Below are 245,118 nucleotides of genomic sequence, written 5' to 3'. Positions count from 1 at the left end.
AGAATTAATAAATTATGAAAAAAAATATACCTCATTTATTTTCCATTAATATAAATTTCTATGACAAATGTTCCAACCATTGAAATTAAATTAAATAACCATTTAATAACATATATTAATCATTAATTAATTAAATTTATATTTTATTGCATCTTAATTCCTTTCTTACTCTCCAACCAAATTAGCAAAATCTAAAACTTTTAGTCCTGAAATCCTTGACAATTTGGAAGCTAGGCTCACAACCCTAATCAAACTAATTTCTATATGAGTTTTATAATGAGTCGGCTCAAGCCATTTATATAATGAATTTTAAAAAAAGTTTGCATAACCTTATCATGTTTTAACAAAAGTTGGAGCAACGCATAAATGGCTCGGCTCATTTGCAATTCTAATTGTCTCCGCAATTTATTTTGATTATAGTTTTAAAACTTAATTTTGCTCCACAGTTCAACCGAGACTTAAATGACTAGAGAATTGAAATCAATCTAAGTGTAAAAACAATAAAAAAAATAAAAAACTCGGGTGACCAAACGAGTTGATTCGGTGACTTGATTGATTTGACAAGACCCGATCAAAAACCCGATTGTAACCCATTAATTATTTTTTTAATCAAAATAATATTATTTTAATTTATAAAAAAAATTAAAAATTAACTCACATCATCCAATCAAAACTACTGATTCTGAACGACAAAAATACTGTTGACAGCGTAAATATACACGAACTTACTCTTTATTGAGGTTAGTAAGCTTACTGCTTACCCAATTGTTTTTTAGTAAATCATATCCTTGTTTGCTATTTTTTTAAAGAAAAATAAAAGAAACTTCGGCGGATTGGGAAATTTCAAGCATTGAAAATTTGTTTTCACTGGCATTACACGTCATTTTAAAAGAAATCATTACTTTTCTGGTTGTTTCACGATTTTTTGAAATTATTTTTAAACTTTCAGTTTTATTTACTATAAAAAAAATTGATCAATTTGATTTTTTTTAAAATATTTTAGTGTTAATAACAAATTAACTATACAAGAGTTGGAGAAATTTCAAGCCGTTGCTTTCTTATTCTTGAAACCTTAAAGTCTCATAAATTTTATGAATATATTCATGGAAGTTGAAATTTATATTTATTTATTTTTGATAAATTATGAGAAAACGACGTGATTTTGATATGAAAAAGATGGCCAGCTTAAGAATAATATCTAGCTGATACAATAAGATTATTATTAAAATAATTTTTCAATAAGAATTCATCTCAGCATATGAAAACTAGCTTAAAATAGCAGCAAAAGAACTGTGTGTGTGTGTGTGTGTGTGTGTATATATAAATTAAGGAAATTGAGGTGGAACATGTTACTCTGTCTTATCTTTAATGGAGTCTCTGTAAATTAACAATAAATTATAAAAAAACAGAAAACAAAGAATTATTGGCACATCACGGCGAGCTCTTCGCGCACGCATTAATAAATTGATATAAAATTGGCACAAAATTTCGTCCACCGAAAGGAAATTACCAAACAAATTAACGAAAATAGATAGGCGCGGAAATATTAATGGAGTAATTGCAAGAATTCTAATGGGAAACTTCACTAGCAGTTTACTGGCGTGGAAGTGGAAGCCAAGTCGCAGAGTGGTTAGACATGGCAGGTCAGCATCTGTCCAAGACTTCCGACGAAGCTACTGTTTGTTTTTATATTTTTAAAGTAATTAATGAAAATAGATAGGCGCGGGAATACTAATGGAGTAATTGCAAGAATTCTGATGGGAAACTCATTAGCAGTTTACTGGCGTGGAAGTGGAAGCCAAGTCGCAGAGTGGTTAGACATGGCAGGTCAGCATCTGTCCAAGACTTCCGGAGTCTCCTTTTAGGGTTACACAACTAAGTTATATTTTAAAAAAATTTAAATTTTTTTATTTATTTTTATTTTAAATTAATATATTTTTAGTATTTTTAAATCATTTTAATGCACTGATATAAAAAAATAATTCTTTTAATATAAAAATAATTTTTTAAATAAAAAATGCTTTAAAAAAACAACCTAAAATGCACTCTCAAAATTGAAATTCTTTAGCTTTTACTATGCATGTTTGGGCCAGGTCCAGACTCTAATGCTTCTATTAGCCCAGATAAATAAAATATGGGCTCTGGGTTTCTATTTTCATTAGGCAGAGTCTCACCTCCAGTAAGCACCTCACGACTTTTCATTTTCTCTAAGCAATAAAACAAACACCTTGTGTGCGTTAAATTGTTTATTTTTATATATATGTATAACTGAACTTTACCATGCTAAAATCCCTCTCATCACTTACCCGCCTACCCATTCCACCTGTATCCACCAGGTGCATATCTCTTTCTCTCTCACTAACGAAGCTTTCTTTGGTTCTCAGAATTTTCAATGATTATATCTGATTTAATTCTAATCTGGGTTTTATTTTTCTAGCAGTTGTAGAATTTGTTCGAGCAAAATGAGCACAACAAAACCATCACCAACATGCCCAAAATTTATTTCTGTTGAGGGAGATGACATTTACTCCAGCAGTAAACCTGATGGTAATAAGTTCTTACCGTATTATTTATTCTCTTGCAGCAGTTTTTGTTTCTTCGTTTCTACAATGCCTTACCTTGTTAATGCAATTTATTGATGATATTTCAGGTGTTAGATTCAGTCTTGTCTCCTATAACATTTTGGCTCAGGTATGGATGATTTAACTTTTTAATACTCAATAGGTGTTAATGGGTTCATTTCCCATTTGGTACTAATATCTCTTTTCATTTAATTGTTAATATGGTATTTCAGACATTTTTCTTTCTTGTGTTATTGTTTGCATATGTAAATGTAGAAAGTATCTGAATCTGATGTCTGCTTTTTTGTTGTTTTCTTTATTGTGTGTTTGTGCTGATTTATTCAGTGGAATCTTGAACATGTGCTTGCTGTTTCTTTTCTGGCTCATATCAGTTTTTAGTATTAGAAAACATAGCCACGAAAATTTTTAATAGCTACCACAATACATTAAAGGATATAACCACATCTATAGATGTTTACATTAATCTTAAAAAAGGGTTGTTTCCAAGTGATGAAATATATGCAACAGTCATACACATGTTTTAGGAATGCAATTATGATCATTGGATTACATGCTCGAACACACACCACACAACCTTCTATTGCAGCATTTAGCCAAACAACTTCCCTGATTCTATTGCAGCATTCACACACTCACACAACCTTCTAATGCAGCATTTAGTCAAACAACTTCCCTAATTCCATGTTCTGAAAAGTTCCAAAACTAGTATGATATACTTGCTCTGATTGTGGCTACTGTGCATGGTTTATGTCCTTGATGTTTTGTCCAGAGGATGAAATTCTTCAATGCGTAATGATTGGGGAATTTGGAACTTTGCTGCTTGTATGCTCATTATTTATAGCTCTGATTCTAACATCTTCAAATTGTGTTCCTTTTCTTTAGGTTTATGTGAAGAGTTCTTTTTTCCCACACTCTCCGTCTTCTTGTCTCAAGTAAATATTTTATCTAAATTTTTATCCCTTATTGATAAGCCTTAAGTTTTGCACATATATACTAGCATTCAGGTTTCTTTGACAAACCTTGTCGTAAATTCCCCCCCCCCCCCACCTGATATCTAGGCAATAGGAAAAGAGTTATGCACTCTCAATAGCTTCTTCTCAAGAGCCACCTGCTACCCTATATATACTTAATAAGAGGAGAGATTATAAAAGTTAACGGGGAGATACTTGTGCTATGAACTTCTAAGGACTCACATGAGTAGCATTAACTCAAACCAGGACATCTCGGCCATTGGCCTTGTTCCATATTATGAATCATCTTAGGCCTGAGGGAATCAGACTCTAAGGGAAACTATTACTATTTCCTTACTAAACCTATCTTTGTCCTAGGCTTACAATAAACCTCCCAGCTAACCTGATAACACTCATGTTCCCCCTTTCAAGCTCAAAGTAGAAAATCTATCATTACCCATGTTAAAGGATTTGTTGAATCAATCTCATTAATAACAGGGAATACATCTTATGAACAGTACACCAAGAAGCTTTAGAATCGGCAGAAAATATGAAATGCACATATTCATCCTATAGAGGCTATTAAGTCGCTACAGATATTTCAACATCTGAACTAATTCAGCTGGTTTTCATTTTTCATTATTGCTTTTTTACACAGGTGGAAAGCTCGCTCGCAGGCAATTTTAACTGTTCTCGAGAACCTTGGGACTGACTTCCTCTGCCTACAGGTGGTTTTTTGGTTCTCTGTTTTGAGAAACAAACCCATCCACTCCCATAATATGGAAAGCCAGAATTTACCCATGTTCTTTCTTATTTGTTATGCATATTTAGCGTTTGCAAGTTTATACATGCAGTAATAGACATGCACTTTGAATTCTTCTTGCCTGATTCATATAATAAACTTGCCAGGAATTGGACGAGTATGATAGCTTTTACAAGAAAAATATTGAAAGTTATGGTTACTCCAGCATTTATATTCAGAGAAATGGGCAGAAGCGTGATGGCTGTGGAATTTTTTATAAGCCCGACTGGTATGCTTTATCTCCCCCCCCCCCCTCTCCTTTTGGAGTCCAAGTATTTGACTTTAGATTCCTGTTGACATTATTTGCAAAATATCAAGGATTCTTTTAAGTAGAAAAAGGCAATGGTATCTATAATTTAGTTATAAAACTAATTTTAAACAAAGCAATACTCCAATGTTACAAGTATAACAAGCCTTTAAGCATTATGGTGTACAGTTTAAACGTAAAATATCAATTCAAATGAACCTCAATCCTAAAACTAAATATATTGTTAGTTTATTTTAATTTTTAAACTGAGTATTATTTGGAATCGTATCTGATTTAAACATTGTAGCTGTTATGACTTTCCTTTTTATCCTTTATCCACTCTCATCTTGGCAGCACCATCAATTTTATTCAATGTTTTAAATCAGCAAATCCTAGTAATTATCCACTTGGGAAGTCTTTGGTTTGTGGCCAATGGCAAAGGTTCCTTTACTATTAATTTTCAGTGGATGCAATCAAATACAGAAGCTTTTGGAACATGATGGAAGTTTCCCCCCTCATTTTGCAAGGAAGCTGAAATATGCTTTACTGATATATCACTCCTTTGCATCTTTTACATTATCTTGTGTCGTGGACTGCTGTGATTTCAAGTTTACATAACAATTCATCCATTGAAATCATCAACTTTTTTAAAGTCACATGGTCATATTATACTTTCAACAATTTAGGTCACGCATCCATTTAACTTTCCTGTTCCCTGTTTTCAGCGCAGATTTGCTGCTAGAGGAAAGAATAGAGTACAATGATCTTGTTGGTTCAATTCAAGACGAGTCAAATTTATGTGATGATAAACACAGTGATACCCAGGCAAATGGAGATGAAAATAGTGAACCAAAGAATGGTAATGTTTCAGGCTGTTACTCATTATCCTTTTCCCTCTTTCTTCTTGTACTTTTAACATTCTGTATGTATGTCCTACGTACTTGGTAGTGTGAAAACCATATATGTTAAGAGTGGTTTTCCCCCCTCTTCTGGGTACTGGTTTTACTGAGTGATTCCTCATTACTTTGTCATTGTTTAGTTAAAAGTTAATGAAAACTAAGAAATTCTTGCAAAAAAAAAATGTGGTACATTATGACGTTCTGTTTTCACCACAAGGGGAGTGGGGCTTGTGGGGTGGTTACTGTGAACACAATGAATCATCTGGGGGAGGCTTTGATTACTTCTTTAATGATCTGTCTTTAGGTTCATCATCAAAAAGTACTCTTGAAGATCGTGGAGATCCTAATGATCCTCGTGTAAGATTAAAGCGAGACTGTGTTGGAATTATAGCTGCTTTTAGACTCAAGGATACTCTCCATCATGTTATCGTGGCAAACACTCACATTTACTGGTAAGTAGGTCTGTTTTAATCTTTTGAATGGCAATTTCCTGCAGGAGTGTCATGTGTTTATAGCTTGGTTTCCTGGAGTATGTATTTTATTTATGGTACATACCAGTGATTTTCTTTCAGGGATCCAGAATGGGCTGATGTGAAGCTTGCTCAAGCTAAATATCTTCTATCACGCATAGCTCAATTCAAGGAACTAGTTTCTGAAAAATATGAATGCATGCCTTCAGTAATTCTTGCTGGCGACTTCAATTCAATCCCAGGGGATAAGGTTTGTGATTTGCTGTCCTTCTGTGAAGTAGTCGTAGTGCTTCTCATGATCCATGAAGTGGCATTTTTCATTTAAAATCAATGGGATACGTCAAACAAGTAAAAAATTTGGTATCTCTGCATGATCGTAATTACTTACCATGCTTGCGTTCTTATTTTAGGTTTATGAGTACCTTGTATCTGGCAACTCGTCATCAGCTTCACTAGCGGAATGTTTGGATGAGCTTCCTATTCCGCTGTGCAGTGTCTATGGTAGTACAAGGGGAGAACCACCGTTCACAAACTGCACGCCTGACTTCACCAATACGCTTGATTATATATTCTTTGTCCCTGACGATCAAATTAAACCACTCAGTTTCCTTGAACTTCCTGAAGCAAACTCGCCTAATGTTCTTGGTGGCTTACCAAACTATTACCACCCAAGTGATCATCTACCGATTGGTGCTGAGTTTGAAATAACGAGGGAATAATGTAAGTCAGATAGTAAGCTGCAATTGCATGTTGTCAGCCCACCCTTCTCATCTCTGCTCCCCACCCCAAAAAGAACGAGACTCCTTTGAGGACTTCTTCTCTTTCTTGGGAATGTTATAGAATTACATTTGCATTAACATTTTATTTGTTTATAGGCAACAAGGCTCACAACAAATAATTTTGTGGTTCTTTTGTGTAACGAGCTTGGAATTGTTGGGGGTCAAGCATTTAGGACACAGCGAAAAAGGTTATTAAACTACCGTCTGGATTTTTAACGAGCTTGATAATACCACGCTTTGCTAAGAAAGGAGATTTATTTGGAAATTGGATAGGAATTCCTGAAGAACCGTATTAATCCAAAATATCAAAGTTATTGGGCGAGGCTCCAAATATTAACCCTTCAACAGGAATTAGCTCGGAAGAGAATTTGTTGAAATGTTCAATCCTCATCATGCCCAACATTTTACTTTCTACAAGCTTGAATCAATGGAAGATAGCAAATGAAACGTACAAAGCCATAATAAATGGCTTTGTACGGACGCTTAGCGGATAGCAGTAAGTTTGCACGCATCCCTCGTGCGGCAGTATGTGAGTCTGGCGTTTTAGTTAATAACTAGGAGTGCATTAGAAATTGTATTTTAAAATATTTTATTTTGTTTAAAATGTATAAAAATATATTTTTTTATTTTTTAAAATTTATTATTGATATTAAAAAAAATTTAAAAACACATAAAAAAATTTATTTGAAGCAAAAAAAATTTAATTTTTTTAAAAAGTATAATATGACTGTAAATAAACAGTGATATGATATTATTAATTTTTTTATAAATTTATTGAATTCATTTTTTTATTTAATGATAAATGATTAATTCTCGAGAACAGTTTAAATTCAGTACAATCGAGATTTTAAGTGTTCCAGTAACTAATTATTTTATATTGTTTTATTCTAAGTTTAGCATATTATATGATTAGTGTCTAAGTATAGGTAGGTTTTTCTTAAATCTCGTGTGTATACGGACACACACGCACTAAGCATATACCTGAGATGTGATTTTGGATGCTTATAAGCATTAATTAATCTATACTTGAACAAATTTGATTAGTATAAACTTGCTATAATAAACTAAGCAAATTAAATATGTTCAGTAATTAAAGGTCTAATATTTCTAGACAACAAACATGACAATATCTCTTCACATATTTATGACATGGCAAATGCCAGAAATAAAAAACAAAGATGAAGACAGTAGCAACAAGTTTAATCAGTAGAATTTATGCTTATATTTAGCATAGCATTCATTAGGCTGGTTCTCTCCACCCCCAAGCACAGCCTTGATCACTGCGTGTAATCACACAATGGGTGCAATCGTCGGCGGTGGAATAACTGGAAAAGAGAAATAAGGATCGGCCAACACTAGTTCATGTCCCATGATTGATGAATCGTCGAAGTAATTATCACAACAGAATTCGTTGTAAAATGCTCTTGCCTTCCTGAGGATGTAGCTTATGGAGGATGACATGTACCACAAATCTAAATACCGAGGAAGCTCTCGTGCCCAACCACGATCTCTCTCTCTCTCTTTTGGAGCTTATTGCGCTTAGTCATTTCCTTGCCATCTCCAGCCCTCGAGCCGTTTTCCAACCTGATATCGTTAGCTTTGTACTGTCTATAATAACTTGAACTCCGGCGATCAGCTGGAAGCGATTTTGTTACCCTTTCTCCAAGAGATGCGCTTCGAGTAAACTGCTTCTTGCCCTTGCAGAGTTGGAGCGAGGCAAGAGAATCAAATTGGGCGGCCATGGAAGATAGCTAGCTAGCGAGCATGCATGTAGGAATCAAGGAAGTTCTGTAAGTAGCAAATTTGCAGTGAAGTGAGATGGCAACTTGTATGCATTAAATAGTTGGATAAGCTGTGTTGTTTCTGTCAAGTAAATGGCCCACGGAACATTGCTCAAGTGAAACGTAGGTCCTTACCTAGCTGGCAAGATCGTGTTGTCATTTCAGCCTTGTACCTGTAGGTTTTGCAGAGAATTAGCTGGAACTTCAAGCGGTTAATGTGGTGTTCTTGCTGACTATTTACACTACGAGCTAGAAATTGTTTCCATAATCACCGATCTCCACACTAGCTTTCTGGCAAGATTTGTATCCCGTGTTTCTGTAATTATTATGATAGTGATTGTTCTTTAAAATATTTTTTTGTTTAAAAATATATTAAAATAATGTTTTATTATTATTTAAAAATTAATTTGTAAAATAAAAACGGGGCAAGTTAGAGTAAGGTCGTGAATCGAGGGAAGGGCTGCAATGTGAGCTGCAGACCTTTGAATTTCCCTGCATGGAGGGAGGGGGGCTTGTGGTGAAGGAGTAATGCTTTCTAATTTTTTAGTCCTAAATGACTTACCCTGAACATTGAACATTAGTTTTCACGGGGCCACCTCACAAGGAACGTACACTGTGATTAAGCAATTACTAGGGCAGACTCTCAGGCAGCCACACACCCATCTCCCTGCAGGCCGTCCTCCACCGACCTTTGAATTATCAATGCAATCCAGAAACATCTGTAATGACAAGTGCTGGTAATGTTACCAAATTTACTTACTATTATTTTTTTAAATTGGCGCATTAACCTAAAATATTTGACAGAATATCTATAGTTTTAAAACTCACTCAGCGTGCCCGGCACAATTAACTGGAGATCTAGCTGATTCGGAACCAAAACCAAGCTAGATTAAAGAAAATACAAAAAAAAAAGTAAAAATCTAGATAACCCGCTTAAAAATCTAAATTAACCCAATTGACCTCCTTCTAAATAACTTAACAGGAAAAGTATAGTCGAAGGCATCAATCCCTTGCCAAAGCTGAAAATACTCACTCTAGCAAAGCTTACTTTCTGGCCGATTTCCGGTCACATACTTGTATTTCTACAATATTCCTGAAAAGGTTTGCTTTTTTTCCATCATTGAGTCCCTGAAGAGTTCTCTTGCTGCAACTCTCAGTTACTACTATCCATTTTCTGGTCGAATAGTACAAATTAAATCCAAATACCAACGAGCATGAAATTATGTGACGATAATGGTTCCTTGGTTGTAGAAGGTCATGCCAACATTTCTTAGAATAAACTAGACTTCTACAATCTTCAATAAGTCTTAGCAAGGAAAACTCGTCTCTGTCAACACCTAGTTTCCTTTACAAGATCAAGTCACCCATTACATTTGTGGAGGCATCTCAATAACATTCGCCTTTGATCATGCACTCTGCGATGCAAGTGCCTTTGATAAGTTCCCGGTTTCACGGTCAGAAATCGCTCAAAAAAAGCCAATATCTTGCATGCCAGACCACAGGAGAAGCCTTCGAGCACGTTATCCTCCGACTTATCATCCTACTTTGGATCAAACTTTTGTGAAGTGCACCACAGAAGAAATAATAAACACGCCAACAACCAGATCTTGCTCAAGCGCCTCTATCATATTGATGTCTCCAGCATCAATAGGTTGCAACAACTTGCTTGTGCCAGCGGTAATAAAAGAACTAAAATTGAGGCTTTATCAGCCTATGTATGGAAGATCATGGTAACAGCCATTGATGGAAAGCATCAAAAGTGCAAATTGGGATGGTTAGTCGATGGACGAAGTAGCGTTCATGGAGATCAGAATTTAATGCCAAATAACATAAGGAATGTGTTTTCTGTTGGTGTTGCAGAAGCAACCATTACAGAACAGAAGCAAAGGTCTATATTAGATGTTGCTAGCAATGTTCATGATGCGATATCAAAGGTTACAAGGCACATTTTTGGATTTGATTGACTGGATCGAGAAAGTTTCCAGTTGCTGAATTTGAGTTCGGATTCTGCAGTCTTGTGCTAGGCACGGTTGGAACCGCGATAGAAAAAATTGAAGTTGGGTACATGAACCGAAGGCCAAGCGCTAGAAATAATGGCTCATGGACTGTTTCAGCTATCTTGTGGCCAGAACTAGCAGCTGTCTTGGAGTCTTCTTCCACTCTGATGCCGTTCTATCCATGTCTACTTGCTTCTAATCTATACTTGATGCTAGAAATTTGGCACTGTACCAAGCATTATACCATGCTCCCACCTAGAACTAAGGGCGGGCTACCATGATGTGCAGTTTAGATTCAATGTTCCTTTCTACGAACAGAAAATATTCTCTCTTATTGAGAAAATGGAGTACAACAGAAGGACATGGGCCCAGTTATACAATCACCATGAGCAAGGCAGCGGCAATCAAATACCGAATGCAGATAAAACAGAGCAAATACTGACCCGAATCCCACTCGTACCTCTTGTCCTTTTCAACGACCATGTTGCCTTTCGAAATTCATAGCTAAGAATAGAATCGATCCTCGAGAGTTTCAGAATTAGAACCTTGGAGCTATAAATGCTGTCGGGGCAAGACGTAAAAGAAAACCTCCAGGATAAATGGATAATATTTGTTTCAGTCTCGTGAAGCTTTAACGCCTCTTGTCTGCTAACGAATCCATCTGATTCATCACGGAAAAACTGAAAACAAAAAAAATTAAAATTCAATGCGGTCTTCTTGTAAATTATTGTCTAAATTTTTGCTAACCCTAATTTTACAACAGGGGAATTTTTTTTCCCCTTCATCTTTAGCATAGTTATCTTTACTCGCATTTTACAATTAGTGATATGACATTTGAGGGGAAAACCGAGAAAGGAAGATACAATTATTAGCAACCACAGACTAATTTGAGAAACGAAGAAACCCCCATCTTAAGGCAGTGTTGCATCCACTTTCCATCCTTGTAGCTGGAGAGAACTTGATGGATGTGCAATAGTCTTCCTCTCTCCTCACCGATGGTGTTGATTACATTCTTTGAAAACTTATCAAGGTAAAAGCCATGGAGTGTGGCTACATATTTAATTCCTCATGGCGTTTTGTCCAGCCATTCATATCTCCATACTGTTACCCCTTCAAGGTAAGGCACAGCACCTTTCTCTGCTTCCAACAAAGTAATTCCCAAACGCTTCTGTGATTTTAAACTGCAAAACATGAAGAATAGACCTTTCATCTCTAAATGTCCGAACCATCTCTTTCCTCTACCAACAAGAAATTATTCACTTCAATTCAAAAATTTGTCTCATCACATCTCCTTCCTGACGATCTATTCCAAAAGCACACCTTGTTTTAATACGAGCCTATTGAAGCTTCTCCTGTCTAATTGTCTTCATGTCCCTGGTTACGGGCCTAACAATTCAAACAAAAATAGATTTCAAAAAGAAGCCAGAATGGGAATGTAACATAAAGGCTCTCCAATGCAAAACTAAAGGAAATGCCATATGTGAATGCAGGTTCCAGCACAAGATTGACCTGGTGAGGAAATGAGATATTTCTCCTTGGCAAAGACTCATGTTGCACAGAAGTGGCCCAAGCATCGTTGAATAGTGTACCTCACTATCAAACAACAGGACGTTGCATTTCTCTAAAAATATGCACCTGCAGTCACCATCTATGCTCAGTCAATCTTTCATTGATTACAAAACAAGATGGGTGAGGGAAAGAAAAAAGATGGATAAAATGCAGCAAGCCCTAACTGACTAAGCAAACGGTAATGGCATAATTTTTAAGATGATATGGTATTTGATATCATCTCAACGACACTACTCTTTAACATAAGCTCAATTGGAATTTAGGTATGCATCATCCATAAATGAGGAACCCTTTCTACCATGCCCCCTTTTGCTTGTTTTAATTCTTTACTATGACGATACCCATGAAAGTGAAAATTGTGTACTCAATAATACTAGAGATATCATTATTACGAATTTAAAACAAAATACAGGGGCAGAATATCACCTAAGAGGAGTAAAGGTAATTGAAAGTACTCTCCATACATTCAAGGCAACTAACAAGAGTTTTATATTAAAAAAATCAACGAGACTGAAATGAGGATGGAGCATGGTGAGTGGCAATGCAAGCTAAATTAAAGAACCAAAAAATGTATCCATAAAAAATTGAGCATGGCACCAAGTAAGAAAAAGAAGAGGAAAAAGGTTACCATTGGACCATCAATCCTTTCCCAGGAGTGTTAAAGATGAGGTCTTTACATTGCATGAAGTGGAATCTCATACTTATTTATGTCCTGTTGTTGGTGTTTACAATTTTTTGCTTCCATGGTTAACCTCTACCATGCTTTTAATAATTATAAGTGACTGTCAATAGCAATATAACAATTTCTTTGGCACTCTTATATGACTGGGAAAACTGTTGCTGCTACCTGCTATTACTTAAAAACAGGTCACAATCACTTGCCCCTTCTTCAAGCTATAATAAAATTATCAAAATAAAATATTCTAGAAAAATTTACAGCGCAACAAAATAAACTTGAGCGAAAAGAAAATTGAATTGAGAAGGGAATGACTATGTAAATTAAGAGGAAACTTAAGAAAAAGACAAAAAAGAAATCATGTACCATCATCTACCATGGAAAGCAAAAAAAAGCTTTCAAGTTAACTCCTTTGGAAACCATTCATCCATCACAAGAGCAGGCAAAATAGCAAATACAATTGAAACCGTCAAACTGTATATAGTCAACCTGAATAGAGGAAGATGCAATAAAAAAATGAGATATACAGAGATGTGACAGGAATGACCATTTTGTTAGAAAGCAGCTTAAGACAAACCCATTTATGCAAGCAGAAACAGATTTTAGAAATAAATGTAGATGGATTAAGACACAAACCTCCAAATGCAATGATTTATCTTAAATTTAGAAGAAGTGCTCCCCGTGTCAAGCAATTGGATTCTCTGAAGAACAGATTTTAGAAACATAAATCAAGCTTGACAAAGTTGCAACCTTCAAAACATGAATACCTGAAAATTCAAACTCATACTCACACATTCTTCCGGGATAAAACACGTGGCAATTTTAGAGGGCATGTGACATCAAGGGAGTTCTTGGTCATTCTTGATTTGTGGCTGTTGATGGCTGATGGCACCCATCAATCAATGTAGTGTATGTAATCTCATCTAAACATACTGCTCCACTGGACATTTCATCACATACTTTAAATGCTTCTTCTACCTTACCTTCTTTGCATAACCCATTTGTGAAGGCATTGTAAGTGACAGCATCAGGAAGAATTCCTTTTTCTGTCATCTCGTTCAGAAGCCTAGCTGCTTCTTTTGTTTTGCCCAGTTTGCAAAACCCATCTATCATGATTGTGTAGGTGAATTTATTAGGATGTATGTTATGTGAAGACATTTCTTGCAAGACAATATTGACTTTATTCATCTGGCCTAGCTTACTATAACCACCAATGATTGTAGTGTAGCAGACAACATTTGGCAACAAGCCCTCATTTCTCATCTCATCAAGGAGGTGTTTTGCATCATCAACAAGGCCAATATTGCACAGTCCGTGCATCAGAGAAGAATATGTGGCACAACTTAGCAGGACGCCTCTGCTTTTCATGTCATCACGAAGTCTAAACGCTGCATTCATATTCCCATTGATGCAGTATGCTCTGATTAGAGAATTATAAACAACAGAATTTAGCTCCAGTTTCTTGGAAACCAACTCGTTTAATAGATTTTCACCCTCTTCAACTTTATCGGCTTTACAGTATCCATCAATCATAACACCATATGTGTAAACATTAGGAGCATAACCATTTTTTTTACACTCGTGCCATAGCCTACTGGCTTCATCAATCTTATCCGCATTACAGAGCCCATGTAGCAATAAATTATAAGTGTATATGTCTGGCTGAATTCCCTTCTTGACCATCTCTTCCTTAAGTTTAAATCCTTCCTTGACTTTTCCCTCCTTACAGCACCCTGATATGAGCGTGTTGTATGTTATCCTGTCAAATACTAAACCCCTCTCTAGCATACCTCCGAGGAGCTTAAGAGTTTCTTGCATGTTTCCTACTTTACACAGCCCATGAATAAGGGCATTTGAAGTCACTATGTTGGGTACAAAACCTTTCCCCAACAACCTACACCAAAGTTCAACTGCTTCTCCTTGCTTTCCAGCCTTACATAACCCACTAACCAATGTGGTAAGCAGCCCATCATTTGGCCTCAAATTTCTTAACAGCATCTCTCTAATAAAATGTAGTGCAGTAACAAACCTAAACTTCAAGCACAACCAATTAATTACCATAGAAAATGAGCCTTGGTTTATTGGTAAACCTCTTGCTATCATCTCCTCTAAAACATTTTCAGCTTGTCCTATTTGATCACTCTTGCAAAAACCTTGTATAAGTGAATTCAAAGTAACTGAATTGGGAGATATCCCCTTCGATAACATGTCATCTCTTATTTTAAGTGCTTCACTAATATTTCCCATCTTACAGTACCCGTCAATCAATGTGTTATATACAACCTCATTTGGCACAAAACCCAACTCAGACATTTCCTTCAAAACACAATTTGCTTCATCAATTTTCTCCAACTTAATCAAACCATTAATGAAAATACTATATGTTATAAGGCTTGGACTCACTTTCTCTTTTACCATCTTTTCTTTAAACCTGTATGCCTCATCTAATCTCCCACTCTTACACAAGCCATGAATGATATTATTATACGTAACAACATTTGGAGCAACACCCAACTTTTCCATTTTTGAAAACAACCCGATAGCATCATCCTCTCTGTGTCCCTTACAAAACGCATTAATCATTGTGCTGAACAAGTGAACATCCGGAATGATACCACCAAGACAGATGAAATCATACACTTCATAGCTCTTTTTTAGCTCATTAGCCTTCACTAAAGAACTCAACAGAAAAGTGCACGTCTTTAGTGAGGGAAACAAACCCTTTTTCGCCAATAAACTAAAGACATCAGCAGCAAAACCAAAACCCAAATGTTTAAACTGTGTACTATAAACATGTACCAATAAATCAGCAGTTTTAACCCCAATAACAGGCTCAAACACCAAATTCAAATCAGCCATTATTTGTGCAATCTCAAAATGTCTACTCTCAAAATTCCTCGCATAAAAGGCTGGAACTTTCCCATCAATCAAACGAATTAAAAGCAGTCTTGCAGGAGACAAAAGATCATTACCAACAAGCAAATGAATCAAAACACAATAAGATCGAGCTGTGAAACGAAACTTACATGTCTCGGATACAAAATGAAAGAAATTCAAAGCTGTTTTTGGATTCACATTTGATTTAAGAGCTAAGAAACAGCTATCAAACTCTTGAGGAGACAAATGGGGGACTAATTCTTTACATTTAGCGCAATCCAAAGATGGATTAGAAAGAATTAAAGATACCCTTTTGAGTAAACTCTGATTTAAAGCTTGTGGATTGGTCTGTGTCTGCAATAATGGAGGAGGAAGAGGAGGAGCTTGTGGGTGTATTTGGTGCTGTTTTTGAAGCGTGGTTGTGATACAAGTTAAAGGACGTTTAAGTGGGGATTGAATAAAGATGGGTTTGGTGATTGTTAGCCTTCTCATATTCATTAGAGATTGCATTCACAGAGCAAAAGAATCCAAACTTTACTCTTTGTGTGGATTGGCAAGGGTTTTAGAACGGTGGACAGCAAGAGGCCATGGAGTTCTTTTTTGATGGAGGTTGGGAGGATGTGAGAGAGAAACAGCCACGACAGTAGGTATAAAGGAGCGTATGGTGTTTAATGTTTCAGGAGAGTTCGGTTCTCACTGTAATGGCTAATCAAGCGATGCCGCCACCCAGCGCAGCCACGGGGCTAATGATATCAGGGTTGGTTGAGTTGAGATTTGAGAGGAAGACGGGAGTTGACGTCTTTTGGGCTAGGTGTTTGGGTAACGGGCCTGTATAGAACTAATCGGAACAAGCTGGGCTTCATAACTCTAAAATCTCAATTGGGCCATAGTTTTAGGGGATGAACATTGGGCAATTGGGGTTTCTGATGGGTTGTGTTTATGTGATGTGAAGACATCCATCCAAGTGTAATTTCAGATATGTCCTCTCCTATCGTTTTCTTTTTATCAGATGAATCCTTCCCTCGGACACTCTGTCGTGCAAATCTGACATTTATTTTTTAAATGGCAATGCTGAGTTATGTTTGGGATCAAATGTTGATGCTCTATCCAAATCCAAATCCAGATGGGTTAAATATCTGTGTGCAAAAACTGGCCAGACAGGTTCTTACCATGGGAAGAACAAATCGGTGAACGGTCTCCGGTGTCTCGCTCCAAGTAATTTCACTTTCCGGTGTGCTAGTGTAATAAGTATATAATTTAACATTTTTTGGGCTTACTTGAACAAATTGAACTGTCTCCTTTCAATCTCTCACGTTAGCATTTAGCACTAAAAGTTACTGTTTACGACAATGACAAGAAAGGGAGAGGGAGTCGAGTTTTGAAGACAATGAGGATATAATACAATTTACGACACATTGCTTCGTAGATATTTCTTAATTTTCCCACAATCTTCTGTTTCTGCAAGATGACACCGACTAACTAACTGGTCATGGATTTTGTCCTCAGCTTCCTGTCACTTTCTTTCTAGTTGGCTGAAGAGCATGCAGCCTTTGTTTAAAACACTTTTATTTATTGATATTAAACAGATTCAAGGGATCGATACTAGAAACTTAAAACATCGGAATCCAAAATTATTCTAATTAAATAGTTAAATAAGGATTCTAGACGCAAATCCTTCCTTTCCTATAAATATTTCTATTTAGACTAAGATGCCAACTAATTTACTAGTTAAATAATGATTCTAGATCTAGATACAAATACTTTCTATAAGTATTTCTACTTTGACTACGTTTCAAGTAATATCTCAATAAACTAATTAATCCCCCTCTTGAACTGATGTTCTTAAACATGAGAGACTCTCCTCTAAATGAAATATTCTTTAATGCAAACACTGAGTAATCTTCCAAGTTTTATAAATAATTCTAATTTGAATGATTGGTAAACATACCAATAACTTGTTTTTTTCTTTTGCTAGGAATGTTTTCAATTCGAGATCTTTTAAGAATGAAATTTCACATCAATATAATTGTTTGGATCTTGCAAGTGTTTCTTCCTGCATAATCACTGTCAATAAAGCCCATCAAATCGAACTACCTTGTTGTAGAACAATCCACATTTCATAGTACTGATGACGTCTTATTGTAGCTGTTAGAAGATGAGTTCTCCTTTAGCTATGCTTTCCGCCCCCTGTCTCTTTTTTCTGATATGTCGTGGGAAGCTAGCATCAGAGGCAATGCCTAGGTTTTCTTTGGATAGCAAATCAGAAGAATTTTGCAACTTAGGTTCGAATGAATTAGGTGTAACAGAGACACTATTGAGCTTTTTCCGAGATCTTTTTGTGGGGAGTAAAATATTTTGATCCGCGGGTTAACAAGGTTTTCTTCTGAATTCAAGGAGAGATGTATCTAGCGAGATATTTGTTGAGCTAGATGGTAATGCGATGTCTCGGTTAAGGCCTGTACTGGTGTGGATTTTTGAAGAGGTGACTCGGTTTGGTGTAGGGGTTGTGTCTCAGTTTGCTCGGCAAGAATGTGAAGAGGACCGAGGGGAATGGATTTTCGGAGGGCACATCTTTCGTCGAGAAGGAAGCAAGCTGGTCATGTGTATGAATCGGGGCCGAGGGGGATGGATTAATGATGGGTACTCCACTCCTCAGCGCACTCGCTTGCCGTTTCACGAACATGGTAAAAAGTTCTTTTTATTATTTGTTTATATTTTTTAATATAAAAAATTCATTCATAAATTTAAAAGTTTTTGCTAACATTTGAGTAAATAAATAAAAAAATATCCGTGTAATGAAAAAATTATAAAATTTAATTCTTAACTAATTGAAGTTAACCGGCTCGTTATCCGAATCATGAACTTAACTAGACTCAATAATTTTGTATTTAATTATATAATAAAAAAAGATAAACACTTGTAAAATTAAGAATCAACTAAATATCAAAGCGTTTGTTTGAGATCATGATAAAACTATAAATATCAAATCGAAACAAATTACGTTGACCAATTAAAAATAAATAAAATATCAAAGGGTAAAATTAAAAAAATAAGCAAGAAAAATCAATAAAAATTCAAAAGTGAAGGATCAAATTTAAAAAAAAAAACAATAAAAATTTTTTTTTAAAAAAAAAACAGGCCTAGACACGTGTTTGGGGCAACCTTTGAGCTTAAGCCTGTGTTTGGGGAAACCTTTGAGCTTAAGCCTATTTAATTTTTTTATGGGGCAGACGACTTGACATCTGTCTTATTTTTCTTGAAACAATATAGCATAAGGTCGCTGAAAAATCAGAATTGGGGGTTTTTAACTCCAAAATTTCATTTTCAACCTTTTTTACCAAAAAAAAAACACTTACAAAACAATTTAGAAACCAATATAAACCCCTTCATGCCTTCAAACAATAATAACAAAAAATAGTCCAAGAACAAAAGGTCAACCCCAAATTTTTTCCAAGATAAGAACTAACTTCTCAAGATATTTTAAGGTGAAAAAACACTCAAATTAAACTATCATCATTGAATGGAACCATTTGATACCAGCATCAACTCTTTTATGATCGTAATTGGTGTTAACCGAGAGTTTCTCTCTTTACCATCAAAATACATTCATTTTCTCTCTTCTATTTCAAATCAAAGACCAAAAAAGAAGGAAATTGAGGTTTTGGTTGAATTAATGAAATGTTGAGGGACATGGAGTTTATAATTTAAAAAGTAGAAGACACAAAGTGAACTTTTTATCTAATTTTGAAATTATAATCCATTTTCAATGTTATGTTTTTTTTACAATAATCCTCTTTCTTTCAATTTTGTCATTCCTTAATAAATTTGAATTAATTGGCTTTCAATTAGGCCATAAAATTTTTTATATTGAATAAAACCTTTTTCCAACATTAAGATAGTGATATATTAGAATTTGTTTTTTAAATAATGAAATAACAACATATTAGATTAACCTGAGTCAACTGAGGTTAACCATCCAAACTTGAAACCAAGGTGAATAAGTTATTTTTCATTTAATTACACAGTAACAAGGCGGGTAGGACTCTTTTTCAATAAAAAAAATTTGACATGCATGTGGAAAAAACAAAATGGCTTATTTTTTAAGTTAAATAAAAAATAAAAAATTAATTAAAAAAAAAGAGGATACCTTTAAATAACAAAGAATGATTTTTTTTTCTTTTTAGCTTTAAGGGGATGGAAATTAATTAAGTAATTTTTTTAAAGAAAATTAACAATTAGGCCAGACGCATAACCTATCAGCACTCATGACCCAAAAAAATAAAAAATAAAAGATTTTTAATGCTAATTTTGAAACAATCAAATATTTTCAGTGTCATTTTCACTCTACTCCTCTAACTTTTATTTCAATCATTGACTAACAAATAAAAAATGATTGATAATCAATTTGGGCTAAAAAAGAACTCAATGGAAGAAAAAAAAAAGTTTGAGAACCAAAATAAAAAAAATATTCACAGTTACAATCCATAGTGAAATGTGAGAGGATTCATAATGTTTTTCGTAACAGTAAAAATGTCTCAAGCCTTTGTGTTTAGTGTAATAATTAAATTATGTCCTCTAATCTACAAAATTTGTGGTAGTTTCATTAAACTCAAGTTTTTAATTAAACCACGTGAGAGCTAACTCGACATAAATCAATCAATTTCACAAGTCCAAAGCCAACTTAGATGATTAGTAAGAACATAACTTAGCTTTTAAAAAACCTTTAAGATAACAATTTTTTAAAAAATATTAAGATGACATCAAACTGGATTGACCTTGGTCACCTTGCGACTTAGATCATAGACTTTATTGGGTTTAATAACTATTTTTTATAAATTATTTTTAATTAATTACATGATATAAAAAAATAAATACTCGTAAAATTGAACACCAACTCTAAAATAGATGTTTTTTTAAAATTATAATAATCCTATAGAAAAAAAATAAAAATAAATCATGAAGTCTATTTCTCAACCAATCCAATATTAAAAAATAAAATAAAAAAATTAATTAAAAAATTTTAATGATCAAAAACTAAAAAAATACATATCGGGTTTCCTGGGTAAACCAATCCAAAAACTAAAAAAAAAGTATTTTGTATTTCTATGTGATACGTGGTGTTTCCGGGTGCGGCGAATAGTGTTTACAAAAGGCGACAAACGGTCACCATCGTTGGCTGTTGAACGCAAGAGGAAAAGAAAAGGAAAAACGATAATATATAAATGAGGCCACGTAGAGATAGTGAGAGACGCCAATTCTCTGACAGCTTACAACATTCGACGACAAGGCCATCATACCCCAACCGCCACAACAACCGGAGGTTGTTATCGCCGGCGTCTTTATTAGAAGCTATATTATTAGCTAAAAGAGTGTTCATGGCAGGACAGTCAAGGAAATGGATGATATTGGTGGCAACTATATGGATCCAAGCATTTACAGGGACAAATTTTGATTTCTCTGCTTATTCATCGGATTTAAAATCCGTTCTTGGGATTTCTCAGGTGCAACTGAACTACTTGGCTGTGGCCTCTGATCTTGGAAAAGTTTTTGGATGGTCTTCAGGATTAGCTCTCATGTATTTTCCATTATGGGTGGTTCTTTTCATGGCTGCTTTCATGGGGTTCTTCAGTTATGGTCTTCAATGGCTTGTTATAAGGAACGTAATCTCTCTGCCTTACATCCTGGTGCGTTCTCTTTTCTTCTTTATCTAACATGGCATGTATTTATGGCAAGATAATAATTTGTGTTTCTATTGAGTTGATTTTGGATTCAATTCCTGTATATGTGTTATTGGGGTCATGATTTTTTCTGTATTTCTTGGATTTGCGTTTTCTTTTTTGGTTCTCTCAGAGTGATTGGTGGTATGATTATTGAATTTGTTTCTGAATTTCTCATTTCTGGGTCTTAATTTCTTGAAGATAAGTTTCTATTAATGGCCAATAAGTTGCCCAGCTCTTCTGTTCTTTGCTCTTCAAGGGGAGACGGATGCTTTCTCCCGCCGCAATTCCCCAGTGTCCTCCGAGATGCTGATCACTAACCTTTTGTTTGTCAAATCCCAAAACTACTTATTTCATGGCAATTAAAAGAAATATTTTAATGATTTATATTAAAAAGATATGTCTTTTCAGTCAAAATTATTTTTTTTCTTATATTTTTTTCTTATTAGCAATTTTTTAATAAAAAATATTATAATTTAAAAATCAGATTTCAATAAAAAAATAAAAAAAATCATATCTTGATAATTTTTTATATAATTAAATAAAAACATTAACATCATGGTTGATTTTTTTATTTCTAGAATTTTACTAACCAAAATCTTCTTATCTTTCCCTTTTTTCGCAAGTTCCTCTCTTACCTTTCACCATCTAGGAATAAAAAATTAAAGTTTAATGAACGAACTGTAAGTATTGAAAACCAAATGCATCAAAATGTTTTAAAAAATAAAAATCCTATGTTAAATGAATAGTGCTTTTAACAGTGTGCGTGTTCCGTGAATATTGAAAAACATGTTTGGGAACGCTAAACCGCATTTCTAAAAAAATTATTTATGTTTTATTAAAATTTAATATAGTTTGTATATTTTAAATCGTTTTAATGTGTTGATGTCAAAAATGTTTTAATGTGTTGATGTCAAAAATAATTTTTAAAAAATAAAAAAAATCATTGGCATGCATTTCAGCATAAAAAATCATTTAAAAAACAACCGTTATCACACTGCCAAGCACCATTGAAATGTTGCTTTGCTTTATGCGATATCTGTAGCTGTGATTGTAATCGATTTTTTATTTTTATTTTTTATTTTTTATATATATTTTTAGATCATTTTAATTTGTTAATGTAAAAAATAAATTTTTAAAAATAAAAAATATTATTTTAATATATTTTTAAATAAATAATCCTTTAAAAAAATATCTATAACAATTTTAAGCATACCCTTAATTGATATTTTTTAGAATTTTTTTAAAAAAAAACCAAAAAGAAACTCATTACTTTTAAGGGAGAAAATAATTGAGATGCTGTTAGAAAATGGAATAGTTGTCAGTTTTGTTTGTCTATTTCTGGAAGGAAAAAAAAAACTATTTCAGGCATATTTAATGCAGTGGGTTTTATTACCAGGCACCAAGCTGTGTATGACTGACTGTACTACTATCTGCCCTAAAATTCTTATTGAGTACACATGACGCTGTCCAGTCATATATGTATGGCAACTAACAAGGATGCTGGTACATTCTCGTCATTGTAAAACCTATCTTCTCAAACTCCCGTAGCAACTAACAAGGTTAATCATTGAGTTATATATGTAGCCAGAAAATGTAATTAGTAGCTAGCATGTCATTTTCTTTAACATCTCTCGTACTTTCTTTCTTTTTGGGAGTTGTTGATAATTATCTTTAACATCTCTCGTACTTTCTTTCTTTTTGGGAGTTGTTGATAATTATCTTTAACATCTCTCGTACTTTCTTTCTTTTTGGGAACTAATCACGGGCCAGAAGAATTGGAAAGAGGAATCTCATGAACTTGACCACACTTTAAATGTTTGAGATGCATATGGCCACAGCTAGAGAGAGCTCCTAGATATACAGTGACAAAACTTGTTAGTTATTCATAATATGGAGCCATCAATTCTGGAATTTGAATCACAAATTTATAAATCAGAAGTCTAAGTTTGCTGTAAAAAAAAAAGAGTTCAAACTTCCAAGTTTGATTACTGCTTGGACCACGACACCAGTGCCGAAACTGAAAGTCCTATCTGATGTAAGATTAATAAATGATCAACAGAAGCATCTAGAAATTGTTGGATATTAAATGCACTTGCACATACTACACTGTTCCTCCTGCGTTACCTTTGCAAAAATCCAAAGGCACCACTATTTATATAAAATAGGAGTATCAATATAACTAGACCTCAATTGGCTTGGCTATTTATAATATCCAGTCATGGTACATAAATTTTCCCATTAGATGTCCCGGTCTCCTAATTAAGCTCTTTCGAAAAATATCACATTTGTTCTGATAAAATAGAAACCGATTTGAAAAGAAAGAAAATTGTGGAAAAAGCATAGCAGAAATGCTCTGTGTGTATCCCTCCTGCATTGTTTGTTTATATACGAGCCATGAACTTTCTCAACTGTTGATGTTGGACAGGATATTATAGTTCATATCCTCCATTTTAGTTGTAGAAACTTTCGAGTACCTCTTTAGTCCTTCCTTCTTGGGTATATAGTATACACCACAAACTTTCTGTCACATACTGCTGATGAGAGTAGTGCAAATCTAGTTGTTGTATGTTCGCCAATTGCCAAACTAGCAGTAGCTGCTAAATGGATTGTTTGTTAGCTGCTTTAATTAATTTTTTCTTTCTGTTTCCAACCCTTTTGTTTCTTTCCTATCCTTGCCTTTGGCCATGGTTCACAGGGATGTTAGGTTCTTTTTCCTCCATTTCTCTTTGATTTCCTTTCCTCTCCTTGCCTGTGCTAAAACATGAAAAATATATCTGTTGGCTTATATGATTTCTTATATTAATGGGGTGACACATAAGTTCCAGAACGGAAAACCTCAGACTTGTAGATGACTTTATCTTATATTTATAACCTGTGGTTTTAATTAGGTGAAGTTCACATCAGAATTCTTGTGAACAAGTAGCATATTCCAGCAATGAACCAACATTCAAATTGGATTATCAAACTAGAACAGCTCCGTTTCTCACTGAGCTTGAAAACACCACATGTGACGAGTCAAGGTTGTTTTTCCACTAGCATATCGTATGTGATGGCATGTTATAGATGGATATGTTTATCCGTCTCTATGGCATGTGATAGATGAATATTTGTGTCTGTCATTAGTTTAGTTATAGCTATCTTTTTTTTTCCAATTGAATAAGAAGGGAAAGCAGAAGGAAAAGATGAGTTCAAGATATAACACATGAGAAGAAGGGAACGCTTTCCTATTACTAACGATATCCTTGCCTTTTTTCCCCCTTATTGTAGTAAGCAGGACTCCGACCCAATAAGGAAGAAAAAAAATGTTTCCTGGATTGTGTTCTGAAAAGAAAAAATGTTACTCCTCTGTAATTATTCTTCAAGATTCTGAAATTCTACATTATTAAGATCCAGAGTCTGAATATATAATTGGAGTGCTCTTTGTTAGAAAAGTGTTGGGGGAAAACATTTTTCTATCAAAATAATATAGAGAAGCAGCATAAGAAAATCTGTTGTGGACAGAAAGCAATGTCAAGTAAAAATGCTTAGGCTTCACATGCTATTATCACTGCAAAAGCAGAAGGAAGTATTTGATGACATATACTCGAGTGTGCTTACATTTTCCTACATTTTCATTTTTTTATCCTTACATCATCAAGACAACATTCTTTTTAGTGAATTTTTTTTTTGCAGGTGTTTCTTCTTTGTCTGTTGGCTGGATGCAGTATTTGTTGGTTCAACACTGTATGCTTTGTCCTTTGCATAAAAAATTTCTCTGCTAACCGACCCCTAGCTTTATCCCTCACGATAGCCTTCAACGGTGTGAGTGCAGCCCTTTACACTCTCGCTGACAATGCAATAGGTTCATCATCAAATGCGATATATCTTCTTTTAAATGCTTCTATTCCCCTTATCTCTTCCATTGCAGCATTGATCCCAATTCTTCGTCAACCATCTTTAGACCCCCTTCCTCCAGATGGAGTCCGCCGTGATTCCATTATATTTCTCATATTGAATTTCTTATCCATCCTCACGGGAATTTATCTTCTTCTCTTTGGTTCAAATTCGTCTGATGAAACAAGAGCTCGTCTTCTCTTTGGTGGAGCAATTTTTCTACTAATTTTCCCATTATGCATCCCTGGTATTGTCTATGCTAGAGAATGGTTTCACCGGACCATCCATTCTAGTTTCAGCCTTCATGGCTCTGGCTTCATGCTTGTGGATGTTGAAGATCTTGAGCTTCACAAAGAGCTACTTACCCGTGAGTCAAGTTATCATGAAAATGAAACTGTGTATGGAAATACAAGACAGCAAAGCGGCGGTGAAAAAGATGGGTGCTGTGATACAATGGTAAAGAAAGATCGATTAGAAATGCTTGGGGAAGAGCACCCTGCGTGGTTGCTGGTACGCAGGCTGGATTTTTGGCTATATTACATTGCATATTTCTGTGGGGGAACCATTGGCCTTGTATACAGCAACAATTTAGGCCAAATAGCAGAGTCGGTCGGACAAAGTTCAAACACTACAACTCTTGTAACTCTCTATTCATCCTTCTCCTTTTTCGGCCGCTTGCTTTCGGCAGCACCAGACTACATTCGCGCGTAAGTGATCTTACTGAGTTTTCTTGACTTCTAATTTCAGCAGGGTCAGAGTGAATTGGATATGGTTCCTTTACCCTCTATTGATTTGCAGTCTTTCTTTCTTGAACACTAAATAAAGTGCTGCAAAATCCTTCAGATATTTCAGCCTTGACATTATGTTATGCTAAAAATTCATGATGTCTTCTGCAGGAAGATCTACTTTGCAAGGACTGGATGGCTTACCATTGCCCTTGTGCCAACCCCAATAGCCTTCTTCTTGCTTGCTGCGTCAGGCAATGGTCTGGCATTGCATATAGGCACTGCATTAGTTGGATTGAGCTCTGGATTCATCTTTGCCGCAGCAGTTTCAATAACATCTGAGCTATTTGGGCCTAATAGCATTGGCGTCAATCACAACATTCTTATCACAAATATCCCATTAGGGTCACTTGTTTATGGTGTTCTAGCAGCTGTAGTATATGATTCCCATGCAAGCTCTAGCCTAAACATCATTACTGACTCGGCAGTTTGCATGGGAAGGCAGTGCTATTACTTAACGTTTTTGTGGTGGGGATGCCTATCGGTGTTGGGCTTAACTTCTAGTTTGTTGTTATTCTTGAGGACCAGACATGCCTATGATCAGTTTGAAGTTAAACGTATTTCTACGTCACCACTGTATTAAGAGGTAGCCAAGATTATGGTGTGGTCAGGTTCAAGTAGACAATGGGAGCCAAAGTTGTATGGCTATATCAATGTTTACTTGTACTTGCTACTTGGGCCAAAACTTTTTTAGTTTTACAGGAGAGAAAGCTCTTGTATCAAGGATTTTGATCTGAAATGAAATCAACGAAAATCCATTTTTGAATTTGGCAGTCAATAAGATCATGAAGATGATTACCTCACAGTCTGATCGTTTTATTTCATTTGAAGGTTTATTGAATCTTAAACAACATGGAGGTTTTTTTTTTTTATCTTCACTGTCACATGAAATGATCTTAATCATTCTTTGAAGCAAACAAACTGAAGCAACATGGTATATTTCAATAATTTTTCCTGTAAAAATTAAATAAAAATGTAAAACCAAAAAAAGAGCCTATATTCTAATTAATGATAAGTACAATATGTTTCGTTTTTGATACAGAGAAATAACCTTTCATATGCCAAAGCCATCTTACTGGCAGTGAACATGGAAGCAGCATACTGTTGGCACGCCTTCCCTCTTTGAGCTAGTCTTCTTGATCCTTCCATCACCGCAGCTTCCAATGCCTCCAGTAAAGACGCCACGTTTGGAGAAAACATGAATCCAAACTCATCATCAACAACAATAGTACCTTTAATACTAGGAAATCTTGATGCCATAACTGGTTTTCCACTCATCATTGCCTCCATGAGAGTAAGATCAAGCCCTTGAGGCCTAAGTGTTGGATTCACAAAGATATCAATCGAGTTATAGAATGCCCTCAATGCAGATGGACTCATAGATCCCAAAACCAAGACTCTAGTGCCTAGTTCTTTGTATCTTTGCTGCCACGGACCAGACCCTGCCACAATTAAATAGACATCAGGGTGTTTTGTCATGAACTCGGAAAATGCTTCATAGAGAAGAGGATGCCCTTTATCTTTCACTAGTCTTCCAGCAACACCAAGTACTAAACTAGCATTAATTGGGACACCAATTTTAGACCTAAACTCATGGCCTAATCTCACATCTACTCCAAAACCATGTTCATCTACACCATTGACAATTACATGAACTCTTCTGCTAGGAATCTGATACACATCCCTTAGCATCTCACCGCAACTATCACTAATAGCAACATGATGTTCATAGTTCTTGAAAAACCTTATCTCATTAAGCACTTTAGGGACAACACCATGGAGACTTCTATTAAAATCAGGAGAGATGGGCTCCTTTGGTTTTCGTGTCAAGTCCTGGTAAATACTTGATTGTAAGCTTTCAAGAGCTATACCATGCCAGGAAACTGCAAGATTCTGAACGTTGCGAGCTAACCAATGAGGCAAAGCCACACTCTCCGAGTGAACCACATCAAATGGTCTTTCACGTTGGTTCTCCTCATCAAATTGCTCCCATGCCTTGTTATACCTCCACTTGCCTGACTCGCCTTCATGAAAATGAATTTGTGGATAAGATATCGCACTACCATGAGAAACAGATGGGTTATTTTCATCTACAGGAGAGGTGAAGATATGCACTTGGTGGCCGCGGTGAGCTAGAGCGGTGTGTAAAGTGTAGGCATGGCGTTCCATGCCACCAGGGGTTGTGCCAACAGGCCATTTGCGAGAGAAAACAGCAATCTTGAGCTTGACCGGAGGGGGTTTATTTTCAATAAAGGCAAGGCGGTTCCATGCAAAGTCCGCGTTTCTTAGATCACCTGACCAGGGCTTATTGGCATGGTTGGCAATCAAGGTGGTGCAAATGGAGGTGGTTGGGGCATGGAGGAGAAAAAGGGCAGGGATGGTGAAGAGAACAATGAAGAAAAGCGTGGTGCATAGGCTGGATTGAGAAGGGATGGCATGAGTTTTCTTGGGTTTGCTGTTGAAGGCCATGTTTTTTTGAGCGGAGGTAATGTTAGAATGTTGTGCTATGGGACTTGCTGATAAGATGTTTGTTGTGCCAAGTTCGATGAATTTTAAATCCGTGTGCTCGAAAAAGTAAAGGAAAGTGGGGAGGTTTTGCGGTGAGGTGGCAACGCACTGAGAGCAAGTGCATGTTGTTTTAGTGCGTTTCCCACGCATCCTCCAAGACAAAGAGGATCCTTCTTGTGATGCTGACTTGTTCATGGGCAGTTCATATGATAGTTTGAAGAACACATTAACTCCATGTGCTCCCTTTTGTAATGTTGAAGCCTCCCTCCCCTCTCTTAGCCACCCTGTATCTTCTTCTACCATTGCTGCCGATAATTATTATGCACGCCTGCTCGGTTCATGTGACCCGAAACTACATCATAATTACATGGTAAAGTTAACTTTGGTATTTGATTGACTTTTCTTGTAGTATGACTCTGTTAAAAATATCTCTTTTCTACGATAATAGCTTTAAACAATCTTCATGGGGTCTCGGGCCATTGGATTAGACTTTAAAATTACATTCAACCCCCCAGTTTTTTTTTATTTTACATTTTTATTCTTTTATTGATTCCTGCCCAATTTCTTTCGCCAGCGGGCAGTCAACTTTGCTCGACGTATGTTAGGCAACCGACGAAAGAGGGATCCAATTCTCTTGCAGAAGTCAACCATTTTGGGTGGTTTGAAGTCGAAGCATTTCCTCTTAATTTTGAACGAAGCAAGCTAGCTAGTCACAGTTTCTCCGGGGGAGATTTTGGGTGATTTGAAAGCACGGAATTCTTTCTTTCTGTCTTTCTTTCTTCTGCCGTGCGTTTTGAAGAGAGATCTTCATTATTTTATGTTAATGCTAAATGTCATCAATTTACGGCGCTTGCCTGTGATTTTTGCTTGGACTCGAAGCCCTTTATTTTCAACCTTTGCTTGCTCTCTTTGCCAGAACCCATGCTCATAACCTTTTGATGGCTTATATTTCAAGGCTGTTCAACCTAGCTGGTAATTGTCCCGTTACGCTGATGAATTTTTTTTAAAAAAATTATTAGATGTTATTAATATATTTTCAATAGAAAAAAATAGGCTGTACAAAGATTAACTTGATATGTATCTTGTCGATTTGGTAGATCCAAAAATAACTTGAAAAATTGATAAAAATATAATTTGACTAAAAATACATTAAGATGACACCTTTTTTAAAATATTAAAACGACAACTTATTAGATCGACTTGGATAAACTCGGGTTAACTTATCAAACCCTCTACCTAGATCACAAGACTTTGATAAATCTGTAGAAAACAAATAAAAAAATATTAAACTCAATTCTCAATCAATTTAATATTGAATGATAAAATTAAACACAAGATTTAACTAAAAAGATGAGTTAAATTAACTCAGGTTAACCTGTCAAATCTAGATCATGAGATCGAGATAAACTCATATAAAACAAATCAAAAAAAATTATGAAGCTCAATTATCAATTAACTCAATATTGAAGGATGATTTTTTTTAAAAAAAAAAATTAGATTAAAAAAACCATCTGAGTTAACCGACAAAACCTGTGACTTAGGTTATAAGATTGAGATAACTTTATATAATGCAAACTAAAATAAATTACGAAACTTAATTCCTAATCAATTCAATATTGAAGGGTAAAATTGAAGAAAAAATCCAACTAAAAAAACAATAAAACCCAAGTCAACCAACATAACCTGAGTCATAAGAATGTGATAACCTTGTAAAAAATAAATAAATAAAATTATGAAGCCTAATTTTCAATCAAACCGATGTTAAAGGATTAAATTGAAAAAAAATAACTTGAGTCAACCTAGGTTAACCTGTCAAACTCGGGTTAGGAAACTGAGATAACTTTATAGAAAAAAATAAAAAACAAATATAAAATCCAATTCTAAATCAACTCAATATTGAAGGATGAAATTAAAACAAGGACAAGTTAAAGCCTGAGTGAATATGGTTAACCTGTAAAACTCGTAACATGAATCATAAGATCATGATAACCTTATATAAAGTAAGTCAAAAAACAATTTTAAAATCCAATTATCAATTAACCTAATGTTAAAGGATAAAATTAAAAAATAATAATTAAAAAATGACAACAAATAATTAGAGTTAACATAACTAACTTGTAAAATTTACAATCCGAATTATAAGACCGAAATAATTTTATACAAAATAAATTAAAATAAATTATAATATTCAATATTTATTAAATCTAATGTTAAAAAATAAAATTTTAAAAAATTATTAAAAAAATTTAGGATTAAAATGAAAAGAATTTTCACATTTCGTTGTTCATTACTATAATAAAATTTCAAGTTTAATATATGTTTATTCTTTGTCTATTTGTTATTGGTGTAAGAGTAATCGTTCTTTTTAATCTTGTTTACGTATCAATTTCAAGCAGTTTTCAAATTTGGGCGACTTTAAAAGTTTTTTTTTTAACAATAACAGTACTTAAATAAAAATTTAGTAAATAACACTTGGAAAAGTATTTAAAAAATATTACAGTTTGAACAAAAATATAATTCCTAATTGTCTTTATTCAAATATATGATTTAACATAGAAATAATTTATGATTGTAGTTAAATAATGTAGTTAAAATTATATTTTTTAAAAATTTAAAATTTAGTTTTTTATATTTTTATATATTTTGATGTATTGATATTAAAAATAATTTTTTTAATATATTTTTAAATAATAGAATATTTTTCCGCAATATTGCTACACTCTCCACACGTATCAACCAACAATTTGGGATTGCTTGTTTGATTGGTATAAATACATAGTTTTCTCTTCTTCTTCCTCCCACAACTGCCACTCATCTCCTGTCAGACTGAAGAGACTGCTAGAGCCGCTGATTCCACTGGCAATGGAGTTATTGCTGAGGTCTAGACCGACAAGATAACCAGTTTGGAGTTCACAAGTCACACGATCCCACAAGCAGCAGGTTTTTTTGTTGGCGTCGAGGACAGAAGCTTGGATGCAGTAATAAATTGAGGATGTTTGATATGTAGCAGCAGTGATCTCTGGTGATCAAGGTATTGGCTAGATACCAAGGAGGAAAAGTACGAAATCCCAACAAAAGAGTTTTAGGAGGTAAGCGTGCATAAGCGGATTGCCATTTGAATAGTGATACAGATAATCAAACAAATGGGAATGAACACGAGGAAGGTAAGTATGACACAGTAATCTAACAAATCTCTTACACTTAGCCTTGTATTTCATTATTATAAATGATTAATTACGTTTTCTTGATATGACTGGAGCTGATTTCCTATAACTTGCACCTCTACTTTCCAACCTTCCTCTAGGGGAAACTCCATTTCTCGCAGTGGATTTTGGTGATGCTTGCCATTGCCCACAAGACACAGCCATATCCTTGTAATGTTGGAGGGCTTCAAGAGTTTCGACAATAGACGGCATTTTGGGCCTGTCTCTGGGGTTCAAACTTACGCACTGTAACGCTAATAGGGCCATGTGCTTTGCTCCCTTGACAGAATACTGGCCTGCAAGTCTTGGATCCATAATACAGCGCAACCTGCGGCTGCTAGTCAGATAAGGTTTTGCCCAGTCAATGATGTTTTGCTCACTCTTCGGTCTTGATCTATCTGTTGCTCTCCTTCCCGTAAGCAGCTCTAGTAAGACCACTCCAAAGCTATAAACATCACTTTGGGTTGTCAAATGCCCTGAAATGCGTTGTCAGACGAGCCATTGTCAGTGATCAAATCTCACAGTAATTGCCGCATATCATATTACATTTTCGTAATGTAGTTTATTAGTTCAAAAATCCATGCACGATAATGTTAGGGTTGGAATTGTATATAACAGAATCTTCCTATTATGGACCCAAGAGAAAGCTTTGAGGCAACAGAATATTTGGTGCTCAAACCTGTTGAAACATATTCGGGGGCGGCGTATCCATAGGTACCCATCACTCGAGTGGTAACATGTGTCTCTGATCCTTCAGGTCCCATCTTTGCGAGCCCAAAATCTGATAATTTAGCCGTAAAATCCTGACAGCATAATCAAAAAGAACATCTGACATGTCAAGTTTGGGCATCTACTAATCTGATTGAGAAAAGAATGAGATGGTTTACGCACAGAATCTAGCAACACATTGGAAGTTTTGAAGTCACGGTATATGACAGGCTTCTCAGCACCATGCAGAAATGCTAGCCCCTTAGCTGCTCCTGTTGCTATCTTTAACCTTGTGCCCCATGGCAGGGACACTGAAAGCCCTGTGATCATCAATAAATGAAACAAGACCTAGTTAGTAGCTGTTTACATCATCTTCATGAACTCTTCTTGCACACAACCCCCTTTCTTCATTTGTACCAATTCAATAAAATTAACATCAGAGTCAGGCTGTTAGCTTAATTTTTCAAAAGCTTTTTTCCATAGAAAATATACCCGTTTTGAATAACATAAATTGGAAGGTAATGTAAATCATAACCTGGAGAAAGAAAAGATTTTGTAATATAGAATTGATCAACTTACTTTTGAACAAGTGATTTTCTAAGCTGCCTCGAGGCATAAACTCATAGACAAGAAGTCGTTCTTCTTCCTCGCAGCAATAGCCAAGCAGTTTTACTAAATTTGAGTGCCTAAGTTGTCCCAAGAATATTACTTCTGCCTGCAATAAAGAAAGATTTATTCAATTAATCAGCAGATATTGGAAGTTACAGAATTAACAATTAAATTATTACTCAAGATGAGTTTGGAGAGTAGAAGAGATTGAACATAAGTAAACTAGACATAACAAAGATTGTGCATTGGAAAGAAATAAAACATATATCTACTACTTTTCATAGAATAACTGCTTTTCATCATATCCTGTCTTGTCCTGCTTTTCATCATATCCTGTCTTGTCCTGCTTTTCATCATATTCTGTCTTGTCCTGCTTTTCATCATATTCCGAATCTTTAATACGAAATGCTACCATCATAGTACAAGTGAAGATAAAAAGAGGGAAAACTAGAAAACCTCCAAGGAGATAATGAGAGGAATTTTTGGACATGATGAGATATAAGAAACATAGTGAAACAGGGCCGACATCCCAAGTGAAGGGTTGTACTACGCATCTCACATCATGAAAGTCGAGAAAATTACATGAAAAATACCATGCATAAAAAGGGTCAAGATTTGTAAGGATTATAATATGCCACCGATCATAGAATAACGAAAATAACAGTGAAAACAGTAGTGGAAAAAAATAGTTATGGTTACCAGCCATTCACGGTGACCTTGCAGGCCTTCCATGTCAAGAAGCTTAACAGCAACAGCCTGAGCCTTCAAACCTTGCCTCAAATTATCATCTACATAACCCTTATGCACAGTTCCAAACCCACCTTCTCCTAGCAAGAAACTGCTAGAAAAGTTCTGTGTTATAGCACGTAACTCACTCAGTTGAAAGTCAAACAAGTCAGGCCCAAAAGTCTGTGCCAGATCCTCGTTAATACGAATGGATGAAGAACGGCTAAGATCAGAGAATGACAATCTTCTAAACGATGGGAATGGAGCAATGCTCTTGGAAACGTCTGATTTTGATGTCCTACATCTGCTATAGTTGCCAAAGAATGCTTGATCCTCGACTGAACAGCAATTAGCTGTGAATGGTCTCCATGGCTTTGAGGATTCTCTCATTGTTAGTGCAAGACAGCCAGGATATAGCTGGTTGTGTGTGTATAGTTATGGAGTGGTGGGTGCGTTTGCTCTGTAATATAAACATCCTGGGTTTTATTATCTAAAAGCTAGAGAGGACATTCTTTCTTCAACTGCTCTAACTACTCTACTAAATCGGGCATTTTCTTTGTTTAAAATCTTCTTTGTCGTCTACCATAATTCCTTTAGATATCGAAGGGAGGAGTTACATCGGAGGTTACCCTTGTGGCTAATCAGAGCACCAGACACGGATCCAGACTTTGATTCCCGGGGGCCCAAACTGTAACATTTCCATTTTGGATATGTATAAAAAACTGTAATTTTTTTATATTGTTTTATTATATTAATATTAACAATAAATTTTAAAAAATAAAAAATATTATTTTAATATATTTTTAAATAAAAATTATTAAAAAACAACCAAATCCAGTCAAGAGAAATGCGATATTCTTTCAAAGGACGAAAGATCACTGGAGCAGTTGAAGTTGAGGTGTTAGCGGATGATGTTTGCATTTCTTATTTCTGCTCCACTACAATAACCAAACACTTACGTCATGCCATGCTCTATACCGTAAACACTGTCCTCCTTGACTCGAGGATTTGGTGCTTCTTGACTTTTTTTTAGCATCGTGATAAATTACAACCAAATTCCTTTTTTTTATTTTTTTTTATTTAGTCTTAATTAAACGTGTGGATAGTATCTGTTAAATAGGCCCTCGTATGGGTGTCCTCAAGTCTATGTTGTTATGACATGAGAATTAATTGAACGAGGATGAAATTCTGTCATCCTGTCTATTTAAAATAAGAAGAGATTTAATCCTGGTTTAGATCAATTGGTTGGTTTTAAATTTGATTTTTTAAAAGCTATTAATTTGAAATTTTATAAATTTTAGGGTCATTTTAAGTTTATGTGGTTTTTAATTTTAAAATTTTAAAGGATTAATCGAGATACGAATAGACTAACATGAATATTCACGATTGTAAAAAAAAATAAAAATAGAAAGAGATTTAAAGGGAAAAACAATCAGGAAATGAAACTAGTTGGACAGAAGGATTATCACAGAGGGAAGGGCAGAGCAAATTGCTTTCCCACTTTGTGATGTTTATGTTTGTTTTCCATAATGTTCAGCCTCCGTCATGATCTTTCAGTGTCATTCTTATCATTAAGGCGATGACCAGTTGCGAGTTTTACTTTGTTCTTTCACATAATCCAGAATGGTCTTTCAGTGCTTGGATTCTGGTCTTCATCCTCCCTTATTTTCTGGGCGATCTGGGAAAAAAAATGGAAGCATATGTGCATGTGTTTTCTTGGCAGACAAATCTGAAGGTTTATTTGGGGAAGATTGCGACCATCACAAATGAATAACGTCACCATACCATATTAACAAAATCAGCGTCTAACCTTCATGGATGATAACTTCACTCAAACCAACCTTATGGATACTGATCTGAATAGATAAAGAATTTTTAGACCTGATCGGGTTTGGATTTAGATAAGGTTGAGTAAAACTTGAAGGCAAAATGTCAAGTTTGAAATTGATTATGAATATTGGTTTATCCGATCCGAACCTAATCTGAACCTAATCTAAAATAAATTAATAACCTTGAAGTTATAAAAAACCACATGTATATCAAACTAATGATGGGCTAGATAGTTGTAAATTATAGCATTCGGATTTTGGGCCGGGTTATGAATATTTTTAAGTCAAGTTGGATATAAAAGATCCATATTTATTAGGTTTAGTATGTTATTTTAGGTTTGAAAAGAATAAGAAGAACAATCCCATGTATTAATTCAACTCGTCTGTTTTGGTTCCATGAAGGGTAAAAAAATAAGTTTAGCTAGAAGCTATTCTCTAGAAAAAGCATGAGTGCTTAATTCACGCAAAAAAATGTAACTCCTGAAAAATTCTTTAGGCCTCCCCTCGATATTAACATTTTTAATTAATCCCCTGATCGCATTCCCTCCGATCATGGAAAACGTCAAACCATAAACTCCATGCAGAAAGCCGCCAATCCATTAATTTTCATAATTTCATAGTAATATTTTTGTTCATTATTGCCATAGTAATGGCTTTAACGGGATATATATATATATATATAGCAATTATGAAAGCAGTAATGCATCCCTCCCATGATCTCCTTCACCTTTCATATTCCCCCATCATTACAGTAACTCCCGTTTGGATGACCTTTCCATTACCCTGTCTCCATTCCTAGTTTCCTATAAATTATTTTGCCATGCCAATCCACTCTTCAAGCCCCTTAATTTCCCAAATGGCCACCACCAGTTTCGGTTTCGTCACCATTGTCATATGTTTCATTAGTCTATCGCCATTTCCACTCTTAGGCGCAGCAGCCAGCCCTGATCCAGGGTTCAGTCTAAATCTTATTCATCGTGATTCTCCTCTTTCCCCACTTTACAACCCAAATCATACCGATTTCGATCGCTTGCGCAACGCTTTTTCTCGTTCCATATCACGTGTCAATGTCTTCAAGACTAAGGTAGTTGATATAAATTCATTCCAAAATGACTTGGTACCAAATGGTGGTGAATACTTCATGAAAATGTCCATTGGAACACCATTAGTCGAGGTAATTGTAATAGCTGATACCGGTAGTGACCTAACATGGGTTCAGTGTCTGCCTTGCGATCCATGTTACAGGCAAAAATCTCCTCTCTTCAATCCATCACGATCTTCATCATATCGTCACATGTTATGTGGGAGTCGGTTTTGCAATGCATTGGATGTTTCCGAGCAAGCTTGTGCCATGGATACAAATATCTGTGAGTATCATTACTCATATGGAGACAAGTCATACAGTAATGGGAATCTTGCTACTGAGAAGTTTACTATTGGCTCCACTAGCAGCCGTCCAGTTCACCTATCACCAATTGTGTTTGGCTGCGGTACTGGAAATGGTGGCACGTTCGATGAGCTAGGTTCTGGCATAGTTGGCCTCGGTGGTGGCGCTCTTTCCCTGGTGTCACAACTGAGTTCGATAATTAAAGGCAAGTTCTCATACTGTTTGGTGCCATTATCTGAACAATCGAATGTTACAAGCAAGATCAAATTCGGCACTGATAGCGTCATTTCCGGCCCCCATGTGGTTTCCACTCCTTTGGTTTCTAAACAACCTGATACCTACTATTACGTAACACTAGAGGCCATTAGTGTCGGAAACAAGAGATTGCCTTATACTAATGGTTTGTTAAATGGTTATGTTGAAGAGGGTAACGTTATCATCGATTCAGGCACCACCTTAACTTTTCTTGATTCTGAATTCTTCACCGAATTAGAAAGAGTGTTGGAGGAAACAGTGAAGGCAGAACGTGTTAGCGACCCTAGAGGGCTTTTCAGCGTTTGTTTCAGAAGTGCAGGTGATATTGATCTTCCTGTCATAGCAGTTCATTTCACTGATGCGGATGTGAAGTTGCAGCCACTGAATACATTTGTCAAAGCCGATGAGGATTTACTATGCTTCACTATGATATCATCCAATCAAATAGGAATATTTGGGAACCTGGCTCAAATGGATTTTCTAGTAGGCTACGACCTTGAGAAGAGGACAGTGTCCTTCAAACCCACTGATTGCACCAAGCACTAGTGGAAAGTGTTTTACGGATCATGTTGACGTAGTTTATTTGAATAATGTCATGATCTGTTATTGAAAAATCTGGTGAAAGATGTCTTTAATGAAGTCATAAAGCCGACATACTAAACAGTTAGCCAGAGCTAACATTTGAAATTGCCGTTGTTTTAAAACTTCAGAAACTAAATCTCAAGAACATATAATTTCTTCCTTGAACTCATCTAGAGTTTCGATTTCCCAGTCAACACAATTGTTTGGCTGGCTCGTAACAGGCAAACTGCATTCAATAACAGGTCCACTGCAATTGTTTGTGCAATAACATGCTACAGCTGTCACAAGAAAAAATTGTGAAGCTAAACATAATATTAATATTTACTGATATAATCACGCACGCACTTGTAAATTGCAATTCAATGTTGGGGTTGGTCCGCTAGGGACAAGCAGGGCTTCAGGACAGAGAAACTAGCTACACTAGGAACCCGAGAAACCCAGGTTGCGAAAATCCTGACACCCACTACCCAAATACATGAACCAAGGCAAAACATTGGACACGATTAGTTACAAATATTAATTTCACCTGTAATACCTGTAAAGAATAGCACAGCGCCAGCTACCATGTTGAGATATGTAACTAGCGTTTTCAGGTTTCTGGGACATCATGTCTAGCTGACTTGGTAGACATAAGAAAATATTTTAGCAGCAGTAATTAATTGTCTTACTAAGCTCGAAACACCAGCTTTAATTGAGAGCTTTGAGTCCAACAAATTCCTTTCGCACTCAGTACTGTGTTTAAGATCAGATTCAATTCCACCAGATGTAATTTGTGTTGGAATTAATTTTAAAATCAAAATATTCTTTTACTTCTCCTATGTATTTATCCTTTTACTAGTATAAAAATATTAAGTATTGTATTCAAGTCCAAGTCCCATATCATTTCCTCTCTTAGGAGAGTAATATATATTATATGAAAGAAATTTATTTCCACCATGCTTCCCTTTCCATCTTCTCCCTTGGTTATTTCTAGCATGATATCAAAACTAGTTTGAATTAGTTGGATGTTGGAGAAATTAAAGCATGTGTATAGATGAGAGAGTGGACGGAGAAGTGGAATTCAAAGGAAAAAAAAAAGTGCAAGCTAATAGAGTCCAACAAGAGAATTGTCATCTTGCGTTGAAAGAATGATAGAAAAAGCCAAAAAAGACTTTAGTGCAAGATGACAATTTGCATAAGAGATGGTGTGGTACAATAATAATCACACATGATGAACAAGAAAGATAGTTTTTCTTTAAAAAAGAAGAGAGGGATATGGCCAAAGAGCCATGATGAATGCGGCGGCATCCACTAAACAAGAAAAATAACTTAGATGAGTTATATTTAAGCAAATATACAAGTTCAGCGGTAACAAATTCTTCTTTCATGAGCTCTACAGCAGCAACTCAATAATCTGTTGTTTTTCTTTTTTTAGTCAGCACCAAAGTTGCTTAATGGAGAGAGTTACAATGAAAAACATACACAAATCAAAGGCTGGCAAGGCTAGGGAGAAGACTTTGTCCCATCAATTAGAGGCTGAGCGGGGAATGGCTATGAGAGAAAGTGAAAGTGTGAATGGTTGGGACCAGAGCAAGGATTCTTCTGCTACAAGACCGCACATTAAAGACTTTGATTAATTTAAAGATGAAGGATTATGGATGGGAACCAAGTCCGTGAACCCCAAGCTCACATCATAAATTTTTTTCCACATGCTGGCAATCTGTCACACTGCCATACCTGATGTGGATGAAGAAACAGGGAAGATTTCATACGAAGTGAAGCAACATTTGTGATTGCTGCCAGAGAAATTGGTTTTGAATTCTACAAAAGGACTCAAACAAGCGTTACTCAATCCAAAGACCAGCAGGAAAGTTGAAAGGGTGCATAGAGAGCTTTTGGAGTTTAACAGTGCGAGAAAGTGGGATGCCAGGATGTCTTTGATAGCAAGAAATGAGAAAGGTGCAACAACCATGCATGGTAAGATGATCGATCCTCCACCATTTTGTCCGACAAAACAAAACCTTTTCTATGAAAGAAAGAATTCAGGGATTGATTCGAAACATATGACAAACTAATGAGATCACAATAAACTTATTGGTGAGCACTTGCATAACCCGAAGACCGGCCCGATCAGCACAGCGGCCAGCACGTGCATCTGGACTCCAGTCAAAACTCTCATTCTTATCCGACAGCCAGTTTCCACTTTCCATTTTTTCTCCCTCTGATCTTCTTTCCTTTCCCATTTCCCTTTTACCCTTCTGTCCTGCGAAGAAAGCTAACCACAAACAAGTAAATAAGAAATTCTCTTTCCAAAAATCTAAGTTACTTTCTTCCTTAATCGCCTCCTCCATTTTTTATGTATTTTAGCAGCCTGAGGCGACCTAAATTTTCTCCCTCACAAACTTTGATCTTGTAACTGTTTTAACTGCAGTCTGCACGCATAGTAACTGTAGAGTGAGTACTTAATAGAGTAGTAAGAGGTTTTCATTTACATGGAAGCCTTCAAAAAGCAAGCTACCAGGCTTAGAGAGCAAGTTGCAAAGCAACAGCAAGTAATTCAACTTCTCTCTTGTCAACTGTTTCTTTTTTCTTCTTTTTTCTCACTTATTATTTGGAATTTTTGTTTTTTGTTTATTTATTTTGTTTGGCAGGCAGTATTGAAGCATTTGGGACATCTTAGCAATGAAGGAATTATCGTTGATGAAGCTGAATTACAATGCTATCAACATCTTCAAAATCTCTACAATTCCACTAGAACTGCTAAGGTACAGTTACTGACTACGATCTTCTTCTTCTTTTTCTTTTTATATGAAGCTTCATTTCATTTCATTTTTTATAGAGGCGAATTTTCTTTTATGTTAAATTAACAGCATTTTCAAAAGAATATTGTTCGCGGTGTTGAAGGTTTTGTATCTGTTAGTTCAAAGCAAATGGAAATGTGTGAGTGTGGATTTTGCTTTTGACTACGTACTTTGTTTGTTATAGTTTGTTTTCTTTTCGAGGCTGATATGTGAAATTTTCGGCTTTGGGGGTTTTTTAAGTGAGGAGGTTGGCTGATGAGTGTTGTAAATACGGAGCTGAGAATCAGAAGGAGAACAATTATGTTGCGAGGGCTGTTCTTCAGTTCGGTGCCTCGCATAATTTGATGGAAAACGAGAAGGAAACTTTGGTTGGGGTTCTTAATGACCAGGTAATTTTATTTATAGATAGTAACAATTCCAAAGCAAACTGAATGGTGGTGATGAGTGTAGGGATGCATAAATAACATAGAGGGGCGTGCATGCGTCCATGCTTATGTAAATGCATTCCATTTATGTTAGGAGATCGTTGCTTCTTTTGAGTTTTTCTGCCATGTTCAAATGCTAACAGTTATTGTAGTTCCTGCTAAAATTAGTAACTCTTCATTGGATAAGCGGCCATCTGCTTGTTACTATCATCATGATGTTAAATGAAAGCATGAGAAAGATGTTTTTACAATACACAAACTGATATATAAATGATGTGTTCATGAACAATGTACTAATAGAGGTGACATTAGTGTTGTATTGTTATTATTATTTTTTAAGCCCTAGCATGTGTAGTGCCAAAAATGAACGATGGATTTCTTGGGATTTTTAGCATGAGCTGTCATTTCAGAGAACTTGGGTTTTGCCATATATCTCTTTTTATGTTCCTAATCGAGCTGCGGGTTTTCAATATTTAGGTTTCTAAGCCACTTCGGGCTTTAATAACAGGAGCTCCTTTGGAGGATGCTCGCCGCTTGACTCACCATCATGACAAACTCCGTCAAGCGGTTGAAGTCCAGGTAAAGTTTCGTGTCTCATGGGTGTAATGGTTTTGGGAATTGTGGTAGAGTCATGGTGGTATATTCTTGTCAGGCAGCTGAAGTATTGAGGTGTCGGTCAAAAACCAGGGATTCTGAAATATCTGCTGATAGTTGCACGAAGCTTCGAGCGGCAGAGGCAAGGTTGGCTGAGCTTAAATCTACCGTGATGTCACTTGGGAGAGAAGCAACTGCTGCCATGTCTTCAGTTGAAAATCAACAGCAACAGATTACTCTTCAGCGGCTGTTTAGTATGGTATTGCATGCTATTCTTCTTTCTCCCTTATGTGCGAGTGCGTGTGTGTGCATGACTTTCTCTGCTTATGCTGGTCTTTCTGCTTCTCAGATCATGATCTATTGTCGTTGACAACTTTGTCCATCTAAACATGATCTGTTGTTGCCTCATCTACTCTTTACCTGTTTGGGAAAAGTTTTTCTTATGGTTCATCTTCCTTGTCAGGGAATTCAATTTGGCAGTTGCTTCTGCATATCTGTCTTTGTGGCTAGCATTGTATCCTTCCATTTACTGTTTCAGAATTTTTCTTGTCCTGATAGTGATCTCCTCTCGTTTGTCTTATAAATATCTTGCTTATTTTCACGAATGTAAAGAGTGGTTTACCGTATTCAAGATTTGTGCTGGTTCAAATTTGGTTTAGGTAAGGGTTATTTGTGTTTTCTGTTTATTGATCTGAAACAAAATCATTTTTCAGATAGATGCTGAGAGATGTTATCATCAACATGTTCTTACTATTTTGGATAAGCTACATGCTGAGGTTTGTTCTTTGGAACTCTGGACCTGGCATGTTTATCATTTATTGTCTTTTGAAAATCATATTTCTCTTTATCACTCCCTGCTAGCTTTCTTCACTTAGCAGGTGCTCAAACATTGCCTTGCTACAATCCTAATTCTATGTCTGAGATTGATTATGGCTGCTGCAATTTCAAAATGTTTATTATTGATTTAGATGATTCTCGAGGAGCAATTAAACGAGTCTTCACCGCAATCGGAAACGACACAGAGAGAGATGATTGTCCCATCTGTACATGAGAATAATACTTCAAATGGATCTAAGAATCACATGGACAATAATAATCAAGAGGACGGGCTTTTCATAGCAAAAGTAAGACGTTTCATCACTTCGAATATTCCATCTCTTCTTTCAAACCTGACCACACAGCACAGAAAAATGATAAATATTGTATAACACTCTTTGATGTTCTTTTCCCTCATCTTTTCTCTGCTTGCACAGCTCATAACTCGAAAATGGGAATGTGCCTACACATCTCATGATGTTCGATTCCTGTTTTTTCTCATAAAACTATTGCAATTACTTCTTCATCCCCTGTAATTGCCATCTGCAAGATTACTTTACCATTTCATTTGCTAACGTGGATGCTGCACCCTTCTGTGCCTTGTACTTGAAATAAAACTATTAGTTTAGTGATACTGCGAAGTGATGTTTTCTTGTCCTTGGTGGTCTTAATTTCTTTTTATTCTTCAATTTTCAGGTCATACACCCATTTGATGCTCAAGCTGAAGGGGAGTTGAGTCTATCTGTTGATGATTTTGTTGTGGTCCGGCAGGTACTTTCTCCACTGACCTTTGATGACCCATAGACTGTTATATGTCACGCTATCATTTAAGCCAAAACTTGGAAATTGAAAGCATAAAATTGTTGCAAAAAGAAAAGTCTCTCCCTACAAAAGAAAAAAAGTCTGCAAAATAAAGTAGTGGCTAAAATGTTTTTACTAGTGCATTATTCTGGCCTCTGGGAAAATTTCAGATTCCCGTCCATGCCTCAAGATAATTTGTCCATGTCCCAGTATCCCATGTGTAAACATGTTTGTAGGGTTTTTTTTTTTTCTTTTTCCTGTTCTGATCAGCAACACATAGTAGTTTGAAGCATATTCTATTTCTTTTCATTAGAGCTCTGCCTAGTTATGGTTTTATCTCATGTTAGTTTACATTAGAGCTCTGCCTGTAAAATGATTTTGCGCCAAGGCTTTTACGAGGATAGATCTTGGTGCTTGCAGTTGGCAGTTTTCTCCATTAGAAACCCAGAAACTCTTCTTCTCTTTTGTCGAGCATCATCACAAACACACGATGGGAATTCATTTGCATACCAATATCTATTGATTGTTGAATATCCTTAGTTCTCATCATTGTCTGTGTCTTCATTGATTTACTCCGGGAGATGCATCTTGAATGCAAATACATGTTTCAGAATGAGCATCAAACTTTTCCTCTCTAACATCCCCTTTCTTTACTTTTTGTTGATAATATCAAGGTGGCTCCAACAGGTTGGTCAGAAGGAGAATGCAAAGGCAAGGCTGGATGGTTTCCCTCTGCCTACATAGAAAAGCATGAAAACTCACCTGCAAGCAAGATAATGGAAGAAAACTTAACTTCTTGATCGAAATTGTTCATGTACAGAAGATGTATATGTCCTGTTTATATTAGAGTCCAAATCTATGCAGGAGCGGGCTACCTCGGTCAGCGAGTTATTGAAAGCCATTCCTTCTGGCATGGTTTTATTTATTTGTGTTCACGGAAATAAGGCCAGTGAGCAGCTTGTACTGAATGTGTACCTGTTCATCTGTAGTAACTTTTGTTGGATAATAAAACGCGCCCGCTTGGGTTAAGCTATCTTCTAAATTCAAGCAAGTAATCGCAAGTTCTTCACCTTAAAAATACCTAGACTGTTAGAATTTGCAGCAGCTACACGGTTAAGAACTCTTTCCTTGTTTCCTTTGTTAAGAAAATAAATATAAATTGATGAAGGGACTAATTAAGTCATAAATGATTATTTTTTTCCCGATAATGATGATTGATTGCAGTTATAGAGATATTACAATCTTTTAAGAACATCATAAATAATAATGTGACAGTCTAATTAATTTTAATTTAGGTGAGTGAAGGGAGGTATTGCAATAATAAAATTCTTGTGGCGAGTCACTTCTTACCTCGTATCTCTGTCGTGTTTGAGTCGTCCCTCACCTCACCAACGGTCACTCTTCCACTCACTCTCTTGCACGCATGTCGTTCCTCTGCACTACGAATCTCTCTCTACACCCCCATCCTCAATTTCTATATCCTAACCTTAACCCTAAATCCCCAAAATTTCTCCTCCAGTTCCCCGCAAAGCCCCCTATCCTCAGATTCTCCGGCCACCGGACCATCTCATTCCGTTCCCCGGCGAGACCAACAACATCCAGCCAACATCCTTTCACATGGCTTCAAATCGCAGCCACCTCCGCCGTTCTCTTCTTCGGCCTCAATGTCCAGGCCTGCCTTGCAGCTTCCTCTCCTTCTCTCCCTGCTAACACCATCGTAGCAGCACAGGAGGAAAGTACAATAGATCAAGGTGGTGGATTTTAGTTTTTACAGTAACTAAGTTTTCAGGACTTGTTTTGTTTCTTTTCTTAATAAATCAATTGCTGCTCTTTTTGATGATGATGATGAATACACAGACGATGATGGTGGTGTAGAGAGAAATGTTGATAATGTGCAAATGAATGAAGATAAGGAATTGAATGCTGCTGAATTTGAGAATTGGAAGTTGAAAACTTTCGCGTTGTCTGTTCCTCTTAGAATTGTTGCTTTGCGTGGCTCTGTACCTCCTTCATGGATCAAGGTTCCCAAATTTATATAGCAATTGAATTTCTTTTGCTGTTTACACTTCTGGGTAGTTTAATAACTTAATATGCATAGAGAAAGTTCAAGACTTTATTGCGTTAATATGCTAGTTTTAAGAATGATTTTGGTGCATGCTTTTTCCCGATAAAGGCTAGAAGAAGTAAAAGGGTTTTTGTTTAGCAGAAAACATGCAGTGGTTGCTATTCATAGTACTATTACTTTTTGAACTTATGTGGACTTGTGATTGGGTGGTTAAAATCTTGTAGGATTTTATTCAGTCTCAAGGAAGAAGATTGAGGTTTCGTGTGAAGTACCTTGGAAGCCTGGAAAACATTTTTTCTGACATGTCTGCGTCCTTTAACAAACATAATATCGGTCCCATGTCAACTGTGGCTTCTGATATTGTTAGTGTTGGTGATTCTTGGCTCAGTTTTGCAATTAAAAATGCTATAATTGAGCCTGTGAGAGGGGTAGAAGAGCAAGATTGGTTTAAAGGCTTAAGTGACAAGTGGAAGGTAAGAATGCGATCAGTCTGTGTTCTTACTATTAGAATTTGTTTTTCTTGTTTGAAGAGATTTTTTATAGTTCGTAAATCCTTTAGGCATCATGATAGTTGAGTTACACTAATGATAGTGGAGTTACACTAATTTACACTAATTTTTTTTTATTGATATAACTCTCTAACTGGCTTACAGCAATGGGTGGCTGTATTAAAACAAAAGAAATCCAATTCAGTTAAGTCATCTCTGGGAAAAATGCAGAACAAGAGGTTAAAAAAGAAGAAGCTAATTTAATGAAAGCTGTTCACTGGATGGAATGGCCTGCACTAGTTATATTTTACTTTATTTTTATTTTTTTTTCAATATTCAATGCCACTGCACTTTATCTACGTCTAGAAATGCTATTACCCTAAGTTGCAATGTTGGTGTAGCTTGCACTTGAAATTTTAAGATAGCATAATTATTGTTAATATGCTAGATATTCCACTAATCATGTCTCAGGTATACCTGCGCAGGAACCATGAGGGAGAAATAGATCCCGAAGGTGAAATATGGGCTGCTCCATATCGATGGGGCAGCATGGTTATCGCCTACAAGAAAAGTAAATTTCAAGAGCATAAATTGGCTCCTATAGAGGTATTCTGCCTGACATTTTTCCTTCTTCATGGGGCAAGGCCTAAGCATAAAATGTGGCATGAGCTTGTTAAACATGAAGAGTAGTTTTTGGGCTAGATTTTCCTTAGGTGCCATAAGATTCCTTTAAACTATTCTTATTTTCATTCCCTTTTTCTCTATTGTAAATGAAGATAATGTTGTAAATTTTACAAATTTTTATGTATGGAAGTAATAATGGGCAGGGATCCCAGGACATTCCAATACGAGAGGTGGATGACAATTTGGATGGGGAAATTTGGCATTATGTCATCTCCTGGCTGTTGCTCTATTTTAAAATTTAAGCTCCTATAGTTTTATTTAGCTATTTCATTGAGAGTTTGACCATGTGCACATTCTATTAATATAGCCATTGTTGCAGGATTGGGCAGATCTGTGGCGGCCTGAGCTTGCAGGGAGGATTTCAATGGTTGATTCTCCTAGAGAAGTTGTTGGTTCAGTTTTAAAGTATATGGGGGCATCGTACAATACAAAGAATATTGATTTGCAAGTTCCTGGTGGGAAGAATGCTGTCCAGCAGAATCTGGCATTGCTTGGGAAACAGGTAGCTAAGAGTTGATTACTGCATCTCATGCTTCCCTCGTTCAAATAAAAATGGAATTTGCAGGGGATTCTTAACTGATAGGACAACTCAAAGAGTTTTGTATGTATGATTCTATGGAAACTCCTGTTGAACAAGGGAAAAGTAGCTCTTAGATTCTTCAATGTGGTTGAACTATGTCCTAGTTTTGTTGTGGCTGCTTCTGTTAACGAAAATGTTCATTTTTATTTTGATCTCTGATGTCTCTGTGTGGATGCAGTAAAGTGTGATTTTCTGAATAGGTTAACCAGAATTGTAGCATGCTAGGTAGTGGACCTTGGTAATTTGGATTCGTAGGGTATGATCTGCAGTTCTCTCTTTTATTCATTTGTTTTTTCCATTAATTTAGTAACCCAACCTTGTAATAACATCTGACTGCAAGAATTAGATAAAAGCTGCATAATGAGCAATTTATTCAAATAATCAAATAGGCTTAAAATGAAGAAATAATTAAAATATGAACTAAGTTGTCAAAATGAGGGGCTGACTTGGCTTAATGTACCTTATAGTTAAGGTTTTTCTGTAGGACCCTGAATTTTTTATATAAGAAATGTTGCTGCCTGAAAAGTAACTCTCCTAATTTTCACATTTATTGGCTCTATATAGGTTCGACTATTCGACAGTATGTACTATCTGAAAACATTTAGCATGGGAGATGCATGGGTTGCTGTTGGGTGGAGTAGTGATGTTCTTCCCATTGCCAAACGCATGTCTAATGTTGCAGTTGTAGTCCCCAAGTCTGGAACTAGCTTATGGGCTGATCTATGGGTATTTTCCGATTCATCCCATTGTATATTAGATATTCACTTTTCAATGTTTCTTGGATTTAAATTGAAATGTCATTTTCAAATTTAACTATGGCTATATAATTTATGATCCTGTCATGCCCTGCTGATGCAATTGATGGTTAAGATAGGCCATGGTGATTGACCCTTTACCAACTCTGAACAATGGCAGTTGTTGTACATGCTTTATTAAGAAGTTTTTATTCATTTTGCAGGCAATCCCAGCTGCCACTAAACTTGAAACAAACCAGATCGGGGGGCGAATCAGAGGACCATCTCCTCTAATCCATCAATGGATAGAGTTCTGCTTACAAGCTGCTAGAGCACTGCCTTTTAAGCAGGAGGTAATCCCGGGAGCAACTCCCTCTGCTATCGAAAACTCTGTCATTGAAGTCCCAAAAGAGCTCACCAAGGGTAAGCCAAAACTGGACACGAATCTTATTGCTGGAGTACCCCCACCTGAAATCTTGACTAAGTGTGAGTTCTTGGAGCCGTTGCCTGATGCAACTTTGTCAGACTATAAGTTGCTTATCCGTACTATGCAGATTCCTGATCCTGGTTTAATCCACAGAATACAGCATTATATCTTGTCAACAATTCATACTTTTAGATTAAAGCAGCATCCAAAGGTAGCATAAACCAAGTACATCTCTTTGAAGACACTGTACATTTATTTGATAGAACAGAAACAGCTTTAAACTGCTAATACGTGGTTTTAAACCACAGATCATATAATTAACCCTATTTAATAATTAAATTCTTGTACAATTTGTTTAGAAGATTATCAAACAGTTGCAGATATTCGAGCAGTCTGTACCAAGGTCTGGCATTGGTTTTTCCACTTGGTTTTCTATAATCAACGAAATTTTGCATTTCTGCCGTTTCTTCTGCAGGGATGGACTGAGTTAGAATTAATGGTTTGGACAAGACCTAGAATTTCAGTAGGATTTGTCTGAAGCTGAACTGATAAAGGGGAAAAAAATGATTTGCATCTCTTGCTTGAATTCATTCTGTAACGTTGCTGATTGGAGCTGCAGGTTGGTCCCCTTGGTCGGCACAGCAACCACTGACAGACTGGTAGGGTTTTTCCACTGTAAGAAGTTAATTTCTTGCAGTTGCATAAAAAAAAAACTTCACTTTCTGTATGTAACAAAAATTGAGGTCACGATCACTGTGGCAGTGTCACTGCAATCCTCCTTTCATGTTCCATAGAACTGGAACTGAAAAGCACTCGGGGAAGCAGCTGGAAAATCGGTGCACCATCCTACAGAAATTAGTGCTTAGAATAGAGCATTCACTGCCGATTATCCAATAAAGAACTGCATCACACCGTGCAAAACCAAAATTCCAACGGCAAGATAAATTAGCTAAGTATTTGTCTAGTTATCTCCAGAAAAAAATCTCGTTGCAAAGTATTACAACAGAAAAATGATTTTACAAACATGCTTTGTAAAATTATCATTGTATTATATTTATGTTAAGCTGGCAGGAAATAAAAAAGGAAACTACAACTGTGCTATTGTAGATTCACCCCGTGGGTATAAATAAAGTCTAACAAAAAGAAACAAAATATAGACTAGCATCGTTTTTCTTTCCGAGTAGCGAATACGATTTTTTCATGGTCAGCATTTCTGCTTCACCATTGTCTCTTTCTTCAGGTTCTTGCTCATGACCCTTTTTAATGCATCCGCCAGGCAAGCCTCTCTAATTTTAGCCGTGCATGAAGGCAGTAATAATGGCACCACTCGATGCCAAATTGCCGATAGAAGAATTGAAGGAAGATTGAATGCATTCCTTGGTACAAAAAAAAAAGACTGATGCCTTGAATGGTGGACATTGCGAAATGCTGAATTCACTCAAGGAACTGATTATTGCAATTAAATATATTATACAAAAATGGAGAACAGAAGAATCCTTTTGCGAAGCTAGATGTTCTCAATTTATACAAATTTCATATACACTTAAATTTGGGAGAACAAATGCAAGAAGGGGACTGCAACAAGAGAAGGAATAGGAGAGCCCAAAAATAGAACTTCTGATGAATAACTGGCCCGTACCACAAGTGGAAACTCCATTCTCGTTGAGACACAAGTGTTTGGCACACCCACGCAAAATGACACGAAAATTCCAGTTGATGAGTGCTGCCGAGAGAACCAGATGAAATCGTGTATCCTCTAATTGTGATAAATCTGCAGAAAGAATGGACAAACAAAATGAAGACAAAAAACTGCTGCAGATTCCAAGCCACCCTTTCCTGCTTGTGCATTGCTTCTTTAATTTTCCAGAAGCTGCACTAATAGATGCGGACACAAAACATGTCTTCACTGTCACAGCATGGGTTTTCAATCAGAATTGGAATCGTAAAAGTCACTTGGGCATGGGGTCATGACCTCAGATTCAAGTACTTGAACCACCCTGTGCATGGTGGGTCTATCCTCTGGGCTTGAAGAAACACATTGGATGGCAACCGAAAGCAGGGCATCAAGGCTTTCTACCTGCACCCCCTCGCAGTTTGGATCGACAATTTCTCGTGGTCTATTCTCTGTGATCAAGAAATTTAGCTGCAAAACAAAAAAATAGTCAGAAGACCAACTTGTATACCATCATTAGCTTTGACAGAACCACAAATCTTCCTTTTAAAAATTAAACCAAGGAACTACGCCATGGGGCAACCATCACAAGACATGGATATAAACTATAGACCAGTCCATCATAGAAAGAGATCGCATACGAGGCAGTTAACATTTTCTATTCTCATATATTTATTCATTGCGAAAGCCACTCTTAATTCATATCATAACATAGAGAAAAAGAAAACCTATTACTGTCATGAGGCAGAAAAAAAGAAACTAGCCTAACTGAAACCAAAATTTCATCAAGAAAGAAACATACCCAACCAACAATGTTCAGGCCCTTCTCGATGAATGACGCATCCGTTGGCCGCTTTCCGCTTAGCACTTCAAGCACCAGGACCCCAAAACTATAAACATCAGTCTTTTCAGTTGCCCTGCCACTTTGCATGTATTCTGCCAATGGTGTCAAACAGGCTCATGATACAAGATAATGGAATGATACTGTGAAAATAATCTACGATAGAACACATACAGAGATCAAGCAGCAAAAGAACCATCAGATCTCATTAGATCATGACCTAAAGAGATTAACATCTAGTTTGGATGCTAAACATCTTACGTGATAGATGTTTTCAACTACATACAGGTAACAAGCGCTGTCAAAGATATATCAAACAGGTATCCTAGTTATTGGACTACGTGAAAATACTCTTTTTTATTTATGATTTCCCTCGGAGCAAATAACATATCCTCTGACAATAGAGCAGGAAAGAAACAGGTAAAGCCATTAAAAAACTCAATTTACAAGTTAAATGGAAAAACTTCTGCCTGCAAGTGTGTTTGTGAGTGAAACGTATTTCAAAAATGTTCATTCCAACCAGTTTGGTCAAAGCAGTATCACACATGCACATTGCTTACCGGGAGCTAGATAACCAAATGTTCCAGCAACAATTGTTGTAATATGTGATTCTCCATCCCCTAACAATTTGGCAAGTCCAAAATCAGTAACTCGAGCCTCCAAGTTGCCATCAAGCAAAATGTTGCTTGATTTTATGTCACGATGGATGATCCTAGGGGAACAATCGTGATGCAAGTAAGCCAGTCCTTTAGCTGCCCCCATAATAATAGTCAGGCGAGCATCCCAATCCAGTTGCTCAGATCTTTCTGTAAAATCCATAAAAAAACATATTATGGTTCCTTGTTTAATCCTTACACGTGAAACTTAATAGATAGAATGCTAGGCCTTAAATGAAACACTCAAAAAGAAAAGAAAAGAAAAAGAAGTCCACCAAGAAAATTGCAAATTTATAACAAAGGTTATAAAAATCAAAACTTCATTATAGATGTCTTTGGATATAACACTTGAGGCTTCTCTGTCACTGCTTATGTCAATGAGTAGGAATTTCATTTTCCAAAAAGAAATCATTGTCCAAAAATCATCAACCTAGAAACAAGAAACAGAAAGTAGATGGCACTGCACTGTCTTGTCAAGAAGTGTTCACAGTAAAAAGTTTGAGGCCTTTGTAACAGATAAACTAGAAGAAAAAGGAAAACATAAATCTTACCATGGAGTGCTTCATCAAGGCTGCCACCAGATAGGAAATCATAAATCAACAATTTTGATGTAGGGGAATTGCAATAACCACGTAAATTAACCAGGTAGCGGTGTTTTATGCTTCCAAGAATTTCAAGCTCTCTCTCAAAGAATCGATCAAAACCATCATCCATCTTTACAATTCTCTTCAAGGCAAATATACTGCCATCATCCATTTCCAGCTTGTACACAGTTCCAAAACCACCAGAGCCTATAACATGTTCCTCAGTCAAAGTCTCTAATTTTTTTATGATGTCTTTTGAAGAGTATGGCAAGTCCCCATGAAACATTACAATTGATGCACCTGGATCATCAAGAAATATAACATTAGGTGCTAGAGTTTAAGAAGTTACGAGACAGTTCTCCAATTACAAAAATAGTTTGGACAGATAATTCAAGTAATAGTTAAGAACATTACCTCCACTAACATCCATTGCAATACTATTACTCTCATTTTTACCGAATTTCTTATATAGAAAGCAACCCCAAAAACACATAAGTGCCACTAGAAGTAGTGCACCAATGGTTGCTGAAGTGCTGATAAGAAGTCTGCCAGAGTATTTTTTCTTTCCTCCTTGATTTTGGCCTGCAAGTGAAGAAATAATGATTATTAAGCCACGACCATAAAGCATAAGAGAACAGAAAATGATCAAAATGTTGTCAGAAAATTATAAGTTGTCTCTTAACAATTCAATTCAGTTTCCATAGTGACTTCAACAACTCCCAGGGGTCAGATTCTAGTCAAGAGAAAGGTGAAGTTTTCAATGAGTTATACTGTGAGCACATCAATAGTAAATCTTTCATCATCCTAATTCCTGATGCTGAATTACATTCAGCACGTACAACATTATACCTGGTAAGATGAAATATAAGAGAATCAATACAATATGTGAGCAAGTTACCTGAAGGAAGCTGCCCATCAGTTCCTGACCCGCCACTATCATCTCTGCAAGTTCTATTGATCTGTTTTCCACACAAATCACGATTTCCGGTGAACCTACAAGATATATATTTCAGTTCATTAGTTTAGAATCTTCTTTGGTGTCTAAAGGAGTAAATTAGTAATAAAATAGCAGAATTTGCTTTTAGCTAAATTATCAAGGCACATCTAACTAGATCACGTTGAACTGATGCAAAATCAATTAAATATGACACATAAGGGATATTTAGACTTACGAGTTATCTGCAAAGTTGATGAGCACACCATCAGATGGTATTGGTCCGATGAGAAAATTGTTTGACACATTGCTTCAAAATTTAAAACAGTGATCATAGTAAGTATCAGATTCAATGTACCAATTTCAACTGCTGAATTATTGTAACATCATTCTATAAGAATAAACTAAATTTGAAGCAAATGTGGCTACTCACAAAGTGATGAGTTTATTTAACTTCCCAAGCGATGAAGGGATTGACCCACTGAGAGAGTTACTTGATATATCTCTGTGGAAGTAGTTGACAAAATATCCAATTAGTTTCATCTGTCCAGCACAATGATTGCATCTAAAACTAGCGTTTTTCATTCATAGCACATTAAAGCACACAAGTGCCTGTCAATATTCTTTAAAGATCTTGTATTGTATACAACAGCTCAAAATTAAGCTGAGGCTGCACTGTTTATTTTTGTCACTACTTCCATTTATTACTCCCCCCCAGGGTGTGGCAAAGATTCTGTTATTTCTGAAAAGACATGAACAAAAGTAATTTGTTGAACCATGGATCATCTAACCAGCAGTAGCAAGAGGGCAATTGTTGGACATGTGAACATTTCTACACTAGACACAGCACATTAAGAACCTAGCAACCCAATCAAATCCCTTAAGAAACTAGCTCAAGCCCAAGTGAATAACATCTGAATTGTTTATGCAAAAGGTTTACAATTTACCACTAAATTTAAATTGGGGAAAAATTAAGACTCAAGTGGTACTGAGCAGGAATATAGACCACAAAGGCCATAGAGTGCTAGTCTCTGAATACTGATTCCCAGGAGAGTTAATCTGGCTTAAGGTAATGAAAAGTTCACCCTATCAACTCATATTTGGTCCTTTTCCATATCAGCACTCCCATGATTCATAGCAATCTGCTCTTTTCATATACAGGAATCAAGAAGTGATTTTTTTAAAAAAAAAAAATCATGACTGATTTCAAATTTATTCAGCTCTTGATAACTTATGAATCATATGGGAAGATATCAAAATATGCTAATAAAATCGCATTTCCAGAGGACACTTTATACAACCTTTGATGGTATGCATAAATGACACAAGGAGTTTCAGTGCTCATATAAAATGATTGTGCATATTTGTTTATGTTAAAAACAAAATAACATGTATAGCACTGAAATTTATCACAAGAAAATAACTCACAGATTTTGAAGCACAGTTAGGTTTCCCAATTCGCTTGGAATTGGTCCACTTAAGTAGTTGCCCTGCAAGAATCTGAAGAGAGAGAACATTAATAATAAGCTTCCAGTTAGAAACACGAGTGAGGATAGGATACCAGTACAAGTGTCAAAAATATATCCTACGGCGGCAACTCTAACCCTAATTTGAATTAAGTTGAATGACAATATGTCATGGATTATATAAAAAAAAAAAAACTAGGAGGTTGCAAATGCTGTTCAAATCACATAAGCCATAATTTCTACCAGTCATTTGATTTTTTAGTAGGTGAAAATGAAATAGAACTACAAATATAGGCAACATGCAGTAGCATCAATTTACAGGAAAAACAACCAGCAACTAAGCTACATCAGCAACTTAGAAACCCAGTAGTTAACAATGCTGAAAGAAGCGCTTCACTGCTAAGATGCCCTGAATTGTAAGCTCAAATGAAAGGCGATATGCTGGCTAATCTCTCTAACATTTATAATTCCAAACTCGTAAGAGAAGCTAACGTTTTAGGTTGAGAGGTAGATATTGTACCCTGTGTCAAGGGTTAAAAATAAAATCTCTCTTAGTTGGTTTCAGAAGCTCTCATTCGGATTCCTGGCAAAATGTTTGTTCCCAAGAGGCAATCCTCTAAAGTCAGAGCTAGTGTTACTATTCAGGGCCATTGGAAATTCATTTTGCATGTATTTGTAATTTGTCTTCACAGGAAAAGTATAAGGTTGGTGACAGTTAAATATAATTCCCAAACCACTGAGTGAAATAAGAATGCTTTACTTCATTCAGAATGAGCAATTTTCAATCATCATCGGAAAAGGAAGTCTTAATTCTTACATAGATGAGACTAAGCACACTTGATCAGTGAAAAATTTTGACACCAGTCGTTTACAAATGAGTATTACAAGAATAATTGACAAGCAGATGGGTTTCCTAGTTGACCGTGTTGATATAGCTTGGATAGGAGAAAAGGACTGATTCTCACAAAATTCAAAAGCAAATACACTACATCAAAGCTTATACTTTGGGAGAGAAAATACTTTTCAGTAAAATTACTGTATCTATTTTATCCATCACTAGTATATTGCGCCAGAATTCTATGCTAAATGATACAAAGTAAAATATAAATAAGTGGTCGCTACTTATGCACTCTTGTCATAGTTTCAATTTAACCAATAGAAAGGCAACAGAATTATTCAATAGGATAAAAATACACCACAATGTTGAGTAATGACAAGAAAATTTTTGTTACTGGATATAGCGGCACCTACATTCCCTGCAACTCTGTGCAATTTCCCAACTCTGAAGGAATTGTTCCATAGAAGTTGTTGTTGTATAGAGCTCTGTAACAAATCATTCATATTAAAAAAAAAAAAACATGAAAGTAGCAGCATGCCTGAAATACAGAAAACACCTGACAATTTTCAATAAAAATAGGAAAGTCCTGGAAACACATACAGAACTCTCAAGTGCTCTAACTTCCCAAGGTCAGGTGATATAGGTCCACTTAATTTGTGGTTCTTCAGATTCCTGGAAGATAAAAAAAACGATCAACAAAATGTTGCATGACACCTCACCTCATATTGCATTGTGAGCTAACAAATACAAGTTAATTGAAATACATGTGTGTGTGTGAGGCCCAAATCAAAATCAAGAGAAGAAATACGTGGGGTACTTTGAATGTCCATGGCTCCATGCTTATTTACAGGGAACAAACAGTTCATGGGAGGAAAAGAGAAAACATGAGTTTGAAATTTGAAAATAATTTGTGAACTCACAAATATATTACTCTCTTGGTTTTCTGATCACATGTCACGCCTCTCCAATTACATGGGTCAGTATCCTCTGGCCTCCACAAAGGAAGAATACCATCTGAGCTGACAATTGCACTCCTGAAGCTCAATAGTGCTTCGCCTACAAAAACACAAAAATGAATTTCAAAATTCCAATGTATCATGACTGGACTTAAGTATGCATCTCCTATAGTCACTAACAAACAAAATAAAGGCAAAATGATTCTCGAGTAAAAGCAGTTTGTGTGCACAAGCATTCATGTTGAAAAGAAACACCTACTTCATACCACCAACAGAAGAACTTGGTGGCTCATCTGGTAGGGGCTTACAATCATCAGTTAGATTCTTAATCAGGCTAAATTTCTCATTTCAAAAAACAAGTTTTGAGATGAAAGCAAAGGCATGCCAAGTTTATGTTCAGATTAATGAAATTCCCGTGTGAGTTAGACAAATCATAACTCGCAAAATATATGACATTTCAGCCATATAATAATCAAGTATTTTCCTTGAAGCTGTGCATTGGACCATAGATTTCTTTGTACCAGTTTCACTACTTTGACATAGCTTATGATAATGTTGAAATAACATATATGCAAGAACTCAGATACCACCATACCATCAGGAGTGATAGCTCCGTTTTTGTTTACAAGAATATATAGGTGTAGAATGTAAAGAAGCCAAGGCCTTTGAAATCTCATTGGACAGATGGCCATGAGAGAACTGGTCAAGCATAATATAGCAGCTATAATTCATCTGATAGAACAAGCTCCGGAATGCTTTGCCTGTAACATGTGGTTATCTGGTTGATTAAGCCATATAGCAGCCACAGATACAAGAAAAGATTGCCTGTAAAAAAGAGAGCAACAATTAAAACTGCGAGGAAAAAAAATGCCTTAAAAAAGGAGCAAACTGCATAGAGAATATAATTTTCCAAATTTCAACCTAAACTCGTTAGTCTCAACCACAAATATCTTTAGCACACATGAATGTGCTAGAAACACGGATACAACATTTTAAAGAGTTAATTTCCAGTCCATTGACAGAGTTTCAACAACTTCAACAGCATAGAAGCTAAAATCCACATCCACTTCATCTTCTCTCTCTTTGCTAGCAGCACTGCTATTTTAACAGCACAATTATAAGGAAATAAACCTTTTTTGACTTTTTGGGCTCTAAAAAGATCAGTGAAATTTAGAACTTCATCATATTCAAGCAACAAGCAAAAACATTTCCAAGAAAATGCAAAAAAAAAATTAAAAAATCACCACATTCTTATGGACAACAGCACACACCAAGAAACGACGGTTTAAGCAATGAATCCATAAAAAAAAAAATTAAACTGAAAATTGCAAACTTTACCAGACATGAAACTTTAAGCTGAACAAGCCAATCTATGACAAAAGTAGAGTGTCGTCCATCCAGCCGAAACAACCTGAAAGCAATTGCGTTTGAACGAGAGAAAGATCTTAAGAACAACACACTGTTATGCACCAATCTTATTTATAGACTTTGGCCAAAAAAGTATTATAATTTACCGTTTTGCACAGCTGCAAAACACTAAAAATGAAAACTTTGCTAAGAGCCCTAAATATTTAGCGAAGCTTAACGGAATTGAAGTGCAAAAACACAAAAACACACACCCCTTAGATTTGATCTGGTGAATAAGAAGAAGAATGTAGAGAATGAGCTGTAAAGTGAGACTATAAGCCAACAAAACAAAACAAAGATATATAAAACCCAAAAACTAAATAATTAAAAAAATTCTCTCTTTCTCTCTCCAGGGAGATTTGTGTGATTGTGTTGTAGAGAGAAATGTTTTTTTCTTTTCTTTTTTGTTGTTTTGTAGAGAGAGAAAGAAGAGAAGAGTGTGTGTGTGTGTTTATAGTCTTCGTGAAGAGGAGCTTGGAGTTAAAAGAAGCATTTATCTCAGCCAATCAGAGTGAAGTCCATTTCCACGTGTGATGTGGACCTTCCATACGTGCCAACCGACGCTCGTTTGCATTTCCTTCTTCCTTCTTTTTTTTCTTAAAACTTTAATGTTTTTTTTAGAACTAAAATAAAGAAATATCCATGGCCACTCACTTGTTCTACTAAGTTGTAAGTTGTTTGTTAGTGTAGTTATTTTTATTTTTAAAATTATTTTTTTATTTGTAAATATATTAAAATAATATATTTTTTATTTTTAAATAATTATTTTTAATACTAACACAATAAAAAATATAAAACAAATAATTTCAAACAACAAAAAAAATATTTTTAAAAAAACACAAATTTTCAAACAGAGGATGGGACAACTTTATACATGAATGATTACGAGGGCGACAACTTTTATGTTTTAGTATATTTTAAAAATATATTTTATTTAAAAATATATTAAATTGATATTTTTTTAATGCTTTTATGATTTTAATATAATGGTAAAAATAAAATATTTTAATATATTTTTAAATAAAAAAATATTTTTAAAAACTACTTTATCACAATGTCAAACATATTTACATTGCAATGCAAAGCAAAACAATGAAAGAAATAGATGTCAATAAATATTCATGGATGGGGTTTTGTAATATTTATATCCAAACCCTAATTTAAGATTTTTACCTGACCCGATCAGGTATAGAACAAACCCGACCCAGTTTATGGTATTCATGGGTACTAAAAACCTTTTAAACCACCAAAACTCATATTTCCTCAATCTCAACACAATTACCACCGCTCCTTTTGAGCAAGAAATGAAGTTCATCTCCTTTCAAATCCTTACTAAGACTTTTGGGCTTGGAAATATTATTCCAAACTTTGAAACTTGATCTTTTCTTGCTTTTCATTTTCTGTTAAAGAAGGGAAGGCAACCAACACTGTCTGCTTTAACAACACACAAATTACGACTGGAAGAGATGTATGAACAAGAGCAAGAAGAGAGCATTTGTTCTCCACAGTCTAAACAGGCAGGATTGACCGAACGGCTATTCAAATAGTAAACACATATACCAACTAGAGATGACGATGGGTGTTGGAAGATCTGATGAAGTATTAATGTAATCTTGATCAAGCAAATCATTGCTGCACATCTCCACGACTTTGCCTCTTTCTTTCATGGCTTCTGATGTGAGGGGGGAAAGGGGACTGGGAGTATGGGAAGCCTAACACACACACACACACACACACACATGTACATATTAGTTAAATGATTATTTTAGAATAAAAACTGGTTTTTCGATAGAACAAACTGCAAGACCATGAAATAACAAAAAAAAAATACAAAATATTCATTTTTAGAGTCCAGGTCATGGAAGCGCGTCAGACAATACATAGTCGTCGATATACATGGTCTGGTGCTCAAAGCTTGTCCAAGTTATAACTCAAATGGACTGAATAAGAGAGAAATTTTATCCAGTTGCAAAATTATATGCCTTTTAATTCTTCAATCCTAATAACCATAAACCTAAAACTACATGAACTATTATATATATATATATATATATATATATATATATATATATATATATATATATTGTTAACATAGTTCCTGTTCAAATAAAAGAAAAAACGTTGTGACCAATTGGATTTATATTGTTAACATAAACCTAAATCATGTCCTAAGAGCATGCACACTGTAACGAGGTATTGAATTCTTAAAATTAAATTTTTCATTTACACCATTACAAAAGTATTTGAAAGGGTGTTAATAGTTGTATTTGAAAGTATTTTTTAAAGATATTTTTTATATTAACACGTTAAAAATATCTGAAAATACTAAAAAAATATTAATTTAAAATAAAAAAAATTATTAATTTTTTAAAATATTCTTTTAAAATACAAAAATAAACAAATTAATCATTATCGCATGTTGGATCTTTGACTCATTATCACATGTTGGATCTTTGACTTGATGTATAGAATTATAGGACTTAACTAGTCTTGTAGCACGCTCTTTAGAGTGAGTATAAACGTTTTTTTTTCAAAAAATAATATTTAGATGTTAAAGTAGAATAAAATTAAAATTAAAATTAAGTCAATTCAAGATATCATAACAAACTTATTATTTAGATTATAAAATTAAAATAATATGATAAAAAATTAATAATAATAATAATTTTTTATATAAAAAATATATTAACCTTTCAAACCTGTAATTCTTATTAATAAACCAACAATACTCCATCTAGAAAAACTATAAAGTCTAATTTTCAATCAATTAAAAATTAAAAATTAAAATTAAAATAATCAATTATATAAAAGGATTAAAAAATAATAATTAAAATAAATTAAAATATAAAATAAATTTTATATTTGATTTAAAATTTTGCAAATTTATAGTATATTATTTCAATTCTTATCGTTATTTTTTTAATTATTATATTTTTTTTCCTATTCAATGTTTGATTAGTTAAAAATTAAAATTTATATTTTTTATATATATATCATGTTTCTGATCTGTCTTTCTTAGATTTAGTTTTTTTAAGAAAAAATATTTTTTGATTAAATTAAATTAATTACTTAATATAAAAATCATATACTCACTTTCTAATATTTTATTTATTAAAATCGAGCTATTTTTATTTCAATTTAAGATTAATAATTTATAGGATTACAATAGCCATCACAATCATGATGAATTTCATGGGTTATCCATAATTGATACATGTGAATCCTGGGTGTCATTGTTATAATATTTCTTTTAATAAAATGACATTTTTAGAAGTTGTTCAGTACGCATCAAAAAAATATTCTTCCTAGCGTCTTTACTTTTAAGGTTAGAAAAAAATTATCCCACCCACGGTGGTGGAGCACGGATCACTAGCATGATTCAAAATGACTCGCGGTTAAAAATTGGAATATTAAAGAAAAAAACAAAACACAGACAATGAGTTGAGCCCTTCATCGCAGCATGTTTCCTTCGCCACCGGAAAAAAATTGATCCAAGCAATTGCCTCCCTTCCCACATATTAGATTATCCTGTCTTATACTGGTTTTACTGCTTTTCTCTAGCTGGTCTACCTGTTCAAAAAACACTCAGAGAGGGCAGGGTGGAACTTCAATGGTGGTTCCAGCTTGAATCATACCCCACCCAATGAGCCGCCAGTGCTTCTCCACTCGGCGGCTCAATGCAATCTTCTCACCCTTGCTGGTGCAGACTGGAGAAGTCAGTTGTAGCTTTGCCAAATCATTCTTCACAGCAATAACTCGAGCCCCGGATGACATTGACCCGATGTTCAGCATAAGAATCTCTCCCTTTGTCAGTTTTGATACCTTTCCCTGCTTCTCCGAACCCTTTGTCCTGACACCAATAAGCCGTCTCAAAAGGAAGAAATTCACCTACACATAAAGAAAAGAGAAGGGCACAACATTAGCAACATGCGAGGGGATAAAATCAGACCAAAAGGAGCAAAGACACTTGCTGAAACCAATGAAAAAAAATAGCAACTTCACAGGCATGTTTACTGCAATATTGTTTTTAAGCAACACATATAGAAAGCATCATCACATGCATATTGGAAAGCAAACGGGATGTCTAATATTTCCTGCCTATGCCAAAAATAGAACTCCACCTAGCTACCGAATTCAACCCAACAGGGTAGGATTTCATACATATTGCGTAAAAATACATGCCTATAGATAACTATACATGACTTGCTCATTTATGACTTGGATTTGAAAAGAAATTTGATTGAATACAAAAGGTATCAATAAAAATATCAAACTACAAAACATTATCGAGATTCAGTTCCTTACCTCAAGTTCACCAAAAATTTCAGGAAGAGATCCAACGTCACCAAGAACCTGACCCACCAACCTATCTGCACGTGTCAAAGTGGGGTCCATGGTTGTGCCAACACCAATGAGACCTCCAGGCACAGCAAATTGTAGCTCATTCTGCTCAGCATACAATGACACTATTCTAGTATATATTGGGGTGCATTTCATGTTCCCAGCATCATCTTTAACAATGATCCCAGGACGGATCTCAATAAATTGATTGACCTTCAAGACACCCTGCACGGACATGATAAACAAAAATAACAATACTCTTAAACCAAAGATTCTCAGAAAGACTAAATAAATAAATAAATTTATCTCTCTCAGGACCATAGCATCTTCATGGAAACAGCAAGCTTCAATAACCTAAATCAAGGGCTCATGAGTCCCAACGCCTAAAGTCAGTTCTCATTGTCGGTCCACAAGACCTCAAACAAGTAAAACTCAGCCTCCGAGCAGACACAGTTATGCTAAAAACAAGCATGTCTCCATTTCCACAGGCTCAGGGCATTGGCCTAATGAAGAACGCAGGACAGCATTGAATAGAATAAGAACAAATGCATGGCAATCCAGCACAAAGTAACCAAGATCTTGCACCAAGTATAGACACCATATCAGTAAAAACTGCATAACAATACTAACCAACCACACGTTAAAAACATACCCTGAGGATGCTTCCTCCAGCCACGCCCCCTCTTATCTCATCAACCTCATATCCAGGTTTGTTGACATCAAAAGATCGAATCACAATCATGTTAGGTGGTGAGATAAAGTTCCTCTCTGGAATCGGGATCTTTTTTACGATGTACTCACACACAACATCTATGTTATACTTTAGCTGAGCAGAAATTGGCACTACTGGTGCACCATCAGCAACAGTTCCCTGAAAAAAAAAAACATTAACAAGAAGTCAGCAGGGCATGAGTAAGAAAATCAGGAAAAAACACAAACAATGCATATAAACTTAACCAATGAGATGTGTAAAAATAGCATAGTGGTAGCAAACCTGAATAAATTTCTGAATAGCTTCATGCTGGTTTATGGCTGCATTTTCCTGAATAAGATCCACTTTATTTTGAAGAATTATAATATGTTGGAGACGCATGATTTCAACAGCAGCAAGGTGTTCAGAAGTCTGTGGTTGGGGACAGCTCTCATTCGCAGCAATGAGCAGTAAAGCTCCATCCATAATTGCTGCTCCATTAAGCATGGTAGCCATGAGAATGTCATGACCCTACAGGAGAGTAGAAAACAAGTAATATGGACAAGTCTAGTCACATAAAAGCATATAAGTACACTAAGCATTGCAGCTAATAGGTTTTATTTAGCAATGCCAATTAAATAAGAGACCATGTGATTAGCCAACTTTTTCTTGCTATTATCTAAGCAGTACAATGGGAAAAGGAAACAATCTACCAACACTACATCTAATTTATATTTGGAGGAAGAGACTTTTGGGTCCGAAACTTCATGTGTTACAATCAAAATATGAAAAGCATATACAGTGCATGAACCACAATTAAATAAAGCAGCTGGTTCGACCACTTACCAGGCAGCCTTAATATCCAACAATCAAAATATGAAAAGTTACACTCTGAAAAAACATAATTAAATAGAGCACCAGGACACCTTACCGGGCAATCAACAAAAGAGACATGTCTCAGCAAATTCATCCTGCAGTGTTTGGGATCTACATCACACACAGGATTATCTTCCTTTCCACTTCCATATGCCCTACAAGAACATTTCTCACATTAAGAGCGAAATGCCAGTACTTAACCTAAATGGTAATGCTCCACCAATGTATTTTCTCACTTGTAGCACTTTGGCCGAGGGCACCGCTCATCTTCGCACTTGTATATCTTCGCGTTTGCATATCCAAGCTTTATTGTAATATTACGCTCCAACTCATTTTTAAAACGAACTGTCTGCACTTGAATAGCAAACCGCCAAATTAGAACCCTCAAACTCATGCACAATATGACTGATTCTTATGTATGAATAGGTAGAGAATATAAGCTCCCATACTCATAACCATGGATTAAAATTTGAAAAAACTTGTGCAAACACCGCAACTCCTCCACGGAACCATGATAAAAAAATAAAACTACTTTATCCATATGTGATAATATAAAATATTGAGGGAGGATTTCTTGCCATGACAAAGCTAAATCCCCCTTCATCCGAAACAGGACCAATCCTAAAAACACACAATTCAGAAAAAGTTCATCCCTTAGTAGTCAGTAGTATAATTATTATGTTATATTCCAAGTGGCAAGGTCATTTTGCATTATATATCAAATGAACTAATTCCAAATCATATTTACACTACAAATGAAGGGGATTGGATAGGGAGAGGAAAGACCACTCTTATCAACCTCAGGCTTGGAAGGCCTCCCATTACATAAGGAAAAAGAAGAAAGGAAAAGAAATTAAGATGTTTTCCACTAGGTTTTAAATGGAATTCACCGGCTCCAATACCTATCCCTGTAGCAATTGCTTTCACATAACATAACCACAGTAAACTCCCGACAGAGAATAGATTAAAGATTCAAGCACCATAACACAGAGATAGCAAAACCAGCTAAATCACCTGAACACCAGAAATTGCTTTCACAACAGTAGACTTCCCATGCGCCACATGACCAATAGTACCTAGAAGAAGAAGAAGAATTATCAGCTTCGACTACAGAGATCAACAAATGAGCTTGTAAACCCTACTCACAAATTCAAAGAATTACCTATATTAATAGTGGCCTGACGCGATATAACTTCAGGAGAGAGTGGATGCAACTTCGTCACATCCAATTTACTCAAGTCTTGTTCCATCAAGCCTTTCCGCGCCATCTTGATTCCCCCCTGCTTCGACTGATTCCTTCTCAAACGAATTGCAAAACCTCTTTTCTGCGACTCTGTTTGCTGTAGAGATGGAACACGCGGCGATGTGGATAGCTAGGGTTTCAGTGGGAGCAGAGACGATGTTCTTTTTTCTTTTCTTTTTAATTTCGGGTTTGAGTAGGTGGGTTTGCTGATATTTTGAATTGGATTACTCAGAGTACACGAGCTTCTTTAATTTTACTTTGTTTATACAATGTGATCTTTTTTATTTTAATTTGTAATTTTTTTATTTTTTTTATTTTCTTTTTAATTTGATTTTATTTAGTTTTCATTTCAAATTTAATTTTTATTTTTGTGATTTTTATCTATTTTAATTTTTTTATCTTTTGCAAGTTAGTTTTTTTTTTTAATTTCATTCCTCGTCATTTGATTTCATTTAGTTTTTATTTTAGTCTTTATTTTTTTAATTGTTATTTATTTTATTTTTAATCTTTTTCTAAATCTATTATTTTTATAATTTTATTTTTTAGCATTAGAGATTACAATTTAATTCGAACCCAATATATGCCATCTCAACATGCCTCAAACAGGTTGGTGTTTTCTAAATAATTATATTATTTAATGAGTAATGAATATGGTGTGATTATTATCAAAACATATTCAGAACCTGCTCAAATTTGAGCCAAAAAATATATATTTACATTATACAAATATATATGTAAAAAAATTTGATTATCAACATAAAGTATAAATATATGTATAATATTTATTATTTTACAGTTTAATAATTTGACATACACACTTTTCAAATTTATATATTTGTTATTTTATCTTTTATTTAATAATTGATAGTTTTTAGATAATAGATACCTATAATGATGAATTATTCCATCCCTTGATGTTTTTTTATGGTTACCTCGCCCAATAAGGAATGTATAGAATATGAATGTTATCAAAACCGACCTAAATCCCGTCTAAACTTGGTATGAAGAGTATATTTATATTATATAGATGTATTTGTTGAATATTTTTTTTAATGCAATATGATATATCCATACTTAATATTAACATAAAATAACAATTTAATAGTTTAATAAACACGCAATTCATATTCATATATATATATATATATATATATATATATATATATATATATATTCTTAAATAATAAACAATAGTCATATGATTGATACCCATGTGGTACTCGGAATTCAACTGATAGTTTATGGATATCTATATTTCTAACTCGATGGATAACAAATATAATATGAATATCAAGAAATTCGACATGTAATTACTCATTATCATCAATATTCACAGTTTCATTCTGATTTATTTTTGTGTTGACTTTTATCCCTTTTTTTATTCTTTTTTGTTTTGTTTTGGTTCATTTTTTTAATTGTCTTTTTTCTTCTTCTAAATCTCATCCCTCAGTGTTTTGTGATTGAGAATTTTACTTTGTTATTTTTTTATGATTTACCTTCGATGATGTTTCAAATATTAACATGGATTGATCTCAATCTTTTTTTACGTTTTTTATTAATTTTTTTCTCGATCTCATTATTCAATATTTGATTTACTATGAAGTAATATTCGTGTTATGCTTTGCTTTCTTTCTTTTGGATTATCTCAATCCTATCTCTATAGTCACAGGGTTAACAGGTTGGCATAACTTAACTTGGATTTTTTTTTAATTTTTTAATTTCACCTTTCAACATTAAATTGTTTGATAATTAAACTTTCAATTTTCTTTCAGCAGAATTACCCTAGTGTCACAGTTAGGTCATAGATTTTACATGCTAATATTAATAAATTCAGGTTGGTTTTCTTTAACTTTTTTTATTATCTATTTGTTCATTTCTTTTATTTATATCATCAAAATTATATGTGCTTATTGAATTGGTTTAAATCAACACCTAGGTTTTATTTTTGTGTCTTTTAGAATGCTTATGTTGCCCTAACTTCTTCTTTTTTTTAATTATAAAAAATTAGGTTGTAACATGGGATATCACAAGCCACCTCTAGTAAAAAATTATGAGCTTGTTTGTTTTTATGTTTTAAAAATATTTTTAAAAAGATATTTTTTTTCTTTACTTTAAATTAATATTTTTATGATATTTTTAGATTATTTCGATGTATTAATATTAAAAATAATTTTTTAAAAATTAAAAAATATTATTTTAAAAAAAATCATTACTTTGATTTTTAAACGAACAGCCTTTCAATAACATGACCCAACCATGGCAACACACGATCCATTAAACCATCGGAGCATCAAAATTACCCTAGGCGGTGTTTGAGAGTGTGGTTGCAGTTGCTTTTCAAAGTGCTTTTTACTCAGAAATACATCAAAATAATATATATATATATATATATATTATTTTTTTAAAAAATATTTTTTACACCAGTACATCAAAATAACTTGAAAACACTAAAAAAATATTATTTTGAAGTAAAGAAAAAAATTAAAAATTTTAATTTTTTCTAAAAATATTTTTAAAAAGCAAAAACAAATAAGACCTAAAAGAAAAGAAATAAAAGAGGAAGGAGGATAAAGTTCACCAGAGCCACATTGTATGTTCTCAGCCATCACACGCGCCACCATTGAAAAATTCTCGATGTGCCGCTTTAAACATTGCCATAAAAGATGGTGTTTAATGATGAGAGAAGTTTGCATGTGCCATCTAAAAACAACCTCTCTACAAATCATTTTTAAAATTTGATTTTTTTAATTAGTTTTTTTTAATTATTTTAATGTATTTAAAAATAAATTTTTAAAAATTAAAAAATATTAATTTATTTTTAAATAAAAAATACTTTATAAAATAACTATTACCTAAATATTTATAATCATTAATCCAAACAACTATTGATTGTGGGAGGTACTTGGATTATTTGTAAAATGATGGAGTTCTTCCATCTCTGGGCTGTTTCACTGTCGGTAAACTTTTTTTTTTTGTTTTTGATCTCCGGGGCCATTTTATTGATGTCTTTGCATAAAATAACCAACGTAAGCAAATATCTCACCTGCGTGACTACTCTTGATCAGCATGACACTCGAAGGAGTTTTCACGACAGCTCCTTTTTTGTGTTTTTAATGCGTTGTGTGCTTTTTTTCTTTGAAACTACTTCATATATAAAATATTTTTTTCTTAAACTAGTGCCTAAACACAACCAAAACTGAGCAGCTCCTCTCATTAACAGTAAATCTCAGTTTCCACCTCCTAAAAAATGCCATAGCCTAACCAGGTGATTTCCATCCTCCTTCGAGTTTGTTGTCGTAGCTACAAGAAACCAAGACACAAAAAAGGTGTGACCTTTGCTTCCTTATTTTCTTCTTCTCTTTTGTGTTCTGTCTTTTCAGTTGCTGGTTGTTGGCTGACGTGTAAAGTTCATCACCGAAAGAGGGATACAGAGAGAAAGGAAGAATCAACCATGCCTCCAAACGCACCAAGACCAACAGGACGCCACAGAAAGGTCTTATTTTTTTTATCTCACTCTCTTTCTCATATTAGACCCCTTTGTCATTTTTCTTTTCCTTCTTTTTTCAGAGGCTAACAAGGATGGATGCTGCCGTAGATGCAATGAGGAGCTACGGTTTCTCTGATGGGTTGATTGTTTCAACTGTCAAAGAGCTCTTGAAAGTGGGTTTTGTTTTGCTTTTATTGTTTTCAATGTGTTAGGCATTTAGGGGTTTGATGGGAAATTTATCGATTCAGGTATATGGTGAGGAAGGTTGGCCCTTTATTGAAGAGAGCTCATATAAGATCTTGCTCGAGGCTATTCTCGAGGATCTTGAAAAGGAGGAGCAGGAAAAGGTAAATTTTTTTGTTAATACATGTAGTTATTTTGTTTGCTTTATACATCTTGTTTGTATTTTTTTCTACAAACTGTATATTTTATATCAATTTCATTGGTGTTGTGCACTAATGTCGGAAAGAAAAGACTGAAAATGGTTTTCAATTTGATTAGGATCCCAGTTGAATTCCGACAGAGCTGAGTAGTGGCTTTCATTAATCAATTGTTTAGTCATAGAAAATGAAACATTGCAACTCACCTCTCTTTGTTCCCTTTTGGTTTAATGAGAGGCTTCACAAAAATCAACTGAACTAGTTGGACCGGTCATATATGGCTTAATTGAGAGAAACTCTTCAGTTCGTAGTAAAACCAAAAAAGATATGCAGGGATTGATTTCTTGTTTTCTTGTTACTCAATTTTATTGACAACTAAAGAGGGAACCAGGTTGAATTGCCCATGACGATGTTTGTGAATGTAGTTTTTCGTGTGATCACAGGCTTGAGCAAGAACAACTATATCCAAAATGCCTTGGGGCCCCTCTGTTTGTTTGGAATTATTAATTTTCTTCTCCTTCCGACAACTCTCCTTTGTTAGTAATTGTTTATTTGAAGATCATTGACAATGGGGTTTACTAAGTCTCATGACAAAACTGTGTTCTGCGATTATACTTATGCAAGATGGCGCAACCAAAGGACTTGACAATAAAGATCCTTATCGCCCCATGCCTGGTTATGGTTTTAAAGTCCCACTGGGATTTCACTCCATTAGTTTGGTGAATGTGGAGTTTACCAAGAAAGTTTTCTAAAGCATGGTTGGTGGGGGTTCTAGAACAAAGCTAGATCCAATTTAGAATTTAAGCAAAAAGGTTAAATAAAATCATTAGAATAAGTTTTTCTTAAAACACAATCCTAGAGTTGAGAACAAGGTAACAAATGCTTTGAATCACCAAGTTATGTTGCTATTTATGATAAATGCTCAAGTAATTGGATTGGGTTTGAGAGACTCAAAGAGGAATATGAATCATGTTTGAAGTTTGGAGAGGTATGCATAATCCTAATAAATGGGCATTACATTGTCATAAATGGCTTTTACCTCCAAGATAATTTGTTTTGGGATAACAAGCTTTGTATCCCATAAACATCAATGCGTGATTTCTTGATTTAGGAGACTCATACGGGAGATCTTTCAGGATGTTTTAGAAGAAATTGGACTAGAGAAATGATGGGACGTCAATTTGTCTAGTCTAGTTAAAAAAGGGGCATTGCCAAGTTAGTTGGTTAAAACATATATCTTAAAGAAGCAAGATTTTATATTTGTTGTTGTTGATTGTTTTTCCAAGATGACCCACTTTATTTCTTGTACCAAGATCACATATGCCTCTAGAGTTGCAAAACTTTTATTTGATGGAATCGTCAAGTTGTATGGTCTCCTAAAACCATAATTTATGAATTATTTTTGGAAATCTTTTGACATATAATTAGTACAAAGTTGAAATTCTCCAATGCTTACCACCTCTAAACAGATGGCCCAACTAAGATGGTCAAACAAGCTTGGACAACCTTTTGAGATGTATGGTAAGTGATCATAATAGAAGTTGGGATTTGATTCTCCCTTTGCCTACGGTGAATAAATCTATATGCATGAGTCCATTTGAAGTTGTCAATGGTTCCAAACTTAGAAAGCTTGTAGACCTTCTTCTCATGTCTCTTAATGCTAGGGTGTTTAAGTTAGTTGAGTCTTTTACATATAGAGTTTATGATTTGCATGTTGAGATCGTAAAACAAACGAATTCAAGCTAGTAGTGCACAATACAAACTTCATTTTGATTTACATAAGCATCACAATGCATTTAATGTTGGAGTTATGTCATGACATGGATTAGACGCAAACGGTATTCTATAGGAGCCAATCGAAAATTACAGGTGTGTAATATTGAACCGTTCAAAGTGTTATAAAGGGTTGGGTCAAATACTTATGTCATTGACCTACAAACCCATCTTAGATAATCCTTTTGAGAGCTCTTCACCCAATTCTATTCTTGAGACCCCTATTGTAGTATCTTTTTCATCAGCACGAAAGAAATATGTTGGTGTTATTTTGGATGAACAAGTTGTTTTTACTATGGATTATGAGGGTCATCGATTCTTAGTTTGCTGGGCAAGGTGACCTAATTCGAACGATACTGGAATCATTAAAGATACATTGCAGCAGATTAATTATGATATATAACAGTACTATCAGAGCCATAAAGAGCTACATTTGGCAAGGTCGAGTTTTTCAAATTTCAAAAAAGTTGCAGAGACACCACACTCGTGAAACAGATCAAACAAATGTATGGTCAAAGACAAGTGAGGATATTTCAACTCATCACTCTTTGATAGGAAGGTCGGGCACATTCAAGTTCATGTTATTGGGCTTTTATTTAGTTTTATTATTGGAATTAGTTTTATCCTATTTTGGACTTATCTTGTTTTAGTGAACCGTTATCCCAATTATTAATCATGTTTTGATTAGGGTTTGCTTAAGTGTATTTTTCTGCAAGTTTGGTACTTTTTGGTACTTTTTGATGATTGATTAAAGAAATTGCAGACATACCTGTCTCCTCTTGTATCTTCGGCTTCTTCTTTTCTTATCCTCTTTAATTCATTTGTCCTGCATCACAATTTGAAAGAATTATATTTGTGGATTGACTGCTTTTCTGCTCATGATTCTTTTCTTTCCATCTATTTTGAAGAGTAATACGCTGCAAGAGAATGAGAGGTGTGGAAACAATATCGAGATATCAGCTAGCAGTACATCAAATGGTGCTTCTGTATCGACTGGCCACAGCACAGAAGCTGTGGCCCCTGCATCTCAGACTAACAGAGTTCTACTCGCCACATCACTGGCTGCAAATCCGGACATGGCATTACTTGGTAAAGCATCTCATAATCAGTTTTCCATTCTGTTCTCAAAGTATAGCCATAAAACAAAAGAAAAGTAACGTTCAGATATTCAAATTCAAGAATGGCCAACTTTTGAAGTTTTCTTCTCCAGATTTCTTTTACTCAACATGACAGCATTGAATAAACTTTCATCATAATCAGTGAACTTAGAAAGAAGCCTTTTCTTTTCTTTTATTTTCTTTTTTGTACAATTAAATGGAATTGCCTCCAAACATATCTGTGGCCTGTGGAGTTATTCTCATTACATCACTGTTGTTTTCTAGATGGTAGTACCCCTGCATCTAAAGTAGGAAGCAGCTGGAAAGATATAAATATGTATGAGAATTGCATTGAAAAGCAAATTAACATTGACAATGGAGCAGCTGTTATGAATTTTGGTGGTGTTCAACTACCTGGCAACACTAGCTCCCCTGTGCCGCCCTGCAGGCGCAGACCCTGCTATGGATGGATTAGTAGTGATGAAGATGATGATGCGAACCTGGATCTCATTGAACTTACACCGGCGCCATTACCAGCAGTGGTAGCAAAGTTGCTTTCTGGGATTGATATGCCGAGGACACGCAAGAGAAGGTGGGATGCAAGACCTGAGGATATGTAGGCGTTCACCTTTTGTATCTCTTATGTAAATCCACAGGCTTCTGACTCTTTTCTTTCAACTACGGAAGTGCAAACTTTTGGACAATTTAGGACGTTATTATTGATTTATTAAGGATTGATGTGTAGTAATTGACCCTAATTTCTTGCACTAAAAGAACTACATGTTTTATTCCTATCTTTCCCCAGCAGAAAAAAAAAAATCAGAGCAGCGGGAATTCCAGCAGGCAAGCGTCCCGATTGAAGTAACCCCAGAGGGTTTAAAATCAGGGCCCTTTACTCTGTGAATTGAATTGCATAGATTCTTATGCAATAAACTTTTTGTGGGTATTTATTTAAATCTCAGATATAACTCAATTCAAAATACAGTGTTGTTAAGGAAGTTGTAAGGTTTCTAAATATTCAAGTAGTCAATCACAAAGCTTTTTTTTCCACTTGTACTAAAATTACTAGTCATCATTATCATTTGAGTTCTAATAACACTTAAAAGATCAATTTTTAGTTCAACTTGTAGAATAAAAATACAAAATATTCTTTAAGTTGAAGATATTAGATTATTTTATTGTTTACTGAGTTACTTGAACGGTCGTTCCAGTGACCATCGAGGGAAAAGAGCATTCCAGAGGGTCTATTCCTTGGAAAAGAGAACTTGGACATTTACAAAAGGTAGTGAAGTTTCTTTGATAAAATGCAGATCAGGAAGATTCTTCTAACTTGATAATGACATTACAAGGAACATGATAACATTGATTACCCAATAGCTTACACGGTATCACACTATTACGAAAGGGGAAGACTGATGAATGACTGGAAAGTACTACCAGCTCAGGGGACTTTTTGATTGCTGCAGTTTTGCTTTGTAGGAGCTCTCCATCTCCTCCTGCAAAATCGTGATTCTGCTTAAGAAGGGATTTTCATAAGCCATAGATACATGACCAATTGGGCTTAGATATACCTTGCAGGATTTTAGAAGAGGTTGCAGAAATGATGATCTGAAAAAACTGATGGGCTGTCCAAGTGAGGTTCTATCCCATTCTGCCATAAGAAATAACATTTTTTTAAGCGATTACCGATGCTATGAAGAGGTCCTGAAGGAGCATCCAAATGGTAATGCACATACAACAGACACGACTCAACAGCAGTATATCCTAAAGAAAAAGTTGAGCTAATCTCACATCTTTGAAACACCCAAGAATGCTTAAATGCGTAAAGGGTTACATTCATTTACCATTTTCATCTTCTGCTCTCGTTCCTCCTAAATTAAGTTCTTCAAATAGCTGCAAATCCAATGCAATTATTTAAGAACTCACAAAAAGGAGAGATTATTTCACTGTATCAGAGAACCTCCCAAAGCCTATGCATAGAACTGGTACATCATTTACCTGGGACAGAGTTGGCACCGCAGTTGGATCAAATTCGTCACAGTGGTTTGGATCAATAGGCACACAAACACGTCCTGGAGCAAAGAAAACAAAGTATTGTAACAAAACTAGACCCCGACTAGCAGAAAATTCAAAAAAGATGGCTGTGAACACTTCTATAAAGTTACAAGAGGTGATTTTATCTTCCATGTCTTAGGACCATTTGATAATTTTAGTTCAAATTTTCACACCCATCATTGATCAGGAACCAACAGAATTTCCAGGTTCCCACCTGTTTTTGGATGTACGCAGAAAGGTGCCTTCAGCAAATGGTTCATGTGTCTTGAGACCTAACAGGCACACAGAGGAGTCCAATGTGAAGATACAAATGTATAATCATGTAAAAGTTACATACTTGATAAAAGTTTATAATCCACTATCTCCATAACCGGGTGACCCCAACACAGTTGCACTCTTGGAGAACGTAAAACTTGTTTTAAAGGGGATAGAATGAAAGAATTGGCAAACAAGGATGGATATTGCCCATACCTCCATATCAAGTCTCGGATAGGTAAAGGAAAACACAATCTCTTCAACACACCTACGCAGCCCTTGTGCCTGAAACAAGGAATGGAGTAAAATGAACATAAAGAGAACATGCTGTTTACAAGAGCAAAAGGCTGTTTCATGCAAGGCCGACAAGAGTTCTTGCCCTGGAGTCAACAAAAAATATTAAATGCTTGAACTCTCAAATGTCAAAAGACAGGGTAAAAACAAAATAAAAATGTGAAGGCATTTATTACAAGAACTGAAATGATTGAAAAGCAAAGGTTTCAGCATTCAAGAGATCCATGCTTTCCATATGCAAATGTGAGGAAACTTAAAGGCTAAGATTATGATAGAAGAAATGAGAACAAGGTCTTGGGTTTGATCAGAAACTTTTTTTCCAAGCCATTTCAGCTTCCAAAACAGTAGTGTTCATAGTAATATTTGCACCTCTTAAAAATCTGACTGCTGTCAATTGTCTTCAACAGCAGTTTGATTTCTCCTCTATCTGTCTTCAGCCAGTAACAATCTCCATCATGCACGGACAATATCCTTCAATCAATTTCCAATATGTTTCACAAAATCAGAAAAACACACTTGAAGCGTTCCAGTAAGGAGTTTGTTTCTTTCCTTTTGTTCCTAAGAATCCATCATTGATCCTTTTCCTCAACAATGTTCACCTTGCACATAATTTCTCTTCCTACTTTCAACTCCTAAATACTTCTACTATCACTCAAGCATTGCATCAGGGACCATTGTTTGGTGCAATAAAACAAGTAACTTGCAATTCCAAAGTGGCCGGTTCAAGCATTGAGAGTAGAAACTTCACTCAAGCAGTTTGAGCAGTAGGATAGGAGTGTTTCATGTCTCCCTTCTACGATCCCTGGTCTAAGGGACCAATACTGGGTAAAGACCAAATTGTTGTGAACGAAACAACTAAATCCTTGCAAACAACACTGGACATAATTAACATCATTGATAACCTCCCAATTTTTTTTAGGGTAAACACTTCTCAATGAGAAACTGCAGACCTCAATTACGAAAAAGAAAAATTCTTCGGCACTAATATTCACCAAATGTATTTAAAGTCACAACAACCTCTAGTTCAATGCCAGACAATGAGAAAATTATATAAAATGATAAAATAATCAGAACTGACAAGAAATGCAACAATTTTCCAGTGATAAGGTGCTAGACAGTGCTAAGTCAAAGAAAAATATTCATTTAACCTATGACAAATGAGAAACATATGATTATCCATTGTTGATCATGAGGTCATTGATTCTACAAAAAGAACAAATATTCTCTTACCTTGTATTTTCCAGATTGCAGTGTGTTCTTTAGCTGCTCCCATCGAACAACATTAATGTCTTCTTTTGAGCCTTTCTTAGTCTGCCACTTTCCCCGTAGCTCAGAAGTAGCAGCTGCAAAGATGGCACGCATTAAAGTAAAAATGGCAGGATGACATGGAAGTAACTGTATACGGAAGAATAATCATGAAATTTCTATACATTTGTCTGGAATCATCTCCAGAATCTTCTCATATCTATCCTCGGTTGAAAATATATTCTGAGAGAGAAGCAATTTTGTCTCAAAAAAACGCTCAAGAACTTCAGAATACGACCTCCTGCATCACAAATTGTCTCAGTAGAAGAGTAAAAGATCCAGAAGTATGACAGGAAAAGGAATTAACAGTATGTTGAGAACTTACACGAGAAAAGGATGAAGGGCAGGACCAGTCAATGAAACCTTTTTGCTGCTATTTTCATTTCCCTGAATGGAGTACAGAATTCCACTAAAATTTTATCTGTATTAAAACAAATCCAATACAAGTATACACCTTAAATATACCTTGTATACTCGAAAATAATCAGCAACAGCTGCCCTCTGTTCATTTGTCAACCTGCAGGAGTTACGGTAAAACATTTAAAACCTTTGAAACATATCATAGGAAACAAACAAAAAGTGATTAGCTTACAGCTTACAAGATGCTTTACCTTCTTGCTTTCCCATCACAGACCCAGCAATGGACACCACGCCGGCCACTATAAACCCATAGAATGTGGTTAAAGCCAAAGTCACCTGCATGACAAAACATAATTAAGTTCCACAAAAACATAACTTTAGGCTCTATATTTTGAGTTTCAAGTATTAGTGAGGCATGGAGCTAGCTCTTCTCCCCTCTTCTGACCTTTATGCCTATAAAGTGAACTGTGAGTTGGGGGGGGGGGTCGTGAAGGGAAAAGAACCATTACTGGATGAAACCTCACTGCAACTGGGGGTCGAGCAGACAGAAGGAGAATCATAATGCTCATAGTGGCTTTTATTGCGGACAAAAGTGAAACTATCGCATTAGCCATTATTCTATATGGCGTTCATGTGAGTTCCAGCACTAGTCAGTATTCCATGGCATGCATAGCAACTAGGTTAATAGAACCAGATTTTGGTAAGAGCTAATACAATGAGATTACAAAGCCCTTTTGACTTGGTTGTTTTTGTTCCCTTTTCGCTTCAGAGGACAGCTTGTTCTTGTAATCCTGTATTCACTTCCTCTCAATAAAGTAATCTTTTATCCAGAACAGAAGAAACAGGAATTTTGAATGAAGGCCGTAGGGACTCCTACCTCTAAGTGCAGTGTCAATCACTTTAATAGCAACTGTCATTAAAGGCCAGCATTCCAGGCAAACATCAGCTCCAGAGCAGCAATATCTAACATCATCATAGTCTGTTATATCCTGAAGAATAGGACCTTAAGCAAGTCAACTACCCATTTAGTAAAAATAAATGTTAAACTAGGCTGTGATAATCCAGAGTCTTCAGCAGTGCAAATGGCTTACAATGTCAAATATTAGCTCTCTCTCCACTGGAGTAAAAACATTATCACCACTTTGGGCATATGCATTCTTCTTAGCAGGCTGCAAAGTAACAGTCAAACACAAAGCATGTTTGAGAAGAAAGGGACCAGAAAATTGCATAGGCAAAAACATGCATAACAACTAAAATAAACCAAATAACATAATCCCTCCTATGCTTAAGAACACCAGCTTCCAAAATCTAGCCCAGTATTGCAAAAATGGTTGGTCACTCTGTTAAAAGATCATACTGTAACATTGTATTAACAACACATTAGTGTTCGCGTAGGTCCAGAAATTGAAACCATGACGAAACTAATTGGCTTTAAATGCCTTTTTAAGCCCGAGAAACACATGACCCAAGTAACCACAGGCGAAAATAAATAAAGAAAAGTACAAAAATTCCACTTACATCTACACTGTAAACAGGACCGATATCAATTTTAAAGGGGCACTTCTCTTTGATTGAATTTTCAAGTTGAACTACATTGTTGAAAGACTGATACCGAAGGTAGATATCATTTTCCAGTGTAAAAGAAAACTCTCTCCGGCCGAAGTAAGACTGGTCACAAGCCGGATGCTTCCCATCTACAAATAATAAGCATCAATTAGGCATAAAACAATATGCGCGCACACCAACAACAACCCCCCCCCCCGGGAAAAAAAAAGAAAAAAGAAAAAAGTACCATTTCCGTAGGACATCCATTTGAACATATCAGCATAAGGAAAGAGCTTCGCTGCCATTCATAAAAAAAAAATGGTAAAATAATTTATAATCATGAGCTATGTAAAAAGAAATTAAAAAGTTATTTAGGGTTTAGTTTAGTTACCATAATAAAGTTTGAGGTAATTAACATTAAATTCGCTAGGGACAGAAACATTTCGCTGCTTCTGTCCATCAATCAACATGTCTTCCCTTCCATTCTCGCTTTCTTCTTTATCCATGCTTGCTTACTCAGAGAGAGAGAGAGTCTGTTTTCAAATTACAACAGTCGAATCAGCAGGCGAGCCAGATCCTGGGATTAATTACTTCAAAAGCTTTGTATTTGTTGAAATTAGCTAGCTACTTTCTTTCTCTCGCTTTCGATCGATTTTTGCTCTCATTGCTTCTCTTCTCTTCTCTTCTCTGTTTGTCTTTCTTCAATAGAAGTACAATAAACCACAGAATTGGATCAAACGGCGTCGTTTGTACACCAGAAATAAGATTTCCATTATTTGGCGGGAAATTTGGGAACTACTGGGGCTTTTGGGCGGGAATCGACAGGGTGGGCAATAAAGGGTCGGGTCTATAATCACGCATTTAAGATTCGTGTACCCGACCTCCTACGCTAAACATTTTTGTTTAACGGTTAAAAATATGTTGGGGCTATATTTTTTTTTTTTAAAAAAAAAAACATGACTCCAAACATAGACATGGCTAGCAGGCTAGGTAAAAAGAAAAATTGTTATAATTTAATTAGATAATAAAAAAAAATATAACAGCCAATAATAAATCAATTTAAATAAAAAAATAATCAAGGAGCTTGAAAAAAAAAAGAGACAAAAAAGCTAAAAACATTTAGCCAATCAAATAAAAAAGAAAAACAAATCATCTAATCTAACATGTCAAATATACAATAAAGATTATGAGATCAAAATAACTTAATATAAAATAAATAAAAATTAATTTCAATAAATCCAATGTAAAATGATGAAATTAAAAAAAAACCAACAGTCTAGGCACGCCAACCAAACTCTACAACCCATATCATGAGAATAAAAAAACCTTATAAAAAACAAATTGAAATAAACTACAAAACTCAATACTAAAACAATCAAATATTGAATGATTAATCGTTGAAATATTAAAAAACTTAAACAAAAAATAATTTTAAAAAACTCGAGTCAGCTTAGGTTAATTCACAAAACTCATAGTTTAAATGATGAGACTAGGGCAAGAGTAAACAAATAGAAAGAAAATTGAAGAAAAATAACATAAAATAAACTCCAACCTTGAAAAATGAAACTAGAAACGAAAATAAATTTTTAAATAATATAATGTTAAAAGATGAATAGAAAAAAATCAATTTATATTTTTTGTTAAAGTCAATTCAACAAATAACAAAAATGTAAAAAGCTAAGAAAACCCAAGTAATTTTAAAAATTAGTGAAAAAAATCTATATAAAAAACAAACAAATAAAAATAATAAAATTTAATCTTCAATTGAATAAATGTTGAACAATATAACTGAAAAAAACATGAGTTTAAAATAGATAAAGAAAAAAAAAAAAGCAAACCCAGATAAACTTTATAAACATAGGTTAATCTTCAAAATCACAACCTGCAAAATCTTAAACCTTAACTCAACCAGGAACCTCAGTTCTCAACCAATTTAATGTTGAATGATAAAATAAAAAAATATATCAATTTTAAAAAATTATTAAAATAAAAAAATAGTAATAAAAATGACGAAGATAAAATGCAAAAAGTAAAAAAAACCTTTTTAAAAAATAAATTAATTTTTTTTTCAAAAATTACCTTAAATAAAAAAATTACAATAAAAATGATAATTAAGTCATGATGAAAAATACTGTATCGCTTCTTCTAATACCCGGTTCAAATGTTCTACGAGTGAAAAACAATGTCATTATTACACAATCACAATTAATAGTGTCAAGTGCACAATAATTCGACAGGAGATTTAGTTTTTGGTTATTATATACACCAGTCTCAGACACCACGACCATGCTTCTCGTAAGATTCTAATTTAATTTGAACATGATAAAAGAAGGTGTTGACTTATAATGTATCTTGGGATGCTCTGAAATCAGGCCTGGTTCCAAGGTGACGAGTGCCTTTCATGGTAGAATAGCCAGGGCATTCTATGCCATGACCGCGGAACTTGCAAGGCTGGATATCTCAATCAAGCGAGGAATAACCGGAAGGGTTTGAGCATTCTGAGCATATACCTTGTCATCTACCTCACCTTCATCCTTGCTATCGGATTTCTTTGCTGACCAAGCGCAGAAAGCAACCAACCATGATTCATTTGCCAGGAAAAAAACTGACTGCTAAATTTAGGTAACCTTTACTGGGAACAGGATACAGATTGGCACAAAACTTGCAAAGCAGTCATTTCAATTTTCCCAGGTCCCTTGCAAAGCTCTGAAGACTTGGCATTTTCTAAATTGCAGGAATAAGTAGGAACTGTTGATTTTATGATTTCAATTTCAATTTAATGATTTAAAGTTTAGCTGAAAAATGAAGGCTTATCAGGCTAAAAGTGTTAAGAACCATCTTCAACATGTTCTTGGAGAAATATGCACGCGAAGTGGATTCTTCATGACCATGGTGAAATCCTGTTTCTCTGACAAATCAATGGCACATCCATTTTCAGCAGTCCATGTAAAGTCTCTAACCAAATTTGCCACAAAGTATTCTTGGTGAAGTAATGCCATGGCAATAGCAGGGCATGCTCTCCTACCGGCACCAAAGGGCATCATCTTGATCTCTTTTATACCTTTCATGTCAAACACTACCTCCTGACCATTACCATTTTTTAAGAATCTCTCTGGTCTAAATTCCATTGGATCTTCCCACACATCTGCATCCCATCCCATGTCTGCTACCGTGAAATTAATTATCGAATTTTTGGGTACATCGTAGCCTTCTAATTTCGTATCCTCCGTGACCCCATGCGGTAGTATAAAGTGTCCTGGGGGGTGTCGTCGAAGAGTTTCCAGAATTACAGCCTTCAAATAAGGCATTCTCTTCAAATCCTCCTCTGTTATCTCTTCACCTGGTTTTACTGCAGCGTTGATTTCTTTATGCAACTTTTCTTGTATGTGTTGGTGCTTCACTATATTAGCCATAGCCCATTGTAATGTCGTTATTGAAGTGTCCGTCCCGCCATGAAAAAACTCTGAACACAAACTCACCAATTCTTCGTCCGAATACTTTCTGCCACTATCTGGTAACTGAAAATCTATCAAGGTATCAACATAGGACAGAATGCTCTCTCCCCCTCCTTCATCCATTAATTTCTGGTGTTTTTTCTCTCGTCGTGCATCGATAAGAGGCAGGAGGACATTTTCTAGTTCTCGGCGAGTCTCCAGAAGTTCCTTCCACAACTTGTGAAACAGAATTTTTCCCAGCTTAGGCATGAAATTAAGCAAATTAAACTTCACGAAATTTTTTATGATAGCACGTTGCACTGAAGTAATCTGTCTAATAACACTCTCTTCATATTTCTCACCAAAGCACAGGTAAATTAGCAAGCAAAACACAGCATGTTGAAAATGATCAACAACAACAATTGCTTCGTGGTTCGGTCTCGCTTCTTCCAAGAGTTTGCTCCTAAGTATGTTCATTGCCCATTTTCGGCCATCGGAATACAAATGTAAGCGTGAAGGATGAAACGCAGACATGAAATTTTGACGGAGTTGGAGCCATAGCGGTCCATAAGGTGCAGTAGTCACAGTAGTTTCGTTGCTTAACATGATACGGGTGGTCTCAAGAGCTGGTGGGCGACTAGCAAATATCGAGCCACTACGTACAAGTGCCTTATGGGCAGCTTCAGCAGTGGTTATGAAGATGGAAGGCTCGGATCCCAGGTGTAGAGTCACAATAGGGCCATATTGGGCACGTAGTTGGCGGAGAACAGGCTCCAAGGAAGAAAAATTATTGGAGGATCTCAGAAGCCATAAAAAGTTTCCTAGGACGGGTAAGGTAGGGGGCCCTGGTGGCAACTTTTTGTCTTTATGGGAGAGATCAAGAAATGACAGAAGAAAAACGAACAGGCAAAGAAATGCAATCAGTAACAACCAGAACTCCATTGGTTCAGTGAATTAAAGAAAGATATATGGATCTACCGAGAGAGCGAGAGAGAGATTTATAGCTACTAATTGGTAAAGGGGGAAGTAAGCATAACATGTTAGAGATGCAGAATTTTATAGATGCAAGAAATTAATAATACCAGTTCATTAACTGCCATTAATGAAGCTTGGCAAAGGAATTTACCATTTAAACTGAACCCAGTTTCAACTCATTTAATGTGATTCTAGAAATGATAAGTAACACATAGAATGAAAAGTAACGCATGTCAAATGAATTGAATTACGAGAGAAATTTGGCATGGTTCCACTAGAATACAAGTACTGAACTATAGACAGAAAGTTGCAAATATGACCCTTTCAGATCACCTTTTGCAGAAGAAAAATGGGGTTCTAGATTCCCAATGGTCTCCCTGCATTTCCTTCGGTTTTAATTTCTCCTGCCTCGAGAAAGCATCTCGCCAGATTTTAGCTTTTTCGTAACATGTTATCATCAGAAGATAACATATAAAACAAAAGAAGTGAGTCACAGACAATGATCAGACAATTAAATCATAACAAAAGCTTACCATAGAAATTCATATCTGAGTTTTTCCGTGTCTCGTACTTACAGATATAAATTACTGCATGTTAGTATAATATGAATTTTAGGTGGTCGGTTGATTACATGCATTATTATTATATTTATATAAATATATATTTATTACTAATAAAAACTTAATTTATCTTTAATATACATTAAATTAATGAATTTAATATTTGATTTATGAATTTAAAATAAAAATAAAATTCATTGAACAGAAATATTTTGTAAAGAAAATTATAAAACCGAAACCTAACCGGTCGGTTTATTCAAAATTTTAATCGGTTTTTTTCACGGTTCAGTTTTTTCGGTTATTTTTTTTTCTGATTTTCTCAATTTGATCGGTTTTTCAATTTTTTTGCTCACCCTTAACTAATATGTAGGTGCTTCTCATAAGATATGTACATTGAACTGACCTGCATGAGAATTTCATACGGAGATATAACACTTGTCTATAAAAAACTATACCTCTTATTTTTAAAAGGTTGTTTGTTAGACAAAAAAACTATATAAGTCACAAAAAAAAAAGTTAGCACTTTAGGTATAACAATCCTTTTCTCCTAACTAGGAATTTCAGAGATTTTTTACTGGTAGTTCATGTAAATTATCATTAGAAGCCGGATAATTAGATAGTTTGTGGTTTACAACAACGCATCCTTTAAATAATTAATTAAAGCCAGAAAAGATTAAATATTCAGACAATAAATTTATAAATAATTCTAAATATATCTAACAAAATCCTAAAGTTTCTCCATTTAAAAGCTTTAGCACTCTAGAAATTCAATTTTGACTCGTCAACTTTTCATTATATAAGATACAAAATCTTGTGATACATGGGATTAGAGGTTTTTTGGTTTACAAAAGATATCAACCATGAGTTCTTTAAAATTAATTTATCATTTACCTATTTAAAATAAGTGTATTAAATAACCATACTTATTTAAAATAAATTTTTAACATAATTAAATACGGTGAATAAAGATATAGAGAGAAGATTATACATCTGGAATGTAAGATACAATTCCCCCCAATTTCTTCTCTCTTTTCAACCTTTTATTTGATTAAGAACCTGCATGTCATAGTTTCTCATTTTTAGTTATTTTCATATTACTTCATTATTACATCATTTCATGAGCTGAGATCAAACCACTTGCAAGTAGCAATTACACTGACTCCGACAAGGAATATAAGTTATGGGGAATATAATAAGGGCTGGGAAAGCAGGCTCTGAGGCAAGCAACTAGATCAGGGACTGACTCTAAGCTAGAATCCATAAAGAAGGGAATGACTTTTCACTAAAATGCATCAGTTCTTTCTCCTTTCGCAGGGAGAAGCTAGGGCTATAGGCTGTAGGGGAGATCCTTTTGATGACATATGCTGTTATCTATATGATCCGATCGATTTTGTTTGTAAGGCACGCAGTAGCAATAGAAATCAGGGAAAGTATACAGAAATGATTGTTCGTTTCTATTCTATTAGTATTAGATTATAGTGCTATCAGTTTTTTTGAGACACTCGAGTTCCAGACTCCTACACGGTAACGATATCCCGACTCCATTTGATTCTCTTTTGAAACAGCTAAAGCTCTACAATCAAACATTTTAGATGATGGGCTGATTATTTGCCTTAGTGGTTCCGACAGTGGCAGCTGCGGAATCCGCTATTGGGTTGATCATTTTTGTTATTACTTTTCGAGAGTCCGAGGGACTATTGCTGTGGAATTTATTAATAGCATTCAAGGCTAAACATGACTCCTGTAGAATTACCAAAACACAAAGCTTTCCTTGTTCCTATTCGAAGTACTGTATTGGTTGATGTTTCTGACGTTGGATGCAATATATACTGCTACCGCAATTTCTTATTACGTTTTTAGAACTAGTTGAAACTACCTTGTGTTTTGGTGTGATTTACCAAAAAAAAAGATTAGAATTTGTTGAACGACCACTAATTTCTTATAAATATTCTTGCATGTCATCTTTAAGAGAAAAAATATAAATTCACTTCCAAAAGTACGAAACTGCTACAAAAAGAAATTCCAGATAATCAACAGTTAAATATTTTAAAGGTTTTGATTTTGTGTTTAGAACGCTGCCAAGACAAGGATCTGAGGCTTTAAAGATTACGACCTGAGGAGCTTAAAAGTGTATGTTTTTTATTGAGTTTTGAAAACCATTGCTTTGAATGTATTGAAATTCCGAGCCATGGTTTTTAGAAAAGACCTCTCTGGGATTCTGAGCCTGCATCGAAATCTGCTCTTTGACAACTCAACCACAATCCCTATCATGGACTTGCTGAATGAAGTGTGTTCTTTTCTAGAAATGTCTGCTTATCTCTCGTTCTGGTTTATATAAAATCTGCTTACGTTTATTCAATAATTTGTGTTTGAGGGGTCATGGTAGGTCCCTTTATGGAAAAAGACTGGCCTTTTACTCACCGCAATTCAATGAGAATAGTGGGTAGGAAATGGCCGGCGCGCACTAATAGTCGTATCTTTGACGGAGATGATAAGAAATCGAGTCAAGATTAGCCTCGGACATGTAGTTTGGGAGTTCATGGTCAGTGATCAACCTCAGATTGTGTTTTGGTCAGATATGACAGAGTATAGTTGCCTCATCAACAGTTTTTTATGTGAATATTCTTTTTTGCATCGATCCTTTTCAAATTTCTTTATTTAAATCAATTTCTAAGGATTTTCTTTTTGCCAATTCTTCTACAGAGGCAATCGGAGATCTTTGTACTTTTGTTTTATAGATTTGATTTATGTTAAACACGTGTTGCATTTTGACTTCAGGTTCAGCTAGCGAATAGCAATCAACTAGGTGATCACTATACATCCAAAAGAGAAGCCTCCTGCTGAATCGAGCTGATTTTTATTTCAGTCACTTGTGCATACTTTCAAATATCAGGAAACGCGTACTCCTTGTGTTTCAGAACTGTCAAAGCTGTATGTCATTGAACGTGGGTGGCCATTTTGTCAATGAACTGTCAAAGCCTCCTGCTGAATCGAGCTTGACTATTTTGTCATCTGAACTATAGAAATCGAGAATCCATCTTTGTTGTTGTTTCATCGGTGCAAACGATAAATTTATATGGCTTCAGTGTTGATTTTCTTGTAGCATCGATATTGGATGTTTGTACATCTTTGATGTTTCAAATATCGGTGAAGAACAGTTCCTTTCAGACTCAGTAACTAAAAGTATGGTTATGTGATTGAAGCACTGGAAATTTTTGAAACTCTTCGAGCTGGTTTGGAACCCGAATGGAGCACAGAGAGGGGAGTGGCAGGGGAGTATCATTATGGTGGGCTTATTGCCACTATCTAGTAGGATTTTTAGCCAAGAAGTTGATGTAGTAGACAAAGGGTGTTCTATACCTAGATAGGACAAGTGCTTGGTGCCATGTTGGATATAATAAAGATTGATCTTTCTTTGACTATAGTAGTTTTCAAGGCAAAATTAACAGGAAAAAAAAAGGGATAATGTGTTTTTTTGTGGAGACATTATTTAACCGTGGATGCTCTCTAAACTTGCTTGCTGTCGAGGGTAAAAAAAAAAAAAGTATTTTTCACATGATTTATTTGTTATTGCTAAATTCAATGGAGGCGAATTGGTGTGTTAGTTTTTTATTTATATAGTGTCTAAAATAAATTTTAAAAATAATAAGAAAAATATTATTTTAATACATTTTTAAATGAAAAATATTTTGAAATGTAACTTTTACTACACCCTCAATTAGATATTTTATCTTATTTTTTTATTATCATGTGAGGTAAGGAGCAATTTCGTGTTTTGATAGATAGAAAAAAATAAAAGTTAATGGCAAGTGGGAGGAGCATGCACCCTTCGAGCGGTTGGTGCGGGAACTTTCAAAGACTAAACATCGTCTTTTGCAGTGGTGTTGGGAGCAAACTGTTGAGATCTTCATGATCGATGGATATGTATAGGCAGCATATTGGCGATGTAGCTATGAAAAATTTTCTTCTTCCCCCCCTTTTCTCTCTTTTCTTAGCAAAATACCAAAAAAAAACTTTTCATTTGTTTTTTATATCTAATTTTGTTTTTATTTTTTTAATTTTTATTTGTTTTCTTCATATATATATATATATATATATATATATATATATATATATATATATATATATATATATATATATATATATATATATATATATATATATATATATATATTCAATTTATGCTCTCATCATTTGATTTCATTTAAATTTATATCAAATTTGCTCATTGTTTTTTAATTGTTATTTTTTTTTTATCATTTTTCTAATTGAATTTTGTTTTCAATTTCTCCCCTTAGCATTTGATTTTGATTTATTTTTAAGTTAAATTTGATCCTTGTTATTTTTATTTCTATTTTTTTATTTATATCCTTTTTTTTTTTGCTTTTTTCTCTCCAATTTTATCACTCAATATTTTATGGTTGAGAATTTTATTTTGTTATTTCTTAGGGTTTTCCTTCTTTGATGCTAGTCCTGAACTCATGACAAGGATTACGAGTTTCAGATATTGATTTCGATCTTTTTTTATATCCTTTAAAAATTTAAATATTTTTTCAATCTCATCCTTCAACTTTGATTTATTATGAATTGGTCTTCACATTTTTTTTAGGCTTTCTTGTTTGTGAGGTTGTCTCAATCATGTGTTCATGGTCGTGGGGTTAATGAGTTAGTTCATATTGACTCGAATATTTTTTATACCTTCTTTTAATTATTTTTTTCTCAATCACGCCTTTCAATAATAGATTGTTTGATAATTGAGTTTTATTGTTTTATTCAATTTGCTTTCTATATGATTACCCTGGTATTATGACCAGGTCACCGATTTGGCATGCTAATACAAATAGGTTCAGGTTTTTACCTTTTTTTTCATTATTATCTTTTTTGTCAATTTATTTATTATTATTGTATTTTTTTATTTATATTGAAATTATGCTAGCTTATCAAATTCAGTTAAGGTAGTAACTCAAGCATTAGTTTTTTTTCCCCTTCTTTAAGAACATTTGAGTAGCTTCAACAAAAAAATCTAGGCCAGCCCACGACATATTGCATCTCATATATCTAGTTCTTTTCTAGAATGAACTCCAATTTAAAGTGTTAGGCCGAATATATGGGATGGAATAAGCTTTGTCGAATATTATGAACTTTCTACTATTTCATATTATTGATTTTCTGTTTATCACTCATATGTACAGGGATTAATTGTAAAATAAATAAATTGATTTAAGGGTTAAATTGTATATATCATTATTGTGGTTTGTTTTGGCTGCATGATATATGAATCTTGCAATGTTGAGGGAAATTTATGGCGATTGATGGTTATCTAGTTTAGCAAACTAAAACAAAAATTGCCTATTTTTTTAAAAAAATAATAGATGTTAAGGAACAAAATCAAAACTAAAACAATTACAGGGATTGGGGTAATCAAGGAGGAAAAATAAATTTGGTATATGCAACGCACTTGCCAAAGGGTAGAAAACATTTGCGGTGTTCATACGATGCGTGATGAGTCTTCTAGTGGCCAAATAATGACTTCTACATCGACATTGGAAGTATCATGACATGCTTTCCATACAATGCGTGCCTACAGCAGAGAGACGGTTAGGCTCTGACAGGTTTCTCTTGTTCTCTTTTTTCTCTTTGTTCTAGTCATGAGTCATGTTGACCTTTCAAATTTGAAATGTGTCCTAAATTTCTTTTTCTTTTTTAAAATTAGTCTTTTATTATTTTGATTAATATTTGTTTTGGATCATTTTTGTATTGATTTTATTTTTCAATTTCATACCTTATGATTTGGTTTTATTTAATTTTCATGTTAAATTTGGTCGTTGTTCTTTTAATTGCTATTTTTTTAATTATTTTCTTAATTGGTTTTTTCAACTTCACCCCTCAATATTTGGATTCATTTTATATTTTATGTAAAAACTGGTCATTATTTTGTTGGTTGCTGTTTGTTTTGTTTTTATTGATTTTTTTTTCAATTCCATCAATTGGCATTTTGTGGACCGAGGATTTGACTACATGAGGTTTTCAATCTTGCCTTTTGTGGGATTAATCATGGTCTCATGACTTAGATCACGGGCTTTGAAGACTAATTCGGGTTGACTTCAATCTTTTTTTTTATTTTCATTCTTCAATATTGAGTTGGTTTAACATTGAGTTTCATGATTTTTTTTTCACTTTCTTTTTCAATAAGGTTACTCCGATCTCATATCCCCGGCTGTGTGCTTAGCGAGTTGACTTGAATCTTTTTTTTCCATTTCTTTTTTTTTAGATTTATAGTTTCGCCCTTAAACATTAAGCTGTAGAATATCTGAGTTTTGTTGTTCTATTTAATTTGCTTCGTAACAGATTATCTCGATCTTATAACCATATCGCGTCTTTGGAAGGGCAACTTCAATGAACTTGGATTGGTTTTTTTGTTTTTTTTTTAATTTATTATTTTATATCTTGATTTGCAGGAGATTGAGCTTTATATTTTCTATTTTGTTTTATATGGGATTATCATGTTCTTATTTAATTTTTATTTTGTTATTAAAAATTGAAAGGTTATATTTTTTGTAATATTGACAAATGTTTGTTTTTTGAGTTAATCATTATATATCTTTTTTATTTTGATTTATTTATTATTGTTGTCTATTTTATTTAACAATACTAATAAATTAATCATATTTATTCAACCAAGTTAAGTAAATGCCTCAAATCTCAAAAAAAAAACATTGCTTTTTTAAAGTGCAAGTATCGCCTAACATTTTTTCTTTTTGCTTTTTGAAAAATTTGGTTCTGATATGCAAGCGCGAATATTATTTATTGTTTGTAGTATTTGTATATTAAAATAATATAAAAATATAAAAAAAATTACAAAAATATTTTGCAACTATAAAAACATGAAGGGTCCACGTGTAAAGTACGTTCGACTTTCCTTTAAAGTTCAATAAATGATAACATGACTTGTATCGTTTTGTCAAGGAAAATAAAGTACCAAAAACAACGAATTCACACGCTTTTCGCTTTCGGCTTTCACTAAAAATAAATAAAAAGCAGCATGGTAGATTCAGATTAATATACAAGCTTTCTTTATATAACCCTAATACGACACCATAAAGATGATGTTTCGCAGTGGAGGAGGAGAAGGAGATGCTGGGCTAGGGTGGATAAACATGATGCCAACAGCGGCGATGCTAAGTCCAACGGCGGAGATCTCTCCGAGGGGTCCGCCACCGCAACATCCGCAGTGGGGACTGCAAGAAACGAAGGAGTTTATTGGTATTAGAGCGGAGTTGGAGAAGGATTTTGCAGTGACAAAGAGGAACGAGACATTATGGGAAATAGTGAGTGCTAAAATGAGGGAGAAAGGGTACTACCGAAGGACACCTGAACAGTGCAAGTGCAAGTGGAAAAACCTCGCCAGTCTTTACAAGGTATTGTTTTCACTTGTCCTTGAATGTAGTAAGAAATGGGTTCTAAAAAAAGCTGTGTCCTTTTCACCTGGTACTCTCTCTCTCTCTTGCTTGGTAAAGCTTAATATATATCTGATAAAACTCTTAAGCTGCATCTTTTTTGGTCTAAAAGTAGAATATTATCGAGCACCCTCTACTGTATCTTCGAAATAGTTCCATTATTGTAGTCTCTTTGGTCTTTTGAGCTTTTCACCTGTAGTCTATTTGGTCTTTTGAGCTTTTCACCCTGTATTTGGTTGATATATTAAATTGGTGTATTCGTCCATCCTGTGCACCATGTTTTTTTCTTAATCAACGCTGTTGATGGCAATTAATCAGGGAAAGGAGACATCCGATCCTGAGACTGGCCGGCAATGCCCGTTCTTTGAGGAACTGCATGAGGTGTTCACTGAAAGAGCTAAGAACATGCAGCGACTACTTCTTGAATCCGAGGCAGGTTCCGCCCAGTCAAGGAAGAAAGTGAAAAGAATCAATGGAGATCGATCCTCTGATGAATTATCAGAGGATGAGGATGAGGATGAAAGTGAGGAGGAGAAGCCAGCTAGAAACAATTCTAGGAAAAGGAAGGGTGAAAAAAATGTGGCGGAGAAGTCTCCAAGAGCAAGCAGTAGTTCTTTTGGTGGTGTTCAAGAAATGCTCAAGGAGTTCTTCCAACAGCAACAGAAGATGGAGATGCAGTGGAGGGAGTTGATGGAAAAGCGTGCTCATGAGCGGCAGATGTTTGAGCAGGAATGGCGACGGTCAATGGATAAGCTCGAGAGGGAGAGATTAGTGATCGAGCAGGCCTGGAGGGAGAGAGAAGAACAGAGGAGGTTAAGAGAAGAGAGCAGGGCCGAGCGAAGAGATGCTCTGCTGACAGCCCTTTTGAACAAACTAATCAGTGAAAATACCATGAAAGACTGACTAACAGGTCGAGAACATTTCTCAAAGATTCATCTTTCAATTGCTTTTAATTTTATGGTTTGTTTAGGGTAGCCAAGATTACAAGTTCGGATTGTGGTTGAAGAATAGATCAATGGTAAAACTGCATGAGAGAATGGAGAGAATCAGAGAGAAGAAAAAAAACGTGGAAAAACTACACGAAAAGACTGTTGGAGGAACTCGTTTTGCTGAGTTGGGTATCATCTAATGTCCGGAGAAATTCTTTGATGTGCTCGAGCGGAGAAGCTATACATCATGTATTCATTCATATTTGCAGCTCTCTGGAACGAAATGTTTTTAGGAACAGGTTATACCTCCATACAATTTTCTTCTTTGGAGAAGATAGAACTGGAAATGATTGGAACATTATTTACAATGATTATATATTATTTTTTTGTTTGGCTGGAAGTTGTTTTGTTTCTTGCAACATTTTCTTGTTTTTTATTCCATAGACAGTGTTTACAGCCAGACAGCAAGTTTTGACTTTGCCTTTGTGCGTTCATATTTTTCGGTGCTTGCATCAAAGACAAAAAAAGATAAAAGAAATCAAGCAATCTAATTTTCACACCAAATACGAGAGACGGGCCCCATTTCATAGTCAGGATCCACTGAGGCCCATAACATTATGGATTAAAATACTAATTTAGTGCTGATTTTTTTTAAAATTTAGTTTTTGTATGATGTGTTATGTAAATTTAGAGTAGGTAATTTATTTTAATTTGTTTTTATATAATTATTATAATATTAAAAAAATATATCAGCTATGGTTTATTTAAAAAAAATAGTTAAATAAAAAATAATTTCAAAAAAATTAGGTTTTTAACATTTATAGAGTCAATAACTCGGTTTTTGAATTTGACAAGATAACTCTGGTTGTTCATGTTTGCGAGTTTAATAAGATTTTTTTTTTCTAATCGAATTGTCCATTCTTCTATTTATTATATAATTAATAAAATAATTTGGGAAAAAAAACATATTATTTAGTTTTAGAAAATCTATGAATTTGTTGACGGGTACGACAAGTTTAACATTTTTATATAAATTTATTTTTTTTTAATTTTATCCATTGATACCAGTCTGATTGAGAATTGAGTTTCATATATTTTTTATGAGATTATCTTAGTCTTAAAATAAATATCAATATTAGTTTAATTTTGATTTTGCGATTATCTATTTTTGTTATCATATAATTAAATAACAATAGTTTAGAAAAAAAACAAGTTATTAATCCCAATGGAATTCATTACCCAATTTGTGGGTTTGATGTGTTGACCTAGGTTGCTCAATTTGTGGGTTTAGTGGGTTCACTCATCGAACCTGATATTATTTTTTTTATTTGACTCTTATTTAATATTTGATTGGTTGAGAAATAAAATTTATAGTTTATTTATTTTTATTTTTTATAGGATTATCATGATCTTAAATATTATTTTAGGATTGATACTCGATTTTGAAAGCATTCAGTATTATCATAAAATTAAATAAAAATAATTTATAAAATAATAAAGTTATTAAATCTATTGAAGTCTATGATCCAGGTCGTAAAGTGATCGCGGTAGATCTAATTTGATATCGTTTTAATTTTTTTAAAAAATATATTTTATTTTTATTAACCATTCAAGTTATTTTTAAATTTATTAAATTAAATAATTCATCTTAGATTAACTTTCATGTGGTATAATTTAAAAATTAAATTAAATAAAAGATCGGATTTATAGGTTTTAATATCAAACTGCTTAACTGGATTTTAAAATCTCCGTACTTTGACATTTTTTTTAAATTTAGAAAAATAAATAGTCTTAGTCACAACGGGGAGTGCGGACGAATATACAAGTAACCACTAAAAGACAACAGCTTTCCAACTTTTCATCTGTGTACAGAGATAGGTCAAATGATACATTCTTTGGGCTGAGTTAAGCCCAATGGGATCCATATTGAGCCCAACCAGCCCTACAAATGATTTCTTGGTCTCGTCGTGAATACATTATCAAAACAATTAAAAGAAACAAGTTCGGATTAACGGTTTATATAAATAGTAAACCAGGTTAGTTTATTTTTTTAAATTATTTTACATTAACTCTGTGTTGCAGCTAAATTGATTAATACTTGACACTGATGATATGTTTGGTAGTATAGTAACGATTATTTTTTAAATAATTTTTCATGTTGAAATATATGTTAATAATATTTTTTTATTTTTTAAAAATTATTTTTGATATAAGAATGCAGTGCGGTTTCTGATTAGGTGAGGTTGCAGGGTCGGGGTAACAATATTTTCTATTGTACAATAAACGACATGCCGTATACAAGTTTTTTTCCTAAAAAAATGGACAACCTGCCTTTAATAATAAAAAATAGCACAAAACTGCCACATATAGTCTATCTCAGGCTCATGCAATTGGTTTTTTTGGTATTATAATGACTTTTTTTTTGTTTTTTTTATGGATCTACTCAGTTAATAATTTTATTTTATGGTAATTCTTTTATGATTATTTAAAATATAATTTAACATGAATTTTTGTTAGAATTTTTAAATTTTAACCATTATATTAAATCTAATAATAACACTTAAAAAATTATGACATGTAGATATTAGTTTCTTACATTCTCAGATACTTGAATCCAGTAACCCGAGTTCATATCTAGGTGGATCCTCGACCCCCTTTTTTTTAACAATACGCTGCGTTTTAGTGGGGGACGCGTGGATTAGAAGCTAAGCCTCAAAGCAGTTAATAATAAAAACAGGCGATTTGTGACTCGTAGTCACTTCCGGATCACCGTCCTTCCCCAAAAACAAACAGCAAGCTATTAGCCCCCCCCCCCCCCCCCCCCCCCAATCCTCTGGCTCGAAAATTAGGGTTTGGTCTGGGTGGTGAAAGAAATCGAATTTCCTACATGTTCCGTTCAATAAATTATCTCCAAATCACATTCGGGTTCATCTTCTAAAAAAACCCACCTCTGAAATACCAATCGAAATCCAATTTCTTACTATGATTATTATATTCTCCTCCCCCATCGCCTTTCTCACCTGTGAAAATATTCGTGTTTTTTTCGGTCCCGGCCTCAATCCCTTCTCTCCTTATTGCGTTGCCCATCACTCCACTTCTCGCTAAATCATTTTTGTTTGTTGAAAAACTGAACATGTAAATCTGTCGTCTGCCCTTGTTCCTGTTGATCTTTTTAATTAATTATATCTTATAGAGAACTCGGTTAAAAACAAATTAATTGCTGGATCTTCAAGGATTGTGTGCGTGCATATTATTGTTCCATTGAAGTATGCCACAGGAAGCTTTCGTTGCGGTTTCGTTGAGGCGTAATTTGTCAAGAAGACGGTCGTCTAGGTCAGTTGGGGATGTGGATAGAGATGATAGAGGTTGGAATTTGCTTCATATTGGTGCTAGAAAAGGTGATCTCAAACAGGTAATATTTTTTTTGGGTGGTGGGGTTATTTTAATTTCTCTCTTTACTGATTTTATTGAACGAGGAACCTTTCTTTCTCGTTATGCCCTGGAGTATGTTGAGTTGCTAGTTGATTTTATTCTTAATGGGTGCCTTTAAAGATTTACCGAATTCTTGCCTGTTTAAAGTAGAACGAAGTTTGTCAATTTCTGTGTTCGGTAGATGAGAATTTCTTTATAGGACTCAAAGCAGAGTTCTTTCTTCTGAAGTTGCAACTGGGTCTTTAGTTACTGACTTCTTTTAGTGGATCGGAGATCGAAAACCGGTGGTTCAACGAGGATGGTGTGTTTGGGTTCTTGAATTATTTAACCTATGTATTTTGAACAATCAGTGCAAAGCTCCGTTCTGATTCTAGGTAGCTATTTTGGCATTGAACAACTTTAGTCAGCAGGCACCCTTAACCTCTAGAGATCAGTCTGAAAGATGATTTCTTTTCTACGCCATGGCCGTCATCTTTCCATTTGAAATTGTTCGAAAAATAGAATACATACTCTCTCATCATATGCCCACATTAGATCTTACTCAATCAGCTACATGCATACGCTTTTCTGTAGCTGTTGGGACAATAATCTGGTCTGTTTTTTATGTTCTAATGGTGAAAATTATAAATTGTATATACTTGCTACTAGAGAATGGGTTCCTTGAGAGCCAGTTTCCTTTTCCTCTACTTTAAACTTGTTTGGTTTGCACCATCATGTTTATGTATATTTCACTCATGCAAGCTTCTGTGTTAAATATCAAGAGAAAGGTCCTTTTGTACTGACGGAAGCCGTGCAAAGAATTATACTGCTGCTATGGTTTGTTGATTGAGGATGTTTTGTAACAGGTGAAACGTTTACTCGATGAAGGAATGGATGTTAACGTGCCTGCATGGGGCCCAAAATCAAAAGGCCTGACTCCTCTCCACCTTGCTGCTCAGGGGGGTCACCTTGAGATTATGGCTGAATTGCTCGAGCGTGGTGCTAATATTGATGCTAGAACCTTGGGTGCTTGTGGTTGTAAGCATTTTCCACTCATTGGAGAGAGTTTTCACGTTTCAAGCACCCTACTCCCTCTCCAGCCCTTTTTGTTCTTCTTCTCGACCTTTTGTTGTGACTACGGTTGCTGATGCGTATTTCTCTTTGCATTTCACAGGGACACCACTTCACAGTGCTGCCAAGGAGAGGAAGAAAGAAGCAGTCAAATTTCTCATAGAGAACGGTGCATTCTTGCCAGATGATATTAATGATAGCAGATTCAACCCACCACTCCATTACTGCCCTGGTCTTGAATGGGCATATGAGGAGATGAAGCGTCATCAGAGAGAGAACTTGTCATCAGGCGAAGCATCTTATAGCTCTGAAAGCTAATGCCCTTTACCGTGGTCGCCCTGCAGCTTTCTGTATTGCACTAAAATGTTATGTGATTTCCAAGGGTGTTGTATTCTTGTGTTTATCTGGGAGTCTGGAATGTTCTGTTATAATATGTAAAACTTCTCGCATGCACTGGAACTAGATTGCTTCGTTTAGTTGTGCTGTCTGTTGACAATTTACTTTAATTTTGTTGGAGGACCATCTTCTTCTTCTTCTTCTTTTTTTCCATAATGGTGAGAGATAAATTGTTCTTTAAGAAGTTAATTGCCTTGAAACGTTGAGTGCGTGCTTCAAGTGCCTGGTGATTCTATTCTTGGCGAGTGGAGAAAGACACGGCGGTTCGGGCCCTTTGTTGATGGGGGGATTGTTCAAAATAAGCATCTGCACTGGTTGGTTTAAAATATATATATTTGCACTCAATTAAAATAAATGTAGGATACAGAAAACATGAGGATTTCTCCTGTGTTTAAAATGAAGTTGAGAACCCACTCATGATGTAGCGCCGGTACATTAGTTGAAATAAATAAATAAAATTATCCGGGAAACCAGAGTACCCATTAACAACACACCTATTAGAAGAAACCGATAGGTATTGGAAAACACTGTAGTTCTAGACTAAAGTGATCTATTTATTTGAACAGTAGTGTAATGATGGTTTTGTTTATTTATAAGAAAAAATGAAACAGTATAATGATAATTTTATTTATTTGTAAGAAAAAATTTAACACTTGCACGATAAGACATTGTAGTTTCGAGGGATTTGAAGTTTTTTTTTTTTTTATGAAGTTTATTAGTAATTGTCAAATTAATACGCGATAAATAAATTTTTTTCTATATTACTTATACATTAAAATGATTAAAATATTATTTAAAGCAAAAACATTAAAATTAGTGTTGAGAGCTATTTTTGAATTTTTACAATGTTATTTTTTCATTGTTATAATGTGAGTCAAGGGAGGGATAATTTGAGAGTTGACAAAATATAAAAAAATAATAAACAATTAAAAACATAGTGAAGCAATCAAAATATTCTTAAAAATAAAAATTTTATATTTGATTGAATGGTGAAATTGAAAAGAAAAATCAATTTAGCAAAAGAACTCAAAAAAATCAAAAAAATGATGATCAAAATTGATATAAGAAATAAAAATAAATCTTTGATTGAAGGGTGAAATTAAAAAGAATAATAACTTTTATAAAAAAAGAAAGAAAAATAAAAATAAAAAAATAGGATCAAATTGGTAAATATAATACCATCAATTTAAATTAAATGACAAAATTAAAAACCACTAAACTCTTGCAAAATAACTAATGAAAAAAACAGAAATTAAAAGAATTGTATGATTGAATTTTTTTTCCTTCAATTTATCATTAAATATTTGATTGAATGAGATTTGAACTTCATGTTTTTTCCGTACAGGGTGTTTTGAGTCTAATAACCTGAATCATGGGCTTGAGAAGTTAACATATTTTTTTTATTATTTTAAAAAAGACTTTATAAATTTTTTTATTGGGTTGTTCTAATTTTATGATATAAACCACGAGTTTGATGATATATCCCGAGTTGGCTTGAATCTAATTATTGGGATTATAAATTTATTATGTTAATTAAGGTTGGCTAAAATTAGTTTTTTTATATTATTTTCCTACTCCATTTTAATTTTTTATTTAATAGATTGTAAATTGAGATACATTATATGTTTCATTTTAAAAAAAATATTTTTTTCTCATGTTATCCTAATTATTTTTCTTTTAAATTTTAATTAATCTACTATTATTTCTTAATTTTTTTATATAATTAAAATAAAATTAATTTATTCAATCATATATATCAAGTCACTTCTTTTTATATAAAAAAAACAAGTTTGAGTCACCTAAATATCATTTGTTGCTCAGAAAAATAATCTGACCCCGTGTCCAAGCGCAAACAACGAGCTAGTTAGTTTCTAAAGTAGTGTAATGATGGTTTTGTCCAAGCCGACCGCCGGGCTTTCACGACGGCACACAAAAACAACTGGGCTTAACCCATTTGGGATTCTGCCCAAACCATATGTAGGACCTTTCACCTGTCCCCCATGCCCTGTTGTCTCTGTAACAAAACCAAATTTATTTGTTAATTGGATCTTTCTGACAAAAGAAGCAAGCAATGGAAACTGAAGCGGATGTATTAGAAGAGCTACTCAATATAGAGACAGAGATTGAAGATGTTCAAGACCAGATAAAGTTATTACTAGAAAGACAAGAGAAGTTGCACGAGAGACAATCTGAATTGAAGTTTTTGTTGGAAGCATATAAAGCATCTGGAACTGGGAATTCTGCAAATGAAAATGCTTCTCGATCTTCTTCTTTGGAAGACTGGTCAGGTTCATTTGAGTGGGATTCTCAAGCTGATGATGTTAGGCTTAATATTTTTGGCATTCCCTCTTATCGTCAAAATCAAAAGGAGGTTAGCTACCTATTCAAGTTTTATCCTTTTTGAGTATCTTGTTTTAGTTTCCTTTTCTTGCGAAAGAGTTTGTACTGTTTGTAAATTACCCCTTTTAATGCTCTTGTTGTGTGCTATTAGTCATTTCTCAATATCATAGCACAAACTGGCTATTGCTCCTTTTCATGTTTTCTTTCTTTGGGAAAGGTGGACACGTTTTTGTTTTTATAGATGCACAGTAGGAAAGGTGAAAACTTTTTTCCTGTTTTTATAAATTCACTAACGGAAATTTGATCAGGGTTAGGATTTGAGAGGAGTCTAGGCGTTCTGTGTTTAATGGATTATTAATATGTTTGTTTATCACTAGCAAAATTTGCCAATGCAAAGGAATGTCTGGTTTCAGTCTCATGATTAACTTCTTTTATGAATTTGCTAATAAAAAGCTTAAACTCAACCAGATCATAAATGCTATCATGAGCGGAAGAGATGTTCTAGTGATTATGGCTGCAGGTGGTGGTAAGAGCCTTTGTTACCAGCTGCCAGCTATTCTTCGTGATGGTGTGGCCCTCGTTATTAGTCCTTTACTCTCTTTGATCCAAGATCAGGTTCTTTCTTTCTTTTGTTCTGTTCTTTTTTTTTTATTTATTCAATTAAACAATGTGCTTTCTATATGCTTTTTCTGTAACTTGAATTGGCTTCCCTGGGCAACAATTGATGATTCAGGTTATGGGTTTGACTGCTTTAGGCATTCCGGCTTTCATGTTGACATCGACCACTAGCAAGGAAAATGAGAAGTTCATATACAAGGCCCTTGAAAAGGGTGAGGGTGAGCTTAAGATCTTGTATGTCACACCAGAAAAGATATCAAAGAGCAAAAGATTCATGTCAAAACTTGAAAAATGCCATAATGCGGGGCGTCTCTCACTAATTTCAATTGATGTGAGTTTATCATTTTTTGTCTTTTGCTTTCACTTTGACTTCCATAAGACATGACCATATCAACCAGTACCCTATTGAACATCAGCTGAGGTTTGCTGAAATATTTGTCCTAAACTTAGTTTTGTTGTTACAAAAATTCGATCTAATTATTTAGTCAAAATGTTTGATTTGAAAATGTGACCTGGATGTTGAAGTTCTGGGAAAGTGCGTGTACATGAGAACACGTTTGGTGATTCACATACCTTTCCTTGCAACATGATTATAGAAGTGCCACTTGCTCTGTAACCTCAGTGCTTACTTCAATGGAAGCTTTCTCAGCGCCTGGAATCAGGACCCAAGTGGTCCAAGGAATAAAGGAACTGCTTAGTTGAGAAAACATTACCAAACTTTTGTTGAATCTGTCAGTATTTAACAAGATTTCTTATAAAAAATGAAAATAAGAAATCATTGTACCATCTAAGCAGACTACATAATCTTTTTTTTTTTTTTGAGAATCTACTGAAGAAGATCATCTGTTTCTCTGAGTAGAAGTTCTTACTGCAAGCAGTTTGATTTAGAACTAAATGCCAGTCATATGGAAAGAAATTGGTAAAAACTAAGTTGCTCTCAGACATTTGTCAGTATTCTCTGCAGTTGAATTAATTTGCCAGCTGTAGCAGACTGCTTTTTGAAAATTTATTTCTGAAAAGCTCCAGAAAGTAACCAGATTTGTATACAGATGTGTTGTACCCGCTGTTCATGGAATTAATGTCTGATTGCTTTTACATAACCGAAGTTTTTCATAATACTAATAATTTGTGCAGTAAATGTCTAGGCATCCATATGGAAAATTCTGCAAGCATTTGTCTTTGATTATTTGAGATACTTTTCAGGAGGCGCATTGCTGCAGTCAGTGGGGTCATGACTTTCGCCCCGACTACAAGAGCCTCAGTATCCTCAAGACTCAGTTTTCCAATGTTCCCGTGGTGGCTTTGACTGTATGTTTTCATTATCTTTACTAATAAGACAAGAAATTTGGAATATGTCTTATTATAGTTTACAATATAAAAGTAATCACTGTTACTTTGGTATCTGGTTTGCAGGCAACTGCCACACAGAAAGTTCAGTATGATGTAATGGAGATGCTGCGCATTCCAAAATGTGTTAAATTTGTCAGTACGGTCAATAGGCCAAACCTTTTCTACACGGTATAGTTGATGCTTAACTTCATTTATACTCTTAATGGCTTAAGAATGGGAGCAACAATAACAACTCTGTACTTTTTAGGTACGGAGCAAGTCATCTGTTGGTAAGGTGGTTGTTGATGAAATTGCTGAATTCATTCAAGAATCTTATTCAAACAGTGAATCTGGGATAGTGTACTGCTTCTCGAGAAAAGAATGTGAACAGGTCTGCTTTTTGTATTCAGTGCTCCTTGTTTTGGTGGTGTAAATATTGCTTGGGAGTTATTCCGTGGGTAGTGGTGTTGGAATGATCTATGCTGCTAATTTAACTGTGTTTGTTGTGTTACTATTATTATATCAATTGTTACACAACGCTGAAAGAAGTGTATTTCCAGATAACTACGTAAAAACAGAGAAACTATTGGAGCCTTTGCTCAACTGAAACTTTTGATGTAAATCATATGATTGTTAGCAACCTATCTTCTGCATGCTTTTAAAGTTTGTCATCACTTGAATTAAATGCATGAGGGCTTTAGCGTTGAAATTTCTTTTTTATTTTCATATTGTCTCTCTTCTATTCATAGGCACTGATCCCTTCTATTATTCAGCTGTACTTTTTTATCAGAACATGGTAAAGCCCTCTGTTTGCATTAGATTGATATTGTTAATGTAAAGCATTGTGAAAAAAAATTATAATACTAATGGTAAATAACATGCTAGCATCTCTTCCCTAGAATTGCTATAAAAATTTATCCATTTCTCATTCTGTCAAGAGCTGTAGGTTGCGGCAGAGTTACGTGAGAGAGGAATTGCAGCTGATTATTACCATGCAGATATGGATGTAAACGCTCGTGAGAAAGTTCATACGTGGTAAAGTCATTATTCTGATGTTATTAGTCACTGGTATTGTGTGAAATGGCACTAGCGTGTTTCCTTTCACTACGCATTAATTTTTGTGAAGAAGAATTTTTACTTTTCTGGGTTTCATAACTTATACTTGCTTCTACTTTCTTCTTTTTTGTTTCTTAATTTTTTTCATGTGGAAGAGATATTTTATGAAGAAATAGACAATTAATACAAACTGTGAGGATGAAACATACTCCAAGGTGAAGGCAAAAAAATTCTAATGCAGTAGTTTCCGGTCCTGCTAGTTTTAACTGAAGAAGTCTCTTGGAGACTCTAGATACAGAATTGAGAATACTATATCAGTCTAGACTTATTATAAAAATAACTGCATATCTTCTTGCTATTTTTTCCCTTACATAGAATTTTTTTATTAAAATTGTCAGGGCATTTCTTTCCAACAAAAGTAACCAGATTTCTGTAGACTTCGTGCATCTTCCCAATGTCTTACTGTCTGTTCTCTATTTTCATTTTATTGAGTGTTTATGTGGTTTCATGTCACAGGTGGAGCAAAAACAAGCTGCAAGTCATTGTTGGTACAGTATGTGTCATTGCAGTTATCATTCTTTTATTGGTACAATACCTGCACTTTCTTTTAAATTTTATTACTTTGCTTGTGTATCAGGTGGCATTTGGAATGGGAATCAACAAACCAGATGGTGGTTATTATTATATTAGAACAAATTTACCTGTTTTGTCTTTGTGTTCTGATGTCTACTTTTGCAATTCTAGGTAGAGATATACATACACATTAAATTTAATACACAATACCTACTTGTAGTTAGGTTTGTCATCCATCACAGCCTGAGTAAATCAATGGAAACATATTACCAGGTTTGTTCTCTTACCTGGTAAGCCAGTCTTTTTTTCCCCAGAGTGCTCTTCTATAACTTCTGTTACTGCAGGAAAGTGGTCGAGCTGGACGAGATGGGCTGCCTTCTGAATGTGTACTCTTTTATAGGCCTGCTGATGTTCCCAGGCAGGTAATTTTGTTTCATTTCCCCTCTTACAATGCTAGTTTCTATAGCATTTCAACATGCAATAAAGCAAAAGTGAAATCTGGTACTTTCTGAGCAGAGTTCGATGGTTTTCTATGAGAATTCTGGATTGCAGAATTTATATGACATAGTAAGATACTGTCAGGTACGTCGTTGCTATTATTTTTTTGGTTGATTGAGGAATAAATTTTATTTTGAAGGTAATGATGGTCAAATAATAGGAGGGCATTCTCTTGGATGAAAGAGGCTAATTAAAGTGAAAATATAAAAGTGCTCACCAACTCCCTAAATTGAGAAACGCTTCTAAAATCATCCAAAGTAGAAACCCTCAAAGCAGTAAAAGGTACCATTATCACTCTAGCTGATGGAGAACAAATCGGTGATAAACTGATTCTTGAAAGTTTTATTGCATTCCACTCCAGCCAAGCACAAGTCTTGATTGGCTACCTTCATAACACATCTTCACAGAAGTCTTTAGTTTTTCCTTCCCAAACCTGTGAATTAAATGAGCAATAAATCCTCCTTAACTGTTGAGGCAACCTATTGCTCACTAGAAACACTGAAATTAATATTCTGCATGCTCCTAGCAATAGAACAATGTGAAAAAAGTTGTATGTGCTTCCACTACTAATAGACCACGTTAACTTGCACTAGGAGGTCTGGATAGATGGTAACTAGACATTATGCATGTGCCTTGACACTCACATAATTGAGTGCGTACATCTAATATGCATTGACATTCCCAAGATATTTTGAATTGGTCATTATACATAGAATTTGCTATTGGAATGTGCTTCACATCTGAACTTGTATTGGCATTTTTAATTTTTTGCAGTCTAAAAGACAATGTCGTCGAAATGCCTTTTTCCAACATTTTGCTGAGCCATTAAAAGACTGCAATGGTAGTAATTGTTGCTGTTTGTGACTAATATCTTCATGTTCTGCTCTTGATATTTTTTGGTGACTTTGATTCTTCAACTTTGTGCTTTTCAGGGATGTGTGATAATTGTGCTTTTCTTAGTGAAGTTATGGAAGTTGATGTATCTCGTAAGTTTCTTTGATTATTGTTCAATTGAATTTTGTTGTTTGATAAAATTGTTCAACTGAATTTTATCTAGTAGTTATTTTCTAACACTTTCCTTAGATAGTTTCTAATATGGTTCCTTCTAGTGTTGTTTCTGTCCTTTATATTACATTTTAACTTATATGACATTATATGCTGTGCTGAGATGATTTACTTGGCACTGAAGGACTGAACTCGTACAGCTCCAATTCAATGCATTACCAGGTTATTGAAATCTAATACCTCTTGAGGCCAATGGCGATGTGCTTAACTTGAACTGTAGTTACATGCAAACATGAACATACACCTATACAAGTCAATTTCTCCATTTTTATTGTTTACTATGTTGTTGGAATCTCTTTATGGTTTTTGAATCCAATCCTAATGAGGTTAGAATGGAGAAGAAAGAAGTTAGTGGGACCTTCTGGAGTTAATTTACTATGAGTTGATGGGAAGAGTTTACTGCTAAACATTTTCAAGATGGATCAAGGTAGGTTGGTGTTATTTTGGCCTTGTATTTATATGGGGGCAAAAAATTCTTGAGGTGTTTTGAGATGAAGTATTGATTGGCAGAAAGTGGAACTCTTAAGGTATTTTGGAGTTGCACTTGTTCTTAAATAAACAAAAGTGCAGCTAATGCCTCTAACACCTGAAGAGTTGCACTTTTTGGAGTTGCTCTTCTCTTAAATAAACGAAAGCTCAGCTATTGCCTGTTATATGTTTTGGCATCATGGATGGCACTGGAATCTGGATTTAATGGAGTTGTTGAAGATGCATATTAATAAGCTAAGGTAAGGATGCATTGTAGGAAGTTGCCAGTTAGAAAGGCCTTTGAGGTAAGGACCTTCTTTGATGCATCAGTAGTAGGTTAATGGTTATGTTCGTTCAGTGTACTATTTAGAAGTCTGGCTTCTTACTGCAATAGCTTACGTGAGTGCTGGGTGCTCACTGTTATATTTAACGTGAGAGGATTGGATTTAGAGGGATAGGTCAATATTGGTTGGTTTACCTGTTCCAGGTTAGGGTTTCTAGAGATGCAAGGGGAAACGGTAAGAGAATGTTTGTTTGGAAAGAGCTATACACCAGAGATAATTCCAAATAGGTTTCCTCATCTTCATAGTACTAACACAGATAACATGGAAATCAGTTATTGACCTGAAGACTTGGCTGAAGCACCATATTTCAAAACCTTTGAAACATAAAAACAGCTAGGAGGAGAAATTTTGGTAGTTAAGATTCTGGTTTGAAATTAGTTGAGTTTCGCCCATTTTCTCCAATAAGTTAGGAGTATCATAAGATTTAGGCAGCAGTTTTTATCATCAATGATTATTCAATATGATCAGGTAATTGTGTCAGATTTCATCAGTAAAAGGGTACGAACATGGCCTATTATTGTCAGAATATGGATATCTTGTTTTGCCATTCATTTTGTTTAGCTTTCATCATTGAATATAACATATTCAACAAAGCAAATAACTTTTTTTTGGTAACCAAATGTACCAAATAACTAATTTATTGACTGTGACTACTTCTGCACAGGTCATGCGAAAGTTATGGTTTCATTGCTTCAAGATACGCAAGAGAAAGATCAGAGGCTGACAATGTTGCAATTAGTGGACAAAATGAAAAATAAGAAGGAACTAGGTTTGTCCTATGGAATTTATTTTCAGTAAAAATGATTTCAAGACACTTAAAAGTATTGTTATTTTACCAGCAGAATATTTTCAGAGAGAGTTTCACTGATTTGTGTTTATCTCACACTAATGATTAAGTCATTAATTTACAGTAGTGAGAATGCCCTGATCCAAAAGTTGAAATCTTATGAAAAATAATTAATGCTGAAAGTCTTTGGAATTTCTTCCTTGTTAACATGACATGAGACTTCATCATCAGGCTTGATGCCCTGCCATATTGAATTCTCTACACATTTCTGTATCCACAAGCGCACATATGTTTGTACTTGCTCACATTATGATGGTTTGAGTGCGATGGATGTGATAAATATGCTGGAATTCAGTTAAGTCTAATCATTGAACATGCTTAAATTGAGCAAATCCTGGTCCCTAGTCAAAGTTTATCTGCCTTCAAAGTAATGCTAAAGTCAATTTTGTATGTACTTTATTAAGCTCTTATGACAATAAACATGTGTTGCATGCACGCACCTTATGCGACTGCTTTTCTGGTACCTGATGGGTGGCCATGTGTGTATAGGGGCAGGTGGACAATCTGTAAACTAGCATGTAGTTGTGGCAGAAATGTCCAGGCATAAAATTATCGACAACAAACTATCAAAAACTGTCCTTGAAACAATCACTTGAGGCAAATTAACAGATCCGCCAATGAAACAAATCTTTTAGTTTTAAAATTTTGTTGTTGGAATCTGGACATGTATCAAAATGTTGAATATTTTTTGGGGCTTTTATTTCATATAAATTCCCCTTTATTTTATAACATGCCCTAAACAGTGTATTTGACAAAGATACAGCATCGTTGTAGAACCATCAGCTCGTTGATATCACTCGGCATCCCTTATCTACATCTTTATGTACTTTCCAAGAACCTTGATTACTGTATGTTGTTTAAAGGGGCATCAAGTGGTATTGTTTGAAATTTTAGGTTTGGTTTGCAGAAATAAAAAAAAGTCCAAGAAGGAAAAGTAAAAATGATTTAAATCAAATCAGAGAAAAATGATTTAAATCAAGTCAGAGCCTGATTCTACATAAACAAGAAGAAGTCGGATTTTACAAAATCAAAGCCTGATGTATTTACCTCTTGTTACAGCTTGAAAGTGAAAAATCACTTAATGGAGAAATAAGATGTAACTGTTGTAGTGATGTATGATGCCCAGGCATTAAATGCAATTAGAATCTACCTTTCTTATTTGGTTGGATAATTATTGCAATTGTTTCTTACCTGTTATAGTCATCTGACACTGCTCTAACTTTTATGTTTATTCTTCAAGTGCATTTGAAATCTGATGAACATAATGCGTTTGCATAAATTTATTTTGATTTCTGTATGAATTAATCCCCAGGTTCTGACATAAAGAAGGAGGAAATGGAACAGCTTGTCATACAGCTTATACTTGACTTTGTTTTTGTAAGTACCTGTATGCTTTAACTTTGAGTACGCAAAGCAAGCTGGTGCATAATAATATTGTTTGAATTGGTTGCTGAGTCACTTGTGACACTGAAAATACGTGCAATGTCTAGATTGTTAAGTGAAAAGTAAATATGCTCACAAAAAAAAAAAGAGGCAAGAAAGAAACATCATTTGTTTCGTATCTTAGATTGTTATTGAAGTTTATGTTGAGCACAAATATCACTGGCATGATTTTGTGTTTTCATGTCTACTCTTTTTGCAATGTTATATCAACCTTAAAAGTGTTTGCCAATTTGTGTCTGTCTTTGTTTATGTAGAAAGAAGAATATCAACATACAGCCTATGCTACAAATGCTTATGTGACAATAGGTCCATTGGCAAATCAGGTGCTGCAAGGTACGGTTCTAAATCAGATACTTAATTATATAATCTGGCCTGCATATTTTTGGAGCTTAGTTCTATTATGTCATTTCCTGTTCAATACAAGTGTTGAGAAATTTTGGAATTCCATGTAGGCTTGTACAGTCTCCCTCAGCAGTAGGGCTGTGAGTATGTAATTGACGTAATGTTGATACTGTCATTTTGCATACAGGCAAGAAGATAGTTAAGCTTGAGATCTCTAGCAAACAGAAGAATAAGGGTGACAGCATGAAATCAGCAAAGCACAGCCTTGCATTTTCAGGTTTGGAGTTGAAACTTGATGAGTTGCGGGAGAAACTCTCTTCAGGTCATGGTGGAATATTCCCCCATTCTGTCTTGTCTAGCCAGCAGATGAGCATGATAAGTTCCCAGAAACCAAGTTCAGCACAAGAGGCAAGTCCCTACCATGTTGATATGTTACTATTGAGTATTTACCCTTGGCATGGAGCTGGTTGGAATATCATTCCAGTTTGTCATTCCTCGTAGTGCTTCAGCTGCAGTGCTACATTGATTACAAAACTTTAATTATATATTGGAAAAAACTGATCTTGTTTGTTTACGAGAGCTAGCACTCTCTAATTGGATGATGTTGACTTCTGGCCAGCTGTAATTCTTGATGCTCCTGCTCAATACTTTCATGAACAGGCTCATGTGCAAAGAGCCACCAACACCCCTGTATGTAAAAAGCACTGTAATCAGTGCCAGCTGTATGATCCAACCAATCATGAACTATTCATTTTAGGCAGCCTTAAAGGAACTTCAGGCAATATCTATAACAGATCTTGTGCCTGCGATGGCTTGTCATTCTCAGAATAGTCCAAAAGAATTGCAACTTTCTAAGTGATCAATGCTTGCCACTACATTTCAATTGTAGTACAGCCCAAGCTAGCCTCATAAACCTGAGAAGTTTATTGTATCTGTTCTTGTTTGCAGTTGGAGAAGATAATTGGAAAGCTGAAGACAGAAAAGTATGGGAGTAAAATTCTAGATGAGATCAAGAAGTACACCGGCTCTGAGCCGCCTGATAATGGCATGTTGAATGAGGAAGAAGGAAGCGGGAATAGAGCTAGCAAGAGGTTAAAGACGAGAAAGGGTATTGTTGTTATCGAGAGCAGTGATGAGGAATTATAAAGATTCGTCTGATGCTTCTTAAAGTACTCCTTACTTTCACCATGAGCCCTTCAGAAAGACCACCTTAACCATGATGCAGACTTGGTTGTGTTCATGGTTTGTTTCAATATTTTGTTTGGTCGATGAAGTAGCCTAGGGATTCTTCTCTACCCTTATGGTGATGCTTAGTGGTCAGGGAAAAAGAGATGGGGTTGCACAAAATTTCTTATTCATACATAATTTTGAATCTGTCCAAATTTTTAGGAGAACTAGATATTTTGGTTACACTTCTCTCTAGCAGTCCCAACACTTTGATTTAGTTAGTGGTAAGGAACGGCTAATTACAAGTGTGTGATCACCACAGGGATGGTGATTTTATTTAGATACTGATGGAGAAGTAAAAGTATCCAGTAAAAGCTAGGGCAGGTGCTGTATCTATTGTAATTTTTTTTCTTGAAGATCTGGAGTTCCAAGATATCCATTGCATTTTTGTAATTTGTTTCGTGACAAGTCATCATTCGTCCCATTATTTTGGATACACAGATGGAACATGTAGGCTTCCTTTATTTGTCTCTGGAAAAAAGTAGTCAAAACATTGATCCATTTCTTTACTCACCACACATGCAACACTGGGAATCTAATTTTGAAATTTTAATGGTTCTGCATGTCTTTGCACTCTTGCTTTCTTGTTTAAAGGATATTTTCCTGTTTTCTTTATTTTTATCATCTTTGAACATTATATAATTGTTAGCTACCTGCTCATAACATGTAATATTTTGTTGATATATATTGTGGTTCCTAAAATTTTTCAAAATTTTTATCTTGATTCTTATATTTTATTTTATTTTGCAAATAAGCTCTTGATTGAAGTTTTTTATTCTCATATTTTACAATAAATGTAATTTAGTTCTTAAAACTTGTTTTCAATTAAGTCCCTACAAGTAAAATATTAATCTTGGTTAAAATTGTGGCAATAGATGTGATGCTATTGGAAACAAAAGTATTACTTTTTCAATGGGTATATCTATTTAAATTCTTTTAGTTTTTGCTTTGTCCATCAATCTGTTTAAATTATAGAAAACTATTATTGAAAAATAATATATTTATGATGATATGAGAAAAAATCAAAGTAAAAACGCTTTCATTGATTTAAAAAAAATTGAAAATTGAATGGATCAAATTTATCCTTTGATGTTAAAATGGTTAGGAATTGGACTTTATAATTTTTTTATGGGGTTATTGGGTCTCATGACCTAGATTATAAGTTTGAAAAGTTAACCCGGAGTGATAACAATCTTTTTTATTTAATTTTTTAACATTAACTTTTTTTTCAATTGAGTTTGTTGGAAATTCATCTTTGTGATTTTCTTTGTTTTTTTTTGTTTTTTTTTTCAAAGTTCTTGTGATTTTTAATTTTATCCTAAAAATTAAGTTTTTAATTTTTGTTATTTCAATAATAATAATAATAAAAGTAATAGCAGTAGTAATGATATTAACAATATTACTAATAATAATGTTAATAATACTGGTAATGATAATAGTTTATTATAATAGTAATAATGATGATGATGGTGATGATAGTAGTGGTAGTAGTAATAGTGATGGTATTAATAATAATAATAATAATTAAGATAATAATAGTAATAGTAATAATAATGATGAAACCAATAATTAAACTAATACTACTAGCAGTTATAATAATTATAGTAATGATAATATTTTTTTTTTCATGACTAATTGTTGCAGTAATATTAATAATTGTGATAAAAATATTAATAATAGTAATAATTGTGATAGTAGTGGTAATACAACCACTAATAGTAATGATAGTTGTAGTAGTAATGATGATAACAATAATAGTAACTAGTGATAATATTAGTTGAATAATAATAAAAATAATAGTGATTATAGTATTAATAATAGTAGTTTATTAAGAAAATAATGGTGACGATGATAATAATAATTGTAGTGGTAATAATAATAATAATGATAATAATAATAGTAATAGTTTATTAAGGAGGTTGTAATATCAGTAATTATAGTAATGTTATAAATAATAGTGGTAATAAAATCAATAATAATTAAAATAATAATAATGATATTATCAATAATGGTAATAATAATTACAACAACAACAACAATATTATTAATGTTATTGATAAAAATGATAATAGTTATAATAATGATAATAATAGTCGTGGTGGTACTGATGATAGTAGTGACAGTAATAATAATAATATTTATAGTAATAATGATAATAGCTATAATAATGGATAATAATAATGCTAGCAAGGTTAATAATAACAACAGTAATGATAGTATTAATAGTAATAATAACAATAATGATAATAATAATAGTAATAATGATAGTAATTGTAATCACGATAATGATAACAACTTATTTTTATTTTGTTATTATATAGGGTTAGTGTGGCTTGTGAGTTTGTTAGAATAAATAAGGCCTTGATTTACGAGTTTTGTGAGTTGTCTTTGTTTTTCTAATTGAACATGACTTTTTTCCTCATCAATTTCTTCTCTATACAGTAAAAAAAAAATAATTTTAGAGAAAACCCATATTATTAAACTTATAAAATTCATTGACATGTTCACAAATTTGGCAAGTTTAATGTTTTTTTTTCAACATTTTAATTTTGAGTTAGTGTTTCATTTAATGTTCATCTATTTTTTTATCATATAATTAAATAAAAAATAGTTTGAAAAACAAAACAAATTATAATCCCGCTAAATTTCAGAACCTAATTCACAACTTTGACATGCTAGCCCGGGTAACTTGGTTCATAGGTTTGATGAGTTTATTCATTGGGTGAATGTGATTTTTTTTTAATCCTTTGATTTTTAATTTTTTTCTTAATTTTATCTTTTAGATTAGTTGAGGAATATATTATATGATTTATTTTTATTGTTTTTGATAGAGTTATTACTGTCTAAAAAAAATATTTATTTTTAAATTGGTATTCAATTTTAAATATATAATTAAAATTAAAAAAATTATTTATAAAAAAATTATTAAATCCATGACAGGGGAGCGCTATCAATTGATTCAGACAAGCATTTAACAGACAAACAAGAGTAGTTTCGGTGTTAACCCCAATTTTGAAAGTGGGCTTTTGCATTGGTTTTCAAAGGAAAAAATTGCATTTGCATTTGCATTCCCATATTATGTTCTGAAAGTAAAAAAACATGTTTGATGGGCAGCATTTTTTGTGAAGACGATGAGCCCAAAGGTGAAACAATCCGGCCCAAGATGATTTTTTGTTTTGAGAAATTTTTCAATAATTTCTTATTTATCGATTGAACCTTCCGGGAACAAGAAAATACTAGCCAGGGTCAAGGCATTCGATCTCCTCGTCGTCGTCGTCGTCCTCCTCCTCCTCCTCAACAAATAGTGTCTAATAATAGTAATTGAAGAAGCATGAAGAAGCTATCATTCTCAATCCCATCAAAATCCAAATCAAAACCTAAACCAGTCTCAGACCAACCAGACAATGACAACTCCAAACAATATCTCACCGAATTCGATCCCTCAAAAAACCTACTCCCTCAAAACACTCAAACCCCAATTATCCTTCCTATTCCAAACGATTACCAACCCCACAAGAAAATGAAAAACATCCACCTCCCTCTCCACCAAGATGATTCCTCCACCGACCTCCGTTTCGAAGTCGAAACCCTCTCCTCCGATCCCGCCGCCGCCTCCGATTCCATTTCCTTCGGCCTCAATCTCCGCAACTCCGCCACCACGCAAACCCAAGATGTCAGAAGCGAGGACGTGCTGTTGGAGAAATTGAGGTATGATCTGAAGAGGTTGCCCGAGGATAGAGGGTTTGAGGAGTTTGAAGAAATGCCGGTTGAGGATTTTGCGAAAGCGTTGCTTAAGGGTTATGGTTGGCATGAAGGGAGAGGTGTTGGTAAGAATTCTAAGGAAGATGTTCAAGTCAAGCAGTACACGAAAAGAACTGATAAAGAAGGTCTGGGCTTTCTTGCTGTCTCACATGATTCTAAAAATAGTAAGAGTAGTAGCAGTAATGGTAATGGTAGTGGTAGTGGTAGTGGTAGTGTTATTGTTAAAGAAAAACAAAGAGAAAGGAGTAAAGATGGGCTTTTTTTGGGTAAAGAAGTTAGAGTAATTAGTGGTAAAAAGGAAAATTTGGGGTTAAAAGGTACGGTTGTGGAGAGATTGGGTTCGGATTCAATTGCTTTGAGGGTAGAAAAGAGTGGGGAGAGAGTGAAAGTCCGGGTTTCTGATGTTGCGGAATTGGGGTCAAGAGAAGAGGAGAGGTGCTTGAAGGAGTTAAAGAGTATAGAAGAGAAGAAACCGAGTGATGGGGACAGGGAACAACGGCGTGTTAATAAGCGGAATGTAGAGAGTAGAGACAGTTTGAAAATGGGGAATGGTAATGTTGGTAAAGAGAGAGGAGTTCAGTGGCTTAGGAGTCATATTCGGGTTAGGATAATTAGTAAGGACTTGAAAGGGGGGAAATTGTATTTGAAGAAAGGGGAGGTGGTAGATGTGGTCGGGCCTTACAAGTGTGATATAAGTATGGATGAGAGTAGAGAGTTGGTGCAAAGTGTGGATCAGGATGCTCTTGAGACTGCATTGCCACGTCGTGGGGGTCCCGTTCTTGTTCTTTATGGAAAGCATAAAGGAGCTTATGGGAATTTGGTTCAAAGGGACATAGATAGAGAGGTTGGTGTTGTGCAGGATTCTGGTAGCCATGAGTTGCTTAATGTCAAACTCGAGCAAATTGCTGAGTTTGTTGGAGATCCCGGCTATATTGGTTATTGATTCTCTTGGTGAGCATTGCAGACCCATTTACATGAATAGTTTGTCTTGGGATACTTTGTCTTGATTGCTTATGATGATTAATGTGTATCTATTTGGATGCTTTGAGGAATTTTATGGGTCTAATGTTATTTGAATTGATATTGTTGTTTCAGTTGATACTTTATGTAATAAATCATTTTTCAGTCGTGTTTCTCTATTTTCACATGCACAGTTCATGTTGAAGCCTGATGAATTTGGACATGAAATAAAAATTTCATCATATGTGAATAAAATTGCTTTTTAGACAAACTCTTGCTAGTCTAAAATGCTTTCGAATCTCAAGTTTGAAGATCATAAATTAATTTTTTAGCAAACTCTTGTTTGGATTACTTTCAGTTTCTTAGTTGGTAATATTTATTGGCCAAATATTGAATCCTTGTAGTGTTCACTGGGGCTATCTTTAGTTTTTTCATTGGCCAGCCAAATGCATTTTCTTGCTTAAGTTTCAAAGTTTGTGCAAAACTGATGAAATCAGGCTTTAGAGTTATTCTCGGCTTCTAATCATATAGGTCAAGCCACTGCAAATTATTGTTAGAGTAGGAGAATTTCAGACAAGATAAGTTAGGGGATTTGCAAATTATCCGGAATAAAAAATAAGATTATTGGGTTTAGACCTTACTAAAAAGTAGAGGGGTTAATTGTGTCTGATATCCTTTACTATTGGGGTTTAATTAGTTGGGTCTCTCTACTACTAATCTGATTATTTGGATCCTTCTATTATTCTGTCCATAATCGCTAGTGACCTTTATCTTATAAAACCGGTAAAGGATGTGTATTGTCATGATGGTAGCGTGGCACATGTCCATATTGGACATGAATAATGTGCTATCTTTTTTAATAAAAAAATTTGTGTATAAGAAAAAGAAAAAGAAAAAGAAATTGATTATGTCTTTGTTCCTCCTCATATTCGCTGCATCTTCCATTTGAGCTTCCTCTACCTTTCCTTGTATTGTCACACTCTCTCTCTTCTTCTTCTTCTTCTCATTGTCTTTCCTTGTATTGCTGCCTGCACCTAATGAGGTTCATGGCATGGTTCTTGTTTTTGGTAGAGTTCATGGCACCTTTTGTATTCCCGCCTGAGGATCGTCTTCTCTTCCTCGTTGACCCTCACCTTCTATGACGCAAAGTGAAAAAACATAAGAAAAACAACAAGCACAAAACAACGCAAAATTCTACCTAATAGAGTTACCATACCAAAAACCCTAATTCCAAATTTCATTACTCAATATTTTTTCTAACCAAAACTCAATATTACAACTTTTCTAGTCTTTTTATATACTAGAAAAAATGTCATAAAAAAGTTCTAAACCAAATATAAAAAAGAATCCTAAATCAATTAGGGAAATATTACAAATCTTGAACAGTAATTTCTGGGTCTTATTTGAAGGCTTTCTTGACCTTAGATGACTATGAAATTTTAACCCAGGTCCAATTTAACGGTCGAATAGAAATTTATGCTAGTTAGAGAAAAATCTCCTACATCATTCTCGCTGTCCTCATTCTTGTTCCAGCCCTCTCCCTCCTTGATTGCTTCCTCTTCACAGTGCTGCCTACACTGTTGCAGCTCTTTTCTCGCAACATGGTTGGCAGTGTTCGATGTTCCATCAAGGATTCCTTGGGTCTTTTGATCACTCTCCTTCCCTGCTGCCTCTGCTTTTTTCCCATTCTTGCGCTTCATATTTCTGCTTGCATTGGCTCTGCCATTGAATTAGTCCTTAAAACTCCTCCATATTATGATAATGTTCTATACACCTGTCAAGGGTATTTTTGGATTTTTTTTTATTTTTCCTATATACAAAGAATTTATAAAATATGGACATGTGTAGTGGTACCATCTTGACAGCACATATCCTTTCTGGTCTCATAGGTTAAGGGTCTCGAATGATTATAGATGGAATAGTAGAGGGAACGAACTAATTAAACCACAATAGTAGAGAGACATTGGACACAATTAACCTAGAAGGAGAGAGTTTGGACAGTCTTCCCTTTTTTTCTTCCTCATGCAGCTTTCCTAACTCTTTTAATCACTCAATAGGGTGCAGCTGGGCTGTATCCTTGAGATTCTATTATTCAACAGTTGAGACTGGATGAAAAATAAAACAAGCAAACGCTGAAGACAGATTAATGTATCATCATAATAGCCCTCTTGGCTCTGTAGGATTAATTTTCTTGGAGTTCGTGGTGTCATGTCTAATAAAAAGGATACATCATGTTCACCCTCGAGGCGCTAAGGCTGAAAATTGCTAATCAAACTTTGGTTTGTGGTTTGTATCTTCTAGTCAAGGAACTTTATTTGTTTTCCTGTAACAAATGAAAAACAGAAGTCTTTGTATAACAAAGATAGTTCTTCCCGCCTTTGGAGAACCTCCAATTGCGGTTTGCTGTTGTGTGGCATCATTCTCTCCCTCCCTCTCTCCTAACTCTGTAGCTGCCACGACTCTGTCTCCTTAAAGCAGCACCCTTAAATCATTGATTTGAGTTTAAATTCTCTCTAACTTGTTTTTCAATGATGGAATTGAATTTGATTCCTAAACCATATTGAAACTGGTTGTGAGTTTTGATTTTCTGTGTTCTGGAGTATATATACTGCTAAGTACATTTGCCGCCTACTTTTGGTCTGATCTCAGTATGGAACCTATTGCTAATGCTGATATCATTTACTGTTAGATATTGAATTATGTTTATTGTAATTCCAAACAGTAAAAATATTTAGCTAGAGCTTTCTTTGATTTCTGAGTTTATGATTGCTGCTTATCTTTGTGATTTAACAATCTCACCTCTGACCTATCTGCAGGATGCGTTCTGATTCATAACAGATCACGAGCATGTTCTGACAATTCTGATATTTGATCTCAAAGCTTGCACATTTGTGCACACAATTTGCCTCCAGTTGTCCTGTGATTGCTTATTTAGTTCGATGCGGCTGCAAGACATTCTGAAATGGGATCCAGATCACATCCAGATGGAGAGATCTTCCCCAATTTGAAGATCTGAAGCAACATATAATCAGTCATCTTCCATAAAAGAGAGAATTAAAATAGTGAAGACCACGATTTTAATTACTGTAATTGCCTGATTGGATGCCTGAATGCAGATTGCATTTTGAATGGTGATGGCAACTTGAATGTTAACTGCTATTGGCTCCTTGACTTGATTGTAATGTACAACAAAAACAGTTATAACACTAGTTGGTAAAGTAATGCAGTAAAAGGTCACAGTGACTGTGTGTGTGTGTAAGCGCTTACTCGCATGAACTATTGAAGAGTTTGGTATTGATTTTAATTTTTTTTTTCTTATAAATATATTAAAATAATATTTTATTTATATTTTAAAATTTATTTTTAACACAAGGATATTAAAATAATTTAGAAATATAAAAAAAATTAATTCAAAGAAACAAAGATTCAAATTTTAGTTGAACCCCAGCACAGCAACGTTGCCAAATACACTTTATATCTCTTGAATAGTCAATCTGCGTGAAACAAGACAGTTCACAAGATCTTTGATTTGTCCATTATGAATTCGAAAAGTTTTCACCGGGGACCCAGCAACATCATTTCGTCTTTAATCTTATTTAATATTTGCCATTGTCGTATTTTAGTGATGATTGAATTTCGTAGAGGTATTCTCGTTGATTCATTTTCAAGTTTTTCTCTTTCGCAGAGACCAAAGAAATCTGCTTTGGTCAAGTATATCATCAATGGCAATTGTGTTTTGAGGGTGAAGAAAAGGAAGCAACTTTCACATTCTTTCATATGTGGTGATGATGCAGCAACGTCCAAAGAGAGATAGCAAAAGGAGATATTGGTGGAGGGTTGGTTCTTCGATGGAAGATATCTATCCAAAGAGAGATATCTTTATTCCTAACTTCCTGCTTGTTCCTCCTGTATGCTTAATGCGTACTTTGGCTGTAAGCCTGTATCTTTTCTTTTAATCGTTATACACAAGCATGTGCTAACGTCTATACGAAGCTATGCATACTAAACTATTGCTGTTATGTCTGTGTTGTAGACTGGTTTGCTTGAGTACACCCAACGCTTACTCTCTCGCACCCCACTGAAACTTTTGTCTCATTCACCTCCATTGATGGATCAAAGCATGAAATCTGGACCGAATCTGGGGATCAGTTCTATCGAGAGAATCTCCTGCCTAATAGTAAGTTCTATTTTATGGTGTTCTATGAATTTTTTTATATAGTTTTTATAGCAGAAAGGTAAGAGTGTAAATGGAACCGAAAGGAATACGGAAAGGAAACAAACCATGAGGATGATCAAAGTGGACTCAAGTTTCTGCTGTTAATTGTGAGATTAACAATAGAGATGGGAAGCTCTAGGGTAACAATCCTTGATGTTTGCTGAAATCATTTTTCATATTTGCAAGATCACCGTGATCACAATGCTGAAATTTTAAGTTATTGCATGTATAAAGAAACAGTATAAAGTAGTCAGTGTAACTGCATAAACTTCAGCACTGGTCCAGTCACTGGTCATTTCGTTTACTCTTACAAGAGCTCTGGGTCAACTGAATACCACAGCTTATGAGAACGTGTATATAGTGCCATTTATTGACGCCTATTAATTTTTGTGAATCTGGATATCGCCCATTACATTTATCTCTGGTGAATTGGTGCTGGTTGATAAATGTCAGGGTTTGGCTCTAGTCAATCGGTTTAACATTCATGAGGTTTGTAAGTGTTGCATCCATTGGGAAACAGGGACAGTAAATCTGGAGCTGTGGTCTGAAGGTAGGCCCGTTTCAAAGCAATCACCTTTCGCAGTCTCCCCATGGGTATGAGGTGATAGGAATCTCTTAGTTGCTTGTATAAGAGACTATGCAGAAATCTTCACTCAGCAGATTCTAAGTTGTAAAGTTTTAGCTAAATAATGCATCAAAACTTATCTTATGAAAGACCGGTAAAAGGGATCTAGAAACTGCACTTGGTTCCTGACATAAATCAAGATTTCTTCAAAATAATCAAGTTATATTATTGGCATCCCAGTTTGGGTGGAGCGGTCATGTTTGTAATTTTGATAGATTAGCCTAGTGGCTTGAGCACCCGACCCAAACCGGGCTTCAACCCGGAATGTTAGATAAAAATATATAGTACTCCTATTTCACTTCTGTGAATAAAGAAAAGGTCTTTCAGAAATGAGGCACAGGAGTTATGATCAAATATTCAACTGAAAATGTCTTTTGGAACTCTGATCTTGCTTTTGAATCATCATTTCATGTGATTGGTGAAAACACTTGAATTTTAAATTTTATACAAAGAAATCACACCGGTGCTAGCTGAAGCCACTAGGATAGATTGTCTTTATTTACACAAGAAATTTGCCTTCAATTTTTGCACATGCATTTGTACATCAAAGCGTTCGCATGGAGCTAAAGGGATCATCAGTATGTGTGGTAGGACTTAGGAGCATGTTAAGCTAGGTGCTCAGATTCTTCCTTTTTCTTAGCCTTCTCTTCCTCGAGCAAATAAATTCTCTCTGCTTCAGGAATAGCCAAAATAATTGCATGTAGCCTGATATTCATCTCCTCCACCTTTTCCATCAGCCTGTCATTAGTAAACATGCCGAGGCAGACACTCTGGATGGTCTCCCAGCTTTCCATCAATGGTAAAGCAATAATCACCGCCGATCCAATGGTACCCCATACTATAGCTATCACTGCCCAGAATGTGAAGTAGCCTAAACCAAACTCACCTGCAAAATAACCACAGGTAAGTACAAACCAATATTACCACCCAAATCGAAAGACAGGTGAACAAAAACATTAGGCAGTTTCTTTCTTTCTAAGAATTCTGACCTTTTCTTGTTGAGACACGTTACAATATCAGAAATATCAAAGAGGATGAAATTACCTGCAGGAAGAGTGAGGAGAGGCCATAATATAACAATCACCACAGTAAAACCAACACCCCATTTAATAATCCAGGCTTTCGCTTTTATGAGTTTCTCCTCCTTGAACTCTTCTGCTGGCAACTCATTCTTTTCCTTTTCGACCATTGTGATCTGCTTGGTCGTATCCCAATCATAATCTTGTGGCCATAAAAAGCTACAGACGGCATGGATTGCTCCACCAGTAAGTATTGACACAAGGTTGCCTGCAAGCATTGGTGCATTTCGCCCAGTTGTGTCAAGGTTTATCCGACCATACTCGACCTTCGTAACTACTAGCCAAGTTATAACCCCAAGAACACATCCGATGATTGTTCCAAGAATGGCACCTATTGCATTTGCTTTCCTCCATAGAAGCATAAAGGCTATAGGAAGGACAGCAGAACCGATAAGAATTCCCATGGCAAGATACATCCAGCCCAATGAAACTCCTGCTTTGTTTAATATTACTGCTAACAATCCCATGAAACATCCGAAGCCTAGGACAACAGCCCTTGATACTTTGAGGATTTTTTTCCCACTTGCATCTGGATTTATGTAGGTACGGTATATATCGTATGTGCACAGTGAAGAAACTGCAATCAGCTCAGATGACCCAGCAGATGTCACAGCCCTGATCATTATATGTATACAACTGCTAAGATTGTCCCCATGAAGTATGGCTAGAAAGTTAAGTACAGAAAAGTTCAAGCTAAGAATAAAATGTGCTTACATAAAAAGCATTGTTAGAAGAAGTATGGATCCTCCCTTCCCCATCAAAGCTATAGCAGTAGCAGGAGGAACTAGTCCATGGCTTGCCTCGCTCTCTGTTATCGGTAGATCAAGGGCAAGCGCTCCTAGACCCAGAGATGTTGCCAAAGAGAATGGTACAGCAAACCACACCAGCCCACCCAACAAGTAGCCCTTGTGAGTTGATGAAGGCCTTGCAGCTATCGCACTAACCCAATATCCCTAAAACAGTTTGAAAATCAACATAGGTTAGGTGAAAAAACCTTGAAAGTTCTGAAAACCACTGTGAAGAAGATGCTGTTGCTAAATCATGAAGCTTACGTTGTCAACGAAAACTGTGCCGAAGTTGCCTACGATGTTTATAATTCCAAACACAAGCCCACCTGAACTCAACATTGTTAGGTAAGACCCTTTGTAATTTCCACTAACGGGACCACAGGATTGTCCATCATGGGAAAATGGCTCCTGGCATACTCTTGATTTGTTTCCTACCTCTAATAGACGGTGGTATATGACACTGGGACTACCTAGTTCGCTGCTTGCAGTGTAAACTAGGTACACAAAGATAACTAGAACCAGATGCACTGAAATCCAAAGTAGTAAAAACAACAAAACCAAATCAAAATCATGAATCGAAGTTCTCATATCAGGAAACTTTCAAGATTATGAGTAGAAATACCTATAACAGAATGTATGTAACTTGCCAAGAAAGTTGCCTTGAGTCCTCCGGCGAGAGTGTAAACAATGACTCCAAGCGGTATCAGAAAACTAGCAGCATAAATGTTCACTCCGGTAAGTGCGTTTACAACAGCAGAACCACCAAGAAGTAGCATAGCCGTGACAATAATGTTTGTCAAAAAGCAAAAGGCAAGGAAAACTATATGTGCAGGAGTCCCCCAACTGAAGCAAAAGAATAGTAGATTATCAGTAAATTTTAGGGGTAACAAACGAGCTTATTAACATTTGTTCCAACTACTGTGTCATACCGGGCTTTTACAATTTCACAAACAGTATGAGCATGAGGAGCCTTTCTTTTAATCTCTATAGCCATCACACCAAACAAAAGTACCTGTTCATTTGCTAACAGTGTTAAATTCAGATGCGGAATGTTCTTTTCTGGAAATTCGAGAGTAAAAAAAACTAGGGAACATGCCTGGATAGTAGCCCCACTAGCATACCAAAAGGGCCCACTAATTCCATACTGCCAGGCAACATTGGAGCTTTGCAGGATGGTTGCAGCCCATGTCCACTGTATAAATTGGCAGCAAATTTAATGCACAAGATGAATATCCAGTCCATAAAGAACATAAAAAAAATAAAGCAAGACGCAAATGTTACCTGGGACACAATCACACTGGCAATAAGTCCTGTTTTTACATTCCTGCCAGCGGTATTGAACCATTCTGAAGTGTGGCGAGACCCAACATATCGTTTCTCCAGCCATACCTGAACCACACAAAATAACTTGACAGTTGAAATTTCTAAGTTTAATGTACACAGCGTAGAAAATATGAGGGGAGGGGTTTGTATACCAGGAAAGAGGTGAAGACAGCAAAGAAGGCTCCAAAACCAAGAATAACAGAATAGCCAACACCTTGATTGAGCACAGCTTTTCCTTCAAAGAAACTGATCTGCCTCACACACCTTTCACCCTCTGATGAGTAATATTTGGCCGAGAATCCAAATGGCGGACACTGCACCTGACTAGAAGCCATCGAGCAAGCAACAGCTAGCTAATGCTAATACAGTCTCAGTACCTTCTCTTCTTCAACACACCATATGACTTGCTTTCTTGATTGAGCTTGAGCATGCGCTATATGTAGACAAATAGTCAAGTGGTAGGCTTCGCAATCAGGTACATTTTCACACTAGAGTCAGCATCTATCTAAAAAAATTATTTATTTTAGATATAATTTTAAAATTATATGAAAAAACTTTTAAAAAAACACCACTGGCTATATGTAGAAGTCGACTAATGCTGCCACAGACAAGGTCCGCGGATATATAGAGGCTCTTGCTCTTGCTGAAAGAACCAAACTCCGAAGCTACAACGTAAAATAGTATCTTATCTGGTTTGGACGAAGGAGAATCTTTTGGACAGCATTGTAAATTGGCGCATATAACCCATCATTTCATTGTCTTTTTTGGTGTTTTAATTGAAGTTTTGTGCTGGAATGAGGGAGATTTATGTAATTTGATTATGATATATGACAGCAAAGACTTTGGAATCAGCCCCTTCGCGGATTCTTCTGACTTTAATTCCGATGACCTCAGTTGTTACAATAATTCAAGTGTTGGAGTAAAGCAATTCTGTTCTTAACTTGTGAATTGAATTTAGATGATTAAATAAATTTTTATGTTTGAAATTTTATTTCGAGGGTATTAACCTGAATTATAAATAAAATTTAATTTATAAAAAAGATGTAAAAATAAATCAGATGAAAAACATTTTGATTCTATCTTGAAATTAATATTAAAAACAATATTATAAAAATATTTTTATTAACACAAACTTTATTTCTTTTCATGTCTTTCTTTTTTTTTATTCAGAATAAAAACCCCTGGAAATACTGTATCTTTATATGCTTAGCATCAATTTCCATCTAGATATTTTTATTTATCATCATAAAATATATTATTATTATTATTTTTCCTTTCAATTTTTGGTTTTTTCCTGATCTTTCTTTTTGTTTCTCTCTCTTATTGGGTTTTTGCTGAGCCAATTATACATGAAAAATAGAGTTTTTTTTGTAATATATGTGGATTATAATTGATTCATGAGTGAATGAGTATAAATTAAAAATAATTTTTATAACAAAAAATGTTTTTAAATTAAAAGTAAAATAGTTAAGACTTTTAATTCAATTTATTTTCACATATATTTTAAATATTAAAATTGAATTCAATTACATGATTTAATAATTTATTTCAAATATAAGAATTGTAATAGGTTATTAATTGAATCCTAATTTGTTTTGGATTAAATTTAACATGTGATTTAATTCAGATAAGATTTAAGTTGTTGGGTGCTGAAGCATTTAAAAATATTGTTATTTATTCAATTTTTTTTTAATTATTAGAGTAAATTATTATTTTATCCTTATGTTATTAGTAAAAAAATAATTAGTTCCTTTGGTTTGAAAAAAAATCAATATTAAATTCTTATATTTTATATTTTTTTGCCACTTAGTCTTCTCATAACAATTTTTTTTCTAAGATCTAATAAAAAAAAATTCAATCTTGAATAAGATTAAAAATGCATTTAGAAATTTCAAAATAACTAACATTTAATTTATAATAAGAAACTAACTTATGGTTTTCAAAAATATAATGAATAACTTATAAAATCATAATAAAAATATAGACTAAATTATACTAATTATTATTTTTTAAAACCTCTAACTTAAAAATAGAACTACTCAGGTGGTTTTTGTTTTTTATTTCCAAAGTAATACTAATATACTATGCATTTAATAATAATAATAATAATAATAATTCATTATTTTTTACTTTTAATTGTTAACGTCGCGTACAAATCCATCAAAAAACTAATTTAATATGCCAAAAACTAACGTTATTATATTTTCACTCATAATTAAAAACGAAAGCTACAAATTGTATTCCGTTAATATTATGATCAGCATAAATTTCGCAATATTTTCATGATAAACTATATAAAATAATTCGATTAAAAATTTATGTGTAAGATAATTTTTTATATCATGGTGCTTTTTAAAAAAAAAAAATTATATTCTAGCGTTCCTTTGAGTTCAGGGGGGAAATGTGTAGAAGAGAGATGTTTCTTTTTTCCAAGGTGGCTTAAGACAGGTTTTTTATTGCATTACTGATTGTGGTGTTAATTATGTCATTAGAAAAATAATTAATGACACAATTTTAGTAAAATGTGTAATCTAATTATATTGAAGCTAACTAGTTTACAGCACGCAGCGGGTTAAATTAAGATTTGTTTGAAAGAAATATAAAAATATTTGGATTATAAAAAATTATTTAATATTTTTATTAAACTTGACTTAATACGTCAATTTTAAAATTTTTTAATCTAATTCCTCGCCTAATCAAGTTTAAAATTAAATCGTGTATGAATTATTCTGATAAGACCCGATCGAATTTATCCATCCAACGAAATCCTGATATACTAGTAAAAAAGCTTGTAATATAAATTGAGAAAAAAAAAACTAATACAAAAACCTCTAAGACCAGCTTCTTGCATAGCTCGAGTTTAAAATTAAACTGTGTGGAAAATTCTCAATGTAACCTAGTCGACTTCATCGATCCAGAGATGAGGTGATCAATCAATAAAAAAAATTTAAAGATGAAACTTACATAAAAACCTCTCAATCTAACTTGATTTAACTCCTTAATAACTTGTATTTAAAATTAAATCATATAAAAATTATCTTGATGTGATTTATTCAACTTGCTCGAGTTAAAAGTAATTTAGATAATTGTGAAAAAAAAATTTAAGAATGAAACTGAAAAAAATTATAAATTTGAAATACAAAAGAAGGGGGAATGGAAAAAAATAAAAGGGGAAAATAAAAAAAAAAAGGAACTTCATTGTTTGTACAAACAGTAAAAGCTCCATATTAATTCTCGAGTCTTTTAGTATAGAAATAGTTTATTGATCGCACTTTCACTATGACTTGGATAAAAAAATAATATCTAAATTCTTAAAAACTTTTCAGCATTTTCATAAAACTCGATATTATTAGTAAATTGTCTGGGTACAAAAACAAATAAAAAGTCAATTTAGAGTTGTAAAAATATTGTTTTTAAAGTGTTTATTTGTCCCGTATAGAGACACGATACAACTAAACTCTCTAAACTTCTGAAAGAATAAAAATAAAAGAAAAGGTAAGGGAAATATGATTTTTGTATATCTTTTTTTCTTTGTGTTGTAGCAGATTTATATAGAATTAAAGCATTATAATAAAATATTATGACTGTTAATGAAACTATATGACTATTAATTAAACAATTATATCTTGAATTAAACTGAATAACTATTATTTAGTTTTATTCTAGTAGTCGTTATTGCCATAGTTAATTATAAAAATTAAAAGAAATAAACTCAAAAAAAAAATTAGTCTCAATGACATATTTAGTTTTATTCTAGTAGTCGCAATTGCCATAGTTAATTATAAAAATTAAAAGAAATAAACTCAAAAAAAGAATTAGTCTCAATATTCATAGAGGTGGGGTTATATATGTCTAGATTATTTTAAACACGAACTTTAAATTTCATTAAAAGTCAATGCTCATCTTCTTTTACATAATAAAATGCGCTGATTATTATTAGAATATGGTTCAAAATTAATTATCAATGTCTAACAAATGCTAAATATCAACTTGTTAATACCCATTAAACTTAGAGACAAACATTTTACTAATCCAAAGTTGAGTTACCATTACCGGTACCTTTAATAACAGGTTTCAACTCATTTCACTAGTTGTTTTTTTTTTATCATGTCCTTAGATAACTTTTTTGTAAGTGGATCCGCTAAATTATTCACAGACTTCACATAAACAATAATGATTACTTCGTTTATAATCAACTTTCAAACATATCAATGTCAAATACTTATATATCTTGATTTATCATTGTAAATTTAATGTAAATTCAAGACATCGTTGCTTCACTGTTACAATATAAAGAAATAACTGATATAGGTTGTGCTTCTAACACTAAAAATATGCTTTTTTCAAGATAAAAAATATATATATATATATATATATATATATATATATATATATATAAAGGATTGTGAATTTTTTATTAAAGAAATACAATTTCTTCACTCTTTAAAAAAATAATAATTTTATATAAAAAAAATGCATTAATAAAAAAATAATTCTAACTAAAAACAATAAGTTTTTCCTATAAATTTTTAATCCTTACACTTCTGACGAACGTTTATTTTAATCGCTATATAATGTAATTAAAGAAATCACATAAATATATAAAAGACACCAGAATAGGGCGCGGGGGGGAGTGGTAAGGTGAACAGCCATGCCTTAAACATGCTAGCATTTTCTTTGTGGTGGCCTTGTGGGTATGCTGCCACGAGGGCATGATTCATTTTTCTCATAAATAAGTCTCTAAGGTCCTTTCCACCTTAAATTCCAGACCGGACCGGACCAGACCAGACCGGCCGGCCATCCTGCTTGTCGTGGCCCAATCCGGATGTGGTCCATACTGCCCCCCAGGATTGACCTTTGACTATAAAGTTTCAAGTGTAAGGGCAACTTCAACGAAGATGTTAAATGAAGAGCTTAAATAATAATAATAATAATATTTTAACTTTTCTTTACTTGTTAAAAATTAAATAAAATAATAAAATAATTTTTTCTCGCACAAATAATATTTTTACATCTCTTCAAAACACCAAAACCAACAAAATAATAAACCAATTAAATATAGTTGCATGAAAAAAATAATATCAAAATTATTTAAAATAAATAAAATATTTATTTATTTTATTCTAATACAATTGGCTTTTTAAATGGTTTTTTCGCATTAAAATATATATAGTAAGAAAAGCTATATTTGTATTATTTAAAATATTATTTTATCGATTTAAGTATTTAAAATAATATCTTTGAGATGCTGTAAAGACGTGCCTCCCAAACAAATTTAATAAGTTTGAAGTCTTTTGTAGATGGGAAGGGACAATTTCAACAAAGAAATATCAAATATCCAGAAACTTCATGAAGTAAAAATAATCAAAGCAGGCATTTACATTGGATTATCATTACCATTTTGTTTATTTATTTATTTGCTTGCTTATTGCATTTACTTTCAATCATTCACATTTTAACTTGTCATGTTTGCAAATTGACCACTTTAAATAAAAAATAAAAAATTGAACCTCGTGGTTTCTAAGCACATGCGAGAGTACTTCTCCCATCCAAATAGAACTCCAAGAAAATGGAGCGTGTCAAACCAGGCTACTTTTTATTTTTTATTTTTTTAGCCATCTTTCTTGCCTTTCCTCCTCATTTCCGATTTCCCATGAGATTGCAAACATGATAGTGTAATCATGGACCTACACAGCTATATAAATACTTCTTGTAAGAACCAACCTCCATCATACACAGCAATAACACTAACAAAGCAAGATTACACTATTGTTTTTCACATTTCTCTTCGTCTTTGATTATGAGTCAGAGCACAGCAACGAAGGTTTCCAGGTTGCTTCTGGGGCAACTTGGCCCTCGTTTCTTGTCAAACACAGCCACTTTTTCTAGGCCTGCAACTGCAGGCATGAGCTCGACCAGATTTGCTTCTTATGGGGTCCGAGGTTGGAGTGCTTCAGCACCACCTGTTATGCCAGGTGAAGAGGAGAAACCAAAGGCAGCTGCAAATTCATTTACTACAGAAGATGGTAAGGCCATCGTGAGCTATTGGGGTGTGACTCCCCCCAAGATCACCAAGGAGGATGGCACAGCTTGGAAGTGGAACTGCTTCAGGGTATGTGCATTTATATTAATCCACTGCTGCAATTGTCAAATCCGCGAAGTTACTGAGCTAAGTTTGCATATCTACTTGAATAATTGAAGCATTTTCGTTTCCTGATTTGCAGCCATGGGAGTCATACAAACCTGACATCTCAATTGATGTGAAGAAGCACCATAAGCCTGGTACAACAATGGATAAATTTGCCTACTGGACCGTCCAGGTCCTCAAATACCCCACTTACTTATTCTTCCAGGTAGCTATCCTACACAATCTTTTGCTGTGCCGAAGCTTATAAACAGAATTCGCTGTGCTTGAAACATCAGAATCTAATAACTTACGAGCTAAATTTTCTTCAATTGTGATAGAGACGGCATATGTGCCATGCCATGCTGCTAGAGACAGTAGCTGCAGTTCCAGGCATGGTTGGAGGGATGCTCTTGCATTGCAAATCACTACGGCGATTCGAGCAAAGTGGGGGCTGGATAAAAGCTCTTTTAGAAGAAGCTGAGAACGAGCGGATGCATCTTATGACCTTCGTTGAAATAGCTAAGCCCCAGTGGTACGAACGAGCCCTTGTATTTGCTGTCCAAGGTGTCTTCTTCAATGCTTATTTTCTGGCATATTTAGCCTCTCCGAAGCTTGCACACCGTATAGTAGGGTACTTGGAAGAGGAGGCGGTGAACTCCTACTCAGAGTTCCTCGAGGACTTGGACAATGGTAGTTTTGAGAACGTGCCTGCCCCTGCTATTGCCATTGACTACTGGCGCTTGCCTCCCAACTCCACGCTTCGTGATGTTGTGTTCGTTATAAGAGCTGATGAAGCACACCACCGAGACCTTAACCACTACGCATCGGTAAGAATTTACACTTGCAGCCGTTAAAATTGTTGTCCCTGTAGGTGGCATTTGTGGTCGGATTTATCTGATTTGATTGAATTTTCTGAATTGCAGGACATTCAATGTCAAGGACAAGAGTTAAAGCATACACCTGCTCCAATCGGATATCATTAATTCTTTAAGGCGGTCCTGATATTATGGAAGTGTGTGTGTAGCGTTGACATGCTCCCAAAGCCATCAGATTCATTCCATTGTACTGCGTTATTCTTTAAAAATAAATTAGCTTTTTTGTATTCTTTGATACGAATGGCCTTGCTCTTATACTGCTGTAAAATCAACCAAGTGAATCTTCTAACATCACGAAGGCAACCATACAAACTTTCAACAATGCTATTGACTGCGCTAAAATTTTCCACGGAAGAACCGATATCAGATATCATCATCTGCAAAACTAGTTCTCCGGGGAACTACAGCCACTGCCACAAAGTTTTGATTCTCTACAGTGATATATTATCATAAATATCATCACTTGGGATGGGAACTACGTGGAGGTGATGGCGGATTTCATGTGCTATGTACAGTTTGTGGGGGCTATATAATATCTAAGGCATATGTGGGGATTGAGTCCGTCCATGACCAGAAAAGAGGGTTTGTGCCGGGGAAGGACAACTCGCCATGAACTTCCTGGTTCTAAGCAAGTAAAATTTAACACATTGTTGAGTTGCATTTGGCTCTGTAAAGCACTATTCTATTGCTTTTAACGTGGACTTTGAGGAACCGCGGATGCTGCCCATTAGCATGCAAGACTAACCTCCTCCAAGAATCTCCTTCAGGTTGTCGTGTGATTAGAACCATGATTAAGGAGGTCTTTCTGAATTTGAAAGCCAAGCGTTGACTTATCGCTATCAACACCATCTTTCCTAGCAGATAAATTAGTGGTTGCCTTTTCTTTCATGGCTTCCTTTTCCAATTTCTTCTTTTCAACATCAGCCTGTCTTTCATTCTCCTCTCGTGACTTCTTGAACAATTTAACAAAAACAACCAAGATTTGCGTCACTGCAAAATGCAAGCACAACAAAAGGAACATCAGTTAACACCATTGACATTATAAAACTAATTTCTATGAGATTGCAAAGACAGCTTCAAAATCCGCAGAATGACAAATAAGAACTTTGGTTTTTGTTAGCTTGTTTGTTTTTTTATGATTCATTACAGAAGAATCAACAATGACCCAATCAATCAGAACTTCCATGCCAGGGAAAAAAATCAGAACATGCCAAATCATGTATACCTATTATTTGCACAAATGCCAAAAACAACATCAAGTGAACTATACTGCATCATATGAAAAGAAGAAATAAACAAAAAGCATTGGTTATTAACCTTGTTCAAAGGGGCAACGAGCCGGATCCTCTCCAAAGTACTGAGACAAGGAATCTGCATTTCTTCCCTGAAAGATAAAGAATGAGGAATTTAGGGATAAAACCAGTAACTGCATGTAAAACTACATAGTACAAACATCTAGAGTTTGTTGAGGCCTTACCACTTCAGAATATAATGAGATAAGTGACCTAACTTCAGATTCAGCAGTGTCAAGGAAATTCTTCAAGACCTGTAAAGGGGGAAAATGTTAGTTCAAGAGACATAAATGAATATATCAATACTAAGAAAATCGTACTCAAGGTTATCTTTGTAAGCTTAAAAATGTAGCCAAGCATCTGTACTCATGCTCACCTTTTGAAAGCCAGTGGAGATGGCACCATCATTTACTGAAGTGGTGAGTTCTTGTTCAACCTTTTCAAGGCCTTTACTCACAGCTTGCATTTCTTCAGCCAGAGTTTTCAGTTGAATCTGGTAAACCAAAGCAGGAGGAAACAAGTGATAAGAGAACATATCGGCTTCAGAGACAATCAGCAAGTTACAAGTAATCAAGGAAGAAGCTAGCGCTAAGAATCTATTAAGGATACCTTAGAGGCAGCTTCTAAATGAACAAGGTCCTTGTCAAAGTCTAGTAACTCCGGCATTTTCTCAGCTAGTAGCTAGAATCAAGACAACAGAACAATTAAGGCATCCCATGAATGCCCATACCATTAGAAGAATTTTTGTGGAAAATTTACAAAGTGGGACACATCTAAACTCATAAGAATAAATTAAACACAGCAAAAAGGTCAATCAGTTATAAAATACAGCATTAAACAATCAGAATAGCAATAGGCTAAGTGTATAATCTAAACCTATATATGAAGATATAATCATCAAACAAGTAGAACACTGGCAATCATATTTTCTGTTCTTTTGTTAGTAGCAAGTTCTTCAAGAAAATGACAAAAAAAATGAGAATATCAAGCATTAAATGTTGTAACACTTACTCAGCTAACAATATGATAATTTGAAGTTTCTAGTTTAAGCTTATCTACCTTGCACAAGTAGTGCATTAATGTCATTTTATTGTTTCTTGCACGAGTATCTGATAATTTAAGAAGACTGTCCAATTTGAATCCTACAGCAGATCCTGCAATAAAGATGAGTAGTATGAAAAGAGAACATATAATACAAGAAGAGGTACAAGGCCAGCAAATTTAAACAAAAGAAAGTATAACTTTCACAAGCAGGGTGATACCTCGTGCAGTGCCCTGATTCAAAGCATTTCCCAGAGTGAGAATTGTTTGCATTATCTGACGCAATTTCGCGGATTCTTTTACCTGAAAGTATATTGTGCATTAAATATGTAGAACAAACGAACATTCATCTTCATACTTCATAATCAATTATTTTTAAAGATACCTCTCTAGTGGCATCATTTATACTATTCAGATTTCGTCTTAAGTCATCCACCTGAGGAAAACATATGATGAATGCCAAGTTATCCCACGATGATAGCATTCTGAATAAAATATGAGTAATCCACAAATATACCTGACTAGAAAAGGTAATTCTGAACGCAAATACTCGCAACTTAGCTTCAACTCGTGGAACCTTCATCAACTCCAGGAAAAACTGAGCAACAAAACCTTGTTAGCCATCTAGATACGAGCAGTGCATGCATTCAAGGTAACAGCATTGGAATTTACCTGCTCACACTTTCCAAGCATTTCCTTGTCACCTGTATAATTCTGCAAATATTAACAAGAGCATGTAAGTAACAGCAAATAAATAACACATTGCCTTTGTGCTGCAAATAAGCATACCAAATTTACATGACTCATACTGTCACCATAAATTTGGTTGGTGTATTTTTTAAATTATTAATCTGCTAAGGCTTTGTTTTGTTGATTACATTACAATATTTAAAGGATTAATTTTGTTGTTAAGAGAACTTGGGTTTTGATTCATAAACGTTACCTACAATTAGCCATCATGCATCCCTATAACATATCTCACACCATCCATGCAGTTAATAGTACTTCACATTTGCGTTTCACCATACCAAAGAAAAACAAAATAAACTAACATGTACTTTTCTCTCTGATAGAATAAAGGATGTGCTAACTTCAGCTCCAAGCCTAATATAAAAAAAGGCCAAAAGGCTCCCTTTAAACTGAAACATCTTAAACATCGAAGCAGCAAGATCTCACATGAGGCAGCAAGATCTCACATGAGACATTCATTGCAAGTGTGCTCCAGAAACTCGAGCCTAAAAAATCTATAACATAGTAAAAGAGACAATATTATTGAGACTTGCAGATATTTGGTGTACTACCACAACACTTTTGCACTGAATTATTATGACTTGCAAATATTTGCAAACTGGAGTCATAATTTTGTGAAGACTAACAAATCATTGTAATTTGCACATCAAATGAATGATTGTACCGTTCATTTTTCTCATTCTTTTCTTTGTAGTATTTTCTTTTTCTAATTTAGTTGCTCTATATTTAACTCCATGCTCTTTAAAAATATATTTTGGTTATATCAGAAAACAACATAATCAGCACATCTTTAATTATTTGAATTTCTTGTCGATATTCTCTTCTTTTTTTCAGAGTCACGAGTTAGATACAAGAATCAAATGTGACAAAGTAGCATGTATGAACATATGTGATAAAAGAATAGATTACCCTCAGCATTTCCATTTCTTCCTTGGTAGGACAAAATTTGATGAGGTTCTCAACCTGGTCAATGTCTAAAGCTGAGGAATCCAAAGCTAGAACTGCTTTCTGAACATACAGATGAAGATAAAAATTAGGAAAGTTAAATTCAGTCCAAGCCAACTGAATGATACAAGTTGTAAAGTAGCTGACAAGAAAGATGAACTTACAATCATGTCTGGCAAAGGAATTTTAATTTTTGTGAGCATTATTTCACAATTATAGGCTCTTCGCAAGTCTACCTACAGAAAGAAATTCAACCAAAAACTCGAGTCATGATAAAGATAACTCTTTGTACTTCTGAATTCAAAGAAAGATATTTTTTTATCAAAGTGGGAAGAGTTAAAAGCACTTCACTTTTACCAGTTGTGTTCAGCAGATGCCGAATTTAAAAATCAGTGAGAAAATGAGTATTTGAAACATCATTATATCTAATTGTTGCACAACAGTTGACTAGCTCATTTTCAATTTTGATATGATCAATCCCACTACGGGCATGGTACAGGTAAATCAAACGTCAAATTTCAATTGTCATAAGTGCCAATAAGTAAAATGTCCATGATTTACATGAAAAGATCTCACTGCTTTGTTATTTTGACAATGATGACAGTAAAAATAGCTGCAGAAGAAAAAAAAGACTCTAACACACATGCGCATACACAAAAAGAAGAAGATTTCTAGGTGGTTGTGACTATATCACTGGCTTTGAAGCATCAGCTCACTAATTTGAAGGATTCAAAGCCACTTCTTTTATGTGACAATGTGTAAACCAGCTCAATATCAAATTTAAAACTTGTAATTACAATACTCTAGTTTGCAAAGCATGGTGCAAAAGGAGCAAAGATGGTTAAGAAAGTCAGTTATTGGAAGTTGTATTGTGAGATCACTCAATTTCAAGCATTGAAGTCCTTGAGATTCTTCAAGTGGCTCCAGAGCTCCATACTTTATTGTTATTTTCTTTATCACTTACTTATTTCTAGTGTTGTTGCTTCTTACTTTCACATACTTGACAATATTGATTTTGGTGTTCGTCATACTGAAAAAATTGAGAGTTCGTTGCGCACCGATCAACCAGTTTATGCTAGATTCATTTTATGATTTAATTCAAGCACCAAACCTTGAGTTCAATCTGAGGGAAAATCTAGTAATCAACAAGAATTATGGCTTGCCCATAACACGCAGCAATATGGGGAACTTTGAATTGTTACTTCTAAACTCTATGAAAGTATCAATTCTGCACCCTTATAATGGACATTTTTTCAAGCCAATTTTCGAACTTCATCCATAAAAGTAGAGTTCGGATTCCAAATCCTGCCTACGAGGCATTATAAACTAGGTTCCTTAGATCAGCCTTAATCTCCTCTTATACAGCCTTCAGCTTTGACATGAAATTTATTTACTGTTATTTCCCCAGGTTAAACTTCTGATATTATTCAAATTAAAAGCTTAGCCCTTATTTTGAAAAGAAAAATTAACGCTTTTAATTCAAAAAGAAGACTTATTGTTTAAAGTAGCAAGTTATCTCATTGATTCTCTCTTCTTGAAAATATATTACTGAAAAGTACAGAGAATCTGGACTAATACAATGCAATAAGTGCGCACCCACTTAAACAAATAAAACACCTTACCAATTGCACTTTCTCAGGTTTGTTAATGTGAGAACCACGTCGACCTCCAGCTTTAATGCTGCCTTTCCCATCTGAAACAGAGGCTGCTGAGAACAAACTTTCAAGTTCTGATATATCAATCTCAGGAGCCCTGCTATCAACATTCATGGGTGAGATCACTAATGCAAGCAAGATACATGCTTTAACATATGGAAAGGGGGAAACATAAAATGAGTGGTTGAACTACTGGAGAGGTTCTGAATTCATTCTGTGAGTTCCAAGTAAAATTTGTGTACATTTGTCAAAGTTATTCAGCATAAAGGATATATGTGCATCTAAATGAGCTATCAAGCAGGAAATGTAACATTGATCTTTAACCATATGCACAAACCTTGATTGGTTTTCCTGTTTTTGCGAGTCAGCCCACAAACTCCCTTGCATTGCTCGAGTAACTTTCACCCAATGCAGGGGCTTTAGAGAAGCTCTCTTGGGGGCATTACCAGACCCAACAGCACTTCGACCTCTTACGTGGCTACTTGCCCCTAAAGAAGCTTTTCCTCTTCCTGCAGATGGAGGTGGAGGTGGTGGCACATTAGAGCCCTTTGCTCCAGGAGGTGGAGGTGGACCTGGTACTGAGGCACGACCAGGTGGTGGAGGGGGAGCTGCAGGAGGCTTGGGTGGCGGAGGCGGAGGCGGTGCTGTGGAAGTGGGGCGTGTAGGTCTAGGTGGAGGAGGAGGTGGCGTTGGGGCATTAGTAGGGTTGCGACCAGGAGGAGGAGGAGGAGGAGGAGGTGGCCTTGGGGCATTAGCAGGGTTGCAACCAAAAGGAGGCGGAGGCGGAGGCGGAGGAGGTGGTGCCCCACCAATACAACTAGCAGTAGATTTTGAACTTGAAGACAGTGTCATAGGAGGGGGTGGTGGTGGTGGCGGCGGCGGCTGTTGTGGTGATGTTTTAACATTATTAGTTATACTCATTAAGAATGGCGGCGGCGGCGGTGGTGGTGGTGGTGGAGGCACTGGAAGCTGCTGTGGCACAGAGGATTGTCTATTTTTAGAAGAAACAGGAGGAGGTGGTGGCCCTTTAGAAGAACTCAAGAGGGGAGGTGGAGGAGGTGGTGGTGGTGGGCCTCTGCAGGTGGGAGGAGGTGGTGTACCAGAATCTTTACTGAAGTTAGGAGGAGGAGGAGGAGGAGGAGGTGGTGGTGGTGGGCCTCTGCAGGTAGGAGGAGGTGGTGTACCAGAATCTTTACTGAAGTTAGGAAGAGGAGGAGGAGGAGGAGGAGGAGGTGGTGGTGGTGGTGGCAGACATGTATTATGAGAGGCAGGTGGTAAAGAAGCATCTTTATTGAAGAAGTTGGGAGGGGGAGGTGGACAAGGAGGTGGTGGAATATCTCTTTTACTAGTGGGAACTGAAGCTGTTGATAAATCTCCACTAGAGACATTGGGAAGAGGAGGTGGTGGTGGAGGTGGTGGTGGAGATTTACTATTGCTAGTAGTAGTAGAGGGAGGTGTAGGAGGTGATGGTGGCAGAGGGGGGGGAGGGGGGTATTGGTCTAGTGGAGCAGCCACTGACAGAGGACTTTGGTTAGAAATAGAAGATGGAGGATGGGGCGGTGGTGGTGGTGGAGGTGGTGGTGGTGTGCGAGCAAAAGGGGGTGGTGGAGGGGGTTGAGGGGGGCATGGAGAAGTCAGAGTTCCTACACCTGCAACTGATAATTGTTGATGACGAGAGGATGGTAAACCCTTGACTGAAACTTGAGGTGGAGGGTCTGTAGTTAGATCCAAATCCTGTGGATCATTACTTTCAGCAGATAAGGGAACTGACTCAACAGTATTTGACATCAATGGTTTCATTCCTTCAGCTGTAGACTTGGAAACATAATCAAATGCTTCATCCGAACTATCAGCAGTGCTAGATGCATTATTTTCATCTTCAGAATCAACAGGTGATGCATATGAACTCACTTGACTTTGCATTCTTGAAAATTCTCTGGCATCACTAATGACTGATAGCTGTTTAAGCAACCACAATGCAGCATCGTCACTGCTATCAACCCACTCAACGCCACTAAATAGTTCTTGAACTCTTGAAAAGGCTTCAATCGGCAATCCACCTTTTTCCTCACCATTTAAAATTGTAGTTGGGGCTTTCGGAGAGGAGATGCTCTCAACCTCCCCAAACAGAACCTGAACTTTGACATGTAATTTAATCAAATGAAATGCAAAATTGAGAAAGAAAAGAAACGATTCATTTGATAATTAATTCACCTCTGCACGGAAGCCTTTTGGATATCGCTCTTTTGAATCCCAAAGAATGTCCAAATTGTCAGAATTGAGCATCAATATATTGGATCGAATAAAAGCGGTATTAAACATTACACGAAACATCATAACTTCCCTTTCAGAATCCAAGTCCAAATGCAGACACTCCAAGACAACATCTCCTTGCACCAAACATTGAATGTCAATCTTTATCACATCACAGTCCGCCTACAAAGAAAGAACAGTCAATTTCACATTGCCTTGAGAAAGAGAAATTGAGTATAAAGTAATATGAAATGGCATAGAACAGCAAGCCTCTCACCTGGCAGTAGTGCCGAAGGGCAGACTTCTTCTTCTTCTTAGACATAGAGAAGAGCATCTGCGTAGAAAGTCCACCCTTTGTGTGTAAGTTCCTACCAAAAATACGAATGATTGGCCTACACCCATTTCCAGCATCAAAACTGGGAATGGCACGAAAAATGACACAATCCAAAGAAAGCGCCCGTTCAGGAGGTGGCCACTCCGGTGCTATATTTCTCCTAGCCACATACTGAAGATAACGAAGTTGAGATGGAAAAGGATTGAGTGGCGACAAGAGCTGCAAGAACCCTTTAGGAGCCTCTTTATGAACAATCTCAAGAGTCCTCTTCTCACCACTATGCAACTTCCTAAAAATCAAGAAACTGGCCAAAAGAAATGCCAACAATGGCCAACTCCCTCTCTCACAGTGAAAAAGGATAACATTCTGATGATTCCCTTTCGAAAGCCAACTCTCACAAACACGAAGAAAATGCTGAATCAAAGACAATGGCAGCAATGGACAACCCTCGTACTGCCGCGGATAATCCATTACAGTAACATCATACTGACATAAAATTTCTGCAAGCTGACTCCGTTTCTCGCCTTCCCGAAAATTAAAGGCCAGAAACGAAGAGTCCGGAAATTCCTCATATAATTCAGTTATTATTTCGTGCAGGTAAATTTGGTACATTCCATCCGGTAATACATCAGTGGAAAAACAAGAATCAAACACTGCAAAACACACATAATCAACAAAAACACACAGAATTAACACACAGAACGCCACATATTGTGAAAATTAAATAAATCGAAAATTAATTACCGTAAACTCTATCAACAAATTCGAGTAAGCCATCAGGGGGTCTCCGGTAAAAGAATCTACTGAGGAGGGACATTTCTGTCAAAATAAATTTACATGTGTTTGTTTGTTGTAACCTGAGGAAGGATAGCAAAAAATTTAGAAATTTTTTTGATTAAGCTACAAGGAAAAATAAATTAATTGAAATAAAGAGATAAATTTGAAATTTGAACAATTTTAGGCTTGGTTAAACTTTCTAAGCTGCCAAACAGAAAAGGAAGTGAAGTGAGAAAGAAAAAAACCTGAAGGAGAGGCAAACTGCGTGTTTTCTTTCAGATTTGAGTGCGGTGGAAGTGGTGCTGCTTTACCTTTTTCAGTTTTTTGAATTTTCAATCTGGGAACGGGAAGGCAAGGAGGCAGGAGTGGAGAAAGAGTTTTTTCTCCTATCTCGTTTGTTGGTTTTTTGAAAATTAAATAATTATGGAACCCAGATACGTGTTCTGGCCCATTTGTCGGTAAGAAGCCCATTGCAAGGTGGCCTTTATTTGGAAAGACGATAAAAGGCCCCAGTTTAAGGATCGATTTGGTTGATTTTGAAAGTGCCTCTAAGAGGTTATTTATGTCTTTTACTTGCCAAGTAATAAATTGAGTACTTCCTATTCCCAAGCCACAACAATAGTTTCCGAGATTTTGTGATGCTGATTAAAAACTATATTTTTTTCACATATTTTTTTTTATATTATTATATTAAAATTACTAAAAAATATATTTTTAATATAAATATTAATTAAACTTTGAAAAGTTTTTTAGAAATATGATAGTAATTGTTTTTAAAAATATTTTTTATATAAAAATATATTAAAATAATATTTTTTTTATTTTACAAAAATTATATTTAACATCATTATATTAAAATGAATGGAAAATATTAAAAAACTAATTTAAAATAAAATAAAATTTAATTTTAAAAAAATATTTTTAAAACATAAAAATAATAATAATAGTTAGTTATACTTTGGCATGGAATATCAAACAACAATTAAATTTTTAAAAAACAATTAGAGATCCCTATGAACCAACACTCAGGCTGGAGTTTGGAACACGGAAGCAAACAGAGTTAAAAGCTTGAAGCATTTCGACTCAAGTAACGTGCATCAGACAGCGGACGGAAGCTGATGGCATTACAAAATGAGACTGGTAAGATCTACTATGGGGACGAGGTGGGGAGCCAGGCCAAGCTCACCACGAGACGTTCCTTCAACTCCACGAGAAACAACTTAAAAGAAATCCAGAGAAACTTGGAAATATGGTTGGCCAGAATTATTGGAGATCTTAATGGAATTCTGACCAGAGATGATGCCTCTTTTCAACGTGAATATTATATTTCTAGTATCCTTCTGTTCAATACAATTTTCCGACTGGTAGTCTCAAGTACTGATCTACCTGAAATACACAAGCCCTTCTGGTAAATATCCTGATCCAATGCTTGAAAATGGCAGCCAGGGGCGCCATGGAAATATGATCGTTCCACTATGTTTGTGGCAGCATCCCTACCAAAATGAAGCCATCACCTAGTCAAAACAAAATGCTGGTCTTGGTATTCTAGTATTAAGTCAAGCCTTTACAAATAGGCTTTCTGTGTTTTCTGTCCGTAGCTTAAAGTGATAGAGACAGTTTCCTACAGATAGAGAAAATTTAATGCTATTTAATTCTGGAGAAGATAGGTTTGGGTGGGAAGTAATCACACCTTTTGATTCATGTCCATGTGCATGTGGAAATCGAAACCATATCACTCAGGGCGGCACGCAATTATAAAAAATACATGGAAAATGGGTTTCCTGCGATGTTATTTATGTTGAGACCAAATTACATTCATCACTTGAAAATCAACAGTTTTGCTCAGGTTACAGTAGCTCCAACCTGCAAACTGCAATTTGCTTGAACTTGTTTCCTTAAGGTAGGAGTGAAGAAATATTTCCACCCAAGTTCGAAGATCACTTTTTTATTCTCATTTTTCTCTCCCTTCTGGAGTAATTACTGGAATTAAAAACCGGTTCCATTAAAAATTGTGAATCACCATATCAGTGCAATCAGTCTGTCATTGGTTTCTCATGGGAGTCCAGAAAGGATCAGAAAATGATAAGACATTAACTAAAAATCATCCCAACATAGTTCCAAACCAGTTTTAATGGAAGCACACGCTAACAAAACTAACTCGAGGGGCAGAATTCAGAGAAAAGGTTTCAATACAACAAATTATTAACTTGTGTTTCAACTATTTCAAACACAAGGAAACATGAACATAAATAAATGGTCACTACACTAGGCAGAAGCAGCAGCTTCTTCCAGCAGCTGCTTAACCTTGGTGATATAGTCACTCATTGCTTCCTCCTTGGATTTCCCTGAGAAAAAAAAAGGAAACAGTTGTGTCAAAGAAAATAAACCAATATCCTACAACCATGAATTTCAAACCAATACCTTCAACAGCCTTCCATGCATCCCACTTTGCCCTGTCCCTCATGTTGAAAATACCAGGGCGGCCTGCAGATTGCCATAAACAGTACGAGTCAATAAAAAGACAGTCGGAAGAGAAAAATGTTGACTTCAGTAAAGCTATACTTTTGATCAAGAAATTCATCAGGGGAAAACCATCTGATCATGGGAGCAAAGAACTCACTGGTGTTCACTGGTCCAACAGTGGCTTGCTTGAAGTGCCCATAGAGAATAAGTTTGTTCTCATTTGCTGTATTTTCTGGCAGTGTCTTGGCTTTCTCAGCGTGCTCCTCAAATTCCTCCTGCAGAGGCCAGCCCAATTTGTGACATCAATAAACAACTTAAACGTCAAGCGTGCCAAATAACTTAAGCCGAATAGCTGAGGCAAAGTGTTTTGTATTTCACGTCTATTTCCAAATAAATTGCATAAATCTCGTGTCTTGGAAAACTAGAGAAGGAAATGCATCATATAAAGAGAGAATTGATTGCCTAAATAGATGTCGATCCATGACTAGACAGTGACCCTAAGCATAAGTAAGATAGACTGCAAAATATTACTAGCCATCAACTTCCCATAGATAGCCCTGATCTCAGATTTGACTAAATAAAGAAAGTTGACAAATAGATGCCCTGATCTAGCTTAGCTTTGAACCAGAGTATCATGACCACAGAATTCATTACAGGCTTACAGCAGCATGCAAAACCACAACATTGCAAATTTGATATATCCAAACATAGATCCTCAACGATACTAAATAATAACCAATCAAGAAGAAGAAACAGATCTGAAAACCAAAGAATCTAGATTCGTATTAAAACACAGCAACCAAGAGTTTTTCATGCACCTACACTGGGAAACACTAATAACCATGAAAATTAACACTGCCCCTTCATATACAAATCCAAGAGGACCAGACATGAACTAATTCTAATGCATAATCCATACTGATAAAAGCAATCAAACAATCACCATGTCAGATCTAATCAATAGAGGTTGATTTTCAATAACCATTCAAAACAAGAGGTTAATTTACATGAAGAATGAATTACATAGGATTGCTGTACCTGCAAACCCATTGCGTTACTTGAAATGGAATCCGTCTGCTTCTTGATTTTCTTTTTAGATTGAACGAAGAGGAGGAGGAGGCATGTTATATAGTGTAGGAGTGGTTTCAGAGTTCACCACTTCGTTGATTGAGGAGCATATTCGTTTGACGTTTGTGCGTAGTTTCTACACGTGGCTTGTTTGAGTTGGTTAACGTATATGTAGTAGGCCAGGGGCGTTACAACCAAAGATTTGGTGAAGATAGGTTGTAATAGGTTGCTTTTTTATTTTCCAGCTGGCACCACAAAAAATATATTAAAAATATATTTTTTATTTTAAATTTTTTTTAATAATTTAAAAATAAAAAAAAATAATTTTAATAAAAAAATTATTTAAAAAAAAATTTGTTTGATACACAATTTTAAAGTTCTCGTATCTTTTTTTCTTCTTTTGAAGATCATTGAATTTTTTATTACTACGATAATTTTTAATTCGTTCATGACTTGAAGTGGATGGTTCGTTTTTTTTATTTGAAAAAAAAAATTAATGATGCAGTAAAAATAAAAAATAAAAAAAATCTAGAATTACGAATTTCCATCCAAAGAATTAAAATCAACTCACAAGTTTTATGAAGATCCCATGGACACAAAGGAGACAGACAATTCTACAGTTAGAAAAGAAAAGAGAAGAAATGAATTGGCACAAAATGCAAAGTAAAAGAGATAAAAAGGAAAAGAAAAAAGAAATAAAGAACGAATATTGAGACATATTAGCTTTGTTTGTTTGTTAAAAAATAATTTTTTTTGAAAAGTGATTTTATTAGAAAAAGAATTCCTGAAAAGTAAATTATTTTTTTATATTTGGTAGTATAATGAGAAATAAGTTGGAAAATATTTTTCAGTATTTGACTATGTTATGGAAAATGAGTTAAAAAATAAATTATTAATATTTTTTTCAAGTTTATTAAAATAACGATGAACAAATCTTACAAATTAAAAAGTTGAACAAAAATAAAATTAAAAAAAAATCTAATTTCATAAATTATCTCAAATAAAATAAATAATAATCAAAATAATAGCTATCAAATCTAATAGATAAAAAAGTTGGAAGATGATCAAATAAAAAAAATACAATTTTATAAATTATTTTAAATAAAATAAATAACAATAAAAAAATAAAGACCAAATTTGATAGATAAAAAATGATAAGATAAAAACAAGTAACAATCATAAAAATAAGGATTAAAGTTGATATAAAAATAAAATTAAATCAAATTCTAAGGAATGAAATTGATAAAACAAAAGGATTTAAAACAAAATATATAACAGTCAAAAGTTTAAGGATTAAATTTGATATAATCAGTAAATAACTTGATATTTTTAAATTTTTCACAACTTTTGAAAAGTGTTTTCCGTTCAAAATAAAACGAAAACACTTTTCTAGAAACCAAGCTAATTTTTCCTTTGACTATAAAGTGTTTTTCATTGATCAATTTTTATAATGACAAACAAACATAAGAAATTTTGAAAAGTAATTTTCAAGAAATCATTTTCTGTGAAACAAACGAGCTCTGGAGCTCTGATTATAACACTTTCAGTGTAATAAAAAAATCTTAACAATATATAAATAATGAATACCTTGAAATGTCATTAATTGAGGTTAGATGATGTCACACCTGCTGCCTAAAGATGACGAGTAACCCATTTATTGGCCATCTAGCACAAACAACTAACATTATCATTCGAGCCATGCCTAAATGTTTAGAAACCTGACATTATAGATCTAAACTCAATCCTGACCCACCTTGATTAATTCAATTTTGTCGCAACATGTATTTTTAATCGCGCACACAAGACTTTCTATTCACACAATTTCTTTTATACACAATACTTCTTCAATGCATTCCATGCATTACTTTTATAGCCAATTGTTATTTCCTGATATTTGACCTAAATAACATCTTCATCAATGACATGTATAACACTCGCTCTTGATTTTTTAAGAAAATATTGCCACCAATAACAAGCATTGCTCAACACTTGATGATTTAATTTTCTTAAGAAATATTTTTTTCCATAAAATAATTTCAAGAATTAAGTTTATAAATACCTAAATCACATGTAAGAGCACGCAGGTCTTGGACTCTGTACTCGGACTCCATGCATAGACCTAGATTTCCCACCACTCCCAGTAGCTTCGATTTATTTTTTCTTCTTTATATTGTTTTATCTTTTTATATTTATTTATTTATTTAAGTATCGAAATGTCTTCTATGCCCATAAAAAAAAAACTTGATGTTTAGTGACAAATCGGGCAACAATAAAAATCTATATTCAAAATCAGTTATCAGCCAAAAACACAACTATAAAAAAGTCAAATCTAGTTTGAAACTTTTTCGTGATCTAATCAGATCTTTAACAACGAAGATGTAGAAAACAGCTCAGATTATTCGGAGTGATGTGAGAGAGAAATTCCATCTCTCTTGTCGTATCATTGAACTGAAGATGCAGGGTTTCTCTATCTCTTCCTCTACAGTTATATTCCAGTTTTGTTTCTTTGTACAGTGACAGTGACAGTGAGAGAGGGAGAGGGAGAGGGAGAGGGAGGATGATTGAAACAGAGCATATATGCACGCAAACTTAGGAGATTGCAGAGTCCGGGAAGGGAAGGCTGAAAGTGATCACAGCGCCAATGTTATCACTGCGACGAGTCCACCATGTCCTTCCCGGAATGCTGCAGTCATATTTTCACCGCATGGCCATGAAGCAGAGAGGATGACATGCTGATTAATTAAGATTTAGGTGGGGAGGGGGGTATTTTCTGCTTGATCGTGGGTGTTTAAACCTCATGATGGATATAAAAACATAAAATTCTCATAAATAATCTAATTTTAACGTGGATATGTCTACCATCTTTGACCAAGACAGAGATGTGTATGTGATCTCTGTTTGTTCAAACCGTAGGTAGGCGTTGATAACATCTTCAAATTAACTCCTTTTATCCGAATTAAAAATAACCTTTGCAATAATGATAATGAAAATGCCACGAAACCACCTCATCAATTTCGTTGCATTTCTCCTTGACACTTTATTTAAATTTTATAGAAAAAGACTTTTCTTAATATACAAAAATCAGCCCTCAATAACAACTATTTTTATTTTTATATTAATCTGAGTTAATTTAAATTAACTTTTTTAAACTTGTAATATGAAACTTATTTTTTAATTAAATTTTAAAATTATAATAATAATTATCTTTATTATTGTATTGATCTGGATCAAATCAGGTTAACTCTCCTGATCATGAAACGATCTTATTTCATTTTAATTTTTAAGTTATATTTTAAAATTATAATAATAATTATTTTTAATTTTATACTGATCTGACTTAACTTAAATTAACCATCTCTGATCTGAGTCTTATTATATATTGATTAAGGAATTGAATTATTAAAATTATTAAAATTATTATTTTTAATATCCCTGCTGTTCATATTTTACAACAATGGCAGGACAAGAATACTAGATTTTGCTTTATTACATGTAAAGTACACCTTTGCACATGGAATCCATAAAAGGTGTCCATTGGGGGAGTGCGTGGTTTGTCTTTTAATAATTCATTCCTTGAAAGAATCTATCACTTGGCACCCAATTCTTTTTCCGAACCAAGTTTGGCACCGGATTCCATTACATTATCTGTTTTTTAAGTTTAATGGGGGTATTCGGATTAATTTGTATATATTTTGATTAATTTTACGGATTTTAAAGTTAATAATTATATAAATGTTTAATGATTATTATATAAATAATCATATTATTTAAATATAAAATTATAAAAAAATAATTTTTTTAATCTTAAATTTTTATTACTGGCCACACCTAGATGATTTAGAATATATGTTTCTTGGACGTGGATGCTGCCAAGCCTTTTTATGTTTTTTTTTTGTCTTTTTAATCTTTTGTTTAATGAAGTTGCTCAAAATTTGTTCATCCGTCGTTCTCTGTCTTTTTAGTCCTTGCCACTCTCTAACAATCACGTGCAGCTTCCCACTTTTTTTAAAAAAACAATTGTTGTCTGGTGGGATTATTTTAGATTCAGTTCTTGAGTTGAGATTTTTTTTATTTTTTTTTAATTCTGATTTTAAAAGTATTTAAAATAATAAAATCTGAAAAAAAATATATAACACAAGTCTGCAACAAGTTACAACCTGTTTGAGAATATAATTGTAGTTATTTTTTAAAATATTTTTATGTTGAAATATATCAATATGATATTTTTTTTATTTTTTAACAATTATTTTTTAAATTAGCATATCAAAACAATTTAAAATACACAAAAAATTAATTTTTAATAAAAAATAATTTAATTTTTTGGGAATACGGTTTGCACCGTGTTCCCAAGCAATACTTTAACCATTCCATTAGAAATTTTTTTTAAGATAAATCATGTGCATCAAATTAATTGATGAAATGATAATTTTTGTTGTGTATTTAATAATATAATTGAAAATATATTTTTAAAAAATAATATTTATATTAACAAATATCAAATTCATGTTTTTAAATTTTTTTAATCATTAATAAATCTATATCTAATAGACTTAAAAAATCCTAAAAAAAACCACATTCCTTAAGCTGAGTCAAAATGAAAATCTAATTATTTTAATCTCAACATAGAGAAAAAACCTAATCTCATGAGTACAACTATATTTTAGACTTTATTTTCCATGTAATTTTAGGTGTATAAAAGTTTTATAAAAACTCATTATATTTTTATTGATATTAATACTATGTAAGGAATAATATATAAAAATTATCTAAAAACTCAACATATTTTCATTAATATTAAATACATATATCATGTATATATTTTTTTAATATGTTTGTTAAAAATATTTTCCATTAATATTAATAATATATCAATAATATTTTTTCTATTTAATACTATCAAGTCAACACTATACTTTAATTTCTAATCTTCATAAAAAAAAATTCATATCTTATAAATAGATAATATTTCAATTATTGGATTTTCACATATATTTATGAAATTGATTTTGAGACGGATTTATATAATATAACTTCACTTATTTCTTAAAAAAAATAACGCTTCCTAGTTCCTAAAATTACAATTACTGACTCACTGCTCTATTTTAAAAAAAATTAAAAAAATTCCGCGAGAATGAAATGAAAAGAAAAATATATTTCAATCTTCTGTTTCACCACAAAGTAGGAACACACAGTGGCATAAGGAAAGAGACGCACCCAATCTCCAAAAGAAAACGCAGTTGAAAAGTAATTATGAATGTCTTCATTACCCAGTTTTGACAAATCTGATTTTTGAGTTTTACAGAGCTTCTCTTCCCAATTTCATCCGCGATGTCTTTTCTTCTTTCTTCATGGTATGTTTTTATATCCCCGCTTTCCATTCTCTCTCTTCTCTCTCCCTCTACCGCTCTCTTTACAACTTTCCTTCTTTTGTTTCTCATCAGTGTTTTTGTTTATTATTATCCACTTGAAAAGGTCGAGATTCTTTTTCTTTGTTATGTTTAGTTCTATGGATTTGATTGGGTATATTTCATGTTAGAAAACCCATTTTCTGTTTTCTTGAATGATGCTCATTTCGTTGCTCAATTTTGAAACTTTGTGCTTATGTTTTGCCATTATTTAGCTGCGTTGATGAGTCAGTTTCGTCTTGCTTTGATTACCTACTTGATAAATCATAGCGATCCCAACTTTTTTTTAATGAAGTTAGAACCTTATGTTAAGTGCAGAAACTGAGGAACACAGCAGCAAATAAGCAACAACCTTCTATTGCAATGGGAGAATACAGTGGTGTTGCACATGTGGACATTAATGAAGGACCTTCTTCACCTAAATTGGACAACTTTAAGAAAGTTTCAGTTTTGCACCTCATTTTTCTCATCTTCTATGAGGTTTCCGGTGGACCTTTTGGAGTGGAGGATAGTGTTCAGGCAGCTGGTCCGCTCCTTTCACTTCTTGGGTTCTTGGTATTCCCATTAATATGGAGTGTTCCCGAGGCATTGATTACAGCCGAGATGGGTACCATGTTTCCAGAAAATGGAGGTTATGTTGTTTGGGTTTCAACTGCTTTGGGTCCTTACTGGGGTTTCCAGCAAGGATGGATGAAGTGGCTGAGCGGGGTGATTGATAATGCTCTGTACCCAGTTCTTTTTCTTGACTATTTGAAGTCGGGAATCCCAGCTTTGGCTGGTGGTTTACCAAGAGTTGCAGCTGCTCTGGCTTTGACATTTCTCCTCACTTACATGAATTACAGGGGTTTAGCTATTGTGGGATGGGTTGCAGTTCTTCTGGGGATCTTTTCGATCCTTCCTTTTGTCGTTATGGGGCTAGTGGCGATTCCGAAGCTGGAGCCTTCAAGATGGTTTGTGATGAATTTGCATGATGTGGATTGGAATTTGTATTTGAACACTCTGTTTTGGAATTTAAATTATTGGGACTCAATAAGTACTCTTGCTGGAGAGGTGGATAACCCGAAGAAAAATCTACCTAAAGCTCTCTTTTATGCTTTGATCTTGGTTGTTCTTAGTTATTTCTTCCCCCTTTTGGTTGGCACTGGTGCTATCCCACTCAACCGTGATTTGTGGACTGATGGGTATTTCTCAGATATTGCTAAAATTCTTGGGGGTGTTTGGTTGAGATGGTGGATCCAAGGGGCTGCAGCAATGTCAAATATGGGAATGTTCGTGGCTGAAATGAGCAGCGACTCTTTCCAGCTTTTGGGGATGGCAGAGCGAGGAATGCTTCCAGAGTTCTTTGCCAAGCGGTCTCGGCATGGCACACCTTTGATTGGGATTTTATTTTCTGCATCTGGTGTTATTTTGTTATCATGGCTAAGCTTTCAGGAGATCATAGCTGCAGAGAATTTTTTATATTGCTTTGGAATGATATTGGAATTCATAGCATTTGTACTGTTAAGGATAAAATGTCCTGTTGCTTCACGGCCTTACAAGATTCCTGTGGGAACAGTCGGAGCCATTCTTATGTGTATTCCTCCAACCATACTGATTTGTGTTGTGCTAGCTCTTTCAACAGTCAAAGTGATGATTGTGAGTCTGTTTGCGGTGGCAATTGGCCTTGTGATGCAGCCCTGTCTCAAATATGCCGAGAAAAAGAGGTGGATGAAGTTTTCTGTCAGTGGTGAACTCCCAGACCTTCATGAAGGTAATCAGGAGAGAGTTGATCTCTTAGAAGACTAGTCAATAATATTTGACGCATGCCAGCACAAAACCGTCATGCTGCAGCTCAGAAAGATAGTCATGAAACAAGCAAGTGGTAGCTTGTGTCTATATATGCTTTGGCATTTTGAAATGCTTAGGAATACATGCCCCGATGCCTGTTTATCATCCTTGTTTTAAAGCATGGAAGATGAAAATGATGGTTGAAAAAGGCAAGAAGAAGCGAAGATGGGGAAGGAAATGGTGCAGATCATGTTTTTCAGTATGTTGTAAAACTGTCTTAGAAAATTAGCAATGGAGTTTGAATTTGTTTTACAGCATCTGTTTGATTTAGGACTTTTGATCATGTTTGAATGGTTCGGCAAACAGCATTAGACAAGCATTCTTGTTCAGGTTCTACATGTAAATTCTAAAGTGGCGCAGAGTCCCCTCTGTTTCTATGCAAGAATATCCAGATCCTTTTTAACTGTTGCACAAGTCCATCTCTTCCCCATAATAAGGCAATATAGGCATAAGGCCATGTTTTTACTACACGTGTTTCCAATTAAACTGGTGAGGGTTGATCTGAATTGCCTGGATGACAGGGAAAAACCCAATTTGGCTTTAATTTTTTTAAAATTTTGTACACTATTTTTTCTTTTTTAAAGAAGTAGGTGACACATTGCCTGGATGACAGAAACTTTTTTTAATTTTTTTTCATCCAAAAAATGTGTTTCATTTTTTTTTTAAATAACAAGAAATTCATGCCTACTTCTCTCATGAGTTGAACACTTAACTCGTGACTCGGACATTGAGCGAGACAATAACATAGGCCGATATCTTAACTATGTGAAATAAAGTGGTCCCTACCTGATGATGCATGCATTCCATATGATTTTGTTGAAATGTTTTGTGTTTGTTGGCATAGTTTAGTGATAAGATGGAGTTAGTCTGTATAAGAATATCCTGCACTGTCTGTTCCATTGGATCTATAAAATAATTCCATGCACTGTCTGTTCCACTGGCTTTAACTTTATTCCTGGGATATTATATATATGATGATGAAAAATATGGTGTTTGATTTTACTTTATTGTTTTATTTATCACTCCTTCGAAGAAAAAGCTTTGAATAAACTTTGCTGTTTATATTAATACTATGGATCAATAGAGAAATTAATACAAGCGCTATGGAGACGAGGAAATGTACTTTTTCACACCAAGGAACAGAAAGTACAGGAATGGAAGTAGACCCAATCAAGCCGCTGACGGTGGATACTGGAAAGCCACTGGAAAAGATATGACAGTCAAATACAGGGGCACTCCAGTTGGAAAGAGGAAGACACTGGAGTTCTATACTGGAAAGGGTCTACAGGGTGAAAAAACCGAAAGGAAAATGCATGAGTTTACAGTCAATGATCCAGCTCCTATTCATCAAGTCAGAAATACTAGAGATTACATGGGGGTACTTGGATATGCATTCCTCCATTTGTTGTTGACACAGTATATTGTTTAAATTTCTGTTAACTTGATTGACTACTCAAGTGTTTTCCTTTCCTTTTTGTTTGTTTTTGGTGCAGCTGGATGACTGGGTTTTATGCAAGATTTACAAGAAATCAAAGAAGCCTAAAGATGTCAGAAATCGACAAAGAGACGAGGAAAATTCAACACTAACTGCTATGGATAATGTTGATTACGTAAATAACCATGATGAGGATAGGACTGATCTGCCTGATATGGATTCTGGCTATGTTGGGGAGATGGACATTGTTGGTGCTGATGCTGTTTTCACCGATGACTATAGCCAACAACAGATTGCTTCAAGTGATTTCCCTGCTGATTTTAACCTCCATGCTGCTTCATATAGCCGCATGTTTTCCCAGTTTGGCCGAGACATGTGGAGATCCTGCCTCAGTATTTTCCAATTCTGACAACCTGTCAACCCTGGATGATCTTTTGAATCCTGCAAACTTTCATTGGAACATTGATGATCCATTTTTTTACCTCCATACTAGCCTGCCAATTAATATTTCAGGAAATCCTGTTCCTGCTCCCGGCAACCTCGCAAATCCTGCTTCTCCTTGCAACCTTCCCGCAGCTAATCATGTTCCTTCTTCGCGCTATCTTCCTTCGGCATATCTTGCTCCTCCTGGCCACCAAATCCTGCAACCAGTCAGTCAACTTCAGCAGCAGATGTTGTGCCAAAAAACAGCCTGCTCTAACGAATAGGCCCGGATTGAGAGTTTGATTCGAATAGAGTTCTAGAATGGTTGCCATCCGCCTTTTGATATAGCCAACGCTTGTATCATTAATTACTTAAAAAGAACTTAAAAGGTTTGTTGTTTCCACTGTAGCTCCCACACTGCACTGTTCACTATAACATTGCAATTTTTTTTTCATTTTGATCCTTTTAGAAATTTTTATTTTGGTATTAATCTCAAGATATTCATTTCAGTCACTGATTTTTTTTTTAATTTCTTATGTTCATGTAATTTAAAGCTTGATAATTCATGTAATTTGTAGCATATACCATTTAGGTATTTTAAGTTTCCATCTTACTGGAAGAAGTAGATTAAGGTTAGGAAAGAACTTTTTATTTGATTTAATTTTTTGATTTATTATTAATTTGAGAGTGTTTTGAAATTGAAAATTAGTTTCTTGAAATTCTTAGAGTGGTTGTATTTATCCAGACAAAAAAATAATGGTCACCTCATGTATATTTCAAATTAAGGATATTGGCACTAACTCCCAATCAATATGAACTCAAAGGAATAATTTATTCCTTTTTTTTTCTTTAATTTTTTAGGAAGAAAAAAAATAAAGAAGATGAAGAAGGAGGAGGAGGAGGTAAAAGAACTGTTCAATTAATTCTTATATGCTACAAGGACTAAGGAATTAGTCTTAATAAATACAGGGACTGGTGATTAGCTCAAACCCAATCGATGGCGTAAGAAAATAAAAGCTCCACCGATGCCCGAAAACAGATGCTTCAGCCCAGCTGAGAGCCCGACCCAACAAAAGCTAATCAACCAGTCAATATGTATTATGCACTATCTCACCATTTTCTGCTACAAGAATCAGAAAGAAAGAGACTCGGAGAATACGAATGGGTAGAAACAGAGGAAGAGGAGGAGGAGGAGACACGGAGCTTCACGCTGCGGCGAGGTCCGGTGACATGAAAGCGGTTGAGTCAATTGTCAGCTCAAACCCTTTGGCTGTTAACTCTAGAGATAAGCACTCTAGAACCCCGTATCCTCCTCCCTTTTCCTTGTTCGTTTTCTTAATCCTTTATTTAGTATTTTAATCATCATTTTTTTTCTAGTATTTCGGGCTTAACATGATCCAGTTGATAGCATATTCAAGAGTACGCTTACTTTGATTGGATACTTCTTGTACTTAATTGGTTGAATAAAACATGGGTTTCTTTCATACTCATATTTCTTTGTACTAGATAGGTGCGAAGTCAAAAAGATTTGTGGGTTTTCGTTGTGTTTTGCTATGGATAATTTAATGCTGATCTGTTGTGATGTTTTCAACTTCCATTTTCAATTTGTAAAGTGGTAGATTATCATCCAAACTTCTTTCAGTAAATTTCTCTGAACTAATTACTTATCGAGAAGCATAGGCCTTCTGAATAGACAAGGCAAGTTTTTTTTTTGGGTTTATTTGATGATGACTTGAAGGTAAAGTTCAGTACTCTGAGTTTTTCATGCCGTTTTAGAGACAGAGACAATCTTGCTTGAAATAGAGCTGATTCCCCATTACTGAGACAAGAGATGTGAGCCAGACAATCTTTTTTGTTGTCCAATTATCCTCGGAATTCAGAAAGGACTCGAAGAGTAAATGAAATTTTCTGTCTTTTGTATGTCCGTGTCTGGCTTCATTTCTATTTAGTTTGTTTGTTTTGCTGTCTATTAAAATGTCTAGGTAGCATGATGAATAAGTAGATACGAAGCATTTATAGACGAGAAAATACTGGAACGAAAGTAGATGGATTGACTGGAGTGAAGTCCAAGGTGTGCTCTCCATCCATCTGCAGGCTTGTTTGCCTTATCTTGCATAATTGAAATTTATAGTTCAAGGAAAGGTTTCTTGAAATTAACAATTCGAGCTTTTACTACAAATAAAGATGTTTGCTAATGTCCTATCTAATCGTGAACCATTTAAACTTGTGTCGTGAAATGAAATAAGAGAATAATCATGTCAGGCATTATCTGTGTAGTTTTATATGCTCTTCATTTTCTTCGTTTCTTTCATGAATATGCTGGCTCTGGTGTTTCATGCTAATTTCTAATCAGAACTCCAAAAGATACTGAAATTGCTGGGTTTTAGAATTTTTCTTCCTTGACACTGTACCCTCGTTTCATAGATTGCATTTAGCAGCATGGTCAGGGCAGGCAGAGGTGGTGAGTTATCTCTGTAAGCACAAGGCTGATGTTGGTGCTGCTGCCATGGATGACATGGGAGCAATTCACTTTGCCGCCCAAAAGGGCCATTCAGAAGTTGTCCGAACTCTGCTTTCATCTGGGGCCTCCATCAAAGCGTCCACCAGAAAGGGCCTTACTCCACTTCACTATGCTGTTCAAGGGTCCCATCTGGAGCTAGTCAAGTATTTGGTAAGGAAAGGAGCAAGCCTTAATGTCAGGACAAAAGCAGGAATGACTCCTCTTGATCTGGCAACCAATGAAGAAATCCACGTGTTTCTGGAAGAAAGCGAAAGGACACCTAAGAAAGGAACCTTGGACGGAAAAGACAAACCTGAAGCATCTGAACCAAAGACATCGTTGCAAGATATATCAGAGAATTCTGGTGGTGAAGCTAATGCTGGAGAGCATGAAGAACAGGAGAATAGAAATGTAAAGAGGAAGGGCGAAGAAGATGATGCTAAGGAAACTTCATCGGAACCGAAAAGAGCCAGAGTAGCACTTAATCATCTTCTGAGTGCAGATGACACTCAGGAAGAAAATCTGTAAGGATAGTATAGAAGATAGTGGGCTAACTAACCTCTTAATCAACACTCCGGCATCAATGTTGTCTTGACTCTTGAGAGTATATCTTTGGTATGGCTTTTTGAGAGTTATCTTTTAATATTTTAATATTTTATTGATAAAAAATTAGATTTCATGATTTATTGTAGTTTGTTTTTTTAAAAGTTATTTAAGTTTTATGAGTTATATATTTTTTTAATTTTATGTTTTAACATTTTATTTATTGAGAATTAAACTTCATGATTTGTTTTGATTTATTATATATGAGGTTATGTAGATCTCATGACTCAAGTCATAAATTTGACGGGGTAATTTAAGTTGACTCGAGTAGATTTTTAAATTGATTTTTTTTTTAATTTTACCTTTTAATATTAGGTTAATTGAGAATCATGCATCATAATTTATTTTGATTTGTTTTTCATGAAGTCATCTCAATCTCATGACTCAGATCGCAAGTTTGGTTGGTAATCCCGAGTTGACTAAGATCGTTTTTTAGTTTGCTTTTTATAAGGTTATTTCGATCTTATAATTCAGATCACGAGTTTAGTGTATTAACCAGAGCTGATTCTGGTTGTTTTTTATATTCTTTTTTAATTAATTTTTTTTTTAAATTAATCATTCAATATTAGATTGATTAAGAATTTGATTTTATAATTTAATTTAATTTAATTTTTATATGATTATCCTAATTTAATGATTTGAGTCACAAGTTTAATAGTTTAATTCGAGTTGATTCAAATTATTTTTTTGATTTTTTTAATTTAAATTAATAAATAACTAAGTTTTATCATTTATTTTGATTTGTATATTAGCTACTTGAATATTTTTAATGTTAAAAAAAATTGATATCATTTATCTAGTAACTTACTAAAGTATAATCATACTCTTATCTCTATAGGTTACTATTGTAATATTTAGGGTGTTTAAAATCTAACTTTCATCTATACAAAGCATTAATTCTTTCTAGGGTTAAGCAAATAATCAATTTTGAATCCGTGAGAATTTGTTTTTCACTAATGTTAATTCAAATTAGAAAAGATAATATGAAAAAGAAGCCTGCTTATTATTTTAACTAACATTAACAGAAAATCTAAAACATTGTGAATGTTTACTGTGTTTTTTTTTCTTTTTTACCCTTCTTTTCACACACATAAAAGGAGCTTGCAATTAAGGGTATTATTGTCTTTTCAAAAAGATAAATTTGTCATTTTGAAATTTATAGAGGCAAAGAGGTTTTTTGCATTTTTTTTAACTGTAAGATTACTAAAATAACTTTTATGAAAAATAAAAATGAATTTTTATGATAAATTTAGGATATTTGAAGATTTTAAAGAGATAAGAAAAGGATTTTAGTTGAAGAGAATAATTATATGTTTCTAAGCATTTTTCGCTCTTTCAAACAATAATTATCAAGCGTTTAAGAAGCAGGGGATTTTTAATAATTTCTTAAAATAATTGAAGAAAAAGAAAAAAAAAAAGAGAGAAAGCAAAGCATGAAACGACAGCATTTAAAACATCAACTCGAGAAAAAAGAAAAAACAAATGCACAGGGAAAAATACAGACAGAGGTCTCTCCAGTATCTACCCTTTGCTTAACTATCCCTGCAATCCCTCCCTCACCCTCTCAGTCTCACCCAAAACTTGAGCCATGGATTTGCTCTCACTCTCTTCCTCCACAGCAACCCCGCTCTTTTCCTCTCTAAAACCCACTCTCTCTCCCCACCACAACCTAAAACCACCCACTTCACCTTTCCCCTTCCTTTTCAAACCCCTAACACCATCTTCTCCAAAACTTTCACCTCTCAAAACCTCCCTTAAATCCTCCCTAACCTTAACCCCAATTCCCCAACTGGCCTCCCCTCAAACACCGGCCACCTCCATGAGAGGGGCCGAGACGGACGCTATGGGCCTCTTGTTGAGGGAAAGGATTGTGTTTCTAGGGAACAATATAGATGATTTCGTGGCTGATGCTATTATTAGTCAGCTGTTGCTTCTTGATGCCCAGGATCCTACTAAAGATATCCGTCTCTTCGTTAACTGTCCTGGTGGTTCTCTTAGGTAATCCTAAACAATATCCATTTTTCATTTTCTTATTTTGAGCTCAAAGTTTGAATCTTTTTTACTGCTCTTTTTTATTTTATAGGAAAGATGGATAGTTAGATTTTTTATCTTGTTTACTAAAGCAGTGTGTGGTTGGTTCAAGTGATTGAATTGAAGTGGGATTAGTGAAACGCATGGGGTTTTAATCCTATTCCAGGGGAAAAAAATGGTATTGAAATTCTTTGGAATGGTTATTTGTTGTAGAATGCATCCAAGTGAGTCTAGTTTATATAATTAAACAGTCATTAGTTATGATTCGAGGCTTCACATTTGCAAGAGAACTGATTATAGATTGATGGTTAGTTTCATCTTGATATTGCGGGAACGGAAAAATAAACAACATATAAAAGTGAACAAGAGCCATAAATTTGAGAAGTGTGTTTTTAGATGATAGATCCACTTGGGTGATCTAGGGCAATGAAAATCTATTTCCTTTTTTACCATTTTGTTTTTTTTATTCACTTGCTGATCAGCTTTTAATGATATTATACACAGTGCTTCAATGGCTATCTATGACGTGGTGCAGCTTGTGAGGGCTGATGTTTCCACAATTGCCCTTGGCATTTCAGCTTCAACAGCTTCTATAATTCTTGGAGGTGGAACGAAAGGCAAACGTTTTGCAATGCCCAACACACGGATAATGATTCATCAACCTCTTGGAGGAGCTAGTGGGCAAGCAATAGATGTGGAAATTCAAGCACGAGAAATTATGCATAACAAGAATAATATAATTAGAATTGTTTCAGGTTTCACTAGTCGCACGGTTGAGCAAGTGCAAAAAGATATGGATAGAGATCGTTACATGTCTCCTATTGAAGCAGTTGAATATGGAATAATTGATGGAGTTATTGACAGAGATAGCATCATTCCTTTGGCTCCAGTGCCAGAAAGAGTGACACCGACCCTGAATTATGAGGACATGCGTAAAGATCCAATGAAATTCTTGAATCCTGATGTCCCTGATGATGAGATATACTAGCCCAGAGCATCCTTTACAGGTATCTTACTCTTAATGTGTTCCTTGCAATGTTCATGAAGCTTTAAGAATTACATGTCCTAAATTGGGGGTTGTCTGCATTTTGCCAAACTGGGTTTCTCTGAGAACAGATGTAGGAAATGGTTACATGTGTGTCTTTGTAAAATGTTTTCTTTTAGATAAAATAATTCCTTCTTAAAATGTAAATGGCTGGTTTGACATGGGTTCTCAGTATATTTCCAAGAAATAAAATAGATTTTTAGAATGCAATACCTAATTCATTCTAGTTATGAATTGGAGAGGAAACAGCTCAGTGAAAGCCAGGAATGGATCAAAAGAATCAGGTTTTGCTAAAAGGAAACCAGGCAGTTTCCTTCCATATTGTGTTGTGTAACCTTCATTATAGACTTGCCCAGATATTTTGCAGGCTAAACCATATTTTACTTGAGAAAGAATGTGGAATCATTGTTATAAAAAACAAACAAATTCTTTTGTGCTGCAACATTGAGCGCCTTCGTTTCCTTCACTCTTGAATGAGAATTAAAGGAATCATAGTGTCTTGCAGAATTTGTAGCTAGTCTGATAAAATCAGCTAATTATAATACAAATGGTAAGAACCAAATTGCTATAATGATCTAAACCCATGGATTTGATTAAGTAGGCACTTGAAAATTGACTGCTTACGAAGTTCACCAGTGCAGTTACAATTTTGATCTCCAATAAGTCCACTCAACTCAATTAAATCTCAATCCCAAACTAGTTGGGGCTGACTAAGTGGTTACTTCTTCTTCTTCTTCTTCTTCTTTTTTTCAATTTCTTTTATGCTTGCCATTCTCTTTAGGGCATTTTGGATATTGTTATGAAAAGGATGCTTGTTGTTTTATGTTGTCAAGCCCAGCTAGTTTGTCATTCTGCTTGGAAAGTACAATGCCAGGGCTTGGCACCTGGCAGTAAGGGATGGGTTCTAGATTCTAAACACCTTTGGTTATTTAGTAATCCCATTGCTTAGACTGGACATTGTTATTTTTAACTACTTTAATATTAGTTACAGTGCAGTGGGAAGAGTTAACAGATTTTTCTGTGTTTTTATATTTCTTCGTGCTGGATGATAAGATTGATGCAAGAGGGCAAACTTGCACCATCACTGAAACATGAGATGGTTTATGGTCCCTCCCTTTGTTTCTTAGTGGAAAAAAGAGAGAGTAAATAATGACAAACAAAAAGAATACTAAAAGCTCGAGTTACTTCCTTGCCTATTGCTGACTGGCTGTAGTCATTTTGAATTGTTTAAGGCCTCCTTGTCGTTGAAATACTTGTGTATAATAATGTAAAGCTTGACAACATTTTCAATCCTCTTCGTCGCTCATAAAAACTATAGGATAAAAGCTTAGTGCTATGATGTAGTTTTTTATGTAGGTGTGCATGATGATCAATGAAACTTCTAAATATGAATCAGATTTTTTCCTTTTGAAATTCTCTTAGCCAGGTATACATCACGGTTTGGAGTTGACGGATTGTCCATGCGTTTGAATGGTCACCTGCGGGAGTTGAAACAGTTTTTCTTGCTTTGCTGACCAGCCTGGACCACATCAAATTCAGTGGATTGATACTACAACCTTAAACTGTTTCCATATCTTGTTTGTTACTTTAATAAATTCTCCATTAAAAGAGAATTATTTGATCATCATCGTCATTTTGTACCTCGCTTATGAATACTATTGCAACTGATTGAGCTTTAAAATGTTGGCACTGATTTGATATGATTCAGTCAGTGAAAGGGCGAGTGACTCAAATCTTATTACTCAAAAAGTGAAAAGCGTACCATCATTCCACTGTTATTGTGATCGTTCATTTAGTGCCAGTTGCATGTATAAAGGGTAGTGTATCTTTTGGGGTTGAATACAGGATTCTGATGGCACTTTATGCCGATGCAAGCTTTATGCTGGGATCCTCCACAGCAACTCCCAAGAGTTTGAGGTTCCAAACCCATCCCCTATCCCAATTGAGAAAAGAAAAGTGATTTTCACAGTAGTCCTAGTGAGCTTTGCTTCTGCCGGTGAGAACAATCTGATCTAATTTGGTGGGGTGGACGGAACGGTATTCTAATTCGATGAACTGAGCAGATGAATGCATCATCGCTGAGCATTGCTGCCCTCCTTGCCTTTAGTCTCTTTGCATTTCTTTGCTCGACATTCCACCATAGGGGAAAACAGCAAAGTGACTGAGAGAAGACTCGAATAAGTCACATTATGTTTTTATTCTTGAAACGTTAAAAGCACGTCTAACACGTCCTTTTGACACAACAAGGCTTCTTCCGTTCTGGAAAGAATCATTGTATTCTTTACCTGTTTCCTTTTTCCATGGATTCTATACATTTCTTTCCTTGCCCGCTCTCTTTCCTTCAGCCAAGGGTGGGGAAAAAAAATGCTTTATTGCTTGAGCAATATTAAATTGCCAAATTTAACAACATTTCTATCCACACTAAAAGTAGAACAAAGAGTAATAATCAACAAAACATGGCCCCAGAACCAGTCATTCCTCCTAGAAATGATCTAGCAGAAATTACAAGGTCAACGAGGGATCTTCCACCGGCTCACTACACATTTAAGATCGAAAACTTCTCCCTACTTGCAAATGCAAAGATAGACAACGTCGAATCAGGTGACTTTGAAGCTGGCAGCTACAAATGGTATGTGGGCTTCAGTTCCATGCATGGTTGGCCTCAAATGGTGTCTTTATCTTCCTCTGAATTTACCATGTTTCCTTTCTTTCCATGATTAAGATTTTTGAACTGCAGGAGATTACGTCTCTATCCTAACGGAAAAAAGAAAAGCAATGGGGACGGACACATATCTCTATATTTGGCATTTTCCGATTCAAATGCACAACCTTTTGGCTGGGAGGTCAACGTGAACTTCAGATTGTTTGTTTATGACCAAATCCAAGACAAATACTTGACTATCCAATGTAAGCTAGCACACAACTTGATCAAATGGTCCTCTGAGACAGGGCTTAACCATTGTTTTTATTCAATTATTCTTGCACACATTAAGGACTCGAAATGTTTGCTGATCAGATGCTAAAGGAAGGGTAAGACGCTTTCATGGAATGAAAACAGAATTGGGTTTTGACCAATTAATCCCTCTGACTATTTTCAATGACGAGTCAAAGGGATATCAAATTGATGATCGTTGCATATTTGGAGCTGAGATTTTTGTTATTAAACCTACTGGCAAAGGTGAATGCTTGACCTTGGTTAAGCAACCTGTCAGCGACACTTTTACCTGGAAAATTCAGAACTTTTCAGCACTGGATCAAGAATCTTACAAGTCCCAAGTTTTTTCTTTTGGAGGGCACAAATGGTACGTAAGATTAAATGAAATGCTATATTTATTGGTATGTGTGTATTAATTTGTTTTCAACGTAGGGCTTTGCTGGTTTATCCGAAAGGGAATTCATCAGAGAAAGGAAAAAGCTTGTCTATCTACTTAAAAATGGAGGATTTTGAAACTCTTCAATGTGGACGAACAACGTATGCTGAATACATGCTGCGTGTGAGAGACCAGCTTTTCGGAAAACATATCGAAAAAAATGGTCAATTCACAACTTCTGCTTAGATTGTTAGAAAAGAAAAGAAAAATTGTTCTGTCAAGTTTTATTTTTACTGATAAATTGTTCAATCGATGTGCTGCAGCCTATTCCCATTTTTCTTATTCAATCAAGGACTGGGGTCACCTAAACTTTATGTCTCTCGATGACGTCAACGACCTTCCAAAGGGATTTCTAGTTAATGATACTTTGGCTGTTGAGGTACAAATTCATGTGATAACGGTGGTCAAGGAATTCTCCTGAAGTTGCTCGTACGATCATGTGTGCCAATACTTCTTAATTTGATATTCAGAAACTATTGTAAGTCAAGAATTCGGTGGCAAAAAGGCTGCCTTGTCTTTGAATTGGGAGTATTGATTGTCCATATTCTTTAAGCTGTTCTAATTCTTAATGTTGTTCCCTGCATATTACTCAGGGTGTGTTTATTTTGCTTATGTTTTTGTATTTGCTTTGAGGTACAACCTTCTATAGCAAAAAACACAGGAGCAAAAACAGTAAATTTATATTTTTATCATTGCATCTTTTGCTTTTAGTGTTGGATCCCAACACTAAAAGTAAACGCTGTAGTCAAAACAAATTTGAACTAATTCAAAGATAATTTGAAAGATTGATAAAAACATGGGTTAATTTATAAAAAAACTTTAAAATGAAATTTTTTTAAGTAATGAGATAACGACATATTAAATGATTTTGATCACCTCGTGACCTCAATTACTGACTCAACTGAGTTTAATAGCTCTGCAAAATACTACAGATTTGTTATTCACAAGGACCTGAAACCTGTTTTGATGAACCTGAAATTTGGTTGGGGTACAAAAAAGACGCTGCTAAATTAAGCTTCATCATGTCTGGCAGTATTTTGTATAAAATCACAATACCTGCATGCTTACTCGATTGGCCGAGTATCTTACTAGCAGGAATTTACATCCTGGCACCATCTAATTATGCCTTTATGGCACCTTTTTTTTTTTGTTTTGTTTTTGGAAGTTTAGACCTGTCAACAGTAAAATATATATAGGAAATATAATTAATAGCTAGCTTTGTAAGAAGTGATGCTTTGCAATGTTGAGTTGTCTACTTATCTCCAACTTCTATGTCCTGATACCTGGAAATGATAAAGGAGGCGTATTAGCTCATTAGGAAGCTAACGTGACAGGTATTTTAATCTTGAGGACAAGGTAAATCTAAGAAAGAATTCTTGCTTTCCTCTTGTGACTGTTCATTAAAGGAGTTGAATATTCCAAGCTTCTTATTTTGTGGACACTTGCACGCATTTCAAGATTTTGTCACTGTGTGTACAGAGTTTTCCAAGAGCTCTCACGAAATCTTTTGAATAATTATTAACAACCAAATTGCACATGATTTATCCCCGGATGCTGATTAAATTCTTTTTTGGCCTTCCGCCCCCTCTTGATCTGGGATATTTCCTGGCTTGATTGCCAGTCATGATGCTGATTCTTCAACGATGGAGCTTCAAGTACAAGGGAGAATTCTGCCTGAAACATTAGAACACTGGCCTGCCAACCTGCACATTGTACCAAATGCCTGAGATATTGAGATTCATGCATTAAAAAAACAGAACAAACACATTACTAGCTAATTATTAACAGGATTACTTGCAGTTTAGGTTACAAATGTCACTCTAAACCATGCACTGTTCAGTATGTCATAACCTAGCAGTCCGGAGTCTCAACTTAAAAACAATAGATTGCCGGCTTCTCGAACCCAGAGTTATTGACTCAATTCATTCATTTCTATAGTCACTCTGTCGGTAGATCCTCATATTCTGTCGAATTATTCTGGTTTATGGGTTTGGTAGCTGCTAAACATTGCATCATCAAAATTTAACAAAACACGAAAGATGCTTAACTGTCCTGAAGCAGTTGTTGCTGGCAGTGGTTCGCACAGATTATCATTGGCCTGTGGTTTGCTTTCTATACATTCTATTTCTAATCAACGGCTATGATCTTGATTCTGACTGATTTGATCAACGAGTCTTCGTTTAGTAATAATCGCCCGGTCAAAGATGCAAAAGATGCCATTTCTTTTGGGGGAGTATTAAGTATTTGCTAATGAATTTTTTAGATTACCTATTTAGCATTATTAACTAATGAATTAGTACAAGACTAATGTTCGCTTAGGTAATTGCTTGCGTGTGCCGCCTTGTTTCCGTCCTAGGCAAGTGCCTTAAACATCCTGAAAATATTAATCTAAGTAAAAGAATCTAATGTCAATTCAAGTAATTCTCGTTTAGTTTAACTGTTAGAGAATTACATGAAAGATATTAACCACGAATTCTTGATTATGGCACTATTGAGCACATAAAATTTAAATTAGATGAAGATTTGTTGTTTTTCATTATCAATCTTTTATCTTTAAGGTTTTATAATTTGTGTAAACAGAATAATTGTAATCATTCTTGGAGAATTTTAGCACCACCACCTTAATTAGCTACAATCCTAAATAAGTTCCACGAAACATATAAAATATAACTCAAAATCTATCTTTAATATAACATAACCTAAGCTTTAGAGTGGAAAAAAAAAACAGCGAAAAAATAGAATATGAACTTAAGGAAAACAATCTTGAAAAAATTGAGGTGAAGAAAAGTTTAAAAATATGTGTTAAACACTCTTCATTTGGCCTTCTTTTTTATATCGGATATCGGAATCAAAATTGATATAGAATTAATTCTGGTAATTAATTCATGTCATTTATCAACCTTAATTGTTTGCTATAAAAAAAATTAACTTGATTATTTTTCGCTTGAAAATATGAATTTTTGTTTTTTTTTAATTGTTCATGTTAAAAAAACTATATAGACTGTTTATTCATAAGTTAGACAAATAACAAATGGGTTAGTAAATAATAATTCTTTATAAACTTAAAAAATATTTTATAGTAAATTCAAACCCAAACTTCAGCCTTAGACCTCAGTCCAGCGGAGCAAGTTTAGCTTAAAACCCCGTTTAATTTAAAATTTCTTTTTTTATAAAACTATGGTGTCTTAACATCTATATTTTAACTTTTTAACTTCTCACTATGAAAGCTTCAAAAAAAACTTGTAATTTTTCAAAGTAGGATTGAGGGTTCTTCAATTTACAAAATATGACAATTAAGGATTATTTGAAATTAAATTTTCATGTACTGAGGGTTGTGATAATTTTTTTAATCCATATGTACGAGATGGTCATTATAAAAAACAAAACTAAAACATACGGGAAGAGTATCATGCATATACCTTGATTTATTATAGATTGTAATAGTGAATTTACAATTTTGCCCTTTAAAAAAATCATGAAAAACTATCTTCAAAGGGTATAATGGTCTTTTTACTTGGTTCATTTATCATTTTAGTATTGTTTCAGGGCATCTTGATCTTTTCATAAGTTTTTTTATAGTAAAATCACTTTATTACCCTTAAAAGTGTTAAAAACAACTAACTTTGGTCTGGGGGCTTTTTTGATATTTCATATTTTTTACTATAATGTAATGACTTTTTTACACTTGGAATTAAATTTTCAAAAGCTTGATTGCAGGGGCTCATTTGTCATTTCACAATGGTTTTTACACCATAATTTTTTGGTTCTAGAGGCAATGTGGTATTTTTATAAGAAAATAAATTAAAAAGTTGTTAATGCTTTAGTTGCACGTGTTAGTTGCTCTACTGTCTTCAAGCAGCGCGTGCAACTAATTCCGGTGGTCAAAACCATTATTTTGTTGTGTCATTTAATTCGTCTCGGTCTTCTATCTCTTTCTATGTAACGTGTGTAGCCAACAGACAGACCTTCGGTGCAGCACCGACAAACTTTTCTTCCTTTTCTTCCTTATTTTCTCTTTCCTCCTAAGAATATATTTCCCTCCAAATTTGTAGATTAGACCTTCAAGTGTGTTTTCTTTTTATTTTGTCTCTCTTTTTTTTACTCCTATTTGTTTTATTTTAATTAATTTCTAAAAATTATTTTTTTTCAATTTCATCCTCCTTCAATTTTTTAGTTTGTCAAATTTTTATTACTATTTGTTTTTTTGCTTATGGTAAGTTTTTTATTATAATAATTTTTTTCCAATTGCATCCTTCTATGTTAAATTAGTTGAGAATTGATCATCTTAATTGAACTTGGTATGCTATTTCATGGGTTGTGAATTGAATTATTAACCCAAGTTTAAAAGATTTGTTTGGACCAATTACTATGGATTAAAATAGTAAATTTATCATTTCGTCCTTTAAAAACTTTCACACTTCACTCTCCTTTAATTATTATGGATTAGCCATATATAAATTGATTGAGGTTACTACTATCTATTTATATTTCTTTTGCATGGTTTAATTACCAGAATACCTTTATAAGCTAACTCATGTTTTTATCAGTCATCCGATTTGCTCTTAGACCTATGAAATCAATCGATTCATATTGAATCAACTTTGATATGGTTTAATTGAAAACTCGAGTTAGATAAAAAATCGAGTTGATAAATTTTAAGATCTACATACTTCTCCGAATGTAATGGCATGGCAAAAAAAAAATCACATATTTTTAATATTTTTTTATATTTTAAAAAAATTACCCGGACTATAACGGATCGCATGCCAATAAACTAGAAGGACCTAAAGAAAGATACACAATGGCATACCAAAGGCATTCCCAAGCATGAAAGCGCCTTCTCAACTGCAACAATATTTTAGAGAATCACCTAACAAAAACAAAGGGCAAGTGCACAAGGTCCTTTTCATTGCTTCCATCAGGCCATTTCTTTGTCTGTGCTAAACATCTACTTCTTTGGTGTCTAAATCACTGAAAAGGTACTTCTTCTGATAGTTAAATTCATTTCACACTGCCTCTTTGTGTACTTTTACAGCAAGTGATGTTAGCTATATTCTACTGTATGATTGACATATGGAGGATTGATTTAGCAGCTGATTGAGTTGCTTAAACATCAGATTTCGAGACCCTTTTCGATCAAATCCCCACTACAATATTCAAAATGAAATAAATTATGAGATTAACGAAAAGGGGAAATTTTATGTCCTATTTATTACCACTGGTTTCCTGCCTTTCTCAATGGTGGATACTTAATTACTTCCAAAAACATCTGGCCCTGCATACTGGTGAAGAGGAAGACGAATACTTATAATGCGAACACGTAAACTAATTAATGTTCACGTCTGAACTCGGGGAAAATGCCTAAATGGGTTCAATTCAACGGCACGCTTGTAAAAAAAAATTTCTGTTCTTTTGGTTTGAATTTCGATTTCTTATAGTTATTATTTTATTGCTTATTAAATTATATGATTTTTATTTTATTTTGGTGTTATTATTGTGTAAGATGCCAACCTGGGGACAAATATAATAGTCAAACCGAAAAACGAACAAGAGTTCCTGTAGGTTGATGGGCGATGAAACATTGTCTCTTTGGTGCAATATCAAAAGCAAAAGCTAGATAGTCTTGGTGCAATATCTTGCAAGAATGTGTTCCCTGTATTTTTCAAAATTATTGTAGATTTTATTTTTATTTTATTTCTTATTATTGGACATAGGTTGTATTTGTTCATCTTCTCTTGACTAGATTTTCAACTCCCAACCGGTGGCCTGGTAGGTTATAGGGATCCAAAGCCCAGTTTCTGGCCTCCAAGATTTCTGATCATTGCTAGGATTCATTTGTTCTTTCTGTCATAAATATTGCCTGTCCTTTTTGACGAGGAAGGAGGTTTGGCACATCTACTTGCTTACGGTAAAAGGTAATATGATCAATGATAGAAATAAGGGAAGCTTGACAGACAACTCGGTTATAAAGCCAGAAAGTAGTCAGCAGCACAACTTCAGTTTTTATCAGAGGGGTGAAGGGGAGAAAGGTGTGATGGAGACGGAAGGAAGAGGGTTTACAGACCTGTATAGGAATTCAAGTGAAGAGTTGTTTCTCAAATCTTTGATGGAGACCTCAATTGGGATGCCAGTACCCACCATGGAGATGTTGGGGTTCAAGAATCTCTCTCAGAACTTTCGTACCGACAGTGAGGAGCTATTCAAAAGCTGGCTTACAAATGGAGAGGCGAGCAAAAAAAATTTAATCTTGATTTCAGCATCCAAGTCTCAAGCTCATCATTTGCTTTTCTGCCTTTGCAGGATTGACTGACATCTATACATGCCATGAGTTTTCTCTTTTTTTCTCTTGTTTCCAAAATCAAAACACAATCACAAGTAGTTGGCTGCCTTTTACTACATCTTCCTTGACAGAAAAATAAGATTAGGCTGACAAAACATCACAATTTGTGTAGTGAAATGAACTTGGTAATGATCTAATTCATTTGTCAATTAGTTGGTCAACTTTGATTATTGCCAGGCTTTCGATTCATGGATTGTCATTAAGTGATTGATAATCTGAAGAAGTGGCCATAGGAGTTATCAAACCAAAACACATTAACTCCTCATCTGCTAGATTTGAACTTGTCTGTTTAAAATAAAGCATCTGCCTTGCGGTTTTATTCAGAAAGACCAGAATTTTTCACCAAGTTAAAAGCTATATTCCATAGCAAAACCTTACTCATGCGGGGTTTGCAGTTCAGGAAATCACTCCTTTTTTTATTTCTTTTTCCCATAGGATGGGTTGGGTTTCTTTCTGACTGATGGACTTTTCTGTTTTCAGAATGGCTATAACTCAACAAGCATAGCACATCGAACCCGACAAGCATCGAGAAGGTGAGTAGATCGAAGTAGTATATGTCGACAGAGAAAAATGAAACTGTGCCATTCTCCAAATTCAGATTGCCCTCGTTTTTTAGATTTTCTTGAAGGACTTTTCTGCATTAGTTTTTTTTTTTTTTTTTTGGGTAAAATCTTAATGGTGCAAGTGCATGACTCATGCCTCTAGAGTTAAATGTAGCTACATTTCTGTGCTAGCATGATACAAGTTTTTTTGTTTTAGAGGAAACTATTACCAATTCATCCTTCACAGACTTGGGAATCATCCACTAGGTTCCAGCTGATTGAAATGCATGGCCCAAAATTCCCCTGCACAAGAAAAAATATCGTTCAATATGCAAGCTCTTCTAGGAGTCTGAAATTCAGTCCCGATGTCCTTGGCTTGTATGGGAAAATTCATTTTCGGAGGGAATTAGCTATCCCATGTTTGAACATTAAGAAATCTGACTAACAGAAATATGAGCTCCCTTGTAGCTAAATATGCTTAGCAAATCCTTCCCAGTTGTTTGGCATTTGATAGAGGACACCTATTTTGCCACCACTTCTTTGGGGAATTTCCCTCTCTGTCATCCTTGCAGTTCCTCAAATACTCCTCGGTAGCATGTGTAACTGCTCTTTAAGTAATATGGTCATCGCTTCTCCATACCTTGCATTTAATTCGTCGCTCCTTCAGTGTTTAAAAAACTTCTAAACTCAGAATTCTGTCTATAATGATTCAATAACTGCAAAAAATGACTAGTTATTTAATGGAAGTTTTCTTATTCCGATGACATGTATAACACATAAGTTACTCCAATGATAAACTCAGGATATCAAGTGAACTGGTCAATTTGACCAGCCAACAACATGGGAGCGCACCTCAGAAGAAAAGGAGCAATGATGTCTTATTCACGCAAAATAATCCAACAGCTGATGATATCTCCAATGATCTCAATGAACAGTCAATCAGGTAGCTTCTGCACCCTTCTTCCATAATGATCTTATTTGTACAACGTTACAAGATTTCCAGATTCGATCATCTATGCGCATGTCATATGATCCTAAAAAGTTAGTAATGTGCCGCCAAGAGAATAGTGATTCTGATTTATCATTTTGTTGTTACTGCTTTTAGCAGGAACGCTGTTGAAAGGACCGTGCAGGCTAGTAATTTATATCTGGCTAAGGTCTGTAATAATTTTTTAAAATCTTCAGAAACTTCTGCTCGATTAAACCTCTACAATTCTGACAGTCTCTAATCTCTTACTCAGGCGTGGTTTCACAGTTCTCAACCCATGACAAGAAGTCGATCCTCTGAACTGAGGTATTAGCATTATTGCGCGCGCATGCATAAGAATGATAACAATCACTTCCTTTTAAAGTTTTTTGTTAGTGATACTTAGTATAATTCTGGCTCCAAATTCTTCATCTAGCTGATTACCTTACATCTGGCAGAAGTCCGTGGAATGCATTCTTTAAGGCATAGAAATGCATTTACTCCAACAGTACAAACAACAGTTGTTTCCTTGGCTTCATTATCCAACTTGTCTTGCAGGAGAAGGTATGCTGCTATGCAATATACTCAGACAAATATAGGTATGGAAGTTATGCAGAATGCTTCAGGGCATGGTGTCAACAATTTGAATCAACAGTTTGGAAATCCAAATGGTTTCAGTGACCCTCCCGTGCATGACACGGCCAATCAGTTGGGCACGTTCATGTCTCCAACCAATTCATCCTCGTCTACTTTTAACACCCCACCAATGAGCAGCATAGATAAAGTTTCTTCTGTTGTTAACATGCTAAAGGGTACACTGGAACGCAAGAAGCTAGGTAACCAGATTGAGAAGGAAATAGTTGAAGATAGTTCTAACGCCTTTTATCATGCTCAAGTTATAAACTCTACTTTTGATCAACGAAAAGGGAACGGCATTCATAAGATTCCTCCTGGAAGTTTTCAAGAAATATCACCTGGTCAAGTCAAGGACCCTGAGTTCTTGCAGACAGTTCAAGGACCCATGGATCTTGACTTTGAAGGGTTTGTAAATACCATAAATCCGGTTCATCTGAGCACGGTTTCTCGGGAACCTTCTCAAAGTGGATCTTCTGCCGCTACACCAGTAGTTTCATCTGCTTTTGATGCATGTGATGGCCCCAGCAACTCAAGTCAAACTCTAAGCATTTGTGAAACCTCAAGGAAACAAATTGGAAATGGTAGGAGTTCAGAAAATGGCTCTAGAGCCAAAGGTGTGCGGTTTAAAAAATGGCCTCTTTTTTTCTATCTTGAAACTTGATTGATTTAGTTTCTAAGTTGTTCCTGCATCTTATATTTCAAATGCAGATTTTAGAGACCGAATAATTGACAATTTGAAGGATGATCGGAAGGTACTTTACATTCTTCAATGCAGAACAAAAGTATTCTGATTAAATATTTATTGCTTTACCTACTTCCTTTTTTCTATGGTAGAGGGGAGGTCTCGTCCGATATGGATCGGTGACATCAACAGGTTCAGGTAATCAGTTCATCCTTAGAACTTCACCAGCATGACATTTGGCTTTCCTACACTGGGCTTCACTAAAAGGAGAAGGAGTCAGCTCTATTGGTTTTGATCTGTTCAAAATAATAAGGAAATAAGTTCTTGAATTGAAAAACATAACGCTTTAATAATTCTTGCCATCATATATAAATCTGCAACTGCCACTTTTGCTATTGTTATTCTCTTCATCAGGTATACTTGTTGTGATTTAAGCAAACCCTAAAAACTATGCAGATGCTTTACTGCATTATTGTGTCGTTATGCGATCATATCACTCTATCTGATCATCCAAATTTATGCAGTGGACAAGGGGGACCCAACTAAGAAGCGGAGAGTGGAACGCTCACGAAAGTAAGTTGAACTTTAATCTCTCAGCTTTATTAACTCTGTTATTAAAACTTTCATTTCATTTTGCATGGCCTACCTGCTTCAGGAACAGATTGATCTCTCAGGATTAACATTATTTCTTGTTTAATATAAAGATACAAGCAATACAACTGACTGAGAAAATCAAAACCAAATGGCTAATCATCCTTTCCATGAAGTATGTAGCATAAGGATATATGGACGATCCAAACTGCATGCACCATAATTAGACCTCATGAGCGATATGAGGATGCTAGAAGCACGCAATTAGTGTTACAAAAGATGCAATATCTACAAGTGTTGGAGGATTGTTATTGCCTAGTAGCTTTGATTTACGTTGAATTCTTTGGTGATGTAGAATGGCAGAGGCAAAGGAAAGGAATATGACACCAGCAATTCCATCTGACATGCAGTCAGTCCTTAAGCGGTGTGAAAATCTTGAGAAGGAAGTACGATCACTCAAGTTGAACTTGTCTTTCATGAATAGGTAGTGATCACTAGATTACTTCCAATTGGGCTGTCAATAAGTGCATAGAGACTTGTTCTGTTCTGTTTATTTTGCTGGACGTTTGGCTTCCAAGTTGTAGGTTTTCTATGCATTATGATCTAGAACTGCTTTGTTCTTAATCAATTGTTTTCAAATACTCTTTCAGGAAGGATTCTGAACAGACTAAGCAGATAGAAGAGCTTCAGAAACAGAACGAAGATTTAACTGATGAAAAAGAACGCCTCTTAGAAGAAATTGAGAGGATTCTAGCAGAAACAGGAAAGATGTAAAAGTTACTTTCCCTTTTGGCTCTTACACATCTCATACAGGTGTACCTTGTAAGCACCAAGTCTTTTGCAGAAGCAGCAGTAATTCTGAAAGACCCAATTTAGTAATCTAAAGACAATCCTATCCAAGTCCTTAGTAAGCAGAACACTCAAAGAAGTTACGCCTATTCTAGATTTTCCAGTTTAGGTGTTGTGACTTGTTTGCTGATCATATGTCCATGAATGTACCAAGTGCATGGTAAAATTGGTAAATGCAGCTATGTCTGACAAACTGTGAACGCAATATCAATTTTAAAATTTTGGAAGCAATGGACCAGCAGGGTGTAAAAAACAAGCTTCGTGGCTTTTATCCAGAGAGATGGCTGTAATCTGTGTCAAATAGTCACGAGCTTCTGAAGTGCGTGGAAAATTTAAACCATCTCCATTCCTCTTATGTAAGAGATTGTTTGTCTCCCTTGAGGAAATACCAGTATCAACATACTGAGGAAGTAATCTAACTGTACACAATAATTTATTCTTGGATCTTTCCAAGCATAACGAAGGTAGTAGAGATAGAAGCTGAAGCTGTCTTGCTCAGATCCCTTGCAGGGAGCAGAAAATACAGTAATGCTCACGTCAATGAGATTTTTTTTCATATAACATGATGACTATACATTAAGTCTATTTCTTAGCTACAAACACAAGTTGCTCAACATTTCTTCTAAAAAAATACATTTGGCACCCATGGAATCATTGGGCGACGAGTGTGTCATATTGCAGCAATGCAGCATCCAGGTTCCGGGAAGAGAAAAAAGAATTGGCACTTGTTAAAAGACTGCTTCTAGTAATTATCAACTCTGTAAATCTCAGGGAGACCAAACCTTTTCCCATACTGGATTGTCAACCAGCCCATAAAAGAAAAGTACGCCACAAGAAAACAAGCTCGCTTGAAGAAAACTATATTGGCGCGAGAAAACATCATAGCTACAGAAGTTAGACGAAGCCATGATTTAATGTACTGTAGGATTTTTATAAAGCTGATGGTGATTATAGAAGTTGAAAAACCAGTAATAACTCCGGCTACCGTTTCCCACCCCCAATAGCTAACTTTTCCTTTCTTCCAGACTGGGGAGGAGTGCAACATCTCTTTAGACCTGAATATGTAAAACCAACAATTCTATGTTAAATATTGGCAATGCCGCATCCAATGATTGCAAAAAGATGCTTATCATTCACATGATTTTCAGCTTTAACATTTTAAAAAACATAGGAATAGTATAGATTCAATCATACAAGGACTATACTTTCAACAACAATATGTGGAGAAATGAAACATTGTATTTATCTTATTCAATGACAGATGACTAGATGAGTCACTCTAACGGATGAAGACCATAGCACTAAAAAGCCAAATTCACATTATCAATGGCCAATCAATATTATCAGAAATACATGACCATAATCAACTCATATCTATCAAGATGATCAAATCAAACTGGTCCACACACTTCAGATAATCCCTAGGCCATCCATCATCTACTTTGGATATCTCAAATTCACCATCTATATTTGAAGTGCAGACATCAAATGCCATAGAAATACACACAACACAGATGAAGTAAATAAGATTGGGTGTTACTTTTTCATTTAAAAGTGTAAAAAAATGACTCACAGGATGAAATAACGTTTAATCATCTCAACTTGAGATGGATCTTTTGCTTGACAACTGAAAAGATCATCACGATATAAACTCACTTTCGAAATGCCTGATGTATACCAGCAGTCATAGGTTTTATTAACCTGGAGAGGAATGAGTAGAAAAGAGTAAGATAGTGATAATGGACTGAAGGAAATCTGACTTAAAATGTATTACCAATGAGTAAGGCTTGCAGCTTTGCAATCCCTACCTTGAATTTATCTTTGGCCAACCATGCAGCACCAAAATTAGGGCGGCAATTTAGAGGAAGGGCCTCGTTTGGAGCCTCTGCTAAAGCAAATCGAGTCTGACCCAAAGAATAATCTTCGTATTCCAACTGCAAATGGAAAGTTGATAAAGAAATGATATTAAAAGACCCATTTTTTCCTCCAATGCCTCAAACCATTGCACTTTTAAAACCAGTCGGATACATACATAGTGTACGCAAAACTTGATAACATGGTGTAAAGAGAATTTGATGCGTGCATGCCTGAAGTTTGCAGAAATGCTACTTCCAAATCCTAACACAACCCAGCTATATATAATTCCTTGATGTTGGATTTGTTTGAAAACGCAAACATTGTCAAGAGTTCAGGGGTGGGGAATATGAAGAGCTCCAAGCATCAAACATTACTAATGGCTCTGCTCATATACACTACATAATGTTCATATGATAAATGTTGAAAGTGTTCTATTGGCTATTTGCACTAAAAAACTAATATTAAGATATTGTCGTCTGTACACTTACATTACAGCAAATTCAGAAATAGACCGCACAGATATATACTATAATGATAAATAAAAAAATCAAGTCTACTAGAATTTCTTGATAAGAGACAAACAAAAGGTTTAAAAGCAGTTAATAGAGAAAAATTAACAGAATATATATCACCCTCTCAGATATCCAATCTATCTCAGTGTATCAGCTGCATGCGTTTTCAGAGATGTAGCAGGATTATAGATGTGTGAGTGTTAGAAACAGAGAAGAATAGATCACAAGTTATCTAGAGCAAGTTTCAATCAGATCACCACTGACAAGTAAAACAGGGAAGGGAATCCTCCTATCCCGTAGGGAAAACCTACTAATAGCACATAAAAGACAGCTTTTACATAAGGACATGCTGAACCATTGTAAAAGCATGACCCTGGAATAACAGTCATACACAATAGCATGACCATAAAAATTACAGAGGCAATTAAATCTATTTGCCGCATGTTCCTTTGAAGAATGTGGGGGTACAAATGACTGAATCTGAGATACAATGGGAAACAATGAGGAATCAGTGTTGCATCAAATTAGGATTAAGGTGACACATAACCATCATGCCTTCCATTGCCCAATGGTTATATTCCTCTACCAATGAGTCAAAAGGCGGTTTTCTTCAAATACAGCTTCCACAGACCAAAACAAATGTGGTGTTTGTTCTTTAAACAAAAAGATAAGAACTCTAAAGTAGTATTTAACAAGGTTAAGAGATTCACATTAAAACAAAAGATTGATAGGCCCCACTGATACAAAGAAGATAATCTATCATAATGAAAGTTCCCTCATTTCATCCTTTGACGTCACCTTTATACATAGTGATGTGCCCAAATTTTACACCTCCTGTTTTTGGAACGTGGAGCGTTCTATTAAAAAACAAAGGAGCTATACAAGAACTTCCTTTTTTGCATTGAAAGGTTTGATTATTTAAGATACCCTAAGTTAGAAAGAGGTCTTGGGCTCTATCAATTGAATACCAATTATAACCAATCTATAAAATTAATGCTATTTATCAGAATACAAACTTTTTGACAACTGAAAGTTGAAGATAGTCCTAGCTCCTAATGAGTACGCCTACTGGAACTTCAGCATTATGATCAAGAACAGCAATGTTCATGACGTTTCATACCCTTCTACATCCATAACCCAAGATACTTTTCAAGCTGAAATGTTCCATGTAATCCCATTCCAAGTCATGGTAAAGAACCATGCTCTCAGAAAATTCACATATTTTAATCACCACATTGTTCTTAGCTTACATAATGTTTAACTTCTAAGTTTCCTATTCAACTAATTTAAAGTTAAATATCTACTTTTGGCATTTCAAGTCCATCCTCCCTTTGTTTTCCACTTCCACAACACATTATCTAGGAATAGTACTGACCTCAATTATCAGAAGAAATCATTTTAGCAGCATATACTCCTAATCTTTAGCACAATAAAAGTCATATAATACTTGCTAGAGAAAATGTAAAATCACCTCAAACACTGAAGCCCAGTAGTAATCATAGCGGCAGCGAAATTTGCTTCTGTTATTTGGATAAAACACATGCTTGGCTTTATAATTCAACAACCCAAGCTCACAAATCTTAGATGATCTAAGATCCACGCCTGAAAAACATAGAAACAAAAACAACCCACTTTACACAATTCATAAAAACAAAAAACAAAGAAATAGATCAACAAAAACTCATTATCTAAAAAAAACATCAACAAAACAAAACAAAACAAGATATGAATTTAAGCTTAAAATCACAGGGGTAGCAGTAGGGAGAGGGAGAGACATACTACTGGAGAGTATCCTGCACTGAAATGGAAGAGAGGGGGGGGTTGTAATAGAAAAATGGCCCATGAGAATTGCTAAGAAACCTAATAATATTGACAAGAAAAGGAAGGCAAAGATTGGGAAAAGAAGAGCTGAGGTTAATCGAAAAGCTAGATACATGAAACCCTTTTTCCCATTTTCAGGGGTTTCTATTTCTAATTCCATCTCATCATCACTAACATCCATAACCACTGCTGCACTGTTAATTTTATTTGTGGGGAGGAAGAAGGAAGAAAATCCTTTTTTTAGAGGGAAAGTAGTGACTGTGGGCTCATCAGAGTACAATACAATCACTCTACTCGATCTATATCCATAGTGGAAGGTTTTTGACAGGAATTTTTATTTTTTTTTGGGTCATTGTGGCTTGTGGCCTCCACAGTAAAGTCAACCATTCGATTTTTTGTTTGAGAATTAAAAAAGTGTTTGCCAAAAGTACATGAATTATTTTTTATTTTTTCAATTGAATATTCAAATTACTGGGATTTTGTCACGCTTCCACCACTGTTCACCGTGAGCAGAATGATATTGAAAGGTTGAAACTTCCCGACGGGCCCTGGTCCTCGGATCCTGAAGCTCTTTGAGTGGTTGCTGCTGATCATTCTCAAAGCCTTTTTTGTGTGTGTGTGTGGTACAGAAAACATCTCTGCTTTGCCTCTTTTTATAATCACCCTAAACTTCCAGAGAATTTTATCTCTGATTTATCGCATGAAGTGTTGAAGTCTACGAGGATGGATAACAACCAATATTCTTTCATTCTTGATGATTTGTTGGTTCATACAGTTCAGGATGCTTTTGCTATTTGGTCTTTCCCTTCCTGATTTTATTACCAAGTTTCGTCCCTGTGATTTCTTACGTCTCCGTATACTAGTTAATTAATCTTCATTCGTGTGAGAGATTGATGAAAAAAGTGGTTTTGAATTCTTCAAATTCAAAGAAGTGTCAAAAAATAATTCCTATAAATCTTGAATTAATTTTATTCTATTGAATCTTCTCATATTCATTGTTTTTGCAAATTCAATGAATTATCAGAAATTAATTCTAATTAATGTTGGTTTAATTCTTTTCGATTGAGTCTTCTCGGATTTATTTATTGATTTTGCAAATTTAATGAATTGTTTAAATTAACTCTAATTAATTTTGAAAGAATTCAACATCTCTAGCCTCCTCTGCAAATAAAGGTAAAGGCACTTATTCTTATTAGTAGGAAAGAAGTTGGAAAAAAGAATTAAAGGAATAAACAAATAAAAAATTAACACTTTCTAGGATGACATGTTTGCTTTTGTCCTTTCTTTTTTTTTCTTTTCTTTTTAGTTTTTTAGTTTAATTTAAGTGTCCGGACCAGTTTGCGCGCACCTCGACTAATTCCACATGTCCTAAAGTTAACGACCACAGGTCCTAAAGTTAACGACCATGTAAACCTCTAATAGCTATCATATAAGTAACTATAGGCTTATCTTTAACTTTAGATTTCAAATATGTATAAATAAAAATTAAGTAAGTTTTCTAGTTCTTATACCATGATTTAAAGTGTGCTCTTTCCAATGACTTTTTTTTTTCTTATAATCATTAGCAATGACTTTTTTTTTCTCATCATGGTTTTGAGATGAAATTTATAATTTTACAAGCAAATACACTATCCTTGTCTTTCGTTTAATATTTTATATTCATATTTTTATTTTTATTTTTATTTTAATATATTTAATTGATTTTACTATATAATTTCCTCAACATAAGCTTTTCCCGGTTAAAAAAACACTACAACAAAGGTTGATATCGTTTTTTACACTTATTTTTTTTTAATTTTATTATTCAACATTGTTTATTTTGAAAAATAAGCTTCATGATTTTTTTTGGATTTTTTCAATCATATTATCCCGATCTTGTAACCTAGACAACAGGTTTGGTCGGTTAACTTGACCATTTTTTGGATGGTTTTTTTATTTTTATTTTTTTGATTTTATCCTTCAAGATTGAGTTCTTTTTAAAATTAAGTTTTATCACTTTTTCCTGTTTTATCTTCCATTAGGTTATTTCATTTGCATGATCCTGCTCACGAGATTTGATGGTCTTACTCGGGTTGCAGGTGTTTTATTTTTTTAGGCTTCTTGTTGTTGACTTTTTTTTTTATCATTTATATTTGGATTATTAGGGATTTTCATCTTTTTTTTTAATTTGTTTTTTATAAGGTTAGCCCAACCTCATAATTCAAGTTATGAGTTTGGCATGCTAGCTCAAGTTGACTCAAGGTATTTTATTAATTTCATCATTTAATATTAGATAATCTTGAAATTTAGTTTTGTGTTTTTTTTTTTGAAGCATTATATTGCTTTTGGTTTTGTTATCATTTTTTTTAAGATTTGGTCTGTTTATTATCATTGATTTTTATTTTATATAATTAAATGAATGTTGATTTTTTTTCTTTTGTAAAATATATTTGCAATGTCCAAATATTGTTTTTTTTTTAATGTTATAAAAAAAACCGATCCAACTCATGACAAAGTACGGGTTACCTATCTATTTTTCCCTAAACGAGGTTTGTGTCGGATCCCCTCTCCTTCTATCCTTTTGTCTCGTGTATGGAGGAAATATCTCTACTTGTTGCTAAAAAGGTTACTCTAAAGAATGGCAGCTGATTCGGTGTTCTCGTAGTGACCCAACTATCTCTCATTTGTCATTTGTAGATGATGTTCTATTGTTTACTGAAGCCTCTATATCCAAGCTAAGGTGGGCAAGATGACTCTTGTTGATTTTTGGAGAACTTCTGGTTAGAAATAAATGAAAGTAAATCAAAGTTTTATGCTGCCCCTTCTGTATCTCGTCGGAAACGTCAGCAAGTTCGATATATAAGTCATTTCTCCAATACAATGGAAGTATCTGGGCATTCCTTTGTTGCTTTCTTGAGTCACTAAGAACACTTTTGGTAATGTTTTGGAGAGAATTTCAGCTACTTTGTCTTCTTGGAAGGCTAAACTTGTCAATTTGGCTGGGAAGCACTTTGTCAGCTATTCCTATTTATGCTATGCATCTGCATGGCTGCCTCAATCAATTTGTGATGGTATTAACAAAATTGTTAGATCTTTTATTTGGTCTTTTGAGATGGATAATCGTGGCGTCTCTTTTTGCTGAGCTAGGATTGTATTACTCAGTAGTCGGCGAGATGATGTTCTTGGAATTAATTCGAAGGGATCATGCATGAGCAGAATATTGCATTACTTGGAAAGTTGAGTTGAGACTTAATCCACAATTCTTCAAAATTATGGGCTTCTATTTTGCAAGCTAAGTACTTGAAGGGTAATGGACTGCGTTATTCTATTGTTTCTCCTTCAGTTTCATACGTCTGGTAGTCTATTCTTAAAGGCTTTCATAAGCTTAAGGATGAGAAAGTCTGGCTGATTGGCAATAGGAAGGATGTCTCCATATGGCTTGATAAATGGTGAATGGATGTTGTGCTTATCCAAATGGTGCCTGAGCTTCGTGACAGTGATGCTCATCTTTTAGTGGCTGATCTTATTCTCGAGATTGGGAGTTTAGTGTGCTTCGGACTCCTATTTCTCATTTTTGTTCGGGCGTGGATAATCTGATTTGGGATCCTGCTCTTAATGGGGAGTTTTCTTCTAAATCTGCCTACCATAATTGGCTTTTTCATAACACCAGTTTCACTATTGCAGCTACTAATGATATTAGGCTGTGGAAAGTTCCTGAAAAGATGAAGTATTTTGTGTAACTCGTTTGTTATGATCGACTGCTGAGCAGTGACCTTCGTTTCCGTTGGCATATTGCGAGGATTCTGATATTTGTTATCGTTGTCATCATGTCAAGAAAACAGGGCTCCACATACCCCGCGATTGTTCCTCAGCAAGCTAGGAGGCCTTGTTTGCGGCCATAGTGTTGGACTCTTTTCTTTTGTGCGATTGGCTTCTCTATATTTTGAAGTCCATGCATTCTGCCTCCTTTGTTATTGTCTCTGGGTTATTTGGAAGTTTCGTCATGAGGAGATTATTTAGGGAAAAGTCCGCTCCGTCGTTAATCAATTGCAGTATGCTAGCTCTCTTCTGGTGTATTGAGATTCGGCTTTTGAGCTTAGAACTGATAATTTAGTTGGTGGGCTGTCAGGATTAGTCAGTCAGTTGGGTCTCCTCGTGGGTTTCTTAAATTAAATTTAAATTAAGTGTGGATGCTAGTGCTATTGGGAATCCAGGACCGGCTGGTTTTGGTGTTCTTCGGAACTGTAATGGTGTCTTTGGTAGTTCGACTTTTCATGCCATGTTGAAACTCACCAAACAGAAGTTGCTTTAGCCCAGCAGTAGGGTGCTGCAAAATGTCGTCCGCTAGCAAGGAATCTGCACAACCGTTTCCCTGCCTAAGTGTATGACAAATAGCATCCACATTCATGCAAGGCTACCCTACACTTCTATCAGGTGGGTTGCAGCAAGACTATATTGATCATCATATATAGCATCGCATTTTCAAAAAAGAATGCCAACAGTATCGCACAACAGGCATTGAAATGATTTAAGCAGTTTCTCAAAACATTGGTCTCAAACAGTGACTAGGTTGTAACAAAACGTTATACAGAGTATTTGAACATCCCTCTTGTCTACTTTCACCATATTCACCACACATCCTCTAATACATCCATGAGTCACAAAAAGCAGCTCCAGGTCCCTAGCGATCCTGTGAGCTTCTCAACTGCCCTCACTTTTCTCCAGAGCTGCAAGAGAGAATTTGTCAGCGATAACAACAATAAAAGTACACAAACGCTAAAATTCAGGGGCACATAGAGTTCTGGCATGTGATTTCAGCTAAAATTCAGTGTGTGGTATAACCAATGTACTGTCCCATTCTCTTTGGTGTCAGCGACTATAATATAAACTTCAACCAATTTGTGACATTTAGCAAGATTAAAGCCCCACATCCAGCTAGTTACAATCGTAAAGCTTTCAAATTATGACTCAAACACTTTAAGATGGAGTGCTAAAGGTTAATTTTCAGAGGAATACAATTCGCTAATCTAGCATGGTCTACTACTCCAAAGAAAGTTTGTGAGATGCCTGTATACCTACCATCTCAACCAAATAATTACAGTCCCATCAGTGTGACCACAAAACACGCGCACACATAGCACATATGAGAGGGTAGAGGTAGGGGAAAGAAGAGAGAGAAATTACTATTGTAGTTCAGAAGCTTCTCAATAAGGTCGACATGAGTCATGAGCATTCTTCTACAGCAATACCGAACCAACCCCAACGCATCAAGAGCATCTCTGCATGAAGAGCCAAGATATGATTTGATTGGACATGTCATCTATGAGTTTCAATTGATTAATTGGCATCCAACTTCATATGACTACCATTACGACTGTTAACTATCAGTTGGAAGCATTTCGGAAAGTTGATGTGCAGTTCTTGTGCTAGTCACATCATAAATCACTAGATGAAACTCAGAATTATTTGAAAATCTTTATATTGTAGAAATCTCATAAACCACACCCAAAATAACAGCATTTGATTTCTGCATTTGCATCTTGCCCGAGTATTTAATAAGAGTCAACATGAAAGAAAAATAACGGGTAACTACTCACCCTTCAGTGTAATCAGCTTGGAGAAGATCAAGATACGTATCCCATTTGTTCCCAATCACCTAAAATCCAAACAAAACATCACCTTCCATGAAACATTAAATGCAACATCGCAGCATCAACCACTAAATAATAACCCCTTTTTTGGTTCATCAAAACAAACAGTTAAATTTAGGGAAGGACTTTTCTCCGCATATAAAAATGTTCTTAATGGAAAAGGTTTCTTTTGCGTTTCTCTCTCGGCAAAGGATCAAATCAGCTACAAAACCCTAGAACGAAAGATTAAGCCACCTCGTGATTAAATAAGTTAAAGCAATAGTTAAAAAAATTCAATACCTTGCCGCAAGTGAAACAACGAACTGGGATAATCATCTTTGGCTGTCTCTCTCGCGACTAAGATAAGCCTGGTGCTCGTGCTCGTGCTCGTGCTCCTGCGCTGTTCTGCCACTGCGTGTTTCCGTGGGAACTTGGATGGAACTTGGAAGGGAGGATTTTATAGTAGTTCTCGTCTTCGAGTTTTTGGGCCTGGCGTTGGGCCTTTAATAATTTGGATTGGGGGTCTGGCTTGGGGAATCGGTAAACTGTAGGTGTAATTTTGTTTTTGTTATTTGAATGCATGAGTTTTTATTTTTTAAAAAAAAAACAAGGGATTTCATTATTATTATTATTACCAAACACTAAATCTCGTGGGGTTTTAATTGTACCAATTTTACTTTTTTTCTCTCACAAATCATTATAAACTACAATAATTAAATTTTTAAAAAACTTTAATTTGATTCTTAAATTTTTATTTTTATATAATTGAGATTTTTTTAGCCTAAATTAGCAATTAGTTACATTTTTTCTAAAAAAAATTAATAGAAAAATAGAAAACTAACAGGTAAAAGATGGGTAAAATAGATTGTGCCTTATAATTTTATTTAAAACGTTCATTTTAATCTCTTATCTTTTTAGTTATTAAGTAATTTATCCTTTAGTTTTTTAAAATTTAGTTTTAATACCAAATTTCATTTCACTTATTTTTCAAATTTTTTTTTGAGAAAAGAGAGAGGCTCGACGAATTCTGGTGTAGATGGAGAAATTCATCTTCCATGACGATTTTAACCTTCAAAATAGTCGATTTTAGTGTTAATGGGTTCTACTTCATAGGATGAGTTTTACCCGAGTGTTTTTTTCCTTCTCCTTGCCCATGAAGGTAAATTTGATTGCGGAATAATTTTGGTTTTTGGTTGATTTTGATTTTTAAGCTATTTTTTGTGGCTATATATAGGTTTATTAAGATTTTTAGAATGTTTTTCTAGGTGTTTTTGAATCAATAATGGATTGAACAATAGTTTTAAATTGAAAAAAAATTGCACCTTGATTTTTTTAGCAACCCCTAGTCGCTAGACTCTACAAAAGATAGATGATATGTCGTTCATTGTATTTAAAAAAAAAATTGTCATTCACCTTTTTAAGAAATTAAAAAGAATAAGATAGACCTAGGCGCTCGAGTTGGGCTACAAAGCGCACGTGCCTAGGTTAGTTTTTTTTAATACCTATGCTCGGGTGGATTAGGCTCCTTTTTTCTTCCTTTTTTATTTTTGGTTTAAAATAATAATTTAATATATTATGTTTTTACTTTAGTTTATATTAAGTGTAAAATTAATAATTTTATAATAACTCTCTTTATAAAAGCTAGAATGGCCTAACGAGTTGATTTGGAGCTTGGACCGGTCTAGATTAAAAAAAAAAATATAGAAATGACCCGACTTGATCTGATCAAAAACTCAAGTTGACTCGAGATAAAACACAAGTTAAAAATCCATTAATTTTTTTGAAATTTTTTTTATTAAAACATGGTTGTTTTGATTTAAAATAAAAATCTAGGTCAAACTGGATAAACCCTTTTAACCCGTGATCAAAGCTTTATCCTAGGTCAACTATCAAGTTAAATTTTAAAATTACAATAATAATCATTTATATTTTTATATTAACACTTTTAACTTGTAACCCAGATCTTATATTGAATCAATCCTCAAATTATATTTTAAAATAATAATAATAATAATAATAATAATAATAATAATTTTTATCAAATCACGAAGTAAACAATCAATCCGACCGCATTTAAAAGCTATTAGCATGCCTGGTAAGCTGAAAGGAGAGATTTAAGAGAGCAAATGCAAAACAGTTGGCAAATGATTGCAAAAGGCATATAAATGAGAAGCAAATTGCACCCACGCTGGAAAAAAAGTTTGTGAGCTGTTGTCTCCTATTCAACACATAATCTCGAGGAAAAAGTTCAGCAAAGACATGTCTCTGTGAAAGCCATCAATAACATGAGGGGTGGGGTGGGGAGAAAGGGCAAACATTCACGGGGGAAAAGACCGGAAGCATTGTTTTTACATAAGTTTCCATGTGAGAGCAAAGCAAAGGAAACTAAACAGGTTCAAATTTGCCAGGTGTTCGCCAAGCAGAGCACAGCACCAGATTAACCATGATCAAGGCAGCGGTGAGGAAAAGAAAGTTTTAAAGAGAGAAAGAACTGAACTGACATGGATCATCTCAAGAATAATGGCGAGCAGGAAATGACAGCACGTCGAGTTAGTTTATATGGAGTTGATGGCAGGCAACGTGGCACATCTCAAGAATAAAGAAAAGAGGGTAAAAAAAAAGTTGGTGAAAATTACAGGAGTACCACTGCACAATGTCCACAATGATTTCACTCTACAAGACACCGTCCTATTTTAGCTTTTGGTACTTGATCAATCTCCCATGCTGTAGAGCAGTTGTATCATTCTTTTTTTAATGTAAAAAAATATTAAGGAGTTGCTAATATATTTTCTAATAAAATAAATAATTAACTTAAAATATGAATTGAATTGAAAGATAAATTTTATTAATATTGATATGACAACGTGGTGGATGTTATTTACTTTTAAATATAGAGATAATAACATATTGGATTGTTTTGTGTTAACTTATCAAATTTACAACTTGTATCACGAGACCGTGATAACTCTATAAAAAAATAAATTAAAATAAATTATAAAGCATAATTTTTAATTAATCTAATGTTAAAGAAAAAATTTTAAGAAATATAAATTAAAAAAAAAACTAACTCAATTAAAAAAAATTAAAAAAAGACTTGAAAAAATAAATCGAGTCGATCTGGATCAACTTATCAAACTTATGATCCGAGTTATGAGATTGGGATAGTATCATAGAAAAAAATTAAAAACAAATTATGGAATCCATTTAAAAAATAACAAAAAAAATGAACACGATCAACCTGTCAAATTCGTGACCCGAGTCAAAAATCAGGATAACCTTATAGAATATAAATAAAAAAATCATGAAACTTAATTCTCAACTAACTCAATATTAAAAGATAAAGTTAAAAAAATTAATAAAAAAAAAACTGATTGAACTCTAAATTAACCTATTAAACTTGCAATTGAGGTCATGAAATGAAGGTGAGTTCATAAAAAAACAAATCTAAAAAAATAATAAAATATAACTGTCACAGTAACTTCACATTGAAGAATAAATTTTAAAAAATAAACTAAAAAAAATGTTATTGAATAGTGAAATAATAATAATAATAATAAATGCTTGATTTGTGGATTTGATAATAATAGTAATTTGCTCAAATAGAAATGTCCACCCCAATATCAACCACGTGTGCACTATTACAGTGGTTTGCAGCGAGCCCAATCTTATCTTCTTCTTCTTCTTCAAACTTCGCAGCTTCTTTCTACTGAACTATTTTGGGGTCTCTCTCAACTTGGCTGTTGATTTTACTGAGTATGTTGTGTAGTGTGGTACCTTGTTTACGTGTTGTCCATTTCCTACTGCAATTACTCCAACCCCCGTTGAATTCAAGGTATAAAAAAATTGAATTCAAGGGTTAGATTATAATACTATAAGAGTTAGAGATCAAAGTGAAAAGAATTTAAGAGTTCGAGGATCAAAGTGTAATGTAAAGAATGAAAAGGTATTTTTCAAACCTTTGTTTCAAAACATCTGGTTGAGGTGTTAAAAGAATGATTTTGAATAAATAAACCTTAACCGAAATTCAATTTTATAATAAAAAAATATTATATAAGATAATTTATGTAATGGCACAATTTTTTCAAACTCAGAAAAATAAATTTAAAGCACTATAACCGCATCTATGGTAAGTTTTATTGTGTTTTTTATTTTACAAATTTCACGGTAAATAAAAATAATAAAAGGAAGACGGTGAACTGGACCGAGTTCGATAACTCAAACTTCAAAGGAGCCCGTCAAAGAGAGACACTAACCGAACCCCGAACCCCGAAAATCATAACCGAAGCCCAGAAATTCCTACTCTTTTTTTTTTTTTTTTTTCCTCACAAGCTTATATATACCCCAATGCAAACCCTGAAAAACCCTACAGCCTTCGTCTCTCATTGACAGCTGCGCGTCTCTCTCTCTAACAGGTACTTACCCTTTGCATCTCCTAGCTTCTCCCCTTTAACTTCAGTTTCGATATTTCATTTTCTCACAGCTGTGCTTTTGAATTTATACGTTGTTCTTGTTGTTGTTTTTTGTATTTTGCAAGTAACCCGATACTTGGGTAATCATTGTCTCGTGTTCGGTCTGCTTTGCCAATGCATTGCTGGATCTGATGAGTCTTAAGAACTGTCTTACATATGCTTACTTTTTGGGTTTTGTTGTTTCTTTCTGTAATCGTTTCTACATGTTTGGCTGCTGAGAAAATGAAAGGCTAAAGAGATACAAAATAAACCATGATTTACTTCTTTTATTTGTGAATTTGTGCCTAGTTTGTCTTCTAACCAGCGTATAGCTGTTGGTTGGTTTACTTTGCACCAGAGTTATTTAGTAACTTTTTTAATGTCTGTGTTCTTTATCTTGCTGCTTTAATTTTGATGTACGGCTTCTCTCGTCTAATAAAATCACGAGAAAAATGTTTGGAGAGATTTTAACTGCCAGTGTCACCACAATATTTAAATTCTCAGTTCAGTTCTTGAGATGAACCCGTTATGCTTTGGAATTATTGAACTATTGCGTTCTAGGGACCTGGGCAGGTTGTTAGAATTTTAACTCTCTACTGATGAGCGTGGATGTGGCTGTGGTGATTATGAGTTATTTGTTGCTTTCTTGCCAGCCTGCTGTTGAATATTTTTTTAGTTTCGTATTTTAATCTATGAATGAATAGGAAGACATTTAATGGTTAACTTAAGTGACTATATAATTTTGTTTTAAGAAGCGTGATCATGGTGTTTCAGTAGAAACAAATTGAGATTATTGCTTGGTTGTATTATAGTTGCCTCAAGTTTTGCCTTTTTCATGTCGTTAGCTTGATTCTTTCACTCAATTGCATCGTACAGACAATGTCATGTCACTAACTCTGTAAATCTTATGCTCTTTTAGGTAAGACATGGTTAAGCATAACAATGTTGTGCCCAATGGGCACTTCAAGAAGCACTGGCAAAACTATGTCAAGACATGGTTTAACCAACCAGCCCGAAAGACTCGCAGACGCATCGGTGAGCAGCTTCTATTTTACCTGTAATTGTAATGGATTACCCATCTCTGGACCCTATATAGACATGTACTATACCTGTTGTTTCTGGGGTCCTTATCTGGAAGCACTTTATTAAAAATATTCATGTCTGTGTTATCCATGAAAACCATTTTCAGCTCGTCAGAAGAAGGCAGTCAAGATCTTTCCTCGGCCTACAGCTGGACCTCTTCGACCTATTGTACATGGCCAGACTTTGAAGTATAATATGAAAGTGAGAGCTGGTAGGGGGTTTTCTCTTGAAGAACTCAAGGTTAGCTGGTTTTCTTTTTCCTGATTCAGTCGCGTACTTGTTCATGTCCAATCATATTCGAGTCTCCAGAATGCTTAATTTGTTTTTTCTTAGCTATTAATTACATGCATTTGCTTAATACACTATGTTAGGGTGTTTCTACTTTACACTTATATAGAGCTGTGTTTATCTGTGCCTGGTTTCAGATTTGAACTTGAAGTGTTTCGTACTGACAGTAATTGGAGATGAACATGTGCTTGCATTTAATATTCATTGCACACTGCTTTGTGAGCAGGGATATGTAAATTTGTTTTAGGTCTTGCAAGAGTATTGGGAATGGTTTTCACTTTCCATGTAATATTGGATATCTGTGGTTCTGTGGCAACTATGGATACTTTTATTTAGTTTTGCAAGATGAATAACCCATGTCTTTTTCCTTCTCCAGGCTGCTGGTATTCCAAAGAAACTTGCTCCTACAATAGGAATTGCAGTTGATCACCGTCGCAAGAATCGCTCCTTGGAGGGTATCCAGGCTAACATTCGGAGGCTGAACACCTACAAGGCCAAATTGGTTGTCTTCCCAAGACGGGCTCGCAAGTTGAAGGTATTTTCTTTGATATGCCGGACTAATATGATGATTCTCTGTTTTTCTACTTTGAATTTCAATTTTATACATGTATTCTTGCAGGCTGGTGATTCTGCTCCTGAGGAACTGGCAACTGCTACTCAAGTACAAGGACAGTTTATGCCTATTGTACGTGAGAAGGCGTCTGTGGAGCTTGTGAAGGTCACCGAGGAGATGAAGTCATTCAAGGCTTATGACAAGCTCCGTGCGGAGCGTACGAATGCCCGCCATGTTGGTGTCAGGCTGAAGAGGGCTGCAGAAGCCGAGAAGGAAGAGAAGAAGTAGAAGTTTGACCCTATCAAGTGGATTTTTGAGTGGCAAGTGGGATTTTTGTTGTTTCATCTTTACTTGTTTCCAACCTTTAGTCTCCACCATAACTTGCTTCAAATGCGCACATTACACTGTAGCACAAGACAAGATATATTACATCGTGTATGACACTTTTCAAGACACAATGCGTTTTTTTTTTTTATTATTATTTCCATCATCGAACTTATTTCTTTTTTATTTCATTACTACAAGTCATGTCGACATCGTTTTAGTTGTTTCACAAAGCATATTATAAAAATTATGAATTGAATTAAGCGTCAAATTTATAAAATATATAATTAAAAAAAGTTTGAAAGAAAACTTCATTTGGAGAACCTTTTCATTTTCACGCAAAAATCTTCATTTTGTTCCCTCAAGCTTGCGTTTACATATTTGCTTGGTAATTATTGTTTTAGAATTTTATATTTAATTACGTAACTTTATTTCTATTACATTTCTATTCATGAAGGGAAAGTTGAGAGAGAAAAGAGAATGTTGCTAAGAACAGAAAGGAAAAGGAAAGTTCTTAGATGGTCAAATTTTACCCACCAAAAACAATGATCTTGGTATCTACATATTCATTTTTAAGAGAGGAAGTAAATGAAAATGGTTTTCAACTTTAATGATGCTACGAAAGTAGATTGAGTCTCAAAATGTTTGTGTTTTGTTTTGATTTAATTGAGTTTTTAGATTGATTATAATATATTTGAAAGTTATAAATAGGTTTTTAGAGATATATATGGTATTTTTTTTCATGTGTTTTGGGTTGAAAATAGTTGGAATTTGAATTTTAGAAGTTAAAAAACAAAAACAAATCACCAAAACCATTTTCGATGACAAAAAGTTGCAGAGAAACAACGTGTCGTCACCTATCCAGGTGAACAACATATTGTCTGTTCAATTTAATAAAAAAAAACAAGAGCAAATAATTTATCGTCCACTCTTTCTAGGTGTACGAGCCTAACCTTCTTGGTCTAGACAAGCCTGGGTTTTTAATTGTTGTCTAGGTTTGTGGACTGATTCTTCCACCCTAGGCACGTATGATCCTTCTTTTTATAATGAATCTTCTATTTTTTATCTGATTTATTACTTTTATTTAATAAGATTATTTTTAAATAAATTTACTAAAATGATATTTAATTAATTATCCAACAATGCCATTTTTAAAAAATAACATTAGCATTTTTATGGTAATATTAACAATTATTTTTCTCATTTATGTTTTCTTTTATTACTCATTTATATTCAACACGAATGAAAAATATATTTTGTTATTTTTTATTGTAATGTTTTTGGTATAAAATTATGATAAGTTTTTTTTAATTAAAACTTTGTTTTAAGATTATGACAAGTTTTTATTTATAAACAATACTAGTTGATTATAATTTATACTATCAAAATAGTTGATCCTTGTGTTTATAAATTTTATTTAATGAAAAAGAGTTATATTAAAATGTTATCTCACTTTTAAATTGTCATGAAAAAATAGATATCACCTTGTAAAGTTTCTGGGCCTCAATTTGATTTTTGAATTGTTTTTTGGATTATTTAAAAATATAAATGAATTTATTTAGATTTACAAGATACTTTAAGATGTTTTTGGGTCAGGAAAATGTCCTTAAAAAAATGGTGTCGGGCATCCTTGACTTGACTTTTTAAATGCATCTAGTTGCTGAATAAGTTCATTTAAGGTATTTAATAATAATCATTAACTGAACAATTAAATGTAGATTAACGAGATATAGACCGTAATAGTTACTTGACTCATTAAAAATATATAAAAATCTGACTGCAAATAATTAATTGTGATGCCGTGGTTTTTTTTCCATTAAAAATATATAAAAAATCTAAAATCTAAAAATTTCAAGTTTTTCTATAAAGCTATACCCAAAAGTCTTGGGTTTGACTATAACACCTGACCCAAAAGTAATATTTATAATATCAATAATAACATTAAACTTGCATTATTCAAGTTTAAGTAGATCTGACTACAATACCAGATCCAATAGCCTTGGATGTAGGTCTGACTGTAAAGTCGTATCATAAAAGTGTGATAATTAAATATATTAATTAAAAAAAACTAATATAAAGAAAAAAAACTAATGAAGAAAAAGAAAAAAATATGAATTAACTGAGTTAATCCTTTAAACCAGGTTAACCCGTCAAACTTTTGATTAGTATCGTGAAAGTTTGATAACTAAATAGAAAAAAAAAAATTGACGGGTTAACCTATAATTAACTGATCTAACCCATCAAACCAGGTTACTCATCAAACCCGGAATCCGTGTTATGAAAGTTTGATAACTAAATAGAAAAAAATTGAAAATTAACAAACTAAATTAAACAAAAACATAATTAAAAAAACACAAAAAAAAGACATCAACCTTTTACTAATGAGAAAAAAGAAAAAAAATCTGAATCAATCGGGTTAACCCGTCAAACCTGAGATTCGTGTAATGGAAGTGTGATAACTAAATAGAAAAAAGATTAATTAAAAATAAAAAAACCAAAGATAAAAAAACCTACAAAAAGAAAAAAACTATTAAAGAAAAAGAAAAAGAATCTGAATTAACTGGGTTAACCTGTCAAACTCGGGATTCGTGTTCTAAAAATCTGATAATTAAACAGAAAAAATTTAATATTAAAAAACTATAGACAAAAAAAAAACTAAAGACATCAACTTTTTCACCGTGGACTGCATGATGCAGTCCACAATAAAAAGCTTAAAAAGGAAAAGAAAAGGAAAAACAAAGGGACACGCCACGAGTTAATTTTTTTTTCTTGTATAAAAAAAAATCAAAAAAGCTAAGATCTAAAAGTGTTAGGTCTTTCTACAAAGATATACCCAAGAGCCTTGAATCTAGCTGCAATACTTGGTCACAGAGTAATATTTATAATTAATAATAATATTAAATTTACATGACTCAAGTTTAAATAAGTTTGACTGCAACACCGGACCCAAGAGCTTTGGATGTGAGTTTGACTACAAAGTCGTGTCATAAAAGTGTTACAATTACATAGATTAATTAAAAAGAAAAAAAATAAAGAAAAAAAACCAACAAGAAGAAAAAAATTACTGAAGAAAAATAAAAAACTATGAATTAATTAGGTTAACCCTTCAAATCAGGTTAACCCATCAAACCTGTGATTCGCGTCATGAAAGTTTGATAACTAAATAGAAAAAAAAAATTGACGGGTTAACCCATAAGTAACTGGGTTAACTCATCAAACCCGGGATATGTGTCATGAAAGTCTGATAATTAAATAGAAAAAATTTAACGTTAACAAACTAAACTAAATGAAAAAAATTGATTAAAAAGAAAAAAGAAAAAAAAATTATGGGTTAACTCGTTAAATCAGGTTAACCCGTCAAACCCAAGATCCGTGTTATGAAAGTCTAATAGCTAAATAAATAAATTTACATTAACAAACTAAATTAAAAAAAAATTTCATTAAAAAAAATACAAAGAAAAAAAAGAAGCTATAAAGGCATAAAAAAACAAAAAAAAATATATAAATAAAAAAAATTCAAAATTTTAGCGTGCAGCGTACAATACACAATAAAACACTGACGCACAAAACACATGGAAAAAGCTATAATACTCTTTTTCCCAAAGCTGCGATATTTTTTTTAATATAAAAAATAGAAATAGCAAGTGACTTGTCACACCTTCACTGTCCACTCCACTTAGCGTACTATGGCAGCCAAAGCCAATCTATAGCCGTAGTCAGCTAAGGACACTTCGGGTACTTCAAAAATCTTAAAGACCAGAAAATTTGCAAAATCGAAGGGCTCTAGGCTTTCCCTCCCAAATAAATCCTGGCGCCTCTTCAACCTATTTTTCCTCTCTAGGGTTTCCTATTCAAAACTTTCTCGCGAACCAAACGCCCAATTTCCTCTCATTTTCTCTTCTTTCCCTAACTTTCTCCCTTCACAAACACTCAATCATACTATGAATCTGACGGAAGGAGCAATATCCAAGATAACGAGCGGAGGAGCCACCTCGGCCGAACTGAAGCCGACTCTGCAAGTGACAGATTTGAAGCAGGTGCAGACGAAGCAACCGCAACAGAGTGATCGGTTTCGGTTGGTTTTATCTGATGGGTCTCATTTGCAACAAGCTATGCTTGGGACTCAAATTAATCATTTGGTTAAAGACGGGAACTTGCGGATTGGTTCTATTGTTCAGTTGAATCAGTATACTTGTACTACCGTTCAAGGCCGCATGTAAGTTTGTTTCTTAAAGATTTTGTCTTAGTTTAAGGAAATAGAGAAAGATGTATTTAAGGGGATTTGATAGATATTGTTACTTTGATTGTTTATTCGAAGATTTTGGGTATAATTTATGTAATTTGGTAATAGGTAAATTGCTTTTGTTTCTATTATTCTCGCGTCTTGCTCGTTGTGTGTAAAGTGTGTGCTTTAGTTTTGATACAGTGTTATTTTTTTTCGAAAGCTTATGTGCGTGGGTGCTCGCCCATTTACTTGTAGAATCTTTGTGAAAAAAAAGAAGTTTTATGTACCCATCTTGAAGCTGAAATGATGATGACACTACTAGTATTTGGAGCAATTAAACTCTGCTTCCCCTTTTGGTGCTACGTTATGTTATTGCTGCTGATGTTGTTTGTTCATTGAATCCAGGATTATTATTATTCTCGAATTGGCCCTGGTAGCTGAAGAATGTGAGTTGATTGGAAATCCTGTATCGGCTCAAAGATCTTCAGGGCCTTCACCATCGCCGGTTGCTCAACCAGGAAACGTCAATGCAAGTCCTAAGTCATTTGGTACCAGCTCAGCTACTGGTGGTGTGGTTGGGAATCAAAATATGTCTGCAGCACCTGTACAAAGCCCTGAGATAAATCAGTTTCATAACACACCCCCTTCTAGCAATTATGGCCCAGGAAGGTTTGCTCCAACAAATGCTCCACCACATTATCCGAAAGTAGAAGCTACTGCTGGATCAGTTCCATCAAGCGGGTTGTATGTTAATCAGAATGCAGGTTACCTTAACCCTAGACCAGAAATTTCACAGCCTCATATGGGAAGTTATTCCCGCCCCCCACAGTCAGCATATCAGCAACCGCCTCCAATGTACAGTAACAGAGGACCAGTTGCTAGGAATGAGGCTCCGCCAAGGATCATTCCAATAACAGCATTGAATCCATACCAGGGTAGGTGGACTATTAAGGCCAGGGTGACTGCAAAAGGAGAGCTCAGGCATTATAATAATACTCGTGGTGATGGTAAAGTTTTCTCCTTCGATCTTCTTGATTCTGATGGCGGAGAGATCAGAGTGACCTGCTTTAACCAAGTGGCTGACCAATTCTACCACCAGATTGAAGCTGGCAGGGTTTATTTGATTTCCAAGGGAAATTTAAAACCTGCTCAAAAGAATTTCAACCACCTTCGTCATGATCTAGAAATTTTCCTGGAGAGCACTTCAACCATACAGCCATGCTTTGAGGATGACAACACAATTCCAAAGCAGCAATTTCATTTCCGTCCCATTAGTGATGTTGAAGACATGGAGAACAATAGTGTTGTGGATGTAATTGGGGTGGTAACATCCATTGCTCCCACTACTTCGTTAATGAGAAAAAATGGGACAGAAACTCAGAAGAGAACCCTCCAATTGAAGGATATGTCTGGTCGAAGTGTTGAATTAACCCTCTGGGGAAATTTCTGCAATGCTGAGGGTCAAAGGCTACAACACATCTGTGATTCAGGAGGTTTCCCTGTTCTTGCTGTCAAATCAGGTAGAATCAGTGAATTTAGTGGGAAGGCAGTGGGGACTATATCTACAAGTCAGCTATTTATAGAACCAGATTCTCCAGAGGCTAACAGGCTAAAGGAATGGTTTGACAGAGAAGGGAGGAACACTCCTTCTCTTTCAATTTCTAGGGAAACTTCAACTTTGGGCAGGTCAGATGTCATGAAGACTATTTCTCAAATAAAGGATGAGAGGCTAGGAACATCTGAGAAGCCTGATTGGATCACTGTCCCTGCGACTGTTATATATGTTAAGTCTGACAATTTCTGCTATACGGCGTGCCCCATCATGTCAGGGGAACGGCCATGCAATAAAAAAGTCACCAATAATGGAGATGGGAAGTGGCGGTGTGAAAAGTGTGATCAATCTGTGGATGAATGTGACTACAGATATATACTCCAGTTTCAGATACAGGACCATACTGGCATAACATGGGTGACTGCATTCCAGGAATGTGGTGAGGAGATAATGGGTATATCTGCAAAAGATTTACATTATTTGAAGCATGAACAGCAAGATGATGAGGGATTTTCAAAAGTACTTCGCCAGGTTCTGTTTAGTAGATATGTATTCAAGTTAAAAGTAAAGGAGGAAACTTTCAGTGATGAACAGCGCGTAAAGTCTACTGTTGTCAAATCAGAAAAGGTGAATTATTCATCTCAGTCCAGGCTTCTTCTGGATATGATGGAGAAGTTTAAATCAGGGAATGATACTTCTTTTGCCTACAAAGCAGAATCTAGTTACCATAACCCTGGAGTGAATAATGCTGTAATTGGAAATTTTGGAGGCAGACAAGCTGGACCTCCAGGATCAAACTCTGTGGGGAGCACCAGCTATGCTGGTAATGTTGGGTTACCAGCAAATCAATTGGGCCAGTATGGAAACCAGCAAAGCCCTGTGTTCCCCATGCAAAGTTCTTCCGGTGCTTATCTAATCTGCAACAGCTGTGGGGCCACCAGTCATAGCTCAGCAAATTGCCCGAGTATGGTGAATGCTCCGCGGCAGTCTATGGGAGGGAGCTATGCCAATAGAACATCTCAGGGGGGCACTGGTGAATGCTATAAATGCCATCAAGTTGGGCACTGGGCAAGAGACTGCCCTGGCTTAAGCAGCTCTGGCAAAATGGGAGGTATTTCAAAGCAACATGTGGGTGGTTTCTGAGATTACCTGGAAATTAAGCAGCAGAAGTATGTGCTACAAATATTGAATGCCTTTTGAGATGTTATCTAGTAGGTGATGGGATTTAGCTTGTTTAATATCTGTAAAGGTTGTGGTTTCTGTGCATCTTTAGTCTGTACAGAATTTGGTTCATCAATGAATTGGCAAGGGATGTTATGAATTTTAGCTTCATCATCTATCTTGAAGCTGAATGTTTTGTTTGTTTCTTATTTTCATAAATAGTGGTCCCTGTATTAATTCTTGCTTGTTTATATGTTTCTGAATTTTTGTTTCTTCTAAATTAACTCTGTATTCTTGCATGTTCTCGTTCTATTCTTGTTAAATGGAAAGTAGCTTGCATGTCTTATAAGCCAGCTCATGTTAAACCCCAGAGTTAGTCGCCGGTACATTGTTCCCTTGCTACTTGCACAACAGGGAATCAAATTGCTTTGTGTGGATATCCAACTTGTTCACCACACATTGTCAAATTGGGGTTGGATACTAGAAATCAATTTTTCTATCTGATCATGACAATTTTCCTTGTTTTCTCATCATATCCTTTGCGTTACTTTGCAGCTCATAGATTGCTCAACTTCAATTCATTGCCTGTCCTGGAACTTTTCGTCCAATATTTGAAGTGTTTATTGCTTTGACTCAATATAATTAGGGAGAGGGATGTTAGCTTCTAATCATTACATGACAATCGACCTCTTTGAAAGATGGAAGTGCCAAATTGCCATTCGCAAAGAATAGAATGCTAACGATTAATGGTATATGATCTGGATTTGAGATTCCAGGAATAATTTTGGAGAATAATTTGGAAGCGACAATACAAGAATTGTGGATGACACATTGTGGAATCAAAATTCTGATAGCAGATTGCCGGGAATTTGACTAGAATAGGATGAGGTGTCGCCGGTCATTTCTGCAGTTCACAGCTACGACGGCGAGGCTTAAGGCAAGTTTGGATGCGAACAAGGTAAAACAGGTCAATAGTGTACAACAGGGAACGTCTGCAATCATAATGATGATGAGGACATCTCTTGGGTTTTACTTGGGTAGTGTCCTTATATAAATGTGTTTACTTAAAAAAATAATTTGATTATATACATATATATATATATATATATATATATATATATATATATATGTTGTAGATAATTTTAAAATAATTTTTTATATTTTAAAATAAACAAAAAAATCAGAGATATATCTTACTATCACTCCTTTGAAACTTTCATCAAAACTACCCTCCCTTCGCTTATTCAAAAGTGTGTTTCAAATAGTATTTTATAAAAACTTAATTTTTTTTTAAAAATTCTAAATAATTTTAGTGTGTTGATATTAAAAATATTTTTTAAAAAATAAAAAAATATATTTTCAAATATAATGCACATTAAAAAGCAACTATTATGATTTTTTTAAAAATATTTTTTTATGATTTTAACATCATAATATAAAAAAATCTTGAAAAAAATTTAATTTGATATATTTTCAATTAAAATAACCCCTTAGAAAATCACCCTATACTAAACAAACACAAACAACCAACTGTTAAGGCAACTTGTACCAAAATAGAAGGTTAAAAAAAGAGTGCATCAGTTAATTAAAAGAGTGGGTGAAATTAATAGTTTAAAAGATAGCTTATGCATTCAATTTTTCATAGCAAACTTAGAATGAGAATGGAACTGCATGCAGTCCACTGTGTTATGGCTCCTAGCATTAAAAAAGATAGATCAAGAAATCAGATTTTCACTTTCTAATATTCAGAAGAGGCCATTTGTGCATTTATCAAAACGTCTACACTCTTTCTTTAGAGATGTCGATCAAGCATTTAGCCCTAGACTAAAACCAGGAGTGCGTGCATGCCAAAAGAAGTTGAAAGGTCTGAAGAACCATTTTGAAATGCCCCCCACCAGCAGGCAAGCTCCTGGGCATGCCAGATCTCAAAAGAACGATCCTGTACACGGCAGAATTCCCTGCCAGTTGCTTCGTTGTTCACTGTAGGTTTTCTTCCATCTGAAGCCATGATGTAGCAGGTTTTCCTCCGCCTCCATCTCTAACTCATCAGGCTACTTCCAGTACCAGGTCTGCCTTAACGATAGATTCTTTTGACATAATTCTTAAAATTCAGGTTCAGTATGTCCATGAAGCTGAGACAAGCTTAATGCAAACACCACATCATGACTTCAGCACACATGCGAGGGATGAAAAGAAGCTAAAGTCGCAAATGCGCGCGCCTGTGCATCCAGATAATTGCCCAGCTGCTGGAGAGATTAAAATGGTTTCACCAGCGTCATCTGTGATGTTGCCACATCTACGCTTCCCACGAGCTCCATGGTTGCCCGCAGCGAAGCGCATACGCTTCCATCTCGTTAACAAAAACTCTAAGCTGCATAGCAGAAACCCTGTAGTAGGCACTATGGACACACTAAATTCAGTATTCATTGCTACATTGCAATGAATATTGTGCCGGAGGGAGTTCTGTTTTTTTGCATGACCAGTTAATCATTAATAATTTGACCGGAGGTATATGTGATTTTTTCATTTTTCATGAACAATTAAATTACTTTATTAAAATTACCCTCCACATCAAATAATTTAAATTATAATTTGAGGGTATTGAAGCCTTTTACTTTTTAAATACAGTCGAAAGATATATTTGTCCTCTTGGAATAAAAATAAGATCAAACATGCATTCAACGTTCTTTTTATCTTTGCATATTCTTTTTTTTGTTTTTGTTAATTTCATAACCGTCAAGCTAATTTGATAATTTTAAGTTATTTAATAAATACTAAAATTAAAAAATTAGTGTTTCGTGTACAATGTCTAAAAGCCACCAAATATCATTTAGATAACATATGTGGTATCTCCTAGTATCCAAAATTTATCCTTTTCATGTGTTGTTGGAAGCTACACCATATGCTTTTAATTTATGTTTCAATTAATATCCATTTTTTATGATCTTTTATTTTGCTTATTTAGCATTCTTTTGAATAGAGGCTTTTAATAAATTATTTTTTATATATTTAATTCTTGAAAATATAATTCTAATTTATTTATATTTTTTTATGTTTTATTTAGGTGAGATTTGTTTTTAATAATAAAAAGTAATTATTTTAAGATAATTTTTCTAACACGTGGAGCCTTATAAATATTTTTTTTCTTTGATTTTGTTTAGTCAATTTCATATGAATATCTATTTTTATTATTATTTGATTGAATAAAAAATTAATTTTAATAGATAAATTTAGAGAAGAAAGGCGGTAAATATCTCATATTATTAGATTAAATATCTTGATTTATATTTATTTTAATTATTTTAATTTTATTTTAATTATTACAGATAGCTTCTTTCTATTTATTTAAACAAAAAAATCTTCAATTCATTTAATTAAATAATTGCATAAATTTTTTGTGCGTATAAGCAGAAGGGGTAAGGCATGTGGGGAAAGAAGTAGTTTTTTTGCCTCTATTTTTCTGTCGTGTACTGTCTCGTCTCCGTTGTCACATCGCTTGTGCTTTGGGCATCATTTCCGAACCCAAAGCAATGAGTTGAGGCTGGCAGTTGATGAATTATTGAGGCTGGGTTGGCTGGCTCGGCTCACATGGAGTGCCCAAGACATAAATGTGGAGATTGTTTGTTGGTGCCACGTTCCATCTGTTCAACGTGAAGGGACAACGTTTTAATAAATGTTACAAAGCAAGCACACCGCCTTCTCTCCTGTTCCTAAAAACGCCGTGTTGATCTCAGAATCTACAGTTCAACGCCATCTCCTCCCTGTTTAGAGCCTTCGATTGCACGTCTGGAGATCCCCAAAATCATGTCTTGTCTTTGAATAATTGACATTACATCATGATGGATCGATCTTGCAAAATTAATTGGTCGGTAGTAGTGGTTTACACTTTACAGTCCAGCTGTCCAGTGTTGTGATGAGCGTCAGGTTAAAAAAAATAAAATAAAATTGAATGTTATAAAAATATAATTATTTTTTATTTTTATTAAATTCGGTATGGATAAATTTTAAAAATTTAAAATTAAATTATACGAGGTTATTTTGATATGTTCTTATCAACTTAGCTAACTCAAAAGCATACTATCCGACCAATAAAAAAAGTTAAAAGATGAAATTAAAAAAAAAATGATGAAGTTGACATAAAAATACTACCATCTCAATTTCTTATCTAGCTCTAATTTAAAATTAAACTATGTGAAAGTTATCCTGACATAATTAAGTTGACTTGACTAGTTCGAAAATAATCTGACTCATTGATAAAAAAAATTCAAAAAGAAATCCTCCTAAAAAAAAGATGATGAAATTGACAAAAAAACTTATCGACTCTACTTTCTACTTGGCCCGAGTTTAAAAGTAAATCATATGGAAGTTGTTTTGACTAGTCAAAAAATAATCTGACTGATTGATGAAAAAAATTTCAAAAAGAAATCCTCCTGAAAAAAAAGGATGAAATTGACAAAAAAAACTTATTGACTGAACTTCCTACTTAGCTCGAGTTTAAAAATAAATTATATGAGAGTTGTCTTGATATGATTTAGTTAACTTGATGAATTTAAAAATAACTCAAATGTCTTTTAAAATAAGTTTAAGAATGAATTTAATAAGAAAGAAAGATAAGATAAAAAAAATAGAGTTAAGAATGGTCTTTACCAACTTAATGATCTATCAAAGTGTTTTGTTCCTCGCATCCTCTTTGTTTTATGTTTCACTCCTAAAATCTGGTATCATTATCTTGGTCATCTTCATTATTATTTCTTTGTCGAATTTTATCTATCAAGTCCTGTCTGGTTACAAGATCTGTATTTTTGAATTCTAGTGCATATAGTTTAGAAAAATCTAAGGTTAACTCATTTATCTTTGTCTAAACATGTAAAAAAAATGAGAATTACAAGAAAATTTATTTAGTTAAAATTTGGTAATAATTGGACTGCATATCCTTTAGGAAAATGTGTTTAATTAAAAGTAATGAAGCAATAATTATAAGAAAAAATGAGAATGAAGATAAAAAGTCAACATATTTTTATTAGGTGAGAATAAAAATAAGAAATAAGATTGAAATTTTTTTTTATTATTATTAAAAATGATATATTATTATAATAAATATATAAAACTATTTTGATTGTATCACCTCTACTACTATCATCAATATCTTTTTTGTTGGAAATTTATTTAATTAACATGATTTAAACAAATTATGGATGAATAAGGAACTACTTCCAAAAAACACTTGGTTTTTCTACATTTAATTCTTAATTTATAGTGGTTAATTAAAGATTTATAATGGTAGAAATTAATTCTTATTAATTATTTAACCTTTTAACTTCCAAAATTCACTATAAAAAATAAAGTGAATGAAGAGTTTAGAACTTGATTTTTTTAGATTTTTAAATACTCTTCATCGCCTTATATTTTAGTATTTTTTTCTCATTTTAACCTTTGGTTTTTCTTCTAAATCTAGAGTTTAGGTTCATTTTGTGAGGGATGCTTGAGTTTTATATTCTTTTGTTCAAATATCTTGTTTAGATATGCATCTAGACTAAAATGATGTTGAAATCTTGGGAGGCATATTGCAAATATCATATATGTACAATTGATAAGCAATAAAGCTTTAATGATAAATAATTCATCATTGATAATAACAAAAGTTTTATTATTTTAAAGTGTTTCAACGAATAAGTAACCTTATTTGTTTTAATTTAAACACATATATATTTTTTATTACTAGTATGCACTTTAGAATTTTGAATTAATATCAATTGCAAGTTTGATTATATGTTTAAATATTCTTCATCACCTTACATTTTAGTATTTTCTTTTCATTTTAAGTTTAGGTTCATCTTATCAAGAGATATTTCAATTTGATATTTTTTGATTTAAATACTTTGTATGGATGTGCATCTAAACTAAGATGGTGTTGTTGAAATATTAGGAGACATATTGTAAATATCATATATGCACAATTAAGGAGCAATAAAGCCTTTTCATCCTTGATAACAACAAAAATTTTATTACTTTAAAGTATTTCATCAAGTAAGTTGATATATATATATATATATATATATATATATATCTTATCACTAGTATGCACCTAGAACTTTGAATTAATATCAATTGCAAGTTTGATTACATGATTAATATGCATGCTAGAATTCTATTATTGTTTTTGTATTGAAAGCATGTTTGTTATTAGTTATGCTTTTACATGCTTATAGTTTTAAACATGTATGAACTCTAGGATATTGATAAACATTTTTTGTTCAGCATGTCTTTATGATAATAAATTAAATATTTTTACTCATTAGTCTAATATACATTTACAACTTTCATTATTATAACCATCATCTTTTGTCATAAATACAACCATCATCATCAATAGCAGCAAAATCAATTATTTTGTTTAAAAAAATATACAATTGTTATATACTATTATCGTATAAGTAACCATTATTATAATTATTATTATCACAATTATTTTTACTGCTCATTACTAACTCCACCATAACAAGCAAATATCTTAATGCCATCCAATCCTATCTTTACCATCACAAATATCATACTATAAAATTTTATAGACATTGTTGTTATTACAACTCTACACCATTAGAACCATCTTTTTCATCGTAATTATGTGTTATTTTGTAAATATTCTTTGTTTGTTTTAAAAACTTTGATGTTTAGAAATTAAAATTAATTTGTTATTTTCATCTTGATTCATTAATTCTTTGTCGTCTCCAATCCAAATGCCACCCAAGAACTTGTTGCAACTGACTATGAAATGAATCAGACGTGGAAATAAAAAAGGAAAAAGAAAATTACTCCCATGATTCCATTGGCTAGTTTATGAAGTGTGGAATGTTGCGGCAATAAAAGGGGTTTCCTCTCCAAGTAGTTCGTGGGAGGGGAGCATGGTCCGGTACAAGAACTAGTTAAAAATGGCGGTGCTGACAAATGACGAGAAACAGGGGAACTGCGTCTTGTTTTATTTATAATAACAGCAGTCAAGAGCCCTGCGTACGATGTGATTTCATGTTTGCTGCCAGCTGTCTCTCAACCCACGTTCTCTTACCAGAGATCGGGAAATAAAAATTAATGCCGCCTCCCTCCCTTACAATTACCACCGACAGATTAAGTATTAGGCATTAGACAGGGGCCATACTACATCGCGAGGGGATCTATTTTTTGTTTAATATAAAAAAAATAATGCTACTACAACATGAGTGAGAAATTAAATAATATGAACACAAATAATTTACAACATAAAAGATGTCAAAAAAAATAAATTTAACTCAAGCCCATCTAAATTAACATGTTAAATTTAGGACTTATCGTGATTCTGGTGGAACCTGCTAGCCCTACGACCATAGACATAAGTTTGGGTTAATCTTATAGAAAGGAGGTTAAAAAAAAACCACAAAGATCAATTCTTAGTAAATTAAATGTTGAAGAAAGAAACTGAAAAAAAAATCAATTTTAAAAAAGAAACTAAAAAAACTCGTGCCTTTGGTTATAAGTATGAGACTAATCCAATATAAAACAAACCCTAAAAAATAACGAAGTAAAATTTCAAATCATCAAAATATTAAGGGATGAAATTGAAAGAAAAAAAATATAATAAAAAACAATAAAAAAAACAATAATTAAAAGAATGAGGATTAAATTTTATATAAAAATAATTTGAAATCAAATATTGAGAGATGAAAAAAAAACTCAATTAGAAAAAGGATTAAAAATAAACAAACAACAATCAAATAAATTATAACCAGATATGATATAAAAATTAAATTGATGAGGGGAAAATTGAAGAAGAAAATCAATCAAAAAAATAAAAATAGATAACAATTAAAACAACAATGACTAAATTGAAATCAAAAAACAAATTAAATGACACCTTTATATTTTGACAATGAAAAAAGAGAGAGGAGAAGAAAAAATTCAACTGGAGCCCGACTATAACGTCGTTGCACGCACATGCAACACCAATGAAAAGAGGACAACGAAGCGCCTCCAACACTGCTTTGAAAAGCGAAGATTATAGGTGGGGCAACGCCACACGCATTGTCCAAAGAGGATGGGTGTCGGCTATTTGCTAGCATGTGCCCCATAGGCTCCAACAACTTGGTAATATAATGATCTCATAGACCAAATCATCTCATGTCAACTTGTATATTACAAAAAATAATAATATAAAAAGATGAAAAAACTCTTTAATGTAAGTTCAACAATTTTTGTTTGTTTGGATAATATAGTTTTTATACTATGCTTTTAAAACATAAAGAAACTGAATTGTTTCTAATCAATCTCATAATAATTGATATAAATTTTCTTAAAAAAAAATAAAATAATAAATACACCGTTATAATGAATAATAGGTAGTCTAGTGCATGATTCTCCATGCATTTTTTTTTAATAATATCTAATAATATTATGTAATTAAGGTTGTAATGCTGCTCTATACTCTTTTTAAAAAATAATATTAAAAGACAAAAAAGCTCTTTGATATAAATTCAACAAGTTTTATGTATACGTGTAATCTAACCTTTACATTGTTTCTTTTAAAATGTAAAAAAACTAAATTGTTCCTGTGCAGCCTTTAAAATTATTTGGTTTTTTAAAGTATTTTTTATTAAAAAATTTATTAAAATAATAATTTTATTAACTTTTTTTAAAATATTTTTATACCATCACATCAAATTATCCAAAAATATATAAAAAAATTAGTTTTATGGGAAAAAAAAATTTGGAACCTATTCCAAATGATCCAAAATGCCAAGATTGTATGTTCTCTCTTTGCAAAATATTTTACAACGCTGTAATTAAAATCTCGGAAATGAAATTTGAAAAACACAGCTGTAGCTATATTATTCCCAAGCAATTTACCAGGGTTTTATTTTGGATTCTGCAGATAAGTAATTAACAACTGAAACCATAAGGATTTAGTGTGATGGCGCATAGTCCCTTTCAGATCCTCCTTTGCAACCCAAGTAAATTTATTATGTCAGATAAACACATGCTGTGTTAACCTGAATTAACCCAGCTAACACATTAATTAAAGACTATCACAAGTGTTATGATTGTCTACCATGCATGCCTCGCACATGATTAGCAATTTCTTAATTTTTATTTGGAATGTTCAACATGATCAGCAGGTTGGTTGAATCCATTACAGATAGTTTAGCTAAAAGCACATAATCTTTTAGATATAACAATATGGAAAACAAATTCATAAGGGTAATTTTATTCGTCCCTTGTTCATAGACAAGGCATCATTAATCTCAGTTGATGGCAAATAGGAAACTGTGTCCAAAATGCGTGTAATTCAGGGTCGTGTAAGAAATCATTCGGGTCTTGTCTCTTACCCTTTCCCCTTGTGACTCTGATGATGAAAGATTTACAGCCAAGTATATTCTAGTCATTAGAGAGAGAGAGGGGGGCATGAAATTATTTAAAGAAGAGAATAAACATTATATAAAATAAAATAAAAGACAGGAGAGAAGGAGACACAGGACAGACAGCTGGGAAAGGAACAGGAAGCAAGTAGTAGAGACTTTTATTTAAGGTTTTGCAGATGGATAGGAAAATAGATATCTGTGTGTGCCTGCTTCTGCGTGGGTGAGGTTTTGAGGCTAAGGCATCTTTAGTTATAACCATTATACCTGCCTCCCCCTTCTTTCTCTCATCTGTTTAGAAAGAGAGATCTCAGTTCCAACATCCTTTATCTATCTATTCAGTTTTTGTAGCGTACAGGTGGGAAATTAAGGTACAGTAATGTAGCATTGTTAGTAAGTAGTACCCACTTGATCTTCTCTGTCTATGTTTTTGTCATTCTTGTTGTGTTGCCTGTTTCTTTACCACCGTGCTCAGTTATTCTCTGTTTGTTCTTTCCTTTCTCTGACAGATAGGGATCTATCCTTATCACTTATATGTGCTGCACATGTTGTTTCTTCTTCTTCTTCTTCTCTGTTTTCTGCAATTCAGATCTGTTTTATTTTTCTTTCTTTCTGGGTATCCTGTATATTTTCTTGATTTGCTTTTTTTTAGGCTTGTATATCGTTACCACCTTTTGAGTTGCTCCTTTTTCTTTTTTGTATTGTAAGCATTGCTTCACTCCATCGCTGTTCCTTCTTCTGCTTCTCTGACATTTTTATGGTTTAATCACTGATCTTTCTTTCTTTCTTTCTTTTTTCGTGACAATAGATTGATGACATTCATGCTGGAACTATATGTTCTTTTGCTTTTTTGATTGACTGGTGAATGAGTGCTTTTTTTCTTAATAGTACTATGAGTAGTAGCCATTGATGACACCTGAGAAATGAAGAAAGCAGCTGATCGGAACAAAGTGAATCATGGACAAACATTTCTTGGGTTTCAAGGAAATCATTAAAATTACTTGGTGGTTTATTGTTCTTTTCCTCTATTATTTGCTTTTTGCTTTTTCAATAATTTGGTGTAAGACCCCAGTGGTTTGCCTTTCGACGTAGTGGACAGAGAGAGAAGAATGATACGTAATTAGGACCGATGGGGTTTGATAGAATTGGGTCCCAATATCATGTGAGAAATATCAAAAGTAAAAGTAGCATGGACAGTGAAAAATAACATGTCGGTATTTGCTATCAGATCTTGTACTACCAGTATGTATCCCTTCTCCAGCACCACCAATCAACCTTTACATGTGTATTAATTACTGATTCTTTTTTGGAACTTATTCACCAGTCATTGGTTCTCTATATATAAGCTGGATCTGTCTTAAAGACCGAGGCTTGTTGCATTGATCCATTCAATTTTGCTAGTTTAGTGTTTGCCGGCTGGAAGAATCAGCTTATAAGAGTGTGCTTCTTTGCTTTATTTTGATTGATTTTTCATTTGGAGTTCTTCTTTCTGGCATTGCTTTGAAGTGTCCAAATTCATATGTTGATCTGCCTGAAATCTCTACTTAATTGTGATCTGCAGGGTCTTCTTAATGCCTCATACTAATGTTTATGGAGAAATGAAAATTTTGTTGTTTCATCACTCCATTACTATATTGTTGCATTCTCTAAATAATGATCCTTAGTTTTACAGATGAGATAACTTAGGAATAGGATTAAAAACTCATAATGCTACAACCTTATTTGTGTTCATACTCAAAAGAAAATGGTTGAATTTTCTCAATGTTGAGGTGGGAGGGATTGACATTAGCTTTATAGTTATATGCTTTATAAGACATTGCGACTTACAATTTGCCTATTGTTTGCAAGTAGCTGTTCGTTTGCGGAATCATGAAGCATAAAGATGGAAAACCAGGGTCCCATCCTGATAAAAACTCCAGGGCTTTTCCCATGGCGATGATGTTTGTGGTACTCTGTGGGCTTTCATTCTATCTTGGTGGAATTTTCTGTTCTGAGAGAGATAAAATTGAGGTCAAGGACGTGGCAAAGGTGGTCTCCTCACCCAAGGAATCGTCAGTTGCTCCTCTCCAAATTAAATCCACTGCATTTCCTGAATGCAGCAGCGACTATCAAGACTACACTCCATGCACGGATCCAAGGGTATTTACATAATTATTTATTACACGGTGCAAAATCTATTTGACGGTTATAAAGTGAAAATTGAGATATCGATGATGTATGTCTATTGAACAGAGGTGGAAGAAATATGGTAATCATCGGCTTACTTTCATGGAACGCCACTGTCCTCCGGTTTTTGAAAGGAAGGAATGCTTAGTTCCACCACCGGAAGGGTATAAGCCTCCAATAACATGGCCAAAGAGCAGGGATCAGTGTTGGTACAGGTATTACGATCCGTTTCTGATACTTTTTTTGTCATTTCACGGGATCATTTTCAGGCTGAATTCTAGGTTCGAAATCCAGTGTTTGCCAGGTATTAGCTGGAATGCTAGGTTGAAAATGCTTGTTTCACTTATTTTACCTTGTGGACCTGGCTTCAGGAATGTACCATATGATTGGATTAACAAGCAGAAATCTAACCAGAACTGGCTGAGAAAAGAGGGGGAGAAGTTCCTCTTTCCTGGTGGGGGCACTATGTTTCCCAGAGGAGTGGGTGCCTATGTTGATCTGATGCAAGATCTTATCCCTGAAATGAAAGATGGGACCATTCGCACTGCCATTGATACTGGGTGTGGGGTGAGTTGCACTTTTAATCTCACCCTCGTTTCTGGAATTACTCACGAAAGAAACAGCGAAACTTAAACCACCAGAATCCATGTTGCATGAGGAATGGTACTGCCATTCATATTTAGGCTATTTGTCTCTTTGGAATTCTGTTGCCTAATCCACTCAGTTATTTTTATTTCTAGGTTGCTAGCTGGGGAGGTGATCTATTAGATCGCGGGATTCTAACTGTTTCTCTTGCCCCAAGAGATAACCATGAGGCTCAAGTCCAGTTTGCATTAGAACGTGGAATTCCTGCAATTCTTGGCATCATTTCCACACAAAGACTTCCCTTCCCATCAAATGCATTCGATATGGCTCATTGCTCCAGATGTCTTATCCCATGGACAGAATTTGGTTAGTCTTGATTTTAACCCTTTCCTGCTCTCAGTTTGTGTGGGAGGTAAAAGATTATGTGCTCTAATTATTTGCATTTGTTAATTGCTGAAATCTTCACAGGGTTCTTCATTTTCTGATTTTAGAAAGGCTTTTGAAATTCAGTGTGGGATGGGCACCACCAACTAGTTGACTTCTTTTATTAGCACAACGATTAGTTGATGCTGTTCATTTTCCTCACTTCTGTCTTCCTATTATAGTTGCATATTGTATTACTACTTGCTGCTTTTCTCAAGAACAGAATTTTGTTGCTTTCAGGTGGAATTTATCTTCTGGAAGTTCACCGTATTCTCCGTCCCGGTGGCTTCTGGGTTCTGTCTGGTCCTCCTGTTAACTATGAAAACCATTGGCGAGGCTGGAATACTACTGTGGAAGAGCAGAAATCTGATTATGAAAAGTTGCAAGAACTGCTGACTTCGATGTGCTTCAAATTGTATGACAAAAAGGATGACATTGCTGTGTGGCAGAAAGCTTCAGATAATAGTTGCTACAGTAAACTTACCTATCCCGATGCCTACCCACCAAAGTGCGATGATAGCCTGGAACCAGATTCAGCATGGTACACTCCACTCCGCCCTTGCGTTGTTGTTCCAAGCCCAAGAATTAAGAAATCAGTTATGGAGTCCATCCCCAAATGGCCACAGAGGTTGCATGTTACACCTGAACGCATTTTAGATGTTCATGGTGGGAGTGCTAGTGCTTTTAAGCATGATGACAGCAAGTGGAAGATTCGTGCAAAGCACTACAAGAAGTTGCTCCCAGCACTTGGGTCTGATAAGATAAGAAATGTTATGGACATGAATACAGTTTATGGAGGTTTTGCTGCAGCTGTGATTGATGATCCCCTGTGGGTCATGAATGTGGTCTCTTCATATGCTGCCAACACACTTCCTGTTGTTTTTGACCGTGGCCTCATCGGAACTTTTCATGATTGGTAATCTGAATGAGCTTATAGGAATCTTGAAGTTCTCATTTTGCATGAAAAGTATCTTTGATGGTTGGATGTCATTAATAGTACTTGGGAGCTGTTGATTTATCTCTTTTCTATTTTCTAGGTGTGAAGCTTTCTCAACTTATCCTCGAACTTATGATCTCCTTCACCTTGATGGCCTCTTCACTGCAGAAAGCCACAGGTAAGTTAAGGAGCACATTTTACTTCTCTACTTTTATGGAATCTCTTGGAATTTACTGTCTAGAAATGTTGATCTGGCAGATCGTACCGGGTCTAAGTTTAAGTGGTTAACTTCAAGGGAATGATATCTTGTGTAGTTGGGAATGATATCTACTATGAGGAAAAATTATCACAAGATATTGAATATTGTTTGGAAATATGCAACACCAGGCCGACTAAAAATTCTCTGCAGGATGAAAATTGGCATGAAATGTGATTCTCATGATTGTTTGTTCTTGCACAGATGTGATATGAAGTATGTGCTTTTGGAGATGGATCGGATCCTAAGACCTGCCGGTTATGCAATAATACGAGAATCCAGCTATTTCATGGATGCCATTTCTACCATTGCCAGGGGTTTGAGGTGGAGCTGCCGTGGAGAAGACACTGAATATGGAGTTGAGAAAGAGAAAATATTGATTTGCCAGAAGAAACTCTGGCATTCCTCTAACCAAAGTTCAAGATGACAAACACGAGAAATCCTGAAACATGCCGCTCCGAGAGCTTATGCAACTGCAATACAAGATTGCAGGGGAAGAAAGCTGAATACCTTACACAGATTAGTTTATTCAAAAGAAGCCAAGGATCCTCCAGATCAACATCTCAATTGAAGAATTAGCTACCCAATAACATAAATTTGTTAATTTATAGTATCATCAGGTATAAATAGATTCATTGCAAGGCATCCTGGCTTTGTGTTATCTTTTTTCACATTTCGGATCTTTTTCCGATATGTAAAACTTCAAAGATCGGTGTATGGAAATTCGTGGACTCGATAAGGAATGCCACCTGGCATTGTCGTTCTTACATATATGTAATGAAATTTGGTTTCTTCATTATTGAAATTTTCATCATATGATGCTGGAGTGCAGTAGAGGTTGCTCAAAGAGAAATCTGACGGTGTGTCCAGAAATAAAATAAAATAAAAATTATTTTTTTTTCTAATATAAAATTAGAAAACTTTTTCATTGTTAAAAATAAAAACAATTTTCACCAAAAAAAAGACATCAATATTATAGCTATTTAAAAAAAAAAATCAAAACCATGATCTATAATATTCATATCAATATTTTTTATTTGTAATAATTTAATTATAGAATATTAATTTTATTTCATTAAAATTAAAAACTATCATGAAAAAATATTTTTAACTCAAAAAATGTTTATATTAAATTATCTCACTAGCTATATATATATATATATTACATGCAAAAAGTGCTTGCATATAAAAGAAAAAATTATATTATTTATATCTTTTCTTCATTTGAAAAATAGTGAAAACTTGTAAAGTAAAGTTGTGGAGAATCTTAAAATGTGTTTCCAAACTCAAAACAAATTTGAAAAAATAGTTTTTAATTTTCTAAATAAAAAAATATTGTATTTGAACATAAAGCTGTAGTTCATCTTTTTCTGAATTTAATTACTCAGAAAATGAAGAAGTACTGCCAAGTCCCACAAAAAATCTTTAGAAAAACATGAGCAGTCACCTAAATCTAGTGCTTTCAGAACTGTTATGTTGGATTTAGAATTCTTAAATCCAACAGAGTTTTGGAAGTGGCTAGCGTGAGCTCCTGAGCGACAAAACATGTAGGAACTTGGCCGTCGACAAAGTGAAAACACCGAGTCTAAGTTATCAAATTAATGTGTAAAACGTAAGCAATTGAACCATAGACTTAAGGGTTATCTCAACAAGATTCAAGTATTATCTAAATTTAGAAGAAACAAATAGGAATTTCTGTTCGGCGTAAATTGATTTGTAGCCCTCGACGGTCGAACAATTTTCAAGAAAACGAAAATGCACAAATTTTGGAGGAGAGTTCAACCTTGCTGGGCTATAGTTAGTGAAAAAGATGGGAGGAAATCGTACCCTCTTAAATCCAAGACATTTATTTTCTTGCTGGGCTATTTGTTTTAGCTTATATGGAGCGGCTATGGAGTTTTTTGCCCTACAGCTATGGGCCAGTCCTTCTAGCCTGGCTTGAGGATATATTACCTCTTCTGCTCCCTTCTCCACTCTAGCTCTCTCTCCCTCTCTCTCTCGCATGCCTTGCAAAATCTCATAATCAAAACCCTCTTTCACGAAATCATTGTTAAGAGTTCTTCATTCAGATGTTTTCTTCAGAATAAATTTCTAGTTACTAGGAAATCAGTTTCTTTTACCTATTCCTTAGGAGAATCCCAGGTGATTAGGAAATTGTTAGTCATAGGATATTCGTTGCTATTTTTTTGCACTTCAGTTATTTGTAATTCTATTTAAGCTAGACTTATGTTTAATAAATAATATTAAGTTTTCCACGTATCTATCAAAGTTATACACTGGATAAATCTTTCAGTTTCTGACAAGTGATATCAGAGCCTAGTTGGGGGTATCTGTTTTGAAAAAGCAGCAGCTTTTTTCTTGCAGCAGCAGGATTCGATGTCCTCTGAAAATAGCTATGTGCAACCTGCAATTCCACGTTTCGATGGTCACTATGATCATTGGAGTATGTTGATGGAAAATTTTCTGAGGTCCAAAGAGTATTGGAGTCTTGTAGAACATGGCATTATTGAACCAGGCAGTGGAGGTGCAATGACAGAAGCACAAACGAAGAACACTAGAGGATCAAAAGTTGAAGGATCTTAAAGCCAAAAATTATCTATTCCAAGCTATTGATCGTGCAATTGTAGAGACTATTCTTCACAAAGAGACTTCTAAGCAGATCTGGGATTCAATGAAAAAAAAAGTATCAAGGCTTAGCAAAGGTGAAAAGGGCGCAGCTTCAAGCTCTTCGCAAAGAGTTTGAGACTCTTCACATGAAAACAGGAGAGTCGGTCAGTGACTATTTCTCAAGAACTCTTGCAATCGCAAATAAGATACGAATCCATGGTGACAGGATGGAGGATGTCACAATAATCGAAAAGATTCTTCGATCAATGTCTGCAAAATTCAACTATGTAGTTTGTTCAATTGAAGAATCGCATGACATTGATGAGCTTTCAATAGATGAGCTGCAGAGCTCATTGTTGTTACATGAGCAGCGAATGGTGAGCAGCTTACCTGAAGAACAAGTTCTGAAGGTGACAATGCATGGTGGTGAATTTTCAAAGGGATATGGTAGAGGTCGTGGTTGGGGTCGAGACAGCAGAGGTCGAGGCAGAGGACGCACAAATGACCAGAGACCATTTGACAAGTCCAGAGTCGAGTGCTATCACTGTCATAAATATGGGCACTATCAATATGAATGCACAACAAAGGATGAGAAGGCAAATCTTGTAGAGACAGAAGAAGAAATGCTTTTAATGGCATATCTTGATAAAGATGAACTTCAATCAGATAAGTGGTATTTAGATTCGGGTTGTAGCAATCACATGTGTGGAAATAAGACTCTATTTTCAGACTTGGATGAAACTTACAAAGATACTGTGAAGCTTGGCGATAATTCATGCATCTTTGTCATAGGGAAGGGGAATATCAAATTTCATATGAAAGATAACACAGTGCAAACAATTTCTAGTGTCTTTTATATTCCAGAACTGAAGAGTAATCTTATTAGCATGGGTCAATTGTAAGAGAAGGGATATACAATAATCATTCAAGCAGGTTATTGTAAAATTCATCATCCAGAGAAAGGCTTAATTGCTGAAGCAAGAATGAGAAGTAATCGCATGTTTCCACTATACATGCAGGACAACGTTCAGACGTGTCTCTCTATAAAAGTGCATGACTCAACATGGTTATGGCATTTTCGTTATGGACATCTCAATTTCAATGGCTTGAAGACTTTGCAAGAGAAAAATATGGTGATAGGCCTTCCTAAAATCCACTGTCCCACGAAAATATGTGAAGAATGTGTTGTTGGCAAACAACATCGAGTTTCCTTTCCCAAAGAAAAAGCATGGAGGGCTGAACAAAAGCTACAATTGATTCACTCAGACATTTGTGGACCAATCACTCCAGCATCAAATGGCAAGAAAAGGTACTTCATCACCTTTATAGATGATTATAGTCGAAAGACATGGGTTTATTTCTTGCAAGAAAAATCTGAAGCTTTTATTCTGTTTAAAAGATTTAAAGCTCAAGTTGAGAAAGAATCTGGAAACTCCATTAAAATCTTTAGAACAGATCGCGGTGGCGAGTTTAATTCACATGATTTTACAAGCTTCTGTGAAATGCATGGAATACAAATGCAACTTACAGCTGCGTATACACCACAGCAAAATGGCGTGGCTGAAAGAAAGAATCGCATAATTATGAACATGGTTCGAAGTATGTTGGTGAATCAAAATATTCCAAAGAGTTTTTGGCTAGAAGCAGTCAATTGGAGTGTCCATGTACTGAATCGAAGTCCTACATTTGCTGTTAAAAACAGCACACCAGAAGAAGCTTGGAGTGAAGCTAGGCCAACGGTTAATAACATATGCACGTGTTCCTGATGTAAAGAGAACAAAGCTGGATGACAAGGGAGTGAAGTGTGTGTTTCTTGGAGTCAGTGAGGAGTCAAAGGCGTTTAAGCTGTATGATCCCATTACCAGGAAAATAGTCATCAGTCGTGATGTTCAGCTTGATGAACAAAGCACATGGGATTGGAGGAGCACAACCACTCATCAAAATACTGTTAATCATGATGCTGATGCAGGTTATGAAGAAATGGAAGAGCAGTCCACGAATGGTCAGAGGATTGAACCTCAAATTGTGTCATTTGACAATGATAACGATATTGATGAGCAGCTGCAATCTCCTATTGCAGGTCTATTAAATACTTCATCAAATGTTCCTATGCCAAGTGAACATCAGCTAGCAACAAATCAACGACAAAGAAAGATGCCTGCCTGGATGCATGATTATGTTAGCGGCAATGAATTATCTGATGATGAGGATACCATTGTAGAATTTGCTTTATTTGCAGATTCTGATCCTATTAAATTCGAAGATGCAGTGAAGGAAGAAAAATGGAAGAAAGCAATGGATTTGGAGATTCAAGCCATAGAAAGAAATGATACTTGGGAGCTCACTGATCTTCCTAAAGGGCAGAAGACTATTGGTGTAAAATGGGTTTATAAAACCAAGTTGAATGAGAAAGGAGAAATTGACAAACACAAAGCTCGGCTAGTGGCAAAGGGTTATAAGCAGCAATATGGAGTTGATTACAAGGAAGTTTTTGCTCCGGTGGCCAGGCTTGACACTATTCGTCTTGTAATCTCATTGGCAGCACAACATTCTTGGATTATTTTTCAAATTGACATCAAATCAGCTTTCTTGAATGGAGAACTACAAGAGCAAGTCTATATTGATCAACCATCTGGATACGTGAAACAAGGAAGTGAGAAGAAAGTTTACAAATTGAAGAAGGCTTTGTATGGACTAAAGCAAGCTCCTAGAGCTTGGTACAGTCGTATAGATGCCTATTTCTCAAAAGCAGGATTCCATAAATGCCCACATGAGCATACTTTGTTTGTCAAATCTGAGGATGGAGGTAAATTTCTAATTGTATGTTTATATGTAGATGATCTTATCTACACTGGAAATGATGGCAAAATGTTTCAAAAGTTCAAAAATTCCATGAAGGCTGAATTTGAGATGACAGATTTGGGAATGATGCGTTATTTCTTTGGAATTGAAGTGGTGCAATCATCAGCAGGAATCTTCATTACACAGAAGAAGTATGTAAAAGAAATGTTGGAAAGGTTTAACTTGCAGGATTGCAATCCGGTTAAAAATCCAATTGAACCAGGTTTGAAGCTGCATAAGGATCTTGATGGCCAAAGAATTGACAACATCTACTACAAACAGATGGTTGGAAGCTTGATGTACTTAACAGCAACCAGACCGGATGTCATGTGTGCAGTAAGTCTCTTAAGCAGGTACATGGAATTACCAACAAATCTTCATTCCCAGGCTGCAAAAAGGGTGTTTCACTATCTATAAGGCACAACTGATTTTGGAGTCTTTTATAAGAAAGGAGCGGTTTCAAGACTTATTGGATTCACTAATAGTGATTATGCGGGTGACTTAAATGATAGAAGAAGTACGTCTGGTAGTGTTTTTATGATGAGTTCAGGAGCTGTCTCATGGTCATCAAGAAAGCAGTAGGTAGTTAATTTGTCTAAAACTGAAGCAGAGTTTATAGCTGCAGCAACGTCTGCATGTCAAGCTATATGGATGAGAAGAATTCTTGAAGAGTTACATTTTCAACAGCATGAACCAACAATAATCTATTGTGATAACAGTTCTGCAATAAAACTCTCAAAAAATCCGGTTCTACATGGGAGAAGCAAACACATAGATGTGAGATACCATTTTCTTCGTGATCTTACAAATGAAGGGATAATTGATTTAGTTCACTGTAGAAGTGAAGATCAGGTTGCAGATATCATGACCAAGCCCCTCAAGTTGAATGCATTTGAAAAGCTGCGTGGTTTACTTAGAGTGTGTCCATTCAATGCATTTTAAGCAAGGTTGGCAGCTTTGACAGATGTTGTGATGGTTCTCTAAACTGTTCTTACAGAAATCAGTTTAAGGGAGGGTGTTAAGAGTTCTTCATTCAGATGTTTTCTTCAGAATAAATTCCTAGGTACTAGGAAATCAGTTTCTTTTACCTATTCCTTAGGAGAATCCCAGTTGATTAAGAAACTGTTAGTCATGGGATATTCGTTCCTATTTTTCTGCACTTCAGTTATTTGTAATTCTATTTAAGCTAGATTTATGTTCAATGAATAATATTAAGTTTTCCACGTATCTATCAAAGTTATACACCGGATAAATCTTTCAGTTTCTGACAATCATACCATATATCCATGACAGCAGAATATGCCAATTTGGAATACACACACACACACTGTTACTCAAAACATTCAATTAGGAACAGAAAATTGAAGGAAGAAGATAAGCAGAAGGAAATTAAGGGAAGACTGATATTAGTACATATCCAGATTTAGTTGCTGATTTTGTTTTAATAAAAAAAAAAACGATTAAGAGTCACTGCTCGTTGTTTTACATGATCATTAGTCAGGATCATTAGTCAGCCAACCAGGCCCGGCTTTCCTTCTTCCTGCTTTCCCATTTCCTCACTGGCAACAAAACGAATAAGGAAAAAAATAATTATCAACATTGTGCATTTTGATTTTTTTTTTATTTTGAGTTCGTTAACTTCTTCTTCTTCTTCTTCTTCTTTTCCTTGTGATTCCCTTACTAGCTAGCATTAGCAAGATTAGTTATTAAATCCGATATCCCAAAAATTAAGAAAATAAATGGTGAAGGAAATTTAACCAACCGGAGGAGCTGAGTAAGGTGTTCGGCATGGGAAAAGTTGTTGTCTTGACGTGCTTTCAAAATGCTAAACATTAGGTTGATCCTGATTTGATTGCAATCACTCTGCTTGGCTATGTTCATTGTCTCCTCTTTGAGTTTGTGGCATTCAGATTCTATCTCTTCAAACTTTTGTCTTATTTCTCGTTGCCCTTCCTTTAAGCGATCTTGTCCCTCACTGATCTCTGCCATATCTGTTTTCAGCCGTTCCATTGTCTCCCTCCTCTCTCTGTTCTTCTTGATATTTTCTTCTCTTCTCTAGAAGCCAGATCGGCATCCATGCATGTAAAATACGCCGATTAGTAACGTATATAAGAATAACTATTATTTTAATTTCTGGGGATAGTGACATGTTTAATAAAGCAACCAAGAAATTATATATAAAAAAAGAACATAGAATTGTAACTGGATTGGTGGGTACCCATTGTTTCCTCTGTTTAGACTTGTAAACATGGCGGCGCAGAGCAAAAGGCTTGATCGAGTCCATGGACGCAGAAACCCAGTGGCTCAACCGTGTTGACTTCTCCTCTTCCTTCCTTTCTCTTGAAAGTTGAAATTGAAAATTTGTGTTCACACCGGCAAGAGTCCTTCACGATATCCCTTCGTTTTTAATGGAGGAGTCAGATCTGCAAAATGAAAAGTTATCAAGCTTTCCGCACGAGCTTTGCAGATTTCTCGCGCGTGTCTTTCGATATCGCACGATAACGCCAGAAAATTTTATTTTATTCTTTCTTACGCTTAAAAACGTTGGGGACACGCTTTTAACCACCGCATCTCGAGCGACATGCGTATCGGGTCATGTGCGTCTTGACTTATTTATAAATTTAGTAAATAAATTTAAAATCTATTTTAAATTTAAATAAATACTACCAATATTTATTTATTTTTAAATTTGAGATAATTGCTTCGAAGAAATAAGAAAATTGCTTATGCTATATTTTTTTTAAAGAGAATTGGATATGTTATATTTGACTCGAGTAACAAATATTATTTATAATTCTAAAAATATCTTATTTTTTTAATTAAATTTTTAATTGTGATGTTCCTATTAAAAGAATTCTACCATGCTGATTTGATAAAAAAAAATTATTTCTCAGCTATTCTTGTATTTTTGTTTTCTTGATTTTGCATGTTTTTTAAAATATTTTTTATTAAAAAATAAATTAATATTTGTTAATGTTTTTTTTATTTTAAGTTCTTGTTAAAAATTATAAAATATTATTTAAAAATATTTTTAATTAAAAATACTGAAAACAGCATCCATCGTGTTACCGTACATACACTTTAGTTATCGTGCGATCTCGCGAGGCTTCTTGCGTCTATCATCGATATTCGTGCAGTAAGCCCCGGGAACCGCTGCACGCAAAGGCGGCCTTCTTAGGCAGGATTTTAATATATATATATATATATATATATATATATATATATATATATATTATTTTTTTTGCGAGAAATAATTACAAGGACAGCGACTAGGGAGCTAACTAGACCGTACAATTTTGTTGCTGCAAGTTACAATTCTAAGGAACCGAAGGAGGATGTAAAATATCCGAATACCTTGAGTGAGGCCAGCTCAGAATAATATAATAACAGGTAGGACCGAGACCGAGACCGGGAGAGAGAGAGAGAGTGTGTGTGTGTGTGTGTTAACCGGTGCAGAACTCATTTCAAGTAATTGTAGCAAAACTATCCCATTGACCAAGTTATCCGGTTTTTATTCCTATTATAATTTTTAAATATATAAACATATTTTAAAATTAGCAGGTTAATCTAAGTGATGAAGTAAAAATATATCATAGAGTAATATAAAATTATTTTTAAAATCTAATATAATAAGATAATTTTTTTAATTAAAATTTAATTAGCTAGATTAATAATAATTTCAATTTCAACATCTTATTCTCTTTTAATTATATTAATATATTAAATACAATGAGATAATTAGCGTATGCACAAAGCAGTTATAATCATGTTCGAGATTTAAGTTGAAATATTTTTCATTGGAGCTTCCACTTTAAAGAAATGATGGTTTGTGTATAGTTTTGAAATCCGATCTTGTCTAGCGAGTTATCCCAGGGCTAGAATCGGGTTGAGTTGAAAAAAAAACAGAGAAAGAAAAAACCCGGTGTGACCCAATTGACCCGACAAGACCCGAACAAAAACCCTGTTACAACCCATTGACTTTTGTTTTTTTATTAAAATGATGTCATTTGATTAAAAAAATTAACCCGGGCGACCCGGTCAAAACCCGAAACCTGAACCTTGGACCAGGCTGAGTCTAAAAACTATGGTTTTGAGATGGTAAAACTTCTTATTTTATTTTAAAAAACAAAAATAATCTTAAGTATTTTAAATTTAGCTAACTTCAATCATTCATGTTCTATACATAGCAATTAAATATTATCTAATTACATGGTTAATAATCTTGAATATTTTAAAATGAACTAACCTTGATTATTTTATTTTATTTTTAGTGTATTAGATCTTAACTTGTGTGTGTGGATCTTAATTAAATTATTTAATTGTTCTATTTACTAAAACAAATTATATAATATTTTGATTATTTTTTATTTATATTTTTTATGGTATTTGCGTGTTTGTTTTTTTTTTAAGAATTTGTTTCTTGAAAAAATCATTTAGCTTCTTGAATTTTTCTTTGAAAAATATTTAATTTAAGTTTTATTCAATAATATTTTAATTTAAATAATCTTATCAACAACATAGTACAACTATTCATTTTTAAACAATTTGACAGGCTTAATATCATAGTATCACATCACAGTACACCACAACATATCATACATAATAAAACACAATAAAAGCCAAATAAGCTTTAATTAATTTAATAAATAAACAAATAATCATTTTAACACAATAACTTAACTATTAAAGAGAGTATAATGAATACTTTCATATTATTTTTTAAAATATTAAAAAACTCTTCCGACTTGAATTTGCATGAACTTCTCATCATTTTATACTTAATTAATTTTATACGAGAATGGACCCACCAGAGCTAAATAACCATATAGTCTGACAAACAGTTCTCTGTCGGCTAAGAAATCCGGGAAATTTAACTCACGTGGGGCAAAGGAAAAAAGAATCAGAATCTCAAAATTTCTAATTTTTCTTTCTTTCTTTTTGGAACCCAAGATCTCCAACTCAATACAGAATATCGAGCTTTTTATAAATCTGCGTGCTCCATGCATTCCCACAGCTTATCTGACGTTGTCATCTCTATCTCCGCTTACGACTGCTGTAACGTTTTCACGTGGGATACGAGAGGAGCATCTCTTGGAAGACATAAGTTAGTAAAATGCCTCTTTTTTTTTCAACATGTATTTCAATTATTTAGAAGTTAGTTGTATTTTAATATATTTAATATATAATTATTTTAACAATGGTGATATAATTTAGTTAATTTGATAGATTTAAATACAACTTGAATAATTTTCAATCAATCTAATATTAAATAATAAAATTTTTTAAAAAACTGATTTTTAACAATAATATTTTTTATTTTTTAAAAAATTATTTTTAATATTAGTACATTAAAATATCTAAAAATATAAAAAAATTATTTATTTTAAATATTTTTGAAATATAAAAATAAATAGAATATATATCTGACTTACAAACCACGCCAGCCGATATTATCCGCCCAATTGGAGCAGTATCCATTAAATACATAAATTTATCAGCAATAATATTATCTGACCAAATAAATAAATCTATAGAGAATAATTAAATCGTAAGTGATTCACATGGCGCATGCAGGCTCACATGCAGGATCATGGAGGTTGTCAAAGATAAGATATACAGAGCTGGTCATCGTTGGAACTTGCTGGAACATGTGAATCACTTACGATTTAATTTTGAGTCCGAATGATGTTTATATTCAAATAAAGATTCTCAATTCCGTTTTGTTTTCTTCTAGAACAGTTAAAATATGTTTTATTAATTTAAAACATAAAACAAAATAAAATATTTTTCATCTAATTTCAAATCCAGTCTGTTCCATATTTTTCTAAATATCTATAGTTGAAAGTATTTTTTCATTACTATTTTCAATAATAATGATATTAGTAATAATAATATTAAAAATTATTATTACTATTTTCATTAATAATGATATTAATTTTTTAAAATTAGATTTATCACTAATATATATGGTTTATATTAATGTTGTTTTTCTCGAGTTTATACTTTGTAGGATTTTGAACAAAAAAATGAATGCTTTATATTCCATTAACCTTGATAATATTGACCTAACTTTATATTTAGAATAATTGTGTTAAAATATTTTAATTTCATAATATTTTGATATCTTGTTGAAGTTGAATTACTTTACGTTAAAGATCTATTTAATCTTAATTATTTAGAAATCTTGAATTTGAATTATATTTTTTAAATAAATATATATATGAACAGTACAATTATAAAACGACATGTCAAAACACTTCAAAACTAAAATATTTTATTTTAATTAAAAAAACAAAATATCTATCAAAACAGAATTGATCACGACATTGATTCGGACTGCTTGCATATCTATCCTCAGCTTTTTAATGGCTGTCGCTTGCAGATGATCAAAACAAACACGCCTTGTGAGTTATTTCCTATGATTTATAACTTGAAATAATTCTTTATTTTATTTTATTGGACAAAATGTGCAACTACATGAAAACAGATTGAATATAATAAAAGATGTATAAATTAAAACACTAATTTATTGATATTATCAATTTAAAATTACGAATTTAATAATAATTTCGTCAAGTTGATGGAAGTTATGTTTTTAAAATTACTTGAGAGAATTTAATAATGTAAAACTAGTTTAAAAATATCATCAATTTGGTGGTTGAGAGAAATAATAAAATCATACCTGTAATTAGTCAAGTGGTTGGCCAAAACATTTTACCAAGTCCTTTTTTTTTATTTTTTTTTTTATCTTGAATGATGTCCACAATGAAGTAGTTGAATTTGGTGCAGTATTGGTGGATCATTTGTTTTGTTGCCGAATATTTTTTTTATATTATTTTTTCGTTATTTTTATTTATAATTTAAATTAAATTATCATATTACATAGAAACGAATGACCAATCCATGGGCTGATTTTGGGGCAAAATAATCTGGCTCCTTAGGCAAGTCAGATTGCAGATGGTTTTTGACAGCCATGGCTACTAGATAAAAAATCTTTAAATCTTTTGGAAATTACAATGAAATTAAACAGCAGAGAAGAAGAAGTGGATCTATCTTTTATGAATCTATGGACTAAAATAAAGTTTAACCAAAAATAGTTGCACCAAATGCGAAAGCATCGTGCGATGAATGCGAAGAGATGGCGCGAGACTTCAAGTCGTCCCTTTTAATCGCCACTGCCGTTGATAGGGACCCATTTAACAATCCTTGAAACTCTCACTCTCTGTGTGCGTGCGTGCGTGTGTGTATGTTCTTTCGTGCAGGCAAGGCATGGACAACCCTTGTATATATATTTGATTTCTCTGCTTTTCAATTAATATAGAGCAAGGAGACAGCGCAGCAGTGATAACCATGGAGTGCCAAACGACAACTGGGAAAAGGGCTTGCAGATCGACTGAGAGCAGGTTTCAGGTAAGTCATGTTTTATTGAGGCTGGCCATTGCTTGAAGGAGAAATATGGCTCTATCGCACTAATTTTTGAGGTCCCTTGTGCCCTAGCTTCCCCTTTCTTGCGTTGCGGATTTAGAATTAATTAATTATAATTATAATACAGCATGCATCGTTTGCAATTCTTGTTGGTTTGCATAATTTTAGTTTCTTTTTTATTTGTTTAAATGGCAACACCATTGCTGACGGAAAAAGGGAAGTTGAAAATTGATTATCGGCGACCATAACTGGTTAGTTTAATTCTCAACGGACAAAGGCAAAAGGAATCCTTCCTTGTAATTCTCAATATCCTTAATCTAGATGGATTGATTTTCATCGCTATCCTTCTCAATTTTTGTTGCGTACTGCCCATCCTTCTTGATAAGAAGTCAGAAGAGCGGCACCGTTCCTAAACCCTGATTCCTTTGAGTACCAGTCAAGTCCCTTGATTCTTAATTTTATATTAGAAGTCCTTGAACAATGCTACATTTATAATCAAGTCCTTCTGATATTTTTTATAGGATTTTTCTTCTTGTTGGAGGTATTTTTCCGAATCTTCTTTCTTCTATTGTATAAAATATTGTTTTTTTATGGAAGTGACCTGCATCTTATAATGTAAGAGTTCTTAAATTATGGATGAAACCCAACAAAAAATAAGGAAATGGCTTGATTGAGTTTGACCTTAGAAGCCCTAGATCTTATGGCTGAAAATAATATTCGAATTATGGATAACTTCATAATACTCTATCTTGACGTTGACACGCCGAGGTGGAACCCATAGCCACTCGTCTGTAAATTAAGAAAATGCATGCAAGTAAGTTCACCCAACCCTTTCAAGGATTTGAACTCTTCACCTTGGGAACGACAGCTGGGCAGCTTGAAAGATGCATGGCCGGTCACCATATTTCAATTTTCAGGTGCCAACTTGGCAAGGTACCAAGCAACTTCTTACATCAGTTCTTGAATAATACTCGATATTTTAGGCTCTTTTCACCAATATTTATATTAGGTATTCTAATAATGTAAGATGAAAATAAGACAAGGAGTTACAATGGACATCAGTACCAGTTCCGAGGAATTTCAACAAGTTTTTCTTTTTCTATTTCTCCATAATGTTTTTTTATCTGAAATTATTATCTTTTCTATGATCATTTATTGAAGAATGTTAATTACAGCTCAAGTAGTCAAATAATTAAAGAATCAGTCATTAGCAGACAAATTAATTGCTTTGTTTAGAGATCTTTTTATTTAATTTTCCTTTCACTTTCATCACTCACGTTTTCTTTTTAGTGGAAGCCTGAAAGTGTGGGTATTTTATCAGTGTCGATGCTCAGAGTTTTCAGCTATGACATATAATTAAGATCGGTTAAGTGAATTTTATACGCGTGTGTGTGTGTGTGTGTGTGTGTATCTGTGCATTAAACATTAATGTACTCTTGCATCAAAGAGATAAATATCATCGTGACAGAGTGTCATACTTAGAGGATCCCTTTGAAAGGGGAAGAAAATCAAAATGGGCAGCACGGCTCCATTTGGCCATTAAAAATCTTATTGGATTATGATTTTAAGATTGTTGTATTTGTATTCAAGATTTTGTTTTGCATGTTGCAGAAAAGAAAAGGACGTGGAAAAACAAAATCAAGCATGAAAAGGTTGGAAGCAGAGATGGCAGAGATCGGTGAACAGCAAAAAAGAGTTAAAAAAGGGCAAATGGAAATAAGGGAGAGGTTTAAGGAGATGGAATTTGAGTGTGATCAACTCAAGAAGGAAACATTCCTTATCTCGAAACAGGCTGGACGCAATCAACAACGACTAAATCTTATGTTCAAAATCGTAAAAGCTCGAGAAGAAAATAATATTTCTGAAGCTGACAAACTCACTCAATCTCTTCGGTTAGTCTTACCTCTCTCTCTCTCTCTCTCCCCCCCTCCCTCCCCACCCTCTATGTGAGCTTATCCTTAAATTTGAAATTGGCTGAACCATAAAAGATCCCTTCAACTTAATGAGTTTAGTTTTTATTATTTTCTTTGAACAAGTAATTTAAAAATATGTCCTGGAAAGAAGAAGAAGAAGTCCTCTTGCTGTCTGGCTTAATTAGCAACATCACAGCTGAAGGATCGCATTTCAGCTGGCTATTATATAAAATAGTATTTTTTCTTTAAATACCAAATCGACCAAGAGGTAGGAAACCGTTAAATGTGGAGCAGATGGACGGAAGCCAGCTCAATACATATTTTTCTATTTTGCTCGTTAATTAAGAGTAATTGTATTTATCCCGAGGAGAACATTCTGATATGGCAAATCCAGATCATGATATTGATGATCTTCTTGCTACTGATTTATGGAATCGAACTTTTCAAATGTTCAATAACAAGCTAGCCTGCGATTTTCAACTTAAAGAAATAATGCCTGCCGAACCGAAGTTAGAGAAACCAACTTTTGATAGAATGAGGCTATCAACGTACTTTGATTAGGATGCTAGGAGATACGAAGGATATATAGCAATAGAGGCCAGATAATATTGTTAAAGAGCCAAATCTCCAGATTGTGAAAGAAGTAGTACTGTAGTGACAGATTTTAAAGCATATATACATAGCTTTCCTGTGCTTAGTTTTATATGTTATTGCAGAGAATGCATGAAGCACAACATGAAAAACAATCCGTGACTAGCTATCTCCACATTCAAGTGATAAAGTAACGAGAAGAAGGAATAATAAAGTATGCACCCGCCATCCCATATCAGTATAAAACCGGAGTGCAAAAATGAGCTTGCTGTTCTGCTTTTTAAGTTCTTTATATATATATATATATATATATATATATATATATATATATATAAAATGAGTTCTTTATGTTATTCACCTTGATCGGAACTTAAGGTTATGATGTTTAGCCACTTTAAAGCAATTTAACACGTGGCATGTTTTTGGGTTCTGGACTTAAAGACTTTCCTTTTTGTTTTTTATTTTGTTTTCTTAATGGTAGATTGATAAAAAAATGGGATCTATCATCTTTGGTCGTTGGTCTGCCTGCTTCTCTGCTATTTGTAAATTATATCGAAATACATTAATAAATACTGTGATTTGTGAGTTTGCCTGGTATTGGCTTTTATTTTGACCATTGATTTTATATTTGATTTAGCTAATCTATTATGTATTTTTATATTTTGTACCACCACTCTAGAAACTCCTGTCAAATTTTTTTATGTAAATTTTGAAAATAATATTTTATAAGAGAATTTTCAAACAACTTTAATAGAAAAAATTAAAAAATTGAACTTGTAATTAAATATTTATCATTCGAATTTAAGTAAAAAACAACCAATAAATACTTGACATCCACAATTAAGAAAATAATACTAATTGACAAGAAAAATTGATAACTGTTAATTCCCAAGGATGGATTAGGAATCTCAACTCTTCTTTTTGGTATACTCGTGCTGATCTATACAGGAATCATGAATGTATTTCAGCATAATCTGTTTAATTTCTGATTTAGTGTGGGTTTGTTTTTTGCTTGGCCAAATAGTAGGGTTCTAGGTTTTCTTGTATTTATTTATTGGAACTAGGCTGATGCCCTGGCTACAATCTATGTAGCTAAAGCTAAAGCTCTGCTGACACTGTTTATGCTTTTTTTTTTATATATATTTATCTATTCCCGACTTCAACCAAAAAAAAAAAAATAACTGTTAATTCCCCTGGGTTCAATATATATATGACAAATTAAAGAAATGGATGCTCTAACCTTAATTGCTGTGGTGTACGTAGCAAGAATATTCCTTAGCGGAGTCTACCTTACAAAACAGATAATTAACCGGAAAAAATAAATTGTTAAGTGTAAACCAATTCATAATTATGATAATTATAAACCAATTCATATCAACAATTTAATGTATGTAGAAAACTAATTTACATCATCAGATCATCAATTATAAACCACGTAACAATTTAATAAATGTGTACAAGGAATCAAATATGATATAAAAAATATAAAATGAAACAATTTACTATATGTGTGGACAAAGAATTAGCGCATATAAAACATAGAAAATGAATTAAAGTGAAATATATTGAATATTACTCAGAACTATATATATCAGTGAAGGATAAAAAGTGGAAAACGAGATAAAATAATTACATCTAAAAGTGAAATAAGATATTATAACTTAAGGAGTATAACTTAAGGAGTGATTATATATATATATATATATATATATATATATATATATATATATATATGTCCATTTTAATGCTCCTCTCTCACGTTTGAGAATTGATTAGAAGCACCGCCCGAAGTGCCATGATTTTATGCTCTTCCACTCTCACGTTTACAACCTCTGTAATTATTGCGAAAATAGCTAAAGTTGTTGTTAGAAGAGGAGTTAGTTCTGCCACAGTACTGATACAAGAACAGGAGGAGTGACCGATTCAAGGGGCCGATTGTCAAGGTCAATGACAGGTGAACAGGAGGAGCTAACGACTAACTATGCAACTCATTGAATGAAACAGGTTCAACTCTTGTCGATAAAGTAGTAATAATATCCTTAAACTCAGCACTCAAACCTTCAAAATATATATAAAGGTTGGAATCAGTCTTGGACAAGGACAGATGCATCTTGTTGTGGAAAGTTCTTGGAAATCCATATGAAGGGTCATAATTCTAGTATTAGATGGTAACGCGAGTGCACTCTCAAACGTCTTCCATGTATTTGCTGGATTTGGTTCGGGAAGAGGGGAGTTCTCAAGAAAAATAAAAGATGAAGGGAACGGTTTGGACCCCCATCTGTGGTAGCTAGGGCCAGCTAATCCATCCTTGTCCTTGTCATCAATGTTTTCCTGTAAATGTCTGAATTTGTGAGCTTTGGGGAGATAGAGCGATGAGCACTTGAAAGAGGGATCGAGAAAGGCTGTTGACTGACGAAACATCGGCTGCTGTATGGAATTTGAGAAAAACAAAGGCGGCATTGGATTTGGAGCAGTGATGGCAATCGGGTTGACAGCAGCAATAGCAGCAGTTGAAAAAGATACAAACTAGAAGCCAATATGTTTTAGGGCTCCAAGCAGAGCCTTATATATGTTTATCTTTAAGGTTCAAAAGAGAAGTTTTGGCAATGTTATGTTTTTGCGGATCTGTTTTTAGTCCAAGTCAGCTTTGAATTTTTATTTTAATCCAAATAATTATTTTATTTATTTTATAATTCCTGGATTTGTACGATGAGAAAGAAAGTTATTGAAATAAGGAGAGAGAAACTTGTTTGTAAGTCACATTTCAACAACCAAAATAAGAGAACAGAGAAAATGCATAACTAATCTCAAAATTTTTTGAATTTTTATTTTTATTTAAAATCTTATTTTATTCATTTTCCAGTTTGAAAAATAAAAAAAAAATTATCAAAAAATTAAACAAAAATATTACTGCATATTAACCACTTTTTATAAAACAAAAAGGCTTATATTCATGTTAAAAAATAACATTCGATGAGAGGATTTTGATTGTGATATTTTTTTCTATAAACATTATTGAAAAGACATTTATATGGTTGTTTAGATTTTTATATTTTTAGTGGGTTTCTGGTGTTTTTAAATTGATAAATGGTTCATGAAAGTTTATATGATATTTTAGATATTTTTTTCACAATATAAATAACATGTTTATCAAAAACAACATATTTAATTATAAAATCATAATGTTTTAAAATGAATTTATACCATAACTTGTGAACTTATCCACGACATATATTTGTCTTTCATGCAAGGTTGATAATTTCGTTTCGGAAGGTGTTTTGTTTTTTTAATTAGAATATAATTTTTTGGTTTCAAAGTGTTTCGGCGTGTCATTTCGAGATTGTATTTTTCACACATATACACACACACACACACACACACACACACACACACACACACACACACACACACACACACATATATATATATAATTCAACAAACATAATTCAAATTCAAGATAAATTAATTATAAATTATGCAATACAAACACAATGTCAAATAAATATAATTTTAAAATTTAAAATATTTCTAAATAGTCAAGATTAAATAGAACTTTAACTTAAAATAATTCAACTTAAATACAATACCAAAATATTATAAAAGTAAAATGTTTTAACAGATTCAAACCCAAACTTTTCACTTCTAAAAGATAAAGGGAAGCCACACAAGTCATTCACGTCAAAACTCCATGACAATTAATTCTTGAACGAAGGTAGAGAGGGTTGTAATCTGAGTGTAACATTTAGGCTAACACACGAACACTATCCAAGTAATTTTTTTAACCCTTATTAAACTATAAGTTTTGTTTGAAACCCTTTTAAATTTTTTTCAATTTACTTATTCAATATCACGAAGAGGTCATGCTTTTTAAATTATTATTTTATAATTTTTTATTTTTTTAACGTGCTAATATAAAAAAATTCTTTTAAATTTCTTTCAGTTTACTTATTCAATATAACGAGGAGGTCATGCTTTTTAAATTATTATTTTATAATTTTTTATTTTTTTAACGTGCTAATATAAAAAAAATTATTATTTTTTAAAATTATTTTAATATATTTTTAAATAAAAAATACTTAAAAAAAAATAACCATTGCGCCGATCTAAAACACTATCACGAAGACCGCTATCTGAATTGATTCTGAAATAGTGGGCGGGCAAGAATATATTTTTTATAATATCTACCAAAATATTATATTGGTTGATATTCCCAAACAATGTTAAGGCTCAGCGCATTTAAAAAAAGAAAAACAATTCTCCATAGTGCTCTGCGGAGCGATACGCTCAAGAGTCAAGATGCATGAGTTGACTCAAGGCCACTCGAAAATTCTCGATCGACTTAGTTGTCGGGGTGCATGAGAATGTGATTCTATTTATTATAAAAATATTTTTTATTTAAAAATATATTAAAATAATATATTTTTTATTTTTTTAAAAAATATTTTTAATATTAGTACATTAAAACATCTAAAAATAAAAAAAAATTTAATTTTTTTTTTCAAAAATATCTTTAAAATATAAAAATAAATAGAATAGATATCCGACTTACAAACCACGCCAGCCAATATTATCCGTCCAATTGGAGCAGTATCCATTAAATAAATAAATTTATCAGTAATAATATATACTATCTGACCAAATAAATAAATCTATAGGAAAGAAAAAAACCTGTAATTCAATGTTTTTATTGTTTTTTTTTTATAAACACTATTGTTTTCCGTGGAGCACGGGTCACAAGTCTATTTTATATAGAAAAGAGAAAAAAATTTCACCCATAGAAACGAATGACCGATCCATGGGCTGATTTTGGGGCAAAAAAATCTGGTTGCTTAGGCAAGTCAGATTGCAGATGGTTTTTGACAGCCATGGCTACCAGATAAAAAATCTTTAAATCTTTTGAAAATTACAATGAAATTAAACAGCAGAGAAGAAGAAGTGGATATATCTTTTATGAATCTATGGACTAAAATAAAGTTTAATAAAAAATAGTTGCACCAAATGCGAAAGCGTCGTGCATTGAACGAGAAGAGATAGTGCGAGATTTCAAATCATTCACGTCAAAACGCTATGACAATAAATTCTTGAATGAATGTAGAGAGGGTTGGAATTTGAGTGTCACATTTAGGTTAACGCACGAACACCACCTAATTAATATTTTTTAACCCTTAATTAAACTATAATTTTTGTTTATCACCCCTTTAAATTCCATTTAGTTTTTTTTTATATAATCATCGAGAGTATATTAAGAAGGTCATAAAACGAATAGCCAAAGAGAAATACAAGGGATATATATATATAAAAAAAACTGATCTACTACAGCAAATAACAAGAAGACTACCTAAGATTTCTTATTACACCATAATTTAATGCCATCAGAAGATCTTAAGAGGTAATTTCCTGTATAATTGAATTCCATTTAGTTTACTCATTCAATATCATGAGGAGGTCATATTTTTTTTAAGGATAATAAGAAATAGTCCAGTGCCTTTTATATTATAATCATATTCAAAATTTATTTTTATTGAGATATTAACGGAGAATAATTTTTTGATCTCTTAACATTTTATAAAAAAGATGTGCAACTCATATTTTATTCAACCAAAGAAATAGAAGGAATGTAATAGATATTGGTGTCAATGAATGTTTTGTTAGAAGAGGGGAGTTCAATGAAGAATGAAGATGAATTTACCCTTTGACCATGCCAAAAAAATAGATTAAGGTCATAAATTTATTATTATTATTGTTTTGTTTGATTTTTTATTTTTAGATTGATTAAAGAATATTTTGTAGTTGAAAATGAAATTATTAATATTTATATGATATTTTTAGGATTTGTTTTGGTTAAAATAAGTTGAAATTTGGATTTGATTCAATAAATTTTCATGCCCGAAATGAAATATATGAAATGAAACTGGATCATTTTAACTGAAATTTATTCAAAAAATTCATAATAAACTAAGAGTTAAAATAAGATAAAAATTATTCTATTTTTTTATATATTTTAAATTGATACGAAATGTCTTGAACACTTCAATCGAAATGAATTGGAATTGAGAACCTTGCTTTCATGAGATGTCTCGCTTTTCCTTCAAGGAAACATCCCAATTATTAATATATCATTATTTTTTTCTCTTGACGAATATGATCAATTAGCCCTCTAAAAGAGGTCGCACCGCACGATCTGAGCAACAGATCGTGCGGTGACTGCGAGTCTCTCAAATTACTTAAAACAAGGAAAATGGAAGCTCCAAGTCACGGGCGCGTTGAATAAAAGTTACAGACCGAAGATTCATCGGCTGTTTCCATACCCCTACCTGGAGATTTCGATCAAGTGCCTTCCGGTGCAATTATATCTATAAATTGGGCGACGCGCGCTGCTCGATTTCCCATCATCCCAAGCCCGGAGGTAGTAGAAGCGTAACTTTCTAAGGTTGCGTTTCATGCGTGTGAAGATCGTGGTTTTGAAGTAGAATCAGAAAGAAGAACCAGTCGGAGCTATATACAATGGATCAGTGCACCAGGAATGCCTTCGCTGAAGAAAGATCGACTGCGAACAAGGCTCAGGTATGTGATTTATTTTTATATTTTTTTTAATTTTACCAAAGGTCAATATTGCTTTGGATGAAAGAATTAGGGGTCCCGGATAAGTCTTGAAGCCCAGAATGTGCTCGACACTTTCTCTAGCCTGTACATGCATGAAGTTCTTTGACTTCTCAATCGATCTTAGATCGGAGAAATGATTAGATATATGGAAGAAGATTATACTCTATTTTTCGCATAAATATATATGAAACCGGTTATAAAAGAAATTGTTCGTGAATTTATGAAGGAGAATACATGCATCTCCTAGCTAGTGTAGGGACGCATAACCCAAGCACTTAATATTAGATGAAGTCTAATTAATGATTTTATATTATTCTTTCAAAACACTAATTAATCCATACCTTTGGTTCTTACCTTCTTTTTTTCTTGGCGTGCAGAAAAGGAAAAGAACTGGCAAAAAACATGCAAACATGAGAAGATTAAAAGCAAAGATGGCAGAGATTGGTGAACAACAAAAACGTATTAAAAAGGGGCAAATGGAAATCAGAGAGAAGTTTGAAGAGATTGAATTTGAATGCGATCAACTGAGAAAAGAAACGTTGCTTATATCACAACAGGCTGCGTGCAATCAACAACGCCTGAATCTAATGCTCAAGATCGTGAAAGCACGAGAAGACAATAATTTGTCTGAAGCTGACAGGCTTATTCAATGTCTTCGGTTAGTTTCGCCTGACTCTCCTTAATTAACCTTCTTTCTTTCTCTATGGCTCTTATGTTTTTTAATTGTAATTCTTTCATCAGCACATTACTTAACTCTTTTTATCTGAATAAAAGAAACTCTTTAGCTAACAAGTTTGGAGTTCAAGAACTGCCAATCATTTTATTTCCAGAAAAACAGAAGAATTGAAGTTCAAGCTTGATGATTAACTTTGATCGTTTGTTTTTACTTTATAATTTTCAGAGAAGGCATGATGAAGCAAACATGGAAAAAATTATGAATATGTTCAGATGCAAGGGATGAATCAATGAGAAGAACAAATAATAAAGGTCCCGGCCGTCCATTTCAGCACTGGAGTATTAAAAATGGCTTGTGTTCTAGCTATATATCAATGGCAACAGCAGACTTTTGTTAAAAAAAAAATTAAATAAATAAATTTTCGACTTCCATGGTTGAGTGTCATTGAGTAGTACCCTACTGTCGAGGTGAGGCAGCTAGCATTATAGAATCGCCCCTTCTAAGTCTCTGTAACCGGTTTAAGTGTGTTTGGTTTGAAAAAAATAATTTAATAAAAATTAATTTTAATTGATATTGGTTTGATATTTATATATGACTGATTAAAATTGTGGTTGAAATTAAGATCGAATAAAAAGTAGTTTAATATGTTTGGTTAAAAATAATTTTAAAATTGAGGTTATAAAATAACTAAAAAATATATATTAATATTGATGATTTTTAATTTAAATATTATAGATTTAACTATATTATTACATCATAAAATAAATAATATTTTTATATCAAATATTTTTTATTGTTCTATTAACCTATTTAAAATTTCATCACGTATGAAATTCATCCGATAAAAATTATAGTTTTCATGATTTTTTAAGCGTGTAATAAAATCAGGTAAAATATCATCAAGAACAAAATTAAGATTACGATCAAATTTTATAAATGTAATGTCATCATGTGATTTTTTTTAATTTATTTAGTGTCATTAAATAATATTAAATATTAGTTTTTCAAGTAAAATATAATTAAAAAAAATTAAATTTTTTTTTATTGGATCTAGTCCAATCAAAATAATAAAAAATAAAATTTAGAAGGGATCCGGTCCGGCTAGACAATGAAAAACATCTTCATTGTCTCCACACAGTGGAGAGTGGATATTCACTCTCCACTGTTTATTTTTGTAAAAGTGAATAGCTCCGCTATTTATTTTTACAAAAGTAAACAGCTACATATGGAGGTAGAGAGAAGTAGCTTGAAACTGCTATTTGCTGACCTGCATTCAAAATCCAAAACATAGTGGGTCCCTCATGAAATAAATCACCTAATTACTAAACACTTGTTTTTCATGGTTTGCTTTAAAAACAGAAACAACCATGTAAATAAATACCTTCTTAAATAAGGTAGAATATATGGTTTGATTTGATAAATCCAACTGAAAGGTGATCTTGTTGTTAAAAAAAAAAAAAAAAAGTGCCCATGGATTGTATTCTCGCAGTTTGATGGAATCCAAGAACTACTGTGTCAGGTTTCAGGAAATTAATGCTTTCTTCTTTCCCACCGTAAAAAGAAGTGCCCATGGATTGGGTGCGTGGAGGTAACATCTGATCAAATCTGGGTGGCTTTTCTTCTCGATTTACAAGGATATTGGGATTTATTATAATCTTTTTATTATCTTGATATATAAATGCCCCCACTGATTTCACAGACGCTGTTTTTAGTCTTACCTAGCTACTCTTTCGCTGTTAGTTTTCACTACCTAAATATGCCCACTTGTCATACTTGCTGGTGGGATAATTTATTTTTTCCAGTCAAAAAAATTAAATATATAAAGTTTTTTAACATGATTTTTGATATAAAAATATTATATCGTGGATCAATATATATATATATATATATATATATATGTAAACAACAACAAAAAAATACTAGATTAACTTAGGCTAAACCCACTAGACAATGATTTTACTCTACCTATAGTTTTGATTTAGTGAGTTTGTAGGTTGTCATATTTGATTTGTTTTAACTGATGCAATCCTTGCATTTTTCTACTAATTTGGTGATCGTGCGCCTACAGATATCCATCGATCATGATGCTCTTGCAGAGTCAAGATTGTCGCACCATTTGGCAGGATGCAGTTGCAGCAGCTACCAAAAACCAGGACCGCGAGGTCCAATAACCGTGTCATTTCTTCTTCACCTGCCGTCAGGGGTGAGCAATATTCATTAAAAAAGCTGATTATATGGTTTTTTAATATTAATTTATATAGATAGGAAATTGTTGTCCACCATGAACACGTCAACCTAAAGTTCTTAGAGCAAGACTTTCTCAATCAAAAACCATCCTCTGTTATGAGCACATCGATCTTTTATGACCTTCAGCCATGATAAGGTTTTTGGAATTGGCGGGGCCGTCCAGAGCGCGTAAAAGTGTTTTTGTGGCTAGCTAGCTTTGCATGGGAAGTTACTTGCTAATGAGCAACGCACAGGTTCATATATATATATATATATATATATATATATATATATATATATATAAAGTGGAGGAGTGTTTGGAAGGAATGTTGAGACTGTTAAGTTGTTGAAATTGTCAAAGTTTATTCTGTTAATAATTCCTATTAAGTGGAACACGTAAACTAAGTCTTTAACTGATTTTCTTGTTTGTTACGTACCATGTAAAATGTGGGTTGTTATGGTTTCCACCTTATCATCACTATGTAAGGCTTATATAAGCCAACAGTTGTTTTGAATTCAATAAGAGAGAATTGTCAGATAATTGTTTTGTGCTTAGAATTTCCATATCAGAGCAGGTCACAGGATCAGTGACAAGAAACCGCAGTTTCTTAAGAAGAGTGTAAAACATCAAAGAGTGTAAAGATCACAGAGAGAGTCTTAATATGGCAGCTGAAAATACTTTTGCTCAACCTGCAATTCTTAAGTTCGATGGTTATTACGATCATGGGTCCATGCTTATGAAAAAATTTCTTCGTTCAAAAAGAGTACTGGAGTTTTGGTTGAGAATGGCATTTCTATCACAGCAGAATCCTTGTCCTTGTCATCAATGTTTTGGACCCCCATCGCGTGAGAATGGGTTTGGACCCCCATCTGTAGTAGCTAGGGCCAGCTAATCCATCCTTGTCCTTGTCATCAATGTTTTCCTGTAAATGTCTGAATTTGTGAGCTTTGGGGAGATAAAGTGATGAGCACTTGAAAGAGGGATCGAGAAAGGCTGTTGACTGACGAAACATCGGCTGCTGTATGGAATTTGAGAAAAAAGGCATCGGATTTGGAGCAGTGATGGCTATCGGGTTGACAGTAGCAATAGCAGCAGTTGCAAAAGAAGTCATCAGGTTTGTTGCAGCAACAACAGCAGAGGAGGAAGAACTTGATGAATGATGATGATGATGAGGAGGAGTTTTGAGTTTCTGTTGTTGGCTTGTTGCTGTTAGGGTTCTAAAGGGGTGCCTGAGATCTGTACAGTAAAGTCTCGAGTTCGGATATATATTTTTTATTTGGGATAGCTAAGATTTTACTCACTCACTTCAACCTATAAAATATGCTTTTTAGAAGTGAAGTTTTCTCGAATCCAAAAAAAAATTGTTGATGTTAGGATTAATGCTATGATACAATTTAATTAAAGAGGCTATAAACATGTTGAGATATAAACTAGAAGCCGATATGTTTTAGGGCTCCAAGCAGAACCTTATATATGTTTATATTTAAGGTTCAAAAGAGAAGTTTTGGCAGTGTTATGTTTTTACGGATCTGTCTTTAGTCCACGTCGGCTTTGAATTTTTATTTTAACCTAAATAATTATTTTATTTATTTTATAGATATTCCTCGATTTGTATGATGAGAAAGAAAGTTATTGAAAAATAAATAAGAAGAGAGAAACTTATTTGATAGTCATATTTCAACAACCAAAATAAAAGGGAATAATATAAGATACAAAGAAAATGCATAACTAATCTCAAAATTTTTTGAATTTTTATTTTTATTTAAAATTTTATTTTATTCATTTTTCAGTTTATAAATTTAAAAAATAAAAGAAAAAGTTATTGAAACATTAAAAATAAAAAGTTGTTGGACATTAATCATTTTTCATAAAACAAAAGAACTTATATTTATGTTAAAAAATAACGTTCAATGAGAGGATTTTGATTTTGATTGTGATAATTTTTTCTTTAAACATGATTGAAAAGACATATCAATGGTTGTTTAGATTTATTTATTTTATCAATGGTTGTTTAGATTTTTATATTTTAATGAGTTTTAGGTGTTTTTAAATTGATAAGTGGTTTAAGAAAGTTTTTATGGTATTTTAGAGATTTTTTTCATAATATAAATAACATGTTTACCGAAAACAACATATTTAATTTATAAAATCATAATGTTTTAAAATGAATTTATACCATAACTTAAAAAGAAGAGGAAAGGAAGGTTTGGATTATTAATGAAAGACAATTTGAAAAAAACGAATTGGATCTCGCAATAGGCCCAAGTGGAATAAAAGCCTTTCTCTTCTTTGTTTCCTTTGTTGTTTGCAAATAAGATTAGTAATCGAAAAAATAGAATACAAAAAAAATTTTGAGTGAACTTTTCCACGACATATATTTGTCTTTTATGAAAGGTTGTTTATTCCGTTTCAAAAAGTATTTTGTTTTTTCAATTGGAATGAAATGTTTCGTTAATTTAGAGTATTTTAGCATGCCATTTCGAGATTGTATTGTTTATATACACACACGCAGATATATATATAATTCAATAAATATAATTCAAATTTAAGATAAATTAATTATAAATCATGCAATACAAACACAATGTCAAATAAATATAATTTAAAAATTTAAAATATTTCTAAATAGTGAAGATTAAATAAAACTTTAATTTCAAGTAATTCAACTTAAATAAAATATCAAAATATTATAAAAGTAAAATGTTTTAACAAAAAAAAAACATAAATTAAACCAGAACTTTTCACTTCTAAAAGATAAAGGGAAGCCGCACAAGCTGTTCATGTCAAAACGCTATAGCAATTAATTCTTGAATGAAGGTAGAGGGGGTTGGAATTTGAGTGTCACATTTAGGTTAACGCACGAACACCACCTAATTAATATTTTTTTAACCCTTAATTAAACTATAAGTTTTGTTTGTCACCCCTTTAAATTCCATTCAGTTTACTCATTCAATATAACGAGGAGGTCATATTTTTTTTTAAGGATAATAAAAAATAGTCCAGCGCCTTTTATATTATAATCATATTGCAAAATATATTTTTATTGAGATATTAATAAATAATAATTTTTTGATCTTTTAACATTTTATAAAAAAAATATGCAACGCATGTTTTATTCAACCAAAGAAATAGAAGGAATGTAATAGATATTGGTGTCAATGAATGTTTTGTTAGAAGAGGGGAGTTCAATAAAGATGAATTTATCCTTTGACCATGCCAAAAAAATAAATTAGAGTCCATAAATTTATTATTATTATTATTATTGTTTTATTTGATTTTTTAATTTTAGATTGATTAAAGAATGTTTTGTAATTGAAAATGGAATTATTCATATTTATATGGTATTTTTATGATTTGTTTTGGTTAAAATAAGTTGAAGTTTGGATTTGATTCAATAAATTTTTATGCCCGAAATGAAATATATGAAATGAAACTGGAATATTTTGACTGAAATTTATTCAAAAAATTCATAATAAACTAAGAGTTAAAATAAAATAAAAATTATTCTATTTTGTTTTATTTTTTAAATTTATACGAAATGTCTTGAACACTTCAATCGAAATGAATTGGAATTGAGAACCTTGCTTTCATGAGATGTCTCGCTTTTCCTTCAAGGAAACATCCCAATTATTAATATATCATTATTTTTTTCTCTCGACGAATATGATCAATTAGCCCTCTAAAAGCGGTCGCGCCGCACGATTTGAGCAACAGATCGTGCGAGACTGCGAGTCTCTCAAATTACTTAAACAAGGAAAATGGAAGCTCCAAGTCACGGGCGCGTTGAATAAAAGTTACAGACCGAAGATTCATCGGCTGTTTCCATACCCCTACCTGGAGATTTCGATGAGAAGTGTTTTTTGGTGCAATTATATCTATAAATTGGGCGCTGCTCGATTTCCAATCATCCCAAGCCCGGTGGTAGTAGAAGCGTAACTTTCTAAGGTTGCGTTTCATGCGTGTGAAGATCGTGGTTTTGAAGTAGAATAAGAAAGAATTAGAACCAGTCGGAGCTATATACAATGGATCAGTGCACCAGGAATGCCTTCGCTGAAGAAAGATCGACTGCGAACAAGGCTCAGGTATGTGATTTATTTTTATATTTTTTTTAATTTTACCAAAGGTCAATATTGCTTTGGATGAAAGAATTAGGGGTCCCGGATAAGTCTTGAAGCCCAGAATGTGCTCGACACTTTCTCTAGCCTGTACATGCATGAAGTTCTTTGACTTCTCAATCGATCTTAGACGGGAGAAATTATTAGATATATGGAAGAAGATTATACTCTATTTTTCGCATAAATATATATGAAACCGGTTATAAAAGAAATTGTTCGTGAATCCAAACCTTTATGAAAGAGAATACATGCATCTCCTAGCTAGTGTAGGGATGCATAAACCAAGCACTTAATATTAGATGAAGTCTAATTAATGATTTTATATTATTCTTTCTAAACACTAATCCATACCTTTTATAGTTCACATGATTCACCATTTAACTTGCATACATATCAAATTTCTCTAAATTAATTATAATTGTTCTGAAATTGAAGTTCATTTTATAATTCAAACACTTGTTAGCTAGCTTCTTCTCCCTTGTCTTTTGAGCTTGTGGGATTCCTGCAATTACTTTAATTCATTTATTAATTGGTCGATTAAACTGCTCCAGCCGTCCATGTCCTCTTTTTAGATTCTTTTCCTCAATCTCTTCAGTGTGTGAGGAACTCTAAATAGGCATTTTATTGTCATTGCCTAGACTTTATATATATATATATATATATATATATATATATATATATATATATATATATATATATATAAAATTTCTCATGGCATGTATAATGTTTAGTGGATGGTGATCGCACACTAATATGGACTCTTTACATTTTCTTTCTCATACGAATCTCTTTATCTATTTTGACGGAAAGAAATGTCGATTATCGGTGCAATATTCTGTCTATGCTTACAACAAAAGTCTCGAATGAACTATTAAAGGTTCAACTTTCTTTTTAACTTCATTTGTATTTAGTTCTTACCTTCTTTTTTTCTTGGCGTGCAGAAAAGGAAAAGAACTGGCAAAAAACATGCAAACATGAGAAGATTAAAAGCAAAGATGGCAGAGATTGGTGAACAACAAAAACGTATTAAAAAGGGGCAAATGGAAATCAGAGAGAAGTTTGAAGAGATTGAATTTGAATGCGATCAACTGAGAAAAGAAACGTTGCTTATATCACAACAGGCTGCGTGCAATCAACAACGCCTGAATCTAATGCTCAAGATCGTGAAAGCACGAGAAGACAATAATTTGTCTGAAGCTGACAGGCTTATTCAATGTCTTCGGTTAGTTTCGCCCGACTCTCCTTAATTAACCTTCTTTCTTTCTCTATGGCTCTTATGTTTTTTAATTGTAATTCTTTCATCAGCACATTACTTAACTCTTTTTATCTGAATAAAAGAAACTCTTTAGCTAACAAGTTTGGAGTTCAAGAACTGCCCATCATTTTATTTCCAGAAAAACAGAAGAATTCAAGTTGAAGCTTGATGATTAACTTTGATCGTTTGTTTTTACTTTATAATTTTCAGAGAAGGCATGATGAAGCAAACATGGAAAAAATTATGAATATGTTCAGATGCAAGGGATGAATCAATGAGAAGAACAAATAATAAAGGTCCCGGCCGTCCATTTCAGCACTGGAGTATTAAAAATGGCTTGTGTTCTAGCTATATATCAATGGCAACAGCAGACTTTTGTTAAAAAAAAAATTAAATAAATAAATTTTCGACTTCCATGGTTGAGTGTCATTGAGTAGTACCCTACTGTCGAGGTGAGGCAGCTAGCATTATAGAATCGCCCCTTCTAAGTCTCTGTAACCGGTTTAAGTGTGTTTGGTTTGAAAAAATTAATTTAATAAAAATTAATTTTAATTGATAATGGTTTGATATTTATATATGACTGATTAAAATTGTGGTTGAAATTAAGATCGAATAAAAAGTAGTTTAATATGTTTGGTTAAAAATAATTTTAAAATTGAGGTTATAAAATAACTAAAAAATATATATTAATATTGATGATTTTTAATTTAAATATTATAGATTTAACTATATTATTACATCATTAAATAAATAATATTTTTATATCAAATTTTTTTTATTGTTCTATTAACCTATTTAAAATTTCATCACGTATGAAATTCATCCGATAAAAATTATAGTTTTCATGATTTTTTAAGTGTGTAATAAAATCAGGTAAAATATCATCAAGAACAAAATTAAGATTACGATCAAATTTTATAAATGTAATGTCATCATGTGATTTTTTTTAATTTATTTAGTGTTATTAAATAATATTAAATATTAGTTTTTCAAGTAAAATATAATTAAAAAAAATTAAATTTTTTTTTATTGGATCTAGTCCAATCAAAATAATAAAAAATAAAATTTAAAAGGGATCCGGTCCGGCTAGACAATGAAAAACATCTTCACTGTCTCCACACAGTGGAGAGTGGATATTCACTCTCCACTGTTCATTTTTGTAAAAGTGAACAGCTCCGCTATTTATTTTTACAAAAGTAAACAGCTATATATGGAGGTAGAGAGAAGTAGCTTGAAACTGCTATTTGCTGACCTGCATTCAAAACCTAAAACACAGTGGGTCCCTCATGAAATAAATCACCTAATTACTAAACACTTGTTTTTCATGGTTTGCTTTAAAAACAGAAACAACCGTGTAAATAAATACCTTCTTAAATAAGGTAGAATATATGATTTGATTTGATAAATCCAACTGAAAGGTGATCTTGTTGTTAAAAAAAAAAAAAAAGAAGTGCCCATGGATTGTATTCTCGCAGTTTGATGGAATCCAAGAACTACTGTGTCAGGTTTCAGGAAATTAATGCTTTCTTCTTTCCCACAGTAAAAAGAAGTGCCCATGGATTGGGTGCGTGGAGGTAACATCTGATCAAATCTGGGTGGCTTTTCTTCTCGATTTACAAGGATATTGGGATTTATTATAATCTTTTTATTATCTTGATATATAAATGCCCCCACTGATTTCACAGACGCTGTTTTTAGTCTTACCTAGCTACTCTTTCGCTATTAGTTTTCACTACCTAAATATGCCCACTTGTCATGATTGCTGGTGGGATAATTTATTTTTTCCAGTAAAAAAAATTAAATATATAAAGTTTTTTAACATGATTTTGGATATAAAAATATTATATCGTGGATCAATATATATATGTAAACAACAACAAAAGAAATACTAGATTAATTAACTTAGGCTAAACCCGCTGGCTAACTCTACGACAATGATTTTACTCTACCTAGTGAGTTTATAGGTTGTCATATTTGATTTGTTTTAACTGATGCAATCCTTGCATTTTTCTACTAATTTGGTGATCGTGCGCCTCCAGGATCCATCGATCATGATGCTCTTGCAGAGTCAAGATTATATGGTTTTTTAATATTTATATAGATAGGAAATTGTTGTCCATCATGAACACGGCAACCTAAAGTTCTGAGAGCAAGACTTCCTCAATCAAAAACCATCCCCTCTATTATGAGCACATCTTTTATGACCTTCAGCCATGATAATAATCAATTAAAGAGCATAGTTCTTGAATGTAATGTTCACGAGATAGAATTGTGAATTTAAGAGAAAAAAAAGGAATTGCCAACCTTGTTCTGTATTATTAAGTCTGTCGCAACTACATTATATATAAGATTATTTTTCTATATTGTCCTAAGCTAATTCTGGAATAAGAGTTACAATAGAAATACATATCTTTGACAGCATATGTTTCCTACAGGATATGTATATACTCTAGGAGGTACTGCTGTTTTCTGGAATTCTACCTTGCAAAAGATCGTCGCTCTTTCAACAACAGAAGCTGAATATGTTGCAGTCTCAGAATCTGCAAAAAAGATCGTATGGCTGCAGAGTTTTCTGAAAGAATTGGGCAAGATGAATGGAAAGGGTACTTTGTATAGCGACAGTCAGAGTGCAATCTTCCTTGCCAAGAATCCAGCATTTCACTCTAGGACTAAGCATATTCAGATCAAATATCACTTCATTCGACAATTGCTAGACGATGAAGAACTAATGCTAGAAAAGGTCTGTGGAAGCATGAATCCAGCTGACATGTTAACCAAAGGAGTTACACTTGATAAACTGAAGTTGTGTAAAACTTCAGTTGGCCTTCAAGGATAAAAGATGATTTCATTGTTTGTCTCCAAGTGGGAGATTGTTAGCAAGTGGAAGACAAACAATGTCCCACCATATGTAAGTGGGAATACCTAATCTCCCACTTGACACATGGTGGAGGACATAATCAACGGCATAAATCATTTATGCCTCTTCACTACCATATATATATACATATGTATGCTCATTGAAATGTTGTAGAGTGGCAGAGAAGAGTGAAAACATAGAGAGAAAAACGTGAGAGAGAGAGCTTGAGTTGAGTAGAGAAGATTTTCTCCTCCTCCTTGTTTTGTTGTTTGTATTGTTTCTAAGCTTGATTAATACAAACCAGTAGCTCCGTAGAGTAGGCAAGTTGTCGAACCATGTAAATTTGTGTGTGATTGAGTTCTGGAATTACCCAACATAGTGGAGTCACTCTCCACTGCTCACTTAAGTGAACACTGGAGAGTATATTATACTCTCCACTGCATGGGATGTTGATGCAGAGAAGGGGAAGCAATTGAGAGCTGCTTTCTCTTTTAGAAACCGTTTGGGAACGCGGTGCATATGGTGTTCCCAAAAAAGTTAATATATTTTTTTTGCTAAAATTTAATATGGCTTGTATGTTTTGCATCTTTTTGATGTGCTGATGTCAAAAATAATTTTAAAAAAATAAAAAAAACATCATTGGCATGCATTTCGGTACGAAAAATTATTTAAAAAGCAACCGCTATTACACTGCCAAACATACTCTTAGATAGTGTTTGGCTCTGCGTTAGCTTCTGCTTTTTTTGTCAAACGCAATAGCATGATGTTTGGCTATGGGACCCACGATGTTTCACCTGCGGTTTTGTGCAAGCAATTTTTTCCTACTTTTCTTGCACTGTTCATGTTAATTGCACTGTTCAATGAACAGTGCAATTCTCTCGCACTGTTTACTTGCACTGCGTGACCTTAATTATTATTATTATTATTATTATTATTATTATTATTATTATTTTGTAGTGTGTTAATTTTTTTAATATTTTTTTTAAAAAAATTAGTTTAGAGTGAATTTTATACCTGATAATATTTTATCTAATTTTATTATACGCTAAAGTAATTATAAAAACTGTAATTCTTATCGGATGCATTTCGTACATAATGGAATTGTAGATGCTTTCATGGAATAATAAAAAAATATTTCATATTAAGTATGATTTATTTCATGATGTAATAGTAATAGTTAAATCAATAATATTTAAATTAAACATCATCAATATTAATATATATTTTTTAAAATTATTTTATAACCTCAATTTTAAAAGAATTTTTAACCAAACATATTAAACTATTTTTTTTTAACCTTAATTTCAACCAAAATTTTAATCAAATATTTATTTTTTTAAACTAACCTCAACTAAAAATACTTTTTATAAAATAATTTTTTTCAAATCGAAACTACCACAATTCCAAACATTCTTTTAATCCCGATACTCTTAATGCCGAGGTTGAAACACAATTTATATGGGTCCTACATTAACAATAAAGTAAGTTTGCTTTAAAAGTTGCTGCACTCGCGTAAAAAGACGGACACTAATCAAATAAATAAATTTTCGACTTCCATGCTTGAGTGTCATTGAGTAGTGCGGTACCCTACTGTCGATGAGGCAGGGTTTGTGGTTTGATTGGGGGTTCTATACATATTCCAAGGCACGATTTTATTACTTGGGTGACCGGCCGGCCGGCCATCTTAAAATTAAGACTCTGTACTATGGAGATTGGAGAAGAATTAATATCGGTCGACTTCATTCCATGTTTGTCTGAAAATGAAGAAGAGAATAATCACATTTTCTTTGTATTCTCTGCTAATCAGAGGATCCAATACAGTTTGTTTGTTGCAGCTATGCAAAGTGGACTGATTGGTTTTGTATTCTCACAGTTTGATGGAATCTAAGAACTAAGAGCGAAAACCATTAATTCATCGAAAGAAAAGGCTTAATTAACAGTACTACTGTGTCAGGTTTCAGGAAATTAATGCTTTCTTCTTTCCCACCGTAAAAAGAAGTGCCCATGGATTGGGTGCGTGGAGGTAACATCTGATCAAATCTGGGTGGCTTTTCTTCTCGATTTACAAGGATATTGGGATTTATTATAATCTTTTTATTATCTTGATATATAAATGCCCCCACTGATTTCACAGACGCTGTTTTTAGTCTTACCTAGCTACTCTTTCGCTGTTAGTTTTCACTACCTAAATATGCCCACTTGTCATACTTGCTGGTGGGATAATTTATTTTTTCCAGTCAAAAAAATTAAATATATAAAGTTTTTTAACATGATTTTTGATATAAAAATATTATATCGTGGATCAATATATATATATATATATATATATATATATATATATATATATGTAAACAACAACAAAAAAATACTAGATTAACTTAGGCTAAACCCACTAGACAATGATTTTACTCTACCTATAGTTTTGATTTAGTGAGTTTGTAGGTTGTCATATTTGATTTGTTTTAACTGATGCAATCCTTGCATTTTTCTACTAATTTGGTGATCGTGCGCCTACAGATATCCATCGATCATGATGCTCTTGCAGAGTCAAGATTGTCGCACCATTTGGCAGGATGCAGTTGCAGCAGCTACCAAAAACCAGGACCGCGAGGTCCAATAACCGTGTCATTTCTTCTTCACCTGCCGTCAGGGGTGAGCAATATTCATTAAAAAAGCTGATTATATGGTTTTTTAATATTAATTTATATAGATAGGAAATTGTTGTCCACCATGAACACGTCAACCTAAAGTTCTTAGAGCAAGACTTTCTCAATCAAAAACCATCCTCTGTTATGAGCACATCGATCTTTTATGACCTTCAGCCATGATAAGGTTTTTGGAATTGGCGGGGCCGTCCAGAGCGCGTAAAAGTGTTTTTGTGGCTAGCTAGCTTTGCATGGGAAGTTACTTGCTAATGAGCAACGCACAGGTTCATATATATATATATATATATATATATATATATATATATATATATATATATATATATAAAGTGGAGGAGTGTTTGGAAGGAATGTTGAGACTGTTAAGTTGTTGAAATTGTCAAAGTTTATTCTGTTAATAATTCCTATTAAGTGGAACACGTAAACTAAGTCTTTAACTGATTTTCTTGTTTGTTACGTACCATGTAAAATGTGGGTTGTTATGGTTTCCACCTTATCATCACTATGTAAGGCTTATATAAGCCAACAGTTGTTTTGAATTCAATAAGAGAGAATTGTCAGATAATTGTTTTGTGCTTAGAATTTCCATATCAGAGCAGGTCACAGGATCAGTGACAAGAAACCGCAGTTTCTTAAGAAGAGTGTAAAACATCAAAGAGTGTAAAGATCACAGAGAGAGTCTTAATATGGCAGCTGAAAATACTTTTGCTCAACCTGCAATTCTTAAGTTCGATGGTTATTACGATCATGGGTCCATGCTTATGAAAAAATTTCTTCGTTCAAAAAGAGTACTGGAGTTTTGGTTGAGAATGGCATTTCTATCACAGCAGAATCCTTGTCCTTGTCATCAATGTTTTGGACCCCCATCGCGTGAGAATGGGTTTGGACCCCCATCTGTAGTAGCTAGGGCCAGCTAATCCATCCTTGTCCTTGTCATCAATGTTTTCCTGTAAATGTCTGAATTTGTGAGCTTTGGGGAGATAAAGTGATGAGCACTTGAAAGAGGGATCGAGAAAGGCTGTTGACTGACGAAACATCGGCTGCTGTATGGAATTTGAGAAAAAAGGCATCGGATTTGGAGCAGTGATGGCTATCGGGTTGACAGTAGCAATAGCAGCAGTTGCAAAAGAAGTCATCAGGTTTGTTGCAGCAACAACAGCAGAGGAGGAAGAACTTGATGAATGATGATGATGATGAGGAGGAGTTTTGAGTTTCTGTTGTTGGCTTGTTGCTGTTAGGGTTCTAAAGGGGTGCCTGAGATCTGTACAGTAAAGTCTCGAGTTCGGATATATATTTTTTATTTGGGATAGCTAAGATTTTACTCACTCACTTCAACCTATAAAATATGCTTTTTAGAAGTGAAGTTTTCTCGAATCCAAAAAAAAATTGTTGATGTTAGGATTAATGCTATGATACAATTTAATTAAAGAGGCTATAAACATGTTGAGATATAAACTAGAAGCCGATATGTTTTAGGGCTCCAAGCAGAACCTTATATATGTTTATATTTAAGGTTCAAAAGAGAAGTTTTGGCAGTGTTATGTTTTTACGGATCTGTCTTTAGTCCACGTCGGCTTTGAATTTTTATTTTAACCTAAATAATTATTTTATTTATTTTATAGATATTCCTCGATTTGTATGATGAGAAAGAAAGTTATTGAAAAATAAATAAGAAGAGAGAAACTTATTTGATAGTCATATTTCAACAACCAAAATAAAAGGGAATAATATAAGATACAAAGAAAATGCATAACTAATCTCAAAATTTTTTGAATTTTTATTTTTATTTAAAATTTTATTTTATTCATTTTTCAGTTTATAAATTTAAAAAATAAAAGAAAAAGTTATTGAAACATTAAAAATAAAAAGTTGTTGGACATTAATCATTTTTCATAAAACAAAAGAACTTATATTTATGTTAAAAAATAACGTTCAATGAGAGGATTTTGATTTTGATTGTGATAATTTTTTCTTTAAACATGATTGAAAAGACATATCAATGGTTGTTTAGATTTATTTATTTTATCAATGGTTGTTTAGATTTTTATATTTTAATGAGTTTTAGGTGTTTTTAAATTGATAAGTGGTTTAAGAAAGTTTTTATGGTATTTTAGAGATTTTTTTCATAATATAAATAACATGTTTACCGAAAACAACATATTTAATTTATAAAATCATAATGTTTTAAAATGAATTTATACCATAACTTAAAAAGAAGAGGAAAGGAAGGTTTGGATTATTAATGAAAGACAATTTGAAAAAAACGAATTGGATCTCGCAATAGGCCCAAGTGGAATAAAAGCCTTTCTCTTCTTTGTTTCCTTTGTTGTTTGCAAATAAGATTAGTAATCGAAAAAATAGAATACAAAAAAAATTTTGAGTGAACTTTTCCACGACATATATTTGTCTTTTATGAAAGGTTGTTTATTCCGTTTCAAAAAGTATTTTGTTTTTTCAATTGGAATGAAATGTTTCGTTAATTTAGAGTATTTTAGCATGCCATTTCGAGATTGTATTGTTTATATACACACACGCAGATATATATATAATTCAATAAATATAATTCAAATTTAAGATAAATTAATTATAAATCATGCAATACAAACACAATGTCAAATAAATATAATTTAAAAATTTAAAATATTTCTAAATAGTGAAGATTAAATAAAACTTTAATTTCAAGTAATTCAACTTAAATAAAATATCAAAATATTATAAAAGTAAAATGTTTTAACAAAAAAAAAACATAAATTAAACCAGAACTTTTCACTTCTAAAAGATAAAGGGAAGCCGCACAAGCTGTTCATGTCAAAACGCTATAGCAATTAATTCTTGAATGAAGGTAGAGGGGGTTGGAATTTGAGTGTCACATTTAGGTTAACGCACGAACACCACCTAATTAATATTTTTTTAACCCTTAATTAAACTATAAGTT

The 245,118-nt window shown here is 34.1% G+C and overlaps 36 protein-coding genes and 1 pseudogene across 60 annotated transcripts; 24 read left to right on the top strand and 13 right to left on the bottom strand.

The window, feature by feature from the left end:
- The first annotated feature begins 2,152 nt into the window (after nucleotides 1-2,152).
- On the top strand, nucleotides 2,153-6,894 carry LOC133700724 (carbon catabolite repressor protein 4 homolog 4). 2 transcript variants are annotated; one of them, XM_062124363.1, is made up of 10 exons: nucleotides 2,153-2,336; nucleotides 2,441-2,547; nucleotides 2,651-2,691; nucleotides 3,465-3,514; nucleotides 4,191-4,260; nucleotides 4,442-4,563; nucleotides 5,307-5,440; nucleotides 5,785-5,932; nucleotides 6,053-6,200; nucleotides 6,361-6,894. In XM_062124363.1, exons 1-10 carry the CDS (start codon nucleotides 2,281-2,283, stop codon nucleotides 6,667-6,669), a joined length of 1,185 nt encoding a protein of 394 aa, XP_061980347.1. In that variant the 5' UTR covers nucleotides 2,153-2,280; the 3' UTR covers nucleotides 6,670-6,894. The 2 variants fall into 2 exon arrangements, with proteins under 2 accessions (XP_061980347.1, XP_061980346.1); XM_062124362.1 differs by having other exon boundaries at nucleotides 2,438-2,547.
- A 1,599-nt stretch (nucleotides 6,895-8,493) lies between these two features.
- LOC133701947 (coniferyl alcohol acyltransferase-like) lies at nucleotides 8,494-10,827 on the top strand (annotated as a pseudogene).
- Nucleotides 10,828-11,203: 376 nt separating this feature from the next.
- Nucleotides 11,204-16,409, bottom strand: LOC133701594 (pentatricopeptide repeat-containing protein At4g19440, chloroplastic). 6 transcript variants are annotated; one of them, XM_062125562.1, is made up of 6 exons: nucleotides 13,544-16,409; nucleotides 13,389-13,453; nucleotides 13,119-13,241; nucleotides 12,017-12,142; nucleotides 11,828-11,893; nucleotides 11,204-11,688 (listed from the first exon to the last, which is right to left on the bottom strand). In XM_062125562.1, exon 1 carries the CDS (start codon nucleotides 16,137-16,139, stop codon nucleotides 13,608-13,610), a length of 2,532 nt encoding a protein of 843 aa, XP_061981546.1. In that variant the 5' UTR covers nucleotides 16,140-16,409; the 3' UTR covers nucleotides 11,204-11,688; nucleotides 11,828-11,893; nucleotides 12,017-12,142; nucleotides 13,119-13,241; nucleotides 13,389-13,453; nucleotides 13,544-13,607. The 6 variants fall into 6 exon arrangements, with proteins under 6 accessions (XP_061981546.1, XP_061981549.1, XP_061981545.1 ...); XM_062125565.1 differs by having other exon boundaries at nucleotides 11,828-11,881; XM_062125561.1 differs by having other exon boundaries at nucleotides 11,204-11,893; nucleotides 12,017-12,155.
- A 4,441-nt stretch (nucleotides 16,410-20,850) lies between these two features.
- On the top strand, nucleotides 20,851-26,773 carry LOC133700559 (protein NUCLEAR FUSION DEFECTIVE 4-like). The gene is made up of 3 exons (XM_062124126.1): nucleotides 20,851-21,313; nucleotides 25,022-25,929; nucleotides 26,119-26,773. The coding sequence occupies exons 1-3, from the start codon at nucleotides 20,852-20,854 to the stop codon at nucleotides 26,588-26,590; spliced, it is 1,842 nt and encodes a 613-aa protein (XP_061980110.1). The 5' UTR covers nucleotide 20,851; the 3' UTR covers nucleotides 26,591-26,773.
- Nucleotides 26,774-26,929: 156 nt separating this feature from the next.
- Nucleotides 26,930-28,825, bottom strand: LOC133700561 (uncharacterized). Its single transcript, XM_062124127.1, has one exon. It carries the CDS (start codon nucleotides 28,816-28,818, stop codon nucleotides 27,013-27,015), a length of 1,806 nt encoding a protein of 601 aa, XP_061980111.1. The 5' UTR covers nucleotides 28,819-28,825; the 3' UTR covers nucleotides 26,930-27,012.
- A 2,420-nt stretch (nucleotides 28,826-31,245) lies between these two features.
- LOC133701215 (probable serine/threonine-protein kinase PBL15) lies at nucleotides 31,246-34,232 on the bottom strand. Its single transcript, XM_062125052.1, has 5 exons — nucleotides 33,735-34,232; nucleotides 33,006-33,141; nucleotides 32,610-32,746; nucleotides 32,398-32,521; nucleotides 31,246-32,194 (listed from the first exon to the last, which is right to left on the bottom strand). The coding sequence occupies exons 1-5, from the start codon at nucleotides 34,149-34,151 to the stop codon at nucleotides 31,746-31,748; spliced, it is 1,263 nt and encodes a 420-aa protein (XP_061981036.1). The 5' UTR covers nucleotides 34,152-34,232; the 3' UTR covers nucleotides 31,246-31,745.
- Nucleotides 34,233-36,446: 2,214 nt separating this feature from the next.
- Nucleotides 36,447-37,778, top strand: LOC133701946 (aspartic proteinase CDR1-like). Its single transcript, XM_062126144.1, has one exon. It carries the CDS (start codon nucleotides 36,447-36,449, stop codon nucleotides 37,776-37,778), a length of 1,332 nt encoding a protein of 443 aa, XP_061982128.1.
- Nucleotides 37,779-39,934: 2,156 nt separating this feature from the next.
- On the top strand, nucleotides 39,935-44,737 carry LOC133700549 (SH3 domain-containing protein 2-like). Its single transcript, XM_062124113.1, has 10 exons — nucleotides 39,935-40,345; nucleotides 40,445-40,558; nucleotides 40,664-40,733; nucleotides 40,835-40,983; nucleotides 41,497-41,598; nucleotides 41,672-41,872; nucleotides 42,327-42,389; nucleotides 42,582-42,737; nucleotides 43,126-43,200; nucleotides 43,905-44,737. Exons 1-10 carry the CDS (start codon nucleotides 40,286-40,288, stop codon nucleotides 44,028-44,030), a joined length of 1,116 nt encoding a protein of 371 aa, XP_061980097.1. The 5' UTR covers nucleotides 39,935-40,285; the 3' UTR covers nucleotides 44,031-44,737.
- Nucleotides 44,643-48,631, top strand: LOC133700547 (uncharacterized). 3 transcript variants are annotated; one of them, XM_062124111.1, is made up of 7 exons: nucleotides 44,643-44,981; nucleotides 45,088-45,251; nucleotides 45,520-45,768; nucleotides 46,255-46,389; nucleotides 46,787-46,969; nucleotides 47,612-47,773; nucleotides 48,006-48,631. In XM_062124111.1, exons 1-7 carry the CDS (start codon nucleotides 44,654-44,656, stop codon nucleotides 48,426-48,428), a joined length of 1,644 nt encoding a protein of 547 aa, XP_061980095.1. In that variant the 5' UTR covers nucleotides 44,643-44,653; the 3' UTR covers nucleotides 48,429-48,631. The 3 variants fall into 3 exon arrangements, with proteins under 3 accessions (XP_061980095.1, XP_061980094.1, XP_061980096.1); XM_062124110.1 differs by having other exon boundaries at nucleotides 46,775-46,969; XM_062124112.1 differs by lacking the exon at nucleotides 47,612-47,773 and having other exon boundaries at nucleotides 46,775-46,969.
- Nucleotides 48,632-49,634: 1,003 nt separating this feature from the next.
- Nucleotides 49,635-58,020, bottom strand: LOC133701516 (LRR receptor-like serine/threonine-protein kinase FEI 1). 3 transcript variants are annotated; one of them, XM_062125453.1, is made up of 15 exons: nucleotides 57,670-58,020; nucleotides 57,494-57,566; nucleotides 56,751-56,980; nucleotides 56,120-56,255; nucleotides 55,800-55,871; nucleotides 55,613-55,684; nucleotides 54,324-54,395; nucleotides 53,329-53,400; nucleotides 53,134-53,205; nucleotides 52,860-52,954; nucleotides 52,376-52,543; nucleotides 51,929-52,261; nucleotides 51,282-51,527; nucleotides 50,683-50,816; nucleotides 49,635-50,351 (listed from the first exon to the last, which is right to left on the bottom strand). In XM_062125453.1, exons 3-15 carry the CDS (start codon nucleotides 56,845-56,847, stop codon nucleotides 50,133-50,135), a joined length of 1,788 nt encoding a protein of 595 aa, XP_061981437.1. In that variant the 5' UTR covers nucleotides 56,848-56,980; nucleotides 57,494-57,566; nucleotides 57,670-58,020; the 3' UTR covers nucleotides 49,635-50,132. The 3 variants fall into 3 exon arrangements, with proteins under 3 accessions (XP_061981437.1, XP_061981438.1, XP_061981436.1); XM_062125454.1 differs by having other exon boundaries at nucleotides 57,775-58,020; XM_062125452.1 differs by having other exon boundaries at nucleotides 57,494-58,020.
- Nucleotides 58,021-60,773: 2,753 nt separating this feature from the next.
- Nucleotides 60,774-64,955, bottom strand: LOC133702125 (eukaryotic translation initiation factor 2 subunit gamma-like). Its single transcript, XM_062126350.1, has 8 exons — nucleotides 64,633-64,955; nucleotides 64,485-64,546; nucleotides 63,707-63,819; nucleotides 63,526-63,625; nucleotides 62,898-63,125; nucleotides 62,556-62,774; nucleotides 61,868-62,128; nucleotides 60,774-61,450 (listed from the first exon to the last, which is right to left on the bottom strand). The coding sequence occupies exons 1-8, from the start codon at nucleotides 64,736-64,738 to the stop codon at nucleotides 61,148-61,150; spliced, it is 1,392 nt and encodes a 463-aa protein (XP_061982334.1). The 5' UTR covers nucleotides 64,739-64,955; the 3' UTR covers nucleotides 60,774-61,147.
- A 2,704-nt stretch (nucleotides 64,956-67,659) lies between these two features.
- Nucleotides 67,660-72,242, top strand: LOC133702120 (uncharacterized). 2 transcript variants are annotated; one of them, XM_062126341.1, is made up of 6 exons: nucleotides 67,660-67,978; nucleotides 68,094-68,206; nucleotides 68,281-68,373; nucleotides 68,449-68,547; nucleotides 71,262-71,442; nucleotides 71,736-72,242. In XM_062126341.1, exons 2-6 carry the CDS (start codon nucleotides 68,165-68,167, stop codon nucleotides 72,068-72,070), a joined length of 750 nt encoding a protein of 249 aa, XP_061982325.1. In that variant the 5' UTR covers nucleotides 67,660-67,978; nucleotides 68,094-68,164; the 3' UTR covers nucleotides 72,071-72,242. The 2 variants fall into 2 exon arrangements, with proteins under 2 accessions (XP_061982325.1, XP_061982324.1); XM_062126340.1 differs by having other exon boundaries at nucleotides 67,660-68,039; nucleotides 68,135-68,206.
- A 427-nt stretch (nucleotides 72,243-72,669) lies between these two features.
- On the bottom strand, nucleotides 72,670-78,077 carry LOC133702119 (uncharacterized). The gene is made up of 16 exons (XM_062126339.1): nucleotides 77,656-78,077; nucleotides 77,512-77,562; nucleotides 77,238-77,413; nucleotides 76,811-76,888; nucleotides 76,597-76,708; nucleotides 75,971-76,055; nucleotides 75,825-75,876; nucleotides 75,685-75,746; nucleotides 75,485-75,600; nucleotides 75,285-75,397; nucleotides 73,977-74,045; nucleotides 73,720-73,777; nucleotides 73,449-73,522; nucleotides 73,295-73,343; nucleotides 73,022-73,101; nucleotides 72,670-72,946 (listed from the first exon to the last, which is right to left on the bottom strand). The coding sequence occupies exons 1-16, from the start codon at nucleotides 77,768-77,770 to the stop codon at nucleotides 72,884-72,886; spliced, it is 1,353 nt and encodes a 450-aa protein (XP_061982323.1). The 5' UTR covers nucleotides 77,771-78,077; the 3' UTR covers nucleotides 72,670-72,883.
- A 1,610-nt stretch (nucleotides 78,078-79,687) lies between these two features.
- LOC133701945 (cytochrome P450 89A2-like) lies at nucleotides 79,688-81,640 on the bottom strand. Its single transcript, XM_062126143.1, has 3 exons — nucleotides 80,110-81,640; nucleotides 79,905-80,012; nucleotides 79,688-79,818 (listed from the first exon to the last, which is right to left on the bottom strand). The coding sequence occupies exons 1-3, from the start codon at nucleotides 81,638-81,640 to the stop codon at nucleotides 79,688-79,690; spliced, it is 1,770 nt and encodes a 589-aa protein (XP_061982127.1).
- A 7,571-nt stretch (nucleotides 81,641-89,211) lies between these two features.
- LOC133701317 (trihelix transcription factor GT-3b-like) lies at nucleotides 89,212-91,019 on the top strand. Its single transcript, XM_062125191.1, has 2 exons — nucleotides 89,212-89,651; nucleotides 90,009-91,019. The coding sequence occupies exons 1-2, from the start codon at nucleotides 89,337-89,339 to the stop codon at nucleotides 90,591-90,593; spliced, it is 900 nt and encodes a 299-aa protein (XP_061981175.1). The 5' UTR covers nucleotides 89,212-89,336; the 3' UTR covers nucleotides 90,594-91,019.
- Nucleotides 91,020-93,434: 2,415 nt separating this feature from the next.
- On the top strand, nucleotides 93,435-95,623 carry LOC133702319 (phytochrome-interacting ankyrin-repeat protein 2-like). The gene is made up of 3 exons (XM_062126639.1): nucleotides 93,435-94,031; nucleotides 94,897-95,068; nucleotides 95,205-95,623. Exons 1-3 carry the CDS (start codon nucleotides 93,888-93,890, stop codon nucleotides 95,417-95,419), a joined length of 531 nt encoding a protein of 176 aa, XP_061982623.1. The 5' UTR covers nucleotides 93,435-93,887; the 3' UTR covers nucleotides 95,420-95,623.
- A 1,695-nt stretch (nucleotides 95,624-97,318) lies between these two features.
- On the top strand, nucleotides 97,319-108,117 carry LOC133702155 (ATP-dependent DNA helicase Q-like 2). The gene is made up of 19 exons (XM_062126396.1): nucleotides 97,319-97,868; nucleotides 98,306-98,452; nucleotides 98,571-98,786; nucleotides 99,659-99,763; nucleotides 99,869-99,973; nucleotides 100,053-100,175; nucleotides 100,731-100,819; nucleotides 101,357-101,393; nucleotides 101,478-101,511; nucleotides 101,634-101,686; nucleotides 101,758-101,835; nucleotides 101,930-101,995; nucleotides 102,686-102,752; nucleotides 102,844-102,897; nucleotides 104,453-104,557; nucleotides 105,948-106,012; nucleotides 106,333-106,411; nucleotides 106,608-106,828; nucleotides 107,369-108,117. The coding sequence occupies exons 1-19, from the start codon at nucleotides 97,569-97,571 to the stop codon at nucleotides 107,564-107,566; spliced, it is 2,142 nt and encodes a 713-aa protein (XP_061982380.1). The 5' UTR covers nucleotides 97,319-97,568; the 3' UTR covers nucleotides 107,567-108,117.
- A 2,737-nt stretch (nucleotides 108,118-110,854) lies between these two features.
- Nucleotides 110,855-115,673, top strand: LOC133700948 (protein MOS2-like). Its single transcript, XM_062124689.1, has 2 exons — nucleotides 110,855-112,360; nucleotides 115,186-115,673. The coding sequence occupies exon 1, from the start codon at nucleotides 110,979-110,981 to the stop codon at nucleotides 112,350-112,352; it is 1,374 nt and encodes a 457-aa protein (XP_061980673.1). The 5' UTR covers nucleotides 110,855-110,978; the 3' UTR covers nucleotides 112,353-112,360; nucleotides 115,186-115,673.
- Nucleotides 115,674-117,598: 1,925 nt separating this feature from the next.
- LOC133700947 (urea-proton symporter DUR3) lies at nucleotides 117,599-121,084 on the bottom strand. The gene is made up of 9 exons (XM_062124688.1): nucleotides 120,553-121,084; nucleotides 120,359-120,466; nucleotides 120,174-120,269; nucleotides 120,007-120,089; nucleotides 119,700-119,920; nucleotides 119,342-119,604; nucleotides 119,004-119,242; nucleotides 118,255-118,904; nucleotides 117,599-118,096 (listed from the first exon to the last, which is right to left on the bottom strand). The coding sequence occupies exons 1-9, from the start codon at nucleotides 120,733-120,735 to the stop codon at nucleotides 117,816-117,818; spliced, it is 2,124 nt and encodes a 707-aa protein (XP_061980672.1). The 5' UTR covers nucleotides 120,736-121,084; the 3' UTR covers nucleotides 117,599-117,815.
- Nucleotides 121,085-126,055: 4,971 nt separating this feature from the next.
- On the top strand, nucleotides 126,056-127,639 carry LOC133700485 (ubiquinol oxidase 2, mitochondrial-like). Its single transcript, XM_062124024.1, has 4 exons — nucleotides 126,056-126,512; nucleotides 126,625-126,753; nucleotides 126,866-127,354; nucleotides 127,451-127,639. Exons 1-4 carry the CDS (start codon nucleotides 126,201-126,203, stop codon nucleotides 127,508-127,510), a joined length of 990 nt encoding a protein of 329 aa, XP_061980008.1. The 5' UTR covers nucleotides 126,056-126,200; the 3' UTR covers nucleotides 127,511-127,639.
- Nucleotides 127,640-127,701: 62 nt separating this feature from the next.
- On the bottom strand, nucleotides 127,702-136,856 carry LOC133700484 (formin-like protein 14). The gene is made up of 18 exons (XM_062124023.1): nucleotides 136,695-136,856; nucleotides 136,417-136,529; nucleotides 135,616-136,325; nucleotides 135,300-135,521; nucleotides 133,423-135,218; nucleotides 133,053-133,182; nucleotides 131,595-131,666; nucleotides 131,395-131,493; nucleotides 130,408-130,449; nucleotides 130,253-130,333; nucleotides 130,121-130,171; nucleotides 129,957-130,038; nucleotides 129,754-129,848; nucleotides 129,304-129,375; nucleotides 129,071-129,187; nucleotides 128,880-128,948; nucleotides 128,720-128,786; nucleotides 127,702-128,392 (listed from the first exon to the last, which is right to left on the bottom strand). Exons 2-18 carry the CDS (start codon nucleotides 136,487-136,489, stop codon nucleotides 128,166-128,168), a joined length of 4,005 nt encoding a protein of 1,334 aa, XP_061980007.1. The 5' UTR covers nucleotides 136,490-136,529; nucleotides 136,695-136,856; the 3' UTR covers nucleotides 127,702-128,165.
- A 1,663-nt stretch (nucleotides 136,857-138,519) lies between these two features.
- Nucleotides 138,520-140,119, bottom strand: LOC133700756 (acyl-CoA-binding protein-like). Its single transcript, XM_062124409.1, has 4 exons — nucleotides 139,951-140,119; nucleotides 139,070-139,187; nucleotides 138,871-138,933; nucleotides 138,520-138,794 (listed from the first exon to the last, which is right to left on the bottom strand). Exons 1-4 carry the CDS (start codon nucleotides 139,960-139,962, stop codon nucleotides 138,715-138,717), a joined length of 273 nt encoding a protein of 90 aa, XP_061980393.1. The 5' UTR covers nucleotides 139,963-140,119; the 3' UTR covers nucleotides 138,520-138,714.
- Nucleotides 140,120-145,129: 5,010 nt separating this feature from the next.
- On the top strand, nucleotides 145,130-147,626 carry LOC133701568 (probable polyamine transporter At1g31830). The gene is made up of 2 exons (XM_062125518.1): nucleotides 145,130-145,331; nucleotides 145,704-147,626. The coding sequence occupies exons 1-2, from the start codon at nucleotides 145,329-145,331 to the stop codon at nucleotides 147,168-147,170; spliced, it is 1,470 nt and encodes a 489-aa protein (XP_061981502.1). The 5' UTR covers nucleotides 145,130-145,328; the 3' UTR covers nucleotides 147,171-147,626.
- Nucleotides 147,627-147,717: 91 nt separating this feature from the next.
- On the top strand, nucleotides 147,718-151,433 carry LOC133701573 (NAC domain-containing protein 2-like). The gene is made up of 2 exons (XM_062125525.1): nucleotides 147,718-148,590; nucleotides 148,706-151,433. Exons 1-2 carry the CDS (start codon nucleotides 148,330-148,332, stop codon nucleotides 149,054-149,056), a joined length of 612 nt encoding a protein of 203 aa, XP_061981509.1. The 5' UTR covers nucleotides 147,718-148,329; the 3' UTR covers nucleotides 149,057-151,433.
- LOC133701572 (uncharacterized) lies at nucleotides 150,083-152,213 on the top strand. Its single transcript, XM_062125523.1, has 2 exons — nucleotides 150,083-150,374; nucleotides 151,495-152,213. The coding sequence occupies exons 1-2, from the start codon at nucleotides 150,232-150,234 to the stop codon at nucleotides 152,096-152,098; spliced, it is 747 nt and encodes a 248-aa protein (XP_061981507.1). The 5' UTR covers nucleotides 150,083-150,231; the 3' UTR covers nucleotides 152,099-152,213.
- A 1,422-nt stretch (nucleotides 152,214-153,635) lies between these two features.
- On the top strand, nucleotides 153,636-157,027 carry LOC133701571 (ATP-dependent Clp protease proteolytic subunit 4, chloroplastic). Of its 3 annotated transcripts, none has more exons than XM_062125521.1 (3): nucleotides 153,636-154,171; nucleotides 154,709-155,211; nucleotides 156,676-157,027. In XM_062125521.1, the coding sequence occupies exons 1-2, from the start codon at nucleotides 153,762-153,764 to the stop codon at nucleotides 155,190-155,192; spliced, it is 894 nt and encodes a 297-aa protein (XP_061981505.1). In that variant the 5' UTR covers nucleotides 153,636-153,761; the 3' UTR covers nucleotides 155,193-155,211; nucleotides 156,676-157,027. The 3 variants fall into 3 exon arrangements, with proteins under 3 accessions (XP_061981505.1, XP_061981504.1, XP_061981506.1); XM_062125520.1 differs by having other exon boundaries at nucleotides 156,672-157,027; XM_062125522.1 differs by having other exon boundaries at nucleotides 156,646-157,027.
- A 517-nt stretch (nucleotides 157,028-157,544) lies between these two features.
- LOC133701569 (MATH domain and coiled-coil domain-containing protein At2g05420-like) lies at nucleotides 157,545-159,203 on the top strand. The gene is made up of 5 exons (XM_062125519.1): nucleotides 157,545-157,878; nucleotides 157,987-158,156; nucleotides 158,266-158,551; nucleotides 158,617-158,783; nucleotides 158,884-159,203. The coding sequence occupies exons 1-5, from the start codon at nucleotides 157,706-157,708 to the stop codon at nucleotides 159,039-159,041; spliced, it is 954 nt and encodes a 317-aa protein (XP_061981503.1). The 5' UTR covers nucleotides 157,545-157,705; the 3' UTR covers nucleotides 159,042-159,203.
- A 4,804-nt stretch (nucleotides 159,204-164,007) lies between these two features.
- LOC133700689 (protein CYCLOPS-like) lies at nucleotides 164,008-169,502 on the top strand. 3 transcript variants are annotated; one of them, XM_062124307.1, is made up of 11 exons: nucleotides 164,008-164,846; nucleotides 165,441-165,493; nucleotides 166,305-166,445; nucleotides 166,611-166,659; nucleotides 166,744-166,796; nucleotides 167,028-167,719; nucleotides 167,814-167,857; nucleotides 167,940-167,985; nucleotides 168,312-168,360; nucleotides 168,734-168,862; nucleotides 169,029-169,502. In XM_062124307.1, the coding sequence occupies exons 1-11, from the start codon at nucleotides 164,541-164,543 to the stop codon at nucleotides 169,150-169,152; spliced, it is 1,686 nt and encodes a 561-aa protein (XP_061980291.1). In that variant the 5' UTR covers nucleotides 164,008-164,540; the 3' UTR covers nucleotides 169,153-169,502. The 3 variants fall into 3 exon arrangements, with proteins under 3 accessions (XP_061980291.1, XP_061980292.1, XP_061980290.1); XM_062124308.1 differs by having other exon boundaries at nucleotides 164,011-164,846; nucleotides 166,608-166,659; nucleotides 167,028-167,686; XM_062124306.1 differs by having other exon boundaries at nucleotides 164,011-164,846; nucleotides 166,608-166,659.
- A 246-nt stretch (nucleotides 169,503-169,748) lies between these two features.
- Nucleotides 169,749-173,815, bottom strand: LOC133700690 (uncharacterized). The gene is made up of 5 exons (XM_062124310.1): nucleotides 173,376-173,815; nucleotides 173,068-173,198; nucleotides 171,036-171,161; nucleotides 170,801-170,928; nucleotides 169,749-170,282 (listed from the first exon to the last, which is right to left on the bottom strand). The coding sequence occupies exons 1-5, from the start codon at nucleotides 173,596-173,598 to the stop codon at nucleotides 169,970-169,972; spliced, it is 921 nt and encodes a 306-aa protein (XP_061980294.1). The 5' UTR covers nucleotides 173,599-173,815; the 3' UTR covers nucleotides 169,749-169,969.
- Nucleotides 173,816-177,851: 4,036 nt separating this feature from the next.
- Nucleotides 177,852-179,484, bottom strand: LOC133701176 (DNA-directed RNA polymerases I, II, and III subunit RPABC5). The gene is made up of 4 exons (XM_062125006.1): nucleotides 179,327-179,484; nucleotides 178,994-179,052; nucleotides 178,581-178,675; nucleotides 177,852-178,123 (listed from the first exon to the last, which is right to left on the bottom strand). Exons 1-4 carry the CDS (start codon nucleotides 179,360-179,362, stop codon nucleotides 178,098-178,100), a joined length of 216 nt encoding a protein of 71 aa, XP_061980990.1. The 5' UTR covers nucleotides 179,363-179,484; the 3' UTR covers nucleotides 177,852-178,097.
- Nucleotides 179,485-183,288: 3,804 nt separating this feature from the next.
- LOC133701005 (large ribosomal subunit protein eL13z-like) lies at nucleotides 183,289-185,908 on the top strand. The gene is made up of 5 exons (XM_062124756.1): nucleotides 183,289-183,438; nucleotides 184,394-184,509; nucleotides 184,664-184,797; nucleotides 185,222-185,380; nucleotides 185,465-185,908. The coding sequence occupies exons 2-5, from the start codon at nucleotides 184,401-184,403 to the stop codon at nucleotides 185,684-185,686; spliced, it is 624 nt and encodes a 207-aa protein (XP_061980740.1). The 5' UTR covers nucleotides 183,289-183,438; nucleotides 184,394-184,400; the 3' UTR covers nucleotides 185,687-185,908.
- A 3,566-nt stretch (nucleotides 185,909-189,474) lies between these two features.
- On the top strand, nucleotides 189,475-192,897 carry LOC133702402 (replication protein A 70 kDa DNA-binding subunit E-like). Its single transcript, XM_062126741.1, has 2 exons — nucleotides 189,475-189,938; nucleotides 190,353-192,897. Exons 1-2 carry the CDS (start codon nucleotides 189,664-189,666, stop codon nucleotides 192,640-192,642), a joined length of 2,565 nt encoding a protein of 854 aa, XP_061982725.1. The 5' UTR covers nucleotides 189,475-189,663; the 3' UTR covers nucleotides 192,643-192,897.
- Nucleotides 192,898-202,142: 9,245 nt separating this feature from the next.
- LOC133701552 (probable methyltransferase PMT21) lies at nucleotides 202,143-207,226 on the top strand. 5 transcript variants are annotated; one of them, XM_062125500.1, is made up of 9 exons: nucleotides 202,148-202,414; nucleotides 202,932-203,047; nucleotides 203,895-204,182; nucleotides 204,276-204,424; nucleotides 204,581-204,776; nucleotides 204,950-205,160; nucleotides 205,458-206,133; nucleotides 206,255-206,332; nucleotides 206,615-207,226. In XM_062125500.1, exons 3-9 carry the CDS (start codon nucleotides 203,913-203,915, stop codon nucleotides 206,835-206,837), a joined length of 1,803 nt encoding a protein of 600 aa, XP_061981484.1. In that variant the 5' UTR covers nucleotides 202,148-202,414; nucleotides 202,932-203,047; nucleotides 203,895-203,912; the 3' UTR covers nucleotides 206,838-207,226. The 5 variants fall into 5 exon arrangements, with proteins under 5 accessions (XP_061981486.1, XP_061981484.1, XP_061981482.1 ...); XM_062125498.1 differs by lacking the exon at nucleotides 202,932-203,047; XM_062125501.1 differs by lacking the exon at nucleotides 202,932-203,047 and having other exon boundaries at nucleotides 202,148-202,436.
- A 5,993-nt stretch (nucleotides 207,227-213,219) lies between these two features.
- LOC133701234 (uncharacterized) lies at nucleotides 213,220-214,382 on the bottom strand. 2 transcript variants are annotated; one of them, XM_062125076.1, is made up of 3 exons: nucleotides 214,077-214,378; nucleotides 213,621-213,913; nucleotides 213,220-213,417 (listed from the first exon to the last, which is right to left on the bottom strand). In XM_062125076.1, exons 1-3 carry the CDS (start codon nucleotides 214,140-214,142, stop codon nucleotides 213,369-213,371), a joined length of 408 nt encoding a protein of 135 aa, XP_061981060.1. In that variant the 5' UTR covers nucleotides 214,143-214,378; the 3' UTR covers nucleotides 213,220-213,368. The 2 variants fall into 2 exon arrangements, with proteins under 2 accessions (XP_061981060.1, XP_061981061.1); XM_062125077.1 differs by having other exon boundaries at nucleotides 213,404-213,542; nucleotides 214,077-214,382.
- A 4,729-nt stretch (nucleotides 214,383-219,111) lies between these two features.
- LOC133701047 (uncharacterized) lies at nucleotides 219,112-222,392 on the top strand. Of its 5 annotated transcripts, none has more exons than XM_062124818.1 (3): nucleotides 219,112-219,268; nucleotides 220,895-221,175; nucleotides 221,913-222,392. In XM_062124818.1, exons 1-3 carry the CDS (start codon nucleotides 219,209-219,211, stop codon nucleotides 221,947-221,949), a joined length of 378 nt encoding a protein of 125 aa, XP_061980802.1. In that variant the 5' UTR covers nucleotides 219,112-219,208; the 3' UTR covers nucleotides 221,950-222,392. The 5 variants fall into 5 exon arrangements, 4 of the variants coding, with proteins under 4 accessions (XP_061980802.1, XP_061980801.1, XP_061980804.1 ...); XM_062124817.1 differs by lacking the exon at nucleotides 219,112-219,268 and adding an exon at nucleotides 219,297-220,216; XM_062124820.1 differs by lacking the exon at nucleotides 219,112-219,268 and adding an exon at nucleotides 219,298-220,200.
- Nucleotides 222,393-227,976: 5,584 nt separating this feature from the next.
- LOC133701397 (uncharacterized) lies at nucleotides 227,977-229,650 on the top strand. The gene is made up of 3 exons (XM_062125302.1): nucleotides 227,977-228,351; nucleotides 228,768-229,048; nucleotides 229,292-229,650. Exons 1-3 carry the CDS (start codon nucleotides 228,292-228,294, stop codon nucleotides 229,326-229,328), a joined length of 378 nt encoding a protein of 125 aa, XP_061981286.1. The 5' UTR covers nucleotides 227,977-228,291; the 3' UTR covers nucleotides 229,329-229,650.
- A 5,318-nt stretch (nucleotides 229,651-234,968) lies between these two features.
- Nucleotides 234,969-237,092, top strand: LOC133701430 (uncharacterized). Its single transcript, XM_062125343.1, has 3 exons — nucleotides 234,969-235,375; nucleotides 236,350-236,630; nucleotides 236,874-237,092. The coding sequence occupies exons 1-3, from the start codon at nucleotides 235,316-235,318 to the stop codon at nucleotides 236,908-236,910; spliced, it is 378 nt and encodes a 125-aa protein (XP_061981327.1). The 5' UTR covers nucleotides 234,969-235,315; the 3' UTR covers nucleotides 236,911-237,092.
- The last annotated feature ends 8,026 nt before the right edge of the window (nucleotides 237,093-245,118 follow it).

Source organism: Populus nigra, chromosome 8 (genome assembly GCF_951802175.1).
Source record: "Populus nigra chromosome 8, ddPopNigr1.1, whole genome shotgun sequence".
Classification (NCBI taxonomy): Eukaryota; Viridiplantae; Streptophyta; class Magnoliopsida; order Malpighiales; family Salicaceae; genus Populus; species Populus nigra.
The sequence above is the reverse complement of the archived record's forward strand: the minus strand, read 5'-3'. Positions and strand labels throughout refer to the sequence as shown.

What these genes read in the sequence shown, in the direction of transcription:
- LOC133700724 (XM_062124362.1), top strand. Translation starts at nt 2,281, where the DNA reads ATGCTAAAATCCCTCTCATCACTTACCCGCCTACCCATTCCACCTGTA. An exon ending in ATTCCACCTGTATCCACCAG is followed by an intron (nt 2,337 to 2,437) that starts GTGCATATCTCT and finishes TTATTTTTCTAG; the next exon opens with CAGTTGTAGAATTTGTTCGA. An exon ending in GCAAACACTCACATTTACTG is followed by an intron (nt 5,933 to 6,052) that starts GTAAGTAGGTCT and finishes ATTTTCTTTCAG; the next exon opens with GGATCCAGAATGGGCTGATG.
- LOC133701594 (XM_062125561.1), bottom strand. Translation starts at nt 16,139, where the DNA reads ATGCAATCTCTAATGAATATGAGAAGGCTAACAATCACCAAACCCATC.
- LOC133700559 (XM_062124126.1), top strand. Translation starts at nt 20,852, where the DNA reads ATGAGGCCACGTAGAGATAGTGAGAGACGCCAATTCTCTGACAGCTTA. An exon ending in TCTCTCTGCCTTACATCCTG is followed by an intron (nt 21,314 to 25,021) that starts GTGCGTTCTCTT and finishes TTTTTTTTGCAG; the next exon opens with GTGTTTCTTCTTTGTCTGTT. An exon ending in GCACCAGACTACATTCGCGC is followed by an intron (nt 25,930 to 26,118) that starts GTAAGTGATCTT and finishes TGTCTTCTGCAG; the next exon opens with GAAGATCTACTTTGCAAGGA.
- LOC133700561 (XM_062124127.1), bottom strand. Translation starts at nt 28,818, where the DNA reads ATGGTAGAAGAAGATACAGGGTGGCTAAGAGAGGGGAGGGAGGCTTCA.
- LOC133701215 (XM_062125052.1), bottom strand. Translation starts at nt 34,151, where the DNA reads ATGAGAGAATCCTCAAAGCCATGGAGACCATTCACAGCTAATTGCTGT. An exon ending in AAGGTCACCGTGAATGGCTG is followed by an intron (nt 33,142 to 33,734) that starts GTAACCATAACT and finishes TCTTTATTGCAG; the next exon opens with GCAGAAGTAATATTCTTGGG. An exon ending in AGAAAATCACTTGTTCAAAA is followed by an intron (nt 32,747 to 33,005) that starts GTAAGTTGATCA and finishes TGATGATCACAG; the next exon opens with GGCTTTCAGTGTCCCTGCCA.
- LOC133701946 (XM_062126144.1), top strand. Translation starts at nt 36,447, where the DNA reads ATGGCCACCACCAGTTTCGGTTTCGTCACCATTGTCATATGTTTCATT.
- LOC133700549 (XM_062124113.1), top strand. Translation starts at nt 40,286, where the DNA reads ATGGAAGCCTTCAAAAAGCAAGCTACCAGGCTTAGAGAGCAAGTTGCA. An exon ending in ATTCCACTAGAACTGCTAAG is followed by an intron (nt 40,559 to 40,663) that starts GTACAGTTACTG and finishes TTAAATTAACAG; the next exon opens with CATTTTCAAAAGAATATTGT. An exon ending in TTCAGCGGCTGTTTAGTATG is followed by an intron (nt 41,873 to 42,326) that starts GTATTGCATGCT and finishes ATCATTTTTCAG; the next exon opens with ATAGATGCTGAGAGATGTTA.
- LOC133700547 (XM_062124110.1), top strand. Translation starts at nt 44,654, where the DNA reads ATGTCGTTCCTCTGCACTACGAATCTCTCTCTACACCCCCATCCTCAA. An exon ending in GGAAAGTACAATAGATCAAG is followed by an intron (nt 44,982 to 45,087) that starts GTGGTGGATTTT and finishes ATGAATACACAG; the next exon opens with ACGATGATGGTGGTGTAGAG. An exon ending in TACCTCCTTCATGGATCAAG is followed by an intron (nt 45,252 to 45,519) that starts GTTCCCAAATTT and finishes AAAATCTTGTAG; the next exon opens with GATTTTATTCAGTCTCAAGG.
- LOC133701516 (XM_062125452.1), bottom strand. Translation starts at nt 56,847, where the DNA reads ATGGCCATCTGTCCAATGAGATTTCAAAGGCCTTGGCTTCTTTACATT. An exon ending in ACCAAGAGAGTAATATATTT is followed by an intron (nt 55,872 to 56,119) that starts GTGAGTTCACAA and finishes TTTATCTTCCAG; the next exon opens with GAATCTGAAGAACCACAAAT. An exon ending in TGCACAGAGTTGCAGGGAAT is followed by an intron (nt 54,396 to 55,612) that starts GTAGGTGCCGCT and finishes CTCTCTCTTCAG; the next exon opens with ATTCTTGCAGGGCAACTACT.
- LOC133702125 (XM_062126350.1), bottom strand. Translation starts at nt 64,738, where the DNA reads ATGGCGCGGAAAGGCTTGATGGAACAAGACTTGAGTAAATTGGATGTG. An exon ending in CCTCGGCCAAAGTGCTACAA is followed by an intron (nt 63,626 to 63,706) that starts GTGAGAAAATAC and finishes ATGTTCTTGTAG; the next exon opens with GGCATATGGAAGTGGAAAGG. An exon ending in TCTCTTTTGTTGATTGCCCG is followed by an intron (nt 63,126 to 63,525) that starts GTAAGGTGTCCT and finishes ACTCTCCTGTAG; the next exon opens with GGTCATGACATTCTCATGGC.
- LOC133702120 (XM_062126341.1), top strand. Translation starts at nt 68,165, where the DNA reads ATGCCTCCAAACGCACCAAGACCAACAGGACGCCACAGAAAG. An exon ending in CTGTCAAAGAGCTCTTGAAA is followed by an intron (nt 68,374 to 68,448) that starts GTGGGTTTTGTT and finishes TTATCGATTCAG; the next exon opens with GTATATGGTGAGGAAGGTTG. An exon ending in AAAAGGAGGAGCAGGAAAAG is followed by an intron (nt 68,548 to 71,261) that starts GTAAATTTTTTT and finishes TCTATTTTGAAG; the next exon opens with AGTAATACGCTGCAAGAGAA.
- LOC133702119 (XM_062126339.1), bottom strand. Translation starts at nt 77,770, where the DNA reads ATGGATAAAGAAGAAAGCGAGAATGGAAGGGAAGACATGTTGATTGAT. An exon ending in TGCAATCTGGAAAATACAAG is followed by an intron (nt 74,046 to 75,284) that starts GTAAGAGAATAT and finishes TCCTTGTTTCAG; the next exon opens with GCACAAGGGCTGCGTAGGTG. An exon ending in CGGTGCCAACTCTGTCCCAG is followed by an intron (nt 73,344 to 73,448) that starts GTAAATGATGTA and finishes TTGGATTTGCAG; the next exon opens with CTATTTGAAGAACTTAATTT.
- LOC133701945 (XM_062126143.1), bottom strand. Translation starts at nt 81,640, where the DNA reads ATGGAGTTCTGGTTGTTACTGATTGCATTTCTTTGCCTGTTCGTTTTT. An exon ending in GCATATTTCTCCAAGAACAT is followed by an intron (nt 80,013 to 80,109) that starts GTTGAAGATGGT and finishes TAAAATCAACAG; the next exon opens with TTCCTACTTATTCCTGCAAT. An exon ending in TTTGTGCCAATCTGTATCCT is followed by an intron (nt 79,819 to 79,904) that starts GTTCCCAGTAAA and finishes GCGCTTGGTCAG; the next exon opens with CAAAGAAATCCGATAGCAAG.
- LOC133701317 (XM_062125191.1), top strand. Translation starts at nt 89,337, where the DNA reads ATGATGTTTCGCAGTGGAGGAGGAGAAGGAGATGCTGGGCTAGGGTGG. An exon ending in ACCTCGCCAGTCTTTACAAG is followed by an intron (nt 89,652 to 90,008) that starts GTATTGTTTTCA and finishes GCAATTAATCAG; the next exon opens with GGAAAGGAGACATCCGATCC.
- LOC133702319 (XM_062126639.1), top strand. Translation starts at nt 93,888, where the DNA reads ATGCCACAGGAAGCTTTCGTTGCGGTTTCGTTGAGGCGTAATTTGTCA. An exon ending in GAAAAGGTGATCTCAAACAG is followed by an intron (nt 94,032 to 94,896) that starts GTAATATTTTTT and finishes GTTTTGTAACAG; the next exon opens with GTGAAACGTTTACTCGATGA. An exon ending in AACCTTGGGTGCTTGTGGTT is followed by an intron (nt 95,069 to 95,204) that starts GTAAGCATTTTC and finishes TGCATTTCACAG; the next exon opens with GGACACCACTTCACAGTGCT.
- LOC133702155 (XM_062126396.1), top strand. Translation starts at nt 97,569, where the DNA reads ATGGAAACTGAAGCGGATGTATTAGAAGAGCTACTCAATATAGAGACA. An exon ending in TTCCCGTGGTGGCTTTGACT is followed by an intron (nt 99,764 to 99,868) that starts GTATGTTTTCAT and finishes TCTGGTTTGCAG; the next exon opens with GCAACTGCCACACAGAAAGT. An exon ending in CTGCTGATGTTCCCAGGCAG is followed by an intron (nt 101,836 to 101,929) that starts GTAATTTTGTTT and finishes CTTTCTGAGCAG; the next exon opens with AGTTCGATGGTTTTCTATGA.
- LOC133700948 (XM_062124689.1), top strand. Translation starts at nt 110,979, where the DNA reads ATGAAGAAGCTATCATTCTCAATCCCATCAAAATCCAAATCAAAACCT.
- LOC133700947 (XM_062124688.1), bottom strand. Translation starts at nt 120,735, where the DNA reads ATGGCTTCTAGTCAGGTGCAGTGTCCGCCATTTGGATTCTCGGCCAAA. An exon ending in CTAGTGGGGCTACTATCCAG is followed by an intron (nt 120,090 to 120,173) that starts GCATGTTCCCTA and finishes GCAAATGAACAG; the next exon opens with GTACTTTTGTTTGGTGTGAT. An exon ending in TGTGAAATTGTAAAAGCCCG is followed by an intron (nt 119,921 to 120,006) that starts GTATGACACAGT and finishes CTTTTGCTTCAG; the next exon opens with TTGGGGGACTCCTGCACATA.
- LOC133700485 (XM_062124024.1), top strand. Translation starts at nt 126,201, where the DNA reads ATGAGTCAGAGCACAGCAACGAAGGTTTCCAGGTTGCTTCTGGGGCAA. An exon ending in GGAAGTGGAACTGCTTCAGG is followed by an intron (nt 126,513 to 126,624) that starts GTATGTGCATTT and finishes CCTGATTTGCAG; the next exon opens with CCATGGGAGTCATACAAACC. An exon ending in ACCTTAACCACTACGCATCG is followed by an intron (nt 127,355 to 127,450) that starts GTAAGAATTTAC and finishes TCTGAATTGCAG; the next exon opens with GACATTCAATGTCAAGGACA.
- LOC133700484 (XM_062124023.1), bottom strand. Translation starts at nt 136,489, where the DNA reads ATGTCCCTCCTCAGTAGATTCTTTTACCGGAGACCCCCTGATGGCTTA. An exon ending in ATTTGTTGATAGAGTTTACG is followed by an intron (nt 136,326 to 136,416) that starts GTAATTAATTTT and finishes TGTGTTTTGCAG; the next exon opens with TGTTTGATTCTTGTTTTTCC. An exon ending in AAACAGGAAAACCAATCAAG is followed by an intron (nt 133,183 to 133,422) that starts GTTTGTGCATAT and finishes TGTTGATAGCAG; the next exon opens with GGCTCCTGAGATTGATATAT.
- LOC133700756 (XM_062124409.1), bottom strand. An exon ending in TGTTGGACCAGTGAACACCA is followed by an intron (nt 138,934 to 139,069) that starts GTGAGTTCTTTG and finishes GGCAATCTGCAG; the next exon opens with GCCGCCCTGGTATTTTCAAC. An exon ending in TGCATGGAAGGCTGTTGAAG is followed by an intron (nt 138,795 to 138,870) that starts GTATTGGTTTGA and finishes TTTTTTTCTCAG; the next exon opens with GGAAATCCAAGGAGGAAGCA.
- LOC133701573 (XM_062125525.1), top strand. Translation starts at nt 148,330, where the DNA reads ATGTACTTTTTCACACCAAGGAACAGAAAGTACAGGAATGGAAGTAGA. An exon ending in ATACTAGAGATTACATGGGG is followed by an intron (nt 148,591 to 148,705) that starts GTACTTGGATAT and finishes TTTTTGGTGCAG; the next exon opens with CTGGATGACTGGGTTTTATG.
- LOC133701572 (XM_062125523.1), top strand. Translation starts at nt 150,232, where the DNA reads ATGGGTAGAAACAGAGGAAGAGGAGGAGGAGGAGACACGGAGCTTCAC. An exon ending in GATAAGCACTCTAGAACCCC is followed by an intron (nt 150,375 to 151,494) that starts GTATCCTCCTCC and finishes CTCGTTTCATAG; the next exon opens with ATTGCATTTAGCAGCATGGT.
- LOC133701571 (XM_062125521.1), top strand. Translation starts at nt 153,762, where the DNA reads ATGGATTTGCTCTCACTCTCTTCCTCCACAGCAACCCCGCTCTTTTCC. An exon ending in TGTCCTGGTGGTTCTCTTAG is followed by an intron (nt 154,172 to 154,708) that starts GTAATCCTAAAC and finishes TATTATACACAG; the next exon opens with TGCTTCAATGGCTATCTATG.
- LOC133701569 (XM_062125519.1), top strand. Translation starts at nt 157,706, where the DNA reads ATGGCCCCAGAACCAGTCATTCCTCCTAGAAATGATCTAGCAGAAATT. An exon ending in GAAGCTGGCAGCTACAAATG is followed by an intron (nt 157,879 to 157,986) that starts GTATGTGGGCTT and finishes TTTGAACTGCAG; the next exon opens with GAGATTACGTCTCTATCCTA. An exon ending in CAAATACTTGACTATCCAAT is followed by an intron (nt 158,157 to 158,265) that starts GTAAGCTAGCAC and finishes TTTGCTGATCAG; the next exon opens with ATGCTAAAGGAAGGGTAAGA.
- LOC133700689 (XM_062124306.1), top strand. Translation starts at nt 164,541, where the DNA reads ATGATCAATGATAGAAATAAGGGAAGCTTGACAGACAACTCGGTTATA. An exon ending in AGTCGATCCTCTGAACTGAG is followed by an intron (nt 166,797 to 167,027) that starts GTATTAGCATTA and finishes CTTGTCTTGCAG; the next exon opens with GAGAAGGTATGCTGCTATGC. An exon ending in AACTTGTCTTTCATGAATAG is followed by an intron (nt 168,863 to 169,028) that starts GTAGTGATCACT and finishes ATACTCTTTCAG; the next exon opens with GAAGGATTCTGAACAGACTA.
- LOC133700690 (XM_062124310.1), bottom strand. Translation starts at nt 173,598, where the DNA reads ATGGATGTTAGTGATGATGAGATGGAATTAGAAATAGAAACCCCTGAA. An exon ending in ACTGGGCTTCAGTGTTTGAG is followed by an intron (nt 171,162 to 173,067) that starts GTGATTTTACAT and finishes TTCCATTTGCAG; the next exon opens with TTGGAATACGAAGATTATTC. An exon ending in TGGCCAAAGATAAATTCAAG is followed by an intron (nt 170,929 to 171,035) that starts GTAGGGATTGCA and finishes ATTCCTCTCCAG; the next exon opens with GTTAATAAAACCTATGACTG.
- LOC133701176 (XM_062125006.1), bottom strand. Translation starts at nt 179,362, where the DNA reads ATGATTATCCCAGTTCGTTGTTTCACTTGCGGCAAG. An exon ending in GTTGTTTCACTTGCGGCAAG is followed by an intron (nt 179,053 to 179,326) that starts GTATTGAATTTT and finishes TTTGGATTTTAG; the next exon opens with GTGATTGGGAACAAATGGGA. An exon ending in GAAGCTTCTGAACTACAATA is followed by an intron (nt 178,124 to 178,580) that starts GTAATTTCTCTC and finishes TCTCTCTTGCAG; the next exon opens with CTCTGGAGAAAAGTGAGGGC.
- LOC133701005 (XM_062124756.1), top strand. Translation starts at nt 184,401, where the DNA reads ATGGTTAAGCATAACAATGTTGTGCCCAATGGGCACTTCAAGAAGCAC. An exon ending in AAAGACTCGCAGACGCATCG is followed by an intron (nt 184,510 to 184,663) that starts GTGAGCAGCTTC and finishes AACCATTTTCAG; the next exon opens with CTCGTCAGAAGAAGGCAGTC. An exon ending in GACGGGCTCGCAAGTTGAAG is followed by an intron (nt 185,381 to 185,464) that starts GTATTTTCTTTG and finishes GTATTCTTGCAG; the next exon opens with GCTGGTGATTCTGCTCCTGA.
- LOC133702402 (XM_062126741.1), top strand. Translation starts at nt 189,664, where the DNA reads ATGAATCTGACGGAAGGAGCAATATCCAAGATAACGAGCGGAGGAGCC. An exon ending in ACTACCGTTCAAGGCCGCAT is followed by an intron (nt 189,939 to 190,352) that starts GTAAGTTTGTTT and finishes CATTGAATCCAG; the next exon opens with GATTATTATTATTCTCGAAT.
- LOC133701552 (XM_062125498.1), top strand. Translation starts at nt 203,913, where the DNA reads ATGAAGCATAAAGATGGAAAACCAGGGTCCCATCCTGATAAAAACTCC. An exon ending in CTCCATGCACGGATCCAAGG is followed by an intron (nt 204,183 to 204,275) that starts GTATTTACATAA and finishes TCTATTGAACAG; the next exon opens with AGGTGGAAGAAATATGGTAA. An exon ending in ATCGGAACTTTTCATGATTG is followed by an intron (nt 206,134 to 206,254) that starts GTAATCTGAATG and finishes TCTATTTTCTAG; the next exon opens with GTGTGAAGCTTTCTCAACTT.
- LOC133701234 (XM_062125076.1), bottom strand. Translation starts at nt 214,142, where the DNA reads ATGGACTCGATCAAGCCTTTTGCTCTGCGCCGCCATGTTTACAAGTCT. An exon ending in CTAAACAGAGGAAACAATGG is followed by an intron (nt 213,914 to 214,076) that starts GTACCCACCAAT and finishes TCTGGCTTCTAG; the next exon opens with AGAAGAGAAGAAAATATCAA. An exon ending in CACCTTACTCAGCTCCTCCG is followed by an intron (nt 213,418 to 213,620) that starts GTTGGTTAAATT and finishes TTTTGTTGCCAG; the next exon opens with TGAGGAAATGGGAAAGCAGG.
- LOC133701047 (XM_062124817.1), top strand. Translation starts at nt 220,088, where the DNA reads ATGCATGCAAGTAAGTTCACCCAACCCTTTCAAGGATTTGAACTCTTC. An exon ending in TCAGGTGCCAACTTGGCAAG is followed by an intron (nt 220,217 to 220,894) that starts GTACCAAGCAAC and finishes TGCATGTTGCAG; the next exon opens with AAAAGAAAAGGACGTGGAAA. An exon ending in AAACTCACTCAATCTCTTCG is followed by an intron (nt 221,176 to 221,912) that starts GTTAGTCTTACC and finishes ATGTTATTGCAG; the next exon opens with AGAATGCATGAAGCACAACA.
- LOC133701397 (XM_062125302.1), top strand. Translation starts at nt 228,292, where the DNA reads ATGGATCAGTGCACCAGGAATGCCTTCGCTGAAGAAAGATCGACTGCG. An exon ending in CGACTGCGAACAAGGCTCAG is followed by an intron (nt 228,352 to 228,767) that starts GTATGTGATTTA and finishes CTTGGCGTGCAG; the next exon opens with AAAAGGAAAAGAACTGGCAA. An exon ending in AGGCTTATTCAATGTCTTCG is followed by an intron (nt 229,049 to 229,291) that starts GTTAGTTTCGCC and finishes TATAATTTTCAG; the next exon opens with AGAAGGCATGATGAAGCAAA.
- LOC133701430 (XM_062125343.1), top strand. Translation starts at nt 235,316, where the DNA reads ATGGATCAGTGCACCAGGAATGCCTTCGCTGAAGAAAGATCGACTGCG. An exon ending in CGACTGCGAACAAGGCTCAG is followed by an intron (nt 235,376 to 236,349) that starts GTATGTGATTTA and finishes CTTGGCGTGCAG; the next exon opens with AAAAGGAAAAGAACTGGCAA. An exon ending in AGGCTTATTCAATGTCTTCG is followed by an intron (nt 236,631 to 236,873) that starts GTTAGTTTCGCC and finishes TATAATTTTCAG; the next exon opens with AGAAGGCATGATGAAGCAAA.